At 39.2% G+C, this 246,094-nt stretch overlaps 3 protein-coding genes across 5 annotated transcripts; 1 reads left to right on the top strand and 2 right to left on the bottom strand.

The window, feature by feature from the left end:
* The first annotated feature begins 16,831 nt into the window (after window positions 1–16,831).
* FBN1 (fibrillin 1) lies at window positions 16,832–160,234 on the top strand. The gene is made up of 66 exons (XM_030456759.1): window positions 16,832–16,897; window positions 17,317–17,591; window positions 30,728–30,810; window positions 31,740–31,838; window positions 38,671–38,766; window positions 40,248–40,343; window positions 67,057–67,254; window positions 70,402–70,527; window positions 74,893–75,018; window positions 79,239–79,397; window positions 82,732–82,896; window positions 84,210–84,350; window positions 85,173–85,292; window positions 88,723–88,848; window positions 90,955–91,077; window positions 95,759–95,881; window positions 96,672–96,824; window positions 98,169–98,222; window positions 99,037–99,162; window positions 101,400–101,525; window positions 102,186–102,305; window positions 103,200–103,337; window positions 104,297–104,347; window positions 107,397–107,522; window positions 108,261–108,485; window positions 109,742–109,867; window positions 109,957–110,085; window positions 110,588–110,713; window positions 110,850–110,975; window positions 111,859–111,981; window positions 115,589–115,714; window positions 116,541–116,666; window positions 124,284–124,406; window positions 124,925–125,047; window positions 125,934–126,059; window positions 127,582–127,704; window positions 128,332–128,454; window positions 129,356–129,520; window positions 129,913–129,981; window positions 130,093–130,218; window positions 131,273–131,395; window positions 131,930–132,088; window positions 132,704–132,775; window positions 134,969–135,094; window positions 135,746–135,868; window positions 138,358–138,483; window positions 139,259–139,375; window positions 139,783–139,911; window positions 140,175–140,294; window positions 140,740–140,865; window positions 142,847–142,996; window positions 143,951–144,016; window positions 144,709–144,825; window positions 145,217–145,336; window positions 146,956–147,078; window positions 147,497–147,628; window positions 148,228–148,353; window positions 148,907–149,113; window positions 149,668–149,793; window positions 150,012–150,134; window positions 151,008–151,124; window positions 151,867–151,995; window positions 152,817–152,936; window positions 156,186–156,417; window positions 157,428–157,602; window positions 158,958–160,234. Exons 2-66 carry the CDS (start codon window positions 17,422–17,424, stop codon window positions 159,345–159,347), a joined length of 8,604 nt encoding a protein of 2,867 aa, XP_030312619.1. The 5' UTR covers window positions 16,832–16,897; window positions 17,317–17,421; the 3' UTR covers window positions 159,348–160,234.
* Window positions 160,235–184,132: 23,898 nt separating this feature from the next.
* Window positions 184,133–192,929, bottom strand: DUT (deoxyuridine triphosphatase). 2 transcript variants are annotated; one of them, XM_030456885.1, is made up of 7 exons: window positions 192,690–192,929; window positions 192,158–192,320; window positions 190,669–190,760; window positions 189,566–189,610; window positions 188,115–188,189; window positions 185,353–185,423; window positions 184,133–184,919 (listed from the first exon to the last, which is right to left on the bottom strand). In XM_030456885.1, exons 1-7 carry the CDS (start codon window positions 192,811–192,813, stop codon window positions 184,863–184,865), a joined length of 627 nt encoding a protein of 208 aa, XP_030312745.1. In that variant the 5' UTR covers window positions 192,814–192,929; the 3' UTR covers window positions 184,133–184,862. The 2 variants fall into 2 exon arrangements, with proteins under 2 accessions (XP_030312745.1, XP_030312746.1); XM_030456886.1 differs by having other exon boundaries at window positions 184,438–184,919; window positions 192,668–192,813.
* Window positions 192,930–198,053: 5,124 nt separating this feature from the next.
* On the bottom strand, window positions 198,054–244,332 carry SLC12A1 (solute carrier family 12 member 1). Of its 2 annotated transcripts, none has more exons than XM_008492018.2 (26): window positions 243,922–244,332; window positions 238,469–238,603; window positions 238,183–238,258; window positions 233,695–233,790; window positions 232,183–232,322; window positions 231,627–231,737; window positions 230,592–230,703; window positions 229,973–230,100; window positions 226,985–227,069; window positions 225,219–225,367; window positions 223,504–223,611; window positions 222,609–222,732; window positions 221,566–221,667; window positions 219,597–219,752; window positions 217,891–217,990; window positions 217,695–217,806; window positions 214,141–214,281; window positions 212,158–212,264; window positions 211,194–211,276; window positions 208,740–208,883; window positions 206,650–206,781; window positions 206,310–206,421; window positions 203,883–203,969; window positions 201,566–201,701; window positions 199,214–199,281; window positions 198,054–198,189 (listed from the first exon to the last, which is right to left on the bottom strand). In XM_008492018.2, the coding sequence occupies exons 1-26, from the start codon at window positions 244,330–244,332 to the stop codon at window positions 198,054–198,056; spliced, it is 3,291 nt and encodes a 1,096-aa protein (XP_008490240.2). The 2 variants fall into 2 exon arrangements, with proteins under 2 accessions (XP_008490240.2, XP_008490241.2); XM_008492019.2 differs by lacking the exon at window positions 233,695–233,790 and adding an exon at window positions 232,967–233,062.
* Window positions 244,333–246,094: the final 1,762 nt, after the last annotated feature.

Genomic DNA, 246,094 nt, shown 5'->3' with positions numbered 1-246,094 from the left:
CTTGTGGTAATCTTTTTAAATGCCTATGAAAATTCCTTCAGAGCTCAATAAGGGATATTTTACTATTTGTTTGAAGTAGGTGTTTTAAGTGACTTTTCCATTTCAAAGAACCCCCTTTAAGCCTCTGTGTGCATTTCCATAATAAAAGCAAAAATACTTTCTTTTTTTTATTACATTATTATAAGAAATCAATTTTTTAGCATCCTTGCCTTTGGTATACAGCAAAAAATAGCTCATACTGGGCAGAAAAAAGGTAGGAATTAGAATAACCATGTTTTGCAGGTGTTCCTAAAGTGGCATAGGTTATCAATGTAAACTGCAAATGTAGTCATGTTGGGAAGCTTCTAGTTTAAAGGCCTTTTCGTGTTTTGTACAGAATTATGGGATGTATCTACTTTTTCCTAGATTCCTTGCTTTCCTTGGAGCAGCATTTTGGTGGCAGCATTTAATTTCTAGCGATAGTGTGAGGGAAGCAGTGTTCAGCTGCTTGCTTGCACACAGGGTGATTAAATCATACTGGCTGCAATTAATACTGTAGTTATAGGTCAGCAATTCACATCAACAGCAATATGGGAGATGCAAACAAAAAGGCTTTGCTTGCTAGTGTTCTGTGATAGTCGAAAAATAACCTGTTCTCAAAGGTGATGTATATCCCTTTCATGTGTAATCACATTAACTGCTGTAAGGATGCTCATTTGGTCTTTCAGAGTTGAGCAGCACAGTCTAGACTGAGAATCTTTTAAGACTGAGAATCAGTTTTAAGAGGAAAACAGCTCAAGATTTCTGTTGAATCTTCTGAAGAAGAATGTGTTTAACTTCCTTTACAAAAACATCTTGCCTGTTTATATTTCAGGCCAACTGGCAAGGCAGGATGCATTACAGCTCTTGGTACACAGGTCTGGGTTGTGACTCGAGACTCTTTCAGGCGATCTAATAAGTAGGTTCTGAATTTCTTGGTGGCCTTTAACATTGCCCATAAATCCAACCCCGCTTCCTCCTTAGTGAAGGTGGGGTTTGTCATCGCCAGTGGGAGCAAACTGAGGCCACGAGAGACCACTTGTGCCTAAACAAACATGGGCAGTGGTTAACTTCAAGGGCCAAATTCCGAGCTCTTAGCTGAGGAAATAGCTGTGGCCTTGTCTGCAAGGGAAAGTTTTTACTAGTTGTCCTCTAAGCCTCATGTGGAAGCTTATTTTTTTCCAATGATGAGTGGCTTTTCTTGGTTGGCTTAAACGCTTTCCCAAATTGCACAAGGTAGAAAAGCACTTTTATTCCTGAGTGAGAGTTATTTGTACAAGTGCTTAAACCAATACATTAGATTCATTCCTCCAACTAGTCCAGAAGCCTTCCCCTGATGAAGAAAGCCTGCATCTGTAAAACTAAACATGCAGTCCCCTGTAGTACATCCCTGATGGAGCAGTTGAGGACCCATCATCTCACTGGTGTGGACCAAATATACTTCTCCAAGTAATTCAGAGATGGGTTCAACAGCTTCTCTGTTGTTGCTCCCCAAAATGCCATGCTTAGTACTGATGTGCAAACTGATTTTAAAATTCTCCCAAAATATGTAACTTCTTACAGGATGTTTTGCTTTATTTCTGTTGCCATGTTTAATGATGTTTGTATGCATAACTTTTACTGCTGTTTCTCTATAGCTTTTAACATTTTTTACCTGTGTTTTAAAAGGTCGCTGCAGAATGAAGTACTTAATCATCCTACTCCTGCTAAAGCTCTGAACAGCTGATGATTTTCATATATTTTAATTTACAATTTGTGTTACCACACTGAAGAGAGATCTTCCACATTACTGACTGCTCTGGAGAAAGCCAAAGGTGCAGCAGATCCCAGCTACAGTGAGGAAACAGAGCTTTTTTTCAGTAGGCTCTGTAGGCTGATGTGAAAAAAGGTTCCCTTGCGGGTATTACTCCTGTGGAGCTGGAAGACATTATACAGATGGGGCAGAACAGTGAGGGGGAATAAAAACCTTTCTAACTCCAGCTAGAAACAAGGGAGTTTATTTAAATGTGAGCGTCACATAATCAACTAAATTTGATTGCTGTTTCAATCAGGTTATATCAAATCACAGTACTGGGCACCTTCAGTAACCAAGATTGCAATGCATGTGAGCATATGGATGTAGGTAGAGATTCAGTTAAATCCTTGCTTACTTGATGTTTATTGCCTGTCTTCTTGCACCAACAATTCCAGGGAGCTCCAGAGTTGCTGAAGGGATTTTAGGTTTTCCTTAATGAGAATCAACTGCAGAGGCTTGGAGGGATGATCCATACCAAGCAACAGCAAGCATTCCCTGGTGAGTAAAGCTTGAAGAGCAAGGAAATATTTAGCCCAAGAATCAACAGTTCTTAGTCAAAAGCATTCCTCAGACCCCCTTCTAACATCAGTAGGAAAGAATGAAGCAGTAACAAGCTAGCATAGGGGGTGTCAGCCCTGAAACTGGACAGCTGACACCAGTTGGAAAGGGGACCCTGGTGTTGCAGCACTTACGGACTTCTATTGTTGAGCCAAGACTGTAGCAGAGCCACTAAATGAAGCTCTAAAATATGTTTGCCATGTATTTTCCCACACTAGGTTTATACTGCTGGAAGAACTTAATTTCCACCACCACCCACCCCAATCATTAATTACATGCTATATGGTCTTTTTGATTTAGATGATTCCCTGTTCTAATACTGCATTTATGGTGTAAGAGCCAGATATTATCTTATTCTAGTAATGCTGCCATTGGGCAATATTTAGCTTAAACTTTGTTTACCTATACCCTACCTTCATCCCCAAAGTACCAGAATGCAGTGGTATTCTTTTCCTTGCTGTGTTTTTGTTCTTCTAGGTTTTTTTAGCTGATTTATCTTGCAGGTATGTTATGTCTGTACATTCCTTCTTAGAACATTTTCATTGTAAAACTGCATCACTGTTTCATACTAAAATAATTTATATCAATATTTCTAGGCTTTTTCATCCTATGTTCAAATGGTAATTGAAGTTACATTGTATGTATATCTTAAACATCTTTTATACAGTTAATTGCATTTAAGATGCTTATATGTGATGTACAGACAGGAATGCCCAACATTTGTCTAACTCATGCATGTGTTGGGTAATTAATATTTTGAGTAATTAATACATAATAGCGTAGAATCCTAGTGTTCTAGCTCATCTCTTCACTAGTCTCTTTCAGCTGGAATGAGGAACACCTGTAGCTATTAATGAAAGAAAATAAAAATAGTTACTGCATGAAGTAGATCTCAATTCCCACATTTTAACATTTTTAAGTAGACAAATATGCATCTGAAGCTTTATCTGCTATCACAGCAAGTTATTGTACATGTGAACAGTTACATAAATAAGAACTGAGCCTAGGAGAGGTAAAGTAACTTTTTCAGAAAGTTAGGAAGCCTGAACAGGGAACTGTAAAATTTAAAATCCTAGGCTAGTACTTTAACCACTAAATTATCTTTTCTTTCTTCTTGATGGCTTTACTGTTCTTTTACATTTCCTTGTTCTCTCCTGCTAGTCTGATTCATTCCCTTGTACTTTGTTTTTTAATTCCTCTTGTCTTTATACTGATCAGTTTTCTTTTCTCTGGCTCTGCACTTAACCTCTCCTTTCTTTTTTTCTCACCCCTCTCCTCAGCTGCACTATGTCATTCACCCCAGCCTCTTGTTCAGCCTTTGCTGCTTGAAAATAGATTTTTTATTTTCTTCTCCAGACTTACAAATACCATTTTTCTTGTGTTATCTGCTTCATCATATTACATTATATTAATCAGTTACAATTTAAACATCACAGATCTTGCCCGCCTTCCTAAAAAAGTCATGCAATCGTTTTTCCTGCTGCAAGGCAGAATCAGCTGTGCTGATAATAGTCCTAATGGACATTTGGCCAATGTGTTCTCAAAGACTCTACAACTACCCAGACAAATGCTTTCCAGTATCCTTACTGCTGGAAGGCTGCCTCTCTGTTCCCCTTGTAAATGGAAAAATATGGAACCAGTCTTAGTCCTACCATGCTTGATGCTTTTCAGACTGGTTCAACTGGCTGGTTGTTCTTCAGCAGAATTACAACAATCTTTGCAAAACACCCTGTGATTGTGAAAGCCTTTCAAGACTGCTGTGATTAAATCCAACTTCTTTAAGTGTAACCTGTGGGATAAGCAAGTAAGGAGAGCTTTGGCTTGCTTTCATTCCCAGAATTTCCTTAGCATCTTTGGAAGGTCATATATTATTACCCCCTTACCTCTTTTTTTTTTTCTTACTTTGTAGTTGGTACTTTCCACTGAAGTTTGGAGATCTACTTACTACTGTATAGTGTTGCTTTTCCCATAAAATCTCAAGATGGGTATACTTCCCAGAAGTATTGAGATACACATTCACATATATATATTTCAGTCATTTATCCTTAAAATTTGCTGTCAAAGCCATTCTTCTGCTGTTGGAACTCTGTTCTCATGTTTCCCTTTGTTCTGTGGGAGTTACTAAGATTTGCCATTGAAATTTATTTTAAATGTTTTCTCTTTTGTGCAGATTCACTGCACGGTCTTGTCTCCCACAGTGTAAATGGGTTACAATGGAGACGATGGTAACCTGGCAGTGATACAGGAGCACATTACTTGCAGCTGTAGTGAGATTTCACCCAGTATTCTGATGCAGACTACTTCTCACTTAGAAATTAATCATGCTTCTCTCTCTATGTTCTTGTTCTTGTGTAAATAGTTCACTGTTGTGTAGACTTGGGCAGGGATCTATGAGAGAACCAAGGTTCTTGTTTTCCTACCTCTTGTATGTGCTTACCTACCAAGCAATCTTTTAAGCTCAGTGCCTTTTTCACACTTGATAAAATGAGTCTGTTTCCTTCATGGAGCATTTCTTCTTAGGAAATCTGAATACAAGTAAAGAAATTCATGTCTATTGCCAAATGTCCTGGCTGAATGCCATCCCTGGTGTTCTGGCTTCATCCAGATGACGAATGTTCCTTGTCAGCCTGCAGCCTAGTGAGAGGGGACAATGGTACAGAAATACTGTAATTATCTAATCAACTTTGCTTAGAATGTTAAGCAAATGCAATTCTTTAATACTCTGGTTTTACTATAGCTGTTAATTAACATGTGCTAATGCAATTTGTACAGCAAAACCAAGAAGAGGAAACATTCACTTTTAAGTTACTTTACTCCCCTCTAGTGGTCTTACATCAAACATACTTTTATGTAACACTTTTCATCACAGTATGTTTAGGGATGGTGTTAACATTCTGCAAAAACCAAAAGTCTGCTGGTAACAACTTCTTCTGTTCATCTTCTCTTTCTACAGAGAAACCAGGTCACTGACTGGGATTCTTGAAAATGTAATTCTCTAAAAATACCTGTTCTTTATGTTTTGATTTTAACTGAAGGCCAGACTGTACCTATAGCTTTAAAATCAGTGCAAATAGAGAAATCCCAAAGTTGTGAACTAAACATTTGTTTTCTGTGCCCTCAAAGCTGTTCCAAAGATAGTTAGTGTCAATGTCACAGTGACTCAAACTGCAGCTCGGGCTGTGGAAATGTCAGCAGAACCCAGTCACATGTGTAGTGCTGTTATGTTTGTTCTGTGGGACATGCCAGTTCTGGTGCGTGTCTAACGCTGTTTGGGCCTGTGCAAGTTGTGGGACATATGGAGACTGTTGAATGACTGGGTTCCTCCTCTGAGCTTGCCAGTTGGCCATTTTATATAGGATGTGGCTTCCTCTAACTGGAAAACGGAAGAGAACCTACAGGATCAGAATGGAAACTTCTACTTTTCCAGTAATCCTCTGGTTCTTTGCTCCAGTTACTGATGTTGTAATCAACTCTATACAGGTGTACAGTGCAGGCTTAATTTAGCCTGCACTGGGTTAATGTTAATGGCTAAGTTCTTGGCTAAATTTTCCTTTGCTTCCTGGAGACTGTATTTTAAAGATTTTGAAATGACTTGCTAATACGGTGACCTTAGAGAAAATAGGGTACCTAATAAGTTGTCTCCTTTCTTTTCCTGCTCAGAAAGAGTATATCAAGAAAAATATGGGCAGAGGATACCCTTTTCAGAAGTTAGCTGCTCTTTTCAAACTACTCACCCATAACTTTTCCATTGGACTAATATTTGGAAGAAAAGAAAGAGGAGCAAGAGGGGTATAAAGTCAATAAAGAAAGTGTTAAAAATTTCCATTTGAAAATGCAGTTCTTTTAATATACCTCAAAGTTGTGTTTGTCTTCATATTTGCTTATGGAAGAAAAATGGAAATGTCTTGAATCAAAATATTTTAACACTATTTGAGTAGAACCCTTTGTTTTAAAATGTGTCTTAATTTGTAAACTTTTGCAACTCAAAGTCAAAATCAAAATGAAACTGTTTAGGAGATCCAAACCCAGCCTTTTTTTCTGCATGATTTTTGTCTTGTGGAAAATTTAAGTATCTCAGTTTCCTTCCAAGCTGGAAGGAAACCAAATGTGAAAAGTAAAATCCTTCATAAAACGTAACTCCTCTCTTCCTGCAGTGCTCTTACAAGAGATCATTTGCCTGTGTCAGCGATGCATGCTGAAACAGCCAATAGCTGGGGAAACTATTTCCTACGTTTCTCAAGATTGTTCCCTTTAGGTCATTAGCAGATAGTTCTAATAAACACAAGCTGAGCCAGTAGAGGCTTTGACTCTATTTATCATTGCGGATGTCTGAGCAGTCCCTGTGGGAAGTTGTGACCAATTCATCAGGCAGAGAGTTTAACTTGTTCTTAACTCTTCTCTTGAACAGCAGTGTCAACAGGCAAACTAAATCAAAGTCATTCACGTGTACTCATGTAGGAAGCAGGTAAGATATGAAATGTTGAAATAAAATTATCTGTACAGCTGTAAAAAGTACACAAGCGGGCAGCTGATGGAGAACTTTCTTTATTCAAATGAGCTGTCAGGCCCTGCCTTTGGGAAGGTGTGGGCCTAGGTTGGGAAGGATCTGCTGCAGCTTGGGGCATTCTGCCTGATACCTGGCAATTCCAGAGAAGGGCCTGTTCCAGCTCTGCCACCCTAGCCCTGCAATGTGGGCAAATGGGGCTTGACAGTGGAAACAAATTTCCCTGTCTCCTTTGCTGGTATTGCTGCTGTTCCCTGCAGACTCACTCTGTTTGCTCTTTGCATCAAATCTGTGTAGTGGCCCCATAAACTTGCAATTTCAACATGCATGTGCTTCAGTGCCTTTCTCCAAGAAACAGACAGGGTTATTTTAGAGCTCTGCAGCTTAACACAGGAGTCAAAGTAGGTCTTCTGAGTTAGTGTGCTTAGAAGAACAGGGAACTTGGCTGGTATTGATTTAGATGATTCTACATTTCTGAAACATCAGTATTAGACGTATCAGAGAGGAAATGATTTAGCAGATCCCAATATGAGGCTCATGATCCCTGTAACCATACTTTTCACAGCACAGAATCACAGAGTGGTTGAGGTTGGCAAGAAGCTCTGGAGGTTTTCTGGTCCAACCCTCACCCCACACCAGCAGGGCCACCTCGAGCTGGTTGCCCAGTGTCTCCCAGGATGGAGACTTAGCAACCTTCATGGTATAATCTGTTCCTTTTAAGTCAGCATACTTCTTACCCTTGAAGAGTGTATAAAGATATTCTTAAATTTAGATGGGAAGGAAACAACTGGGGGAAAAATCTATTGCCATTACTTCAGCCCTCAGTAGCAACAGTGAAAAAGAGGGAAGAAATCTATGGCTGTGTCCAGCAGTTCTCTGGACTGCTGTGTGTGATGTGGTACCTTGAAACATTGCTAGATATCAACTCTTGATTTCTATCAGGAAGCTCACTGTTACTACCATAAGCAATGGTATGACTGAGAAATATTTGCCAAATCCCTAATAATAATTTATTTTCATCCCTTTTTGTAGTTTCAGAGGAATGAGGCTGTTAACAGAGAAAACTGGTCTTAAAAATTACTATGCAAATGATCTTACCCAAAATCTGTAAGATCTGCTTATGGTGAAGTTCTGGAGTCATCCTAAGGATGGATGAGTTAATGCATATGTTTCTGCTTTGCTCTGGGTGTCTTTCCAGCACTGCTACAGGATGCCTAGACCTGGTGTCGAATGGCAAGGGCTAATTGTCTGGAGCTTTCTTTCTGTGCTATTAGTATAGTGTAGGAGGGCCATAGTCTCACTTGGGGTTTCTGAGAGCTTCTGGAATATGAACAACTCTATAAATTAAATCACCACACTGTCTGCTGAATGCTTTCTTGCAGAAGTGCTGGCAACAGTGGAACATATTTTGCTGATCATCTGAAGAAAAGCAGTTTCTACACCTGGCAGCTGTCAGACAGCATTTTCTTAAAACAAGACTGTCTGCTGATAGCTCAGGAATAGGCTTGAACAGTGCAGACTCAGGTTTATAGCTGGGATTTGCAGATTAACACATTTTTATTTCCCAGCATCTTCCTGGACAAATCCCACCTGCAGTCTGCATGAGTTGAAGAAGTTCCTTAGATTGTTCCTCTACACTGATCCTTCAGTCACAGTTAACAGAACACAGAATTTAGTTCCAAATGTGTTAGGAGAGATCTCTAAGATGGGATTTGATTAGTCACAAAGCTATCCTTCCCTGTGTTAAGGGGTTTAACTAGTGGCATAAATGATATTTTCTTAAAAATATCGAAGTTTTACTTGGTTTTGTGGTTTGTTTGTTTTTTCTCCCTTGCAAACAATACTATCCAGTTTTTGACAACAGGAGGAGGAAAGACAACTTGTGAAACAAACCTGTCAAAAACAAGGTAAGTAACTACTAGGGTTGCTTAAGGCAACTTACCCTTAAAATTCACTTGATGATACTCTAAAGGGGAGAGGGAGAGACAGAAATCAAACAAGTAAAAAAAAAACCCAAAAAAAAAAAAAGCCAACAAAAAACCCCACCACAAACCAAAAAAACAACCAACTCCCAAAAAAATCAGAAAAAAAAAGCTAGTAAGATTTTGAATGCTGCAATGCCCTAAAAAAACAACTTCCAAGATTCCATGGGGAGTGACCATTGCCAGCATGTTATATGTTTACCAGTGATCCACTGAACTGATATAATGGTGCAGTTGCTTTTAGAATGCATCTAGCTCTGAATTTGTCACTATGAAAACATGTAGTAGAGCATTCTATATGAATTCTAAAGACTTCTTTTTTTACAAGTTGGAGTAAATAAAAAAAAAAAACAAACACATTAATTTTTTGTATTAGACAACACTGCTAAGATTTCTCTTTGTATTTTTGCTGTACAGGACTCTGGAAGGTTAGTTAGCAAGACTGCACAGACTTGTTGCTGTTTTACTGTTTGTGACAAAAACCTGGATAGGTAAGTAAAGAGCCTTATTTATGGACCAAAGAATACAGAGGACAGCATATTTTGAAGAGGGAAGGCTTTGTAGCCTGATGAATAGAAGAAATTGTTTCCATTTCTCCCTAATGCATTGGAATCCATGTAATGTGTTGTTTTCAGAAACTTCAGTGCTCTTGCTTAGCTGGACTGATGGAATAATGTTCACCACAGTGAAGTCAGGCCATGCTCTGAAGTCCACTGTAATAAGTGGAAGAGGGGAGGAAATTATCTCAGGGTTAGTACTAGGCTTTTGTAATGCCAAAGGAAGTCTTTCTAGATCATTGCAGTGCAGAGAAACTCGTTTTTCCCAACAGTTTATCATAAAATGTGTCCAGACTGGAGCCTCTGAATGATTTCCTTATCTTGAAAAGGCAGCATGAATCTCCTTATTTACATTACCCACTGTTTCATCTATAAAATTAGACTTCCTTCCTTTTACTGATGAACAGGAGTGGAAAAAATCAGCCTTACTATATATCCATATACCTATAGATAGATGGATAGATATAGATGTCCCTTTTCCCAAGCATCTCCTGCCCATGAGTATTTTTCCTTGGCTTTCCCTTTCGGGTGTCAGATGACATTTCCTCTGCTGACTCTGTGCCTGTTTGACCTCTGTTCTTATTTGTCTGAAGTTATGTGGTATTTTTTTTGGTACTGAAAGGAGTTCACAAAAGTAAAAACCGCTTTCAACATTTTTATTTAAAATTCATAAAGTGTCAAAACCTGTCCCCTTAAAAAAGAAATGTAGCAGATCAATCCTTTCTGAACTCCACCCCATTCATCATAGCAATAGCAATTTTGGGTGGATCTGGTGTTGATAATTCCCAAACCATTAGGAATGCTATAGGGGCAGTATTTATTATTTTTAAAAAAAAGCTTTAAAGATTTTTTGTTTCATCTTAGAACAGCCTCCACCATTTAAATGGAACAATTTGAATAATTTGTACTAGAAACACTGCTAAAAGTAACATTTCCAGTGTTCTTGGTAATAAATTTTAATTTATCCATATATCTTAATTCCTCCTGTAAAAAAGACAAAAATGGCTTTAAAAATGTAACAAAACAACTACAAAAAAATCCACCAAAAAACATACAGAGCTTTCTTGCTGTCCCTTCTCATTCCTACTTTTGAGCTACAGTATTTGGAATCTATTGAAACTTCCTGCTTGAATGACTGATAACTAGTTTCATTTGGCCACTTGTAATTAATAAAATTAATATATTTTTTAATTAATGGCAATATTTTCCTTATAAAGAAAGGCAGCCTGGTTATTTGCATTATTGATACTGGTTCTAGCTGGCTGATTAAGGACACAACCAGCTTTCTGTGAGTTGAGCAAATACATAAATGAGAAGGGGCTAAAAAATGAAACAAAATTATGTTAGGGTTTATAGGAAGTTTCCTGCTAACTTTTGTGGCCTGAATAGACCCAACTAACAATACTTGAAGTGCAAGATGCAATATCTTAGATGTATGCATTATTAAATGGATCATTTTCTATGCATTGCAGTGATTAAAGACCTTGCATCTGATGAGCATTTTGAGGCAATGAGGACTGGCTGCTGAAACTCACCAACCTGATGAAGCAACCTCCCAGTGACTCTCAGTAAGGAAATTTTAATACTTTCAACAGACAGGACCAAAAAAAAAAAATATCCCTGAATTATTTTATACCCAGTGAGAAATCACAGACTCTAGATGAGATTGTCTCAATTTACTGAGAAAACCTGAGGAAATGAAGTCAGCCTTTGGAAAGTTACTGAGTAAAGGAAAGTGCAGCTCAGAGCTGTGCTGAACCATACACTGGAGACACATCTCTGTCACACTGAGTCAGCAGTGTGCTCCTGCACTGAAGGCAGCCACCTACGTGTGGGGCTGTAACCAGGCAGTGAAGGGATGAAGGGAAGTGATTCTTCCCCTCTTTGGTACTTGAGAAATTATCTGCAGTACTGTGTCAAGCTCTGGACACCCAAAAAAAAAAAAAAGATCACAATTAAACCCAGGAAATATTGACATCTGGAGAGAGCCTGTCAAAGGGCCACTGGGATGGTTAGGGGCTAAAACAACTCTCTGAGGAGAGGATTAATTCAGATTTAAGTAAAGGTTAAGGAGGATCTTACTGCTGTCTTCAGAGTTTAAAGGAGATGGAGCCTTACTCCTCTGGGTGTTGAGAAGTAGTAGGATGACAGGCAACAGACACATGTTCTAACAAGTGAAATTCGTAGTAAGTATTAAGAAAAATTAATCACAATTTTAAAACAATTGAGCAGATAACTCCAGAAATGTGAACATCCATCTTTGTAGGTATTCAGAACTCAGATGGATAGGGACTGAGCAGCCTACTCTTGTTGATCCTGCTCTGAGCAGAGGACTGGACCAAACAACTTCCACTGTTCCCTTCCAAATCAAATTAATCATTGATTGTATGTGATGCTCTCATAGTGTTATTTCTCAAAGGAAGAGCTTTGCAAATGGAATGTGGTGGGTTCAAAGTCTAATCCCTTGTCTCTTATTACCTATTTTATTATTTCAACTGCATCATGGGGCCACTCCCTGTCAACCAAGACACCTCATAGCTAAAGGAACATTGGGATGGAAAACAGAGGCAGACACCCAATCCCTTGCAAACACAATGTTTGAAGGAATGTAGGGCCTGATTCAGCTGTCTTTGTTCAAGTCAGTAGGGAGTTATGCAAAAATGAGAGCTACAGCAGGAGGCTCCTAATTACTGATTTCCACCCACATGGAATGTACTAATTCTAATAAAAAGTTGTATCTATTTTGCTCTGTGTCTTAAACTGAAAATTCACCCAGCAATTGGGACTTCATGCTAAGCCATGAAATTTGTTCCACTTTGCTTCTGAGGTTACAGGTTACAGGTTACAGATTTAAGACGTCATCTGGGACCTCAATGTAAGATTGAGGAAATTTCACTTGCAACTGCTAACCCTGGCAAATTGATTTTGACAGGGTTATAGCTGACAGAAAGTAGTAGTACATATATTTCCTTTACTTGCATTAAGGCTGGATTAATTTTTTTTTAAATTAATCAAAGAAAACTCTACTGGTAAACTTTAGGTTTTCTAGGTGTATACGTAGAGTTAAATATGTCAATGAAAGTATTCTATTAGACTGGGATTTTAATTTTAAAAAAATCTAGTATATTTTAGTTGTATTTCTATTCAACACTAGTCTTACAAAAAATAAGTTGTGCTTCTCCTTTCTAGAATACAGAATAGAACTCATAGTTTTTCTTATGCTTAGTTACCTTTTGTTTAGGACCCCCATGAATAACAGTTTGAATGTAATCTCATATGTCTGTAGTAAAGGGAGATGTGGCATAAGAGTTTCACTGTTACTAGGATTGATTTAAAATGGGACCTAGTTTTAGAAAAGAAAGTAACTATGAATGTGCTACAGAACATTCCTAAAAATTGCACTGATAAGGAGGTGTCTGAATTAGGGCATCTTCTGAGTTTCCCCTTGCTTTCTTTGTCACTAATACTGAAGAATCCAAGTGCTCTAGAGGAGTAAGGATTCCTGTTGCATTCAGATCTTAGTAAAGACAAATCCAGTTACTGTTTGACTTCTACAGTTTTTGGTAAGGTGATGTAATAATTTGCCTTGTTCTTGTGAATTTAAGGTTTTTTTTTGTTGAAAACTACATAAGTTCTATGCTGAGACTATTTCATACTGGCATAAATAGATCTGTTTTGAATGGGTATAAATATAACAGATTTATGGTCATCTATAATCCAACTCGAATAAATACTGGAATTTCCCCAGGAGCATATAGGTCTCTAAGAGAGATCTTCTTTTAGTTCTTCAATATTAAAGATAGAGTAAACCAACATTTTACACAGTATTACAAATTATGGTATATGCTAATGTAGGATTGGGTTTACTCTTCCACCATTATAAATTCAGATGACAGCTGAAAGCTTCAAATAAAAATGTAAAATTGAAGTGAAAGGCATAGCTGAATTTTGAGTCCTAAAAGCTATTATTAATGGATTTTGTCTGACCAAACAGCATTAAAAAATACTGATAGTTTTATTTTGAGTTACCTATTATTTTATTTCTTTTAGATTTAAACCAGTTAATTGGCTGTCTGGATGTAATTACTGTTTGTGCTTGTAATGTACTTAAAAAAATACACATGCCAAAACTTTCCCACACTATTTGTTTTCATTGGCATAATCAAAGCTTTCTGAATAAAGTATGTAAGATGGACATACTTATTTTTGCTCACTTGAGTTGGAGTAAATTCACAGATCAAAAAATACAATTATTGCATGAATTCACATCAATTGAAATAAAAAGCTAATTTAAGTAAAACTCCCAACTCTATCTCAGTACTTCCATGTGATAAGCTATTTTTTCTTGGTTTACAACAGTTGGAAACAATTTAATTGTTTAAACCATGAAAGTTCTGATAAGCATCCTACAGGAAGAGAAGGAAGCATATTTGTGGAAGATGAAGAGGACCAGTGTGGTAAAGGGCAGGAAGGAGGGAAACCAGTAATTTGCATCACTGCTGCTGTACACAGAGACTTTCAGCACTGAAAACATCAGTATTTTTATGAAAATCAAAGAGCAGGACAAACAGGTATGTTCTAAGGTTTCTCTGAGAATCAGTTGAATTTTAATAATTTAGCTGCTGTATCAAATGCTTTATGTACATGATATTGTTAAGTATAGGGGATGCATTAAAGTGTGGCTGTCTAGGAGTGTGTCTTGGTTTAAAGTGGTTGTCTGTGTTTGCAGCTAGGTTAATATTTAGGATCATGGGCCTTTGAGCACCCTGATCTAGTGGGACGTGTCCCTGGCCTATGGCAGAGGGATATGAAGTAGGTGATGAAGGTCCATTCCAACCCAAACCGTTCTATGATTCTGTGATTACTTCCAAGATGATACCTAATTGTAAAGATAATCTGTCTTCCCTATCATTCCCTTTATATAAATATAGGGATAAATATAGGGACATAAATAGTCCATCTATATTACACTGCCCTAACTTTGGCCCCTGCCACCACAATCCATGCCATCTACATCCTCCAAGATGCAGCTGTAATCTCAAAATTATCTGGAAGAATCAAGACTATGATCCCTCCATACCATGATGTTTTATACTTTGTACTTGTTGTCTTTTATTTCTGAGTTTGATTCCAGGGTTTGATCAAGGACCTAAAATGTATCTTAACTTCTGAACCTTAGGAGTTTGGCTTTTTGCTTGATCAACTGGACAATCAGAATTGCTTCTTTGCTGTTTTTTTTTGTTTGTTTTGTTTAGGGTTTCTTTTGTTTGTTTGTTTTTCTTGAGTGAAACTGCTGAGTGGATGACAAGTGTTTTGGAGGCTATAGGGGAATCTGTTTGTTTAGATGTTATTCAGAATCCAAATGTTTGCAAAGGCTCAAGTGGCTGTGGAATGTGTGTGTGTGACCTTTACGAGTAGCTCTGTACAGCAGCAGAGTGCAGAAGTTACTACCACCTTTATCCTGGTCTGGTTTTTTTGGGTTTTTTTGTTGTTTTTTTTTTTGCAATTGATAATTTGCCATTGCAAGAGAAATACAAAATCCTTTACAAAATGCTGTATTGTCTCTTCAAGCATGGGCATGAAAAAAAATCTTATCCTTGCTTATGTGGCAGACAAATAAGAAAAAAAAAAGGTCAGATTTCTATTTATCCCATCAGTAATACTCTGCGTGCAGAATTAAGATCAAGTCCCTTGATTCACTTTGTGCAAGTCACAAAATAGTGGTAGAAAGTTTGGTTTGCTACTGTCTTTGTGCCTTGTTCAGAAGTGCTGAAGAGCCAGACTCTGGATCCTGTTCTTGTGCCAATATCTTGCATATCTACATTTTACCTCTGTCTAAAAAATTTCCCATTAAATTGTTAAACAGTGAAGTTGGAAAAGTAAAAAAAAAAAAAATATTTTTTTAATCCCCTACTTTCCTTGATAAAAATCAGCCAAAAAAATTAGAATGCTGATATTGTGGTGAGTTCACACAAATACAGCATTTCCAGTGCTAGTTTAAATACTTATATGAACATTTTGAAGAGTAATGCATATTAATATACATAATAAAAAACTATTATTAATCAAATCAAGCTATGTATTTCAAATAGCATCTGTGGTATTTTTTGTCACCATTACAAAGCACCTGCAGACAGAGATTGGTACTAGGAAATCTTACATGGTGCTTGCTTTTTCCCTGATGCTGTATTTGTGGTACATGACATACCAGGCATTCATCTTTGGGCAGGGTGGTTTGGCAGCTGCTGTGGGTCAGCTGCTCGCTTCATAAAATTGTGCAGCTGAGCTTTTGCAGGATTTGTAATACAGAACCATTCACCATCACTACCTGCCTGAAACTAACCAAAATTTAAGATGCCTGCCCAATTAAGAAACCAGCATTGCTGCCAAAACATATGTGAGGAGCAGCAATATGCATAAATATAATTTGGTTTAGGTCTAGTACGTTTGCTTTTTTTTTTTTTTTCTTTGTAGTTTCAGTGTATGTGGAAAGGGGATACTCCTGGTCTGGAGCTATTGGGCTGGAGTCTATAATCTGTTCTTGAACTATATTGACTGTCATCCCATATTTCAGTATTAAAACTCTGCACCTTTCAAGGGGTTGTAGTGGTTTACTGCTCTTCAGGGTTTCGAAATCAACCTTAGCAGAGAAGCTCATGAACAAAACCACACGAGCATAAGTAAAACCTGCAGGGCTTTTTTCCCTTTTTGTGATAGGGATGGAGGATGTTTGCTCTGGAGGTGGCTATAGAGATTTAGGAGTATGTGCAGCAGAGCTGGGTGCATCTGTGCCTGTGCCATGCTAGCTGCTAGAAAGTGCATTATTCATTCTGCAGCAGGCTCAGGAAAAAAATGCTATTATGTGGCTGTTGCTTTTTTTTAAGCTACCCCATCGATGAAAAACGCTGCACCTCTAGGACACACAAACTTTTTAAATGGGGGCATAGCCGCCCATTTCCTACAGTTTCCCCCCGTCCTGTGTTACACACTCACTCCGCTGCTCGGCAGTAACTCTAACCCAGCCACTCGTGCTTCTGCCTCCGCCTAAACCGGGGACTCAGGGGGTGACCCAGGGCTGCAGCGCTGCCTGCCCGCGGATCACCGCGGTCCGGCCCGCAGCTCCCGCCGAGCCGCCCGGGGCCGAGCATCGCCCCGCTCTCTGGCCGCAGATGCCTCGCCGGGGGCTCGCCAGGGGCCTCCCGCCGCGGTGGTCGCTCGGGTGACGACCGAGGGCCCCCGGAACCCCCAGGGTAGCGGTTCGAGAGTGGGGGGACATCTTTATTCCCATCTCTCTCGCGAGACAGTGTTGCGCGGGCGATACTTGAAGAGGAGGGAGGGGGGGTGGAGAGAGGAGGGGAAAAAGGATAAGGAGGAGGAGGAGGAGGGAGGAGGGGGCAGCTGGAGCCGCAGCTGGAGCAGCGGTGGGTGCAGCGGCCGCAGCTGGAACAGCAGCAGGAACGGCAGCCGGCGGCGGCTCCAGCGGGTGCGCGCCCCTCGCATGGGGCTTCTGCCGGGGCGGGCGGGCTGGGCGCGGGGCTCGCTGCCCCGGCCGGGAACCGCGCTTCTGCCGTCGCGGTTCGCCGCGGTACCCGGCTCGGGGAACCGGGGAGGGTTCATGCCCGAGAGACTCTTCCAGTCCCGGAGCGGCTCCGGGAGCGGTGGCGGCGGTGGCTGCGGGCTGGCCGCGGCGGGTGCGGGAGCCCCCGCGGATGCTGTTGGGGGAAAGGTAGAGTCCGGGCAGCCCCTCGCCATCCCCCGCGGCCGCCGTCTCCCGCGGGCGGGCTAGCGCCGGGCTGGCCGGGGCCCGAAGGCGCCGGGGCGCGGGGGCAGGCGGCGGGGGGCGGCCGCGCCCGCTTTTTCTCCGTCCCTAACTCCCCTTCCTCCTATTTCCTCCCATCGCAGCTCGCCTTGGAGACTCTGGTCGGAGACAGGGCGGTGGGGACCGGCAGAGTTCAGCGGCGGAGAGGAGGCGGCGGCCACTCGCAGCCCGGGGGCTCGAGGGACGCGATGTGGCGGGGGCGGCTGCTGGGGATCGCCCTGGGAGTTGCCGTGCTCTGGGCGTCCCAGTCGGGCACCGCCGCCGCCGGGCACGCCGAGGGAGTGAGCGCCAAGGAGAGCCGGGCCAGCCGGGCCAAGAGGCGGGGGCACGGCGGCGGGGGACACGACGCGCTCAAAGGGTAGGTGCGGGGCCGGCCGGTACCGGGGTGCCGCGGTGCGGGGAGACGGTGTAGCTCTGTCTGCAGACGTGTGTGTGTGCATCCATCCGCATCCGTTCCCCTTTGCGGTGGGAACTGATGGGGGTGGAGGATCCCCTAACACCCCCCCCCCACCTCCGCCTCGGGTCTGCCCCTGCCAAGGGGCAGGTTGGGCTGGGGGGCGCCAGACACCGTCCCAGCATCCCGGGGTAGCGCCGGGCACGGGGCGCGGAGCCCCGCTGCCTTTCCGACCCCCCTCCCCCGGCTGCCCGCAGGGTAGTGTGCCGGGTCCCTTGCCTTAAATCTGTTTTTGGTGGGTGATGCTTCCAGCGGCTGAGCCGCTGCAGCTCGGAGGTTGCTAATTTGGCTTCTAGGAAGGGCACATTGCGGGCTTGTGCATTCCTCATGCGTCCCGTGCTGCTGCTTTGCATAAAGCAGAATAGCGATGAGGCCCGGACCCCGCGGCATTCCCTTTCCATTTGCTGTCCTTTCGCGTCTCCACCTTAAACCTTTTGCCATGTGCATCTTCTCTTGCGCTCAAGTGGACTGTCTTTGCTTATCTGATATTCCTTGTGACCTGGGGACAGCAGGGGGAAAGAACTGGGACAGCAGGGGGAAGGAACAGGGACAGTTTTTTGCTGTAAAAACTATCCAGTATGAGTAAGCCTGAGCATACAGGAGCTTAAAATCAATATGAAACATTGTGGTATGTGCAGAGTGTTTTTTGAAAGGGTGAATTGGTGTCAGGCAAACCATTTCCCCCACTTCCAAGGGAATACTTCTCCAGTGCAAAAAATCATGCTTAAGGCAGCTGAAAGGCATTGCACGTGCATGCAGTTGAAAATTTGGTTCACTGTGAAGGTAAAAAGCTTGCAATATTGGAAGAAAAAAAGAGGTTTTGTTTTTCAGGTATTTGAATGCACCTTTTCAGCCCATACCCAGATTCTTCACTCATCAGGCAGAGGGTAAATGTAGAAAAAATTATGTGGAGATAGCAATACTTCAGTAAGGACTCCCTCAAAAAGGAGTTATTGCACCTTTACTTTTAGAGGTCTTGACAAATATGCTTTAATTTCTTGCTAACTTCCTCATACTTGTGTAGTACTTTTTATTTATATTCAGATTTGCCATCTTGGCTTTTTTTTTTTAAATGCTTGCCTTGTTGGCAAAAGTTTATGTTTTTAGGTCCCTATGCTGCAAAGAATGGGTGCAAGCTATCAGTATTGTTTTTTTCAGGGATCTGGTTTTGCAGGGTCAAACTCTTATTTCGTTTCCAGTTTCCTTAGATCTTGTCACAAGAGTAACTCTTGGAAAGAACAGATCCTTCCTGTGACAAAAGCTGTTATAAGAGGTGAGGAAGACTTGTAGTAAAGTTTGTAAGACTAATTGCAAGCAATAAAATATTATAAGAAAAAATATTTATCAGAAAGAACCTGTATTCCTCAGGTTGCTTTAATAAACTTTCTCATTATAGGACTCTTAATATCAAACTGACAAATACTATTTTCTGATCAGTGGGACAAAGTATGCCATGACTTAGTAGGAGTTTTGAGCCATGTTAGCTGAGTATAAAATTTCTTTGGTGAATGTAACTTGCTCCAAATCTGTGCTGTTTAGACAGTACTAATAGTGCATCAAGAAATATTTCAAATGTTAATTATTTTAGGATATATTGATGTCCTAAAATATCCTATCCTAAATATATTAACCCATCTAAAGTAGGTTAGGGTTAAATATTTAATTTTGTGAGTCAACTTGTATGTTTAATTGAAGCCTTCAGTTTCTTGTGTACTTTACAATGATTCTTCCTTTTATTGTGTGTCACCTGTGAGTTATGTATGAGTGTCCTGGGGAAGCAAGTGCTTAACAAAAACATAATAATTTGCCAGATCCTCCAAGATAAAAACAACCCAAATTATTAGAGTTTTTTGGTGGCTTGTTATACCTTCTTCTGTAACTCTCCTTTGAGGCCGAGTGTGGAGTTTCTTGATGAAGATGTTAATGCACAGTCATCCTTGTCATTGTTGGGTGAATCCTGCTGGATATTTCCAGTTTAGAAGCTGTAATCACTTCCTTAGGTGTGGTACTGTACGATATGAATAAAAAGAATTGTCATTTTAACAGACAAGGTTGGAACTAATTCTTCGGAAAGCCAGATGGAAAACATATTTCAATGTACAGGAACTGTATATATATTAGACAAGGAGAATTCATTGTTATTGAAGGACTAAAAATATTACTTTACAAGAAGATTTACTATTTTTTTAATTTGTTCATCAGTACAAATACATCTGGGAATCTGAGAGTTGTAATACAAGTTGTAACAGATGCTGGAAAACTTTATTTTCATGTTATTGTAGTTGACTAAGCCTTTTTTTTTTTTCCCAATGAGCTATTGCTCTGATTGTATGACCATAGATATACCTTTGTAGAGAAAACCCTTTACATTTAGACTTTGTGTGTTATTATAACGACTATTTAAAGTCTTTTAGCACTTAAAAGTATCAAGGTTGGTCTCTGTGTGAATATTTACCTTGTCAGTTAAAATGAAGAAGCCTAAGATTTATTTAAATTCTCATGATATTTCCCATTTCACATTTTATTACTGCAAGCTGTTCATGGCAGGGTATGTTTACTTTTGTCCTGTGACCTTCACCTCATCACTTATGCCACTGAGATGTCTGAACACATAAAATGACTCTAGAAGTACATTTTATATTTGATATTTATAAATCATTTGGAAATGCCTCTCATATAGTAATTTTAAACCCTTAAGGTTGTTGCTCATGTAGTTTGAGTTGGTCCAGCTACAAAGGCATTAACACAGGAGTCCTTGTAATTCCATCTATGTTTGGCTTAGGGCAATATGTGTTTATATGCTGGTGCCTCTAAGTGATCTGAAAGTGACCAGAAAACAACCAGAATAAAGGCAGTAATTATTTAAAAATACAATTAGATCTACCATTAATCGAAATGTTGTTGGAATTCATTGTGATTCAGCAAGCTAAAATAATAAGTTGTTGCTGAAACACTGTTATTCTCTGGATCCCTGAAACTGTAACAAATGTAAATGTATTATAAGGCATCAAGTCATTATCTCTTCAGCACCTAAGGATGCAGCATCAACTTCCGAAGGAATACAACCTACAAGATTGGTCAGGAATGGGAAGTTCTTTCTAAATAATATATATTTGAAGCCAACAAATTATATGTATTTCAGTCATTTGAATCTAAGATAAAAAATAGTTTACCTGGTAATTTGATTGTTACTTGACTGAATACAAGATGTATTGTCCTTAAGGATCTTATAATCAATTAGGATTTTTCATTTTCTGGTGATGCTAGACAAAAAACTCTAATGGGGATTAGTTTGTTCTTAATAATACCTTATTGTTTATCATATTTATTAGTCTCAGTATAATGGCCAAAGAAAGCAATTATTTGCCTAACAAATAGCTCAGTAGAAATTTTAAAGAACTAAAATTTGCTCAAGATAGCTGAATTGTGAAATGATTCTAATTAAGACACTAATTTAATGCATTTGGGCAAGAATGATTTAATTTCTTTGGTTTTATTAAGTTGAAGTGATAGTGAATATTGCAGAACAGAATACTTGGCTCCAAAATGTTTTGTAAAGCTTTACTTAAAGCTTTTCAACAGGAGATGGAGGGTTTTTGGACTAATTTGTTTTAGTCACCTCAACTGAAGTCTGCAAGTTAACTTACATGCTTACTTGAGTAAGCTTGGTTGGATTTGACCCTTTTAACACATTACTGCTCCTGAAATAAAACAGATCTTATAAATCTATAACATAATTTCAGTGTTAAGCTATATAATTAAGGCTTGGGGTTTTCATTTTAAACCAATATTTACCACTGAAAGCCTCCTGAAGAAAAGCAGACTTTATATACTAGTAAATATTGGTTTATACTGAAATACCTCAAACATTTTTCCTACCACTTTTGGCCTACACACCTCTGGCCAGCTGCTGGTGCCACACCTTGTCAGTGTCACTCTGAGCAGGAGACAGCCTCAATACTGGGCAATAAATATCTTAATTAAAAATACATGCGAGGCACTGTAATACCTGGTGTGCTGGAGGACTCACCTGGCTTTCACCTGGCTAGCCAGTTCTTGCTTCTGATTTAGGGGGATAGGCTTCTGGTCCTGGTGCAGAATTAGGGTCTGAATAATCAGGAGCCTGCTGGTGAAAAACCATCCTGTGGTTAGAACATTTGGTGAGTATTGTCACAGGCTCCCTTCCACCACTCGAGGTCACTTTGCCAAGGTGATATATTGAAGATTAGGAGGGCAAAATTGGATACAGTTATTTTCCTTTCTTCTCCTTATTTGTTTACTTAGGCCTGCATAACTCTTAGCTATATTGTGTTGGCCCAATGTGGTGACCCAGATGCCACAGGACACCTCGCAGCTGGCTCGTGGTGGGTTTGTAATTTGTATACAGAGAGAGTGGAGAATCTCACATGGGGTTTGTCACTTTGTGTCCCATTGTAGGAAGGTACCTGGGTGTTATCCATCCTGAGGGGTCTGCGTAAGGCTCATTGTAGCTATGACTTAATTACTTGGCAGGTCAGAAACAGATTTATGCTATAGCTCTGTGGGTGTGTGATGGAATTTTCTAATAATTTGTGTGGTCCTGTTTTTATGGAGACTCTCTGATCTTAGTTTGGTGGTGTTTAGTTGAACTTCTATTGAGGGGAACAGGTGGTATTCACTCTTTAGAAACTTGGGGCACAAAGGGTTGGGGGAAAGAACAGCAGCTTCAGAAAGTTCATCTGGTAGCAGTAGCTTGCAGGTTACAGTGCAGATTTCTAGACAAAATTGTTTGAAAGAGACAGGAGGATACTCCAGCGTATGGCTGGGATGTTAACCACAGCTGCAGGTTCCCCAAGCAAGAGTCCACTTTATGTTCAGGGGAGGGAACTTCTCCCCTGTTAGCCAGCACAGGATACATTTTGTCTTCAGTAGTGGTTCCACAAGTTGTTCGACTGATTCAGTCTGATGTGGGGATGTTTGCTTTCTTAACTACATGAGCTCCTCTATGTGCAATGTCACCCTGCTATGCCAGAGCCTTTGGAGCTGTACTGGTCCTGAGGATGCAGACTTGAAGCAAGCATAGGGCTGCTCTCAGTTTATTTGGGAGCAATGAGAAGATCACTGGGTTAGGGTTTGGCAGGGACAGTCCATCTGTCTGCTTCATTTACAGTGATCCTTATTGAATAAAATTGCAGCTTCTGTTTTCCTGTATGGTTATTTTTATTTCCCGTGGTGTGCTGTTCAGCAGTGCTGCTCCATTAGGAGTCTTTTTCATTGTCATTCATCTTCCAACCTGTAAACTCAAATGTTTTATATGTCAACTTCAGTACAAATTTTGACAGGAGTCGCTTTCAATACGTTCATGCACTCAGCAGCCTGTGCTTTTTTTAGAACAGTACTATGCAAAACGCAAGACCCAAACTGTTTAGCCCCATGGATCACCAGGAAAACCTCTCCTTGATAGAAGTGTAGTAGACATTTCCTGAGGGCATCTCTGAGGCTCCTAAGATTTTAGAAGCCTAGTGGTCTTCAAATGTGTATGTATGGAAATACTAAGGAATTAATAATTAGCTTTTTACTTTGCAGTAAGATTACTTTTCATCTTGTTCCTCATTTTTGTTTCCCTGATGAACCCTAAAGAGGGTATAGATGCATGTGTGTCACTTTGGTCTTACTCCCCAGACTCAGTAAATATTTTTGTAGAATGGAACAATTGTGGCCTGAAGTGTTTCTGATTAACCATCACACTGTGCTGGAAAATATGTTTGTAGCTCTCCAGTCTTATTTTTTAGATGGTGTGGATGTCTCCTTTGCTTGTTTTCTCACCCATTCTGACTTTCACACTTCAAGTTTTTTGTAGTGGTGTGGCTTGTTTTCTTTTAAGGATTTCAGACCTACTGAATAGCCTCACTCATGCTAAGGTTGATGTGCAGATAGAGGCATTAGAAGAATAATTTTCTTGACATTTCAGTTAAGTTGGCTCTTCTTTGGAAGGTACATTGGAAGGTAATATATATCATGTTAGATTAAAACCTGGGCCTGCTGGTTTTGCTTATAGATCTTCACTGAAGTATAAAGGAATTCTATCTTTTATCTGGAAGAATATTTTGAATGTTGACTTGCTGGAGAATATGTTGTTTTCCTTTCTACTTCTCATTTTATGAAATGATTCATGACCATTAAAGCCTCAGAAAAACCAAATGAAATCTGCAGTCCTTTTGTCTACAGTCTTAATCATTTTCATCCCCCTTCTCTCGTGTTTTGCTGGAGGACATTAGAATATACAGTGGTGTTCAGATGAGGTTTCAAACTAAAATTTTTTCCTTTCGAGAACATTTTTCTCCTGTCTCTTTTCTTCTCTTTTTCCCTCTGATATTTAATCTTTTTCTCCTGCCTGTATATAGAGTAAATTAACAGTGGCTGCTAGGGGACAAGGTGAAGTAAACCAGTGGATCCATGTCAGTAGAGCTTTTCTGTTGCCTTATAGCAGCCATGCAGGTAACTGGCCTTTTGAACAGGCCACAGCATCACTATCCCAGCAAACAGAGAGGCAGAGGGTAGGATCCAGTGTGCTGTGAAGGGAGGAGGAGAAATGCTACTCTCTGACAGAAAATAAATCTTCCAGTAGCCTAAGGGAGAGCACTTCAAAAAACACAAGTTCATGGCATTGCTTAACACCTAAGGGTTTTCACTTAGAAGTGTCAGGTTTATAGGACTCCCTAAACACTTGGATTTGCTACAAGGATCCTTCAGCCTGTGGGAAAGCCTTGGCAAAAGCTGGCAAGCCTTAGGGCTTGGCTGAGCAGTGTGCCCCATGCCAGTCCTTGTGCTGCTGCTCCTCCTCAGTGCATGGCAGGGGCTGGTGGAGGTCCTGAGCTTGCTTATATGATTTCTCTTGGGAGAGTGTTAGAAGTCTGCCTCCTCTGATAGCCACTAGCAGGTGCCTGGTGAGTGCAGGAGGTGTAACCTGGTCTCCCCTGTTTCCCTGTTGAAAGTGACACCTGGAGAACTGAGCTCTGCCCTACCCCACAGTTTAATGTGTTTCCCATGCGATGCTATTTAGTGCTGCCAGGGTAGAATAATGATTTTATGTTCCCTGAATACAGAGACTAAAGACAGTACCTGCTGCTTCCTGCCTGTTTACCAGCAGATAGGTTTTCTGCTGGCAGACTTCACGTGTCTTATATAACCATGTAGACTGGGTCTTGAACTGGACCCACTGACATTCTCAAGTGGAACAATGAGGGAATATGTGCCAGAAAGGCGTCTGTCCCTGGCTCTGAATGAGAACAATGCCTGGCTGTCAGGTTAGATGAGCCTGTCCCTGCAAAAGACATGGTCAGATTTTCAGAGCAAATGCGGAACAATTCACTTAATGTCAAATGCTGTTGTTGGATTGCTGTATTTAGCTGTCACAGTGTGATGGAAGTTAAGGTTAGGAAAGTGTTCAGTGTTGCTGCAGGAAACCTTCATGTCATTTTGAACTCTTGACTTGCACATAGGCTGAAGCCAAAGACACCAATAGAGCTGCTCAGCATGTTATTTTGTTAGTTGAACTGAGCCAGGATTCTGGGACAGCGTTATCCTTACTGTCAGAGTGAGAAATAGTTATCATATTAGGCTCTCTGCATGGCACAAACATCCAGGCTCACTTTTTGCATTGTAAAAATGAGTACATCAGGTGCAATCCTTTGTGTGTAGAAAACATATTTTGCTTAAAAATGCATGCTTCCCCTTTATAGGATAATAGAAGATAAATCTTGTGTTTGCTGTCAGAGGCTAGCATGGTTTCATAGATTTTCCTTTTATATAACTGAAATAAATTGCTTCAAGGGTCCTTTTACTCATCTTCACTGATGAGAAAGGACATTGTGACTAAAAACATCCCATTCTCTAATAACTAGCTGAACAACAGAGACGCAATCCCTGTTTAAAGTATTTGGGGTACCCGGAAATGAGGATTATGCATGTTAAATGCAGACCTGAATCTGCCTGTGTTTTTTTTACTCTAATCTCATCCAAATAGTTAAGTTTCTAAGTTTGTGGATGTGCTCACTGGAACCACAACCCTGAGGCTGAAGAACAACCAGGCTGCTTGGTTCTCTCATATGCAGTGGCATGTGGCAGGTGGCTTGGGAAGGCTGCTTGTCACATGCTGTAGCTGTTAGTGGCTGCATCCCATTGGAACCAGATCTTCCCTTCATTCTCCTTGGAAGAGGAGATAGGCACTAGTGCAGCAAAAGGAGGTGATTTTGGTATCGACCTCTACTTCGTGCAGCAAGTACCTGGCTTCTGCCATTTCAGTGGTGAGGAAGTTTAGAACACCATGTGGTCCAACCCTTGCCCAGAGAAGGACAAACTTAAACTGAGTCGCTCGTGACTGTGTCTGCTCAGGTTTGGTGTGTTTCTAACTGCAGAAATTCTTGATTCAGTGGGACAGCTGAGAAAAGCTACAGTGAAGTCAGCAGAGCTGGCCTACTCCATGCATTTACTGAGAGGCTGAGGAGTTTAGGAAAGTACAGAAAGCTGGTTTACAGCAAAAGGTATAGATTTGATTATATTTTTCTGAAAAATGTCTAGTAAAAGCTATTAATCTTCACATTCTGGGGTCTTAGCTACTATTTCTTAGTATGTAGGCTATATTCAGACTCAGACAACCGCATTTTAAAGACCAGCCCACCATTTTTCAGGTGAAGTTTATCACTCTTTATAACTCCCAATGTAAGCATGGAGGCACCACTCCAGTTCTATATGGAAATGATCAGCAGATAATTCTGGGTATAGTTTTAGCAGGTACCAGCATTATCCACATAAGAAGAAAAATAAGCTAATGCTTCTCTAAAACTAACTGTTGGCTGATGCTGTTGCTTTAAATTGGATATCTTCTGCCAGAGAACTGAGTCCCTACGTTATGTTTAACATATGCTAGCTGTTGCTGCAGCCAAATAGTCCTTCATTAGACGTCTTCCTGCAAGGAAGAATCCCTGTGAGTTTTCCTAGGGAGAGTAAAAGTGAGATGAAGGAGCGATTAGAAACCCTCCCTGGTATCTCTGCATCTCAGCTCAGCTGTAACTGGTGATCAGCTGTCTCTTTCACTTTCTCAGCAGCTCTCTGCCCACTCTGTCTGGTCTTTGAGTCTAATTTATTCAAGACCCACGCTTTGGGTTTGATTCAGCCCAGGGTTACGCCAGCATTGGCCGGTGCATGGCAGTGCTGCTGACAAAATTTCCGCCTGAAGCCTTGCTCACAGTAATGCCAGAAACTCTTCCTCCTGTGGGAGCTGCAGATGGGCAACGCTTTCTTCGGGAGAGGGCTGTAATTTCCTCGAGGGGTCACAGGCAGGGCAGAGCAGGAATGTAGAGAATTAATACATCCCCTGGGCAGGCTGCAGCATAGGGCTCTGGCTGTGTCTCTGCCAGGGCCCTGGACAGGGCAGCCACAGAGGTGCCCCTTCCATTCCTCAGCTGGGTGATACTCCTCACTGCTTTTGAACCCTTGCTCACTTCTCTGGTTGTCATGTACCCTCACTGTGTGGTTACACCTGATAAGGTGGCACAACCAAGCTCTGTATGATTTGCTTCCCCTCATTTTGCATTTGTGTGTCTGCTCCCCAAGTCCTTCCCCAGCTGCTGGGCTATTTTCTGCAATCCAGGAGAGCCAGGCAGCCATTTGTCCTTGCTGAGATGGGGCACTGGGAGCAGGAGTAGCCAGGGAGGGTTGAACTCCGCTGTTCCTCTCCATGAGACAACATAGTGGTGTCCTGTGGAGAAAGGAGAACATTTATTTGAGGATGTGTGAGAGGCAGAGGCTTTACTGCAGCCACAGCCAGGGGGTAGTACAGCACTGACCTGGGGCAGGACCACGTGTCCATCTGAAGCAGCTGATGCTGCAGTTCTGCCCAAGCTCCATCCCTGTGCAGGTGGGAAGAACAGACAAAGCCTACTCTGAAATGGGCATGGGAGTTCCTGAAGAATATTGTCTAGTTCAATAAAGGCAGATGCAGTCAGACAGACCTAGCACTCTCAAGTGTTAGTTATCAGAATGTTCAAATAAACATTTTTCTTTTTGCTGTCCTAAGATTTTTCTACTTGATGACTAATGTCTTTTGGTAATTATTGAATTCATTTTGCTACTCTTATTTTTTGCTTTATATCTTTAACTGAATATCATTAACTGAAGATATAATTTCTTGTTTAATTTGGACATAACTGATGAAACTCTGAACATCAGTCATACTGTGTCTCAGCACTGTACCTGACAAGTTCATAAGTGACTCTAAAATAAAGTTAGACTTGTCTTTTTTTAAATTGTAGTGGGAACAACTTTTTTTCTGACATGCTTTCTCCCTCTTTTGTGCTTTGAGGTGAAAGGAAGGTGTTGTGGACACCACAGCTGGCTTGCATTGTGCAGATGCAATTTTTGCTTACCTTACATTACAAATCAGTTTTATAACTGAACTCTGTAGTTCTTTTCAGAAAAACAGCTTTATAAGAGTATAAATTGCTTCTTTAGTATTCACAGCCTATAATATCAGCAGGAAAATATGCTCTATTAAAAACAACAGTGGTAACTGTTCAAAATAAGTACTGCAATAGAGCCTTTACAGTTTGATTGATGGTTTCCATGATTTTACATGAGGTAAATTGTTATTCCCTTGAATACTTTATTTATGTATGTATTTATGGGGATTTTTTGCTATATAGTGTCTGATGACATTGTAAATATTAATGAACTTAACCTTCATAACCTTATTTTTAAGACATTTTACAAATAGGCACAAGAACACCCTCAAAGAACTAACATTCAAATATTAATAGAGGTTTCTTTTATAACCTAGACAGCAGCCTTCTTATGAAAAAGTGTTCCATGGGAAAATGTACTTGTCAGGCTGAAACTGCTCCATGACAGAATAGTTTGAAGACTTTTTTTTTTTTTTTTTTTTTTTTTTTTTTTTTTTTTTTTGAAAGTTAAGCATGCTGCTTACAAGTTGGATCTTCTTGGGTCTATGACTTAGCCTACTCCATGAAGAGCCTCTTGGCTCCCAGGGTCTCTGACTTGGTTGTTGCTGGCACATCTAGGTTTTCCAGGGCACCATTTTGGTTAAAGATCTTGAAAACAGGGTTTCTCTGTGGCATAAAAATCAGCTCCTGATTCTTAATTTGACCAAATTGTCCCCAAGGCTGTATTTGCTGTGACTTAAATTTGACAGAGTACCTAAATGTCACTTTATGGTCATACATTTATAAGTTCTGTTACCAACCTGGATCAGAAATGGATGGTTTATGCCTCTATGTTTTAACAGGTAGCAACAAACCCATTTTGTCTCTCTCAGTAAGTTCTATTATTGCCTCTGACTGGAGAAGGTGAAAAGAAATCTCTCTTGTCTGCTTGCTAGTCTTACTTGGCAGATAATCGAGGAGCAACATTTGGCATTGATGAACAGGGAACTCTAGGAAAGTTACATGGTTATAGCCCTGCAGGGAAGTAGCTGACATTTCTAAAACTGAATATATTGGAATTATATGAATAAGACTTTGAGTCAGTAATAGGAGTTGCAGGAAGGGAAAAAGGGCCCTTGCAACAAGTCCGGTTGTGTTGCTCACGTTCACTGCAGATACCACTTTATAATTGTGAACCTGTGAAAAGCCGTGGTAGTGCTTGCTTTGGCTTAAGTGGTTTCTGGCCAAGCACTTAATGAAAAAAACAGGTGTCACCAAAGTTGGTGTAATCAGTATTCTTGATATTTCATTAATAGTACAGATCCTCAAGTAAAAACAGTATGAAAGTGTTGCTAGTTAGAAAATGGCCATGAATAAATGTTTGTATATGTCGAGATTGTTTGTCTAAAGTTGCCTCACTGTATGGGGTAACTGTTGTTTATTTAGACATTGCAGTACTGGGGATGAAGAACTTTCTGAAAGACCAAGGACAAAATAATAATAGGAAACACTTTGTAAAACAATAAACACTTTAAATCTGTCTCTAATCAGTATGCAGTGTTTTAATAAAGCAGTTTCTAGTAAGTTATAAAGCTATAAAGCCAGCTTCACTTGCATTAATCTATTGAATAACTGCTCACAATAATAACAGAGTTTGCAAAATTTTCCTCTGTAGGATTGTTAAACATAGAACAAAAGGAGGCACAGTTTCCCATTTTTGAAGTTGTTCTTACTAGCTTCACTTGCATGGATAGATGCATTAAATAGGACAAGTTAGATTAAAAAAAAAAAACAAAAAGTAAATTATTACCTATGAGGATCATGGAACTGTTTCAATGTTTCTATTTTTACCAATGAAATCACAATGGGAATAGTGTCATGTCCTGTCTGCCTTCATTGTAAACACTAGTGATATAGCTGCTTGAAAGGGTAAGTATGGATTATAAGAATGGGTGGAAAACAAAAATTCTTCTGGATCTGTCATTTAAATAGTGCGTTGGGCCCTTCATATTAATACCACAGGACTCTATATTTCTACATGCACTCACACTCTTGATTTTGTTGGTTGTAAATAATTCTTGCTAATGAAGCGTTTACCTGTTTTTCCTCATTTGTCTGGCTAATGTCATGGTTGGCATATTTCACTCATACATACATGGTTTTCCTCACAGACAAAACAGGGGACATTATTAGTACTTTAAAGAGGAGAAAGCAACAGGAAACTTAAGAATTATCATTTAAAGAATACTGAATTTCCTCTGTGTGCACTAATGATGAGTGTGTGACCTTTCATTTTGTATTTAAGTAGGAGTTTTGCTCAAAGCCTCTCTATGCTACTTTTCCAGAGACAGAATGATACAAGTTTTGCCCATTTGGTTCCTGTTGTTCAGTTGTTATTGACTTTTTGCCTGTTTATAATGTAATCTTCAATCTGTAAAAGTGTGTATTACCTAAAAAAACCCAACAATCAAAGGCATACAGTTTTACTAAAAGCTTACAACACTTCTAGATCTAATTATTGAAATGTATATTGCAGTGATTTACTTTTTCTGGTTTTATGCCTCTAATTTTAAAACATATTTCTGAGTAAAAATAAGAATTCCTTGGGTTTTTTTTTCCCAGACCAAATGTGTGTGGATCACGTTACAATGCTTACTGTTGCCCTGGATGGAAAACTTTACCTGGTGGAAACCAATGCATAGTCCGTAAGTTAATTTAGTTATGTGTTATGACTGAGGTTTACCTTTGTCCCTCTATGTAATGGTATTTTTAATCGTGTACCAGGTCTGAAATATGTTTCTAAATGGTATCAATAGCAGCTGCACATAATTTCTTTACCATTTTAAATATATTAAGCCAATATGCAAAGTTTTTTGGGCTACAATGCAGTGATGTGATACCAGTATTTAACAAAGGATTAATCTCATCCACATGTTCTGTTTACATCTGTGGTAAAGGTTTCCAAGGGATGTGTGGATTCTCAGGAGCAAGTAGCTGTGGAATATCTTAATCTATTTAAGTAAATGGAAGGAGTCAGCAGCATCAGGCCAGCAAGTACATTTGCTCTGCTTGTTTGGACCATTTCCCTGAAATTTATATGTAGGGATATAAATAAATACTTACATACCTCATGGTGCTGTATGCATATTCATGTGTAATGGTAAAATGCACCAGAACTGACTGTTAAAGGCACTTTGCCTAAGGCTGACAAGACCCTCTCCAGAGATACTGGGACAGTGCACTGTCAGATGGGAATTTTTACACTGTGTGTGTCTGGTGCAGAAATAAGGAGAGCATTGTAATGCTGCCTCAGTGCCATCCTTCCTCCAAGAGCAGTCTGGTGAAATGGACCACAGCTTCACTTTTCCAAGGAAATCTCCCTACACCTAGTGTGGCCTTTGGCGTGTTCCCAGACCTTTTCATAAAGAGAGTGTGAAAGTCTGGATTTTAGCTCTCCCCTATAGAGATGCAAATAAACAGCAGGAACTGTTTTGGAATCTGTTTTTTGCTATTTAACAAGATTGTAGATATTTTAGTTATGGTGCTGAATGTATATTTTCTATCTGGTGGTTTTTTTTTTTCTTTTTGGGTTTTCTGAAGCATATTTTAAAGAATTTTTTTGTTTTCTTTACAGCAATCTGCAGACATTCCTGTGGGGATGGATTTTGCTCTAGACCAAGCATGTGCACATGCCCAAATGGTCAGATAGCCCCCTCCTGTGGTTCAAAATCAAGTAAGTATTATTTCTGTGTCTTTGATATTGCTCTTTTGAGTCTATGAAGCTATTTAGGTATTTAAGATAATTCAGTGGTCAATATTGAAGGCACATAACCTCTGAGTCACCAAATCTACTTTTACCACAGAAAAGAAAGCCTGGCCTCCTACTATGAAACTGAAAAATTACTCGGAGACACCCCTTTTTGCCAAACTAAAACCAAATTAGTGATATTGGAATCTGTAATCATTTGCCAGTTTGTAATGAACTAATTCCAGTCTTCCTTGCTTTCTGCTCTAGTCTATATAGCATATGTATAGCACAGAAGTTGTAATGAGGAAGAGGTGAATGTTGACAATTGGCTGAATTTGACTTGCTTTGTAATTCTACTCTCATTTTGGTGGTTACAAAGCCAGACACTGGGCTGTATGTTTCATATATACATTTACAAGTATTATAGCATTTCCTTGCCAGGCTCAGTACATATTTTCAGAATCTAATGTTGTTGACCTTATTCAGGTGATACTTCTGTAGCTACAGAACTGGTCAAGGTTTTTAAGTGGAATAGCTTCTCATCAAGAAAACTCAGATGCTCTGGAAGTTAAATTCATCTTCTCAGAGAGATTACTTTTCTTAGAAGTGTTTGGATTTCAGATTTTCAAGGAAAGTTCTCTAAACCCAGAAAAAACTAAGTAAAAGTAAATTCATTCAATGAACCAAATAACTCATTGGCTAGTCATGGCTAAAGTATCTGATACAAAATACAATTTTTGCTTGGGATAATATCTCAGTTTATATCTGATATGCTAGTGCTAATCTCCATTGTATTCTCATTTGAGTATCATGCTTGTCTCTTAAAATATAGAAGATTTTGATTTTTATATAAAGTGTGCAGTTTCTAGGAAGGATTGTTTTGGGGAAATTAGTTCCCTCAAATACTCATAACTGTCTAAACAATATTAACTGGTCAGTGAGGGATGCACTCAGCTGAAATTTGTAATATTACTCAAAATGGTCTCCCTCGTATTTCTGAATATCTGAATATCTTTGCAGACTCATTGTGTGGTCTACTCTGTCCCCCCCTTTTTTTTTTTACCTTGGCATTTTTTCATTGATAAGAGTTTTCCCATGTAACTGACCACTTCAGCTCGTGGCTTTAGCATCCTTTTCATGCAATAACAGTGGAAAAACAATAACTGTGGAATGTAACTGAATGGCATGTACTAAAACAGCAAATATTGTTCTTCATAGTTCAACCCCTTTCCCAGGCTCTTGTGATGTCTGCTAGGGAGATGCCAGAATGAGGAGCCTATGGAGCTGTGGAGGTTCCAGAGAGTGCTGGAATGAAGGAAGGGTGCAAAATGCTGCACAAATCTCTGTGTGGTTGCAATTCTGCCTTGGTTTACAGCTATTGTTTTACCAGGGCACCTTAATCTTGTAAGCCAGTAAAGGACCTGATTCCCAGGTTATCTTAAGGGTTAAGGAGGAGAGATATATATCCCTACATCTTCTCCATGTTTTGGCACCTTTGTAAAAGGCAGGAACGAGTGGGTCTTAGCATTACCTCATTTTTTTCCTAGGCCACATTGAAGTATTTTATGAGTCAAGACTTAAAAATCAAGAATGAGTAAAGTCACAGTTGTTTCGGTGTTCATTTTTTTCCCTGAATTCTATCATGTATCTGCTTAGTTTTAGCCTTCATTGCACAGATAAATGTATACAGGACTTTAGTACAGTTTTCAATCAAGTGGCTTCTAAAACCTTTGTGACATAGTAGTTGTCAACAGCCAAAATAGATTCTTCTGGATATGAATATTCTGCTAATTGTAAGCTCTATTCAGTTCTGCCTTTATTTTCTTTAAATTTTTCTACATAATTTTACCCACTCTAGAACGTTTTTTTCTGTGTATGGAATCAGTATTTAGACTTCACAAATAGACTTAGCAGGTGGCTTTAAAATAAATTGTTATAATAATTTGCTATAATTTAAGATACATTCTGTGTGTGTGGTCCCATCACCTCTATTTATTAAAACAAACCAATGCTAAAAGCAAAAGTATCTTGAGTTGTTGCAGAGAGAAAAGACTCTTATTGTCTCTGTGCACTCTTGTGTTACAATGTTAATGACCTAGCACCTCATTAGGACTTACAGAACATACTTTCTGTAAGTCATTTGCTCTGTTGGCATTGTAGACAAAATCCATGAATTTGCTCAATAGACCACTATGACTTACATCTGCTATTAGGAAACAAATTAAACATAAATATAAAAAAGCTTGACATCAAAGGGTTACTGTCAACTCCCAGTGGTGACAGTCAATATTTTGGCAAGATATCCATGCATGAAACATTATTTTAATTACATATTTTTAACAAATGAGAAAAAACTCATTAAAATAATAATAAAAAAGAAAAGTAGATAAGTTTGTCACATTCAACATGCAAGTAACAAATATTAGTGAAAATACCATGATTTCTTAGGATTAAATGTATGGCTTCTGATATATGGTATGTATCTGAGATGGGTATTTTATGATACATGTATCTTTGATAGTACTTAAGGAATCAGTGGCAGAGAGGTTTTATGGCATGTACAATCAATCATAGGCACAAATCAAATGCATGGTGGCTTTTATAGACCAGTTGCCCGTCAGAATAAATAAATGCAGATTGGAAAGCATGTGGATTAGAATGCAAAACAAAGCCTTGGAGTTTGATTCTTACACAGGTCAGTTACTGGGACTTTTCTGGTTACGAGTCAGCTTCAGGAATCTGATTCATGGTTGGAAAGATCAGCTGGTGGTTTTCTCAGCAGTGATTTTCATGACATCAAGGAACTTGCTCTCTGAATAGTGGTTGTTTCTGCATAGTTAGTGTCCTTCTGGATAAGCTTACGGTGGGCTTGGAGAGAAGATTGCTCTGTGTGGATGCATCCCCCCCACTGGCTCTGACATTGCAGGTGCACAAGTGCGGAGCTGTCCTGTGCCCCGTGTTCTGCGCCCCGTGTCCTGTGCCCTGTGCTGCACCTGCTCTATGGTGGCTGCTCCCCTGCTCCCTGCCAAACCACCCAGGCCCCAGAGCTTTGGCCTTGTCTGCTGGGGTTGCAGCCATGCCCCTGTTTGTGCTGCAGACATATCCTAGGTCCTCCCATGTTGGTGGAGATGCTGCTTCCCTCCTGTGGGAGGGTAGGGGTGAGTGAAGAGGAGGAGGGTCTGTCCTTCAGTGACAGGCACCTCCAGCTGCCCCCAGGGCTATGGGACACGTCTGTCTCTGCGCTCAGCCACTAGGTTTGCTTCCAACCTGTTTTAATCAGAGTGGCTTGGGCTGGCTTCAGCAGGGAAGGTATCAGTGATGGGGCTCCCTCTGAAGGAAGGGAGCCATGGCAGGGGCAGTGGGAGCTGTGATAGGTGCTGGAGTGGCAGCTGGTGGGGATGAGAGGCCGAGCCCCTTGGCAGGATGGTTTTGCTGTCTGAGTGCTAACTGGGACGTGCCCCACACCTGCTCCTGGGGGGCTTCAGAGGCAGCAGCTGAAGACATGGATCTCCTCCAGAGACCGTGAGCTGCAGAGGGAGGAGGCAGGAGCCTGCGGCCTTGGCTTCACACTGGGGGATTCCACTCCTCAGGGTGGTTGGTGTGGGAGATGCTTGTCCCATGGCAGCAAAACCTGGAGCTCCCCCTCCTGTTATATCCTGCTGCTCTCTGAGGTGGTAAAATGTCTCGAATTGTAAACATTTCCAGAGTTCTCAAGGCTGCACACCCATGCAGGGCTGTGGGCCTACGTCCCATCCAGTCACTAGCTGCCGTCTCTTCCCCAGGTTGGGCACTCGACAGAGAAAGAACACGGAGCATCTGGGATGCAAGGAGACAGCAATTCCTTATTCACAACTCCTGGCAGGCAGAGCCCTGTGTCATGCATGGCTGGGGCGTGGAGTGTTTCCTCAGCAGTGGCACCCAGGGGTGAAGCGGCCTCTCCCCTGGTGCCCACAGGCCGGCCCTGAGGTGCTGGGTGAGGGCCTTCCCTCCTGAGGGTCACAAACCACTGCTCCTTGGGCTTTTCTAATTTGGGATCGCAGAGCACATGGCACTTGTGTCACCTTTGGTGAGCTCCTGAATGTTTTGTGAGCAGTTGTGGCGTGATAGTGCTCTTGGTGTGATGAAGTCTTGACTCCATTTTGCTGAAAATTCAGTGTGAATGTCAGGAACTTATATACTCAAGTGTGCAGCTTGGTTTTGATAAATAATGCAGATACTGCCCACACACAAAGGGTGTGTGGATGCATTTAGTCTCACTGGTTCTTTTGCAGGTTTATGAAGCTGTGTTCCTGCAGTTCCTATCTCTGACCTCAGAAGTTTTGAGTGCAGACTGTTTATAAATTGAACTTGAAAGAGAATAATAATTGATTAAAAACAGTAATTTATCAATTTTGTTAACGTTTCCTGTGCATGCCAACATAAGGCAAGGCTACATGCATTGACTTACCAGCTTCATGGTAATTCTTGTGCTTTTTCCTTGAGTCTCTGTCAGTGTGATATATTGGAACAGGTTATTTCATTTACTGGAATATTTCTGCTGACCTTAATAGAATTGTTGATATAGCTGAGAAAAAGAGACTTTGGACCTGCATTAATATGCTACTTTTAAAAAATGCAATCTTAAAATCAACAGCCGAGCTCCAGGCATCCCTTGCATGTGTTTCTGGGAAGTTCTGGAAGGGTAGTATTTCAGAAGAATCTGTAGGATTGTGAAAATACTGTTTTCAATATTTGTTCAAAAGAGGGCAAAAAAGAAATTAATAGTTTATTGACCAGGTCACTGATTTTATTGCATGGTAATAATGGAGAAAGCTACCTGATTTGAATGGCTATTTTACTAAAGATGACTGAGTGTCCCAAGAGTCTCCAATAGTGGTTTTAGTTTAAAAAGGAGGAAGAAATATTTTACCTTGGAAAAGTTCCTTTAAGAAGCAGTAAGACAAATTATGGAAACTTTGTGTATGTGTGTGTGTTATGTGTAAAACCACTCCTTATCCCAAAATTGGGAAATGTACTTTTGCTTGAACAAATAATATGAAAATCATCATAGAAGCTACTGTTAACCTTTTTATCTCGAGTGTAGTTCAAACTATTTAAATGTCTTTGGTCTTCATGTGGGAATGGAAATTAGCTCTTGGCATAGCTTGCTCTAATTGAAATCAGTTTGTGGTTTTTAAGTTCCTTCCCTGCTTGACAGATGATATCATTTCCTATGCTTTTTGTAATCCCCTCTGTTTTTCTAAGATTGTATAAAGCTAAGTTGAACTACACATTTCGAAGGAACCATACACCTTTTTCTGACCTACTTAGGACATTGTCCAAAAATCTTCACCAGAAATTCACTCTGTATTTGCAGACAATTTTACTTTTTGTTGAGGAATGTTGGTACATTTTTGTTGCCTGAAGTACATCCAAAGTAGAACAAAGATGTATCGTAACTATTAGGAACATAAGAAATCTAGGATACAGTTTTTACTTTTATAATTGAAGAATTAAGAGTACCAGTATTTTAAATGCTAGATTGTTTTAAATCCTTTATCCAGCTGCACATTTAACTTCTTTGGATTCATATTGCTGTAGAAGACAATATAGTTAAAACAATTATTTCTTCTTGAAAATAAAAATAAAGTTCCATTCACATATTTCTGAACTGTAAAAAGCCAAATGATGCTTCAGGGCTTTGTGCAACAGGAAAAATTCAGTGGTTGGCACAGCACCTGTTAGCAGCAGGCTCTGGCAGGACATGTGATTTTTGTTTTTCAGTCTTGAGCAATTCAGCCAAATGTGTAGTGTAGGTATCCAGTGCTCCATCACAATTTACTGAAATGCTGATCTGGTCATAATCCTATCTGAGGGGGAGCCTTTCATTTGATTCCTGTTAAGAGGAACCATTTCCTGTGTGTGTGTACTGGAGTACCCCAGCTCAGACAGAGGTACCTGGAAGGAGGACTTCACTTTGTTGGGAAGCTGACTGCTTCTCTGTGCCTGGTGAAGAGCCAGACATACTTTACGTTGTTCCTAACCTCTAGTTAAAAATATATATTTATCTTCGTTACTAGAAAAATGCAGCACAGACTTGTATGCTTTACTGGCATGAGACTTAACCTGCATGTTAATCATTATAAATGGTGGGGCTGCTGCTGAGGAGGGGATGATGCTGCTCCCCTGCCTCTATTCCTGGCAGGGGAAGGTTTTTGGCTCTGGGGAAATGCTGTCTGTGAACTCTGCAGCCCCCAAGCACAGCAGGCATCAGCAATTTTACCTGGAGATGGGGAGAGCCCTCAGGTGATATGCAGAAAGAAAGCACTTTTAGTTTTCCTTTTCATGCAATGAGTCTTACCCGGGCAGATCAGCTTCTGATATTTCATGTGTTGGCAGGACCAGGCTCATTTCAGGAGCTTTCTTATGTGTTTTTCTTTAACTTTTCCTTCCCTCATAACTCAAATAATAAGACTGTCTTTTTCTTGGTAATATCTGCCAAATATTTATTACTTTTTCCATATTGATGGCCTTTTCTCATAATTGTAAAGTAGGAGACAAATTCTGTGGATTTATGCTCATATGAAGTGCCTTTGACTTCAGAGAGCAAGGGTCATACCAAATTCTTGCACCATCCCACATTTCTTCAGAACCACAAATCAATATTGTTTTCTGTATTACCATTTTAAGTATATGTCCTAAAACATGCATTCTTGTTTTCTAATCCTGGTTTCTAGTTCATAGAATTGATCTTTAAAAGAGAATAAAACCCTTAGCAGATAGTGAAGTGTTTCTGCCTGGTTTGGTTTAACCGAGGAAACTCTTTTTTCCTTTCAAGTACAACACTGTAACATCCGGTGCATGAATGGAGGGAGCTGCAGTGATGACCATTGCCTCTGTCAGAAGGGATACACAGGAACACACTGTGGACAGCGTAAGTGCACTTTTATTAATGTACAAACTGTGTAGAGTTAGGTAATTCTGGAGTGTGTGGGTTGGACACCCTTTAGCACAAATTTTCAACTGATATTGAGCTTGGTTTTGATCAGGTACAGTGGAATTTTACAGGAAAACACATGACTTTTTAATGAATGCTGAGCCAATTCTTTCTGATCAGGACTATTAAAATAAACATCATGTGAATTCATAGTAATTGGTTATAACTTGATCCTGTTGTTCTAACACTACTGTAATTCCAACTGACCTCCAGGGCTTTCCACTCACTAGAGCAAGAGGCCATACATTTAGAAGTTACATGGGATTCAGTTTTATCATATAGACAAAAATAATCTTTTTGATACAAAGCTTTCTATTAATTACAGGGCTTTGCTTCAGATTTAGATAGTATGCCTCAGGAGTTCAGTTATTTTGATATTGTCTTATTAGAACTGGTCAACACATTTTTTTATTTCCTCAAGCAATCCTGAGCCAACACCATTCCTGGATCCACTGACTGAAATCTCTCCTAAAGTGGCCCTTGTGTAGGCTCTTGCTATTCATGACTGGAAAACTGTAAAGAAACTCAAATAAGGATGTAGACACTGCTTTTAGGTGGTCATACTGCTTTCTAGTGAGCTATTGGTCTGAAAGGAAAAATGTGTTTAGTTCATTTACTGGAAACCTTTTGTGCTGTTGTCAGAATCAATGGCATATTTTACATGAACTTCAATGGGACCAGGAATTTACCTTTATCTGGAAAAGGATACATGGGGAAAGATTAAGAATTGTATTTCTGCATATCAAGTAGATAAAAGAAATTAATATGAGATGGAACAAAGATTAACATTACACAGTGAGCATCAAATTGTATTTAAAAGCCCCTTTTTCATGTGAAGTTATATTTTCTGGCCACTTTTGAAAGCATCTGCTTTTTAAATTTATCGCAAGGATTATTGCATTCTAAACCCAGGGACAGCTTCAAACAGTTAATACAAGAATATCTTGGATTAAGTTAGTCAGCAAATAGTAGACTGTTTTTATATTATGGTAGAGAAAGAAACACATTTTTTAATTTGCTTGTGGATAGGGAAAAATTCTGAGGATTTACAGATGACATTTTCTTCTGCACCTTCCATCTGTAATCTCTATTATTTCACTGTTCCTTTGTTGAAAGTTTGAAAGAGAAGTTATTTTTAAATTATGTAATTGTCTGGACATCTCAAAGAGAGGCTCTGAGAAATCATAAAAGCTGTGACTGTTACTGTGTTTCTATTATGCTCCCTTGGAAAGCTGAATTCATGATACTCACAAGGCCAGGAAATACAAAAATATCTTATGTAGATTCTGGGGAATAAAGTATCCCATCCTGTTATGTTTACCATTTTTACCAGTTTACCTGAGCTGGTAAAGTACATAACTTCATGTCTTTTTGAAAATAGCTCAATAAAGGTTACTTTTGCCTTCCCTCTGACACAGCTGTCTGTGAAAATGGATGTCTAAATGGAGGGAGATGCGTGGCTCCAAACCGATGTGCTTGCACATATGGCTTCACTGGACCCCAGTGTGAAAGAGGTATGCACCCTAAAACAGTGGAAAAAACCTGATGTTCCAACTTGCTTAATAGTAGCTTAAAAATACTGAAATTGTTCCATAAGATAAAGTATTTAAATAGTTATATTTTATTGCTGTCTCTAAATAAGGTAGAATGGAATTCATGTTCTTGTAGAATGCAATTTAAGGAAGTTTTACTGAAAAGAAAATTCCATTTAAGAAAGTTGTAGAGATACTAGTTATGGAGTAACACAAATTAAAATGGTAACTTTCTAAAAGGCATTTTTAAAATGAGAAATAAAACTTCTGCACTGATTAAAACCCAAACTTTTAATATTATTCTTATTTGTGTTTTTTATATAACATATGCATTGGTTGATATGATTTTAATGGTTTGTTCTTCAGTTCATGGTAGTTTTACCAAGGTGTGTTTCTTTTTCTGGGGCAAAACTCATTTTTTTACTGTAACAGCAAGGTTGTCAAGCCATTACCTATTTTAATCTATAGCTGGATTGATTTGATTTGATTTGGTTTTGTTCATCTCAAGTATGAAAATAAATTTGAAGTATCATTTTTAGCAATATCTCATGATAAGAAGCAGCTTCCTTTGTCTTTGGTATGTTATTTTGGCACAGTATATTTAAATACTACTTACATTTTGTAGTTTTATTGTTACCAATTGTTGCCCTTTATTTGTGTATCCATACTGATAATCACAACTGTTTCCATGTGAAAACATAGCAATTATCTTATCAGGATTTTTTTTCAAGGTTATAAAAGTAATGTAGTTGTTCGTTTGAGAGAAGTAATAGGCATAATTCTTCTCTTGAATTTTTTAATAATAGAAATAAAACACATTCATTTTTTAAAGCTATCATTTGGTCAGTTTAGTTGTAAGTTCATACATATCACTCATACAATAAAGGTTGCATTCTGTATCTGTGAACCTGTGACAGAATCAGACACGAATAAGCTGATTTGGGGCTTGTGGCAAGGATGTGCCTGGCATGTGATGTGAGTGTATCAGATAATCTCTGCTGTCAGTGCTGCACCTGGAGTGCTGGTTGGCTTTTTCATGTGGGCAGCAGCTTAGGTGGGTGGTGAAGAACAACAAATCTTAGGGGGCCAAAGCTTTTTTGTTCTGTGCTAGAGCAGACTGCAATATGAAACAGGTATTTCCAGTACTCCCTACAGCAGGGGATGTTGCTGTGTTGGCAATGTGTGAAGTTTTGCCAGTTGTCCATTCAGAACTTGTGAAAATAGTTCAAACTGATGGTGAAGCTTTTCTGAAGGCTGACAAGTAGCTCTGTTCTGAATCTTGGGTTTTCACTGCTGGAGAGGAGTAGGAGGAATGGAAAATTAGGTTAAAAATCCTCAATTTGAAGAGAATAAAGGATTTATCGGTAAAGAATGACCTGAATATTACTTAAAAGAGGTGTAAAGTGCAAGGCTATAAGATTGCTCAATGCTCCTTTAATGTTGCCTGATCTGGAACAGCTTGAGTCCAACTCATTAAGGCAAGTTTCATGGCTGAAGCTTGCTAACAGCTTTAGTCCTGTCCCTCCTGCCTTGTGTTGGGTGGAGAAAGCAACTGGTGACACAGAGCCATTTGAGCCAACTTGTGCCCTCATGAAATTCCATCCATGTTACTGAGCACATCTGAGGTGGGAATCTGTAACTTACATGCCTTGTCTATAGGCAGTTTTCACTTAGCACTTGTTTGATTAAATAATTATCAATAAAAAAGAAATTATTGAGCTGTGATTTTTCTGGCTAATACTCACTGTGGTGTCGAAGCCAAATTATAGTCATATCTTCCTAGAAAACCTCTGAAATTTGGCTTCTTTCACAGAGATTTCCTGCAGCCTGTCTACCTAGCTTAGCTAATATGTTCCCCTCCTCTAAAAAGGGTGTGGTGGTTTTTTAGTCCCAGAATTACATTATGCCATCAGAAAAACTTTCTGAAGATAACTTTTCAAGTGTAAGCAAAAGCTGTTCTTAGTCAGAATAACTTGTATTGTTCAGCACATGCACCTGTGTGGTCTCCAGAGAGTTGTCTGGCTGCATATGATTTTACACATCTGTCAGCTAAGTAAGAGGTCCATATATTGAATCTAGCTTTGGAAAGTTATGTGGATTTGTGACACTCCCTGGTGGGCTTCTGATGTATATGTGGGTGGATGTTATCCAGTAAACTGACAAGATTCAGGCCTTGTACAGTAAAACTGTGTCTTTATTAGAAAGAAAAAAAAGGGGGAGGGAGAAGAACAAAACAAAACCAAAGCATCTTTATGTGTGGAGGAGGGGAAAAAAGGAAATTACTCAAGAGAAATAGTCTCTTAATCTATCCCATTTCAGGGAAGGAGGAGGAGAGGCAAGTTGTTTTGTAAACACCATTTCTGGATATAAATGTAATGTGAAGTGATATGGTTTTGTGGCATGCACATTCCCCATCTGCTTGGCTGTGGTTTGACTTCTAGGTTATGCCATGCCACAAGCTAACAGTGATGTAAGTAATTTACTGCTACACATCATGCAGTTCTTTTCTCTACAAGCATCAGCTAATAGTAGCAGTCACAGGGTGTTTGTGGCACGTATGTCACAGGCCAAATAATATTCCAGCCTTTGCTGCATATGTCATAGCTTAGAGATGTCTTGAATAAAACAACGTTGAGGCAACCAAATTAAGGAGGATTATTCCAGTAACCTGATATGGAAAATAATGAAAATGTTGCTGTTGGTTGTAGCAATGTTACAGCCTGTTTCTTATGTCCTGAGGCAAGATGTGTAGTTCTGTGACTACTCTGTTAAGTAGTTTTTCCATATGTTTTATCAATGTTTTAAAAATAGATTAGCCTATATAAAACACTATAAACATGAGCAAAAGCAGTTTTTAGATTCATTATTATCAGTGGAGTTCCTCTCCATGTCCTGGGGAGTATATACCATGTCACTGGTGAGATAAGTGTTGGCAGAGCTGGATGGATAACTGGGCCATGGTCAGAAGTGGTACACATGGGTCATTAGCTCCTGAGCTCCTGTGTGTGGTGTTTGGCACCTTTGCAGAGTGGGGGAAGCATTCTGTCAGCTCTGTGCAGGTGTAGTGTAAGTACAACAGACCTGGCTTTTCTGTGGGATTGTGTTCATCAAAACAGTGCACTTGACATAAGCTAAACAGCAAAAGTGTAGTGCAGTTGGAAATGCTTCATGCAGCAGTTTAAAACACATTCAGTATACATAGTCCAGAAAGAAAAATATTTCATGGTTATTGGCTCTATTGAAATTTGAACTTTGAGGATTCCTTCTGGAAGGTGCTGAGTACTCTGGCTGCAATCCAGGGCTTTGACGTGCATTTAAATTCAGACTTGAGATGTCAATATTCTTAAAATTATTCAGGTGATTAAGGGCCTTGCTGGATTTTGGCCCAAGATTTCAGAGTCAGTTAAGATATGAGAGGTGCACTCATCTTTTAGCATATAATTAAGTCATATTGTTAATGAAAAGATATCACAGGTTACAGAAAATGAAGATGCAAGCAAAGCAAAATTTGTTCTACTGGTTAAAAAAACAGATTTCGTCTTTATGCCATTTGACTTTTAATGCTGTATAACTTGAGTGAGTTACAGATTCTGCAGTTTTTAGAGTTGCTGAAGAGACTGAGAGCAAAGACTTAGCTTATGTTCCCTTGAGGATGATTCAGAACATTGACAGCTCTTTTTATTGTCTGTAAAAGAGCCTGAGGGATTTAGCTGGCTACGTGAGATGCCCACGTTTGGGTCCTGTGAAAACATCCCACTTTATAAAACTTCAGAGGAAGAAGCAATGTTAGAAGCTCAGAGAGAACAGACATCCCTGTCAGATTTGGTAGAATTTTGTCCTCCAAACTTGTGCATAAAAGCTTTCTTGACTCTTTGAATCTGTTTCTCTTTGGATATTTGAATGATTATACTTTAAGAAGGTGAATTCTATATAATATAAAATTGTGTGTTGTTGTTATACTTTAATTGCAAAAAGGCAATGAAATCTGCTTTTCTGTTTCTGCCTGGATCCATTTAGAGGAACACAGTGGAAGCTTAGAATGTGTTACAGCCCTGTTTGTTTATTTGAATGCTTGTGACAACATCAGGGGCTCAATCCGGCTGCATTTTGGAGTTTTGCCACTTGCTTTGCATAGAAGCAGAATTGGGCCTGCTGTAGTTCAGATATTAAAAACGTACCATGTGTGTTTTGGTTTTTTTTCTGGACTCAGAATATGAGCAAATGATTGCTTTTTCTTCAAACAGAGTAGTTTCTGTACTGCTCTCTTCAAGACAGGAATTTTTGCATAATTTTTAATTATATTTGGCCATTATTAAAAGTTCCTAGAATTAATGCCATGTGTAAAAATATCTTTCCCAGAGCCTCTCTATGAAAGTGCAGCCTCTGAAAGTGGTTGAGAGTAGTACAGTACTGTGTATATTTTTTTCTTTTTCAATATTACAACAGGGAGTATGTTTTCACAGAGGACACTGCACCCCTTACTGTGCCCCGTCTCTGGTATTTAGTCTAAATGGAAAGTAAATAACAAAGTGTAGATAGCAGTAAAAGTATGTTCCCAAAGCCTTATGTTGCATTTAAAGTAGTATTGCAGCATATGGTAGCTGGCAAACATTTGAATAAACTTGGTTCCTGTAGCTGTCTTCCAAGAAACACATCTGTTGACATAGACATGTAGTTTCTGCAGCCCTGTAATGTGAATGCATGTACAGTGTTATAGAAGCAAGCTAAAGGATGGTTAAGTTTAAAGACCTGGAAGAAGGATTTTTTTGCACACCGTTTTTTCTCAAAAATTATCCAGAAATGGCTTCAGGCTGAAGATAAATACAGTCACAGGGCAATGTTTTAATATCTTTAAAATAATTTTAATACATATTGCCACCCTTGATGTCTTTCAGTTTTAAAACAGAAATACAGTATCAGTGTCTTGGATGATTTTTTTCTGTAAATGAGTTTGAGATAAATGGATGAGGTCTTTTTTAATTTTTAGAATCAAGGCTGCAGCTTAATGGTGGAGAAGTCACACCCTATGGAAAAACTACATGTGATTTAAGATAGTTTATTGTACTTAGCAAGTTAATCAATAGATCTCTGGATCAGAACTCAGTATTAAGCTCATTCTGTTAATAAGGCCAAAAAGAATTTGTTGGATATTGTGCATGTGAAAGCTTTTATCCATTGTTCTGCTCCTTGCAAATACACAAATACACCCTATGGAAGGTCCTTCACCACTTCCTCTATGTTTTGTGCATCTCAAGATATCACATAACAATTTTTAGGATGTTTCGTTTGATATAAGCTTAAAGCTTAATCAAGATCCATAAGTGGTTCAGTACATATGGGTTTAGGTCTCTAATGAGATGTTGAGGGCTTCGACATGAGGCTTTGGTTCCAAACTGAGTTTTGATTTCAGTCAAACAAATCCAAATCCAAAATTTTCATTCAAGTATTTGGCAGCCCTTTCTCTACTTCCATGTATTTTTGATTGACTGCTCCGGGCACTGCCATTTGGATGTGCAGTAAGGTATTCCTTGGACTTGGTTTTGATTGTAGTTGTAGCAGTGGTGATGCATTCAAATTTAATCACAAATTGAGTAGCCCATATTTTGGCACAAATTATTATACAAATATTTGAATGAAATAGCTATGTTTTTCTGATCTGTAAGATTTGATTCTTCCATGCAAGGCATTGAAGGGACCTGCTTAAGAATCCCTGAGATCATTCTTCTGGTACTGCCTGCAGCTTTGCTCTTGAATGTGACACCTTCCTCCGGGTGTGCTGGCAGCCTGTGGCAAGTGCTGGCTCTTCAAGAAGTTTGGTTCTGCTTTTATTGCAGAACCTTGCACTGGCTTTGCTTGTGCGTGGTACTTGCTGTCTGCCTTAGAGTATCTTAAGAAATGAAGAGTGGAGTCCTGTGCTTTCATCAGGAGGTTTTGTTGAAATTCTGTACACAAAGATATGTTTGTTTGGCTATGGGATGTTACATTAATACAGATATGACTTTTATATACACAGTGCAGGCAGTTGAAAGATAGAACTTCCTTGAATGGTCTGCACTGCCAGATCTGTGCTCTGTGAAGCTCCAGGGAGAACTGCAAAGAATCTGTCTGATGTGTTGTATCACAAAAGTCAGATTTTTTTTTAATGTGCTGAAAGACTGAGTCAGCTTTTATTGATGTTGGTTGTCATTGCAACATAGTGTTGCATTTGAGGAGTTCAGAATGAGTGGCTTCAAGCTGTTCTTGTTCTCTTAGTACCATCGCAACAGGCCATTTTTCTAATTTCAGCCATCTACTAATTCCTGGGTCACTGCAAAACTTGCAGATCATCAAACAGCTGAGCACAACTGATTTCTTATGGAGCTTTTAATAGAAAAGGTGCTTTTGAAATGGTGACTCCTGGACTTCAACATGATACAGGGAAATGAGAAATGCAACTGAGAAGTTATCTGACAGTGCCCATTTAGCCATTTTTGGATAAAATTGTTCCGTCTCCTCTGAGTTGCAATATATATTGATATAAGAAATTGATATAAGAAAGCACAAGCACCTGAAATCCTTTCTTTTGTTACAGTGAAAACAAATGTTTTCCTTGTGAACTGCCCTGAAATTTTATATGAATATTTTCCATTCATATTTACTTTTCTTACTGAGCTGGTGGGCTGAAAATTTTTGTTACAGTTGCAACAACAACAACAAAAAAAATCAAATATCAGTATGTAGGATAACAGTCAAATTTCTATAATAGACTTTTTTTTTTCTGTTTTTGTTTCTTAATTTGAGCTAAAACTTTCATGATGGTCAGTGCTAACAAAGACAAGAGAACCTCTTTTAAAACATCACAGATCATACCTAATGCAAGGATAAACTGACAAGGGGATTTCCAAGTAAAACAATTCTTTTATGTAGGTCAGTCGAAAAATGCTAATGAAAAGTGCTTTAAGCAGAGGTGCTCAAAATGGTCAGTGCAACCGCTTTGTCACCTCTAAGTTTCCTTGCAACAGAACTGCAAATATCTGAAAAAATAAAAACTTCTCAAGTAAAGTGTTACATTTAGGAAGCTACCCAGTATCCTTTCTCAGCATAAATGTTGCAAAAAGTCGTAGGACACAACTACCTGAGAGCTGTAAGGGCAGTCACATTCACAGTTGGAATTGGAGTTGAGAGTTTAACATAGAATGACTGAGTGGTTTTTATATTTTATTTTTTTCGGTGACAGCTTGTACGGTTTGGCACTGTAAAGAAACACTGTAGGAAAAGAAAAGAGGCCTAAATAAGGTCTGAAAAGAAAAGAGCCCTAAAAGAAAGATCACTCTCCAAATTCTATTTTGCTGTAAAGCAGAGCCTAGCTTTGCACTCCTTGTCCAGAAAAAACTCCCCTTGGAAAAAGGCAGAATTTCCTTAGGCAGAGAAACCAAGATTAAATATTCCTTTTTGTAGGAAGATGTGCAAAGGCAAGGGATAACTCTTTTTTTTAAAGCATGAAAGTTATTGAAAGTGCATGTGTCCGTGTGTACACTCATATACACATGGTTTTATGTTTTAGGAAAAGAAATACGAAACCTGGTAAGCACCTGATTTTTTGTTGTGAACTTACATATTTACTATGTGTCTTCTGTGTGTATTACCCAGGCTAGAGTAGCACAGGTATGTTACCCTAACTGTATCTGCATTGCCATAGTCTTAATTTCTCTTCATGGTGGTATATCTATTTACAGTTTCTTAAATATGGCACCATTTGAATTACAGGGGAGAGAGGATGATTTTCTAAGAGTACTTCAGTTTAAGGAATTGCTTAGGGTGGAAGGGACTTCTTGAGAAGTCAAAATTTTTACAAGGGCATGTAGTGACAGGACAAAGCATAATTTAAATTTAGGTTAGACATTAGGAAGAAATTCTTCACTGTGAGGGTAGCGAGACACTGGCACAGGTTCCCCAGGGAAGCTGTGGAATCCCCATCCCTGAAAGTGTTCAAGACGAGATTGGATGGAACTTTGAGTGACCTGGTATCGTAGGAAGAGCCCCTGCCCATGGCAGGGTGGTTGGAATTAGATGATCTTTAAGGTCCCTTGTAACCCAAACGATTCTATGATTCTGTAATTATGATTATAACTACCTGCTCAAGCAGGATAAACTAGAACAGGTGCCCCAGGACTGGGCTCAGCTGCCTTCTGGAAAAGATGCTAAATGTATGTTAATCTGTGATTTGTAACACCTCCAAACACATCTTTCAGAGCTGCTAGCCATTTAAGATCTAGTTGTTAACAATGTCATAATCCTGTTTTGCATTTTTTCTTATTTGTGTTCTCCAGAGGTTGGTTGTCCTGTGGCAGTGATTGATTGAGTGCTGTGAAATGAAAGTGCAAGTTATGCAGATAATTTCTAGTGAACTTGCCTAATAAAATTCTAAAAATGGAACAGTTAGTTTTAAAATACAAAGTAAGCTGACAAAATTAAAGTAGTTCATGGAGTGTGGGATAGGGAATGGTTTTAACTCCCAGTAACATCAGTAACTACATGTGTGCTGTCAGGGGAATTTCTGTATTTGCACTTGACACTGACTACACTTATCTGCTCATCACTTAAAAAGATGGGTAGACCCAATAGCTACTTGACTGGTAATTTCACTTGATATAGGAGGAAACTGGGTCCATCAGTGATGGGCTATTTTAGGATCTCAAAAGCTCCTGTGTCTGCTTAAGTTTCTGAGAACTGCACCATGATGCAAAGCAGTAAAAACGCAGTGGAAAGAACATGCCATACAATTTCTTCAAAGTGCAGCAAAGATGGATTTTAAAGTAAGATACCTTGAACTTCAAGGGGACAAGTGTCTGTGCTGGAATGGTATGTCTGGATGTCTTAGTTCAGTTGAGTAATATAGTGACAGAATACTACTTGAGCTTGAAATGTTTATAAGAGGTAATAATGCTGGGATATGGTGAAAGCCTTAATGGCAATCCCCGTGTCTCAGTGTGATGGTATGGGTGGTAACTTGGAGAGATTCTTAAAATGCTAGCGTGATAGTTTTACAGCCATATTAATTCAGGCTTCAAAAGAAACTGCAGGGTCAAAAATGACTTCTGGACTGCAGGCTTTAAATGCAAAAAGATCTATCATTGAAATGGGCAGTTAAAAGGGAGGTAAATGATAATAGCTGGGAAAGAAGAGTCAGTGTAGACTACTTGGGTTTCAATAACCATTAAGATAAAATATGATTTAATGATGCAGATACTATGTCTGGAATTAAATTGCACCACACAGTGTGAATTATTCTAGTTACTTCATTCTTGAAGTGAAGAGTAAAGGATTAATAAGAGGATAATTTGAGGGACTGAATTAAGGAGAGTGTAACATTTTAGTACACTGTAACTGGGCAGAGTGTAGGTGCTCTTAGAGAAGCAGATGAGGGGGGCAGATAGGCATGAGGGTGTCTAGTCTAATACTTTTCACACGTCTCAGGAACCAAGTGTTGACGGAAGGCTGAGAAACTGAGACTGCTACTTGGGCAGGGGAGACCCAGTGGAGATGTGCATTCCATTCATCTGAATGGCTGTTCTAGTAAAAACATTGCTAGACACAACCACAGTGCAGGAATGGCAAATGATGAATGACTTAGCAAGCTATCTTGCTGGGTGTTTAATCTGTGTGGTTATGTAAATAATTTGAAATGCTTCTCTTGGCCTGAGCCAGGCTGGGCAAAATGAAGTGCCATCCATTAAACCTTGTGCTATTTCAGCTCTCAGGTCCCAGCAGGAACTCGACAAGATATGGCTCCATGAAAGGTGATACTATATTAAACTAACAGTACAAGTTGTATCAAACTCAGTTCCAAATTCAATACAAAAAGTCGTGGTTTTCGAAGGCATTTCAAATCTAGCACTAGCACTTCAGTCACTTGCTGATGTCAGTACAAAAAAAATTCTTTGTACAGCTGCTGACTGCAAGAAAGATGACAGGTTAAATTGGGTTAGCAGAAATGAAAGACCTGCAGTGGAAGAAGTATTAGTATCAGAATGTTTATGGAATTTGTCATTAAATAACAGAAGTGTTTAAATTGGAGGGGAAAATTAAAGTGTTCTTTTTTGTATTTTTTCCCCTATTTATGTGACATGGAAGTTATTTACAAAGGCATACAAGGAAATAATAAATTCTCCCCCCCCCCCAAAACAACAAAGAAGCAAAACCAGAAAAGTAAAGGTGATGGCAAATCTATCCTAATCTCTGTTGTTCAAGCCTTCTTGAGCTAGGGTCTGAGCCACCAATGTGTATAAGAATAATTCTGATATTCTTACTACAGCTGATTACAGTACTCTGTTATAAAGGGTGGAGGTACTTGGTTGTTCTCCAAAGAAAGTGAGTAATAATTGACCTAATGTACAGAGCACATGAATAACATATTCTTTTGGTAAGAAATTTATGTTTTACAGGGTGTGCTAGAGTTCACATCCCTTTTTCACATCTTCCAAAAGATTTTAAAATACTCAGCTGCTCTATTAAATTTCTAATTCAACAAATACTCAAATACAAAGTATGCATTAGATAAAGCTCTTGAGTTGAATCCAAACATTGAAAAATCTTTTAATCTTCCTTGAAAACAGCTGTTTAGAATTCTGAATAGAAATAACAACTTCCTTCAGCCTATGTTGTTGATGTCTGCTTCAGTCTCAAGCTGGGAGGAATTTCTCTTTGTTACTCTGATGCAAAGTCTTGCTGTTGGTGCAATGATTTTGACTATCCCTAAAACATACCAAGAGTGGGGTCCTGGTCCTGTTAGACATAAATAGTAACACTGCCTTTGAATTCAATATAATAGAGGAGAGACTTAGTCAGAAGGCTTGAAATAATTTTGACACTTTAATTGCAGTTGTCTGGAGTGCAGCTACAGGAGCAGTTACTGACATCTCCCACTACTAAGAGCCTGCTGCTGCTCTTCATGTTTATCTGCTGAAGTCATTCTTGATATGAGAACTGCTTTTTAGTGTCCGAAATAATTTAAACAGATTAGATGTTTTTTGTGCATGCGCTCATGCAACATATATTCCTTGTTCAGAAGTACCTGGTTAATCTTATAAAATGTTGCATAGTTCCTCTACAATAAATACCACACCTGAAATTTGCAGGCAACTGCCCATTGCATCCAAGGAAATACCAAAAGAGTTCAAGATTACTAACATAACAATGGACATCAAAAGCAGTAATGATTTACCACTTATTGTAAACTGTTGCCAAAACTCCACAGGGAACAGTTTACATTCAATCTACAACTCTTTGGTTTTTGCAATGTCCAGAGAGTAGATTACACATGCACTTCATACACACACGTGTGTGTTACAGTTCTGTGTTCAAGCATTAGGGCAGTATTTTGAAGTCAGAGGCTTGAAGTCTTACGTTGTTCAGAGTACAGCCTGGACTAAATTTCTCAGTAGCTATGGGAGTGATCCAAAACCTGCTCACATCAAAGGAAGAGATGACCAAAGGCTGGGGTGGGCTCTGAATTGAGAGCCTGGGTTTATGTGATCAGATTTTGTCAGCCAGGTTTCAAGAAGGTGTGCAGGCTTATTGAGAAAGCAGGTGCTGTGAAAGCAGCTCTGTGCTGTGTTACTATGCAGTACTACCAAGCAGTGATTTGGGGTAAAAGAAGTCCTCAAAGGCATGAGCCACAGAGATGAATGGCTTTTAGTAAAGAAGACTCTGTTACCTGTGGCTGTAGAGTATGGAAAATACTATTATGTGGAATAGTATTTAATTGACAGCAGTTTGGGATTTTGAGGTGGTGAATAAGAAATACTCTAGCACAGTACATAGCTAACAAAATATGTACAACCTCTTCTGGTTGTATAAAGTAGTGTGCTTTTTCTTTTGGGGCTTATATGCACAATCTTTCATGTGATATTCTCATTCCTAAATTGAATGCAGGTGTCTTAATGTACATTGGTAGCACTTATAGAAGTTTATATACGTGTCCTCCAATAGCCTCTGATAAACTGGCATGCTGCCAGGCAAGAGTTCCAATCCCATGGTTGTCTCATTTCTAACATGTGAAATGAGTATCTCAATTCAAACTCAAATTACATTATTTTATAATTTAGGCTTATAGCATACTCATATACTAATAAAAAATTGTATGTAAGTTTAAACACTGCAAGCTTGTTTCATGAGACTAAACTATTTGATGCTTTAAAAATATGTTTCCATTGTGAATGTTATTTATTACAAGTGGAGTTCAAAGCTGAAGCTTAATTATTAAATTAGATGTACAGCCACTTTCCTCAGAAGAATGATTTGGAGAAAAGACATTCTTTCTGGAAGAAATATTACTTACCTTTTGGATATAGTGCAAAATACTTCTGATAATCAGGAGGATGTTTTCACATCCACTGAAGTATCTTAAATTACAAGCTTTCTACTGTTTTATTAGAATTTTTTTTAAGCCACTCAAACGTTTTCCCACAGTGCTGGTTTACAAGCAGCTGAAACTTTAGACACCACTCAGAACAGTCTGTTGTTCCATTAGCATTGCTGGAAGTGATGCACATGTGTATTGGTGACCACCTAGATTCCTAAATGTACATGTTTTATTAAAAATGAAAAGAAAATATTTCCTATATTTTTAAGTACAAGTTTAAATTGGCACTGGAATTGCTAAACCTTGCAGCTTAGACAGATGCCAGAGCTCCCACAGAGGGACTGTAAATGGTGTTATGCCATACTCTATACATGTAACCCTCTTAACTCTTTGCTGCTCCCCAGCAGTAGATGGGAGCTCCCTCCTGCTTCCCTTCCTCTCTCTCCTCTTACCAGTTGTGGGAACCCCAAGGTGCTGCCTGTCACATGCCATTCTCTTTGCATTCAGTCCCAGGCAGAAAGTAAATTTTTAATGTCTGAAGTAGCCTCTGTCTCAGCTGTGAATCTGCTTTTGGCTGGAGGGGGCTAGAGGAGCTGAATTGGACTGCTAGCTTCTTCATAGCTTAATTCTTCATTCAAAGCCAAGTGAGCTTGAAAGGAAAGGGAATCCCCAGTGTTTCAGTGATGGGGATCAGATCCCATGTCCAGAGGAGTAAGGTAAGCTTTGAGACATTGGTCATACATAGATTGCCTCACTTCTGTCCTTTCTGTGAATCCTGATGTCTTGTCTTGTCTTCCTGTTGTAACTCAGCATCATACAAGTAGATGCTGAGTTTAAAAGGTGGTCCTGCAGCACAGGTGTTTGCTACCTATTAGAAATGCATTAGCTACAGGTTTAATTTTTTTTCTTATTCAATACACTTAATTTTATTTCTTTGACATGGATAGATAGGAGCTGCCTAATTTAATAGACAAGCAGTATGTTGTCAGTGCTGGATCAGGCTAGCGGACAGTATTTCAGAGTGCATCCCAGGTGGGATACTGTGGTCTATTGTGTCAGTGAGATGCTCATCACATTGCTATGACATTCTCAGGTGTCTTTTTGCTTCTTGAAGCCTGAAGGTGAGCCCTGCTAATGCCCCTTCCCCCTGCAAAGCATGGTGCTTGCTTCAGGTCACCTCACTCCTGGGTGGAGCTGGGACTGCTCCCATGCTGCTAAGTACGTGGATTCTCCTGGATGGCTTTTGCCTGTCTGGCTGCTCTGTGCTGCTTGGCTCTCTGAACCTCCTTTTTAAGTAGTTAGTCGGACAGCCTGTCCTGGCAAACCTCCCTCTCCTGGTTGGCTGGCAAAGCTCTTGGTCTGGCCAGCCTGTTCCTTCCCTTCCCCTTCGTTTTCCCCCCCTTCTCACATATGGTGTCTACTGGCTCCCACTGTTTATCTCCCCATGTCTCTGTGCCTCCCACTCATTTGTTAGATTTACTTTGATCCATCCCATCTTTGCTGCTTTCCTGTTTTTCTTGCCTCTGCTCTTTTGCTGTTTTGCTTCTTTGTATCCTTTTTTTCCCTCCACTTGTTCCCTGAGGCTTTCTGCTCTGCCTTTCCCCTACCTACAGGCAGCAATGCATCTTTTCCAGAGCTTGCTTTCTCATTTTTGTCTGTTCATCTGATCTAGCAACCACAGTATTTGAAACAGTTACTAACACAACCCGATAACTGTTATAGTTTGGGGAAACAGTCATGTTTATCAATTTTTTATTCCTACAGGCATTTTTATGAGTTCCTTTATAAATCTAGTCTGGACTTATGTAGAAATGACTGTGATAAAAATCCAATTGAAACATTTTGTCATGCCTTCTATGTCATCTTTCCCATAATTGTGAATTATCAAGTATCTGTGTATTCTCTATAACTCACACTGTCAACTCCCTCAGGACTCTTAGAAATGTCACAACTCACTGCTTTAATCCAGACACCAGAATTATAACTATAGTCTCACAAACACTTCATTATTTTGGTTTGGAATAAGTACTTTTATGTGATCACAATGATGGGAAAGGAAGTGCAGGAAAAATTCATGGCAGTTGAAAATTTGCTGCTGAAGACCCTCTGAAAGAAGGCATAAAATTCTGTGGCCATTCTTCTACTTGTTTTGCTCTTTGTTCCAGGCTCCTTATTCAGACACAGTTCCTGCTTATGCTAGTTGATGTTTCTTCTGAGTTTAGGACTAGAGAAATAGATCTCTCTTAGACGCAATAGAGAAATGCTTATAGTCAAAAAAGGAAAGTTATAAAAAACATACCTCCTGTGGGCTGGCAATGTGTGGCAACGTGTACCCTGGGCTGCATTAAAAAAAGAGTGGCTGGAAGATGGAGGGAGGTGATTCTGTCTCTCTGGTGAGACCCCACCTGGAGTTCTGCATCCAGCTCTGGAACCCTCAGCACAGGAAAGACTTGGACCTCTTCGAGTGGGTCCAGAGGAGGGGCAAAAAAAATTATCAGAGAGCTGGAGCACCAGTCTTTTGAAAACAGGCTCAGAGAGCCTGGGGTTGTTCAGTCTAGAGAAGAGGAGGCTCCAAGGGAGACTTTAAAAGCTGCCTTTCAATACATGAAGGGGGCCTATAAGAAAGATGAGGAGAAACTTTCTGTCAGGGCCTGTAGTGGCAGAACAAGAGGTGATGGTTTTAAAGAGGGTAGACTTAGACTAGATCTAAGGAAGAAATTCTTTTTAATGAGGTGGTGAAGCACTGGAACAGGTTGCCCAGAGTGGTGGTAGACACCCCACCCCTGGGAACATTAAAAATTAGATGGGATAAGGCTCTGAACAACCTGATCCAGTTGAAGATATTCCTGCTCATTGCAGGGGGCTTGGACTAGATGGTCTTTATAGGTCTATTCCAAGCCAAAATATTCCATGATTCTGGGATCTTTCCTTCTCCACTAAGATTTCAAGAAGTTTTGCATTGCTTTTACACATGTATCCAGTATAGATTTATTTCTGCATAAAAAATAGTACATAGCATCTATTGAGTTGGAAAATTAATTAGACGACCTAATTGATTGTGCATGAGTTCCTTCATGGAATGTGTTCTGCTGTGGTTGCTCTCACCCAGCATAGAAAGTCTCAGGAGCTAATTCATCTGGTCATTTACTAGACACTGACAATTAATTCATCTTTTTAAAAAATCCCTGAACTTGAAGGGTCTTAACACACAAAAAAAAAATCCATGAAAGATCTTTTCTCTTTTTATTACAGTAATGCCAAGAGGCAATGAGCTCAGCTTGAGGCTCCCTTTATCGTTCACAAAACATGCAAGGCTGTGTAGTCTGAAGAGGAAAAAAGCCCAACAGCATCCAGAAGTATTGGCAGACCCACGTTACATGTGGGGAGCTAATATACAGTGAGATTAAGTCACTTGTGTAAGGGCGTACAGGGAGTCTGTAGTGGAGTCTGAAACTGAACCCAGGTCACCTCAGTCCCAGCCAAGTGTCTCAACCACAAGACTATCCCTCCTTTTCAGTGTGTCAGTGTAGAAAGTAGGCCAAAAAACAGTTTCCATCCTTCTCCACACAGCAATTTGCAAGGCTGTGAAATATTATGTATTAGACAGGCATCTGGATCAACAGCAGTTTCTGTGGATACTTTTATCTGTAAACAGAAGCAAGGCCTGTAAGAGCTTTGTAAATTTAACGTAATTATTGGTTTACCTATAAATACCATAGTTAATTCTATAAACACTATATTTAATTACAAGGCATTTTAAAGGTTTTTAAGAATGGAAAAATGTATTTAAAGGACTGCTGTGCTCTGTGGGTCTCTAATTCTCATATGTTTTAGGTTCTAGTACTAATACATCATGATGCATTAGCAGTCATGTGTAGCTGTGCCAGGCCATGTAGCATGTTGCACCGTGCAGTGGGAACTGAGAAAGGGAGTCTAGCACACCTCTCTTACTCAGAAGTTAAGCACTCCTCTTTGGGAGCTGGTGAGGCTTGTAGTTTGTTGACCTACATCTGAGTGATTCCTATTACTTTGTGTATTTACTTATCTTTTGGAGGATAGTTTAAATCTTTTGTACCCCACACAGATGAGGAAAAAAAAAAGTGTGCACTTTACCCTAAGTTTGATAGTTCTGTGTTGATTCATATAAATATATATATAATTTTTTTAAAATGTTTTACAATACTTAATGAAATTAAGCCTTTGTGGTTTCAACAAAGAGTATTCAATTTACAGTTGTCCTAAATAGTTTCTATTTTCCTTAGATTAAAGATGTGGTGGATGCAGAAAGTGCTCAGTCTCTTGAGGCCAGTCACTCATTGACTCTGGGGAACATCCACCTATCAGTCCTAAATGAAGAAAAAACTCCTTAACAACCAAATGGTCAATGATGACAGGAATGACTTTAGAGCTCAAAGAAACAATGAGTTTACTTTTGAAAACGAAATGCTAATATATCTAATGTTCATTGGCTTTTTCCAATAAATACAGAGGTCTAGGAGCTCTGTGACTATCATAGATTTTTTGAAGATCATTCACAGTAAGGAGCAGAGCAATTTAATGCTTCAGTAGGTATTACAGGAAGGCCTTAAATGAGAGCAAGCCCTGTAATTGCTGAAAACTTGTAAAATCCAAAGAAGGCCAGAAGAGTAATAATAACAGAGAGGTAGGCTCCATAGTAACATATCCAGAATTGTACAAAAAACAGAATAATGAAATACGAGTGCTTTATGTTGGCACCTGTGGTATATGTATTTTGTAAAATTATACTTATCTGAAAACACTTCTGAGATCATTTGTATTCTTGGAAAGAGATGTTTCCTACTTCTAGCAATAGGTATTGGATACATAAGGTAATTCCAGAATTCCAGAATGTATTTTGTAAGATTTCAACAGAGATACCATCAGGCTCATTCAGAGGTGGCAGTGCACGTTGTTATACTATGTTGATTTTTAGACCACAGTCTTAAAGCAAATCCCATATATGTGGTTATGCAAAATGGGCCAGATTCTGATCATGGTTACAGTGTTCCACACACAGACTGATGCTACAGTTTCATTGAGGAAAGAGTCTGATCCTGTAACACAAAGGGTATTTCATGGTATTTCAGCTAAATGGTTGATGTGTTTCACCATACACAGAGGTGAGATACTAGTGTCTGAAGCAATTTTTGTACATAACTGACTTGAATTTCTAACTCTTTCTGAGAATTTGTGTTATTACACAGTCACAAAATAATTGTCAAAATATTTCTGTGAAAATCTGTTTACAACATAAAACTGTGTTACAATCTTACTCAAAAAGAACAGTATTAACTAGTAAAAAGTTTTCAGGCTAATAAAAAATAATTCAGTTCTTACCTTGCATTAAATCTGTCATCACTAAAATCCTATCACTAAAAATACATGTATAGGGGAAGCACTGAGAATACAAAAACCTGGGCAAGTGCAAGGATGAAGAAATTTGGTCAGGGAACTGTCTGCTGTGCAGAGAGGAGTCTTCACAGGAATACAATCTGTGTGCCCCCAGCTTTTGTTTGGTACAAGTTTTCCATTGCTATAATTTCTCAGGAGTGCTGGTCCTTTTGGGTTATGGCAAAGAGGGAACTTGCTTAGGACAAGCCAGCTTGTCCTGGCAGCTGTTATAAAGCAGTGAGAAGAAATTGTTGATTGCTCTAATTACCTTGTTAAAGAGCTGCCAGGGCTTTAGAAGTTCTGCATTCTGTTTGGACCACAAACATGTTCATGTGTCATTATGATTATATATATATTTACCAACACCCAAACCATCATGATTACATTTACTGCCTTCCCTTTAAGTGAGCCACACTGAAAGTGAGTCGATTTCTCATCTTTCCTGATGTGTGTTTACTCACTGTATTTCACTTAGCTTGAGCAGTGAAGTTGGCTCCCTTACTCCTCTCACCCCCCTTTTTTATTTATAAATCAGTTTCAGTTCTGGACTGAGCTTCATTCCAGTGCTCTGCAGTTGTATTGTGTTTCATGACACTGCAGAGGAACATTTATATTTTAGAGAAAAAAAAAAAAAAAGCTTATTTCTAATGTATTGTACCTCTCCCTCTCTTTTTAACTGTGAGCACTGTCTCTTTAAATGCTCTATGTTGCATTGTCTGAAAGCATTTTCCTTTTCTTTGGATGCTGCTCTATTTAATAGACTGTAAGTCATTAGGACTTATTTTTCTTAAAGAGTTTGCATTATTTTGGATAGTCTCAGTTATTTTGTAGTCAGTGTCTTCTGTAGCCAGAGAAGAAAAATACAGAGCTCGTCTACTAGCTTTGCCTTTACTTTGATATTTAATAGTTAATATTTTGTGGTAAGTTAAGAGAGTTTCTATAACGTGGCACTTCTTAAAAGTAGTAATAAACTTCAGCCAACTTCTTCTTTTTAAGTAAAACTTCCAGAGTTCTTCAACTGAATCCATTCTCCTTAATAATCATCTGGTCTTGACAATAAATATGTCACCAAAGTTAGTTATTTTTTTTTTTTTTTCAAAAAGAGAGATGGAAATCAACTCAGATTTTTTTTTCATTGTTGCTAGCCTGTAAAAGAAATTGGAAAAATTAAAATTTGCAAAGAAATGTTCCTTTGTAGCTTATACAGTGAAGTAGGGTGGGTAAGAGTTTGTCAGGTAACTGATTATTCAGAAATGAGAAGTTATTCAGCGTTTAACTGCATCGCTTACTGTTTTCTTCATCATGGAAAAGAATAAAATGTGGTAACAATTTTCTGTGTTTGGACTGCTGCCTCACATAATTGGGAACAACAGAGCTAAAGCCTTGATTTTGGTGAAATGCTTAGTCTGCGTGTTGGATTAAAATGTGTGCAACAAATCACTCTGATTCTATAATAATTTTTTTAAACTTCTTTTATTTTATTACTGTAATGTTATTACTTTTCAGTTACAGACTTCAAGAACTGTGTCAGTTGCAAGAACAAAATTGGCATGAAAATAGTTGTGTATTTGTTCCTGAAAATGGATTGCCAAAATACTTCTGAAAATGGTCAGCCTGAATTGTTCTGTACATCAAATGCAACTGATGATGTTAGTCTCACTAGGCTAGTAAGCTGTTATTCAAAAGTCCTGTTCTTTAACCAGTATCCTAGGAAGACTAGGTAGTATTTGCTAGATATGCATGTTAAACAGATCAGTTGTGCAGAAATCGATTTTTGAAGCAGCTTATGGAATGGAAAATAAATTTGGGCTGAAATGTGCCAGCCAGTCAATATAGGAGAAAAGTTCGTAAAAAGGGAGAGGAAAACATGCAGAAATGGGGTCATCAGGATCATGAATTAGAAGATAATATTCCTGGGGCTGCAATATATGAGGAAGTAACTAACTTTTGTGGCTAATAAAGCTTAAGGAGTTATGATACCAGTGGAAGTTATTTATTGTAAGTGTTAGATATGCTTCCATGGATGTCTTTTCCTCTTGTTAAAATAATGAGAGGCAACTTGGAGCTGAGATCTGTCCACAGCACAGCTGTGGTATTTTGAGACATTTCTGCTGCCACATTTATACCTCTGCCAGAAACTGCCTGAGTGGTTGCACTCTGAATCCCCAGTTCCAGTGACATTTTAGCACTAGCCAGTGTTAAATCTCTGCAGCTGAAGCTCTGTGCTGCTCTATGTGCTGAAGCAGCTGGGAATGAATTTTGTTAGTGTGTGAAGCCATCTCTGGCACTGGCAGAACTGGCATCATGGTCATTTCATCACACCACAGCTAAACCCTACCAAACCTGTTTTAGGCACTCTAAGAAATGAGTTTTAAAATATTTACAAAGTTTTGTTTTCTTTCCTTCCGAACACCCTCTGATATCTTTGCCATGTACTTTCCAATGATAACACATTGGGATCTGAGTGGGGTGAGTAATGTTGTCTGGCTGTGGGCAGGAGAGGATAAGGAGTGCTTAACCATGAGTAACTATTAAAGGAAATGGCCCGTGTGGAAAAAAAGAGTTGTTGTGATTGGATGCATTTATAAACGAGCCTTTCAGTGTCACCTGTGGACAGAGAATTATTGTGTCTAACTTTTTAAGTGGTTGGAAGTCAGTGCACTGAGCAAACATTTGAATGTTGTGTTGTGTGTCTGGGTCTTGATTCAGTCCATGGAAGTGAGCTGTGTGACATGTCCCCTAGCAGGAAAGACAGAAGTTATCCTATGGGTTCCCAGCATGGCCATTCACTTTTCTGACCAGCCTTTAAAAGCCCTGATGTCCTGCATGCAAAACATGATTTCATAATAGCATAAAATCAGTTGTAAAGGGGGACATTTTGCAAGTGAAAAGGGAATTACAAGCACATTGTCCCTTCTCTGTTTCTCTGGTACAGTGGCAAACACAGGTTTGCATTAATCTTTTGGGAGGGAAATGGGTGCAAAGTGTTTTGTTCTTTTTGTCCTTATCAGGAGATTTTATGGTGTCTGAAAATACCCAGAGTCACTTTGAAGGACATCTGGAAACTGAGGCTGAAGTGCTAAAGCTTTGTGTTCTGTAACTCCGTGCTATGGTGGTGCTTGCTGCTACATTCAGCTTGGTTGTGCTGTGCTCTTGTCTAAGTTCAAGATTCTGTAATTATTGGAATTTTACAGAAAAAATTCTAATTAATGGCACAGCAGATCCTGTCTTCTGAAATGAGGCATATGGTGGTTTTCTCCATCATCTTTAAATGTATTGCAACCTTCTCTGAAGAGGGTCAAATGATTGCAGTACAGTGAAACATAGGGTTATAGAATCTGTATTTTTCCATTAACAATATAGTTGTTTGTATAGTCATTTTTTTTTTAACACTGACTTTATCCCTGCTGCAAAAACATAATTTTCTTGATGTTATTCTTAGTGGTGATATTTAAGTAGATACATTCAGAGTTTATTTCTCCCCTGTTAATTTTTCCCATATATGTGTCCAACCACTGGACATTTTTGGATACTCTTGGAAATCCCATTATCTGTTTTTCCAGTCCAAATTCTGCTTTTTCTGATCTAAAAACTGTGGTTTAGGCAAATTTTCCCCCCGCCGTAATTGAGGTGTGTTATCTTTCCTTATATATAGCATTCTTGACACCTGCCATCCCAGGCCTGGGAAAGATGGAAGCTTAGTTTCTAATAAAGTTCCTGCCCCCAGTGGCAGAGTGCTGCATTTTAATTATCTGTTTTGTTTTTGTGCTTTTCCTCCTTGTAACTAAATGGTTACTAGTTCTTGCTCCATTTAACTTTTCTGTTTGCACTTTAAGAATGCCATTGAAAAATGGAATTGCTATTAATTTATTTTTTTTTCCTTCTCATTATAAATACACATTTCGGATGCTTGAGAAAAAACAGTTGATATTTGCCTGAAGTCATAAACTGTGTTAAAAGGTTTCTGCTACTTGAAACTCAGACCACCAACCTTTTAGCTGGCATTATTCTTAGGCTGCATGGGATCAGTTTCCAAAAGAGCATTCTTGGCTACAAATAGTTGCCAATCTCTTCTCTGTTGCCTGGCCAAGCCATGGCACAGGCTGTCAAGTGCAGTGGGTCACACTTGAGCAGTGCTGAGTGGGCTTTGTAGAGATGAGATTGTGCTTCTGCCTTGTGCAGTCTCACCTCCGACATTCCTCTTTCATCCCCAGCTGGTAAGAAGACCCCAAACAATTCACACCATCAAACAGCAGAAGTAAAAACACTGCTAGGCAGGAAAGTAACTTGTACTAAAGATTGGCTTGCAGGTACTTCACTTGCCTTAGAGATCTTTCTGACCTTTCTTTTGTTATTTGTTTGTTAATGGAATATTCGTTTATTTCCCTTTTCCCCTGTACTAAAGAAAGGGAAAGTTTCCAGTTTATGTTGCTCAGGGTGGTTTCATTTACATGGCAGTCTTGGCTGGATTTGGGGGTTCATGAAGAATTTAGCCATGTGAAGTACAGAGAGTGAGGAGGGATCACTCTGGGTGATCTGCTCTGGGTTTCTGGGTTTCCTGCTCAGCCAGGGTGCAGCACAAGGCACTGTCTGAGCTCTGCATGCACAGCACTCATTTTACCATTAGCCATTTCTTTAAGGTGACAAGAGATGTCATTTTCCTGGTTTCAGTAATGAGATCTTGATCATCAGAAGATAAATGCTGGCTTGCTAGGGTCCTTTGACCTTTGCACCCATTCAGTTTCCAATTACTTTAACAGGGATGGGGCAGTCTGTCAACCTCCCTAGCAGGTGGTTATCAATTTGCAAAACCAGGCTGTTACTTGGAAACATCAGGAACTCTTTATAGGCAATTTATAAGGAACAAATCTTTAAAGAAATAGTGACCAGAATTTCATACTTATCCTTTTACTGGCATAATTGTTTAATCTGGGTTTCATGAGTTCAGTTTGGTTTTGTTTGTTTGTTTAAATCTTTATTTTTACATTAAATACTATATTGTGTTTGAAAACAAGCAGAGGTTAACATGAACTGAGGACTTAAGATGTGTATCTTGTGTAGAAAGCCTTGCATTATACTGGTGCTCTGAGTCTCTTTGGTGCTGTCCAGCAATACTTGGAACAATTATCATTATTTATTGCTGTGCTTGGTTTTGATCAAAGGCTGCCAGTACTACATATTTCAGCAGCCTCTCTGGTGCTTTTAGGAACATAAAGGATCTTTTGAGAAGATAACTGAAATTATTTGATGATTGTGCCTGAAACAGGAATGAGCTCTAGATCAAAATGCAACTTGATTCTTTCCTGCGAACTTAATAATCTGGATTCTTACATGCTGTAAAGCAGCCTTGTTCTATTTTCCTCCTGCTCTTTTTGGCAGTATATAAACTTAATGTGGTTTTACAGTTTCTGCTGTCTTCTCGGTTGTCTGAGGTTCCTTGTGGAATTATTCCTTATCAGAATAGTTAAGATGTGAAGAAGCAGATAAAGTTGTTAGATAACCGTGACTAATGCTTTAGTGAGGGCTTCTTGCATGTGCTGAAATTTGCATTAGAAGTGACTTAACACATTTGAATTATCAGTTGAACATCTTTAAAAAATCATTTCACTGAAGTATTTTCAAGTCTCAATGTTCTTCAGTTAAAATGAAATTAGCTCTGGAAAAAAACCCAAACAAACTCTCTAATAGCTTTTCTGGCTAAGGTTTTCCCCATTCTTTCCCTGTAAGTTTTCAGCTCCTGACTGATCACTTGGAACCCTGTGTTTGAGCTATACTCATTGAAGTAATCTCAAATGACACAAATGTATGAGGAAACTGTTGTTAAAGTACAAGGACTTGTGTTTTAAATTTTTATCCCAAGTTGGTGCCTTGTAGCATAGACCATAGGGTTTACTGCATCTTCTGAGATCTGCATAATTCCTAAAATAAAACACCTTCAAGGACAATGGTGTTATTCAAGGAAATCTGTTGATATGTGATCCTATTCTCTTTTTGTTTTGCCATGGTATTAGTGGAATCCCATTTCCTTCTTGTAGGCGTTTATCTTGTAATGTGTTAAAAAATCTTAAAATGTCTATTAAGAACGCTTTTAAGTTTAGAACTCTTTTATTAAGCATCTGTACAAAAAATGCACTTGAAGTGTGGATTTCTCTCTGGGCACAAACATGCAAACGGTCTTGTATTTTCTGGCCTTTAGAATTCTCCATTAAGAATGCAAAAGAAAATCTTACTTCTGAAAAGGTGAAAGTTTGTATTTGAGAAAATAGAAGGAAAGTTGTACCCAGCAGAGAACTCAGTATTAAGGATAGAACTTATCAAGGCAAACAGTTAAGGGGAAACAAAGTCTATAATCCTCCATACTAAAGTGCTGTGAACTTGAATAATAATAAATAGGAATGGTTTTGAGTGCATATTTGACCTACTTCTTGTTACTAAAAGCTCGTGTAAAGATCTGCATGATTATGAAATAGGCTTCATTGGGTTCACCATATTTCTAAGTCACATCAGCCACTACCGGGTCATTTATAGATTGAAAGCAAACAATTGTAAATGCTGATCCATTCATATTCTACTATAAAATACAAGATAGATTATTCACCACAGTCTGACGCATGCTTCCCACTGCAACAGAGAACAAAATGAGTCTTTTTTTAAACCAGCTATATATAAACAGCATAGGGAAAATTTACAATGAGGCATTTCATTCTGAGGAGGTACACTGGAGATTTCCTGTTGCTGACACAAAACTGTGGTGTCACCAAAGAAATTGTCATTTATTGTTTTAATATTAGGAGTTTTATAATGGGAGTTTTGCATACAGTAAAGCAGATAGCACTTTTAGACCTCAGCTTGTTCAAGGGTGAAGAATTGCTCTTGGAACTAAAATTGTATTCATTTGAGTGCTTAGGGAATAGGATAAAGCTAGTAATTTGGTAATTTTGGTTTTGTACTACAAGCATCCAGAGCTGCATGTCTGCAATGAGAAATGAGAAATAGGGCAATGTGAGTTTTGACAAAAGCAAACCAGACCTGTCTTACTGGAAAATGAAAGCAGTTACAAAAATGCTTAAAGGTGGGGGAAAAAATAATACAAGTTCTAGTTTGGGAAATTAGTTTGGAAAGTGAAGGGACAAAATGAAAAATACCAAGCCAAAAATAGGTTGAAGTGATGAAAAGGAATTAAGTAATGAAAGGAAAGAGAGGCTGTCAGAGATTCTGAAGCATTTCATGATGAGGCTGACAGAATGGCTAGGGATGGAGAAGTGTTCAGTAAATGTAGCTGTACTCTTTGGAGGAGACAGGACTGAAATCTTGTATTTGCAATCTGGTAGAATTTCAGAATGACATTAAATAGCAGTAATTACATTTATATTTTTAAAATGTTAGTCCAGCTAACCAACGCCAGCAAGACTGAAAAGAACTAGCTATAGGCCTTTCATATCATGCACATGAGTTCTTCATAAATCTGGAAATACAGGACAAATTTCCAGAGTCTAGAACAAAATTACTCTTGTTCCATTATTTTAAAAGCTGAAGAGGTGATGTTTAGCTCTTTAAAAGAGACCTCTTTTAAAAGCTGAAGAGGTCTTTTATAACCTAAGATAGGTTATAAGATAGAAGATAAGTTTTAGTTAGTTTAGAAGATAAGATGGGTTTTAAGATAGAAGAGCAACTATGTGATACGTAAGTAATGAAGAATAATGAAGAATCGTTTAGTACATGTTTATCAGAAATAATTCTTCCAGAGTAACTAAACATCCTTTCATGGAAGTTCATGTTTAATTGATGGTGATAGTAGTAACAGTATAGCATGACTGTATATCTTACAGGGCTTCTGTAAGCTGTTTTATTTATTATATCAAAGAGTGGCTTGATTAATCAGCAGAATTATAGCATAAGGACACAGAATCCCTGGACTGGAACTAAGGTCAATGTTAAAAAAAAGTTTCAAGAGGCACCTGGTGGAGGGAGATGGGGCAGATAGGAAAGGCATCTGTTCTCACTTCTGTCTTATTTAACACTATCAGTGGTTAAGACAAAAAATTATTGTTAATAAAATTTGGAAGTGGCAGGAAAATAGGAGGAATTTATAATACCATGGTTACAAGGCAGCATGAATTACTTTGTGATTTTGGCTGAGGCACCTGGTAACTATTTCAGTACAGACAAACATCAGGTTCATAATTATCTGGCTGCACTTACAGGATGCTGGACTCTGTCCTGCTGGACCATAACAGAAAAACATTTTAGGGTCACTGGTGAAGGATTAACTGGAGTGTGCACCCCGGATGTACGGGAGACAGCAAAAATTGGCAGTACACTGTTTGGTTATTGCCCTTGGAGAATGGAACAAAATAAAACCTACTAGTATTTTATTAAAATCTTAGCTTAATTCTGTCTGTTGGCTAAGTGGCCTGACCTGCCATAACCAAATCAAAGCAGATGTGTTCCACATGCCCTTCATTCAGCTGTAGGCACAATTTACCCAGATATACCACATATTGATACAGCATATGCCTGAACAAAAGGGAAAACTCTTATCAGAGGACTTCCTGCAGACTGTATCCCCTTCCCGTGAGACTCATTTGAGACCAACGCTCATGGAAAGTAATGTATTTTAACTACTTTATCAGTTTTACTTCATTATTTAAAACAAACTGATGAAAATACGGGAGATTAAACCAAACAGCAAAGAGACTTGCAGAACGTTAAGTGTGTAATAATGCTGGTAAAATATTTGTGATGTATGTATAGAGCTGCTTGTTTTCAGTGCATTTGAATGAGAAGAAAACTCAAGAAAAATCACCTGCAGAGCATGGTTAAGTCAATTTATTAAGTCAATTGCTGGGCAATTTATGTGCAGATTTGCCTGTATGTGGTGTTGCTTTGCTTTCTTATGATTTGTTGTGATGCTGATTCCCTCTTTTCTCTTTGCCACAGATTACCGGACCGGCCCTTGCTTCACTCTGATAACCAACCAGATGTGCCAGGGACAGCTCAGTGGAATTGTCTGCACAAAAACCCTTTGCTGTGCAACAGTTGGGAGAGCCTGGGGCCACCCCTGTGAGATGTGTCCTGCTCAGCCCCACCCCTGCCGCCGGGGCTTCATTCCAAACATTCGAACTGGGGCCTGTCAAGGTAAATTAGCAGCAAAGCTTCCCCAAAAGCTGCTGAAATTGTTACTGGATTAATCTTAATTGAGTTACACTGCTGTGAATAACCTGTCCTAAGCCATTCTCGGCTATACCTGTGAAGAATGGAAAAACATTGTCAAATGCATTACTTCATGAATCAGTTGAGTGCCTGATGCTCAAGTGAGTACTTTAGTAATTTAGGTCATGTGAGAGGAGCCAGCACCTTAATGAATTTCTCACTGCCAGCAACTCTTTCCCTTGGTTCTGTAATGGTGTTTTTCTGTGCATATCACTTGATCATTCCGTGGAAGAATTTATTGTGTTTCGAAAAGCACTCAAAACACGTGGAAATCAATCTGTGGTGGCTGGGTTTTTTTTACCTAAAATTTGTAGCTTTTGGTTTCATCTTGGGTGTCTTACGTCCTGAACTACACTGCTTTGACCTAGAGAAAAGTGCATGTTGTGCCATTTGAAATGCCCTATTATATATTTTAAACAGTTTTGGAAATGCATTTGCATTTGTTTCAAATAATAAAATCTGCCCAGATGTTGCTTACTTCTTTCAGAACATGCCTTACCAGAGAAAGTCCTTACACTGCTTTTGGCTTTTATTCTAATAGTTCCAGCTGTATAAATTCTTTTATTGTCTGGATGTCTGGCAGGAAACAGGAGAATGTTAACAGGGGCAGCTATGTATTAAACTGATGTGGATTATACATTCCCAGGGCCGTATCTTTAGGGCTAGTTTATTTCAATCTGTCTAAAATTTTTTAATAAGATACTGTATTTTTGAAAATAGGGGAGATAAAGATTATAAATATATGAGTAATTTTATTTAATAATGACATTCCTGTGAAGGACATCAAGGCATTCCATTGCAGTAAAAATGTAGATACCCTCTCTCACAGGACAAGACAAAGCTGGTGCAAAGGTCAGAAGTACATTGTGCAGAAATCTGTGAATCAAGGTTCTGGACACTTCTGAAATCCTATGTGCATAAATATGTGGCCCACACCCCTGAACTCATGCCACACCTAGTCATATCCCTCTTGTTTATATCATGAAAAAGCTGCAGTGACCTCTCCGATGGGTTTGTGCAGCTTGGTATAAGGCTACTTATGCTTTTTGCACTTCTCTCAGCATGCAGCTACATTTATGCTGGTCTGTATGAAGTGCCAACACAGTTTTGGCCCTGTTTGACTTGTACTTTTCATTTTTCCCTTTTCTTGTAATGTGTTCATAATTTATACAGATCTTCTATGCAACCACACATTAGCTTTATTTTTCATGCAATTGTACCAAATCCAGTCCTTTTGAAATCAGATAACAGCCATTCAGACTGAAGACATTTCAGGGATTTTACATCCATAGTCAATCTAAATAAAGAAAAACAGGTTAAATAAAATCCAGGTTCTCTGGAGAAGAAAAAACCCAACATTATTGTGTGGAGAAGTCAGAAAAATAGAACTGAAGGGAGGGCAAGTTTAATTTAAAAAATTAATAGCATATCACAGCCCACAGTTTGACTTTGTCTGGTCAAAAGGTAAATTAATATCACAGCTGAGATTTTTAACGACAAAAGGAGGAAAAGGAAAAGCCAAAAGGTGGAATTTTGAAATAGACTTTTGAGGCAGAAGCATGACTTCTATTTTTTTTTTTTTTTTCAGACAGTACAGTTCCATGAAGTCTGGCTGATAACTGTTATTAAAACACAGCTTTTTGCTGTAGCTTGGGTGCCAGCAGCAATGTGGTGCTGCTGAGACTGTCCTAGTGCTCCCTGCCTCCCAGCACAGTGGTTGCTCAGGGTCAGCACTGCTCTGGCTCTGCTGCTGCACCTCCTGACCTGTTCAGTCCAGGCAGGGATCTTTACATGGAGCTCTGCAAAGTGGTACAGATGCTCCCCTTGCCATTGCTGAAGCTTCCTACTTGTTGCTTCCAGGAAAGTTGCCTCTTGGCCTTTTGTACAGATGCGATACTTGGTTTTTCAGAATCCAGGACACATTACAGATGGCTCTCTAGGATTTATAAAGGGAGATTTGAAGGACTTCTCTCCTTCAGCTTGTGTCCCTGTGTTGAAATCAATCCTAGCATCAATCCCAGGGATTCAAGAAATTGTGTTTTAGCAGCAGCAGCTGGTGCTCCTCTGGGAAGTGGTGGAAGCACAGGCACTTGGGTTGGAGGGTGGTGAGTGCTCTGTTTGCTTCTGAAGGACGGGGCACAGCAGACACAGGGCAGCCCCTGGGGACTGGGAGCCAAACCTCCAACGTCTCCTATTGCAGTGCCACTCCTCCTTCAGTCTCTTTTTATTTGTTACTAAGCTGTAGCAACACTTCTGCAGCTAAGTGACGACACATGTTGTGCTAAAACAGCTGTGAGGCCAAAAACTGGGGCCTCTTGAAAATGTTTGTCTTGAGCTTCCTACCTAGCCTGTGATATCATCTTGTTTCATTTTCTTAACTGACAAAGTTAAAAGGAAAGAGAGAGAAATAAAAGGGAAAAAACCTTCAAATTTATGAATGTCTAAGCAGATCATTAATAATTCCTCCTGAGACATTAATTGTGACTATGAAACTCCTTGAGTCAAATCCTTAATCTTAAGGTCATTGGTGTTTATCTTACTAGAGTGATGAGTGTAATAATTTCCATCAGTAATAACCATGCAATTCCCCATGGCTCTCCATGAGGCCCCCTCCATGCACATTGCACACTGCTCCTCTGTGCCTTCCCATCCCTGCACTGGTGAGCTATGTATGGACTGTGTGGACTTGCCAAGATTTTCCAAGGGGCAAGTGAATTTGGGTTCCTAGATTCAGATATTTTATAAAGAACCTGGTTTTGACAGGTTGTGTTCTGTGCACATCATTCCCCAGATGTTTTGGAAAAACAGTACAATGGAAGTTATATGTTTAATGTCTATAACAATAATAACCATGTGATTTCTTGCAGAAAATATTTAGAGTACTGTACTTAATCAAACTTTGCAGAGACTAATTAAAAAATTACTGTCTGTCTTCACAAGCAAGTATCATAATATTATGATGGGTTAAGAATGGATTTAGGCATATTTACTTTAATTTGAGTAGACAAATTATTATGTCTGTGCTTGAGAAATGAATTAAAAATAGGTGTTTTTTCCTTTTTTATATGATAGATGTGGATGAATGCCAAGCCATCCCTGGGATCTGTCAAGGGGGAAATTGCATTAATACTGTTGGATCTTTTGAGTGCAAATGCCCAGCTGGACACAAGTTTAATGAAGTGACACAAAAATGTGATGGTAAGAAACTTTAGAATTTTCTACTAGAACCAAAGGAGGGGAAAGTTTCCTTTTTGGATCCAATTTTGTTTAGAAGTTTGTAACAAACATTCCACTGTCTTTTGCCTTGGATGTACCAAGAGTATCTTTCACAACAAATATTGGTCCTTGCTCCTTCTAAACCTAAATAATAAATATTGGCTCTCCAGCCTTTTCCAGCCTTTTATTCATGTAACATTTAACAGAGTTTAAGGTACCTCTGAAACAAATTCAACATCAAAACTAAAAATATTTTTAAATAAATTGTTGCTTTAGAAATGCTTGAGGCACACATCTCTGTGTAGATCTTTTAACCAAAAGGTATTTATGACTAGAAGGGTCAACACATTCCAACATACGCAGGTGAACTGTTTATAACACTAGTGAGAGTTTGACACTGCTCAGTGAAGGGTACAGGACTATACTCTAAACTCTTCCTTACAGTTGCAGGTGTTAAAAGAGGTCAAACACTTTACCTTTTCTTATTGGTCATCCTATTTTGGAAGTACAACATGTGCTAGATACAGTGTGGAAAATTGCAGTGTTTATTTATGAAACCTTACTAATTTTTAACTGTGATTTGAAACTATTGGTTTTTTCTACAATACAATAATTAAGCATGAATGTCTCATTGGCTTTAAGATAATTTTGTATACCAAAGGAACATGTGTCAATTTCACAGTTTTGATTCATCTTCTTTACTGTGAAGTCCAGATAATTTTAAAACTCTTGCAGCTGGTTCTCCTTTCATTCATCAGATAAAAATAAATGTCAGTAGGCATGTTTCATAAGTGGTTAGTGATTCTGGAGTGACAACTTAGAATGTCGTAAAGGTGTGTGATTTTGAGAGTGACCCTTTCTTGCATCAAGAGTCTTTAAGGAATTTTTAATTTTGCAAGAATCACTCTTTCAAAAGAAAAATCCATATTTCAAGAAAAATGTTATAATTTAATTGGGAAAGCAGTTTCAGAGGAGTTTGTACATAGAATGGTTTCGGCAGAAAGTTTAAAGTAGAACACTGCAAGTGTTTGCTTCTGAAGTACCAAGAATGTGGTGAAGAGGAAAGTCTGAACATGTGCCTTGTTCATTAGTAGTACCTGAAAAGATGAGAGCTGTTGGCTTGCACAGACAGCATTCTATAAACATGTCTACAGTAGTTTTCAATTGCTGAATCAAAAAAGCCCAAGCACAGAACAAAAAAACCTAAACCACCACCGTCATTGGAGTCTGCTCTTGGTAATTGTTGACAGGCTTGGACTGAAGAACCTGGGATAGCTTGGTTCATTCCCAAATCCTGCCACAAATTTCTTGCCCTATCTTGTGAAATCCCTTTGGTGTGACCTCCTGGCTGCCAAGATGGGATGAGGTTTTCCCTTTTCAATTCCACACCTGTAAAGGTTTGAGCCTCAGCACACAGCAACTTACTTTCATCCCATCTTCATATTACATGTACAAAGCAACTTCTGCTAAAGCTGTGTAGATATTAATCAAATTCAAAAGATTAAAAGAACCCCCCTTATGCCAGTGGCATGAAATATGATGGTGATTCAAGACTTAGGCAGATATTCCTGAAACAACACAATATCCATTCTGTTTTTCTTAGCTATCCTTCTGAGATTTAAGTTGAAATCTCCAATATAAGAAAAGGTATTTGTCTTATAGTAATTAACTGTAATTAATTCTAATATGCAATAACTGACATATCATCATCACTTGGTTTAAATTCCTATCCAGCAAGCAGGACTTCTGGCAGCTGCAACGTGTCCTTAGTCACTGATTTAGTAGAACTGGGAGCTGCTTGCTGAATGACCAGTACTGTTTTTGCAGTGAGTCCCCATTAAAGTAAGATCATGATAGAAGTCATAAGGTACAGTGAGACAACACGACAAGATGGGAAATGAGGTGTGTTGGCTGAAGCTCTCTTTATTAGCTAACATAGAGGATGGTAAACTGTATTTTAAGTGCTACATTATTTCACTGCTTCATATCAGCATTCCTCTTCCAGTTGCATTAATGCTTGAGGTAAATACTTTTTTGTGGTGATGGAAGGGAGTAACTTTTCCTGAAGTGACATTTGTGAGCACACAGAGTTTACTTACCTGTCTGAAACTGGCATACCTAACAATGACAATGTTGCTTATATGTATGTCAACACTAATATAAATAGTGAAATACTGTTTGGGTTAGGCTCAACCCTAAAATAAAGAGTGATGACTTTGCTTTTAAAAAGGTCTGACTATATAAACAGTGGCAACACTAACTTTAAGATAAACATTGGTGAATTTGAGTCAGAAAATGCTTGAATCTGATCCATTTACGACTGCATTTTTCTCTGTTAATTAAGGGCTCTATTCAAACCAAAATTCAATTTCCACATTTTTTGTCACTGAGACTTTTGGGACTCCTGTGGTGTATAATCCTGAAGCAGGAGCCAGAAGTCTCTTAGCAGTGCTCCCAGGGCATTTGGACTTGAGGCTTTGGCAACACCCTTGAAGTAGCACTGAAGAAAAAGTCACACCCCTCTCACACACCCAAGTGAGGAATGCAACCCACATCACGACAGTCAGCAAGATGCTGGGGTGGAATGTGTGCACTGGGATCCCAATGCTCTGCACCAGTGAGGATGGGTTGGCCTGTAAGGTCTCCTTATCTGTATGCCACCCTTTCCCTGTCCCTCCACTCTTTTCCTGCCAAGCAAGGGGTCACAAAGGTATTAGAGGATTCAGTGGTTTACCTAGGGAAGTGGGATGAGTAATTCATAATTTTTATTTTGCTGAATTTTTGTATTGCCATCTTTGCAGTAGAAGAGAGATCCTTTCTACTCTCTATAATGCTCATTAACAGTCCTATGGGACTTTGGGTGTTCCCCCATCTGTTGAGGCTAAATTCCAATTTAGGCGTTACATTTAAATTCCTCCAATCGTTTTTAATGACTATGGTATTATTCACTCTTTGCCTTGGCGTGTTGGGTGGTGTTGCAGTATTTCATCTCAGAAATTCTTGTGGTTGGTGAAATCATTATTACAGCCATGTGTCTATCTGTTTGTAGATCTCTGGAGGAGAGGTCGGACAGAGTCCTGTTATGCCATTATTTCTGGCTTAATTCTCCCAGAGCAACTGAACGATGGTAGATGGCTGTGACAGGCAATTGTCATTGATCCCTCTAGAGGATAACCTCTCTTTTTGCTCTGCTTTGCTGATTCTTTTTGTAGGTACTTTGGGAAAAAAAGTGAGCTGTTTTTCAGCTCAGTTGAACTCCAGGTTCCTAGAAGATTAATGAGAGCCATGCTAAGTAGATACAGCTGCTAAGTAGATACAGGGGAGGGAGGCAAGTAACTAAACATCACGTGCAGGCTACTGATAGTAATTAAGGAGCAATTGAGGCTGACCTAAGTTGTTCTTCACACAACTGTGGATAATATAAACTTCTAGTTGTGGAAGAAACCCTTCAAGTTCCCTCTGTTTCCATGTACAGCTATGATCAGGTATTTGTTAGTGATTTTTTTCCTGCAGACTTTGAAAATTTTTCTGCATTTGATCTATGATTCTGTGTTATGTGGACTGAGATTCATTACTGGAGAAAACAATGATATGGACCTTTTAAAAGATTGCTGACAAAATCTAAGAGGAATTCTGGAAGTCTAGCTGACTTCTGCAGTAGATATTTCAGTTTCTGTCTAGAAATCTGTTGAAATTTCAGAACATTCACTTAGCAGAGATTGCCAGGAAAGGTAATTTTTGTTGCCTGCAATCATCCTGCTTTGAGCTATAATCCTGTCAGAATGCATTATTTGAACAGTGCCTAGCTGCTCAATGCTTTTATATGAGGGGTTTCCAAGAAAAACCCAAGTGCAGTAAGAAGAATGGACAATTCAGGAGGTGCTACACTTCCCTTTGAGTCAGTTTTGAACCATTGCCTCAGTATGGTGCCAGGAGGCTGTGCTGCTGGAGATGCCATAAGACATAACAGTTAAGCTCCTGATCACTATGGTCACTGCAGGTCCCGTGACAGTTTTCTTAATTCTAGTGCACAAAACTCGAAGTGGAGGAGTTACTTCCAGTTAGTAAATGCCCTCTGCAGTTCAAGATTTTAATCTATGATCACTGAGTAGTAATCTCTCTGGATTTTTGCAATTTACAGATGGAATATTTTCTTAAGTTTCACTTGTGTTTATAAGATGCCTAAAAAGATCCTGACTGAAAACTGATGATCGTGCCCAGAGTACATAAGTTAGGAGAAGTCTGAGTCTACATGGAATTTTATCATTAATACTAATTATGAAATACCTATTCTTGTGAAAGAACTAATTTAGCTAACCAGCCTCTGCTTCTCTCTTTGCCTTGAAGATATTGATGAATGCAGCACCATTCCTGGAATCTGTGATGGAGGAGAGTGTTCCAACACAGTTAGCAGTTACTTCTGCAAGTGTCCTCCAGGGTTTTATACAGCTCCTGATGGCTTAAAGTGCATAGGTGAGTAGAATCCTTTAAATAAGAATAAATAGGTCATTGATATTTATGAATATGTTTCCTTACAATAGGCAGAACTAATTTTAACATATCTCCTTGGTATTCTTGCTCTCATATTTGTCCTTTCTGTAGTCATGTTCTATTCAGCAGACATTGAGAAAAACAAATATACTTGAGAAAGAAGGTAATAATCCCAAGCAGCTTTTTGAGTTCATTTCAAGTGTTATGACCTAAGTTCTGATATTTTTCTTTAAAGAAAATAATGTAATAAGATAGATATAGGACATTTGTATCTGTTTTCATGATGCTGATGATTTGGTAGTGGTGTTCTTTCAGGCTTTCACTGTGGCAGAGAGCTGTCTTCTGAAGGCCAGACCAGGACCCAAAGAACTATGGAAATTAAATGACTGCCATTGCCCTGACAAAGTCATGAAAGAGTATTGGTAGCACTTACTGCTTCTGGGAAGCATACAGCCTGTTCTGGGGCAGATAAAGTACTCATATTTTTTGGGGTTTTTCCCCTCATTTATATGTAATAATTTCCTTTTTTCACAGCCAGTGCTGAATTTTGAGCTATTATTGACATTTTAAGATCAAATTAGAGTTTTACTTCATCAGGTTTGGCTTGTTTATCTAAAGGCTCATACACAGTTCTAGCACTGGGATTCTAGTGAACACCTTGTTTCCAGTACCTTTGGTAAAACATCATGGGGGGGAAATTGAATAAACCACAACAACTGCACAGGAAAAAAATACCAAATGGTATTGGCTTCCCCAAGAGATCTGGAAATAATTTGGATTATGATTCATTGGAATGGTGCTATTCTATCTCTGCAGGTTAGGAGACATTACCTGTATTTCTCCCATTCTCAAGAACAGCATTTTGGTAGATTGGATCCATAATATACATTTAAAATGCCGGGGGGAGTTGCTTTAGAGTAATAGCTCCTAAATGACTGGGTCATTAAATCATCAATTGCCATTTGTTCTTAATATTTATGAATGAGATTCACCTTCCTATTAAAAAAAATTCTAGAGATGCACAGCTTCCATTTACCTCTTATGTGTTAGAGTCATTGGTCAGTCAGGACTCCTAAACATTCACACCCATATTATATTCCTGCAGTTTTCCAGCTTTTTTTACCCACTGTGTTTGTAGGCTGAAATAGTTCAGCTAAAGAATTGGGTATTTAAATGATGACAGCCTGTGTTATGTAATATGCCAGACTGTGAGACATCACTGAAGCTTTGGCTTTGTGTCCAAAGTATAATGTGTTAAATTGGAAGCATTGTTACTTATGTGCAGATATTTTTTAATTTTGGAAGCATTGTTACTTATGTGCAGATATTTTTTAATTTATGTCTAATATTCAGGCTGCATGCTTGCCATATTAACAGGGACGTAGCCTAAAACCTGCATGCAAGCTGGGTAAAATATGTAATCTTGATTTAATTACAACGTCTGTCTTAAGTGAAAGGTGTTAGCTGAACGTGTCTATTCTGTTAGAGATCAGGATGTGCTTCTGAGAAATGTATCCCTTAGGGGACTGAGCAGCACTGGAGGGAAACATCCAAAGGAGGAACCAGGAGTTCCATTATTACAGACTTTAAAATTTTGACTAGACAAAGCAAAGATAATACCTCCTAGAGCTGAAGAGCAGGAACAGGAGCAGGGCGTCTCAACCCAAGTACATGAGGAGAGCTGCTAGCCCATGCTTCCAGCTGGAGTATATTTATTTGGCTAGTATTACTTTTTGATGGGTTTTTTGTTGTTTGTTTGTTTGTTTGTTTTTTAAGAGGCACATTGGTCTTGAAAATTATTTTCATGGTGATTTGGGGTCTTCTCAAAATATAGCATGTTTTTAGTGAAAATATTAAAATAGCTAAAAGTAAAAAAGTTGTTTCCTGCTGTTGCTGTCCTTACTTGTGTGTTTTACCATTTGGAACCGAAAATTAAAGGGGGAAAAAAAGAATAAATTCTGATTAGGAATATGGGAAGATTTTACATTCTTCTTACCAAATTTGTCTTTTTCTGAAAATCATGTAATAAGTTCTTAGATAAGCTCTTACACCTGCAGGTAGACAAGGATCTTATCTGTGTGTTTACTTTTTTATGGCACATTGGGTGCCTACACAGATTCAGTGTAGATTCTTTTTCCACTTCTGCCCACTAGAGCTTTTAAATGTTTCAAAACTTGGTACTGACCAAGCTGAGAAGGATGAATCAGAGGATGGTGATAAGGGTCTGTTAGAGGACTTCCTTCCTTACCATCCTCCCTACCATCACATCAAGCATCTCAATTACTCTCCACTTCATATGAAGACCAAAATTATAACAAATGCAGCAGGGAACAGTTTGCATCAGAGCGTTATTTGAATTTTAAAATGGTAGATTGAGGAGTGTAAGTATTTGGAAGATTAATTATGTACCAGGAGAAAATGGAAGACCAGTAATAGAACAGAGTAGATTTTTTTTTTCTCCATTAACAGATTTCCATTATATGATAATATGAAGGAACTAAGTAAAGTTTGGAACCAAAGGCCAACTGATTGTTTTAGCTGTACTGGCAGTAATATCCGTGTTCAGGATTCCATCTAATAAAAGGCAGAAGCATCAAAGACTCTCACAACCTATCATTAGATATCAATTTCCTCAAAATAATAAGAAACTTCCCTGCTTTTTTAATATCTACTTGAATAGGTAGTAAACTCTGGAAGGCACTCTTAGTGATGCCTTTCCACCATTCCCTGGATAACAGGTACTGTCTCTTTAGGGAATGGTGTCTGCTGTTGTAAGGTTATATATGCGACTTTTTCTACATTTTGACAGCAAATGTTTGTATATTTTAGAAACAAACTTGATCTGGTTTATTGTGCAGCATCAAATTACACCACAGCTTGTAATGACTTTGACATGATGTGACACACTGTGAAATAATTGCAGAGTGACATACTGTGAAGAAGTAAGATTTTCAGATAGTATTACAAGATTCCTTTTTCTTATTTATTTATTTATTTATTTTGCTCCCATCTACATTTTCTTTCCCTTTGCTGGAGCTGAGTGTATGAAATCTGGTACAAGACCTTCTTTAGAAAGCATGTGCCTACTGTTTTCAGACAGGAAGCCAGCTCATCTCCATAAATAATGTGGTAGCACCATGTGAAATTGTGTTGCTCTTTTCTGCAAGCCTATATCTTGTCAAATCACTACATACTTCACCTGGGGTAGCCATGACTAATGAAAAATTAAGTAGAATCATAGAATCATAGAATCATAGAATCCTAGGGGTTGGAAGGGACCTCGAAAGATCATCTAGTCCAACCCCCCCTGCCAGAGCAGGGCCACCTAGAGTACATCGCGCAGGAACGTGTCCAAGCGGGTTTTGAATGTCTCCAGTGAAGGAGACGCCACAACCTCCCTGGGCAGCCTGTTCCAGGGCTCTGTCACCCTTACAGTAAAAAAATTTTTTCGAATATTCAACTTGAACCTCCTATGCTCCAATTTACACCCATTACCCCTTGTCCTATCACTGGTAATCACTGAGAAAAGCCTAACTCCATCTCCCTGACACTCGCTCCTTACATATTTGAAAACATTGATGAGGTCACCCCTCAGTCTCCTTTTCTCCAAACTAAAGAGACCCAGCTCCCTCAGCCTTTCCTCATAAGGGAGATGTTCCACTCCCTTAATCATCTTCGTAGCTCTGCGCTGGACTCTTTCAAGCACTTCCCTGTCCTTCTTGAACTGAGGGGCCCAGAACTGGACACAATACTCCAGATGCTTCTCAAAACTGCAATGCTGTGAGTTTATTGCTGAACATCAATGGCTTTCAAATAAAAGTTAAATAGAATTGATCTGATACAGTATTTAAAAGAGAAGACACTGCATTTTTCTTTGGGGGTGCAGAAACATGTTTTAAAGTATACTGAATACTTGTTTTTATTGTGGTTTTGCCTGTATTTGTTCATTGCTGCTCCATATTTTGCTTCAGCTCTCTCACAGGAGGTGTTACACCCAAATCCAAAGCAACCCAAATATTGTCAAAATGTTTCTGGTTTTTTCCTTTTTTTTTTTTTTTTTTTTTTATTGATTTGTTCAAGTGTCCCAAGCCCTGTGCTATCCATAATGTAACCAACCAATAAAAGCAGGCTCTTTCCCTTTTGTGAAAGTCCCATTTCCTCTTTGGGCTGATGATTACTTAGCCATTTCTCTCTCTTGGCAGACGTGCGTCCTGGATACTGCTTCTCCTCCCTGAGCAACGGGCGCTGCAGCAATCAGCTCCCCCAGCCCATGTCCAAAATGCAGTGTTGCTGTGACAGCGGCCGATGCTGGGCTTCTGGGGTAGCCACTGCTCCTGAGATGTGCCCCATCAGATCCACTGGTATGAATCCACCTGTATTCTTGTCAGCTCAGCTGAACACTGAATTAGGCAGTGATTTTCTTTTATTGGTAATGTTTTCGTTGAAGAACTGCATTTAATGGTGGAGGCTGGAGGTTACCTTGAAAGGTCATTTAATCCGAGTCCCTGCTCAAAGTAGAGCCTCCTGTGGAAGGTTGCTCAGAACCCTCAGGAGGCTTGAGCAAGCAGACCCAGACAAAGGATATTCTCTGTTGCTAAATAATCCTTTGTAGCCTGGTTATTCTGACCTTACCTGATTCAGATTTTGTTTTCAACGTACTCTGCTGCCTCAAGTTACTTCCCCTAGAGCATCTTCCCTCTGCAGTTTCATTCCCACTGGAAAACTGGGGTTTCCTCCCCCTTATGTCTCACTTTCTGAGGTGCCATTTATTTCCTGAATGTTGACAAAGAACATGATTTCTGTCTACTACCCAAATGTGCTGTACTTTATCGCCTCCCTGTGTATTGAGATCCCCAGATAGTGTGAGATTTTAATTTGGAGTAGATTGTGGAACTAAGTGTGAGGGAGTGGAGGAAAGATGTTTTTGAGATTATATGGGACTGGAGTTCTAATTAAATGCTTTAGAAAAGAAGAATATAATAAGCGGAAGGACTGATGTGAGGAGATTCAGGGAGGGCAGAGTCCAGGGAGAAGTGGGGATTCTAAAACTATGGCAGTATAACTGAAGAAGTTGTCAGAGGTCACGTATGGGAGTGTTTGTTATTCTTGTTTTTAATACTTTGAGTGAAGTGTAAAACTTGAGCAGAGTTCTATAATCAGAAAGAAATCTTGGAAGAGTCTTCCTGGTTCTGTCACTATCTCATTAATAATATTTAAATATGTTAGAAGTCCAAGACTGGCTAGAGTAATGCTAACAAATTAGATGATGTGTCGATGCTCATCTGAAATAGGAAGACAAAGAGAAAGCTTTCAGTCTTAACACAGCCCCCAATTTCTTTACATTTCTTCTTTCTAATTCAAATCTCACTGATGAATAAACTGGGAGGAAAACTGAAATAATTTGGCAAAGACTGCAGGCTGAGACATGGTGGAGAAGGAACTAGAGCCCAGGACTTCCAGACTCATAAATCCATGCAAGGTCTTCCAAGATCATGGTTACATCACCTTTTTTTTTTTTTTTTTTTTTTTTCACTTGACTTGGGATATAAATTGAAACTATAAATTACTCTTTTCAAAAGAAAAAGGTCTTTCTTTGAAAGTCCTTACATGTATGTAGTGTACTGTTGTCATTATTTAATCAGGTTCAGTTATTCCTTAATTTATCTTGAGAAAGCAAGTGCAGGAATTTAGAGCAGTCAGTGCCCCAGAGTCTCTCTAACTCTAAAATGGAAACAACTGCAATATAGAGTGGATCACTAGATGCATAATGTAACCAAGCAGTGGTATTTTCATTGTAGACAGACCCAGATGTTACTATAAAAAAGGCTGTTTATTGCTAAAAATTATACATGGAGATTAAAGTTGCAATAAAAAAGGACTGTGCTGTATTTCTGTGCGTAACATGGCAATAATTGTTTATGTGGAATGACAGGGTTTACCACTGATGCTATAAATACCTTCACAGCAGTATGTCAGGCATCCAGCCATGCGTGTGTTCAATTCTCACCTCAGCAGTCTCTCCATGTGTGCTAATTCCATTACACTGATGGGCAGCCCCAAGGCTGAGACTTCTTTTTTGCAGGGAAGGTTTGGGCTCCTAGTGGATTTGCTTTGGATTATTGGGTATTACCAATCTAGACTAAAGACGAGATATAGTATTGTTTCTTTCACAAAGATTGATCAATGGGTTGTAGAGAATGTGTGATTAGAGAATTGACTGTTAAAAGCACCATCATTAGCAAACATTTGCATATTGGAATTTGTATATATAAATACACAGACACCACATCTTCAGATGTTTTATCACAGGTAGACCAATGACTGAGAGTAGATTCAACGTACATGTGAACAGGCAAAACAGGAAGAAAAACCCTAAAAGCAAAAACAACTAAAAAAACAAAAATACACTAAAATATTCTTGAGAATTATTTGAATATTAAAATCACCCTAAGGAACAATAGAGGGAAATGTAATGACACATGAAACAAACTGATCACCTAAGATAATTAAAATAAATGCAAAGATCATGATCACGGGAGGCAAAAGTTTAGGCTATCATGTTTATTTAACAAATCTTTGGGGATTTAAGAATACATTCTAATATGTTTTACAGGTGGAAATAAAGGTGAAGTGAAAGTGTTGAAGGCTGAAATATTCAGCCTAGTTCAACCAACTCAGAATTTATTTTTTGGTTCTAATTTTTTTTTATATCGTTTCAGGAATTTATGCGTTTCTGTAGCATTTTGTTTTCATTATATAATTCCTCTCCTCTATTGTTCCATAAACTTTAAAATTTTGAAGTTCAAAGGTAGTGGCTGCACAAACAGTTATTTGTGTACACATGAACTGTGGACATGAATTAGGTCAGCTGGAAATGTGGTCTTTAATTGTGATACTCTGCGTGCATTCTTTGGATTGCAAGTTCTAAAGCCACACTTGCCAAAGACAAAAGAGTTGAAGGCAGGAGGAAAACTGGGGCAGTAGGGCAGATAACCACTATTAGAGATAAACAATAGGAGAATGCATAACACTCAGCATAGATTGTGCTTATGGCAAAACTGAGCTTTTCCCATCATCTGGGAAAGGATAAAATCGATGTGGACCTGACTTGATTTCTCTTTGTCTGTGCTTCTTACACTGCACCTCATTTGGTTTCTGCTTTTACTGGCAAACTTAATTTTCAGATGAAAATAGTGTTAATGTATTCATTCTCTAATTGGTTTTGCCTCATTGCTTATGTTTATATTTCTTTCTTTTAGAAGGTCAACTTTTAAGAAATCCAGTTGAAACTGGGCTTTTTTCCCTGTTCAGTATTTTTCTAACTCCGTGGCAAGCTTTGTATTAAATTAACTTGGGATCAAGTCCAAAAGTTGTTCTTTAGTTCAATTTAGTTCCCATTGAGTTCATCAAAGATTGTGCCTGAAAAAAGACTAAGTAGATTAAGATCAGGTCCCTGCCTCATATTCCATATCCAGAATGTCAGTTACCTTTTTAGTAGCAGACTTCTGACAAGTAGTATTGATATCCTACAATGGATTAATGACTCAGTTACTGTGAAGTAAACATATAGGCTCAGATTTTCCAGATTATTTAATGTTTGTATTTGCTAATCTGAAACACTACAAAAAGGGGGAGAATTGGACTGAATAGAAAGGCTACAAGAGTATAAACAGTGTTTGTGTTTTCATGTTGCAGATGAGTACCGCAAATTATGTACAGTAGCTGCTCTGCTGCCAGCAAGACCTGAACTTCCTCTTCCTCCAGTCCGTCCTGATGTCATCCCTCCACCACTTGTTCCTGGTGTTTACCCTCCTCAACAGCCAGAAATTGTCTATCCATCTCGGGCTCCACCACCTCACAGTAAGAAATCAATAATAACCTTTCTGAGCACCGTTTGTATTTAACTTCTTTAAAAAAGTGCATTTCTCAGGAGCAGTGTGCTGCCTTTAGCTGTTGGTACTTTTTACTTTCTTTATGTAAGAAATGTATCTGGATATCCTTCTAATCATAGTGTGGTTACCATGTATCTTTCAGCAAGTGTACCTCAGTGGTAGTGTTTTCCCTATTAAGACAGATTTCAGAAATTATGTTCTCACTGTCTCTGCTGAGGCCCATGTATTGCAGTAGTTACAGTATTGTTATTTTAAGGCTATTGTGAACTTCGCTGCATCTCAGCACTGAGGAACGTGAATAGCTCTTTGACTAGGTTGGGATAATTAGTTACATTAAAGAGCCTGGCTGGGAGAAAGCAGCTTCTTTCAGGCAGTTTTCCTCACTCTCACTTGCCAGGTGAGAAATGTACCACTAAAATACTATTTTGATGGACACTGATCCTGATCTAATACAAAGAGAGAGCTTTTTTCAGTGATGTGTATGGGTACATGAGGTTTCTGTAGTGGAAGGAGGAAGCCAGAGCAGGATACCAATGTATTCCTCATTCTGTCCTGTGCTCAGAACCTCATGCCCAAATAGTCTGCAGGAGGCGTGTGCCAACTGAAGTCGTCTGGGGTAGCCACACACTCTTTTGCCTGTAAACACAGGCTCATTTCACCTCTGCTCTGTACAGATGCAAGCAAGCTCTGCACTGGCACCAGCTGAAACTATTTAGTCTTGGTTCAGCACCAAGCTGAGCTAATAAGCCTAAGAAGCAAAATATGTTAACTCAGGCCTGACGCTGCAGTGATGTAGCTGCACAGCTTCTGGTCAGCTGGGAGCACGGACAGAGCCAGCTCACATCTGCCTGCCAAAAGCTGTACAGGAATACCTTGCCAGGGTATCCCGGCCCCTCTTACTCTGCTGTCTATGAAAACAGAGATAAATGGTCCAGTCTGCCTGCTCTTTCCAACTGCAGGCTTTTAAATGAGTCTTTGCAGTGCCACATACCCGCATTGCCACTGGGTATGCGTAGATTCAATCCTTTTTTGTCCTGTAAAGAGGAGAACAGGATCAGACTTGCCATAGTGAAAAAAATCAGTAATTGCTAGCTGATTTCAGACAAATCTCCAAGACTCAAACTACCATTTTCCGTTTTCCAGTGCTGATTTTACTAAGTAATTCACATTATGCTGGAAAGCAAATCTTCACTGTTAATAAAAAATGCTGTACAAGTTGCAGATTACCCAAAATTATTGTGATGAACTATTTAAACATTTTTTCCAACATTGCAATTTCAGTGATCTTGCCGGTGAATTTAACTGACTATTGCCAACTGTTCCGACATCTCTGCCTTAATGGACGCTGTATTCCCACTCCTGGGAGCTACCGCTGCGAGTGCAACAAAGGATTCCAACTGGATGTTAGAGGGGAGTGCATTGGTAAGTGGTTTTCTGCTGTAAATCACAGACAGGAATTCCATTTTCAAGAAAAATAATTATTTTCCACACAATGTAGTAACTCTTGAGTTCTTAAATAAAACAACCGCCCCCCTAAAAAAAAGAACCAAAACCACCAACAACAAAAAAACAGTAAAAAGACTTCCAACAACTAATTGCTTTAAATTGCAAACTTTTTACAGCAGTGTTGCCTTAAGACAGTATTTCATAAATCTTGTAACTTGCCACAAAATTATACAGATGTAAGGATTTCTTATTTTACTTACCTATGACTAAAATGTGTTTATTAGTGGTTGAAAATGACCTCTTCAAAAAGAGACTACCTACTTGAGTATGCAAGTGACCTATTGTTTAAAAAAAAAAAAAAGACCATTAATGATCTCAGGCTTAGTAAAATTTACAAATCCTCTTTCAGCTCATCAAGATTATTTTACTGAGCTCTTGAGCCTTTTAATTTCAGACAGAGCTTAATGATAGAAGTGAGGATTAGATGTCTTGTATGCAAGGCTTTGCTTCTGTCAAAATCTGTAATCTGTGTCTGTCCCAGTGGGGCTGCGAGTGTGGAGATGTGGGATTAAGGCTTGACCTCTCATGCATCCAATATCTTGTCTTGTTGAGTCCTCCTTTTTGCCCTCTTCTTCTTAGCTTAGAGTATGGGGTGCCTTCACCCAGAATTCAGTGGCATCCCCTGTCCTTTCAGATTGAAGCCCACTATTTGTCCAACCACAAAACAGTAAAATACACCTACAGGCCCAAATACCTTTTAGCCAATGTCTTAATGAAAATTTATTGTCTGTTTTGCAGATGTTGATGAATGTGAAAAGAATCCATGCATCAGTGGGGACTGTGTGAACACTCAGGGATCCTACATATGCCAGTGTCGGGTAGGATACCAGAGCACACCAACCAGAACAGAGTGCCGAGGTAAGGCATGGTTTTACAGCAGGATCTGTACTGTTGTATACATACCAGGAAGGAAATAGTTTTAAAGCAAGATTTAACAGCTGTATTAAAGATCAGTTGGGTTTTTTTAATAAATAAAACATGGATCCATCAGTAAAAATTGTTAACCTGGCTGTTCACACAGTGGGTTAAGAAGAAAGATATTTTGTCTGGGGCTGAAAGTATCTTGGCACTATTTGTGGCTGCTAGTAGAAGAGATTATTTATTTATTAACTGGTTGAGACATTCTTTCTTGTGCATCTTGAGGATTTCAAGGACAATTAACCATCCCTTCTTTGGAGGAACTCTTTACCTATGAAGGACTGTTAAAAGACTAGGAGAGGTGGGAGGGGAAGATAAGTCTTCCAGTGCTTAAACGTTAGAGTATAGTGTCTGTGTGTTGTTCCCACTCACTGCCAGAAAAATAAGTAAACATAAATAACTGCAATGAAAACTTGAATAAGGTATGGAAAAATATTGAAACACTGAGAGGGTCTTGCTCAGGAAGCTGTAGAATCCCTGTTATTGTTAGTTTGAATACCAGGCTGAAATAGTCCTGATGGTCTTCATCTTGTCTTCCTGCAGAAGTTAAAAATACGTAGCTCCTCAGTGGTCACCCCTCTATCAGGGTTCTGTGGCTCCCAAACTGCCCTGGGGTGGCAGTTTGACTGTAAAGGTGGATGCAGTCCTTTTTAGTTGTCATAATGAGAGACTTCTGGCAGAAGAATGACTACTTTGATATTCCATAAGAAATGAGGCACCTAAATGAACCACAATGTTTGAATGTTGAGTCCCTTTGTCTTCATATTTTGCTTTCTGTGCTAAAAGGAGATTTCCTTGAGCATTCACTAATTCTGAAGCAGAGACTTTATAAAAAGCCAGAAGGAAGCTATCTGTACTAGTGTGTAGTGTGATTTGGTTTTTTGGTTTTTATTTTTTCCTTGTCCCTTTGTGAATCAGAAAGGTATCTGTGGTACAGAAGAAGCTTACTCCAGTACAGTAGGACATGCAGAGCCAGCACCACTGCTGGTCATGTTTGACCTAATTGCTGCCAAAAAGTTATGTTGTGGAAGCATCCTCATAGTTCAGCTGACTAGTGGTGAAGGAGTGCTGAAGCAGAGTCTCAGCAGTGATGAATTTACTCATGAGTCATATTTGTCACACGCTTTTAATTTGACTGATTCATTACACAAACACATGGTTGTCAGAAGCCCAGTAGCTTAATGGCATTAAAGTGTGGTCACTTAGCAGTTCCTCTACAGTCTGTGGGAACCGTGCTTGCTTGACAGGCAGTCCAGAAAATCCTGTGATGTGCAGAATCTTTGTTTTCTGAAGGAATTTTTAGGACCAGTTTAGGGAAAAAAAGGGCAAGTGGGTTGCAAGTGGCAAAATATGTATATAGCATTGATGCCTGCCAAAGTCAGCATTTGCTGTAAAATTACTTTACATGGCTACTTTCTTTGTTGAAGTCTTATTTTTTGCACAGATGTCTGTGCTGACAGACATTTTGCTTTTGCAAATGTATTCCTTACATCCATTCTTGAAAAAATGAAGTCCCCATAATGACCAAATGTTTATTTGTTTCTTGCTCTGAGGTTCCAGAGGCTTTTTTTCTGCATGATGAATATGATAGGTGACTGATGAAACATTCCAGTCTTTGTCACAAGCTACTGATTCAACTATAGAATCCCTTATAATTCTAGTAGGAGATTGGCTGAATAAATTGGAGACATAGGTGAATAAGTTTATCATATGACAATTGTTGATCAAACAAAAAAATGCTATTGGATTGCAGAAGAGGAATGTAAGATGGACCTCAAAAAAAAAAGTTAATTTTTTTTAATTAATTAGCTAAGAACTTAAGAGAGTCTAACACCTAAGTGATTTCTATAATCTACCTGGCATTTCTGAGGGAAAGAGGTCAGGCCTTACTTGGAGATGGCAGCAACTGAGGACATTTCCGTGAGAGAAACTTTGATTTTTGCAAGTTCCTCTGAGGAAAAAAAATCACCCACAATGTTCTTTTATAATTTAAAAATTATAAACGTAAAAGAAACTAGTGGTGGGTCTCTGGTGTGCATTTAGAGAATAACAAGGTTCTATGTTAATTTTCAGCACCATGATTTAGGTAGAATCAGATGCATATAAGTATAAATCCTAATAAACTCTAAAAACTAAAAGGCCAGAAAAAAATTGATATACTGGAGCATTTTTGCCTGTCCTAAAGAGGAAAGATGATGGAGTAGCTGAAGCCAGACTCAGGTATAACTGAGTTCCACAGAGTGGGGAGTCTGACCAGATGGAAAACACACTTTCATGCATTGTTGATTGATGATGCTTGTTTATCAAATTAGCTTTGATAAACCTTTATGCTTCTGCTGGAAGTCAAGAGGGCTGCAAGGTGCCACTGCAGGGCACTGTCACTTGAGCAGCTCTTGCCTCTGCTGACCTGGTTGCTTAGTTGCAAACAGTTCTTTTGAGGAATTTCTTATCAGTTTCCCAGAACTCCCATGCTGCTTGAGGCATCAGTTCTCCCTCAGGTAGGTGTCAGGGAGGCTGCCCTGTGCTTTGCTTCTTCATGAAGCACAGTAGGGCACTTCTGTAGAGAGGGGCTGGGGAAGGCAAACCCAGAATATTTGGGAAGGCAGTGTGGTTGCACAATAGATAGATCTGCATGGGCTGGTTGAAATTGCTGTGAACGGAGTCCCTCGTGTGCAGGAATCTCTGGGAGATGTTCCAGACCTCGATGGAGAGCACTGAGAAATCTGAAAAATGTCTAGACAGTCTGTCTCAGCATCTCCTCTCCTCTCGTTTGGAGGAGAGGGAGAGCTGCCAGTCTCCTGTGATATCACTACTCAGGTTCTCCAAAGTCCTTGCCAAGCACCTCCTGCAGAGAGGTGGAAATGAGGAGCTGATGTTTCAAATATAAAATAAGTAGGCAAAATATCACCGAAGGTGGGAAAGTCTTGAACTTTCCAGTTACCTTACAAAGCAGCATCAAAAGATAAGCGTCCCTCACCTTTCTTTCAGTAGGTAGTTATTAAGTTAAACGTCAGTAAAAATGTTTTCATAATGAACAAAGTGAAAAAAAACCCCCAAAAAACCAAAAAACCCACACCAAACCAACCAGCCAACTAAAAACCAAAACCAACCAACCAAAAAAACCAAACCAACCTGAAGAACTAAAAGGGCCTGATTCTTGTTTGAGCAAGCTGCAGGGTAATGTTCACTGAAATTCTTTCACAGCAACTTGACATTTCAAGCTGATGAACATTTTCCACCGCCATACCGTTCAGTTATGGAAATGAAAATAAATTCAGGTGAATATAATTTCCATGTAGGGTTAAAAACCTAGGGGAAGAAGAGATGTGAAAAAATCCTCTTGTTAATTTTCCTTTTGGTTGGCTTTCAGACATTGATGAATGTTTACAGAATGGTCGCATCTGTAATAATGGACGATGCATAAATACAGAGGGGAGTTTCCACTGCGTGTGTAATGCTGGCTTTCAAGTGGCAGCTGATGGCAGAAACTGTGAAGGTAAGACTTTTTTGAAGTTACTTTGTATCAGGAATTACAGTTGCAAGAGGTTGTTCACCTCAATGAAAAGGAAAAGAAGCTTTGGTGGGGGGGTTGGGAATGGAAACAACAGGGAATCAAATTTCTATATACCTCTTGCTGTATCTGGAAGGGCAAGTAAATTGTCTCTTGCAGCCAGTTCTGGAGCCTTGGCTTGGCAATCCTCAACGGGATGTCTGTCCAGCAGGAGAAATAGCACATACCACTATCACAAAATGCAACTTCTTTGATGGGAGTGGTACATTTTAAAACAGATGACAAGTCACATGCTGCCTGATTTTACTGTGTGTTTAACAGCACACTTCATGGGATTTGAATCTTACTGGATAGTGACTAGCAGTGTGTTTTATGTAGCTGCAGTCTGGTCTGACCCATAAAAACTGTTTTAAGAAAAAATTGTAAACATAATTGATGTGTTCCTACCTCCCAGACCTTTAGTAAATGGGGGAGAAAGAAGAATGTTGTTTATCATGCTTCCCAAGGTCCTTGGGAGGGTTCCCAATGATCTATTCATATGTTAAAGGAATCTCAAGCACTGTTCTTAGAAACATTTTTGGCAGAATATTATCTCAGTGATTCAGCTCAAAGACTTAATGCCAAAATTCTTGGTTAGGATAGATACACAATTATTTTTTTTTTAATCATAAATTATTTTAGAGTCTGACTTAGCCTGTAAGTAGAAAGAAAACACACCATGTCTAGAAGTGTAATTTCTATCCAAGACAGCTGCAATGCTAAGGAAAATAGCATGATTCCGAATATATTGTAATGTCATTATGATCCAGTGATTTTATGTGCTAGTAGTGATTCTGTTAATCCTTGGTAGAGACAGACTTTTAAGACTCTTTTCCTGACTCTTTTTTAGATACAGTTTAGCACTACAAGCTGCTTTTTAAATATCTTATGATGGAAATACATTGACTAAATATATTTATAAATGAATATATTTTGGAAGCAAACTGGATTCTGATTTCTTCCTTTCCCACCAAATCCAAGTGCTAATAGTAATAAGAACCAGGATATTGGCAGTCTGGTAAAACATTTTTAATTCCATTGCATATGTTGCCAGAATGTCTGTTGTGTCCACTTATGAAACTGTTTCATCTCTGGCATTGTAATACATTGATTTTTGTTCTTGGGTATACATGTGCACAAACAGTAACCAGTAAAGACCATGGCATGGGGCCATACCTTAATGGAACTGTGGACAGTCACTTAGATGAAACCAGTAAATAGTGTTGTTTTTTTGGATGTAAATCCAAAACTGATTTCATTTGCACCAGGATGAAATAAACACTAGGAGGATATTAAAGGTTACTCCAATAGAGCACAGAATTCTCTGTACTTGCCACTTTGTGTGTTAGTAACTCTGCAGGGGGTCAGAATAGCAGTTTCTGGGACCTTCTTCTATTTGAAAATAGAAAATGCTCTTCGTGCTCTGCTGTTAGGACAGAGGGTGAATAATGCTAGTATGAAGCTATGACTAGTAAATACATCCCTGTGTGACCTGTCATGCTGAATCCAGGGAAGCAATATTGATTATTTCAAATGGAAGCAGAAAATGAAAGTTCTCAGAGAATATATGCTTGATCACAGTCCTGAGAAATCTCCCACGTCATAAATCTTAGACTGATCCAATGGAGGTTACAAAAGTTTTCACTCCAAACCCAGATGCCCACTCTTCCCCTTTCAGGTGTTCTTAATAATGTAAGATTGTGGTTACCATCCAAAGGGAAAGCTGCTTCTAACCTAGATTCTATTTACATCAAAATTGCAAAACCTCTACAATTGCCTTTCTCTATTGTGGGGTTTTTACCAACTGGCAGTTTCTCATCTGTTTTTCATTCTCTTTGATACCATACCTCTATGCTAATGATTCATTATGAAAAAAATTGAGTCATTGCTTTGACACATTATCTAGGACAGTGCAGTATGTCCTATCATATGTTTCTGAGTATCATATACCTCTGACAACTAATAAATAAATTAAGGTTTATCTTTCAGATATAATTAATAAGAGTTCTTATACATGAACATTATGAACATTATGTTTATGTACATTTTCAGATATGGATGAATGCAGCATAAGGAACATGTGCCTCAATGGGATGTGCATCAATGAAGATGGCAGTTTTAAATGCATTTGTAAACCAGGGTTCCAGTTAGCATCTGATGGACGTTATTGCACAGGTGAGCACAAAAAACCACCATTTTCCAAAGCTTGTGAGCTATATTCCTCTGGTAGCTCCAAGAACTGCCCTATTTCCTTACACTGATCCTTGCAGACAAGAAATACTGTCCAGAGTTCTTGTCAGATATGCTTTTTTAATCAGCTAGAATGTTTTCTCTTTGTACAAGACAAAACAGTCTTCTCCAGTGTTGAGCAACCACCCTTACCAGCCAGTGGGAAACATGATTTGACCAAGGACTGTGATCTGACCGAGTTAAACTCCAGGGTTTTTTTCCCTGTGAGGTCTTCTGCAGTTTGGCTCTAGCGTATCTCCCTTTTTGTTTGGCCTTTTGAAGTTTTCAGCCTTTGGCCACACAAACATCTTGGCTCATTGCCTTCTTTGGGTTTTTCTCTCCTTCCTGCCTGGGTGTTCTTTGTCAATACAGCATCCCTGAGAAGTGCTCAGCACCCGATGTAACTGAGATGCAGGTGATCACTGCAGCAAAATTGTGTTTTCCATTTGCTACACTAGCTCAGCAACACCTCCAGTGGAACACACTGCAGCCTTTTCCTTGCTAGTTGTGTCATCAGTGCTCGTTCAGTTTTGTGGGCATAAATCTTTATGTTTGAATAAGTTTTCTAAGCACAAAATAGAAATCAAAATAAATAAACAAGTGCTGGGCCAAGTTACTTGTGTTTTTTCTTTAAAGAGTTTAAAACCTTACAACTCTTGGAAGATAGAAAATGTGCTTGCTTACACTTCACAAATTTTTAACATCTCTTGTTGTTATACAAGTAAATGTTTGGATAAAAGATTTGGTTTTGAGAGTTAATGACATGAAAAGTCAATTAATTTGGATCCTGTTCCCTTTTGAACACTCTACCAGTCGTAGATTTGAAGTGTATGGCATTTAGACAAGGCCAAACCAGGCCAATAATTCCAATAAAATATCTGGAACTTCTCTTGCATTTGATAACTTTTGCACTAGGCATGCAGGACAGTGCTACCCAACCTTCAGGTGGGGAAATTGCGTATTTCTAAAGAGAGATGACCCCATTCTTGCTCTGTAATAGGGTTGTTTTGTTTGAGAGAATCTTTAGTGTCTCAGATGAATAAATGTGTAGGTCCATACCAATGTCTCCTTAGCTTAACAGCTACTGATCATGTTGGCACAGCCCTCCCACTCCTACAGCAATCAGCTTTATTTCCTATGGTACCTATTTTCCAAGTGTTATGCATATATCTGTGCTTTGTCAAAGCTTATTTTCCAGCTTGTAGGGTAGCAGGAAGACTTTGTCTCAGACTTGGGGAAGAACTCGATGCCCATCAAGGTCCACTCGAGGCCAGTAGTGTTCCCAGAGATAGTTGGCTGGGTTGTTAGCAGGGCTTTGACTCACTAATGCAAGCTCAGACCAAATGCTTGTCTTGATTTTTGCTTTGAGCATCTTTTGGTATTTATTTTTTTTTTTAACATCAGTCTGTGCACTGAAATGCCATCAGAGGAGATGGTATGTAAATTGCCTCAGACTACTTGAAAAACAATGGTACTCCACTTCACAGCTTCTGTTACATGCCTTCTGGCTAAACAGGAGTGTGGATTCAGCCAAAATGGGGTTTCTGGCCCCAGAGAAATGTTACTTCTGTGCATCAAAGAGAGAATATTTGAAAATTATCCAAAATTGCAGGCAACTCAACTGATTCCTACTGAAAGTTGGAACAGATCTTACAGTAAAATGAAGGATTTCTCCCACTGCTTTTCAACACTTACCAGAAGCCCTGTCCTCTATGAATGAGCATGCAAACATTCATTACATGTAAGAATTGCTGTTGGGTCAAAATGAAACCAGATTTTGAGACCTTGACACCCAAGTTACCCTTTTTTGTTTGTTTGTTTGTCTCCTTTCTTCCACTTGCCTTAAGTCCCACGAAATAATTCCCAGGAATGTAGTGGCTAAAGAGAGCACAACTCCCTGGTATATGTCTCTAGTCATGTTAGTGAAAGTTTGCAAGACTGATCTTTAATTATGTCTTTTCCTGTACATTTTAATGTTTATCCTTACTGAGTCAGTTCTGTAGACATAACTTCTGTCCTACAGAGTGGTCAGCCTTTGAAACACTTTTTGCTCACATTGCATATCCTGAGTTTGTTTGTGAAGTGAAAGCATTAAGATCTTACACAAGTTTAACTCCAGGCTCATGCTTGCACATTCAGTCAGTGCTCATGCCTCCTGGGAAAGTGTGCATGCACAAACTGACACTTCTGCAGCAAATTGGCTGCTGGTCTGTGCAATTTCAGCATGGAATTGAACATGGATTTTTGCCAGACTTTTGGGAATCAACAAAGGAGTGTAAGAATCACAATGTGCAACACATTGCTGCTCCTGTATACATCTCATTTGATGCATTCTAATCTGCATTTTGAACTATTAAGAAGAATTTCGAACCCAAAGTTGGGGATACTGTAATTGACACTTAGTTCCATGAAACTGGAATTTAAATGTAAGTACAGGGCTTATGCTTGGCTGTCTGGTAAAAAAATTCCACTCAGGCTTTATGAAGTAACATGCCAAAAAAGAATGTTATACTCCAGTCTTGTGTATTCCCTATAATACAAGACATACTAAACTTACCATTATCTTGTTTCACTATTGATTTGCTGTTGATTTTTCAGAAATGCTTGCATCAGGCTGGCAGTTTAAAGCATTATATCTGTTCCATACATTGGTTGGTCTTTAGATCAAAGAGGAATTCCCCAATTTGAAAGCTATTGCAAGGCAACTGGAAGTGGCTGCTTAGTAGTCTGAGTAAATTTTTCCTGGTTAAAATTAGAGGACTTGGTGTTCTTAGCTGGCAGTACTCTGCAAGCTAAGCAGAAAAGCCAAAAAGTCATGGAGACATGGGTCCATGAGCTGGTTGAGGCATTCTGGCAAAACTCAGAAAAATAAGTATTTTTGAAGTTGTCCAAATGGTGACTTTTACCACAGAAGACAGTGGAGCCTTGTCAGAGTTAGAAATTTGCACTTTCTGCCTGCATGTGCAGTTGATTTACTGGGTAAAATCTCAGCCCTGGTAAAAGGAGAGAGGCTTTTTGCCCCCTCTTTACTACACCCAGGTTTTCAGATGATCTGTGCAATTCTAAGTGGCCCACTTCACCTTTCTGTAAAAAATCCGTAACAATTTTTTCAGCACATTTGTGACTCAGTGCAAAAGAAATTTAGTACACGTTTCACAAGTTGTCGGCTTACAAAATCTTTTTTAAAAAATTAACTACAGGATAAGGTAAAAAGAACTTTCCCTTCCTGTTGCTATGAGCAACCTTAAAAGTGAAAGCTAATTTGTATTAATTTTTTTTAGGAGAACTTGGATCTATCAAAGGAGTTCAGTGTTGTCTAACAGAATAACTAAATCGTTACGGGCACGTTTTGAAGTCCCAGCTCTGAATTTACTTACACTGAGTAAGGACCTCATTTGAAGTGGGAAAAGCATTTAAGATATCCCTGAAACAGAACAAAAGATAGCAGATGAAGTAAAAATTAATTGAGCCCATATACTTAAATATAACTTCTATTTTAAAATGCAGTTTGAAAAAGGAATCTTGGATCACACAAGCCATGTTTTATGCCAAACAACACAAACTAAGTGAAACACAGAGGTGTTTCACTCTCAATTTGCCCTTTTAAGGTCAGAAAAAAGGAAATTGTCACACACACTGTCTCTTGTATATACTATGAAGAGTTGTTATGAAGTGATTATTTTATTAAGGTTATACATAATTCCAAACAATATTTTAAACACTCCTTTTCTTAATCACTTATGAAATAACGACATGCTCTATGTGTCTGGAGAAAAATCTTACTATTAATGGGATACAGAGCCTGTAAAATTTTTTTACTAATTTGACATCCCATTGTTATGGTCTAATATTATAAGGATTCATTCCTGTATTTTATTGCTAAGACCCTTATTGTTCAATGAACTTTGGTTGGGCAAAGATAGTAGCTTGTGCTCAGCAGTTGCTCAGGGCTCAAATCATTAACAAATTCCTTTTGAGACTGAAGAGCAGTCTGTCCATTGAAAGTTTATAAAATGGGCTGTAATGAGCATCTGATAGGGAACCCCAATTGTCATGCAGATCACCAGAGAGACACCAGTGCGGGCAGGCTTTGCAGACGTGCTTCCAAAAACTGAACCCACAGCAGGAGGAAGGGAAAATCTTTGATGACCCTGTGAAGGCACCTCATAGCAGGGTGAAGGATTCAGTCTGCAATTTGGACTGATTTCTTACTGCATGAACTAACTCTTACACAGAAAGAGAATGCCCTGTTACACATTACAGAAGTCCTTTGTCTTAGCAGTCACAGTTTCATTCTCCCCCTCACTCTGTTTTTGCCTGAATGGCCCTTAAATTACAATATGTACCTCTCGGGAACAAGTTAGGAAAACGTCCCTTTTGGCGCTCCAAGGAGAGCAAAATTGTTTTGTTCTGTATATTTCTCCAGAATTTTGCATTTTCTTCTTCCATTCCACAGCATGAATTGATCAGTGTTCCAAATAAAACTTTTAGTTGAATTAATTTCCATTTACACTTGATATTTTTCTTTAGGGTACACTGAAAATAAGCTGCACAAATGCAAATTTCAGCCAGGCATTGAACGCTATGTAACTTAATTTCTAATAAAGCTCATTCTGTTCTCCAACAGACATTGATGAGTGTGAGACAGCTGGAATATGCATGAACGGGCGCTGTGTGAACACTGATGGCTCTTTCAGATGTGAATGCTTCCCTGGCCTTGCAGTGGGACTGGATGGACGAGTCTGTGTTGGTAAGACAAGCTGGAGTGTGGCAAGTCACAACCATTCATTAGTGAAATTATATGAATGCAGAATTGACCATTTCTTCATGGATTGGTGGGTGGTAGATATAGTGGATACTAATAGCTCTGGGATTTTTACTGCAATAGCCCATTTTGCTCTTCTTAATTTTCGTTTGCATTTAAAGAGAAAAAAATGTGTGGGCCAAATCACAAGGTCAGGAAGACTATGCAGGATAATGCTGTTGGAGGTGCTGTATGAGTTCTGAGTGAGAATTTGCCCCGGTTTTTTCAGTGTAAAATTCCTTATTTGTCACTAAGCTTAAAGACTTTCACCTCTTTTTAAAGTGTGACATATCAATTTTCCCACTTCTTTTGAGATACTGTTTTGTAAGTTTTGAGATATATTTTTTCCAGCTCTGGGATCCTGCTGCTGGGCCTGTCAAGCTTTGAGTAATGTCCCTGTCACATGGCAGAGCCTTTGTTCCTTTTTCCCATGGCTACTTGCTTGTTCAGCTTTAGGTATTAGTTGTTCCCCTAGTAGTTCAGTAGTGCCCAAAAAGTCATCAAATATGGCAACTAGGTTGTAAATCTGAATTTTTAGAAGCATGAGGTGAAGGATTTCCTGTCCTGAGGAGAGTGAGGCTATAGATGGGTGAAAAGCATAGGGAACTGGAGAAAGATGTTCTGTTATGGCAGCTATTTTTCTGTGTTTATGGCACCCAAGGTAGATTTAATACTTGTTGTAATTTATGTCAGTAGAGTTGGCTATGGCAGGATTCAGAAAGCTTTCTTTCCTCAGATACACACATGCGAAGCACGTGCTATGGTGGCTACAAGAGAGGGCAATGTGTGAGACCATTAACTGGTGCAGTTACAAAATCAGAATGCTGCTGTGCCAGCACTGACTACGCCTTTGGGGAGCCTTGTCAGCCCTGCCCAGCACAAAATTCAGGTACAACATATTTACTTTTGCATGTTCTAATTGAAAGTTTATGTTGATAAGCTGTTTTTAGAAGGGTTAAATACCAGTTTTTGTTAACATTGCACCTTAAATGCAACCTAATCATTCTTGTGGGCAGAACCAGCTTTTTGTAAAACACATCCTTTGAGAAGGCAGTGCTGACACAGTCCTTGCTGTCAAGCCGGTAAATGAGATCCTGGTTCCATGGAGGTTCCTGACTGCAGGGAGCTGGTTTGAAGCCCAGCATTGCTGAGTGATTCTTGTCACTCAGCAGATTCATTGTTGCATATAAACAACATATGCCATTCAATATGTAGTTCAAAAGCATTCACACTAACATAGTATCTGCTTTGTAGGCAAAAACAATTTTAAATTTATTTATTTATTAAATCCCAGTTTTAACTGATAGCTCTATGAAAACCATTGGAAGACAATACCAATTGGAATAAATTAAGCTGGTTGAGCTGATGTGAGCTTTCAGCAGGAACTTTGCAGCTCTTTGCAGAAGTTCCTGCCATTCTAAACTGAAAGTGTTGCTGATGCATGTCCAGAGCAGGTCTGCTTTCACATGTAGTGTCAGTGATTGATTCCAGCAGATATCCACATTAATCTGCTCCATGTGATAACATTGGGTGATGTGTTGCAATTGATTTTCCTTATAGAGAAGGTGGCCAAGTCCATAAATATTTTATTAACTTTACCATTGTGATTACTTGGGCTGCTACTGAGTGCAAATATATTGGAAAATTCTGCCCTATATGGCAACACTTACCTCTCTTCTAGCTGTCAGTTTGTTCTGATAGTTGTTCTGACCCCAAAAGAAGAACTTGAACCCAGCAGTAATTGAGGTGTTTGAGATACTTTGATACATATTTTACTTTTCTTTTTTTTTAAACATAAGAGATCCTTCATCTGCTATGAGCTCCTGAAGACACTTCTGCTTGAGATAAATATAGGCTAGATCCATAGGAAACTTTTCTTATTTCCTGGTCACTTTGAATGTGCACCTTGAGCAAGAGCTTGGGCATGTGAATTATGGATCATCTTCCTGTGAATATGTTATGGTTCATTTGTGTGGGAAGGCCAGTGTGAAGTTTGTCTCTTCCTAAATGCTTCAGTTCAGCATGTGAAATTTTTACTCATCCATCTTTGTAAACAGATGAAATGCTGAATCTGCTAAAATATTTCACAGATTCAGAAGGCTTTTAATGTTATTAGAGTCACTGAACAGCATTATTTCATTCGGATAATTATTTGGCATATTGTATATGATGATGCTGAAAGCACTGAGATAAGCAAAAAAGTATTCCAGTAAGTGTTTTAATATTTTTCCAGCTGAATATCAGGCTCTGTGCAGCAGTGGAACTGGCATGACTGCAGGAGGAAATGGTAAGATCACCTAATGTAATTGAAACTATAGCAGTTCTGGCTAAATGTATTACCTTGATAAAGTTGATTTATTTGGGATGATGGCAGGAAAGGATGGAACAAAGGCTTGTGTGCCCTCTCTGTTTTATGTCATGGAATGTCTGTGAGTGGTATTATAAAATAATGGCAATTTTATGAGAAGTCTTATTACCTACATGAATTAGAAAATCACACATTTGCACATTTCAACTGAAACAATCCTGAAGAATTGTGGAACACTGAGTTTCCTCACATATTTTCATCTGTCAAAAAGGACAGGCTGACAGATTTAGGATAGTTACAGAGAAGCATAAAATTATTACCATAAAAACTCTGTAGTCGTGGAACTGTGAAACAGCAAACTGTAGGTCAGCCAATGCTCACTAGTAAATTTCCTGGCACTAGAGAGGGAAGAGCATTCAGAAAGGAGGGATGTTCATGCTTTGGAGGATGATGCCATCTGGGAATACTATGAATCAGGAGACAGAGGGGGAAACTAGAACCTGTACATTTCTAAATGAAAGGCCCCAGTTTAATATCTTGGTTCTTGTCTACAGTTGCGAGTTGCTTGCAGCTTATGTGTGGGAGGGCTAGAGATGGTCTTAACTCAGTGTGAAAGGGATGCTTTTTCCTCTTAAGTGTGAATATTTAGGTGTGAATCAGAACTACATGTTTATAAATACAGAGCAGTCAATGCTTGTGATATTGAAAATATTTTTTCTGATTTTTAGAATTGACCCGCAGAATTCCTCAACAACTGACTGTTTTTCTTTGTTTGTTTGTTTCCTTTCTGTAGATATTAATGAGTGCTTACTGGATACTGATCTCTGTCCAAATGGAAGATGTGAGAATCTGCATGGAACATACAAATGTCTTTGTGACCCTGGATACGAAGTGGATTCAACTGGGAAAAACTGCATTGGTATTAATTGTCTCAGTTTTCATTTTGAAATTAAAGGCTTGGTTTTATCCTCTTTTGCCCTTTTTTTTTTTTTTTTTTTTTTTTTCTTTCTCCCCAGTGTTCCATCAGGTTCACTAGCTGCTCTTCTGATATTTCTGGATCTTTCTGCTGAATTCTTAATTTAATTTCAGTGTCTTGCAATGCTCATAAAATCCTCTACTGTGGGGCTGTAAGGGACCATTGCCATCAGTGACTCAAATCACTGGCAACCAGGCAATGAACATCCAGTTCAGTTAAGCTCACTGAACATGCACTCTGCAGTTCCTGTGTTTCTCAAAATAAAAAGAACTCAGATCCTGCAATTACATTGCACCATAAAGAGGCATCTAGGCTCACAACTGTGCTAGGTGCCTCCAAGAGAAGAGGATTTATGTGAAACTCCCTGTGTATCATAAAAATCCAAAATTTCTTCTGGTTTCTTGTTAAAAAATTATTTGTGAGCTCCTTATTACCAGTTGATGGTTTATAGCATGTTATCATTTTTGGTCCTTAATTGCATGTTTTTTGAGCATTGGTGATTACATTTCATCTTATTTCTTTAATTCACATTGTTCAGATTAATATAGTCTTGCATGACTCTCTGTATAGGTAATAACTACCAGCTTAGTGTTGTCCACAGTTTTTGATCTCATTCGTTTTTTATTTCTACATTGCAATGAATATCTTATTGTACCAGTCCCAAGACTGATCCCTGAAAAGCATTGCAAGTATTCTCTCTCCATTGTGATTTCTTCTTTTTTTTAACATAACACACTGTAATCTGTCCTTTGGCCAGCTCTGGGACCACCTTAAAGTTCTTAAATTCCTTCCTGCTATCTCCAGCATACATAATAATTTTATTTGGGTCCTGTACTCTCTGCTTAAACCTAAATAGCTTAAGTCATCTCTGTTATCCCAGTCTAAACTATCCACTGTTTTATTTTGTAAAAAATAAGAGTTGATCTATCTTTGATAAAAGTCATGCTGTAATTTTCCCATTTGCTTCTTTGGCTTTAATTATCCATGTCCCATTGCAGTGTCTGCCCATAGCTTATGGCATCCCTTCTCTTATCCCCATCCATCTGTGAGTTTTCCAGCTGTTCCCCAGCCCACCCTGTTGCAGCCCACATCCATGCTCCATCACAGCTGTTTCCCATTCTTCCACGATGTTCCACCTGGCCTTCTCTCAATTTTTCTGAACTCCTGTGAAGCTTCCCACATGGTCTGTTTTATTTTGCAGATCTCCCTGTTTTTTCTAGCACTTTGCTGTTCCCAGCTGCTGCACTGACCCTCTGAGTCTTCCCAACTTCTCTCAACACTTTCTGAGGCCTCTCTGACTTAGCCAATTGTTCCTGTCTTCTCTCAGGGTCTCTCCTGGTCTTCACCTGCCATTCACGGCCCATTGCTCTCTTCTTGCAACTTCTCTCTAATGACAGCAGTTCCTTCAAAGATTTCCTAAGGGCTCTAGAAATTTAGCACTAGAATTTCTGTGTAAATTTTTCACCTCTGAAGCAAGTGTAGTCTTACCTTGGCCTTGTTGACCATAAAATCCAAGACAGTTCAGAGCCAGCTTGGAAAAAATAGTGATTTAAAGACCAGGGTGACCAGCAAAGCTTTCCAAACCTCTCTTCATTTCTTTCACAACCGTGCAGGGAATCAGGGACTTTACAGACCTATTCCACAATATAGGCAAGATGAAAGTGTGGTTCTCAGCTTTATTTTGAACCATGGTGTCACTGGTGCATGTTATGAATATGTGTAGAAAGGAAGAGCGAGCTCTTTATAAAAGCAAATCAGCCTTCTAAAGAATAGAGCTCAGCGGAAAGTCAACAGAAATATATAGAGAAGGTTGGGTGGTTTTTTGAACTATTTTAGTGAAAAGTTTCATGAAGAAGGAAGGTGTGCAGTAAGTAGGATCTTTTGTGTTATTTTATTTGGAATGATTGTTTTCATTTGAAAGAATTCCAAGCCTGCTGTCTACTAAAAGAATCTAGAAATCTTATCAGTGTCTCTGAAAATCAGTGCAAGTCATGTCTGAGTTTTCTCTCTTTCTCTCTCTCTCTTTCCCTACCCTCTCTTCTTTGCTTCCCCTATAACAATATCTAATCTAGTTTCTCTATGTACACAAAATTAAATGTGGCTGCTCAGAGGAAAATTCTATCCTGGCTTCTATTCCAGAAATGTTTTCTTTCTTAACAAGTTCTTGATTTTCATTATAGACATTGATGAATGTGCACTGAACATGCTGCTTTGTGACAACGGGCAATGCAGAAATACCCCTGGAAGTTTCACCTGCACCTGTCCAAAAGGATTTGTATACACTCCTGACTTAAAGACATGTGAAGGTAATTAGTAACTCCATTTCATCCAAGTTTTATTCATTTGGATTGTTCTAACATTGTGCCAGAAATACTTTGAACCTTGGTGAGGATAATGGTGGGTATAACTAAAAAAACCAAAACATAAAGATATTTTATGAAGGGAGTTGGAGAATGAGGAGAGACAAAGCCAAAATGAAAGCATTAGGTAACACTGTGGAATTGCCTGTGCTAGGTCTGTACCAGCACCCTCCTTATCAACTACTACCAGTGGGCCCACACTGTGTCAAGGGTGAGAAAAACTTGAGAAGGACCCAAGTTTTACAAATCTATTATCTTATGTGGAGAACAGAGCTAGGTAGCTCCTAATTTAAACCCTTTTTGAGTGACAGACAAGGATGTGTATCAGATCTCTTAAAGAAAACAGTCCACCATAAAGCAGGGCAATAGCTGGATTACTCTGAAAAATACTGCTTCCAGGTACATTGTTTAAATATTCTAAGATGTTAGTCTGTCTTTAGGACACGTGCACCATTAGTCTATTGGGAAGTCTAATTCATAAAAGAAAAAAAATATCAGGAAAACTGGTGAGGAGGAAAGCTTCTTCCATTTTCCCTGGGATGAAAAAGGCCATATGTATTTTTGTTAATGCTTTCTGGCACTAATGGCAGTGTGTTTCTCTTCTAGATATTGATGAGTGTGAATCTAACCCCTGTGTTAATGGTGTGTGCAAAAACACACCAGGGTCTTTTGCTTGTGAGTGTTCTCCTGAAAGCACTTTGGATCCAACCAGAACCATCTGCATAGGTATTTATTCTTCTGAAGATTTTGTTTGCCAGTTAAAAGTGTTCAGTGATACACAAACATTTTACAATGAATTTGGAAAATATTTTAGAATAACTTTTGTAGAATAATTTAATGGAAAACATTACAGAAATGATGTTAAAGAAGTGATTGTTTTAACCACAACTGTGGGTTCATAAGACGTGACCAGCACTTGGGAGCATGGTGTGTTTCTGGAGAAAAGTTGAAAGAGGCAACATTTTTTTGTAATAAATACAGAAATGTTGGCTACTTCTTCAGGAATACAGTCATCCACTAAATTCCTCCTGCAAGAGGAGTGGAGATGTTAAGGTGTGCTCTCTGGAAACTGGTTTTCTATTTGAGATGGAGCATGAGTCAATTGTGTGCAGCACATAGCATCTTAAGACCAACCACAGACAATGGTGTGACTCAAATGCTCTGTGGATTCATAATTTCTTCCCTTAGCTGTTCTAGAAGGACAGTAATTTAGCTCTGTCTGATCCCTAACTATCTTCTGCCACTCTCTATATGGGAGGATCAGGTAGACAGACTGAGAGATCTAATAGATAAATGGAAGATCCAGAAAAGGGTTCATATCTACACTGTTCCTCTGCATGTGCCTCTATTCTGAGTCATAATAAGTACAGTTATTCAGATCCTGAATGGTGTTGAGATATTCCCTGTTAAGGTCAATTAGCATAAACTAGGATTTGCAAGGGTTCTGTGCTGGGATGATTTCAGGCTATAGTCCAGCACAGAGAAGGATAAATTAAGATCTCATGTAATAAGTTAATGAATTTAACCACAAAAAGGAATTATCCTGTGTTTGCAAATATATAATTATATACTGCTAAACAAGCAATGTAACAATAGACTTGTGGGTTTTTTTCCAAACAGAAACTGTTAAAGGTACCTGTTGGCAGAACATAGTGGATGGAAGATGTGAAATAAATATCAATGGAGCAACTCTCAAGTCCCAGTGCTGTTCCTCACTAGGAGCTGCCTGGGGAAGCCCATGTACACCATGTGAACGAGGTAACATTGCTTATTTTCCTCAGGAACCCAGTTTTTTTCCTAATTTGAGGTTGGTCCAGATTATTGTCATAGAAGTTTGGGCTCAGGATAGACAAAATAAGTGTTCAAATACTAAGCATTTGTTCCTTATTCAGCCTGAAAGAGAAGTGTTAAAATTCAGAGGTAGCATGTGGTTAGAGAATGCTCTAACATTGGATTTTATAGAAAACATTTACAGGTTTAAATTCTAACAGGAGGAGACCACACCTACAGACTGTAACTCGCAGCAATGCTTTTGCATGTTTTGTCACAATTAGTGATCTGGAGTTCCTGATAATGTAGCTGTAGATGCATGTTCCCCAGAGCACCCCAGATTGTTTGCAACAAATGGATCAGTGGTGTGGTAATGGAGGGAGGAGAGTGAGGAGCCCTTGTTATTAGAAACTGTAGATTAACTGAGGACTTAGAGAATCATACAGTGATCAAGAAATGGGGTGAGGTCTCTGCATATTTATAATTAAACTGAACTGTAGGATGAGCTGCTGAATGCAGAAATGTATGAGCATTGGTATTTCTATATGGTGAAAGCTGCTAGTTTGATCAGTTCTTCAGTTAAATTCATCCTGTATACCTTAGCAGACTTCATCCTAGTTTGTTTATGGTAAATTGGGCTGTAATGTGCTCTGGTCAAGTTAACTGAATTAATTGATTAGAATGAAGCAGAAATCATACAGCCAGTTTTGGGTTAACTAAGACAAGTAGAAAGCAAAAGAGGATAATGGCTGATACTCTATGTAGTTTAAATAGTTGCCCCATCTAATATCCTTATTATTTCAGAAAATACTGAGATACTGCCTAAGCACTCACTTCTCATAGCAGTAAATGCTAGATAATATTTCACAGGGTCAGTTTTGCACAACAAGTTGATGGTCAGTTTTGGATTGTTGCATTTTAAAAGTTCCCTTCTGTTTTTTTTACAGACCCAATATGTCAAAAGGGATACTCAAGAATAAGAGGAACATTGTGTGAAGGTATTTATTGTTGCCTGAACATAAATCACATAAATGTTTTGATTTAAGTGACTAATTTAGCACAGGGGAACATTCTGCCAAATTCTTACCTTGTGTAGTTCCATTGACTTCATTAGAGACATGGTAGGGATGAATTTGGTTTCAGTTTGTTTAACATTCCTACATACTCAGAGTTCATCTCAAAGTACACACTTGCGAATATAGCGTCTCACAGTATAAGGAGACAGTTCTCTCTCTTCAAATACTGCTAACTGAGTAACCTTCTTGGGAAAAGTATGCACCCTATATATGTTACAAAGTCAAGCCTTGCTGATACAGTGGTATGACAAGCCATTACTATGCTTTAGAGAAAGAATACTTAAAGACTATATTTCACATGAAAGATTTTTTTGTAAGGTTCTTACTTAACCTTGGCATTGTTCCATGCAACATTATTTCAAGTCAGGCATGTCAGTTTCATTGTCCTACTTAATAATGAAAAAAAAAAAAAAGGCATCGGGACACAGTTTAACTGTAATTGAAAATGTTGAAGATTTTTTTAAGTGTGTAGCTTTTTGCTTGGTATTAGAGGTCTCTACACAATTCTATGGGAATCAAAGGTCCCACCCTACTTCATCTTCATTTGAATTGATTTGAACCCCTGGCAAAGTACTGCATATTTCCTTAATATGCAGAAGCTCAGAGAGACTCAAACTGCTGTGGGTCATCCTGACTGACAATATCTGATATGACACTGCAGTTAAAATATTTTTTTTAAATTACTCCCATATGTAGCTTCCATAAAGAAACATTGTTTTTTCACTTAACAGAAAATAAAATAAAATAGAAAAGAGGAACACCCTCACACATATTCTTTGCTTTCCAAATGATGACTGAATGCCTTGGCACGTCTGTGCTGCAGACCCACCGTACGTAACTTATTTGACCTCAGCAGCACTTTCTGGAGTGTGTAAGTGAAAGACAAGGAAAAAAAAAAGTAAAAAATGTGGCCCCACCTATCTCTCTTCACAAGGAAACTCTAAGAACATTTTCAACACTGCTGAGATGGAAAGTTTATCCTTCCAAGATGTAGACATAACTGTTTTCAGCATCTCCTATACCACCACTTTGGATTACATCTATTACATGCTTTAATCTTTCTAATTTCAATCAACCCAGATAGCCCCAAATTTTTCAGAGCAGTTTCCCCTGCTTTTAACATACTGGAGCTGTATTTGGGTTTTAACCAATGTAAGCATTTTTCAAGACAGGAAAGGATCTCTAGGAAATATACTGGCAAGCGAGAGAGAGGACAAAGGATTAAGTTTAATTCCCAAAAGGTGATACTTGGTTCTCCCATATATAGCCTGTGTAAAATGAATAATGTCCCTTGTGCAAGGAAAGAAGCAGACTAAGTTGGCAGTGGTCCTCTAATTTACTGGTGAGCCCTGGAACTCTGAGCTGGAATTTTGCTCACAGGCTGTGAACTGTGTTTCAGTGATTTCTAGTAGTCCACTGGCTTTACTTCCTGCCATCCAGTCAATGTGGACCTTTTATAGGCAGAAGCGGCTGGTGTCCACCCCACCTTTACCCTGCAGTTTGAGAGCTACAGAGTCCTTTCACACCTGGAATTTTTTCTGGAGGCACAGTGACTCCAACCTTACTTATTGATTAAAGAATCATAGTATCATGGAACTGTCATGGTTGGAAAACAGCTCTAAGATCACCCCATCCAACTGTCAGCTTCCCACTTCCCCCTCAAAAAACCAAAACAAACACCAAACAAAAAACCTAACCAAACAAAAAAACACAAACAAATTTTTAAAATGCCCACTTCAGCATGTCCTGAAATGCATCTGCGTGGTGGTTAAATACCTTCAGAGATGGTGACTCTACCACCTCCCTGGGCAGAACCTTCCAACACCTAACTCCCAGTAAATAAATTCTTTCTACAGTCTAGTCTAAAACCTCCCCTGGTGAAACCTCAGACCATTTACTCCAGTCCTGTTGTTACTTACTTGAGAGAAATGGCCTGCACTTACCCCTGTACAAACTCCTTTCAGGTAGTTGCAGAGACCAGTAAGGTCTCAGCCTCTTTTTATCTGGACTAAACAATCCTAATTCCCTCAGACTCTCCTCATAAGATTTAATCTCTGCCTGAGAGTTTAGCTCCAGATCTTTTTTTATACAAGTAATTATTTTCTCATTTCTTATTCTTATCCTCTCCTGTCTTAAAAATTACCATGCTTCATCATGGGTCATATTTCATGCTTTAGGCTTTTTCCTAAAGGCAGTTTTAAGGCATATGCTTTTTACAAAGGATGTCTGAGAGAGGACCCCACACTTAGATTACTAAACATTTATTTATGCTCAGGCCAAGCTAACACATCTAATCAAATTAGCCTTACCCAAAAGTACTAAATTTGTCACTTAAATATAGGAATTTAATCTTTACTTAATGAAGTTAAACTCTGTGCAGTCATAAAGACTTTATTCTAATCTAAAGTTACTAATTTTACTATTTTTACTACTTAATCTAAAGTTACTAATTGCTGCCAAGGTCATAGGGCTAGTTTTCAAGTAGTGTTTTTGTTTCCAGACATGCAGAGGTGTGTCTGATAAGACAAAAACATTAAAAATAAAAAATACTAAAAAACATTAAAAAAACCCATAGCAGAACTTAGTCTTGTTGGAGTAATGGATAATCTCATTATGCCCTTTTATTGGCTGTCTTTTGCCCATTTGCTTAAAAAATCTGGCCCACACTGAGTATGAAAACTGATAATTTTTTTAATGTCCCTCCATATTTTTTTTTAATTCTTTAAAGTTAGATTTCAGTATATGTTGAAATGGCAAATAGCAACACTTAATGTTTTTAATCATCAGCAGTTTTTCTGTAATTAATTGATTCTGGCTGATTGCATAGGAAATCATAAATACTTGGTATTTTGTCAGGCCATGTAGGATGCTGTGGTTTCATCCTAAAGGCCAAACATTAGAATGTTCATAGTTTTTCTGATTTGTTCACGTTTAGCATGCTAGTGATTAATTTTATTTTGTTTGGAAATAGATGTAAATGAATGCGAGGTGTTCCCTGGAGTCTGTACAAATGGGCAGTGTGTCAATACCTTGGGATCCTTTGTTTGCCAGTGCCCCAGTGGAATGACTTTGGATGCTTCTGGTCGAACATGTCTTGGTAGGTATTAATTCCATTTACAAGTCTGCTAGGGTGGTGAGCAATGTTTGTGCTGCATGTTCTCTTTCAAGGAAGGAAAATTATTTCTGCCTACAAAATTTTCAAATGGAATCAATCAGGGTCATGAACTTAGTTCAGTGGGAATATGAACAGTTTCCAATGGTAGTAGCTAGCAATGGTGAGCAGCATTGATGTAATTCTCTACAGACCATCTGTACTTTTAGCACTCTTCATCAGCAGTACCACTGAAATCACCAAGGTTGGAAGATTTGGGGGGGGAACTGCTGTGGGCTGGGTGGGACTCAGGCATCTGAAGAGAACACCACACCCTTTAATGGAGGGTGCAGCAGACTATCCCAAGTTTTTTATGCTGTCCATCAAAAGCACCTTTGTCCCTTTATGACAGTAAATGCCTAAGATGTTTCTCAGAACAAGGCATAGCTTGTAGTAATTAAAAGGCCTTATATAGGTAATATAAACTGAAGTGCTTAAAATGCTCTTCTAATGAAACATTTGTTTCAACTGTTGAGCATCATTTTTCAGATTGATGCTTTAAATTTACTTCTGCGTTTAGCATTCCTATTTTGCTGTTAGAAATTATGCAGTGTGTTTGGGACACACCTGAGTCCACAAAACCATGTAGCAAACTGTCCTGTGAGGGGATTCCAGAAAAGGATTCCTCTGCAGTGAAGTAAACTCTCTCTTTCTTTCTCAACATATTGTTCAATTGCCTAACAGACATTCGCTTGGAGAGCTGCTACCTGCAGCATGAGGATGAGCAGTGCACTGCACAGATACCAGGCCGACACAGAATGGATGCTTGCTGCTGTTCAGTGGGGGCAGCCTGGGGCTATGAATGTGAGGAGTGCCCTCTGAAGGGATCACCTGAGTTTGATGCTCTTTGTCCTAGAGGACCTGGGTTCTCAACAAAGATAGAGATAACTGGGAAGCCTTTCTCTAAAGGTATGTGATCCGTTTTGTGGCTCATTGCCAGCAAATCCTGCTGGGTTTTACACTTCCTTTGGAAGATTTCTGTGGGTTTCAAAATTTCAGCAGTAGTCACTTCACTCACCTTAAGGCATATTTGAAAATCTAATTAGTTTTCGTGGAAATTAAAGCCAGAATACAACACGAGATAATTTAATCCGTATCACAGGCCATTATACCACATAATACTGCAGCCTAAATACTAAATTTGTGTCTTTACTAGAGCTGTGAAATTCTGGCTGACTTTGTCCTATCCTTCATCTAATGACACCTTTGACTGATGGAATAGGTTTAAAAGCCTGGCACCTCATAGCATAAGAACAGGAGCAAACTGAGCAGTCAGCTTTCAATGTACTGAAAGAGCAATCCTTCTTACCTGTGCAGGGTGCAATAACTTTAATTCTACTGTGGAACTAGCAAAGGAGGGTGAATAATTTGAGGAGTTTCTTGTGGATCTACTGAAGAAGTAGAGAAAAATGTTTACAGGATGATAGCTGAAATCAGCAGAATTTAATTTGCTGTAAACCAAGTCTTGTTATGACTGTTGCTAGTAAACTTCCAGCATTAAATGGGAATCACACAGTGACACCCTAGCATCATGTCTTGAAAGCTGTTTTTCCTGGCTTACCAGTGTGGTTATGCTGGACAATGTCAAAAGCTTAAATGGATGTGAATATGTGTTTATAAAGAAAGCCAGTTACCCAAAAAAAATATACATCCTAAAGTCTGAAAGAAGGGGATATGTGAATGACAATTGTTGTTGTTAGTTTCAGCCTTAGTTTTATAAACAGTTACTAAGCCACTAATTATCCATAAAGAAAAGTGACACGTGCTTTTATTTATGCTTGTTGTTTTCTGTGACTCATGGAAGTCATATTTTTTTCTTAGAAACCAGAAAACAAAATGGTTCTTTTGGAAGCACCCTTTATCCTTGTAGGTCTGATCCTCTGTCCATTTAAATCTTACATCTCTAATCTTTCAGAAATGCAGATCAGATCTTGCTGGACATGGGGAGAGTGATACCATTTTATGGCAGAAAGTGCTCTTGGCAGCTCCAGTGCCTTGTTGGTTAGGTGGAACCTGGTACCAGTTTATGTAGTGTGGGCTACAATTTTCCCAAAAAGAGGGGTCTTTATAATTTGGGAGGATGAGCTCTGATGTCAGCATCATTCTTTTATACATTGCTTTTGTATGAAGTGATAACATCATGTGTCTTACTGTTTCTTTTTTAGATATCAATGAATGTAAAATGGTCCCCAGTCTCTGTACTCATGGAAAATGCAGAAATACCATTGGCAGTTTTAAGTGTAGATGTGACAGTGGATTTGCCCTGGATTCTGAAGAGAGGAATTGCACAGGTAACTTGTGTGGATGTATCTCTTATAAGTCTGAGCTGAAAAGGAAAAACTAAACTCCTCTGAAAATGCTGTGAATCTGTGTTTTACAGATATTGATGAATGCCGCATCTCTCCTGATCTTTGTGGCCAAGGCATCTGTGTCAATACTCCTGGAGACTTTGAATGTGAATGCTTTGAAGGCTATGAAAGTGGATTTATGATGATGAAAAACTGCATGGGTATGTTTTTTATAGACCATAGTTGTGCAATAGTATGCTATGCATGTTGGGTTTTTTTTTCTTTCTTTCTTTTGGTTTTGTTTTTTTTACGATTTGCTTGTGCCTGGATTTAGGGCCTTCTCGTTGTTTTCAGTCATATTAAATCTCACTTTAATTTGATTTCCACCCCAAATGTGACTTCACTGCTTCTGCAACATGCCAGAACACAACTGAGCAAGCATCAAGATTACAGGATTTATCCCCACAAACCCCATTTAGCTAAGTGGGACACCATCCTGAACTTTGAAGCTAGAGTAGGTACAAAATTTACAAACCTTTGTTGCTTTTTTTTTTTTTTTTTTTTTTTAACTGCACTGTGGTGTAAGGGATGCCTTGCTGTAGGAAAGGCTCCAGAGCCTCTCTAGGCAGACAGTGCTGTGATGGGTAGCAGACTCAGGTGGGATGGGCTTCTCCTGTGTCAGTGCTGGTCCCTGGAGTGATGTGCCTTCCCTTCTCCCCACAGACATTGATGAGTGCCAGCGCAATCCTCTTCTCTGCCGGGGTGGCACCTGCATCAACACAGAGGGAAGCTTCCGGTGTGACTGTCCTCCAGGCCATCAGATATCACCAAATATCTCTGCATGTATAGGTGAGAGGTGCAGGCACAATCAATATTGTGCACATCTTTTTATACCACTCTTGTGCTGCACCCCCGTTTCTGATGCTTACATGTGTATAATTTTCATTCAGACCTGACCTGTGTGCTTCTTGTTGTTTTGGAACAGACATTAATGAATGTGAGCTCAGCACCAACCTGTGCCGCAACGGGCGTTGTGTCAACCTGATTGGAAAGTACCAGTGTGCCTGTAACCCTGGCTATCAGTCCACACCTGACAAGTTGTATTGTATTGGTAAGGACAAGATCTACATGGGCTCTCAAGTGAATGGGGAAGATAAAACCCAAATTATTGTTTCATTTTTAGTAGCTGTACAAAGACATTTTTTACAGTGAATCAAAAATCTAATACAGTCTGCCAAAAAGTATGCAAAAAACCCCAAAATATGACCATCCATACTTGCAAGGAATGAGTGAAATTTGGCAGTGGTATAGTTAACTGTGTAATAGCTTATTTTCTCTAGTAAATCAATCATGATGCATAAAATAGTGTACTATTTTATGTGGCTAAGATTCAAACTTTTATCATTAAAAGCAATACCTAGTTAAATCCCGAGTTCTATATGTTATTAAAAATTGACATTTCTGACAGGCCATGGAATAGAATCATGTGGTTCAATGGAACTTTTCCCAATTTGATCTGAAATTGTTTCAAATACAGGGCTTTTCCCTGTAGCTATTTCCTTAAAGCCACATCTTGTAAATGACATTTAGCTTAAATCTCATATTGTGCTCTCTTTTATATGCATACATTTTATTGTGCTGCAACACACTGGCTTTAATTCTGTCTAGTAGATAATTTTTCCCCTTGATCCTTACAAAAGTTTTGTTGCCTTCATTGTCGTCATATTCATATGACCTTCAAGGTCATCTAATTGTTATACATCAAAATAGAACTGAGAGATATTTGTACTTACTGTCAGATAATATAATTTCTTTCCCTCTCTGGTTTGCCTGATGTCCATTCCAAAACACTTCAATGTTCAAAGACTGTGAAAATATCAAGTTTGGATTCTGGATTGGTGCTGCTCTGGAAAGCAGACTTCAAGTGTAGCCTTGAAATATGCTTTAAAATAAAAGGTATTGTGGGTTTTAACTGTAATTTCTCTCCTTTTTAGATATTGATGAGTGCAGTATAATGAATGGTGGCTGTGAGAACTTCTGTACAAACTCAGAGGGCAGCTATGAATGTAGCTGTAAACAAGGCTTTGCACTCATGCCAGACCACAGGACATGCACTGGTAAGGGAGATTTGGGGAACTTTTCTGCTAGAATGTTTCAGTGGTTTAAAAACTGACTTTTTAAAGATTAAATCTATTGTAAAAAATATACTGCTTGAAAAAAAAAATCAGTGCATGGAAAATGAAGATCTTTTTCTGAAGTAAAAGATCTTTAAGTAAAAGATTTTCTAAAAATTTTTTTCTAAAGTAAACATTTCAGTATCAGAGCTGGACAATTGCTGTTAAGGGAATTGATTATTCATCATTCCAGAAAGTGTGTCTGTTGATTCTGAGTTGTAATTTTTTCAGTAGGAGGAAAATTTTTCCCCTTAAGGGTGAAATATTAGATCAAAATCCAAAATGTGTTGAAGTCAATGGAAAGAATAATCATAAACAAAAACCAAAATGCCCTGCATGTGTACTCTATGGTTAGACAGAATAGACAGAAATGCTAGAAAAGGAGTTCATTTCTGTGTTCTGTGGTTGTGTGGTATCTGCTCTTAAGCAAGCAAGCAAATTCCTATTTTTAATTCTTTGTTTAGTCAAATGCAAGTATGCTGCATTACTTCAAAACAGAACGACTTTCAGACAAACTGAAATCTGAATAGTATGAATCTTTCTTAGGAAATAGCTCCCTTGCAATCTAAACAGGGTTTGTGTGAAAATTTTCAGAGCTGTGTAATGGCTGTCTGTTCTCCTTTGGGAGTCTGAGAGTCATATTCCCAGTAAGTGTCAATGATTTCCACATAGGTTACTGGAAAGATAATTCAACCCTACCCATCTCTTCTTCCTACACAAGCACTGGCCCACTGAGACATGTGAATATTTGCCAGAGCTCCTTGAAGAGCATGAAAAATTTTACAGGGTTTATTCCTTGGAATAGAATTGCCTTTACAGTTGAACAAATGAAGAGTTTTCTATAAAGAATTAATAGAGAAATCTCACATTTAGAATATCTGAATATTTATACACCTCATTTATCACTGAGGCCACTTACTACCACTCCCAATAATAAAAGAAGCATAAAACATAGCTAAATGTAGTTTGCCCCCACATTGTAGCTTACACTGCTATAAAGATATAAAGTAGTCAGTCAGATTTCTTTCTTGTGCAAAGAAAGAAATCAACTAGAAAAAGTGCAAATTTGACCAATAAAATACTTAGATTAGAAATAGTTTGCTTTCGGTCAACTATATAGAAAAGGAAAGTTTGTACAAAAAACTTGCCCTAACCCTGTGTTTTGGAGCACTTTTTCTACGCAAAAATAAAGCCAGTTGATAAAAATTGTGTCTCAGCCAAAATCTAAACCCAAGCGACACAGTTAGAGAGACATGAGAGGGGAAGGGAGGAGAGAGGGAGCAAGCACAGTTCTCTGAATCATTTTTCCGTTTTCATCTTCTTGGTTTGACTGGGGACCAAATGACCTGAGTGTCTACTTGCACAGTCACAGGCATCTCAAGTCCCCTGGCTAGAAACAGCTCTGTCCTCTGCTCCTGCTTGCCCTTAGCCACTCACAGATATCTCTAAACTAAAAACCAGAGTGGATCTTTCAGAGAACCCTCCTGCTTATTAAACTAAAGCCCTTGTAAAAGAAAACTATTGTCTTTCCTTTGTTAACATTAAAAAGAGAGGAAGCAATTGCCCTATCTGTGTGCTGGGGATAAAGTCTCAGTGATTTTCTCCACATATTCACTTGACCATGAATGTGTCCACAGAAGTTAGTGGTTGGATCATAGCTGGGTGAGGAATAACAAACCATCCGATCCTAGTGAATTTTTGTGTATTTATATCCAATCTTGACTCTGGAAAACATTATATCATTCATAGGCCAGCCAGTAATAGCTCTTAGTTATTCATTTTCATACTCCCCTCTAAGAAAGATGTGAATTCAATAGCCAACACATGAAAAGGTTTAAGTAGCAGAAACACCAGACACCCTTGGGTGTCAAGTTGAACTCCACTTAAGAAAATATCAAAAGATGTGAGGAGTCACCTTTACCACCCTTTTAGTATCTAAAAATGCTGCCACCTTCCCTTGAATTTCTCATTAATTTATAGATACCTGGTGAATATTCAAATCCACATTCTAAAATTTTCCTCTGCCCAAACTGAGTCAAAAATAAGAAAAATTGTTCTGTGAGATTTTCTCCTCATTGAACTGAACATCTGGTTTTACTGTGTTAGATGTCTGTGCATAGTACCAGCTATAGTAACACTGTGACCTGAGAATGTCAAACACCTATTTTACATTTTCAGTTTGCTCTCTGGGTGAACATGTCTTTTATCTTTAACATCATACAAAGCTAGAAGCCATTATGGAATAAACTTCTTGATAATTGAGCTAGTAAGAATGCTGTTCAGTTCAGTAGTAGGTCAAGTTTGAATTGGTGAGGTTATGCATAAATAATCAGCTCATTTAGGAGAAACAATAGGTTCTTTGTCAGCTGATTTTTGCCCAACTGTGAAATCAGTACAGTGCAAGTTAGTAAATAAAGTTCTTTTATTTCTGTCATTATTATCCCCATTTTTAGAGCTTAATTTTACATGTTAATTCAAATTCCATTCCCAAATTAACATCTCCAGGCTAATGTCCATGCCAACATTATTTGCTTGTTAACATGAACAGGGACTGGTCAGTCTTCTCTCTTGCAGAACTTGTGTCTCCACACAAGCACTAGCTGCTAGAAGTACACTAGAATAATGAACATAATATTTTAAGTTAAAGTGAGTTCATTTTCTGCAGCTGCATAATTACTGCAATCCACAATAGACTGGTCTGATAATGAGTTACACCCTTTCTCTTGGAGGGAATTACTGAATCTTCTCCTTTTTGTGATGATTTTTTTCCCATGGAGTCACTAAGCAGAGTTTCTGATTTTTGCTTTTGCTGGTCTATGTTGGTGCTGACTCAGGGAGATTCTAGGGATTTTTATAAATTTACCTATTATACTCCCAGGGACTCTGGAAGATTCCAGACCTTAGCATGGCTACATGAATATAGTAAAGTACCTGCTTCTGCAGCTTGGCCTCAGTCAGTGGTGGCCAATTTCAACTACTGATAAAGCAACTCACATGCTAGAGGCTGTAACTGGCCTGGCCAGTTAGCTGCAATGCTAATAAGCCCCATGCAATCTCTTAGTGAAGTACATGTATATACTTTAATTATTCTCATTATGAGTTCATCTTTGTTTCTGTTTTTTCACCATTCTTGAGAACATATAGAAGTATTCTGCATGTACAATGACTTTTTTTTTTAGCTCTATCAAGTCTAATATTTTTGTGATGAATTTGGCTTCAGAGCTTCCATTGACTTCAGCAACAATGAATTGTATCAATTTTACGTGGCCAAGTGGTGAGACAAAGGTTCTGTATTTCTTTCTATCAATGACTTCTTTTACCTGCAGAGTTGGCTTCTGTTCCTATTGGAGTCAGAGGGAAGTGTTTGTCACTGACTTTAGCTAGAGATAAGGGTCTTACTCATCAGGACAGTTTGCAATGTACCATTCATTTATTTGCAAGGGTTTAATCTTCATCCTGTTTATCAAAGCATTAAAACGTTTTCTTGCCATTAATATGGGTGGTTGCTGTGTGTAAAGGTAGCAGGTTTTAATCCAATTTTTCTCTGCAGATATTGATGAGTGTGAAGACAATCCCAACATCTGTGATGGAGGCCAGTGTACAAACATCCCAGGAGAATACAGGTGTCTTTGCTATGATGGATTCATGGCATCTGAAGACATGAAGACTTGCATAGGTTAAGTACATTATTTTCCAATCTGCATTAACTGAGGAAAAGTTATTTATTAAGGCATTATTTCCAAATAGTCAGACAGTGATATTAAAATGAGTATTACTCTTATGCCCTACTTTTGGCCACCTGATCATAGGACCAGCCCCATCGTGCAAGCTATGTTTATCAAATGCAGATGTAATCTCTATATCCCTGTAGAGTGGGATGCAAATGTGATGATCTACAGTATCAGATCTCTAGGTCCTCTTCCACTGAGGCTTTTAGGCAGCTCTGTTGAAAGAGAGCTTGCAGAAAGGAAGTGCTAATGGATGATACTGTGGAAAATTCTAGCAAGATGAATCACCAGTGAGCATTTAAACTTGTCTCTAAGGCAAAATTATGTGCTATACCTTCACAGAACAAAGTCATGAAATAGTGTATCTTCAAAATAAAATCTTCACATTTAAATTAAAATTTTGAGTGTACTTGGAGATAAATGTGTGTGATACAAAATTAGATAATGTAGGCATGCACATAGAAATGTATATACGCTCACATGTATCTAGAAAGCATCAATAAGTAGTTACAGTCATTCTTTTGATAATTTGCTGAATCTTAGTCTGTTTTTTAAGGAAAGCTGGAATTGAAGGTCAGTTAATACAGGTATGGTAAGGTGGCAGTGTTAAATCAGAACCCAAACCTACCTTACACTAGGTAAGGAATAATGAACTTAAGCAGTTTTCTCTTTCACACGTAGACCCATTTTTGCAGCAGAACATATCTCAAGATATTTTGCCAATTATTTTCCAAGAATTACATTTAATAATTCTTAATTCATTGGGTTTTTTAGATGTTAATGAGTGTGATCTGCATCCAAACATCTGTCTGAGTGGAACCTGTGAGAATACAAAAGGATCATTTATCTGTCATTGTGATATGGGATATTCAGGCAAGAAAGGCACAACTGGTTGCACAGGTATGTTTTATGTTTTAATTTTTAACTTAAAGTTAATTTTTTGAGTCTGCATGTCCTGTTCAGTGTTCAAAGCCTCCTCTTGCTGTGCTTCTTTTTGTTAGTTTGTGCTAAATAGCTTATCTTGTATCCAAATTTGCTGAGCCAATGTTCTTCTGAACTTCAGTGGCACAGTATTCAGCCTGATGCTGCTTGTGCTCAAACGTGTGACAAAATGCCTGCTAGGAACACATCTGGGCTTTTTACTGCTTTGTTGTTGGTCTAAGAGAACAGAAAATGCCCCTGCCTATGACTTGACTGGACAGAGTCCTGAGGACCTGAGTAGCATTTGGATTAGTTAATTATATACTGCATGCAAATAACAGGTATCTGTTCCAAACATTATTTTGGCAAACATAGATGGCTTGAAATATGTGCTAAAATGTATCTTCAGTTTTTGAAAAGTGGCAACAATACAGCTACTCAACTACATTATATCAGCCAAATCAGAATTTGCATTATTTCATGTATTGCCAGCAAACAGAAATGAGACTCAAATATAGAGGCTCCAAGGGCATGATATTAATAATCCTAGTGCTGGTGTCTCAAGCCAAGGTGTTGAGAGTCTTAGATTTTGCCCAAATATGAATGCAAACATATGTTTAATATAATTTCTAATGTAGACTCCGGGTAAACACATTTCTGGCAATGTCAAAGACAAACTTTTAGTCTGCTCTTATTGTATGGAGTTAATAAGATACTTCTGTAAGTGCCTCAAATATATGAAGCTGGTTTTTACAGCTCTCATAGAACAATCTGAGAGCTGGAGTTGTATTTTGCATATTGGACCATGGACGAATAGTTGCACATTACTAACAGCTGCCTTTGACTTACAAGTGAACTGATCTAAATCCAAGAAATCCCTAATTATACCCTGTAGACCAACATTTCAGTGTTCTTTGTTTCTGTACTAAATTATATGAAGATTTCCAGTACTCTAGACCTGCAAACCCTCCTGCTGATCAGTTACACATGGTGCAGTATCACTCCCCATGTAATGGGTGATGGTCAGGAGCTGTCAGGGAAGATGAAGCAGCCAGCAGAAAGAAAAAGATAGCAAAAGGTCATGGAGGCAGGGGAGGAATATGAGGTGTAGCTTCTGGGGAAGTGCCTGGAAATTGCCACCATTTTGGCATCATGTGACACAAGGTAGTGGCAAATGTCCCAAGCATTACTGCTTTGTTAGTGGAGAAGCAGAAAAATCATTACCTCCCGGTCCCAGTCAAGCTCAGCCCTCTGTGGAGATGCTGTCTGCCATGTGGGCTCTCCCCATCACCTTGCACATCTTTATCTTTCCTTCAGCCCATCATCTGCTGCTTTTAGCTACATGCTGGTGTCCTGGGAAGAATGGCACTTACCAGGAAAACCGTCAGACACCTTAAGTGCAATAGATGTAGTTATAGAGGGGTTTGGTAATTTGAAAGAGGTCAGGTGAAGTATCAGTTATGCTGATACAGCTGAGGTGGGACCATATTCAAAATAAAACACCAAATGGTTTGGACTTAAATAAGAAATGGGAGGAAGCAAAGCAGGGATTTTCGGGGGGGGGGAGGGGTTGTGCTAAAAAGAACTGTGTGGATATAGGTCCCATTGTGACTAAGTGTGCAGATTATCACATTCTGTTTTTTAAAAAATCTGCTGTACTGGTATCTGTATCTGGTGCAGACCTTTGAATTTCCCACCTCATGCTTGCACAGTATTACAGCAGAGCAGAGCTGAACTTCCCAGGCTCATGTATGGCAGCCTGTGAGAGCATCCTTCAAGACTTCTTCTGCGGGTACCTTGCCAAAAGCACCTTGACCCCAGGATTCAATTCTTATCTTAGACAGGTCAAAAGCATCTACAGTTTTCAGGAAAAAAAAAAATCACAAAAATGTGTTCAACACTTCACATGGGAGGTTCTCTGTTTCATGAGAACAACTAAATAATGTCCTCTGGGTTCTATTACAGTTTTGTCTAAATATTTCAGCTCCCTTGTCATTACTGATTATTTCCATTTTAACAAATAAACATGTTGGGTTTTTTCCCCAATCATTTTAGAGTATTCAGAATCCACCCATTGCCTTACAATCCCATCTCATACAGATGTTAGTTCCCCCCCTCCTTCGTTCTTGGTAAGAATGAGGAGAGAGTTTAGTAAGAAATATATAATTTTTTTTAATGCAAAGTTATCCACTGTAGTTGCAGGTTTCCTAGCCAAAGTGCTACAAATGCTTTAATTTCCATTCACAAGCCAAACTGTGGCTAGGCTGACTTAGAGCAGTTCATTTTATGTTTTTCTAGGCAGGCAACAGTATGAAGCCACTAGAGAGAAGCTTGCAAAGTTTTCCCCTATTCCATTTCCAGATTGCCCAGCTTTATGACAAGTATCTTGTCTCTGCTTTTCCTGTCAATAAAGTTTACATGTACTTGTGCAGAGATGAAATCCTGTATTGGCACTTGCATTTGTACTTTGTGATTCATCACCACTCTGGAGAATTGCCTGTACATTTGCAATATTTCACTGTTGATGTAAAGCCTTAGATTTACTTGCTCTGATATTTTTACAGAGCAAAAATATTCTCTGCCTCTCTCCCATCTCCACCTAACTCCTTTCCAGTTAGTGCTATGCGTGCAGACCTCCTGTCAGCTCCTGGTGGAGTATTTCTTGCACAGGCTTAGGGTGCTTTTCACAAAGTCAAACAGAACGAGGTGAGTTTGAGGGCAGAAGTTGCCCCAGATGGTCATCAGATCAAAAATATATGTGATATAAATCCAGCCAGCTGGATTTCTCCACAGCAGGCTCAGGGAGCTGGAGGCATGAAACCAGACTCTGACTCTGCAAGGGTCATGTTGGTGCTGTTTAGTGGAAGGTGTTGAGCCGTGGCCTTGAGAGCGGGGTGTAAGGTTAAAGAGTTTGGTCTTGAAGAGTATCCGTGTTGTTCAGTAGTGATAATGATACTGGATGAAGGAGGAGCAAGTGCACACTGCCTGCTTGCACAGCCAACAATAACACAGCTAGAAAGAAAAGGACGCTTGATATGGTGAAAGGAAGAGGCAGATCCTGTCATTTGGCCTCAGAAATAGGTCCATAATGTTTTGTGACTTGTGCAATTTGCTTGCTTCTCTCCCCTGCCTTTGGCTTCTGACCATTAATAATACATTGTGTTTCTGTCTTGATGATACAAGAAAGTTCTGGTGTCAGTGGAGCAAATCCATGTCCCCTTATAAATCTGGGAGCTGGCTGTGTCAGGCTAAATACCAGAAGATAATGGCATTAAGATGCTGGGGGTATGACAGAAGGAATGTATTGTGAGTAGGCATCTGTCCAGAAAATAACATGCTGTGCCCCAGGCTGATGAGGTAAGGATGGATAGCAGGCAAGAATTGAACATGTGAAACTTCAAGAGGTGCTTACAGTGCTGAATAAAATCCAAGAGTGATTCCACAGTTTTCAGGTATAGCTCTCAGAGCAGGGTAATTTTTCCATGTATTTTTCTACTTGGGTGAGCATTAAGTTGAAATTCACAGTTTTCTCACTCTTAAATACCTTCCCTTTTACCCACCTGATTACATGGGCAGCAACCCAGGAGGAGGAATGCCTTGTGACTTCCACCAGACGACTGGCCCTCTGGGAATGAAGCCCAGGCTTGAAATACCAGTGAAACGTCAGTGCAGTAAAATGTACAGATATGGAGAGAGTGCCAAAAAATTTTAAAAGTCAGAAAATGCTCAAGGGATTTGCATAACTGATTTATAGATGGAGGCTGAATTAAATTCACACTTGGCTAAGAATCCTCATAGTCTGTAGAAGCCCCAGTGAAACATAGCAGAAAACATAAATAGTGCCCAAAACATTAATGGTACACAAGAGTACCTTGAGGTTTCCATGCCCTTTGATGGAGGCGTGAATTTTCATGGGTTAGTGTTCACTCTCATTCTGCTCAAATGAAGAGGAATTACTTGGGTCTTTCCAGGGTATAAGTGAGAGTGCGGTGACCTATCCCTATGCTTGTCCCTGGCTGAGTTTAATGATCCACCTCCAGGATGCGTAGAGATGCACTGTGCAGATACTGGCCAGCCATTTCTTTCCTTTGATTGCCACATTTGTACACATATTGCCAACATGACAGGTATGCATGATGTGTATTTTTGCTACACATCCAGTGCCCTGAAAAATTGTGCCTCTGGGATTCATGGGACTAACACTTTGTTAATTGCCAGAGGTTTGAGAGAAAAAATATTTGTCTAGAGAAGAAAACTGAAGGAGCCAACAAAATAGAGTGACTGAAATTTTTTCCCCCCAGAGTGCTTGGGATCGTTATGATGTCAGATCTGCATATTATTTATCATGCATATTCTCATCTGTTGTAGGCAGACAACTCCCTTAGTATTAATGTGAGTTGTGCAATTACAAAGCTGAGAACATGTGTGCAGCAGAACGGGACCGGCTGAGGATGCAGTGTCAGTCTGGGACTGGAATGTCTTTATTTTCCTTGGCTTGTCATGGCCTCATACTGGAGGCAGGAGAAGGTTGATATAAATCAATGACTCACTCCTTCTTCAGTGAAAATCCCCCTGAAGTCAATGGGAATAGGCCATCATTGTGTGAAACCCTGACTTGAGTAGTGTCCTCCTGTGTGTTCTTTGGGTCATGATACCTTTACTCAGACTGAGTAATGCCTTTCTCTTCAAACAATTACATCAAATAGTTGGAGTATTTGAAGAGTGTAGTACTGTTTGTACTGTCATGTGGACAGCACAATCTAAACTCTTGCTCTTATAAAAGATATTTATGTTGAGTTAATTTTTTTCCCTGAAGAGCTCAGTTCTCCTTTTTGTTTCATTCTGTGAAGCCATAATTCAGTACTTACGGCAATATAAATCCATATGAAGCTCCAGTATAAGCAGGCATAAATTCCATTGATTTCACTACCCCATTTACACAGGATTGTGTTTGGTCTAAGATCACTTTTGCCATGGAAATAATTGCAATGCAATAAATTTAGGCTATACCTTAGCTATGCAATGAAAGGAGAGAATAGGGATTGTAGCAAAGCAATATCTGAATTAAATGCAGATATCTTTGAAAATAAGTAAAATCTGGAACAAAGCCGCTGATGGTAATTTATATGCCTCACTCAGCTGATGTAAGTATCTGAAAACTTTTCCATACATCAACAAAATAAGTCCTGCTATGTCCCTGTAAAGGTGTGTGGTATTAAAAATATATTTTACAGTTCCTATTTGATCTTTACTCAGGCAAAAAGCATTGAAATCCATTAAATATTTTTCTGGAAAAAAAGATGAAAAGGATTTCAGGATTTTGTTCAAAGCAAGTGGAGTGGCATTTCAATGGGTGATCTCTGAGAAAGTTGATCCCATTTTAAATACCCATGTTTGTGTACAGAGTTGTGCTCACAGCTTCCATCCCACAGAACATTGCAAGCTTATTTTTAATGTCAAGCAGCTTGTGGGGAAACAATTGTCCAGTGAAAGGGCACCAGTGTGAAGGTGTCACTCTTCCACTGAGAGGTGTTAATAGGGACATCCAGTTGCAAAGTGTTACTGGGGCAATGTGAGGTGGGATGGAGTCCACGGTCACTTTATGTACTGTAGAAAATTTGTTTTTCAGTTTTTTTCTAGCTGGCCTTAAATTTGAGTCTTAGCATGACTTCATTGTGGTGTAGCTGTTGCATGCAAGTTTCTGTTTGTGTTTGCTAGTGGTTAAAAAAATTCTTGGCAGAAATCTCTCCACTGATGATGTTTCTTGTGTTGTTTTGTTATGCTCTGCAGGGTTTAAGGAAGCATGTGATTGTATGTTCCAATGCATCAAATAATCAAATACAGTGCAATATTAATGTTAGTAGTGGTTTAACAGTTTGGGGGTTATAATAATTTTAAGGTTTAAATATGGGGTGTTTGCCTCAGCTTTTTTATGTAAATGTGTTCTGTAGCTGACCTTTTGAAATTCCTTCTAGTCTTTCCCTTCAGTCCAAGCCAAAATGAGGTTTTTTTCTGACCACCCTCAAGATTTTTGACAGACACCAGTTTCCTGTTTAGGGTGATGTTATCTTCTTACGAGTTTCCGCACATGTTAAAGGCAAATATGCTCTGAGATTATCTGCTCCTGACCCTTTTTTTTTGAGTTCTAAAAGTAAGTGTCCACTTGCGTGTTTTCAGGCTTGTTGGTGCAGTCAACAATCATTAATGGTAGATTCCAGCTGCCAGATTTAGATCTGTATCTAAACTGCAGCATTCACATCACAGCATGTCTGGCTTTTGATTCAGAGCAATGTCTCATTTAGAAAGAAACCCAGAGAAGTAAGGTTGGATGTCATTGTACTATGCAGACTTAAAAGAAATGCAAGCACAAAGCCAACAAAACAAAACACACACAAAAAAATGAACCAACAGCTTACTTAAGTAATTTCTGGATTTGAGCATTCTGTTGTAGGACCACAGATGCATGTTTTTTGCTTCTCAGTCATGAGTAGCCTTTTTTAAAAGGGCATACAGAAAGCACACAGAACCTTTTGTTAAAAGATGAATGGGTTGAAAAACCTAAGAAAGGGTTATGAAGAACATTGTTAAGGTGGTACCTGGACACTTTCCCCAATGGCTCTGCTCTCCTGCCCTCTTTAAAGAGCTAATTTGTTTTAGATACAGTGGTAGAGAAGCTGAGGTCTGTGGATTTCAGGATCAGAACCCCAGAAGTTCTTACATGGTTGATGTCTTTTCTTAATCATCTTGAGAGGAGTCTGAGCTTTGTGTGCGTGGAATCATGCAGAGTTTGAGAGCATGTTTTCCCCTCCCATCATCTATTGTACAGAATGAGATGATTTGTCTAACTGCAACACCAAAGTCACCTGGAAGGGCTAAAAAATGAATATAAATATTAACTGGTTTTATGTGTGCTCTAGTAATTTACATCCTGCATAGAAGTAAAGCACAGTTAAAGAGAGTTACAGAAAGCAGTGTAAAATCCTTAGTTCAGATGTGTAAAAAAAAATCTGGCTAGTTGTGTTTTAGTTACCAGTAGTAATTTCTGAAAACTTTCCCTTTGACTTTATGCACTCTTCAAGTACTTATATGGAGCAATAATATTGTTTTATGACAAGGAAGAATGGAGTTCAGTTTGGTTTTTTCTGTCTATGTGTTTTGACATTCGCAGAGAATGCCCAAGAATGAAAATAAGGTGAAAATAGCAAGTACTGAAATAAAATGTGCTGGCACAAATGCATGTGTTGAAGATTAGATTACTTGCAGCCTGGCATCTCCAGTGACTTTTTTCTTCCACTGCGTTAGGTTTCCTGAGTTCTTAATAAGCTGCATGCCTGATGATATCTGTGTCCATCTGCTTGGGAGTGAACTGCAGAAGTACCATCTTATGTCTACCAGATAAATAAGTAGTAGAGCAGCACATTTGAAATATGCTACGTACTTCTTTGCTCTCCTTTTTCGTGATTTCATTTCTTTTCTGCTTCACTTTTAAATGTCATGTTATAAAGAAATGCAGACTTGTTTTCATGTTCACATTGTCTGTCTTCAGAAATTCAAGTCTGATCTATGAGCTCTTCAAACATCTCTGTGGTTTTGCAGATATCAATGAGTGTGAAATTGGAGCCCATAACTGTGATAGACATGCCATATGTACAAACACAGCAGGAAGTTTCAAATGCAGCTGCAGCCCTGGCTGGATTGGAGATGGTATCAAGTGCACAGGTGAGGGTCTTATGCCTTTGTATTTGTAAGGTCAAACCAAAACTGGGTCTCAGCAATTCTGAGAAAAACCAATACTAGCCTGTTAGGTTGATTTGACGTGATCTCTTGGAGGATGAATTCCCCACCATGGTAAAGGCAAAATCAGCTTTATCTCATGTTAGGCTTGTGATGTGGTGAAAGCTGACTGGATCATGGAGGGAGATGCTGTGTCCTTGAGGGAAGCTGGTGGGAGGCAGTCATAAGCCAGCTGGTGAAAACAAGATACAGGTCTTAGTTTCAGGAGTGCTCTACAGCTTCCTCATTCACAGTTAACTTGTCAGACTTCCTTGTTGGGCTGTGAATAAGCTGTGCCTACTTTTCCAGTTAGATGACCCCACATATGTATGGATTTCATTATGGAAGATTATTTAAAGTAGAGCTTCTGTGTGCCATACAATGTTTAAAGTTGGTATTCATGATGTGTTGGGGTTTTTTTTACTAATGTCACTGTTTTTCTTTTTTTATTTATAATTTTTAAGATCTGGATGAGTGCTCCAATGGAACCCACATGTGCAGCCCACATGCTGACTGCAAGAATACAATGGGCTCTTACCGCTGCCTGTGTAAGGAAGGTTATACTGGGGATGGCTTCACTTGTACAGGTAAACTTTCATAGGAAAGCATTGGGTGACTTCCAGTTTTCCTTGCAACCTAAACTGGTCTATGATTTCATACACTAAAGTACCCTAAAAATGTGAAATTATTTTCTAATATGTTATCTTCCTTTGTCTTCACCTAAGTTGCCGTAACTTGAGAAAAATATTGTGTATTATACTTGGCCTGAAGCAGTCACTTGTTTCACTTGGTAAAGTGCAAGTTTTCATTGTTAGTTGTTAGCTTTTCTTGTTAGTTGGAGTGGGTGAAAAACTTATTAAAGCAATGCTCGATGATATTATTTGGCTGATATGTGATCCAGTCCATTGGCTGCCCACCTTAGTATTTAAATAATAGGGTACATACATAAAAATTTCTTCATAAAATTGGCTAAAACCATTTGTTTTTTCCAGAAATGAGTGTATGCTGTTTGCCCTCTTCACTGCATCATCCTGAAAGATGGTGTCAGGATGGAGTGCTGTAATTTATACTCATGAAAGTTGCTGCTTCTGAAACCTCATTTTCTATTGCTGCCTCTAGGCTTTACTAGAAACAATAACTGTAATACAATTCATGTGCTCATTCTGAGTCTAAATTTGACCCTATGTACTGCCTCCAATTGTTATTAACTGTAGTAACTTCAGGAGTCTGTACTCGTGATTTGCCTTTTGATTAGAAGCTGTATTTCCAACGTGTAGCAAACACACCAAACTGTTGCATGTAATAAACCTCTGCCCATAGCTAGACTGTAGTTTCTTTTGCAAGTGTTCAGAGCTACCAGAGTAATTAAAATTTTTCTATGAAAAATTTTGGAACACTGCATGATTCAGCTGAAACAAATGTTGGTGAGAAACCATGTTTACCATAAACCTGCAATTTCTCTTCCATTTACAGACCTTGATGAATGCTCAGAAAACTTGAATCTCTGTGAAAATGGGCAGTGCCTCAATGCCCCTGGAGGATATCGCTGTGAATGTGATATGGGATTTTTGCCAAGTCCAGATGGGAAAGCATGTGAAGGTAATGCTCTGTAAGCTTAAAGCAGCACTCAACAAATTCTGCCTTAGTAATATTTTATATATGAGAAATTTTACAATTGGTTGCATTGGGGGTTATGTTGAGAACTACATGAAAATTTTGAATTATTGCTTTTTTTCAGTTTTATTATGAGACTCTAGATGTTCATCTACCTATTGTATATAGAAAGAAGAGCTTTTTGGAGCCTATCTGATTACTATTATTGGTGGGTCTGATTAATGATCCACGTGGCACTGCCAGCTGCCATTTAATCTTGGTCAGTTTGTACTTAGTTCTTGTTTTTAGTCCTAAGTTGAAAAGAAAAGAAGTGTTACTTTGCCCTGGTGTATATGAGGTGGAAAAACATGTATAAGGTAGCTAATACAGTTGAATATGCTTTGAGGGCTTCTGTGAAGTGCAGAATCAGTCTGAAGCCTTGCAGGAAACTTATATGACCACAAAATATCCCTTGAGCATTTGTTCAGTTTTGAAAATGAGTTGTCAGTTAACTGTTTACAACTCTCTCATAAGAGCTTTGCATATGCAAAGTTTCACAAAAACCAAATAATAAAACTGTTACTAGCAAAATTCAAGTCATAGGTTTTATTAAAACCTTTGAAATCCTCAGTTGGTACAGTGCTAATCGGATAAGTCAGTCAAGAAGCAGCAGCCATATCATTTGACATAGTAATTACTCATGGTAACTGGTATTTGATAGAGTTCATAGTATGTAACTATAAATAGGAATTTTCCCCTGAAAAGTGTTCTGTGTATTTTTTTTAGTAATCTACAAGAGAAATAATCTGAGGGAATTTTTCTTTAAACTAAAACAGTATTACATTCTGTAATGTTTCGTGGAACAATTTACTTTCAAACCTTTTAGCTGACTTTAAATAGCTTACATGGACCCTAGCTCCTGTTGCTAAAACAGACTTTTCTCAGTGTCTCAGATGTGTACACTACATGCAGTATTTTAAGGTCCTTTTTTTATTGTATCAGATTGATTGTTTTTTGGTGCAGTGCATACAGCTTTCAGTAAATACTGAATTAAATGCACTCATTTGGACAAAATGCACAATAGCAAGCTCCACTTGCCAGACTTCAGATCTGTTAAATGCAGAAATGTGAAGATGAGTGTCACGTTCACCATTGGGCCCAAGCTTTACCTTTGCTGATGTCCAGCTTTCTGCAGAAGACTGCTGATTTAGAAAGAACTTCATTTTCTAAAGCATATCTTCTGACATGTTTAATTTTTCTACTTGTCAGATTAGCCCACTCATAAGCTCAGATTTTTTCTGACATGGCTCCCAGTGGCATTGGGAAGAGCCTTTTGTCCCTAAAAGGATTATGGATTAGGTTCCTTAGGCTCCAAACATAAATGTTGTGTATTGCTTTTTTCTGGTCTTATATTGTGTGCAGGAGCAATTGGCTTCAGATCCATGTTTTCTGAACCATTTTGTTGCTCTCACTGTATCATAAAAATATAAGGAAACCTCATGATTTTCCCCTCCTGTTCCTCCATCAGATATTGATGAGTGCTCACTTCCTAACATCTGTGTTTATGGTACTTGTCACAATCTCCCTGGACTTTTCCGATGTGAGTGTGAAGTGGGCTACGAGCTGGACAGAAGTGGTGGTAACTGCACAGGTAAATATAATTTAGAACAACATGCTTTTGTATTTTTTGTTAGTGTCATGGTCAGGTGCTTAGGAAATCCTTTAAAAAAGATATAAAATTCAGACTGGATGAAATATAAGATAAACTTCCCTACTGTACATACAGTATAATATATAATATATATAATTATATATAATACTCATCTCCTTTTCTACACCTATTTCCCCTTCTTTGTCAACTTTTGGTATCCCAATGGTTTAAGAAAAGAAGGGGATAATCAGAGCAGAGGTAACCCTTCTGTCTGTCCATATCTCCCAGGCTAAGATGTGCTGTGCTTTGTAGTTTCCATCATAGTACTGGATGTTGAACTGTAACCTTGTTGTGTATTGTTTTGCTTAAGTATTATTTTAGTGTTTTATGTGAATTTTAGCTCATAGACTCACTTTCCAGGAAAAATGTCCCCCCCCTTTCACCTCATGAAATGATAAATTAGTCTCTGACTAATGTTCTTCAAAAATGCATATTTTTCAGAAGTTTCTGGACATCAGTATCTCCTAATTAATTTGGATTTGTGGTGGTCAGGCTGTGTTACCCAATACGTTGATGGTTTGCACTGTTCTCAAGTGCATGCTTCCTGTGTGCTGTTTTTTCTTGCAGATGTTAATGAATGTGCAGACCCCACAACCTGCATTAGTGGCACATGTGTCAATACTGCTGGTAGTTACACTTGTGAGTGCCCTCCAGATTTTGAGCTCAATCCCACACGAGTTGGATGCGTAGGTAAGGAACCACTCCTCATGTTATTTGTAAATGAAGCTGCTCAGAGGGACTGCAAAACTAACTGCTTAGGAGTAAAGTCCCAGGTCATGGAACAGGGCTGAAACAGGATCCCCAACTCCAACCCCACTTCCCCTGGCTTAGAAATTGTAATTATGTACTGGGAGTGTAGTGATGCAGCATGCCAGCAGTGCCCAACTGCCAGAACCAACCTTCTAGGGCTTCTTACAGCTGTCCACAATTTACAGCAGGCATGAGACAATTTTCAATTTCAACAAGTTTAACATCCAGTTAACATCCAGCTGTCCCCAAGATGGCACCAACACCCATCTGTCCCCAAGATGGCAGGCAAATGGTGCTGCAGCATAAAGAGCTTGAAATGTTCATGTGCTTGGAGTGCAGCTTGTCAGGGTGCAGCTTCATTGTTGATGGAAATGTTCTTGTATTAGGATCCAACTGCTTTGTAATCCTCTGAAATTGTTTGGCTTTTGTTTGTTTAAGAAATTGTAGGGCTGCTCTTTACATTCAAGTGTATTAGAAGTTACTAACATTTAGTAGATGCTTTCATGCTTGTTAACCTCAAGGAGAGGGGAATGCAGTGGGTTTCTGGAACTGGAGAGAGGTACAAATGCAGGTGAAAAGGTGAATCAAAATGAGAAAAGGCCTGGCTGTACTGTCCTTGGTTGTACTGAATAAATTCTCTACTTTGTGCAAAGTCCAGCAAAGCCAAGGGATAGGATGCCACTGTCATATGTGAGAAAAGTTGGGCCCTCCTGAACAGTACAAGTTACTTTCTTTGGCTGTGCTACAAGAATTGGGAACCCCCTGGATGTATCTCTCATCTTGAGATGACATGTTGTGTTTTCCTCTCTCATGTGTTTGTCATTATGTGCATTCTGAATAGACACACGGTCTGGCAACTGTTACCTGGACATCAAAACTCGTGGAGATAATGGTGGCACCTTCTGCAGCAATGAGATTGGAGTGGGTGTTTCCAAGGCCTCCTGTTGCTGCTCCCTGGGCAAAGCTTGGGGAGTTCCCTGTGAACATTGCCCACTTGTCAACACAAGTAAGTCAGCTTTCCTTAGTTAAACACAATACAATGTGTTTGTTGGATTTTTTTTGTAATTTATCCAGAAAACTCAACTACTGGTGTTCTCATTTATTGTGTATGTGCAGGGGACAGGTTTTTACCAGTCTTAGCTGAAAACTTTACTAGTCTTACGGAAGATTATTTAGTGAGAATATTATTACCACGTCTTAGCAAGTTTAGTGTTACACAAAAAAAAAGCATTATGAAACAGAATAGCAGTTGATATTATGGAGTAAAACCTAATATTTCTATCTGGTTCATTGCTACTTTACATTTAAATTACCTGTAGTGATCTGATTAATTTTCACAAATAATTGTGCTGAAAAAATTTCTACTATTATAAGTTCATAAGTCTGTTTTGTTTGCAGCTGAATATAAAGTTCTTTGCCCTGGAGGGGAAGGGTTCCGACCAAACCCTATTACAGTAATATTAGAAGGTAATATTTACATCTTCCTATATTTACACATTGAAAATTATGAAACTCTTCAACGAGTGTTGTTTTTAATGGAAAATTATTAATTAAATGCTTGTGGTTTTGTTTGAACAGATATTGATGAATGTCAAGAACTGCCTGGACTTTGTCAAGGAGGCAAATGTATTAATACATTTGGTAGTTTCCAGTGTCAGTGTCCATCAGGATACTATTTGAATGAAGAGACTCGAGTGTGCGATGGTACGTAGCCTACATTTAACAAGTCTTCTGCTTTTATTCTTAGAAAATTATGACAGATCAATATGCAGAGGAGTTTATCTGTCCTTGTAAAGGAAAATAAGCAGACCAAGCAGTGTAAAGCTTAAGGGTGGGAAAATGGGAACAAGCTGAAGTCTTGGATTAAGAGAGAAAATTCTGTCTTGACCATATTGAAATATATCCAAAATCTTGTTTAAAATGATCAGATTTTTAATCAAAACTAGAAAATCCAACATTTTTTCTTTAAGTAAAAAATAATTTATTAATCAGCTCAAAAAAACCTAGCTGTCTGGTAAAGGATAAGAAGTCAGATAAAGAACAAACTTGCCCCATGAGTCTGTTGGGCTAATGTGCCAAACAGTGCAGAGTTACAAAAGATTGGGGTCCTAAATTAAATCTAAACCTAAAAGCTTCATCCATGTTGTGCTTACCTAGCTCAATCACTGTTAAGGATAAAACCTACCTTTGTATTTTTCCCTAGTGGTGTGTCAAAGATACTTAAAAATAGTAAGGCTCTTGAAATTAGAAAGTGAGGTGTTTTGGCATTAGTGTTGTGTTTGCATTTGGTTGGGGTTTTTTACACAGATGTTAAAGTCTCTTGATAAAGTAAGCATGACATCTTGTGTTACTTTCCCCAGTCAAACAGACCTGAACTGTCCAATCAGTCTGTTTTGGCATCATTTCTTACTGAGATGAGCACTCCACAGGGGACAGCTTTGGTTCTTGTTGAGATCTGGGAATTTGGAGTGGATGATATTCTCAAATGCACCTTTTGTGTAACAGGTGCAAACACCAAATTGCTGTCTTGAGCTGCCTAGATATATCAGAGTTCCCATCTTCACTTTGGCTTTCCATGGTCACCTGTGCCACCACTTCCTTCTTTATATGGTCTTCGCTCCACCATGACCTCAATCAGCCCCTTCAGCTTCCTTCCACCAGTACTTTCCTACCTCAGGCATTACCAAGACATTTTTATTCTCAGAAGCACAATCAGAAAGCTTCTGTGGCCACTCACTGCCTTTTTGTTCTCTTCTAGATGTGAATGAGTGTGAGACACCTGGTATATGTGGACCTGGCACATGTTACAATACTGTTGGGAACTACACCTGCATCTGTCCTCCTGATTACATGCAAGTCAATGGAGGAAACAATTGCATGGGTATGAGTTGCTGGGGTTTTTTTAAAGCTTATTCTTTGTGATTTGGGTCAGGGATGTACTTCATGGGAATTTCTCCTTTAATTTGATTTTCTGTATGTTCATCCCTTTCAAGTTTCACTTGAGCTTTAAAAGCTCCTACATGTGAAACACTACTAAAATTACTCAGATTGTACAGAACAAAGTCACAAACTGTACAGTTCTTTAGGGGGTACAGTAACCAAGCTCATTTCTTTCCAGTGTTGGGCAAAAGGCCCATTTAAATCCTTCGATGAGTCTGATAGGTGTTACAGCTCTATTGATTTTTCTTGAATATTTGTATTGCAAACACTTTTTCATACTTCTAGAGTATTACTTCCAGAGTATTCATACTTCCAGGGACAAGATGTTCTGTAGTATTCTACAGTGCTGCAGCACTGTTCTTCACAGGGTTCTAAAAAGTGTGTATTTCCAGGAGGTATATCCTAAACCCTTCAGGTGGATTATCTTCCATATCAGCTGCTAAACGTTGGCCTGGGATTTTCTTCATTTTTACAGATATGAGAAGAAGTCTGTGTTACAGAAATTACTATGCTGACAATCAAACCTGTGATGGTGAGCTGCTCTTTAATATGACCAAGAAAATGTGCTGCTGTTCCTACAACATTGGTCGTGCATGGAATAAGCCTTGTGAGCAGTGTCCTATCCCAAGCACTGGTACGTTTTTGTATTGCAAAGCTATTTGAAAGCCTTGGAAACATCATAATTACAATTAGTATGTGTAACATTGTTAGAGATGCTGTGTCACTGTCTGCTCTTGTGTATGTAAAATTAAAGGATTAATTACTTTTTTTGGCCTGGAGGGCATAAGCCCTATTTACAATTAAAGCATCCTCCACACTGATTAAGAATGTGCAAAACTGAGCCCAGGACATCCTTCTCCTGTTTGAGGTGGTTTTCTTCAAGAGCAACCTTCCTATGCACTTATTTGAATAACTTCCAGCTTACAGTTCAGGTTTTTAAAAGTCAGATCTGGATTTGTAGGCAAAAAGTGTAAAGAGCAGAGATAAGCATAAGCAAAGCAAAATCAGCATAGGTACTCAAGCCCTCTGCATCTTTTTATTTGCTGATTTCAGTGGCCATTGAACAAGAACTCAAGTGCATACTAAGCACATCAGTTGGTGAGCCCTGGGGAAGGGTCTGCATACCTCTGTGCATCCTGAAGGTGCTGAAAGAGTTGGAGAAGAATTTCCTTGGGCAAAGACTGTAATGAATTTTTGATTGTTGATTAATTCCAAATACTATAATCATTGCTTCATTTTCCTGTTGCAGATGAATTCTCCACACTGTGTGGAAGTCAGAGGCCTGGCTTCTTCATTGACATTTATACAGGATTACCAGTTGGTGAGTTGTAATTTCTCTTTTGAACTACATCCCATGCTGCGCCTGCCCAGGGAGGAGGAGAGCTTTGTTTTCCCTATTTGATTTTTTTTTCATGAGAGGAGTAAAGACTAAACTGTAATGGAGGTCAACCCTCTGTTTTAAGTCTGAGCCTGCAAACTTTCTGCTTAGCTCCTCCTAGCTGGCAGCAATGATAATTGCTGCTTCTAATCAAGGCAGCAAGATGCTCTGAATAAACAGTATCAGGCCTACATGAGCGGGGCACAGATACAGTGAATAAGAGAACTGGGAGTAAGGCCAACTAGCATTTGCTCTGAGAGAAATCAGGAGTCTTTCCTTCAAACTAAAGCAGATATTTAACCTGACATTTCACATTAGTCCCTCTGTGTTTGACACAAAAATCCTTCTTTTCTGCTCAGCTGGAATATTTTTCGCATATGTTATTGTGTGTAACATTTGAATTGTGAGTAACAAATTGCAAAATAAAAACGGAGAGAACAAGGAATCCTAAGACAAGGAGTTGAGTAAATCCCTGATGGGACTTTCTTTTGGTTTTATTCACACAGAAATGCAAATAAGAAGCAGATAATGTGCCCTGTAATGAACAGAGGCAGCATATAGGCAGTATACCAGGTGTCTTAGCTTTGAGCTGTCGCTGTGGTGCAGCGTTGAGGTAGTTAGATAGAAGTATTTCTAGTAAAGAGGGGAATTTTTAAAGAAGTTACAGAAATGTACAGTGTTTATTTTTTATTTATTATTTTTTTCTTAGAAGCAAAGTTCCCCTTTCTAGCTATTACCATTAACCCAGATTCTTGCTGGGTCTACTTGATGTAATTGGGCCATTCACCAGCATCAGCAGGGAGACCTCAGAACATGCTGATGTGTACAGCTGTATCTCTAACAGCTGATGGGAGTGTCAGGAGTGTTTCAGTCTCCTCTGCCACAGTACAGAGCAATGCACACTCAGGACCCAATTGAAACAGAAGGGTTGCCCCACAGTCCACCAGTACATCCCAGTGCATGTGGTGAGACTGATGCATGCACAGCTTTATGCTTTGTGAATTACAGGCTCTCTTCCCTGCTTTGGGGTCTTGGCAGGTCTCACTAGGGTGTAGTACTAAACCTCCTGCTTTTGCACAGGCATTGCTCGTGTCTCTTACAACTTTAGGCACAGGGCATGGGAGGTGTGTGTTGCCCACACTGCAGGGAGTGTTCTATGTCCTCTGTAATATTTGGCTGCAGTCCTTACATGATGTTATTCTTATGTTTGGATTAAAATTCTAAATATTTACTCCAGGTGGTTGTTTCAAAGGCAGAAGTAGTTCTACTTTTCCTCATCATAATCAGAGGTCTCAGAATTACAGAATCTTCTGTAGAAAGTGAGACGTTTGATTCAGCTACAAAATAATAAATACAATTGCATTATCTGATAGGAACTCATGTTAGCTGACAATTTCCCACCATATTCTCTGTTTTGTATACATCAGTATGTGTGGCAATTTTTACTAATGGAGAGGCTTTGGAGGAGCCTTTGGACTCTTTCATGTTGTCAGAACATTAAAGATATGTAACTTAAGGACCCAAAAGGCAAGACATATAATTGTAATAGCAGCTGGGTTTTTTGCTGCCAAAATCCATTACTCAGCTCGGGTGTATACAGAGGATTGGCCAACCCTGGCTGCCTGGCTTACACAATCTAATTAATAGCAGGTTGGCAGCACTTCAGATGTTACCTGGCATTGGCACATTCAAAGTGTTACATAAAAAAGCATGAAAGTATTTTGAAATTAATGAGGGTAACACAGTGCACAACTAATTCTGGCGACTGCTTGCGTTCAGTCATGCTCTCCTGTGTTAAACTCAAGGCAGTTACACTCCACCGTCTTGTTCAGGAGGATGAGTAGGTTCATCAGGGCTGTGGGTAAGACACTTGGGAAAGGATGTGTGCTGTCCTTCTGCATTCCTGTGTGGCAGGCTGTATATTGGCTCCAGTGAAGAGTCAGAACCTTAGGAAATAGGAAATATCTACATTTCCACAGTTTGGAATGACTCACTGTCTATAGCAGTTGGGAACATTCTGATGCTCACATATGTTTGATAATTCTCTTAAGAATAAATATGTAAGGACATATTCTGTAGCAGAATGTTTCGTGAAGTGCTGCCTACAAGTATTAAAAAAAAAATTTCTTCTTCCAGATATTGATGAATGCAGAGAGATTCCTGGAGTGTGTGAAAATGGGATCTGTATAAACATGGTTGGCAGCTTCCGATGCGAGTGTCCAGTGGGTTTCTTCTACAATGACAAACTACTGATCTGTGAAGGTAGAGTGCTGATCCCATTCAGAGAAATGGGGCTTAACCAGCTGGCAATTCAGACACTGGCGAATCTGATATACTTCCAAGTCATCCTTAATAGAGGGGAAAATAGTGGTATCAGTGTAATAAATCTATGTTAATTAAAACGTTTTGAATTCTTTTGCAAAGAAAACACCAGATTTTCCATCAGACATCTAAGGCCTTGAAGGGGCATGAGTCAGCAGTCATGGGAAGAAACATTGTTTTTCACATTTGCCAGTAAAGCCAAGAAAAGGGTAGCAGTTTTGAGTGAGATCATGAGCACATTTTTTTTAATTCCAAGATATTTTTTTCTAATGGAACAAAGATTTCTCTAAATAATATAAACACATGATAATTTTTTTCCATTTAAAAAATTTCCTAACATCGTATTAGTCAGTTTAATGGAGAAACTGAAGACAGAAGTATGAATTCAATAAAAATTAATTTAGCAAATGGAACAGGGAGATATCTAAATGTGACCAAACATCTACTCTATCGATACATTTATCGATTTAATTAGAAAGAAATTCCTGTACTAGGACAAGATAATACTCTTCACACTGAAAACAAAGTAGCTTTGAGGTCTTTCTAGTGCCAGCTTACCATGATAATCAAATTCCCTCTTTGTATTACCAGATATTGATGAATGCCAAAATGGACCAGTGTGTCAGCAAAATGCAGAATGTGTCAACACAGCTGGCAGCTACCGCTGTGACTGTAAACCTGGCTACAGGTTCACATCAACGGGACGCTGTGCTGGTGAGTACTTCTGCCTTGTTTGGGCTGGGGTCTGCAAAAATGCTAGATTTTACAAGTATAAACAAGTATGTTCCTCTTCAGAAAGGTTGTATACCAGAGGCTCTGACCTCCAAGAACCCTCCTCTTAAAGCCTTTTAGGACAAACACTCTGGTAATTCCCAGTAGACTGATGAGCCCATCCCACAGAGGCATAAATGAGAGTTATCATCTGCATTGCTGATTGTCTTCTACTTTATCCCACCTACTGCAAAAATCTTTCCTATACATGCTATCTCTAAGAAAGGAAGACCAATTGTTTCACTGCCTTCTGACTACTTCCTGACAATAAAAAATCAGTTGTGATCCTGACAGGGACCCTCTGCATAAATTCTGATTTTCAATATAATTTGCTAGATGTGTTTCAGTAACTCATTTGCCACTGCTTACTGGGCTCTCTGCTGTTAAGGTGGATTTATCTAGTAAGCTGTATGCAATAGGTAACTTTAAAATCTTACTATACTTTCCAACTTTTTGGTGGATTTAAATAGACCCTTGAACATTATTATTAAATAATCACTGAGTGTGACGAGAGTTCTGTTATCTATTTGTAGTCCATGGAGGACATTCATGTTATCTTGATTGCTTGAAGAATTGCTGAGATTTTAAAGACTACTGTGAGCCAAGAGGCTGTAAATATTATATACATTTCTAAACAAAATAATAATTACAAAGGAAGCTGGTAACGTTTCCTTGGGGTTTTACTTGTGTGTACTTGAGTTTTAGGAAGTGTGCTTTTCCCTGCAGTGCAGTTTTTCATTGTTTCAGGTGACCCTTGAGGGAAAAGGGTGTAGGGGCAACCAGAAGACTATTATGAGAACTGAAACTTTCTTTTGTTAAGCTATGTAGTGGCACATGTAAATATTCAATATGTTCTTAATGCAATTGTTGTTGTTATGGGTTCGTTAGAGCAGTTCAGGAAGAGCCAGGAAAGGTTCTGATATGGCTTACAATACCCAACATGAATTGGTACAAACAGTAATGTTTCCCTCTATTTTGCTCTTATTTTATATTTAGTGAGAATAAAGTTACACAATTGGAGTCAACTCTAAATTGAGTCAAAATAAAAGTGGTTGATAATGTACTTGATCCAGCACAGGAAGGAAATTCCCAATCACTCTGCTGAGAGCAAAGACTGCTAAGCACCTTGTGGTATTGTATATTATTACATGGAAAATGATCACACCTCCACAGTTTATGTGCTACTGAGTCAAAACTTATGTACCACAACCACTAATTCTATGAGTACTGCGTTTATCTTACTATCAAAATAGCATTCTTCTGGTGCTATCTATTGTATGATAAATATTTTTTCATATAGACTTATTTTTGGCACTTAGCTCTACCTCCCAATTTTTTAGAATGGCAATGTTTTCTGCTTAGCCCACAGTTCACCAAAGAGAGTCTTTCTTTTGTCTCTACTTTGATGAGTTTCCTTTCTGCCTCCTTTAGGCTGTAATTAGCAGCAGTATTATTAATAGCATTGTTTCTTAAAACAGTCATCCAAAGTTACTGATGGCCCCAGCTGATGTACAGTAATCCTGGGTGCTAAGTAGGGTGTAGAGAAGAGGCAGTAGAAGCAGAAAAACAAGATCTAGTACATGAAGTTCTTTGCTATTAGGAACAACTTGACTCTTGGTTTTGTAATGAGCTGGGAATAGTTTGGTAAGTTTGTTTTGCTTAGATTTCATGTAAAAGAAAATTTCTGAACAGTTAAGTGTAATCTGTTCTAATACAACTTTGTGGCAGTACCTCAGTTCTCATATTTTGGAGCTGCAGCAGACAAAATGCCAGGAAGCATATTGAATTAAACCAGCTCATGTTGGTGATGAGGTCAACAGGAAGACCTCATTTGATTCATATTTCTGATTTGTTGTGGAAAAAAATACGTGCTGGACAGCAAACATTTTGTTCTTTGACATTTTGTTTCACTTACTATTGATAAAATCCTGGATTCTGCCTGAAAGCATTCCTAGCAAGAGCAGGAGGAAGCAGTCAGCTTTTGAACTGGTGCAGTAGATGCCCTGATCTTGTAAGGCAGCAGAGCATGTGCTGGCAGGGTGGCTTTCCCCACCTCCAGCTGAAGAACTATGCAGTTGAGTGTTTGCTGCTGTTGACAAAATATTTTTGGACTATATATAGCAGTAACCCTGCTGTAAGCTTAGTGAGAAAAGTGTAGGATTCATTTTTCTTTCTGTTTTGTATGACTTCTGCTTTTCAAAACCATGGCAGTATGCATTCCCTGCAGCAAGAATTTGTGTTTAGTAAATACTATTTTTTCAGCTCTATGAATGTTGGAAAAGTTAATTTATGAGCAAATAACCCTTTTTCTGAGATTTTCTTAGTTTTTGTCATTAATAAACTAAAAATTCTAGTATATGGTTGCTGCTAATGCATCTTTCCAGCCTTTTAGTTTCGAGGCCTGAACTTTCATAGTGGCTCTTTGTTTTCAGATCGGAATGAATGTCAAGAAATTCCCAATATCTGCAGCCATGGACAGTGTATTGACACTGTTGGAAGTTTCTACTGCATTTGTCACAATGGATTCAAGACCAATGATGACAGAACAATGTGTATAGGCAAGTATATCAAACTAAGCTGTAAAAAGGCTTCCATTAGGATAGTTCTTAAGTCTACCCTAACTGCATTACAAGCACTGGGATTGTGAGCCATTTACCACGAGACAAAGATGCAAATCCACCATTGCTGACAATTGGAGATGACAGGAAGCTGACAATGAACAAAGAATATCTCATTACAGTAGAGTGAACCATTAAAAATACATATCCTGTCTAATGAACTGCTAGTGCTTTCATTTTTCAGGAAAATGTTCCATTCTTAGAATTTTCTGCAGTGCTTTGTCTAATTTATTCTTTTAGGCAAGAAATCTAATAGATGAATATTGCAATGCAGCAATTGTATGCAGCCTACTTGTTAATAGAGTTAGTGAAGGGTAGATTCTCACCAGAAATGTGCCCTTTTCTTAATGAGAATAATTTTTATAAAGCAGGAAATTCTGTATTTAACCTATTCACAGGTCTCAGTGTAGTGTCCATTGTCTTGCAAAATGAAGCTTCAAAATACTTATGATTAAAAGATAGTTTAAGATTTCTTTGGGAAGGGTGAGAAAGGAGCCACAGTAAAGGATTTTTGGACTTCTGATATTTTTGTAGATGGTAATATTGAGTGTATAAACCTCAGCAAAATCTTATTTTTGGGAGAGATGACAATCTTCAGCCTTCCTATTAAGTCTGTTGGTAGTGGATTATTTCTCTTGGCTGTGGAAAAACTACAGGATTTCCTTTCTACATTGCTGTTGATAATTCTTGCTGCCTTTTTTTTTTCCCCTTGTAGATATTAATGAGTGTGAGAGAGATGCCTGTGGCAATGGAACCTGCAGAAACACCATTGGCTCTTTCAACTGTCGCTGCAATTTGGGGTTCATCCTCTCACACAACAATGACTGCATAGGTAAGGAGTTCTGAGACCAGTTGTGTTTCTAAGATTTTGTCCTTCTAGTGAAAGTACCATTAGTACCATATTCTCTATTGAGTTAGGATTGCACCTTGTATGTTCTGTGTGATTAAAGACAAAAACCTATTCCTTCAGTCTGAAAAGACCTCTTAGTTCATGCACTTTTCTATAGCTACTTAAATGTTTCCATGTAATATATGCCATTCCTTTTTTCACTCTTGCTTTGAAAAATTGTACAACATAGACCATTATTGCTATTTTCCCCTCACTTGCTTTTGAAACAGAGGATTATTTATGTATTATCAGTTACTGTGGCAACTGTGTAGTGGAAACAAAAATCTCACCTACCCAATTTTACTTGTTGCAGGTGTTTGTTATATATCCTTCAATATTCTTTTTCTTAGATGTTGACGAATGTGCAAGTGGAAATGGAATGCTCTGCAGGAATGGTCAGTGTGTGAACACAATTGGGTCCTTCCAGTGTCTTTGCAATGATGGCTATGAGGTGGCTCTGGATGGAAGGACTTGTGTTGGTGAGTACTTTCTTTTAGAGTAGAAAAGAAGTGTGGCAAACCTTGATGAAATATTCTTAGCAAATCAGAAGAGGTCAGAGAGAACTGTCATGCTGTCATCTTTGGATGCATCAGAAGAAAACAATGACAAGATGATGACAAGAAGACTCTTCTGCTTCCAGGAATTTCTGCCATCAGTTTGATGGAATCGAAATTAGCCTCAACCATAGGTTTATTCAGATAAGAGTCATTATCTCAAATAAATTGTCTTTCTTGTCTTTCAGATATCAATGAATGTGCACTGGAGCCTGGAAAATGCTCCCCAGGCACATGTCAGAACTTGGATGGGTCCTTCAGATGTATCTGTCCTCCCGGATATGTCCTACAGAATGACAAATGTGAAGGTCTGTACAGAACAATCCTTTTCTTGTCCCATTTCCTAGCTACTCACAGATGTTGCCACATTTCTCTGCATCTAAATGTGGGTATTGTTTAGTCTTTTGTGGCAGTGTTAAGTTATGAACTGTAGCCACTAGTAAGTCACTCACTTCCCAGAAAAATTCTTGCCAGCTTTTGTTTGAACCAGAATCTATCTGATATGATCCCAATAAAAATCTGATCTCAGGCTGTTTGGTTACTGGTACATTGCTGAGGTTTGCCCCCTGCATGAGAATTTGAAAATTAACCCTTTATTTTGCACCTGGATCTCTTTTTTCTATCTGTTTATTTGTGTCTGACCTTTTTGTTTTTCAAGTCTGTTAGATATCAGTGATCATGTAAGGTTACATTTTTTGTAGTACAGCTGCCAGTGGACGTTATTTCTCATCTCATTAATTACGTTTCTTACAGACATTGATGAGTGTGTGGAACAGCCAGAAATATGTGCCCTGGGCACATGCAGCAACACTCCAGGCAGTTTCAAATGTCTCTGTCCAGAAGGCTTTGTGTTGTCTTCCACAGGAAGGCGATGCCAAGGTAAGTTCATTCCTATTTTCTGGCATTTCAAAATTTGTTTGCTGTTGTATAAAAGCCTTACTAGCTGCCTGTTTCTAATATAACGAGCAGGCTCTGGACTCAAAACAGTGTTTTTCACAAGGAAAACATGTTAATTCTGTAGTTGGAGCCAGGTTCTTTCTTGGCCTAACATCTGTTTGTCATTAAAGAGAACATTGGAATAAAAGGGGCAAAGACACTGTTAAACACACCAGGTTAAGTGAGGAAATTATGTTGTCCTGCAACCCCTTCTTGCACCCCTAGAAGAAATGTTGAGGCTACCTGGATTCTATATAAACTGTGACATGTCTGACATGGAGATGGAGCATGAACACAGACAGGAGAGTACAGCAATGCACTGCTAAATGCAGCATTTGCAGGAATAAGGCTGTTCTTGGCACTTATTAGATTCTCCATAACACTTGCTATATGCTATTCCTCTCCACAAATGTGTGGGTGAAAATAATATCAATGGAAAAAGATTGCAAACAGTGCAGTGTGGACAATTAAGCACTCATCTGCTTAGAAAAGCCTGAAGCTTCTAGATCACTGTATACACTGGTGAGAGCCTGAACATGGGCACTAATAACAGAGATCAGGTGCTAAAAGCTTAACATCTACCAATGAAAAGCCACAGGTTAGTTTATTTTGTGGATATAGAACAAGCACAGCAAATTGAATGAGTTATTTTAAAGACTTTGGAAATTATTAGATTAATACATCTTTAAAAGTCCTGTGCACAGTGGGAGCCACTGATGAGTAAGACCTTTATAAGGACCTCTCTTGTTAAGCTTGGCACAGAACAGTGATGCTTGTTGACACCACAGTGAGTTCTTCACTTCACAGTGGGCTAAATGAAACTGTGGTTTTGGTAAAAATTAATCCAGCTTGCAGTAAATGTTCATCCAAGTCTCCCAACTACCATGCAGTTACTTCATTTGATTTCAAGAAAGCAGTATGGTTGTTTTATCTGTGCTTTTGTAGCTTGAATAAAGGAGGTTTCTTCAGTCTGAGAGTGTTGTCCTCTTAAGGTAAGGAAAAAAAATCACCAAAAAAACCCAAGAAAGAGAATAGTGATAAAGAATACAGACTAATAGCCTCCTTTATCAGAACAGACCACTACTTCACACATAATGTCACAGGAAAATGCCCACTTGTGTGTAGGAACTTGAAGTGTGCTTCTCCCCACCCACTGGAGAAGACCGAGTTTTTTCAAGTATCTCGGGCCAAACAAAGGTTTGTTTAAAACTTCCCATTACCTAGGACTTCTTTAAAATCTGGATGTTGTCCAGCATTGATGCTGCAGCCAGAAAACTGGATGAGCAGCTGCTTCCACATCTGCCCTGTAGCTGTCCCTCTGCCAATGCAGGGAGCTGCCAGCTCTCTGCCTGCTTGGATGCTTGTGGTCTGTGATCTCAGCTCTACTTCAGCATCCTGGTTACCCAACTTAATGGAGTAAAATGTAGTGCCACTGGGCCACTTTCCCTTGTGTGTACCTCATGGAAGAATGAGGAAGGAGAGTGCTATTGAAAATTGCCTCTCATTTTAATACTATGCAGTATTATCATTGCAAGCTGATTAAAATCTCTTGACTCAAGCGATTCTTACTAATAATGGAACATAAATTAAGCCAATATTCAGTTTTTACAAAGAGGAGTGAGGATAAAAATCAGGTACAGCCTTTCTATCTTTGCTGGTTAAAAAGAGAAAATGAACCCTTCCTTTTCCATGACTGAATTAGGACACTCTATCCTAAGTAAAGTAAAGCTTTCCTTTACTGGGGCAGCCAGCTCCCTTCCCTCTTCAGATCTTCCTCAGTTGGAGACACTTACAGTTCTTGATAGACTCAGATGGAAGTTGGGTGTTTTGTCTGGGGCCTCCTGTAATTTTCCAATTAACACCTTCAAGTGAAAACTGTGCCAAAGTCACCCCAACTGCTCATAACAAGTTTTTCTCTGTGCAGATCTCAGAGTAAGCTACTGCTTTACCAAATTTGAAGATGGAAAATGTTCTGTGCCCAAGTCCCGTAACCACTCCAAACAAGAGTGTTGTTGTGCCTTGAAGGGACAGGGATGGGGAGATCCCTGTGAACTCTGCCCAGAGGAAGCAGATGGTGAGTTACTGACTCAGTTACCTTCCTCTCATGGCTCTCAGAACTGAAAGAAGGTTGAGATTCTTAAAAGAATGAATTAGGAAAAACAATTTTCCAGCAGCCATAACAGTTGTCACTGTGATCTGTAAAGTAGATACCACTGCAGTCTCACACATATTCCTTGCATATTCCAGCCTCAGGCATATATTCCTTGTTCGCTTGTAGGTTTGTTAGTATGACTGGGTGCTGAGTATTTTACTCTGGAGGTGTCACCTACAGAAAGCAGAAACTAGTCCTTGACTGGCTTTGAATGGAGATGCCTGCAAGACACAAATAGAATCAAACTAAATCTAAATAAGTAGAGGAAGGGGTGCCATAAACATGAAATATATATATATATAAGTATATATATAAAAGATAAAACCTTTGAATTGGATCCACATCTGAATCACCCTGTTACTTTTTGTGACTACATTTTGTTATTATGAAAACAAATTTGCATCTTGTCAGTTTGATACCCATAATAACATTATTGCTAACTCTAGAACTAGAGATAGGCATGCTTTAAGGAGCTGCTAACTGATGACTACAGATTAAATTGTGTCTTTTTCGGAGTATGTAGGAGATCTTTCATTTACAACAAAAAAAGATGCAGTCACTAATAATGATACTTTTAAAATGGAAATACTGCATTAGTTTACTCTTTAAAGGGAGTTAAATAATGCTGCTTATTCACAGGATTTTACATCCATGCATACAAGAGATCAGATGAAGTCTAAAGCTAGCATACAGTTATTATATGAAAGATTAATTTATAGTTTCATAAATTTGCATACTTTATTTCTGGACCTCAACATGAGGAGAATGAATTGATATTGGTGGTTACTTGTGTAGCTCATGAGCAATGCTGTTTGCCAAGATAATATTTAACATATGGTTTTGGTTTGGGTTTTTGCTTCTTTATTTTTTTAACAGAGGCATTCAGACAGATTTGTCCGTTTGGAATTGGTGTCCTTGTTGGACCTGGTGATGCAAGACTGGGTAAGTGTCTGAACTGCACAATGCTGTTGTTGCCATTTTCTACCCATAACCCATTCTCCCTTTCAGTTGAGAATAACAGCTCTGCAGCTATTTCCAAAAGCTGTGAATTGTGGAAACTCCTACACTTTTTTTTTTTTTTTCAATTTTTCATTCCAATTTTAAATTCAAAGTTTAATATCTCACATATCAGAAATTAACCTTCTTTAAGAGTAGCATATTTGGCTATTTAAGTTAGGCTGAGCAGACTTGCAGCATACCTGTCTTTTCTTATAAAATATATAGAGCCTGTTTATGGTAAATGGTTTTAATTCTCCGGAAGTGCAAACCACAGTTTCCCAGATCCCTTCAGTACATTCTGTTCTCTCCCAAGACAAACAGCACTTCAGCCTTATTGGCAAAAGTTTTAATTTAAGAAGCACTGAATGACTACTGCTTTTCATATCTGCTTCTCTCTCTGTATCCCCAGTTAGAGAGGTTTTTTATCTAACATTTAGAATCAATTTCTGCATTCTGCAAGCTGTCCTGCAAGATAGATTCTGTGCCCTCATCCTAAAATGTCAAAACTGGAGTAGTGATACTTTTTTTGTGATCTCAGGAATATTTCTCACCAGAACAACATTTGTTCTTTTAGAGAAGTCTAAGAGCACACTAAGTCACTTGCACTCACTGTGTTGTTTGTGTTTCTGGTTAAGATGTGGATGAGTGCCTTGATCCAGATAACTGTAGATTTGGGCAGTGTATCAACACTGACGGCTCTTTCCGCTGCGAGTGTCCCTATGGTTACATCCTAGATGGAACTCAGTGTGTGGGTAAGTGTGGCTGTTTCATCTCCCGTTTTAAAGGGTCCCCTGACTTGCTAAGCATGGCATGAAGGAGTAGTGGGCACATATTATTCTAACACTGTGGACTCTCCATCCCTGCTGGTGCTTAAAACCTGCCAGGGCAGAGCCTGAGCCAAGTTGGTCCTGTTCTGGTTGAGTGCTTGACCCGATAACATCAAGTGCTCCCCAACTATACTTAGATTCTGTGACTCTAATTAAGGAACTTAAATTGAGTTCTTGGATTTTGTGGGTTTTTTGGTTGTGCCTCAACAATACAGATATTTTAAAATTTGTTTGTTTGTTTGTTTTATCTTTTTATCTTTTTGGTTGAGTGTAACCATGTATTCCTGTATTCCTGTCTTGATTTAACTACTTGCAGATACTGATGAATGTGCTGTTGGAAACCCATGTGGAAACGGAACTTGCAGGAATGTGGTGGGAGGCTTTGAATGCACCTGTATTGAAGGGTTTGAGCCTGGACCGATGATGACCTGTGAAGGTGAGACTCCCATGTGTTTAAGACAGTTGTTAAAGTTGTGTGCTGAAATAGTTTCCTGATTTTTGAGACATTTGAAGAGAGCAAAGCAGCTTAAAAAGAAAAATATGGATGTTTGGAATTACACATCTTTATGTGAAAAAGAAAAATAGGTTCTTCCTTCCTGTATCCACCCTGAACTGTGATACCTTTTTCTAACTGGGGGTTAGGTGAAAAGGCTTTCTGGCAGTATCTACTAAAGAACTGCCTGAAAGAGGCATGTTGAGGTAGGGTCTCTCCAGAACAGTCCCAGAAATGTTACCTGAGTGTCTGGTTTTTTTGCTTACGTCCTAGATGACCTTTGAGTGAAAAGAGTCACTGGATGATGAAAATAGAAAATGAGCTTTTTGCATTTGTTAGGGAAGAAACATGGAACAAAACAGAAAATATAAATATTGTACCAGACAATTACTATGATATGCCTAGATTGAATATTTTTCATGCTTTGGTCTCTCATCTCCAAAATAAAAATTTGAAAATGCACAAAGGAGTAGTTAGAAAGATCAGAGATATAGAACGGACACAGAAAATTAATTGGACTAGAATTTTTCAGTGTGGAAAATGTGGCTGAAGAGATGTATGTTTTAAATTTATAAAGTCACAAGTGGTAAAGGTACAAAAATAGAAAGAAACATGTTAGGCAAACCAAAGTATTTTTGTATGCATAGTACTTCAGCTGTGCAACTCTGCTGCAGAATGTCAGTGAGTATAAACTGATCCAGAAAGAGATTGTACAAATTTGTGTAGGAACCCATAAGTGGAAATTAAACGTGATGGTTTGGTTGTGGTTTTTGGCTGTGGAAGTCCTTAAGCTGAGAGTCCGTATCAGGGGAAAGATCTTTGCATCCATGGTATGGGTGTGTTTAATACTTGCCCTCTCCTGTTACAGCCTGAGAGAGGAGAATGTCCTAGAACACTCTGACACTCTCTTCAGACCTGACACAGCTGCTTTTAAATTATCTGCCACAGTTTGTTTTACAAAAGAATGCTTCAATTTTTGCATCAATTTGCATTAGTTTTATATACAGTAAGAGCTTCGTTCACTTCACCGCGGAATTTGGGTGAAAGCTCAAATTCCAGAGGACGAGTTAGTGGAGAGCATAAGCATCATTATGGACCTGTAATTGCCCAAGTAGCCCAGAGTGTATGTAAATACATTTAAAAATAATGTTTCTAGTAAGGATATTGGTTTATTGAATTCAGTGTATGAAGAACCTGAATTAGTGCATCCAGAATTTTAAAATAACCAGTCATAAAATCTGAGCCTAGACACATGGAAGAGATACCATTTTCACTCAGACAGTATTTTGGCAGAATGGGTCTGGAAATTATTTGCATTGGCTGCTTGCCATTGGAGATATTGAAACTTCAGGTAGCTGTGCAAACATCTTGGCATGTCTGGTGCCTGCTCCTCTATGCAAATCAGTAATTACTGGAACCACGCTTGCTCGACTATTGAAATTTAGCTCTCAATAGAGTAGGATCTGTGGTCTAGACCATACCTAAACCTGTGCCCTCAAGCCTACTGAGTTTTACAGAAGTGTGTTTAACTCCTCACGTGGTCTTTGTCACTCCCAACCCAGATGTCAACGAGTGCATTCAGAACCCTCTGCTCTGTGCTTTCCGCTGCGTGAACACTTTTGGATCCTATGAATGCAAGTGCCCTGCGGGGTACGTTCTGCGGGAGGACCGGAGAATGTGCAGAGGTAAATCTCCTGCTGGACTCACTGTTATGAGACAATGATTTCCAGTTCCTGCAGGGGCAGGGCTCTGACTCACTGCTGTGTTGGGACAGAGTTTTAATCCCAGGAACTAACCGAGTCAGAAAGAATTTGGGATGAGATTCTGTGGTTAGCATTATGTATTTGATTGTATTAGCCCTGTCCTGCCCATAAACTTGCACATCTGCCTAAAGTGAGATCAGATGATAGTTTTCTCTTGCCCTGAAAACGGGCATTTGGGATAAATCAATTTTTTTCTAGGCTAGTATATCTTATAGTTAGTTTAGCATAATAAAAGTATGTGTAGCATTTGATTACGTTTGAAATTCCAAAGTCAGAATGTACTATTGTGAATTTCCAGGATTGCCTCTCTGTATAATGAAGTCTAACCCTTGTGTTTTAGATCAGAATGAGTGTGAAGAAGGAATTCATGACTGTGACTCGAAACAGATGGAGTGCAAAAACCTTATTGGCACCTATATGTGTATCTGTGGACCAGGTTATCAGCGCAGACCAGATGGGGAAGGCTGTATAGGTAAGTGACACTCAAGTGTTGAAGCTCTTTCAAGAGCTGTGTGTTTCACCTGTGGTTTTCAATACACAGCTCCTGAGCAGAGCTGGAAGTTTTTGATTTACCTATGTAGTGGATCACTACTGGTGCCATGCACACCACGCTTCACTGCTCAGGTGTGCACACATGTGGGCCACAAGTGGAAAATCTGGATGAATCTGTCTTCATAATCGATTTGTACTGGTACTGCTGAATTGCTCTGAGTGAAGAAAGCAGAGAACTGGGCCCATTGCTGTAAGCTTGTTTGTCTCTGTTGGTATGAATGAGAGTAGATTGGGATTGTCTGTAAACTTTGGATGGCATCTAGAAGGGAAGCTATAGCTATGAAAAAATCTTGAAGATGGGGAATAAATTGCAAAGAAAACATAGTAACTAAATATATGATATGTGAGGTAGGTGGTAATCTTTTCTCTGAAAAGTCAATAAAAGACACTTTATTAGAAAAAATAAATGAAATTATGCGAGTTTATCCAGGAAGATGCACAGATTAATAACTCCATACAAACTTCTCTAACCTGCGTTTATCCTGACTTGATTTTTGTCATATGATTTCAAAACCACAGATGAGAATGAATGTCAGACCAAACCTGGGCTCTGTGAGAATGGCCGCTGTGTGAACACAGTCGGAAGTTACAGGTGTGAATGCAACGAGGGATTCACTGTCAGTGACACCCAGAATGAATGCCTTGGTAAGTCACACATTAGCACCCTAATGAACTGTCACTTTAATAGCAGAAACTGTGGTTGGACTTAAAGTTAGAAATGTGTAGTGAGTAAGTATCCTCTGGAATTTACATACCATCCAGAAAGGCTTTTGTAAATAGATGTCCTCCTGCAAGTTCCTCCTTCCCATGCTAACTGTATGCCTGCTCCTGTCAGTCTGGTTGGGTTGACTTGCTGTGAAAGCTGACTGTTCTGTGGTTTCAGTCAGCTGGGAATTGCTTTGCCTTTTCTTTGGTCCTAATTTTCAGCCAGTCCTTTCTGTCTGTGTTCAAACAGAAAGATATTTTTATAAACATAATGTACCTTGCCTTCCACCTTTTGCTGAATTTTCTGTCTTCTTTGTCTCCCTCAGACATCGTGCTCTCTTTCTTACTGCTGGTAGTCTTTCACTCTCAGTTCCACGGTCCCAGGGTGAAGTATGCCCTTTCTTTTACATTTCTGACTAAACTCCTAGTATCTCATGACCCTCTGGGGGTCGTCAGCATTAGGATTTTCTCTGATGCATAATTTGCCTTCCAGACAACAGGGAGGGCTACTGCTTCATTGAAGTCTTACAAAGTATGTGTCAGATTGGATCAAGCAACAGGAACTCTGTCACAAAGTCTGAATGCTGCTGTGATGGTGGCCGAGGCTGGGGACAAAACTGTGAGGTCTGCCCCTTCCCAGGCACTGTGGCCTTCAAGAAGCTTTGCCCTCATGGCCGAGGATACACATCTAGTGGAGCAGGTACTGACTTTTCTGTTAAAACCCCTCATAGACAATGTCAAATTCAGCCACAAGTTATGAACTCTTTCTTTTTGCTTGTTTGAACACTGTGAGGGGCTAATTATTTTGGATATCAGTTGAAATTTTCTGAGTTTTGACACTGAGAGAGTACCATCCTTTGGGAGGAAGGCACATAGCCAAAGACATCAATCCCAGCTTGGCAGATAATTATTTTGCATACTGAATGAATGGCATTAATCTGGATAGGAATTTGCACTCACATTTCAGTGTGCTGGAGTTGCAGATTAAATGCTGTTTGATTTGTGGAGGCTAATATATGGTTGTCTGCTTCCACTTAAGCATGGGTCATAGCATTTGAAAGTGAGATTAATGCTCCATTCTATATTTTTCCACTTAGTATTTCTCCTTAATATGTGCAATAATTTGGTTTTTTGCTTAATTTTTGAAATTTTTGTGGAGTGTATTTTCCCATCAGGTCACACAAATCTATGGAAGCTTTGTCAAATCAGTTCTCCTTGTTCTTGCCTTGTGAACTAATCCCCATTTAATTACAGACATTGATGAGTGCAGAGTTATTCATGACGTCTGCCGTAATGGGGAATGCATCAATGAGAGGGGCTCCTACCGGTGTCATTGCAACCCTGGCTATACCACAGATCTAACTGGCACTCTTTGCATAGGTAATTTTTTGCTTATGGTGTTCATGTATAAAATTTACTACTAAGAGGTGGCTTGAAGAAGGAAATACAAAGATTTTGAAAAATGAGAGTAGAAAATATAATTTGTTAGAAGGCTTTGGGGATTTCAATTTTTTTTCGGGTATCTCCTGAGCATTCTGAAAAACATTACCACAGATCTTGGCTATCATCCTTGAGTTATCTGATTTTGCTTCTTCTAGATCTGAATGAGTGCAATGAGTCCCCAAAACCTTGCAATTTCATCTGCAAAAACACAGAGGGCAGCTTCCAGTGTTCATGTCCCAAAGGATACATCCTGCAAGAAGATGGGAGAAGTTGTAAAGGTAAAAATCAAGAAAATAATTTACAGCAGATACTCTGTTTCACAGGCAAATACCAGTCCAAGGACATTTAAGTTATGTAAACCTGTCCCCTGGATTCATTACTTCCAATAAAGGCAGTGGATGTGGCTTTCACAGGGTGAAACTGGTGTTTCAGTTAGTTCTCTGATAATCTGCCTGGACAATAAATCCACAGGGATTTTTTCAGGATTACAGTAAAAGACTTCATATCCAATAGTATATAGAATTACTTTTATTTTGGTGTGGATACAAAGATATGAGCATGATTTTCAGTGCATTGTCCAGCATCAATGGAGCTTTAATGCATTACCTCTGCAGCTTGCTGAGTTAGGAACAGCAGCACAGGAGAGATTTTGAAATGTTCATTACAATTTAATTTATTTATGTCTTTTGGTGGGAGAGATCTGATTGAAACTGCACAATTCAGAGCAGCAATTCTAAATTTGGCACAAGAAGTTAGTGTCCTTGGTCATTAGCATTTTTTCTTTTGGAGTAGCAGCAAGTTTCAGTGCCATACCATTTTGCAGTCTGCCACTGCTTCTCTTGAAGGTGGTATCTTCCTCTTACTGCCTGCAGTGAGAGGTGAGAGCAGGCATTTATTGTGTAACAGCATCCTGGCAACAGACAAGAGCAGTGTCCACAATTCAGAATTAGCACAGACACGTGTGTAGCTCCAGAGTCCCATTACTACATATGGGGCTTCATGTGAGAACAAGTGGAAGCCAGCATGGAGAGTGAGACAGAGGTTCAAAAGACTCTGTTGTTATTTTTTTGCCATTACTTCTCTCTAAGTCCAGCTGAACTGTCTGATCCTCTGCAGGAAACCTAAGAGATTTTCTTTTTTTTTTTTTTCAGATCTTGATGAATGTGCAACAAAGCAGCACAACTGCCAGTTCCTTTGTGTCAACACTATTGGAGGTTTCACTTGTAAATGTCCTCCTGGATTCACTCAGCACCATACAGCCTGCATTGGTAAGTGATGTGGCAATGTAGATAAAGAAATGGGGTTTACTACTGACTCTTTTTTTTTCCAAAAGCAAAGTAACAGGGAGGTGAAATCAGCTTCCTGAGAAACCAAATGGAAACATAGGCCAGGTTTTGATCCCAGTCCCACCAGAGGAGAGGATGCAAAGAGGCCTTCCCTCCTCTTTCCCTTGTTTTCTTAAACTTTGTCTTTGAATTTTGTACTTGCAAGAACCAGACAGTAAAAACACAAATTAATTTTTGCCTTACCCTTTCTTACCCATTGAGCAATGAAAGCTATATTTCAGTTCTTGTAGTTTGTTGCAGGACCCACATTAGAAATTATGTCAAGGCTTCTTGAAACAATAAGTATGAAACACAAGTTTCTGCAGTTGTCCTTTAAACACGTACCCATTGTGTCTGTGGAAATGTTAAAAAAAAAGTACTGCCTGTCAAACACTCTGAGTTGTGTCCTGCTTATGGCAGTTTGATGATCTCATGGCATTGGTGTGAATTCGGGGGTGTTAAGAACATCAAACTCCATATTCTTGGTGAAGAAAAGGAGTGTTTCACTTCCCATAACTGTTAGTATTTTCAAAGGAAAAGAGGATAGCATAAATTGTCCTTCTGTAGTGCAAAGTAAAAAATGGAGGAGGGTAGTAAGACAGCTACAGTACTGAGGTTTCTTTGTGTTGCTAAATTATTATCAACAAGGAATAAAAATTAATGTTTGGGCTTTGCTTTCCTTCAGATAACAATGAGTGTGCTACTGAAATCAATTTATGTGGGGCCAAGGGTATTTGCCAGAATACACCAGGAAGTTTTGTTTGTGAGTGTCAACGTGGCTTCTCACTTGATCAAACTGGGCTTAGCTGTGAAGGTAGGTACAACACACACTGCATTTAACTTGGCCTTCTCTCACTTCCCTTCATCTTCTCTCAGTCAAACTGTTATCCAAGGAGAGACCTATGGAGTAAGCATCAGAATCCATGGAGTGTAGATTGAAGGAGAGTAAGGTATGGAAATTAAGCAACAAGGCAGTATTTCTCTCCATGGGCCTGAAGAAATAGATATATTGCAGGATGCTAAACAGCTGGACAAATATTTTCTGAGGAGACTTCAATTGAGCCTGGAATGTTTTGGTTTAAGCATTTTAAGTTCAGTGAACTTCTGTTGAATCCTGCATGGATTTCTGAGGGACTCCCCAAGGACAGGAAATCTTGCATCTCTAAGGCAACCTGATAAAGAGAGTCCATGAGCTGAAGACTTCATTCCTATGGGTCCTCAGAGCCTCTGGACCCTTCTGGGAGAGAATCTGGTGTGATTTGAAAAGAGATACATTGGGATTTCTGGGTTGGATGCTTGGGTAAAAACAAACGACTCCCAGCTGTGGAGTTGGGAGCCTTAGGAAAGCCTTGTAAGACCCATATACAAATGGCTTCCTTTATAGCAGCATACAGAAGCTCTGAAAATTGTGGCTGAATTGAGTTTCCAATGGTTTTCAGCCCTAAGTTGCTGCTGTGGAACCAGAAGTCCAAACCTGAAAGGCTCAAAGTGGTTTCTGAGTGCTGGTCAGGTTTTTTGGAAGATCCTGAAATATACCCCTCCGTATGCGATGTATGAATATATATGATCATTTGCAACATAATTTTAATATATAGTATAATTTGAGATTCTCTCTGAAACCTCTCACCTTTTCAGATGTTGATGAATGTGATGGAAACCACCGGTGTCAGCACGGCTGCCAAAATATAATTGGAGGGTACAGGTGTAGCTGCCCACAAGGATATCTCCAGCATTACCAATGGAACCAATGTGTTGGCAAGTCATTTTTTAAAATTCACAAACTAAAACACATATTACATTTGTTAGCAGCAATAAGTGAAGGGCAATGGTGTGGTTTGCTGCGTTTTCCTTTTCTGATTTTAATTTTGGCAGTTTCATTACAAATAAGTGCTCCTGGGAATGGTACAGTGCCCAATAGCCATGTCCAGGCTCAACAAGTGTTTAAGCACAAAGTTATCCTTGAGAGTGCTAGAAGTTGTATTGACACTGAAGGTATTTTTGTTATTCAAATTTGTTGTGTGGTCTAAACAAAGAAGTCTTACTCAGCCATGAAACAGTCTCTGCTCACACACAGGTCCTGTCTGAGACCTGATGATGGGTTGAACCTGTCAGACACAGAGCCACCAGTTTGGATTGTTAAATTGTAAAATTAAACTTTTGGGCCCAAAGCATCTAACAGTCTACTAAAATCCTACTTGATCTGTGTTTTTATCAGTCTTACAACATCTGCAGAAATGCTGCTGTGTTTAAGCCTATTCTCTTTACAGAATTAACATTTTGTCATATTTGAGCAAAGCTGCTGCTTTGCACTAGGCAGTTCAAGCTGCTGACTCTCTAAAGATGCCTCCTTGCAGCTTTGGAATACAGTTTTATAACAAGTGGTTATGGGACAATTCTTGTTTCAAAGAACAAAGGCTGGTGTGCTTAGTTAATGCTAAGAAATAAATACACTGCTGAATCAAAATACTTATTTATTGCCCTTGTAGATGGGGCTGCATGTGCAGAGCAATGATGCTGAATATGACTTGAGCAGATAGAACTGTGTCCTCTGCAGAATTCATGTGAAATGTCTCTGTACAGTTTAGCAGTGTGGCATGTTCAGACAAGAGAAACAGGAATAATTTTTCCTTGAGTGAGTTATATGTGTATTTTCAGTCGTGTTTAATGGGCTGCATACAAGCTAGTCCTGTGTGAATACTGGGAGATGCATTGGGTGGCCTCTTGGACAACAAAGGGTTTCATTGGTGTTTGACTTTGCTTTCAGTAACACAAAAATGCCTTTGCTTGTTATCACTGTGGTGCTCCAGGGAGGACTCTGCTTTTAATCATGCTTACCAAATCTCCTGGCATTTTATGCAGTCCTTGCTGTGATGCTGGTTTGCTTGTGCTCCAGTACACTGTGACTGAGGGAGCAGAAACATGCAGTCATTTTGAATACTATTCAAACTATCAGAGCTTAGAATTCAATCTGTAAAAGGGTCAAAAAACCCCAAAAGTGCCAGGTCTGCCTGCTGGAAGACATTATGGAATGTGAAGAATTGCAACACTCAGTTTTGCAAATGGTTTGGCTGTTTTCAAGTCTTCCTGGGTGACAGCATTTATCTAAGTACATCTCCAAACCAGGGGTTCACTGTTATTCCAGTTTTTGAGCCTGGTGACTGGTGTTCACATTTATACAGGGAATACCAGTTCCAAAATGCACAAGTACTGTAATTTGCCCACCGAAAAAAAGGGTTCAGCCTTCCCATCACAAATACTGATCACCAGAAACTTCACCAGGGAAAATCACAGTGAGAGCCACAAGTGGGGAAGGACTCACGTGGCAGTTCCACCTCCTTGGCCATGAGGCAGTCCAGATACACCTAGAATTGCAGGGAAGGAGGCTTGGTGTCTGTCCTGAAGCTGAGCATGACAGAGCTGTGTGTTGCAGAGCACAGGAGTGAAAGGCAGATGCCTGAAAGCACAGCTTGTGTGCAGTCTGAAGCTCCTGTAACTATTTTTGTTGTTTTTCATTTTCCTATGTAATTTTTCTTACCAAAAAAATGGGAACTAGCCACACTAGTGTCCACACTCTTGCTGCTGTGGAGCGAAGCAAGGTGAGCCTGTCTCTTCTTGGCCCAAATACACATTTTTAATGTTGACATAATTTCTGTGTTAGGTATGACAAATACTGAAACATCGCCCTAAGTTAGAGGCAAAACTCATACAGGCTTGGGTAATACAGAATTCAGTCCCAGGTTTTAGTACCTTGTGGTCTACACATGTTCATATTGTAAAATCTGTAACTGGAGGTGCTCACAATACTTACCTAGATCTCCTGGGTGTGCCACAGGGAAAGATTCTTTCCAAGAGGTTTTTTTGTGACAATTCCTTCATGTTCCTTGGCAATCTGTAGTTTGCAACCAGTTTTTGTCTTTTTCAGCTTATTTAATGAAGTGTTCAGGAACTTCTGATGTTGGTGCAACACATATTTAGATAATCACTGAAGAATGCTTTTGTTCCTCCCATGTCTTGTGTCATGTGTGACTGCATCTCCTGCCCAGGCAGTTCTGTGCTGCACCATGCTATAAATCAGGCTGCAAGAAGTAAAGACATCACTTTTAAAATAAGAACAAACAGCCACATTGTTTGGAAAAAGGCACTAATGCTTTGAATTAGTACTTATTTTCCTGTAACCTAGATGCTTAGGTCAGAGATGCCACTCTGTGCTTTACATTTTATCCAGACAGCATCCAGATGGGGTTTCTCAATGCAATGTGTATGTGTGGTTTCTTTATCACAGCAAATGGGGAAGAGCAGCATTCAGAATGTTTCAAAACAATTTGCCACATTAGATCCAAAAAAAAAAAAAAAAAAAAAAAAAAAAAAAAAAAAAAAAAAAATCAGACCAGCTACATTTAAAAAACCAGCCATTTCCAGTAATTATGCCTGACCTCAGACTCCCAGAATGCCACACTTGGGAAATCTGGAAAGGGCTGGCTCAGAATGTGTATCTACAGCTGCTTTTATTTTTATTTTACTACTTGATCCTGTAGTTTACCTGTACCTCATATTTAAATATGAGTGTGTAGGGAGGAATTTTCGGTGTCTGGAAAAGGTGTCAAAGTTTGATTCCTTACCCTTTTTTACTTTAATGTTGACTAGCATTATGAACATAGGATTACTGGACCAGTTTGTTGGCTGTAGAAAGTTTTATTCTTACTCATTTGTTTCTGGAACAAGAACAAAAAAAATCAAGAAATCACCTCCTCTGCTTCTCTGATCTCCAGAGCATAAGCTGACGTGGCATGAAATATCTTCTGCAGAGTAGCTCAATTGTTGCTCTGTTGTATGGTTGTAGTCACCTCCTGGTGAGGCCAGGGTGAGGCCAAGCCCTGTTCTCTGTTTCTGTCCATCAGATGTGGCAGCACATTCAGCAACAGCCAAGCATCACCCTCCTGAAGGGGGAGGCTGGGCTCCACCTGAGAGTACAAGTTAACGTGGTATCTTCTGCTTCTTTTCCAGATGAAAATGAATGCCTGAGTGCACACATTTGTGGAGGAGCATCTTGCCACAATACTTTGGGAAGCTATAAATGTATGTGCCCTACCGGATTTCAGTATGAACAGTTTAGTGGAGGTTGCCAAGATATCAATGAATGCGGTTCTGCACAAGCCCCATGCAGTTATGGTTGTTCAAATACTGAAGGTGGCTATGTCTGTGGATGTCCACCTGGTTACTTCAGAATAGGACAAGGGTAAGGGATTCTCATTTTAAATTAACAGACATAATCCACTGTATTGTGGAGAAGCAGAACTGGGGGGGTTGTCACCAGTGAAAGATGGATAGGACTGTGGGGGTTCTTAGGAGTTGGACACACCTGCTGATTGTGGAGATGAGGGAGGGGAAAAGTAACCAAGGGAATGGGGCAGTGTTGTTTTAATGATTAAAGAAATTTGGTCAGGGCCACCAGGTTCAATCATCTCTTTGAAGATACTGCTTTCACCTTTCTTCCCAGCATATCCCAGCAGCTCAGCAAGTGCCCTGACCTTGCTGCTTGGGAGCTTACACCCCTCACTGTGATTTGTGGTGTATCACTTGTCTCCTTTCAAAAATATAAAAGGAGTAACACCTCCTGCCAGCTCCGAAGACAAATGATACTATACAAGTGGCTTCACCCACTGGCTGGAATAACCATTCTGTGTGTGCTTGTGTTCTTGGATTTTCCATATTATTCTGTTCCGAATGAATAATTTTTTGAATAAATATCTGCTTTGGCAAGAACACCAATTTTCAGTTTTCCCACTGGGAGTGATAGGGCTGTGCATCATGTAGGACCAAGTGACTCAAATAGAAAGCAGAAAGATTGTGGTTTAAATTTTAGAAGTGACTAAAAGCTTTGGGATACATTATGAAAGACCTCAACTTTTCAGATTTTTCAGCAGTTTCTGAAAATTGGTCTCTTTTAATGTGTTCCAGGTTGGATTACAGAAATTACTAACAACTTCTAGGAGCTTAAGCCTGTGCTTTTAAAACTGTTAAATATTGGCACAACTCTCTTAGGCAAAGCCTCAGGGAGCCAGGTTCCTGAAATCAGAGGTAGCTGGGCTGTGATTCAGTGAGAATTTTGCCTGTTGACTTCAGCAGAATTTTTTCTAGGAAACGAGTGCACCATAATTGCTTTACTCTTTGTATTCACAGTCCCCTGAACTCAGCTTGTGATAAGATCTATGTCTCACTGGAATTAATTCTGAATTTCTTCCTCAGACACTGCGTTTCTGGAGTGGGGCTAGGCAAAGGTCAAGGACAAGAGCTTTCACTCAGTGGGGAAGTAGATGACAACTCCCTCTCTCCAGAAGCTTGCTATGAATGTAAAATCAATGGCTATCCCAAGAGAGGAAGGAAGCGCAGGAGCACGAATGAAACTACAAATGCAGCAGAGGTAAGAGACTCTTCCTGGGAGGAAAGGGTTTGTGGGTGTCTTGTGAAAGCCAGTCTCAGAAGAAGGTGTTGAGGATTGAAGAGACAAAACAACAGGAAAAATATACACCCAAGCACAGTAGGCCAAAGAGGTGGGTTTAGATGTCTGGAGGGAAGGGGGCTCACTGAAGCTGTTCACTGCCATCAGCAACGCTCATCCTCTGAAGTCCAAACAGTAAAATAAATGCCCAGGCAGCTGTTGAGAGAGCAGTTCCCTCACCAGCAAAGCGCACTCTTGATGTCAGAGGACAGTGGTTGTATAAAATATTTGTGTAGTGGCAGGTCTCTTAACCATGCAGGTATTTGTTAGTCAGCTGAAAGTGTTTCTGAGGGTGCAAATGTGGGTGTTGCACTCTAAATATAAACCATGAGACACTGAACACTCTTGTAACGTGTTGATGCACTATTGCCACTGTGAGCCAAATGTCACCCATGCTTTCTGCACACGTGTGTGGCTGGAGAGCTTGCTTTCCCATGCAGAAACACGGGATTTGGGAGCCTGGGAGCTGTTTCTGTTGGGTGCTCAGTGAGTAGTGCTCTGCTAATATGGGAAGGCAGGAGAGTGCTTTTGCCCAGGAGGGTGTGGGTGTTTGGGTCTGGGCAGAGCAGGGTCATCAAGTGTATTTCTTCAATGTGCATGAGTACCCTCTGTGACTAGTGCTGGATTTGTCTCAGAGGAGACTTAGAGCTCCCCTTGCTTTCCAGATGGAACTGTTCCAGGTGATGTGCTGTCTGAATGTTATCACCCTGCTGCTGCAGTGTCACTCACCCTCAGGGCATGTGAGGGGAGCCCAGGTGGGCTCCTCCCATGGAGGGAAGGGGGTGATGCTGCTTTTCCAGCACCCCCTGCACCTGCGGGCTGCCCCGGCTCCACGCTGAAAACAAAGCAAACCTGGCAAAGCAGAAAACTCCCAGCTGAATGATGTGCCTCCCCCACAGCCCCTGCTCTCTTCTGGTCACGTTAGTTTCTGGTTTCCCTGCTAGAGGGAGGAGTGTGCCTTCCCTGCTCTCTTGGTAGAGACTGCTCATGGCTCCAAGCATGGAGAGGCTTTGTTTGTCAGGCAGGAGGACCCCAGTGCAGAAACCTTTAGTGTGTCTCTCAGCCTCCTGCTACCCTCACAGGGACAGGGACAAAGACCATACCTTATCCTGACAAATTGAAGGCCCATAATAGTGGGTTTCACAGGTGATTTTACAGAACTTCTGTTTAAAAATTATTTAATTAATGATGAATGAGCTGGGTAAGAAATAGAGACACACAGGTGCATGTGAAATGCTCTCTGAGAAACCCAACTAACATCACCTCTTCTTGTACAGGATCAGCAAGAGCTGGAGCCTCCCATCAGTCTCGCCAGCTGGGATAGTGAGAAAGCAGCAATCTTCTCCATCAACATCTCGGATCTCAGTAACAAAGATCGCATCCTGGAACTGCTTCCTGCCCTCACAACACTGACAAACCACAACCGATACTTAATTGACTCCGGAAATGAAGACGGTTTCTTTAGAGTCAGTAAGAAGGACGGGATAAGTTACCTTCATTTCACAAAGAAGAAGCCAGTGCCTGGAAACTATTCTTTACAAATTAGTAGTATTCCACTCTATAAAAAGAAGGAACTTAACCAGCTTGAAGAGAAACATGACAAAGACTACCTCAGTGGTGAGCTGGGAGATAACCTGAAAATGAAAATTCAGATATTGCTTCATTAATTCATCAACCAAAGACCCAATAATTAAACCAAAGATAGATAGGTAGGACTGAATATTCCTCCCAATCAGATTCTCCATATCATAGGTACAATCTTACATGAGTACATTTGTATGAACAAGCACTATTATATTATTGCATAAACAAGGTACAGGATGAATACCCTAGCTCAGAACAACCATTTTCTCAGGCTTTTAGGTGTAGCTGAGCTACCTTGATATGCTGAATCTTGAAAACTGGGACTTTTATCATTGGAAGTTGGCCACTGCTGCTGAGACACATCATCATTTCAGCAGAAGTACAAGAACGTGCTTTCAACCGATGGACAGCTCTATTTTTGTAATTCTTAAACTTTGCTTCTCCAACTACAACTTACTAGGTCAGCCATTTATGATATCCATTTGGTGCTAGTAAATTTTCAACCTAGAGTTATAAATGCACTGTAATATTTACACAACTTAGAAGCCAAAATTGCCATTATTCAGTCTAAATACTTCAATCAACCAAAGTTAGCTCAGTAGTTTATCTCAGTTATGCCTATAATACATTACATGTAAATTAAGTGTGTGTATACTGTAATCATGCTATTTTATCAATGAAGCATTTGTAAACTAGATTAATGATACCCTTAATGTGAGGGTTTGTAATGGTGCTTATAAGACCAACTACTTGTTAACTGTATACACAAACCTGATGATAAAGTTTCTGTGACTCGCCAAAATGCACTGAGGTCAGGAGGGACCATTAAACATTCTCAAAAGTCAGATGACAATCAGTGCCATCCTACACCATGACATTATGTAACGTGTCAAGAGTACCCGTAGTCATTCATATCAACAAGGGTTCAATGTCATAAATGTCACAATAAAACAGTTTTTTTTTTAGTTTATTCTGTGGCCTTGTGTTCTTGCTAAAAGTGTGCTAAGCTGAATTCTTTGTTTCAGGCATTGTCAGTAGAGTTGGTTGTGTATCTGTGTGCACAGGTGATTTCTTCTGGAAGGTGTGCTGCTGCCAATGGCTCATTCTTCATGCAAAGGAAAAACAGAAGAAATACAGAAACCTCCACAAATCTAAGCAGCACTGGACCTCTGGCAAATTATTGTGTGGCTCCAGAAAGCAAGTTAGAACATTTCCGATTACTTGACCTGGATAATCCTGTCAATAAATAACTTTGAAAACCAGAAAAATGCAAAAATGGATGTTAAATTATTATACAAAAAGCATATTTAATCTATTTGAAAAGTCCTGTTTGTGAAAACTGCCTTGGTTTAAGATCTTCCACTCTTTTACCTGTTTTCTACAGCTATTGTCAAATAATCTAAGACTGATAACTAAGAGATAATCCAGTGCCAAAAGCCCTCACAAGTTATAGCTGGGTTTTAATATTCAACTAATTATTTGATGATGTGGGTGTTCTTGTGGTGTATCTTTTACAAGTGTCGTGGTGCATCTTTTAGCATCATCAGCAGGAGGACATTGTGCTGAGGTGTGATTCTATGAAGCCTGGAAGAAAAAAGGAAGCAAGCAATGTCACTGGAACTGCTGATCGTACAGCACTGTAGTGGATAGAGGGAATATGTATTGAGCTATAATAGCTTTGGAAGGGAAATGTACTGTAATAATTCACCCCAAATTGTATTATTCTCTGTAATTAGATTTCAACTCTCTTTGATTTCTTCTGCATAACAAATATATCTATATAAGAAGAAGCTTGTGCATGTATTTTTAGTAGACCATGTCTGGATTTTATTTATTAGTGTGCCAAAGAGTTGTATAGTGTATTTTTTCCACACGTTGCATGAACATGGCAAAATATAGTCAGAACTTTACAGCTGTAAATGGCAGTCTAATTTCAGCAGGCTGGGAGTGATTTTAATGCCAGCAGCAGTGTGCAAGATCATATGGTTTATAGTTACATGTATGGCTTCAGTATTTTCTTGCCAGCCCTTAAACACTGAGAGGAACTAAGAAGGATTTCAGAAAGACCTGTCCAGTAGGCCTGGTTTAGCTTTTAAGTTTCTGTACAACACCTTATCATGCCAAATGTTCCTTAATTGTGTTCCAGCAGCCCCAGTGCTGCCTGCACAGTTCTGCAAATCACCTTTGTTATGCTGACAGAAACAAGAAATCTTAAGTGTCTCGCTTTAAAAATGGAAAGCCCAGTACTGTTGCACTGATCTGCACTTAAAAATTCACTTTCTCTTGCAATTATTCATCTGTCTCTTCACAGAGGTGCCTTTTAACTGGCATGTAATTTTTGCCTGTCAATTGTAGCTGCTGTATGTGTACAATTATTTACATTAGTTTGAATTTCTTCAGTTTCCTTAAGAGTCTCAATGTAGCAAAAAGCTTGCATACTAACATTGTGAGACCTGCAATTAAAAAGTGGTTTGTGACCTACCCTATGATTTAAAATAATTTCCTGTGTTCAGTTTGGTGGTATCCCAGAATGACTCTAAGCACTTCACAGGCTGAAGTAGAGGTCCTGCTCAATGTGTATCCTCTTGCAATGAAAGGATACTTTTCAAATTCAAGGAAATGGTGAAATCTTTAATTATTTGGAATCACAACGTGGCTTCCCTCCATTGTGACTGTGCGTATGACTCTGCATAGATGCATGCATGGGCAGTAAATATAATTTTTGGTTAAGAGTGTTTAACAAAGATGCTTTGTTACTGTACATACCAAATCATTCTCCTGTGTGTTGTAACTGTATCTTGTAAATTTGACAGCTGATGTGTTTTTTGGCAGAATATGACTGTTTCCACTGTCTCCCTTTTAAGCTGACTTTCAAAGGACCCAAAGTGTTTGCTTTCTTACAGCAGGTCCCAAAGGGTCACACTCAGGTTTTCTCTAAGATAAATATTCTGTGCTGTGGTTCAAGTTCAGCTTTGTGCTTTGGAAGAGCTGATCTGGTGAAGAGTTCTCAGCACAGAGAGGTCTGAGCTGTTTGAAAGAGCGAGAGGCTGTGGCTCCTGCCTGTCATCTGCTTGTGCCCTCCTGGGACCCCATCTGGGCACCAGCACTGCCACCAGCACCACGACAGGTAAGGGTGGTACAAGGCAGCTGCATAAAACCCCTTGCTTCAGGCCAAGCTGGGGCTGGTGGTGATGCCATTGCAAAAGCTTTCTCACTGCTTTTAAAATTTGACATTTGCTGTGAAGGAATTTTTAGGATTCCCCTTTAAAGTGATGCTGGTTTTGAACCATTAAAGCCTCACAGTACTCTTGCAGATGTGATGGCTTCTGCCAGAGAGAGCAAGGTAATGGCCTGTGCTGTGCTGCAGTGCTGCTGCTGTCAGAGTAGGCACCAGACAAGGAGGAGACAGCTTCTCATCTATTGCTTGCACTGCCTGGAGATGAAAATCCTGCATCTGTTCTGGAGGAAGCTAGGGATGAGGTGAGGGCTGCCTGTGGAGCTGCAGAAGCTGTGTAGCCCTCTCAGTACCCCCACAGCTGCTCCCCATCAGGTAGATCAGGAACACAGCTGGAACAACTGGGCCCAGGATCTTGCCTACTTTACCCTCTCCCTGGAACGAGTCTCTAATGTTTTATTCATTGGTTGGCTTCGTGCTTGCAGGAGTGGCCAGCAGGTAGGGCCAAGACAGGATGGCAAGCAGGTTAATCCAGCAAATGGAGGTTGGCAGTGTGCTACCCCAGCATTTGCCCAGAGTAAGCCCTCATATTATCACAATCTTGGCAAATAACACTTGGCTAAGAGTCTTGTGTTCTGAAAAATCTCAGAGCTTGTAGTTGTGACTGGAGCATGTGGATTGCCTGCAGAAACCCCTGCAGCCCCAGCACAAGCTGCTGCTGTGACAGCACCTGCACAGAGAGGCTCTGCAGGCAGCCTGCATCTGCAGCATGGGGCCAGGGCCTCACCCTAACCTGCTGGATCATGATGGATGCAGTGAAAACTTAAGAGATGGTGAGCAGGCATTTGTAATTTGGGGTAAAACATGTCATCATTTGCTCTAATTAAACTGCAAGTGATTGCAGGGGCTGCAGTAGTAGCCAGAGGGAAAGGAAGGGGCAGAGGGAAGAGTGGTGAAGTCTTTCAGTGTCCCAAGATGCCCCAACACAAGTGGCTTCTCTTTCACTTGCAGATGCTGGTTCAGCACCAGTCCTGGTGCCTTGTGCACCTCCTGGGCTGTCACTGTAAGGCCCACAAGCAGGCACTGCAGCAGCCATCAGAAAGCCCTGCAGAGGGGTTCCCACCACCACTACACTCAGAGCTGGCAGAGGCCCAGCTGGGAAGGTGCTGGGAAGGTGGTCAGCAGGGGGGATCAGTGGTGCTGCCACATTCATAGCCTGCTGCACCAAGGTCCTTGGCACCCCTGGAGACTCTCTGAGGAGAACACCTGATCCCCCTGGAGTGGGCTGTGTTTGGTTTGCCCAAAGATGAGACATCATTCCATGCAGCAAAAACCTTGAAGATGGGAGTGACTTCAGCTCTGACAAATTCCAATGAACTACTGTCCTTGAAATTTGCCAAATATTTCACACCCTTGGAACAAATGCTTTTGAGGAATATCACGCCCAAGCCAACTCCTCAGTTATCAGCTTCCTATTGAGTTCAGCACAGGAGCTTTGAGGTCCAGAGAGGTAAACAAAGTATTTGGGTTTGTATTTTAGACGCTCCTTTCTATTTCTAGAGTGCAGCAATTGCAGGAAGCAGCCATGGAGAACAACCATGCTGGCAAAGGTGGGCAACAGCCCCATGTTGGTGCCAGCCAGTCCAGCATTCTGCCTGTGAGCATACAGCCAGGTGCTCAGCCTGGTTAGGCACATGCTCATATGCATGTGTAGAAATACATGTTTGGGTGGGTTTTTTTCTGAAGTCTGGACAGGTAACTGTACCTCAGTGCTTCCAGGCTGAAGTCACTGTGCTAAACCTTTGCTAAGTACCCAGGAAGGGTTTTTTTTCTCCTTCCATATCTCTTGGGTTGGACCTCTCCCTCACATGTGGTGGCAACGCAGACCCAGCCTTCACGCCGACTCAGCTCTCACATCTGGAGATTTCTTTGTTTATGAGCTTCTCTATGGCTCCCAGGGCTGTGGGATGTGAGTGCCTCTCAAACACACATGTTGAGCCTTGCTACACCCTTGTGAGGTTGGGATGTGTTTGTCATCCTTGTTTTACAGGGCAGGAACTGAGAACCAGATGTTTTGGTTTGGGAAAGCCCATAGTCAATGGCCATTCTGCCAAGAGCAGCCCTGAAGTTCTGAGGTGTCCCTGGAGGAGGTGTCCCTGGAGAAGATGAGAAGCAGCCACATGGGCTCATCAGCTGTGACAGCCACAGAATTACCCCTCTGTGCTGAAACATCTCCCAGGGGGAGCTGGGTGGAACCCTGGCTACTCCCCACACTCTTCAGAGAGCCAGGGACATGGTCCTGTGTTCCAGCACACATCCCCTGGTGTTGGCATCCCAGCAGGTACCCTGCACAGGGTGACAGTGCCCAGTAGTTTTCTTCTGGAAAGAAAAACTTTGGGTAAGTGTGCAGGCCAGGAGGCTGCATGGAGATAATCAAAAGGGATGCTGCTGGTGTGAGCTTCTGTGTCTGCTGGGTGAGCCAGTCAGGAAAACAGGGCTGCTGCTTACTTTTCCTTGGAGGTGGATTCTTTCTTCCTGTCATTCCTACATGAGGTGTCTCAGGATGGTGGTGGTGGTGGTTTTCTTTTGTGTCTGTCACAATTCAGGAGAAATTGGGATTTTTTAGGCAGCTGCATTGGGACCAAGTGTGACTGTTGCTGAAGTGTAGTACATGGTTCAGGCAGAGAGCTCCAACAGGTAGGAAAGCTGTCTGGACTTCTTCACTTTACAGTGCTGTGTGTATGTTTGCAGTTCTGTATAAATGTGTTGTTATTGTAATCATAATAAATACTAGAGCTGTGAGAAATGTCTTTAACCAAACCCAAACCAGGTGAAATTCTCCTGGTTTTGGGTTTCATTACAAACTCGAGGCTCAGGCCAGGTTTGTGGAGGTTCATGAACCTCTTTCTGAAGCTGGGCTCCTTTTCAAGCAATCCTGGGCCAAGTTTCAGGCAGAACTGGGCCAAGTTTTTAGTAAATTTGGAACAAATTGTAGGTGAATAAGAGACTATGTGTGATTTTAAGTTGAAACCATATAAACCATGGACTCTTTGCTTGGTTTCAACCTGTAACCAGGAAATCCTGGCACTTTGGCTGAGTTTCATTTTTGGTTTTACAGTCAAAATTCAAAATCAAACAAGCAGACCAAAGAGGTGAACCCTAGGAATAAACCATTCAGAAGCTGATTCACTGGGTGGGAGCCCAAAGCCCTGCACCATGCTGAGCACACACCTGTGACACTGCACCAGCATCAGGTTGTGTTCTCCTCACCTCATGTGATGCTGTGCATGTCCAGCAAGCAGTCTGACATTGCTTGTGCTGCCCCAGTAAACCCTCCAAATAATTAAGCCTTCTCCAAACTCTTTATTTGAAGTTGCATATGCAATTTCCAAGCCTGGAGTGCACTGACTTTTGGTTTAGTGTAAGCAACACAGATCCAGTCCATACTGCATGTTTGCATGTTAGGGAGTAATTGCAGCTAAGGAACATTCACACCCCATGTGGATGAGTAACCCATGACACTCATCCTCACATTGCATTTAAACAGGGCTCACATCCAAGCACACTGTGGGGAAATGGGCTTTCTACCGGAATTGCTGAGATTCAGAGCAAGGTGGTGCCAGTTCTCCAACCCAGAGATGCTCAACAGGGTTCCAGGTCTCAGCTTGCCAGGTACCTTAAAGTTGGAAAAGAGATGAAAACATGTCTTAAGCAGATTTTTTTCAGATTGATTCGGGCACTTTAAAGGGATCTCTAAACACAGACTTGTCTTTTTAAATTAAAAAAACATGTATCACCATTAGGCCCCTTCATCATGAGGTTCTTTATGCTCCAAAGATAAACTGTAGATGGAAAAGATTTGAGCAGGAGCTGGGTTCAACTATCAGGCAAAATATGATCAGCTGAACTGGAAATGTGATTGCTGAGACCAGAGAAGAAGGTTACAGCACATGACTTCTGCTTTGAGAAACAGATGATAGTAGAGATGGGCAGGACGAGAGGAGGAAGGTGCCAGCACTGAGCAGACAAGGCATATGAGAGGGAACCACACTGTCAGTTCGTATTCACATCAGGACAAAGCTTGGAACAACAGGCAATTGGGAGAGAGGAGAAAGGGAATGTGTGACTCAATCTGCAGAGTGGCTGCTCAAAGACTTCTTGATGTGAAGCAACAAGCAGATCCACAAAGCCACCAGCCTTAATGCAAAGCTTTTCCATCAGCTGACAGCTCTGAGAAGGACTGTAAAGCTGTCCAGAGAACTTTGGCTGGTAAGAAGTTACCAAATGAACCAAGCATAAAAAAACCCCAAGTCCTGTTGGGACCAGATCATGAGACGTTAGTAAGTACTGAACGTAGATTAATAAGGCTTTAAAGACAATTCCTCATTTTCTGAATTAAAAAAAAAGTAACTGACCAAGAAAGAGTTCAAGAGATTTGCTACCCTGCATGTTTAAATTGTACTTGCAAAAGGCACAAACCCCCTTTACAGAAAGTATTTTTTTTCACAAGGCCAGAGCTGGAGAATGCCAAGTGGAGACTCAAGCCACGAGAGCTGCTGTATGGCATGGCAAAGCTTGGGTGAGGAACAAGTAGAAGTCCTGAGGAGACCTGGTCTTTATTCTAAATTGTTTATCATGTCTGTGTTGCATGGATTAAGACTGAAGGCAGCACCCAGCAATGAAAGGAAAACGAGGAAAAAAGATGAACAATATCTGCTACACAATATCTGCTACACGTGTCCACAAAGACAAGATACTGCATCCCAGGAAGCAGAACTGTATTCTACAGTTCAGTCTTTAACAAAGCCAGCTCTGTGTGAACTTGCCCATTATGCATTTGCTCCGTAATTTGATTATGTCATTTAGGAGACTGAATTTATTAGAGATTATGTTGTCAACCACACTTATGCCTGCTACACACTCCTATATCCCAAAATATGCTGGGAACAAGATTTTCTTCTCCACAGTGACAGCACAGATAAAATCATGGGAGGAAATTGTGAGTCCCAATGTGACCACCAGGCCCAGGTTGAAGGCCAGGTCTGGCAGGAGCTGCACAATCCCCTGGTGAAAAAAACTGATTATTTGTGTTGGGCTCATTTGTGCTAACTGCACGGTCTTGAGTTCCCCACAGACCAACCTAGAATTAGTTTCAAAAATAGAGAACTGGTAAAGGATTTATACAGAAGGACCCCTCCACCAGCCCCCTAGTTATTACATACCCTGTGTCATGCAGGATCTCTAACCATGATCAGTCATAACAAAGAAGCAGCTGAACACTGTGCTTTGAGTATCAGGTGGGAAAGCAGAGCAAAAGAAATGCTGACTTTGATGTCAGCTGAACCCCCATCCCTGCAAAATCTGCTGCAAATCTCAGCAGTGCCACCAGCCCAGCCCAGCCAGGTAGCAGCACTCCAAATCTGCTGCAGCAACCAAGTCCTGAAATGGTAACTTGTTCTTCTGCCCTATCCCAGCTGCTGTCATCCATGTCACTTCACAGCACGGTCACAAGCTGATTGGACTTGTCTGCTACTTGTACCAGGAGGCTTTTGTACATCTGCTCTAGAGACAGAGCTCACAGGCAGGGATCAGCTGTGGGCCTGCAGCCAGGCATTTCATTAATGCAGAAATGGCATTTTCAGGGCAGCAGCAATGTAAAGGCAAGTGCAGTACATCCAACTGCCAGAAGGAAAATGCATGTTAATGTACAGAATTATATTCTATGTGGCATGGATCCTGATACTACTTATTTTCCCTTTTTTCCTTCCTTGGAAATTAGGACAAAAGTGAAAGACAAGAGTTATTTTGTGTCCTACTAGTCTAGATAAGTCTAGATCTGCCCTTCTTGGGCAGATACCTTTATCAAGTAGGTTTGGTAGAGGGTCACTCTGTATGCTTCACTGCTCCAGAAATATGTCAGCAAACTGATCTCTTGTGACCCAGCTTCCTGCTCAGAATAGCTGGATTATGTTTATAAAGTGAAATAAGAAAGATGATGGTTGATCAGAGTAATATAAACTATGGAATGGAAAATGAATTTTGAATGATAAATCATTTATCCTCACCAATACCCTCTCTATGTTTCTTATCCCAGTAATTGAGACCATGTGTTGTGCTGCAAACAATAACTATGGGAAATTACTCATGATTCTTCCTTCATAAACTTGGGAAACGAAAGTGATGGGAAGTATGATCAACTTTTTTTTTTTTTTGATGTTAACAGCTCTAAATTATTAGGGTGGGAAGAAAATGTCAATAGAACATAAAAGTGCTTTGTATAGTGTTCACATTTGCTCATACTTTCAAATCCACTGTGGCTTATTAGTTCATGGGAAAAATGACAAAAAGGAATAAAACCCAGAAAATGAATCCAGTATCAACATCTTGCCTCTATAGTAACAGAGCAATTGTAACTTGTGGGTAAAAAGTGACAATATTAAGAAATCTTTGTTGGGTGATTGTGGTGATTAACCCACCCCCTCCTCCCCCCAGTACCTCCAGCTTGGCCAATACCTGCAGATGGAAGAGTACCCCTTGCTCTCTGCTGTTCCTTGTGTTAGAAGTCTGGAGCTAGTGAGGATTAGTTTCAAGAGTTTAATGCTGAGCTGTAAAAATTCTCCCAGGGCTGAAACTTGACAGAAAAATGTCTCTGCCTGGGAGGAGTTTCTGTTCTGAGTTTGGTTTGAATTAGTTCAGCCCTTTTCCACTTGCAATAGGACAATGCAGCAGGATTCCCTCTCTCTCCTTTTTTTCTTTTTAAATAAAATTTATGCCCTGCCAGGGCAGTACTCAGGGCAGGAAGCACCAGACCACATCCCCCTCTGCAGCTGTAGCACAGAGGCAGTGTCCCTGTACCAGGAGATTCTGTCCCTTTGCTTGCACAGATGCTGGCTCAGGTGGTGGCTTGTGCCATCTGCCTGTGCCAAGGGTGCTGAGGGCCAGCTTGGCCACGGTGCAAGCTGGGAAAGTTTGCTCTTGCTGCTATTGCTTGGGGGACCAAATTGCTGCCAGGCCAAACCACCCAGGCCACACCTCTGAGGGGCTCTGGGCTTTCCCCAGAGCTGGATGGGAGGCAATGTCAGCCCTGCTCAGCCCAGGCTGGCAGTGGAGTCCTGGGTGGTATATTTCCCAAATAAAGGGCTTGGCCCAAGGAAGCTGCTCCCTGCAGACCTCAGCCTGAGCCAGGGGATTAATTTATAGAAGCAAGAGTGCTGGATCTATTTCACTTCTGCATGGGCTGCCTGCAGGGCTGGTAAACTTGTTATGAGAGTCCCTGCTTTATGAATGAAGTCCCCACCAAAGTCAGTGGCAAAAGTCCCATTGATTGAACTGGAACAAGATTTACCCCAAATCCTCAAAGTGCCCCTGGGATCTCACCCATGCTCAGTGCAGCCACCACAGCTCCAGCAGGGGAAAGCAAAGCAAAGAGCAGAGCAGAGCCCTGGTGCTGCCTCCTCAGCTGAGCCTGGGTCCTGCTCAGACAGATGTGCTGAGCATCTCCCTCTGGCAGTACTGACAGGCCTGGGTGTGAGACAGGAGCCATGCAGCTGAAGTGGCTGAGGGACATACTTGGGCACAGAACCAGAACTTTATAGGCATTTGCTCTTAGAGAGACAGAGCATAAGTAACAAACAAATCAAAATGTGTATGGATGGAGAGATGCCCCACCTGCCCAGGAGTGCCTTGACCCTGTGCCAGTAATCCAGGCTCTATAGTCACTTCTCTGAGTGCATTTAACTGAACAGCTGAACTTGATATCATCCAGATCTGCTTATAAAATTAGATGTTATTAAACATAAGGGCAGATTCCTAATACATGAGAGCACTTATTTCAGTAATGCTGCCATGCTTGCCACTCCATAGAACTGATCTGCCACTTGAGAACTCAAATGACCATTAACATGGTTTATCCATCTATAAATTCAAGCAGATTCATTAGCTGGACCTGACGTTGTCAAATTCTGTCCCTTTTACAACTATTTGTTTCCAACTCATACACTTATGACCCCCTGCTGACAATCTAACTGAGTAAACAACAAGATCAGCATCTTATTCCAGAAAACAGAGCTAGGGAATCTAATTGCTGTTATTTAAGAGCTATTTCACCAGTTTCCTGTTTTGCTAACATTCTGATAATTTACCATTTGCTAAGCTGACAAAAAGCTTTTCTCCATTTTTGGATTCAAGCAACCTTTTTTCTTTGACAGCTACCTTAGGGCCGCCCTCCCACTGCTCACAGGTGACCTCATCCCTAAACTGTGGTGGGATTTCAAATATAGAGACCTCTTTCAACACAGATATTGGTGTGGGACTTCAAATCTGAAATAAGAACAGTCTGGCACCCTAATGGCATGGCTTCCATGTGGATTTTTTTTGGATGTCCAGGAAGAGCCAAGGCAGGTAGGTTTAGTCCCCACATGGGCAGAGCATGGGTAGCAGCTCCTTCCCCTTTTACTGCAGTCTAATACAGGTGAATCTCAGGATGCATCCTTCCAGTTGGGCAGAAAGCAACCCAGCTGCTCCCTCATGTCTGCTTTCCTGAAAGGCACAAATGAGCTCAGCAGCTGTTAGACATTTACCACTTGGTTCAGTCTGGCTGAAAGTGACCAGTGGCTTTTCACTTTTACTAGAAGATATTTGGGCACACATACAGAGAAAGCAACTCTGAGTACTAAAGTTAGCTCACAGTTTACAGTCACCATGAAAAACTTCAACTGTAGAGCACCTGACACAATTTCAATGAATGCTGTATGAGGGATTCCTTTCCACCCCTCCCTCTCATTATAGAAGCTGATTGGGAAAGTTTTTAACTTCTTTTTTTTTTTTTTTTTTTTTTTTTTTTTTTTAACCTAGGGTGCTGTAAATGGCTCTTTAAAAGAAAAGATAGTCCTTCAACTACCTTATGTTGTGATACCACAGAAGTTTTTACTTAGAGTCAAATATGTATCATTTTTATTTCTCTTTCTTCTCCTTAGAATGCTCAGTTTCTTTCTGCTTTTTATGGTAATTTCTCAGGTTTTTTCCTGATGTTACATGGCATCAGAATCATCGTCCTTGGTAATGAAATGGTGTCCAAAAGTGTGCCACATAGCTTAGTATGTAACTCCTACATCCCTTTCCATAGGACCAGGTCCCTTGGGATCAGAAGAAGCAGGTGGCATAAAACCAGATTTATTTTCAGGAAGGAAAGAAATACAAACTGATTTATTAACTCCCAGTACTGTATGGCCTAGAACAAGCATTTGCTGCTTCTTTGCAGAGCTGGCAGCAAGAGAACCTGTGCCTCCAGCTGCTCTGGGACCTGATCTGACTTCATAGCCTCACTTGATCTTCAGGATATGAAGATAGAAAACTATCATCTCTGGATGCCATGTACATGGGTGAGAAAGGGTGAACTGTGCTTATGGTGCTTGGAGCTTGAGGAGCTCAGATAACTAAATGGTTTCTTTTGAGCAGCTGTATGAGATAGATCTTTCTGGTAGTTCTAAAGTTTAGAGATAATTACACTGTGGAAGAGAGTGAGGGGTAAAATAGAGAAAAAAAATGTATTAAGTCATAGTGAGCACATGCAGCCCTTTTGGTCACTGAATAAAGTCATTCTAGGTGGTAGCTTAATAATCAGTTCCAGATGAGTAAGTTAAAATACATAATGCAGTGAATACAACAGGAAGCTGGAGATATAACTGCTAGGACTCAATTCTTCTCTGCTTAGTAGGAAAATAAAATTCTAAGAAATATTGCTGGTATTGCAATAGCCAAAGGAGAATGATCTAATGTAAAACATCAATAATAATACATTTGTCTGGTATATTCACTGTGATACCTAAGGGTTGTTTCTAAAATTTTGTAGTGCAAATCCTTCCTGTTTGGTAAAAAAATCTTTAAATAATCTTGGGAAAGTGCAAGAAATGGCTGTTAACAGCTGCAAATCTTTCTGTGGCTCTCCAGTGCTGGAGGATGCTGGCAATTAAAGGTAGTTGGGAGACTGGTTGGTGTAAACATCTGCAGCCAATAATTACAGCCTGTTCTCATTCCCCTGCTTGTTGAGGCTCTGTACTATGGCTGAGCTGATGAAGAAAGCATGACCAGTGTGTTCAGGATTTTGAGCTACTGAAGAACATGTAAGTAGGTCCTGTTTTCTTCTAGCCTGAAATGTTTTTACAGTTGGAGCAAAGTTTGTCTTTGCAGGTTATTAATCAGTTTGGTTGCTGAAAGACAGTGACGTGAAGTCTAAGTTCAAGGAACAATTCAAAGGACTTCTATCTTAGGCAAAGACTACTCTAAGACTGGAATTATTTCCCAGGAAAAGCTTCATTTTGTCAGTGAGACATGTGGAGGGAAAGGAACTGCTCTTGATTACTGCTGCCGTTTGGTTTATAGGTAGAAAACACCAAGTGAGAGGGAGTGATATCCAATCTGAGAATCATTTTCCTCAGTCACACTAAAGCAAGTGACGCTCTGTAGTGCTGAGTCCCAGCTGCTTTCCTGTCCTTGGCCTGTCCCCCACAGCTAGGGAAGTACCAATGGCAGAAATTTTTCTGATAGATTTCAGGCCTGTAATGCCTGCAAGCTTATGGTTGCAGATTCTCTTTTCTTTTTGTATTGCTCATGGCTTCCAGCTGGAGACTTATTACTTATTTGTCTGTTGATAATTAAAATGTTTGTGATACTATAGGACAAATCACCCTCCCCTGGAAATTAAATACTCATGCTACAACCTCCTGATCCTCAGTGAGTATTACATTAGTCAATTTGTGGCTAGCCCAGTAACTCGATAGCAGTGAATTATGTAGTTATGTGGGAACTCTGGTTTTTGGAACAGGCTGATGTTCCCAAGCTCAGGCCCAGCACTGCTAGGGTGTGTCATCTGTGAGAGGCACTTAGCAGAAAGAAAAAGTTGTGAAGCCACAGCCTCTGCTTTTTGGAGAACAAAATATAACAGTATATTACATTAAGGCAAGAATGGAAACAAACAGAACTATTTCTCCACCAAGAACTTATTTCTGTAGTGAGAGACTGATGGGTCAAACAGGCCCTCAGTTGACACTAGGGTCAATCACCTGCTATACTAATGCCTTTTTTAGGTGAGTCTGAGAGTGGATTTCTGCTGCCTGAATGTCCTGCCTGTACCTTCAACTACATGCTTACATAGAGAAGGCAGTATAGGCCACTGGAAAAGATTATTTTATTTTTGTGGGAGAGTGAAAGAAACTAATCCTGACTTGTGGCAGAACCGAGTCTTAGTCCTGGCATCCACTTACACTTGTCCTGGATTTATTCTACAGCTGGACTAAAAGTAACTACCAGAATCTTAAAGCAGCAGCCCCATGTTAGTCCAGACTGAAGGAAGAAGGATGATACTCAAGGACCTGAGACTCGTAACACTGCTGTCTATTCATTCACTCTAAAAATAGTTTTGAAAATTGCAGCTCCAGAGTGCTTACTTACCAGCTGTGTGCTTCCTCATGCCTTCTAACACGTTGACACTTCAAATTTAGTCTGGAAATTAGAAAGAAAACTGGATTATGATAGAGCCAAGTAATAGTCTGTTGAAGTCATAAGAAATATTCAAAAAGATACCAACATTGTTTTTAAAATGGCAATGTATTTGTTATTAAGTGCCACAATCTGCCTTGCCCTGAATACCTGTGCTGTTTGAATCACTCAGCATGAGGGATGCTGGCCTGTCAGCTTTTAACTTAGGACAAGGTTTTCTACAGGACCATCATGCAACAGATGGAACAGTCTGGAAGCTAAGACATCTTCCTAAGACACATAGCAGGGTGCATTTGTGTGAGTGTTTGGAGGGCTGGGTCCCCCTGAATTCCAAGAGAAATAATGGTGGTGTTTTGTTTTTTCTTGGGTTTTTTTGTTTGTTTTTAACTTTATTTTGCATGATAGCAAAAGAGATGCCCTTCACTTTATGCTTACTGATGTAAGCAAATCCATAAACTTTGTAAGAAGTATTTGAATTATTTTATGGCTGTATCCAAGGCTATCATATCAAACATCTTTCAGAGCCAAGATCCTTGTCCAAGAACCCACCCAAAGCTTTACTGTATGAGGTATGAAGCAATAATGGGACCCACAGATTCATAGGAGTGCCCAGTATTGCCCAACAGGTTACACAGGGCCCTAATGAAGTGTTTCTCTTGCATAAAGGGGAACAGATGTAGCCAACCTCATGAGAAACAGAGCTGTGACCTCCTGTGAGTTCCTATTGGGCAAAGTTTCCTTCAGATCTAAGAAGCTGCTCCAGCTGAGTCAGAATATTCCTCTGGTACCACCATGGCTCTGCAGGCTAGGTTCCCAGATTCTGATCTGGGTTGCCACAGGCTATGTTCTACCATGTCCATTTAGTTACTGTATTGACAAAACATCATCAGACTTTTCAGACTGCTGGCTGACAAGCTCTGCTCTGTGGATGAAAGAAAACTCTCCACAGACTGGTTCTGCCTTAGATGCTAATGCTGTATCTTGCATGGAGAATCAAGCCCTGTCACTTTGCCAGAGTTTTTGGATGAGCAGAGATTGTGAAGCCTCCTGCTGTACTTCGAGGCATAACAGTAACTGTGAATGCCCCAGATCAATCCAATGGCAACTGAGTAAAGTAGAAAGCAAGAGTAAATGTGGCAAAGTGGCTCCTGTAAGATTGCACCCATCTTAACATAAGGTTGTGTTATAGCAAAGAGGAAGTAGGTTATTGGTAATAGCAGGCTAGGTGAAGAAAAGAGAAGAAACAGTGACATGTATGTTGCTGACTACTTCAGGATGAATTCCTGCACCTCCTAATGAACTAAAGTCTTCAGACACAGTAGGTTATAAATCCAAACAATATCTTGGGTAAACTAGTACAAGAATGGGTTGTACTCTGTATTTCTTCTGCATTGAAGTAAGCAGCATGCTCACATCCATTGCAGTTATTGTATATTGATGCAAGTGTTTCAGGGAATCTTGCTGTCAAGTGCTGGAATTAACCCAACTGGCATGATGATCCCATTGGCATTCTTGGTGCCTGTCATCCCATACTGGAGTTATTTACTCAGTGGTGTTAGTTATTCTGAGTTCCACACCAGATCTTCATTAAAGCTTCCAGGAAAACAACAGCACTGTGGATGTCCACAGGGCCTTCAGCATCAAAGCCACATAATAAAATTATAGATGGAAAAGACCCGTTAGGTCATCTGTTCAACCCAGCAGCCAACTCAGGATTATTCTCCATGGTGTGTTTTTTCCCTTCTTTGTCTCCATCAAGCCAAAGGGGTTTCCACAGCTTCTCTGGGGAGACTATGATGTAACTGATTAGTTCTTGCCCTTAGGAATAACTCTGTGAAATAATAGAGGCATTCTAAGTTTCATTTTGATCGAGAAAAAGAACACTGAGAGAAGGACCCTGCGTCTTATGACTATACAGTATCTCAGATGTAATTCTATATTAATCACTTGTATACAGATCATATGAGGCTAAAAGTGTGTCCCACCCCACAGCTGTCTCTTTCAGTAATTATTCCTTAGACAGATTTTGTCATCTTTCAGTAGTAAGTACTGCACAAACCCTGAACAATTGCATTCCCTTGGCAAACATTCAGAATTTGCCCTAACTAGTGTTTCAAGTGTTCTGTCTGACTCTCCCTCCTTTTAATTGTGTCAAAGATCTCTGGCAATTAGTGATCTAATGTCCCAGAAACCCAAAAAAATTAATTCCAACATATTTTCTTTAGGTGAATTAAAAACATTAAACAGATGTTTTCTAAAAGACAACTGCATTTATAGATAGAGAGTTCTTGACAGATATTGATTTAAGACTTCCAAATGTTTTCATTCAAATCCCTTGGGCACCTACTGATCAATTGTAACTTTCCAACATCTTGATCTCTTGCAAGGAAATGCTTCTGGCCAAATATATGAACATGGTTTTTGTCTTTGGGTGCTGGGCATTAACAAATATAAATACATGAATACAATATGAATATTACTATTTAGTCTGGAGAAGAGGGAGACCTCATCAGCTCTCAGGAGAGACCTCATCACTCTCTACAACTCCCTGAAAGGAGGCTGTAGCCAGGTGGGGGTCAATCTCCTCTCCCAGGCAGATATCAGTAGGACAAGAGGGCATGGGCTTCAACTCTTCCAGGGAAGGCTTAGGTTTACAGAGAGAGTAGTCAGGAATTGGAATGGGCTGCCCAGGGAGGTGGTGGATCCTGCATCCCTGGAGGTTTTTAAGAAGAGATTGGATGTGACACTCAGTGCCATGGTCTGGGAACAACGGCGGGAATGGATCAAGGGTTGGACTTGATGCATCTTGGAGGTCCTTTCCAACCCAGCTGATTCTGTGATTTGCATCATACTTCCCCAGCTAATAAAACAGGCAATCCTCTGACTTTTCTTGAAGACCTATGTATAGGTCTTCAGTCAAACTGTTAAATTTGACTATGGAGATAGTTTTGAAGCAGTGCCAGGGCCCTTAGCATTCTGATGAGTGCTCTATTGGTTTCAGAGATCTCAGACACTGAAAATTATATTCAGCATGCAGGATAACTTTTAAAATACTAGTTCTAGAGCTATAGAAGGCCATGATTAGCACCATTTTGTGATTGTTTGAGTTGTGCTTAACACAATGAGCAAGGATTCAGAAGACAACTTTTTCTGACTGCCACTTTGGCTGTGGGAAAAGCAGGGAAATCTGAATACTCAACATGTCTTTGTTAGCAGTTGCATGTAATTTTCTTTTGTTTAGCATTTGCACAGTGCTCTGTGTAATGTAGAAATATAATAAAGCTTTGCCAGCAACAGCACCAGACTTGAGGAATATGCACAAGCCAGTTAATAGACTTATGATGGAGCTGTAACAAAAGAGTTTTCCCTGGGCTATTGGCATATTCTTTAGAGTACTAAACCAGGAGTTTTGCTTAGGTCTAATTTTCATAGTAATGCCCAATTTGTAAGCACTTTTCATTTGCACAATTTAAATAGAGCTTAAATTTTTTCTCTACTGTTCATTAGAAGACAGTGAAATCTTTCCACTAGCTATTTAGACACTCCTATCATCAGCCTGCTAGCTGATGGCACACTGGGAAAATGAAAATTTGGCAAACCAGAAGGTAGGCGTCAATAAGCATGGGCACGAGGGGAAAAGGTGCTATCCAGAGAGACCCTAAGGGATCCTAAAATGTGAATTAAGCCTCAGCTTTCCCTGCATCTACTGTTTCTGCACAGTCGTGGCATTTGTAATAAACCCCTGTATCGTTCCCAACCCAGGTTAGTACCAACGAGATGAACAGTTCTATCACAGCCAAACTTTGGTTTCAACATTGTGTTGTTTTTGCTGACCTGTGGCCCTGAAGGCACTTGGTGTTCTCCAACAGCTGAAATAAAATGGAAGCTGGAGAAGGAACCCATTTGCTGGGCAGATGTTGCTAGCACGCTACTTCATCAGTGCATGTTGTTGTGCACCAGCCCAATGCTGGGATAAAGCTGACTCTTCCAGACAGTCATGGCTGTGGCTTTGCATGAATTTCTTTAGCCTGAGTGCCAGTTTAAACAGACCCTATCCCTCTCCTCATCCAGCTGTTCTATTATTTTGGCAGCAAGTCAAAGTTTCTTGGAATTATTGCAAATGAGTAATAATTTTTCATTTAGCTTGTATGCAATCTTGGCATCAGTGACCACTTGCATGCTTTAATATATACATAGCATGCCTTCAACACATGTTCTGAACGTTTGAGTACCAAACTTCAGGAGCAGTGGGACAGAATTTGAGTCCAATTTGTTGTTATTGTTATTAATGTAGGTTCTCGTAATTTTAAAATCAACTTTATCAGCAGAAAATAGTGATGTAAAAATAAACAGGCAGGTCCTGTTGGTGGACAGGTGGCCAGGAGCAGACAGGACTGAAAAATCTGGAATACTGATGTAGGAATGAAACCACACACAAGTGCCTGAGCTGTGTTCTGGTCAGACTAAGCTGACCCAAAAATGCTAAGTGTCTTGAAAATTATACAAATAAAAAGTAAATGCAAACAGAGGCTATTTCTCCCACGCAGCAGACTTCCAGCCTGCTCAAGACACAATGGTGAAAGCTTCCCTGTTTTGACTATTAGTCAGTCTTACTCAGCTGGCATTTGGGAAAGTTATGAACAGCAGTCTGGAGGCTCAGTGCAGGTGACCTGGGGTGGGACACAGCTTATGTCATGCTTCCAGAAATGTGAAGCTCTCTTTAAAGCTGCTCTTAAAGCCTTTTAGCTAGAAACCACTAAGATGCAGTGTGCTGCACTTGGGTGAAGAATGAAGTTCTGACACAAATACCAGTACCCTGCTGCCCCCCTGGAGCAGCAGTTTGGGTTTTCATTTGGTAGCAGTCTTCCAGGCAAGGAGTTTTACCAATTTTTTTCCTGGGGAACTTTTATTAGTGGGAATAAGATTATTATTATTATTAAAAAAAACAATAAAGCAACTAATACATAAATAAAACCCAACAAAAAAAAAAAAGCCCTCATCCCAAACCCAATAAAACTCACCAGGATGATGAAGAAGTAGAATTTCTTGTTCCATTCTGACTCAGCTACCTCCTCTTCACATCCAGGGAGGACAATGAGTTCTCTGCTGCTGGATCCATGTTTTTCTGGCTTTGTTACAACTTCTTTTTGAGTTTTCTCACATGGCTAAATGCTTTAAAGCAAGTTGAGAAGAAAGGTAAGAGCAGGACTGAAAAAATATTCTTTCTTCCCTAACAAAAGACCTCCTCCTTTTCTTTGACTGCTGCCAGCCTATGTTCTATGACACAGTGTCTAGGATAAGATAGACAGAAAACCACATACCTGCAGAATCTAAATGGTCCAAACTACCTATAATGCTGACAGTTGGCTCACTGTCAGCACTAACTTCTACATGGAAGGATGGAAAAGTGAGACTTTTGTTTCTGCTGTGAAAACCCAAGAAGTGTGATTCTTTGATGCTGTCCTGCACTCTAAGGTAGACTACCTGTGATTTGGCAGTGACCAGAATGCAAACCAGTTGAAGCAGGAAGGTTGTGGTCGGAACTGAGCTGTGTTAATAAGGCAGCACTGGATACTACACACTGCTTTGCTTGCTAGACATGGCACAATCAGCTTAGCTGCAAAGGAAAGGGGAAGTTTTCTTCCAACTAGGACACACGGTTATTTTGTCTTGGACACTTGGATGCAACCTTTCAGACTAGGAATCCATAAACCACAAAATATTCACGTTAAAAGAATCTGACTAAAAAGATACTACATTCCTGACTGTTCATTTTTTCTCTTTACAAACCAAAATCAGACTAATTCCTTTGCTGTACTCAATAGTGGTCAAAAGATAAATTTCTTCAGCTTAAGGATATCTGCTTTAAATGTTAAGGCAATGAGCAATATTAATTGATCCAAAACTCTTCTTTCTGCTACAAAAGATGTTTTCTAAAAAGCCAGTTATTAATATTATATTTTTGTAACATAATGAAAAGAACTCTGTATAATGGGAACCAAGTTAAGTATGCATGTACAGCTCACATATGTTTATTTAGGCATATTTTACATATGAAAATAGAGTAGTTACTCTCTGGATGAGAAGCATCAAATTATACAATTAATCTGTCAGGTTTTCAGACTTGGCAGGATAAAAGGTTTTCTTGCTGTGTTTTAACAGAATATGAGAAAAGCATCACTTCAGCAGTAAAAAGCTAAATAACCACACAATTAATGGAGGGAAAGTTTAGGAAAAGAATTATGTTAATTCATGTCAGACCTGATCCTGCAACCTTTAACCATGCAATGACATTCTTGGCCCAGCAGCAGATCCAAGCTGACATTCTGCAGAATCACATCCTTACCGAGGCAGAGGTTGCCAGAAGTCTGCTGCTGAGGGAAGTGCCATGTGTGCCAGTTCTAGAAACCAGTAAGGCAGTACAGCCTGCCCTATATTCTCAGACTCTTATACCTTACATAACTAGGTACAAAATACTTATTTTTATTTCTGATTCTTTTCTTTGGAAGTGCAGTCATGTGCATTCAGGTGGAATAAGTGTGCTGATAATTTTCCTTCAGAAATTTTAACGGTTAGTGATGTGGACACTTTTCTTTTTAGGCAGAAACCATGAGGCACTGAAGCAAGCATTCACTTTTCTTGCACTTGAGGTCACAAATTTATGCAAGTCAAAAATGTTGGGCCTGCCAAAAACATCATGCTACACTCCACCAAATAAAAGGACACTGTTATTCTTACAAGGAAAGGTTTGACAGACAGGAAATAGGCAGGGTCATAGAAGTTTACTTAATACCAAAACTTATTTAACCATCTTTAGGCCAAAATACAATGATAGTTATTTAAAAAAAAAAAAAAAATTAGGAGAGGGGCAGGGAGGGAAGACAAATAAAAGAGCACTGTATCGTGCTGTTACAGGAGTAGCAACCAATACAGAAACTAGGGAACCTTATTAAAAATTCCCATAATGCAGGTTATTATATGTCGCCCCCCTTTCCTGGGTTAACAACTACTAAATACATTTTAATTTATGTTCTGAGCTTGCAGCAAGAGGCATCGGATTTGGAGAATCCAAGGCAGGGTTTACCAAGCTATACACTGCTTTCATTACCATGCAATCTTTAAGTAGGCTGCATTCCACTTAAAGGAATGAAGGGAATAAGAAAAGGGTGAATATGAAAGATAGGAAAAAAGTTGCTGTTCATTACAATTTTCCATTTTTGTTGAAACACAGCAGGAGAGAAAAGCCACAGGCTTCTCTACTGCTCTTGCATGCCAGGAGGGATTATGCAAACACTGCAACCACCCAAATCTTATTTAAATTATAGTCATTGTTCCCCCTTTAATGGTTATACTTTTGCCTGCTTTCACTCAAATATTGCAGCATCTTGCTTTCCGCCAACATAGTCCCAATGGGAGTCATCAACTCTTAATTACAGATGAATATATTTGAAAAATATTTCTGGAAGAAAGTGAAGAAGAAAGCAAACTTTAAGTGCCATCTAGTGGCTGATCTACCAAAAACCACTAAATAGATCCAAAACCATACCGTGCCAGAGTAATGTAACTGTAGCTGAACTGAGGAAGCAGTGTTTAAATTCACAGCCACTAAAGACTAGGTTAATACTTTGGGGAAACAACAGGCCTACAGATCAAGAGTGTCTTTATCAACATTTATCTTGTGAGACTGTTGTCCATAGGAGGAGAGTTCAAGTGACAGGAATTCTATAGTGATCACCTGTTCCCTAAGGACCCTTGTTAGCTTCTGCCTTGTTAAGGAAATGTAAGTTGTCACATTTCAGCCCAAATCAGAAAATGAAACCCTTTCAGATCTCAAAATAGAACCCAAACCATGGGGGTGAATCTGGAGAATCTAAATTAACAAATTAGCACTCTTCTAAATTCACCTGGGTTGAAGATAAGATTTTCTCTGTATTTGTAACAACTCAAATCCATTTCTAAAAGAAAGGAAGCATATTGTTAGTAATGTTCTTTCCCTACCATTTTCTGCTTTAGATGCGAAGTTATTTTTCCACTATAGAAGTTCCATGTTTCATTTACACAGAGTTCCACATAATGCCCTAAGGTTTTATAACTCCTCTTGGAGATAATGTGTCCCTTCTCCAAGAGTAGATCTCAGATAAACTAATGAACAAGATCAATGTATTTCTTCCTTTTACTAATACGATTTTTTTTAACGTTCTGAATTTTGTTTAAAAGAGGATCAATATGTTAATTCAAGCTTAAAATGTGCCATAATAAACAGGGAAATTTAAACCTTACTGAAGAAGTGCCTGTCTATTTTTTTGCCTTTGCTTATAAGGGAGAGGGCAAGTTCTGAGTCAGAGCAAGGAGATATTAAAAACTAGTTTCTGCAACAGGTGCTGATCTGTGCCTCCTGGGTATGCTTGCCAGACACCAAGATAAAACTTCTGTAGCATGTGTAATATTAATGTAAAAGGAAACATGAAAATAATGTAGGGTATTCGTTTTCATAATAATGAACTAGTAGGTCTTTCCTTAAAAAAAAAAGTGAAGAGATGCATGCAGCATAGTTTGAATGAGAAAGTGGAAAACACTGCTGTAACAATTCTCTACTCACTACCAGTATAAAAAGTTTCTGCAAGTTTCAATACAGGCCCTGGTGTGCAGTAGCAAGTGTCAGCTCAAGATAAATAAGTCACTAAATTGTGGATGGGTTAGAAGTATTTGCTGCTCATACTGAATCAAAAACCTAATGCTGCAGAGGAATTATCATAATTTGTTACCCTAGCCTTGTGGTTTGATGCATGTGGAGGAGTTTAGTTCACAGATAAGCCTGAAAACTTGAGAACATTCCTGTTCTTTCAGATAGCCACTTCTCCAAGGTCTTAGAGCAAAGAACCCTGCAGTTATCTTCAATTCATTACATGCTTCTCTAGAAAGATATTGAGAAATGTTGAACTCAGCTATACCTGTTTTAAAAATAAATGAGCCTTTTTTTGTAATGACTCTTAGACAACAGTTTTTATGTTGAAAAATTATAGCAGGCATAGATCTGTGAATTTGTTTCTTTTTTGTGCATCTGTAAGAGCTTCAGAGGTAGTGCTTTTTCTAGCAAATCCAATTCATTCTGATTTCAGAATGTGAAGAACTACTTTAAAGAATGGAAATTAGATCAGTTTCCAGCAGGTGAAACAAATTTTAAGTATCAACAAAATTTAGAACTTTTTCCTTGTAGATTGCTGTTCCAAGCAAGATCACCTTGTAGTGTATTTTGAGAAGGGGTCGCATCAGCAGATCTTCTGCTGGCTTTTTTTGTCTGTTTGGGAGGTCAGGAGGCAAGAAAAGGGGAGCAGCAAACTTAGTCTTAACCTAGGGCCCAGCAAACAGCTTGACACAAAAGGATCATGGTTAAAATAGCTGTGGTAATTGAAGTTCCTTTCTGACAGGTTATAAATCAGAGCAAACTTTGTGTCCACATCAGCTTTCCCCATTCATTTCAAACTTCACTGGTATGAGGTGCTTGCTTACAACAGCCTTGTGATGGTAAGCCTGCTTACAAAGGTCTGGCTGCATGGAGAAAAAAGGAGTGTTGTGGTAAGGGTGTAGGGACACAAAAAAACCCGCACAAAATTGGTATGCACACCATTCACACGGAGAGAAAGACTTCTACCTTAGTCCAAGATGAAGGTACTTAAATGTTTCAGCAATGCCAAGTCAAGATGATGAGCATCCTGTGGTTGAAGGAATCTGAATGCTGTCACGTTACACTTCATTTTCCTACTCTTTGGGGTGGACAAAATGTATAAAATGTGCAATAGATTGGGCCTAGTTCACTGGAAATGGTTAGTTGTAGACAAAGACATGAAACTAATACCAAAAGGTTTACTATAATCTGAGACTACCAAAGAGCAGAAAGGGCCTGGCTTTCCCATGTTGAAAAACTACTTAAAGCACAGTATTTCACACCTTTGGCCTTTCAGCTAAGAAAATCTAAAGAAGAGACTAGGAACAGCTGAAGGAAATACAGAACAAAACAATACAAAAATCTTTGAGAGCCTCACAGTCTTTTCCAATTATATTCTATAAAGTAGAAAAATACTCAAGATTATCTCCTTTTTGTCCCTTGTCTTGTGTGCATGTTCTCTCACCTGAAAACTTTTGAGCCACTTAAGAGATGACTTCGTGCAAAGAAACAATCAGGTTCAGGACAGATTCCAATACAGTTCTGTGTTTACTGGTCAAAATAGAACAAAAAAACCCAATTTGCACACTGCCTCAATAATTCAGGATCTTTCTTCCATACAGTAACTTATTAATGAATTTGTCAACAAATATTTAAACAGCATACTTAATAGCATTAATTTACTATATAGATGTTAATTCTAGATCAGTTGTGTTATTCAGCTCAAACACCAGTGGCTGCTCTTTTGATAAAGAGCTGAAAATTTTGGTAAATCAGGTAAGGATCAAAGACAGAACTTCAGCTTTGAACAGAAACACAGGTAATTTGACAGGGTGTAGAAGATGCATCATTAAATATCTTTGCTTTATTCTGATTTAGACGTCAGAGTGAGAAGTCCTTGATACCTGTATTATAACCCATTCTGTATGAAATAGGCTCAGCATGAAACACTGAGCTACACAGAAGATACCTTTCAGATTTATACAATCAACAATTTTACTTTAGGTCAGAAAAGTAAAATGAGAAGTTATTCTTTTATTAGAGTATAATCAACACCTAGACAATGCGTTATTACTGAGGATCAAACATCTAAAAATAAAAAAAACAATCCATGAACTACTCAATCAAGTCAGTCATGCAGTTCCCCCTAATGCAGATGACTTCACTGTCTGTAAAAACAGACAAACCAGACACAGAATATAAGTGTGAATAAAGCTTCCAATTCAAATGAAAATTTAGAACCTATGTATATTCAAGTAATTTTCAGTTCTTTCCAGTAGAACCAAAGCCACCTTCGCCACGTTCTGTATCATCTAGAGCCTGAAAGACATCAATTGTAAGCTGGTTTAGTGTCTTAACTTGCTTTTTGTTTCTATACAACAGATACTGTCTATCATAGAGGAAGATACATTCACTTGTAACAATAGCTATAATTGAGAAACTAAACCAAAAAATGTAGACATTTTATACTACCTTAGGTACAAGTTTAAACAAATTCCACATTGTGAGACAACTGATTCTAGTATACACTGGAGTGTTTCTCAAGTATCTGTGCATTCTGAAAACTCCAAAAATACCGAATTATGTAAATGCATGCATCCAGATTTTTATTCCAGTAGCAATGCTACCATGCAGTTTTAACACTGAAAGTAATTTTAAAGCAAGTATTTATACCATAAAGTTTAGCTTATATACAACTATTTAATGCATTACTAATCAAAAATAGCAGAAATATTTTCTTTTGGCAACTTACTTGAACTTCTTCTAGCTCAGGATAGTAAATGCGCTCACAGATGAGCTGGGCAATCCTATCCCCTTTTTTAACTGCAAGGAAGTTAGAATATTATCAGTTCCTCAAAAAAGCAGTGAACGATCCATACAAAGTTGTTAAAGATGTAAAGATATAGTTGTTAAAGATGAAGAAAAGGCTGAGGTATTTAACACCTTCTTTACCTCAGTTTTCAGCGGAAAGACAGGTTACCCTGAAGACGGATGGCTTCTGGAGCTCATAGAAAGTGACATGAATCTAAACAGCCCCCCTGTAATCCTGAAGGACACAGTCTGTGACCTACTGCGATGCTTGGATCCCCACAAGTTTATGGGACCAGATGGGATCCACCCAAGGGTAATGAAGGAGCTGGCAGAAGAGCTCGCCAAGCCTCTCGCTATCATCTACCAACAGTCCTGGCTCACTGGGGACATCCCAGATGATTGGAAATTGGCGAATGTCACGCCAATCCACAAAAAGGGCCGGAAAGAGGACCCAGGAAACTACAGGCCCGTCAGCCTGACCTCAGTGCCTGGCAGGGTCATGGAACAGATCATCCTCAGTGCAATCACACAGCACCTGCAGGATGGGCAAGGGATCAGACCCAGCCAGCACGGTTTTAGGAAGGGCAGGTCATGCCTGACCAACCTGATCTCCTTTTATGATCAGGTGACCCGACTGGTGGATGAGGGGAGGGCTGTGGATGTGGTCTACCTAGACTTCAGCAAAGCCTTTGACACCGTCTCCCACAGCATCCTCCTGAAAAAACTGTCAGCCTGCAGCTTGGACAGGAGCACCCTGTGCTGGGTTAGGAACTGGCTGGAGGGCTGGGCCCAGAGAGTGGTGCTGAACGGGGCTGCATCCAGTTGGCGGCCGGTCACTAGTGGTGTCCCCCAGGGATCAGTGTTGGGCCCAGTTCTGTTCAACATCTTCATTGATGATTTAGATGAGGGGATTGAGTCCATCATCAGCAAATTCGCAGACGACACTAAGCTGGGGGGGAGTGTTGATCAACTAGAAGGCAGGAGGGCTCTGCAGAGGGACCTGGACAGACTGGAGAGTTGGGCTGATTCCAACGGGATGAGGTTTAACACGGCCAAGTGCTGGGTCCTGCACTTTGGCCACAACAACCCCATGGGGAGCTCCAGGCTGGGCACAGAGTGGTTGGAGAGCAGCCAGACAGAAAAGGACCTGGGAGTCTGGATCGACAAGAAGCTGAACATGAGCCAGCAGTGTGCCCAGGTGGCCAAGAAAGCCAATGGCATCCTGGCCTGTATCCGGAACAGCATTGCCAGCAGGTCCAAGGAAGTGATTCTGCCCCTGTACTCAGCCCTCGTGAGGCCACACCTTGAGTACTGTGTCCAGTTCTGGGCCCCCCAGTTCAGGAAGGATATAGAGGTCCTGGAGCAGGTCCAAAGGAGGGCAACCAGGCTGGTGAAGGGACTCGAGCATAGACCCTACGAGGAGAGGCTGAGAGAGCTGGGGCTGTTCAGCCTGGAGAAGAGGAGGCTCAGGGGAGACCTCATCGCTGTCTACAACTACCTGAAAGGAGGGTGTAGCCAGGTGGGGGTTGGGCTCTTTTACCAAACGACTTTCAACAAGACAAGAGGGCATGGACTTAAGTTGTGCCAGGGGAAGTTTAGGTTAGATATTAGAAAGAATTTCTTTACGGAAAGAGTGATCCGTCATTGGAATGGGCTGCCCAGTGAAGTGGTGGATTCTCCGTCCCTGGAGATATTTAAAAAGAGACTGGATGTGGCACTCAGTGCCATGGTCTAGCAACCGCAACGGTGGTTCAAGGTTTGGACTCGATGATCTCTGAGGTCCCTTCCAACCCAGCCAATTCTATGATTCTATGATTCTATGATTCTAAGTTTAGACAATCCCCATCCAAGAGTATCAGAGTGTGCTGAAGTGTAAACGTTCATTTGAAAATTACTTCAGCAGATGTTAATAGTCCCAGAAAAATACAAGCTAAGATAAACTTGTGCTGAGTCCTTTTCAGGTGAAGTTTCAGCAGCACCAGCTCAAGGCATCTCCCCTCACTCTTGCTGCCATTCTGTGGTATCCTAAATGTCATTATGGATAAAGAATGCAGAGATGAAGAGACAGCTGTATGCAGTGTGGCTCCTTTTGTGAACTTAACCCAGGAAGTGATTTCTCTGGGGTAAAAATATCTGAACTGCTAAAAGGAAACCAAAATTTCTAATTAGTACCCAATCTGGTTCACAGATCTTGCTTAAGAAGTTGAAGTTGCAGAAAAGACTGCAGAAACACTGGCAATATTTTAAGTGGGCCCTGGGGCTTAAAAGTGTTTGCAGAGAGTGTGATTAAGGGAAAACTATGTTTATTACTCATGTCTCCCAGGATCCTGGAAAAGTTTTTATCTCAAATACTGCTCAGCTAAACCCTCGTGTGTTTGTTTGTTCTCCCAAGAAACAATACAAAGTTGTACTTCAGTACAGCTCATGAATCTAAAACTTAGCTAAGTAGGGTTTTGGGGGTTTTTTTGTTCTGTAGTGGTGGTGTGGTTTGGGGGCTTTAGTTGTTTTTTTCTCATACTGCCTTATTTGCTAGGAGTGAAATCTTTTCATGTTTCTTTGACAGGACAGTGTTATGTTTCCATGTGTTTGCTAATTGTAAGAAAAAAATATTTTCATCTAATTCTAATTCTTCATAGAGAAAAAACAGTTTCTCATTTCCAGACAGATGGCTGAAAATAAGGCTCTGCCAAGCTCAGTACTTACCTTCAAAAGTCTCCTTGCCAAAGTTAAAGAGTACCACACCAACGTTTCCCCTGTAGTCCTCATCAATAACACCAGCTGTCATAAGAAAGAATTAGGAGGGATATCCAGTCAGTGTTATTTAAGTAGATTAGATAAGGTTTAAATTGGTAGATGATGGCAGTATCTCATATTAACATCCAACAACATCACTTATCAGGAAGTGTTTTACCACTGTACTGCTAATTTTACTTGCAATTCCCTGAGATCAAGGCAGATGTACAAAAATCAGGGTCCATTTGTTCTGCTAACTTCAGCTCTGAGTGTCAAGCAGAAATCTGTTCTTAATTCTAACTTTTTATTTGAGAGCTATGGATTTGCACAGATCCAAGTCCTCTATATCAGGAAGGGTAACAGAACTTCAAGCCACTTGGCTACATTCAGGTATAAACCATATAAAGCAAGTTTGCTTGCTCTTACATTTTATATAACCAGATCAACTACATAGTTACAGACACTATCTACCAATACACATTAAAAATCATCATATTCTGTTTCTTTGGGATTTTCTGCCTGATACAGGAAGCACATTTCCAGTAGAAAAACTGGAGTTTGAGCTTCCTTGTAGACCAAAACATGTATTTTGAAGTCTACTTGCAGAAATAATTCAAATACTAAAATTACATGTCATTCTAAGACATTTCCAGACTCCTACATACCAAGTACTACCTTTAGAGATTATAAACACCAAAGGAAATTGTACTGTGGCTATGACACAACATACACACTTAAGAATAGCAAACTGAGGGGTTTTTTTTCTGAGATTCTTCAGCTGTATGAAAATACTGCAGTACATAGTTACTGTAAAATCTCTGCACTAGTTCTAGTGTGAAAAAGTTACTAAAATAGCTCTCTCTTCATTGTATTGTTATATGTATACTAGAGAGTCATGAGAATCTCTGATTTCCATCTTAGTGGTCTTCTGTATGTTACTCAGTAACACTTTAAAACCTTAAAAGACACGCAAAAAAAGCAACTCTTATTTCACAGAATGGGTGTAGATGCTCCTCTAGCCTCAGAACTGCATCACAGGTGCAGCCAGACTTTGATATGCAATAAAGCAGGCAGATTAAAGTAATTCTGCTGCAACTCTAAATTATACTGGGAATTGCTTTGCTTTATGGCTGGCTTGACATGAGAAGGAGAAGGATGCTACAAGTCACCTTTCCTCACCTATAGAGCCATGCCTAAACCAAAATGGTAACTTCTACACCAGACACTGCCTACAGAAGTAGGATGTTTATTATTTTAAAAAATCAGTAATATTTTAATCATTCAACAGCTGTAAAATCATTAGGATACACTGCCTCTGAGGTATTACTCAGTTATCTTTTGCCAGACTACCAATGAAGCTACCATTATTTCTTTTGCAATCAAGATTTACAAAATCTTAGTAAAAAGAAGAGAACTCTTACCACCAACATCTATGAAGTGCTTTGCAGCTAAGCCAGAACGAGGTGCTAGAAAACAGGAATTTTTTGTAAGTATTTTATTTATTTAAACTCTTAAATATATATAAATTATATTTATCTTACATATTTTAAACACAGTATTTATAGGTTGGATAGTGTGTTTGCACAGTTGTGGCAACAACCATTTCCAGTCTTTCTAACATAAACATGATTTTACAGAACAACTGTGTTAATCTATATTTGAAACAAAATAACAGCTGCAAGAAAATTGCCATGTCTAAGCAATTATAAGCATATCTTTTTTGAGACCACCATTTTCAGCACAGTTTCTCCAAGGAAGGTGGCTGTAATCTTCATTTATTTTTGGCAGCTACCACTGGTTTGGAGTAATCTCAAAATACTATCAGGTCAATCAATTGAAGTTATGATGGAAAAAGATACCTGGCAAGCAGTATAGGCAGATAAATTAATTATGTGTTTGGATTTTTTTTTTTTACCTACCTTAGCCCAATTTGATGAACTGCTAAAAATATTACATTCTCAAGAATTTTCTTTAAGACAAATGCCAATGCATTCTCCTTTTATATGAAAGACCATGGCAAATTCTGATAACACTTTTCTGCTGGAGTGGTCATTGCTTTTTTTACTTTAAGGATATATAAATAATTCAGAAAAAGAATGTGCAACACATTGTATAGGTTCTCGTAAGTATTCTGCTACAAAAAGCAATCCAATTCTACCATGCTAGTACTCTAACTTCAGGGTTTCTTTTTAAACACCCAGGGGTATATTTTCTGTATGTTTGCTACCTATTGGTATTTGTGATTCCAGTTCTGAAACTGCAGAGAAATAATGGACTATTGCATAGTTTACAAAGTGTATGTAGATTATGTATGTAGAAAATTTTTGCCAATAAGATCTTTGTCATTTGACATATGCCAAACAGCAAACCTATGACCTATCTGACAAGGCTTACTAAATCACACAACCCCATGCCATTTTTTTTTTGTGTAGATTAATTTTGAAAACTTTAGACAGAATCTAAATATAAAGATGACACTGAACCTGTTGTGCAATGACTGCAGACTTCTAGCCTGCTTACTTACCTACTCGGCCATAGCATCCAGAAGGAAGTGCAATCTGAAGGTCTGTTTTCACTACAGCCTTTTCCATGGGTGGTATCACACAGTCATAGGCACTAGATTAAAGAAACACTACTTTATATATAGAGTATTTTGAAACTTGTCTTCTCTGTAACTCAATGTGCAAAATTTAAAGATTTGCAAAATCTAATGTAGATCCCAAAACCACAAGATACTCCCATTGTTATAGTGTTAGCTAATGATTTCAGTAGCATCATTTGAGCAGCATAGTTTTAAATGGTTTTTAACTGGTAATATAGAGAAAAAAATACAAGTTTAACCATTAGGTGAATTGGGCTATGCATTTTTTGTGCAAACACAGAAACTTTAAAGGATAATATACTTCTCATTAAGTTTTTTATAGCAGATGAACTAGCTGTAATAAAATATATTAAGTTAAAAATTATGAAACAACATTCGTTTTTTTATTTCATTTTGTTTTCTGAGCAGGTCAGCAATTCAAGATTCACATGATTCTGTTGGGACCTGCAAACTAGAGGTATTTTGAGAACTTTCTGAAGCTACCCAACTGGAAGCTTAATGAAAAGTAGTGGCAACGACACCACAGTGAGAATGCTTTACATTTTTAGGGCAAGCATATCTTGGTCTTTAAAAGGAATGATTTTTTAAGCACTAGAAAGCACTGAAGGATTTATTTATTTTTTTTAAATGAAACTGACTCTTTCCAGTTGTGCCAGTTGATCACTGGCACAAGAACAAAACCAGACCCAGTAAGACAAAAGGAATACAAAGGAAAAGTGTCAAGTGTGGTGAAGGAAAGCTTCAGGAAGTCAGATGGGTGAAAGATGAAAAGATAGGCTGTTTATTTTCAGTAATCCTAGAAAGGGGAAGATAGAGCAGGTTGCAGTGTTCAGATATAAACTAGTGATTGTATTTGATTAGAGAAGCACTGTGCAAGCAACCACAAGCCTAGGTGAAGATATTCCTCAAGATAGTTGAAAACCTTTGAACAATGGTTACTACAGTTCAAGCAAACCAAAAATCTAAGTCAGGGCAGCACCCCAGATGGTCTCCAGTGAGGAGGGTTAATTAATTGCCACAACTTGCTCTGGTGGGCAGCACCTACAGCCAAGAGGAAGCAGGGATGGGGACGGCCCAGGTGCACTGCTGCTTTTATCCTGCAAGAGCAGGCGCCCACAGCAGCTCAGGGGGATGCAGCCGGCAGCTGCTCTGCCGCCTGATGCAGTCGGTGCTGCAGGAGGATTGGACCCCAAAGCTCTGGAGACGAAGTGACAGGAACGGAGGCGCAAGGCAGCAAAGGAACGGGCCGGTTCGGGCCTTCCCTTCTGCCGGGCCGCCGAGCCTTGCCGGGGTACCGGGCTCAGCCAGAGGACCGGCCTCACCGAGCGGAACCCGCGCTCCTCCCTGAGGGAATGGGCCGGGCCGGGCCAGGGCGTATCACGGGCTCCTCCCCAAGTGCCCTCACCCTCACCTGTACAAATCGTAGCCCGCGGCCCGAGCGGAGCCCCGTGAAGGGGCGGTGGCGTTCTCGGACAGCTTAGCGAAGCGCAGCCGTGCGATAGGCTCCCCGGTCACCGAGCTCTTCTGCCTCTTGCTAGGGGACGCTTGCTGGAGAATCTCCGAGGCCGGCATGGCTGCGCGATGGCGGGGAGAGAGAGAGAGAAAGAGAGAGAGAGAGCTCTGTCACCACCACAGAAAAAAGCCCGCGAAAACCGACCCGGCCCACTGGAGGCGGGAACAGAGGGGGCAATCCCAGCCCCTCTGCGCCTGCACCCCCGCAGGCGGTAACGGCCTCGCCAGGCTCCTCCTCAGGGCCCAATCCCCCTCCTTCACGGAGGGTCTCCGTTGCGCTGCCCCCCTCCCCTCGGCCTGGGTCAGGACTCGGCGGTCGCGGCGGCCCGGAGCCTCCTGCTCGCGGCTGGGTCGCGGCCGAGGGGCAGAGCGCGCGGCTGAGCAGCGTATCCTCCCCCCAACCCCTTACTGCGCCCGGGGGGACTCAGGACCCGGAGCCGCCTGAAGCTCCCGCGCAGCATGGCGCCGTTTCCGTGTGGGGACGTGGCGTTCCCCGCCGCTGTCTGGCGGTAACAGCGCTTGTGGGGCCCAAGCGGAGGCCGCCGCCGCCGCCATCTCTTCTCCCCGACATGAGGCGCAGCGCAGCCCCTCCGACACCGGCAATGCGCCTCGGGCAGCTACTGATCCCGGCGGGGGCTGCGGGCCCGGGCCCCGCGAGTCGTGCAGTGTTGCCGGGGGATGAGGTTGCGGCTGCACGGCGGGCGGAGCCAGAGGCCACAGCCGGGGATGTCTCCTTGCAGGGCCCGGGCACACACACCCGGGAGGGCATTGGTACCTCTTGCAGACCTGTTGAGAAAACTGTTTCTAAAAATATCCCGGTTTGGGGTTTCTTACATTGCTGTTCAGCGCTTCTAGTCTTGCCCGTATGCACTGTTTGAACGAAACGGTGATATCTGCTCAGAATGTCTCACGATTTACCATTTCATGAGTTTTGGTGGTCTTTCCCAAAGTTAAGACTCTGCAAAGCTGTGATTCTACAAGCTACCCACAACTTGCAGTTTTTAAGAATGTGATTTGCAGCAAATTAATACCTAATTGTAAATAATTTATACAAGGAGAGGATTATAGAGCTTATAGCTGCATCCTGCGTAATAGCGTGGAAAAGGATTAAATTTTTTGAACAGCCTGTCTCAGGCAGGATCAGTTTTACACTTGGTTTAAGGTAGCCTTGCAGTCTTAGTAATAGGTAGAACTCATCAAGGGAGAAGTGTCACCTTTTCCCTCATCTTTACAAAGTAAAAACCTAATCCTGTACTCAAAGTCTGGCCAAATATGCCTTGCTCCTGGGAATGTCCTGGTTGCTCTCTAGTCACTTGTCAACATTCCTGCATTCTAAATTGCTGATTGCTGCTGCTCCCTGTCGGGCTTTTCCTCCTGACTTTGAAATACAATAGTGAGATTAACTAAAATTATCTGCCTTTTACCTAAATTGAGATAGGAGTGGAGGCTGCAAAAGTACACAGAAAGAAAAGTACAGCTTATTTCAGGGTTAATGATCCATACAATTCTCTCCACTGAAGTTCTGATCTTAGAATGAGCATTTTTATTAGACAAGAACTGTATTTTTAGGAGAGGTTCCTCACCCCAGCCTCACTTAGAGCAGCTGTCTCTCTCATAGTGATTAAGGTTTGTAATTTAAAAGGCTGCTGTGATGCTGTTTATTTATAATTAACTTCTATTTTTGTTTGTGTGTTGTGCTCTGCAGTGGGAGGGGGGCTATGGAATTTTGCCATTCCTTTCTTCTCTCTTCCAGAACAACCTTAATGCTTTATTTTGTTTGAAACTAAATTTCCTCTGATGAAATTCCAGCGATGGTGTGACTGTTGGATATAGCTCCTGTTATTTGTGGCAAATGTGAGCTGAAATTTGCTGCATTTGTGCTGGCACAGCAAGGTATTCCATATTTTGTAGCAGAATAAAGGCCAGTGCAAGTAGTTCTCTCAGCAGTGCTGGCCAGGAAGGCTGAGTGGGCTTTACACACCTGACAAGGGGCTGTGCCAACCAGGTACCAGAATTAATTGATGTTTAAACAGTGGTCTGATGGATGCTGAACTGCACTGTTAATAACCCTTGATTTTCCTCACCTGTAACTTGAGGGCTGAGTCACTTGTTTGGCAAACAGCTGCAGCACTTCAAGAGTTTATTGCCTCTCTGACAAAAGTTACAATCCAATAGCAAGGGGGAGAGAGTGGGATATTGGGGGTGATCCTCAGCCACTTCAGTGAAGCCTGATGGTAGTCAAAGGACCTGAGGTAGCAGTTTGAGGTAGATCACTGAAGTTCAAGCTGAAGAGGCTGAAGGTTATTCAGACTCCCTTCTACCAGCTTTGCTGATAAATTCAGGAACTCTACCAGAGTGGAGGTGGCAAACAGGTATTCGGAGTTAAATGAGTCAGTAACAGCTAGAATTCTGTAGCTTTTTTGCCCCTTATCTACATCTTCAGTGCTAATGCATGTTCCTTGTTGCTGCTGTCTGTTACTTGTAGACTACTAATCAGTTGCTGAAGCTCCTTCTGCTTTAAGATAGATCTTGAAATACTACGTGGGACTGTAGAAAATGAGAGAAAGATGAGGAATGTCTAAGAATTCATAATTTTTGAGAATAAAGGTCAGTCATTCTTTTGCAATCATTCTGTCATATTTTCCCTACATAAGAAAGGCTTTTGATAGTACTTTGCAAAGTTGTAATGAAAATTGCTGAGGTTTAAGATGGGAGAAATTTTCTATACAAGTGGCTGCAGCCTTGTACTTTGTGATTGTGATGATTAAGTAGAGAACCTGTGAAAATAGCAGCATCCTCTTTACACAATGTAGCTTTATCCTCAGAATGTGATGCTCTTTTTTTTTGTTAGATAGCTTTTGTACTTGTACTGGTAGTTGCTAACTTAAAAAATAAAATTAACAAACGAAACAAAGCCAAAACTCATCTCTCTTAGGGATGGAAAGGTGAAGAGACATGTTGGAAGACTGCTGTTCTGGAGCTCTAGGTAGGGATGCCCATTACCCCTATGGAACACTGTGCCCTAGGGCTATACAGTCAAGATGGACAACTTGACAGTGCTTGTGAAAAGATTTAAAGAAAGGGGATTCTCTGAATTATCATGAAATACCTTTTTGATAACCCACTTGAGCTCCACTAACATTAGGAGAGAAAGCTAAGATTCATTGATTAGAGCAGCAGTAGTGGATCATTTTAACAGGCCCTTAGGCACATGATTAGCTGTGCAGGATGCTTAGACTTTTTGAAGAAGACTCAAAATATTCTTTGTTCTTCCTTCAAAGCAACAATATTTCACACTTTAATGTCCCTGGTCACCTTATCTATGCTTGCTTTTGTCATGGCTGATCAAATCAACCTGAATTATATAAACCTGCAGAGTTGTTAGTGTGATAAAACACTCAAAATGTGCTAGACAGCTATAGAGTCATGTTTTTTTAGAGATGTAAAACTTGCAATTAGAATTCAGTTATTCACATAATGGTTAACATTCAGCAGTTGTTATATATGTAATTTATATAGAAGAGGAAATGTCTGTTACAGTGTGCAAAAGAAGGTAGGTGGACTAATACAATTTGGAAGCAGAGCTGCAATTTAAGGATCCATAGTTAGTATTCTCTCTACATTGCTCATGTACACACTTCAGAAATCATGAAAAATTACTTGTGAATTTGTGGAAATAGCACTTTACTTTAAGTCTGGTTGCATCTACAGATGATGCTTTAGGTTATAGATCCAATATTGTTGTGTAGATAGGTCTTCTAATTAATCAAATTGGTGTAAGCAAGGAGTTTTACAGTGATGTGTGTGTTGCTACTTAGTTTTTGATGGCTGTTTATTAGAACTTACCTCTTGGGAGTTATTGCTGCAATGCCTGCAGGGATGTGTTTGTGAGAGAGAAGTGCCAGAAGGTGTTGCTGCTGGTTCAGGTTGTGCTCCTGGTTTTGGATCTGCTTAGGTCCCTCAGATTAGTTTGGGTCAATGTTCTCTGTAGTTTGAGAATTACTATACTTGTGAATATTTAGGAAATGATCCCCACTTATGTACATAATAGAAGGGTTTAACGCAGGTGTGTAATTCCCCCAGTTCCTTCTGTAGATTGTGATAAGAAAGACACAGAAAGCCCAAGTGCAGCCTCTCTAAAAGCTCTTTTGCTTTCTTTTGACTGCCTGGGCACCACATGCAGGTTATATCTGTTTGGTGTGGTGGAAAGGGGGGTGGCCATTGTAGCTCTACAAAGCTGGAGGGACCTGACAGCATCTACCAAGCTTCCTTATCACTGCTAACACCACTGCAAAGGATGAGAATTATCTGTGCAGGAAACCTAGTATAGCAGGAAACTCATATATGTGTGCTTTGCAGTTAAGCTGCAAGGTGATTCTTCAGCCTGGTTGTAAATGTGTAAGGAGGGAAGGAGGAACATTATGAGAAAATATCACTATTTAATATCTTGCCTTTAATATGGATAGAGAAAATAAAACATAGATTATTGGGCTACATTGACATGTTCTGCTGAGTTGCTGATATTGAAGTTGGAAAAATATTTTTTGAGATGGAATGCTAGATCTCTGCAAGTTAAATTCTAATAATTCAAGCAAAGCTGGAAGCTGAAGCCTGCTTTAAAATAAAAGTTGAGTGAAATTTTGGTCTTTCCAGGGGTTGGATTTCAGTTGATTTCTGCAAAGGAGTTGCAAAACTGCAATAATTAAATTAGCTTAATGGGCTTTAATCTAATTAATGCTTGCACATAAGATATAGCTTTCCCCATTAAAAAGAAAATCTGCTTTTATTGACAGCTGCAATGATAAAGTACTAATAATATTGCTGAATAGAAAAACTACACAACTTAATGGATTTCCTTTATTTTAAATTAGAATACAATGAATATTATTTAGTCTAAAAATAAGAGAAATGTTTTATATAAATCAAAACTAAGGCATTCAGTCAATTAATGGAGTTTTTGTAGTTTTCTAATCTCATAAATCACCGTACATATTATCTATACATATGTCAAATTGTATTAACCCTAAGATTCATAGCAAAATTAGTCAGAATATTTAATATTTAATTATTTTCTTTGTCAAATTCACTTAACAGATTTAATTATTGCAGTCATACATTCTACATTTCAGAGCTTGAAAATTCATTATCAAGTCTGGTCACGTAGAGTTGATATCATTATATAAGTAGCTTTTTTGTTTGTCAGTTAATTAGAAGCATTTGAATTAATATAAATTAGTAGAGCTATTTAGATGAAAGCAGCTGCTGTAGGCATAGGATTTAATTGGGCAATATTATAATTACACAGCATCACAGGTATTCTGCTTGCCTTGTATCTGTTTATCACTGACTGAATGGATACCATACAGGATTTTTCTCTCTCTCAGACTGGTACATTTGGTTGTAACCCTCCAGTGTGTCTACTGGCAACTATGACAGTGCCATGTGAAATAAGTACTTATAGATTTAATGCTTTTTGCAATGTAGCAGTTAATTTTGGCTTTCTAGGATAAATATCAAAAACATTTTCAATATCTTATAAAATCAGGGGAATTTCTTCTTTCTGTGTTCAAAGTGTTTGCTGCCTCACGTGATACAGGGAGATTCTCCTTCTTTTGTGTTTACTAACACCAGTAGGGACCATCTACTTTTTTTGTGTGTGTGTAATTCTTCACTACATTGCTTTGCAATTTTAAAATTTTTTTCTCTCAACTAGTTAAGTTTTAGATTTGTGTTGCTTAAATGTGCCATTAAAAATGTAGAAATCAAATAAGGGACATTCTAGGCACTGATCTTTTTTAAGAATAGAAAGTCAGTACATTTTTGTGGTTGCCCCTGACCATTAAGGTTGGAGGAAGGTTCTTGGAGAGGATTTCTAGCCAAGCCATATACAGGTAATCAGACACTACTCCTTTCCTTGCCACTGGGAGGCTCCTGTTTAGACAGAAAAACAAAGCATAATGAAGCCAGGAGTAATCCTGATAACATGCATCTTGCTTAATATTAAATAGAAAACATCAACTGTTCACATACAACTCTGAATGGTCTAAATTAGACTACATGATTGTTTAAATCTTACAAAACACTGAACAACCATTAGGCCTTTCTCTTGCAAACTCTTGCTTACCTGGCTATTGTCATTTATGTGGCTAGTTGGACTGGACATGGACTGCTTGTGGTTTTAACCTCAAACTGGTAAAGAAGATTTTTTGGGGTCATAAAGACCCCAGAAAATATGATTTTTTAAAAATGATAAAAGATACAGTGCATGCACATTTTTGTAGTCCATCAACTTATTTTCTGATCTGGAGTTACTGTGAGATAGGAGTATGAGGCAGTTTATGGTAAGCATTACCTTGGTCACCCCTGTTTTGAGAGACTGAATTAATAGAGGTAAAGGAGTTTATCTGCACATCACAAATACTAACTAATTTATTGAAGCTGTATATAAAAATGTGCTTCTAACTAAAACTTGATTCTGAAAATTTCTGTGTTTTTTCTTAATTTTTTTTTGGTGGCCTCTCTTTCTTTATGCAGTTGCATCATCTCTGTTCTGTTTTACATGGTTCCAAGATGGCCAACAACACCATTTATTCCGTGCAAACCAAACAGAAGCCTTTCTTTAACTTTCTGTTAATTAACTGGGGGAAAAGAAAGGAAAATGGATGTTTTCTGCTGATGAGTAACATCTTAACGTGTAGATTTGGGTGTAAATACTACATTACTGACACTTTTTCATGAGTAGAACTTTCTTTTAAGCTATGAAGAAGTACAGGGGAAAATTCATATTCAGTGGAGTCCCAGAGAACCATCAGTCCATATGCAAATCCTTCAAAAGGTACTTAAAAGATTTTTTTTGCCTGCAATGGATTAACACAAGCATTCCTGTTGCTTTAATCCAGAATCCCTTTACACATGAGATTATTCTCTAAGTTAGAACCAAAATCTTGCAACTCACAGGACAATGAGGTTTGCTGCCCTCGAGTGCTCTTGCAAGAGTTCGTTCAGACGCACTTGGCGGTAACTCTGATTAAAACAAAACAGGGGAAAAGAAAAAGATTAGTTAGGTCAGTGATCCTCATTTCTGCTGCCTTATGGACTTTCTCTGCTACCCACTACCATCAAGATTTTCTGCTGTTGCTTTGGCAGCATTGAAAGCCAGGTCTGCTCTGTGGTCCAGAGTGTTAGAGATGCCAAATATGAAGCTAAGCTGTGCTTCTTAATTAGTGTAGTTATGTGGTGGCCAGAGCTGTTCACCATTGTGTAATGTTTCCTGGGGACTGTATTTTTATTCATACTAGAGCTGGCTCAGAGATAGTTCTTAGGTTTTTCCTTGGCTATGAAATATAGGAATTATGCAGAGACTCTTCTGTGCTGTTGTTTAATGGTGGTTAATATGTTAATTCATCTGTTTTGTAAGTGTCCAGCTGCCATGCAAGTAGGTAAATGGGCACCATGCCAGAAATTCATCTCTTAAGCAGAAGACCAGGAGTCTGTAGTGAGCCCTAGCTACTTAATGTATTGTGTATTTACATGACTTTTTACAAATTGCATGGATGACTATTACTTTGGGATTCAGCCAACATAACATTATGGCTAGGCCCTCAAACTTTCTATAACTTAAGTCACAGGGAACAGCAGACAGGTTTGTGTATAGGAAGGTAGCAGCATGAGAAATAGACTGTTCTTAACTGATTTGTCTAAATTATTTTCTCTTTCACTGGAGAAGGTAAAAATCTGTTTTGTTTTTTTTTTCTCTATTTAGACCTTAAATTTTCCTTCTCTACAGAAATTTTGCTGGTTTTTTTACACATTACATAGGTAAGAATCCTCATGCTTTTGCCAGTTGTAATCTCATGAGAGTCATCCTACAACATCCCCCTTTATCTCTACTGCCAGGATTTTCTCCCTTGGATTTTAAATGTCTTCTTATGTCCTCTGAAAAATTTCCACAGCTGTCTTCCTTCTGAAGATAAGAGGCATGTCTTTCCAGGTGTGTAAGCTAAACTTTTTCTTGGTGTTCTCATTTTACAGAGTGATTTGGCATTTTCATATTGACAATTGCTTTCAAACTTTGGGATTTTTTTCCTGTTCCTTAGTGACCTAGATAAGACCAAGCTTAATCATGTTTACTTTTCCTGTTGTATCCTCACTGTTTCTGCACATAAGTGTATATCTGGGATTGTATTATTTGTTTTTTTTTTTTTTACTGAGTTGCTTAATGGCTCCAACTGCCAAGTTTTGGTGACTCATGCTGACAGTACTTCAGAAGTTATGTGCCCACAGTCGACTGCTGTAACTGTATGCTGGTTATCAAATGAAAAGAGTAATACAGTGAGCAGTCTGCTTCCCATCTGCTGCAGTTGGTAGCATACAGTGTTATCTTAAATCACCATTGATTTCAGCTTATGCTAATATGTCAGGCTGTGACCTCTAGCAGCTCTGAGCTCAAACTTCAAATCCTTGTTGTGCTGAGGAAGTTACCAGGACCATAAAGTGGAGATAACTAAACTCTCAGTACACTCAGGTTAATCCAACAGGAGCTATAAATAAAAGTGCTAGATAAATTTTCTGTGATTTACAGAAATGTTGTTTCTTATGGGTGGAGGAGTTTGCAGTATTTTGTGGCACTGGCCTGGTGAAGTCTGGCAGCTCACTGGTAAAAAGTTGTGTTCCAACAAAACTAAAGAGCAGCCTGGGCTCTAATTCACCCAATGGATCAGCCAACAGCAGGAGCCTTAGAGTTCCTCTGAGCTGTGGGAGAGCTCCTGCATTGTAGGTAGGTCTAGTCTTCACTCTTCCAATGAACCAAGAATCTATGTTAAATCTTGCTTTTGCAAAAATCAGTTATAGGGTCTGGATTCAGTTCTAAAATTACCAAAGTGGTGAATGTTTGGAGCTCTAGTCTTAAAAGAGATTCAAGCTTTAAGACATTGGAGCCATTAACAAAACTCTCTTACTAGCTGATGCTCAGCACAGTACTGTGTGGTTTCTGGTTCAGGGGTGGTTTTCATCTGGCTGGCTCTGATGTGCCAGAGCCCTGATGTGGGCTCTGATGTTTCCCATCAGCCTGGGAAAATACTGTGTAAATGTGCCAAGGTCTTACAGTGTGCTGAATAATGCAATCATAACACACATCTGCAGCATCTGCAATATAAATCCAATTTGTAAATACCAAATACAAGTTCACACATGCCATGTTTCTAATTCTGTATCTGATATTCCACATTTTCCTCCTGATTAGTAGTTAGCTTTAAACATCTGGAGTGTAAGAAAATGTACAGATGTAAAAGGGTAGGGAAGGCTTTACCTTCTCCTTGAATGCTTCCAGCTCTGCATCTGTAATTTTCCATGGAGTCTCTCTCTTTAATTTCTCAGCAGTTGTTATATCTTTGCAGCTCTCATGGAGGCGATATGGTTCAATCATCTCTTCAAAGAATTTCCAGCTGAAACAGGAATTACAGGGAGGTCTTGCTGCAGAGTATGGACTCACTAACTTAATTCAGACCCTGCATGGCAGGCCCTGCTAACTATAATTGTAGCTGAAAAACATCCAAAATCTTTAACCATTCTTTTCTGTGTTGTGCCTCAGGTTGTGTCTGTGCCATTTCAGTATGTTGGGGTTGAGGATAATTAAACACTGCATTTGTTGCAGAGAATTGTCTGCATTTTCCTGGTTGTAGCAAAAATACTGACATGAATTCTACAGGAACATCCAACTGCAGTGTATTGATTAAAGCTAACAGTGAATATGGCTCTTATGAATACTGAACTTTTATTATTGTTTTAGTGCTAGCTGGAACCATCACCTGACTGGTATAGTTTTACTGTTAAGTTTTGATAAAATGGAGACACAGGTGATACAAATCTGTGGTGAGGGGCTGAAGGAAATGCTGTAGGGTATTTTGCTACATGGGGGCTCAGATCTGTGTTCATTTCTGAACTTTTCCACAGTTTTTCTCTCTAAATTTCAATTTGTTTCAAGAAGTTTTTCACTGTTTCCATAATCTAGAGAAGTTTACCATTCTTCTGTATTTTTATGCTTGCCCCTTTGTTGAAAGTTTCTGTCATCCCTCAGGATTTTGTTTTGTATTAATAAAAGTGTGTTTCTATGCACACCTTGTGCTGTCAGGCCTCACTGGGCACAGGTTAGACATTGCCATTTGGCCAGGAAATCCGGAGATGGGTTAAAGGCTGTGACATATAGAATTTAATGTTGCTGTTGCTAAGTTGCCAGTTTGTCAACATCCTTAGTGTCTGTTTCAATGTGTAAAATAGTGATAATCCTCTTACTAATAGTAAAAAAATGGGCTGCAAACTAGGAGAGAGAGTCCGTGGTCTAGGAAGTATCTGGCACCCAGTTCAGACAGTGCTGATGCAGCACATGTGTTTGGGTTTTATGTTAATGTCAGATATTAATTCTTCTTGGTAGCTTTTATTTATGTAAAATCACTGCATAGTACTGAAAAAAAAAAAAGACAAGCATTCTACACAGCTCTTTATATAATTAAAAATATTAACCAAGTGATTGAGGTGGAGGGCACTAAAATATCTTAGTATACTTAAAGTATCTGACTTCAAGTATCTAATAATAAAATATTTATATTCCTTAATTCCATTTCCAAAGTCAAAGTCTCCAATGTACTGTAGAAACACTGGTGAATCTTACATTGTTTTTGCAAAGCTGTGTGTTAAGAATTGGGACACAGCAGGTTTAAAAGACTAACTTGGGACTGGAGCTGAACTTGGAGGAAAGGCTTTAGGTGAAGAGAAGCCCTTTGACTATGAAATAGCTATGCACCTGTCAAGGATGGGATGGAAGACAGCATAGCAAGGTGAGAACATGTTCAGAGGATCTTTAAGACCAGGAGTAATATTGTGAATTGAGTTAGGGTTCAGTTATTCCCTGAGCAATCATCCATACACTCTTTTGCATAAATAAGAACAATGTGATTTCTATAGAGAAATGCTCTAGAAAGCAAGGACTTGAAGATGATTTTTTAAGCTAGTCTAACTGGGGCTGGAGCTTCCTGAGCACTGGTTTTTTTCAACTTCCTAATCTCTGCCTAAGAGAAAAATTCTATAGATCAGTTAAGTTTTAGAAACACTGAGCATTCATTATGTTTGTGTGATAAAGTCGTTATTACAGCCCTGCCTTCATGGGAAAGGAGAAGTATACTTATGTTTGTCCAGAAGAACATTAAGTTTATGAACTCATGGTAAAACCCGGAAGGCTGGGTTGGCAGAGGTAGAGAGTGACACGACAGCTGTGACTGATGGAATAACGTGATGAAGGGAGGTTATTTGCAACATAAATAGAAATGAAAAGCCATCATAAAATCCATGTTAAATTTAGTGGCTCTTAAGTATGGTTTCTAATTAGACATTAAAATGAAGTGTTGTTAAAACATAAAGAAAAGGGCTGCTTATAGTTTTGACCCTTTGAGTTGTGAATGTTAAAAGGTTCTTTTCTTTTTCCTGCTCTGGGTGCTTTGAAAATTATTGCAATGAAGTGACAGTGTTATTCTTTGTGCTGTGTTTTGGCTTTTTTTAGTGCTTAACATGAAAGGAAGAAGCTCCTGATAAAGGCTGGCTGCTAATTAATGGATTTTGGTAATGTTTCTTACCTCTCTTTGTTGGGCTTTATATTGATATCACAAATGATATTAATATCAGCAAATTTGATTCTGAATTTGCTTAGAAGTGAAGCCATCCTGAAAACAAAGGAGAGAACATTTCATCACTGTATTTGAGTGCCTTGCATCAAAGAGCACTCATAAATGAGTTAAGATATCAAACACAGTTGTCTCATTATCTTTAACTATATGACAAATTACTTTCAATGCATTAATATTTCAGTTTCCAGTTACAGAACTGGATGGATGTGATTGCTCTAGTATAATTCATTTAACTGATGATCAATGAAAATCACAGAAAATGGAGATGAATAGCAGAGGGAAGGGTGTTTACAGAAAGAAGTAGTGCTTTAAGTATTTCCAAAGTCTTGAATTGTAAAGGGAAAATATTCAAAATACAGTAGGATGGAATTATCCAATACTTAGAGAAGGTTTGTGTTATTCTGTTATTACCAGAATTCTGTGCAGGGGGTGTTTACAACACTGGCAGTGTATGTGTTGGTGAAAACTTGGTCTGAAGGTTTAAGTGCAAAGCTTTCAGAATTTTTCTCATTTATGTGTTGCTATTGATCTACTCACATGTTGTCTTTACATATTTTCATAACAGAAAGTACTTTGATTTTCTGGCCCAGTTGGCAGGAGGGACAGTTTATAGCTTTCTGTGGTTTTGTGCTGAGGTTAGTAAGGTTTAGTTAGGTCAGTTTGCTTTTAGTTGAAGCATACTTGAAAACTTGAATCTCTCCCTTCCCCCTATCCTTTTTTGTTGTTTTTTTTTCTTTTTATGTAAACTTTGGAATTTGCAAAGGTCAGAAAGTTCCTAGGCACAAACTGTGATAGAAATACATATTTGCTTGTGAGCTGAGAATTTACTTGTCCTTTTTATTATATAAGAAGAGCATACTGCTTATATAAATCTTGATATCCCTTGGGGCAATCCTTGTTTTGAACATCCAATAGAGCAGTCTCACCTTCTGTGGAAAGGTTTTAGTATTTGGTAAATTACATGTTAGCAAAAGGCCAGATAAATTTAATTTCTGAATTGGAAATGCAATGGATTAAATTGTACTTGCATTTTGTTTTATTAGATCTGCCTAGAGAAAGGAATAGCCACCTGGCTTCTGGATCTGTCTCTTTGAAAGCTGCTGTGTGTGATTGAATATATTGTTGGGGAAGGGTAGTGTTCAGGTAGAAATACATACATATACTATTTTCTTGGACACAAGCAAGGTCATTGTCAGTTGTACTGGCAGTGCTGTTTATTCTGGCTTTTGTAGGACAGGCAGCATACACAGGTGCCAGAATGCCTCTGTGAAGATCTGTCATGTTTTAACAAATCCCATTTGATGTCAAAACCTCCTACTTCCTCCCAACCAAGCTTTGTCAGGCCCTGCACAGAGCAGAGAACACTTCCCTGCAGGTCCTTGAAAAAGCTGTAAGGTTTTTTTTTACCCAATGATATGAATTGTTCATACAAACACTTGTGAATCTCATCTACAGAAGAATGTTAATTTTAGGGCAATCCTTATAACTGACAGAACCACAGTGGAGTAAAGTTTGCTTTATGTGAAAGCAAAAGCTTAAGTTATCTCCCCTGAGCCAGCTGTCCTGCCAAAGCATGTTGTAATCTTAGAGATACTGACTAAATTCTAACTCTTGGCCTTGCATCCATCTCGCTTGTTTTCCACAGGAGTTCTGGTCAAATATCTTGTTTTTAACTCACTACATGCTGCTGCTGCTCTTTGTTAAGAAGTTACTGACTTCCATCCCAAATTGTCCTGGTGCTACTGATGGTGAACTGGCTGTGCCTTTACTGTGTAAAGTGCTTTGGAAGCAAAGATCCTACATCCTGTGATGGTGAAAATAAGTTATATTAGTACCCTTCATTTGCTTGAAGGCTAATGATGATTATGAAATCTAGACTTTTTTTACAAAAGCTAAGTCAAATCAACTTGGTGTTAAAGTTGATTAACTTGCACTTTAACTTCATTACATTTTAACACGGTTAATCACATTTATGTGAGCTATCTTTCTATAGTATTTGCATATGAGAAACTTCATGTGCAATTTCACTTACTGTTAACTGGACTATCTCATGTAAATCCCATAAAAGTAATTATATTCTCATTACAGACTTCAGACTGCTCTTCTTGGAGAAGGGAATATGAGCTATTAATGGAAAAAATTGCTGGATCTGAGTTTCTTTTGGTAATAATTTACACTGGCTCATTTACACTGAGCCTTGAGGGGGCTATGCTGTAAGCTCAACACCTTTCTATCAAGTATGTGATTTTTTTTCATGCTGCCCACTCTACACCAAACCAGTTATGCTGAGAAATTTCCAGTGTTCTGCTATATATGCATTATATTCAGCATCAGTTCAGACTCTTTAAACAGTGAAACAAATATAGTTATATTTACACTAGTTTTTCTTCTTCAATCCTATTGGCTTTTCCTCCAGTGAAAATCCTTAATTTGCAATTTTTCCACTTCTTCCTGATACTTAGAATGTAGGGAATTAGGATTGTTAGACCTGGAAGAACGTAAGAAATTGCAGGAAGACCAAATTAGTGCATTGCATGGTAAAAATTCTGTCCTTCACTTAGGCAGTGTTGAAAATTAATTTATCTTGAAGCATTTAAGCCAGACAGAAAATTGACTTTGTAACATTAAAAGGAAATAATTTTGTGCAAGTTCCCAAGTCTGCTTTTACATTGGGTAACACAGAAGTTTCTCTGTCTGCTGTTCTTAAATTCTTTACCTCCGTCATCAAACAGCCACCAAATGTCAATTGTTCCTTTTCCTTGCTTCTTTTTAAATTGAGTGCTGGCTTCTAGGAGCTTCTGATTGAATTCACCCACATGCATTGACTGCATTGTGTTAATGGTGCTCTCTGTAAAGAGGAAAAAAATGTGGAAGGGTTTCTGACAAGTGAGGCAATAAGTAACTTCACAGAGCCAAGTGGAGAGAGAGCTTCAGGAAAATGAACTTTTTCTGACATTTCTGTAATTTAAATCTGAAAAAAATGTGCAGTGCAGATGCTATGGGCTTTTGATATACCAATACACGTGGAAACCAAAGTTTGTGTAGCCCTTTGTCCCTAGATTAAAACAACTTTAAAATGGTTATCTGATTATTTGTTCTGTGGAGCTTTTTAGTTAAGCTAGAATTCTCTTAGGTCTTAAAAAACAATTGGAAAATATCTGATAGATTTTTAGAACTAAATGGTGTAATTTTGCATCATTTAAAAGCTCAGCTGACAGTTGAGATATATATCTCTATAGAAATACAGAGCTCCATGAAATGCAAAGTAATGCTAGACAAAGAGCTAAGGGCATAGAGTGAGAATATGGGTAAAACTAAAACTGGAAGCCAGAAAATGGAAGCATATATGGCAACTTCCCTATGCTTGAGAGCATTGTTGTTAAATTGAAAATAAACTTTGATTTTTGCTGTTTGCTTAGCTGGCTTGAAAAGGGTACAGTCTTGCCTGTTCTCATTGCCTTCTCTCATCTATCTTCTCTCATTCCATCTTTTGATGGAATGGCTTTATCACTGCTTCCCTTTCAATGATTTCAAAGAGATGATGTCAGAGCAGTATCTTAAATGGAGCAGACAGGCTTCTTCAGATGTTTTACTCTGATCTGTGAGGTTCTGCAAATCTTTGTTTGGTTTTCCTATATTTCTACAGTATAGACAGGATAGTTCCAGTGGAGTTACTGGCTTCCTCTACAGTTCTAGCATCTATGCTGGAAGATGCAACACCTCTGGGAAGAATGAATGTATAAGCAAAACTGAATAGGCAGGGTTATTTATTAACATCACTTATATAGAGAGCCAAAGTGTAGAGTATGTATTTCCCTTATGCCTTTTGAATCTAAATCAAAAGGCAAAGTTGAAACAGGGGTGCACATTCTTGTGGTATTTGTTATAGAAATATACTCTACAGAAACTTGCAAAATGAACTGAAGTCTGCCAAGTAAAGAAAAATAGCATTTTATGTTTGCAGTCTGTAGTTCTTCTTGATACCTGTGGGAGTTGCACTCACAGCCAGATGTAATAGTCTCTGCAGGTGAAAAGTCTGAAAATAATTCTCTGCATACAAGAATGGCTTCAGGTAGGCGATTATCATTACAGCCTAGCAATTGTGAAATGAGACTTTGAATTCTGTCTGTGTTTCTGTGTCATTTTACTGTATCTGAAATGTAATTTTGATTTTGTCACCTACGTGTTTGTTAGTTACTTGACAGCATGCTGTACATACACTCTTAGTACTTTGACCACCTTCATTTGTGCATTTTTATGAAATTATGCTTAGAATACAGAGCACTAGTGCTATTTTTACTTGTTTTTCAGCTAGGTTCTGGGTTTGTGTGTGTATTTTCAGTAAAGCTTGGTTCCCTGCTTGTTCCCTGATATTGTGCATATGTTAATTTTATTTTAAAGGGGAGGAAAAAAAGCTTCTGTTTAAAAGCACCGTATTAAGAAAATTAAAAAAAAAAAAAAAAAAAAAAAAGCCAACTGGCTTTGTATTTCTCAAACTTTAGTAACCCTGTGCTGTTTATGGCAAATAGATGTGCTTCTCAGCTTCCCTTGAATTCTAACATGGCTTGGGGAAGGGAAATCTGTGTTATATGAGGTATTGTGTCCTGCTAGAGGGTGTTCTTTTGTTCTTTTGGTTCTGCATTACAAGGTTGTAGTCACCAAGACAGGTTTTGCACAGAGGGGGTTTTGTTCCAGGTGCTTCTGTGTGATTCAGGAGTTTCTGCCATAGTGTCCAAGTCCAGTCTGCATATTGGTGAAAATGTGATGCATTGAAGGGATGGGGAGGAGTTCTCATTTTGGACTTACCCTTTTTTAGTTCATGTTTTGAGATATTGAGTGTGGTGGCTTTCCTGAAGAATCCACAGATGCCACTTTTTCTTTCTTCAAAATCATTTTCTTTAATGGTAGCTTCTAGTGCCAGTCTTTCCTGCTCCAGCTTCTCTAATTCCTCTGTATATTGGGAAAAGTAAGGGAACTGGGTAACACAACACTTTATATTTTAAATCAATCATTGAAATAGTGATAGTGATGTAATTGCTCTTGTACTTTGTACAAAACATAAAGCTGCTGGAAGGAAAAACTCTTTAAATGCTTTATCCTTGCAAACCAGTAGGAAGGAGGAAGCTGAATTAATCTCTTCAAGCCCTAACTTAGGGTATCTATCCCTACAGCAGTGCTGTGCCCTAAAGTGCTACTCAGCTGCTACCAGATTGTCTCTTGCAGATCAAATTCAGTATGAAGTATTTTATAGTTACATGAGATACTATTTACTGAGTTATGTTTTTGGAATTGGTTTTTTTTGTTTCTTTCCCCAGGAATTTTAAAGCATACGAGTAAAGCTGTTTTCCTGATGTCAGAAGGCTGAAGTAGGGAGCTCTAACTCTTGGGTCCCTATTCTAAGAAAAAGGTCACATAGATTTAGACTTTGAGAATCTCAGGAATGTGTAAAGATGCTGAGAATGTGATCAGTTTCCATGCTGAAAAATCTTTGAGCGTTTTGTTTGGTTCTTTTTTTTCAGCATTTGCTGCAAAGGTGTAAGGCTTAGCTAACCAGTTCTGTAAATTCAGTAATACAAAAGAACAGTTTTACTTAGCAATATTAGACTTCTGCTGAGAAAAAGGCACGATGTGTTACCATGGAATATATTAAGACGAGGTGCTAATTAATATGATCTAGGCATTTGCCTGCAGAAAGCCTTTTTCATAAGGAAAACTTCCATTTGAGTAATACATGAACTAGGAGTGAGGTAATTTCATTTAAAACATTCCCCAAGCACTCACTATCTAGGCATTAGTAGCTCTGTTGGCACTTTCAATTGCTATTAAAAAAAGATATAATTTCTTTAGACATGATAGGAGCTAACTTAATGATTATTCAAAACTATAACTGAAGCTTCTCTATTGAACAGAATGCTGCAGTAAGTGTAATAGAACACAATGATCCTTTTTTTTTTTTTTTTTTCAAAGTAGCTTTTATATCTTCTACTTCAAAACTATTAGTTTGGGATTTTTTCATAAGTCCCCATAGTTTTGCTGTGTAGCTCTCCATGCACATCAAGCTGCCACACTGCTCAGTTAATGTTTGCCTACCCTTAGTCCTTTAAGGAGTCTCTGCTACTTCTCTGCCACTTTTTAATTCCATGAGATGATTTGCTTTTGTGGGTTGCCACATCTTAGAATTCGTCGTCTTTAATGGCGAGTAAATGTTGGTTTTAATTAGCTAAGGTACTTAGATCCTTCCTGGGTGTTCTTCCCAGCAGTTCTGAGCACTTTGTGTGTCTGAGGGTTCGCTGGAGGTGGATTTGCAGTAGGCGGCAGCAAAGAGTCGCCGATTCTTTCCCTGCCTGCTTGTGTTCCTTTATAGATTTTTATCCAAGTCATTTGTAACCCAAAACGTTTTTCTGGTAGGGAGGACAAGGGATGCTAGAAGTCATGTCCAGGTTTAGACTGTATCTGCCTGCTCAAGTGGGAAAACCTAGAAGTGTGAAAAATATTGTACTGAAAACCTATAGAATTGTTCTAATGGGTTTTTTTATATGGAGTCATTACCTCCTTGGGGTACTGAGGAACCAGTAAGACCTCTGTGTCATGAAAGAGCAAATGGAAAGATGAAGGCCACCATTTTATGTGGCTCTTGGAAGCCTTTCATGTGAGTGCAGCTGCCTGCATGCTGTCTCTGTTCTCCACCCAGATGGCATCTCTCCCTGAATAGTTGTGGTATAGTGGAAATTTTATCTTTCCCCTGACATATGCAGTGCTAACCTAAGGAAGAATCAACAAAAAGGTGAAAAACAAAACTGAAGTTCCCAGTGGGTTCCAGATTTTTGCATGGGTGGGAGCTTCCTGGTCCCCAGGGTTCCACAGTGGTGGTACCAGAAGTGCAGCTTCCTGATTCCTGCCAATACCAGAGATCTTGGGTAGGCAAAGGGAGGAAAGTTCACCAAAAGAAAGAAGGAAATATATTGCAGACTAACTTGTGGCTGTAGCACAGCATAATGTTACTGATTTTTTTTTTTTTCTTCTAGGCCTGTGCTGAGAGCTATTTGGTGCAAAGCCCCTTAGTGTGTGAGGCTTGGCCTCCTTCTGTCACCTGAAGCCAGTGCTTCAGCAAGGATTTTGTGTGAGATTGAAAATGCAAAAGCAAAGAGGAACTCTAAGTTACAGGTGTAGGAACTAAGAATGACTGTAATAGAATTGGTCATATTCCTTCTCATGCTGTGCCTGTGAATAGTAATATTCAACTAATCAGTCATCACATACCTTGAACCTGGAGGACCTGAGATATATCAAATCCTTGGCTAATTCTGACAATAATCATGCCAAGCTCAAAATCAAAGGCATCACTGAAAAGAAAGAAATGGAAAAATACATAAATGCCCTTTTGCATGATGTATGTCAGAGGGGTGCTATTTGGAGCAGATCAGTAGAGGTGTTAGTGCTCACAGGGAGGTGGGTTACTGCTGTGTACTAGACTGCCCCAGGTAAAATTGCAGAGGATTAAGTAAATGACTATCCACATTTTCCCCCCATTTGAAAAAATGGTGTCACTGGTCATTGGAACAGATAGGCCATTCTTGAAATGGGTCTTTCTGACAACATATTTTAGGAGCTAGGTAGCCATTGAGTAATTTTTTTTCTTCCTTCTCTGAGGAAATAACAAAGCTGAAGTCGGTTTTGTTGTTTTTTATCTTGCTTCAGCTTTACAGCTGAATTTTGACCAAGATCTATGAGAAGCCTGTTTCTAAATTACTGTTTCCTAGTTAAATCCCAACCCACAGAGCTTCTGAGCTTTAGGCACACATGAGATTTGAAGCAAGGCTCTTTCTCTGTCTCCTTGGCTTAAAAGAAGAATTCCATGATGTTCTCTTATTCCCCATGTATGTGCATTAGAGTTGTTTTTCCTTGAGTTCCTGCCCACTAAAAATGGGAAAACACAATTCTGCAAAAGCACTGCTGACAGCAGTGCAGCTTCTTTATGTAGCACTGTCAAGCCACATCCTCTCTGGCAGTGCCAGATGTCTGCTAAGCAGATGTTGCTAGGTGTGGGAAGCCAGGGAGCATTTTTAGTGGGCAGAAACCTCTGTTACAGAGCTAGCACATGTGAACTCGGATTTGTAGGTATTTTCTGACATTGTTTCTACACATCAAGTTCTGTATGGAAATGCTATATATATATATCTGATCTAGGAGGAGTAAAAAATAGGGATGCTGAAGTGTGACTTACTGTATAATGCCCACGTAGTTTTCAACTTGCGTGGCAGGGGCATTTCTCCAGTCCTTCTTAAATCCAATCACCAAGGTATTTGGTTTCATTCTACCCAAGCCTGAGGCCTAACAATATTAAAACATTGCTTGTGAAGGTACACACACACACACACACACACACACACACACACACACATGCTTTTACTGCAAGTGAAAAGTAATGGCAAAAGATAACTGAAGTAATGTTCTGGAGACACTTACAACTAGATTGCATTTCATGAATGTCCTTCATGCTCATACCCATGCAGAAAGCTGAAAGATTAGCTCTAAATCATTCTAACTATAAATGATTTTAGATGACAGAAATGTGGTTTTGCTAAATTAGCATTCATTTGCATTTCTTCTGACATGCTCTTAGTAAAATGGTTCGATAACTCGGAATCAAGAGAGAGTTCAACCACTGTTTGTATGCTCATTCTAAAATAACAGAAAGCTTTTGTCAGCTTTGGAATACTCAATAGATAAACTGGGTGTGAAGTCTCTTGAAACACCTCAGATACACAGAGAAGGCCTACCCTCTTAAGAATATTTTTTTTTTTGCCTTGAAATTAGAAACTGTTGCTGTTTTATTTGCTGTATTCTTTCCAGAAGATTATCCAAAATCAACTGAGCATGCTTTATAGATTATGGTTTAGAAACGGGAAGAACAAATGGTTTGTTAAGATTAATTAGATTGCCTCCGAAACTGGGCCTGGATGCTAAAACCTGAACAAGTACAAGTTGTCACAAGTTGTCATATCTAGATTCAGCTAATCTGATTTTTATAGAAATCTAAATACTTTATGTCTTGTGAGCCTCCAGGAGGAGACCTACAAATAGCACCTACTTGTCAAAGTGTTACATTTGCTAATTTTCACTACTAGCAGAAAAAAAAAAAAAGGTAAAGCTGTTGAGGTCTCAGTGGATTTTTTTGAGTAGCATTGATACACATGCACTGTTCACAGAGAAATGAATAACTGGTTGGTAAAGCAATGCAGATGTGCTTAGGTTACAGTAATGATGGTGTGGTTATTCCTCTGTTTGCTGGAAGGCAATTATTTGTGGTCCAGTAATTGACTTTGGCAATAGTATTTCAGTAGTAATGGGAAGAAAGAGCTCATCAAACTGGAACAGTTCTCAAAAACATCAGAAGGGTCTCCTACTGTGGCAGTGTATAAACCCAGGCTGAAGCATCCCTGTGAGACTTTGATAGAACAAAGAGATCTTTATTAATAATATTTCATCTTGCTCAGTTGCACTGTCCATTCAGCAAGTGTACAAAGAGCCCTGGTATGCTATCTGTAGGAGACTGTTACCCAGAGTATTTTGGTGTATTTCAGTAGTTTATTTTGTGCAAAGGATGAGAATTTTCTCCGCGTTTTGCCACAGTACCTGTATGGATAAATATTCATGTATGTGTGTGAGGGAGATGGGAAATATGAAAACACTTCTGAGCCCTCATTAAGGCTATTTTAAATGGATTGTTAGAAATGATCTGCTGTATTCTTAGAGCAATAGAAAAAAATTGCAGACTTTATTTTAATGGCTTTCTCTCTGTTTGCAGAAAATATATATTTCACATTTTCAGTTTTTCAATGAACACAAAAATATCCTTATACACTTATTATGCTGCATAATACCAAACAATAGAATTGATTTGAAGTGTGCCAAGTGTTGGCTGCACAGACATTTATATGGTGCCCTATAGACACCTATTTTTTATGTGTCTTGTTAATTTAGGAGAAAATCAGTCTGTCTTGTCTCTATTTTCCACAGCCCACAACTAGATGTCTTTATGAAATAACCTTTAATAGAATATACATGTACCCCCAGAATGCCCTTTCTGTTTATAACATTATCCATATAGTACTGAGGACTTGTTAACAAGTAGACAGTAATGCTTTACATAAAGGGGTGCTTTGATGTAAAACTCTTCTCTGTGTTCTGTAAACAAAAAGCTTACCTGCAGTAGACTTTTGACTCCATCTCTGAAGCTGTCAGCTGCCACTGCTGCATAAAAGGCTTTTCTTTTGTTCTTTGTGAGCCAGGCCTGCTTTTTTGCCATGCCACTGTTCATCTCCTTAACACACAGCTTGCGTGGTCCCTGCATGGTACAATGAAATGTTATTAAGAAGCCTTTGTGTTACACATCACACAAGGATTTTCAAGATGTTACCTAAGTCTGCTGTGGGAGCAAACGGAGAGAGTCAGAAAAATACATTTCCAAAAAGGGTCCACAGAGGTTTCAGTCCTTTGAAAAGAAGTGTGCTGCTAACATCATTCACATTCTCTTTGAGAAGCCTGTGGCTGTTAATGTCACTTAAATGTAGTGATTCCAACAGAAAAAAGGACTACAATGCACTGCAACATCTTAGGAAAATATCTGGGGTATGATGAAGCATTTCATGGTGAATCAAGTCCTTCCCTGATTTGACTATGTAAACAAGAGTCAGCAGATGTACATAGACATGGTTGAGCTCCTACCTCTTAATAGTAAGAGCAAAGAGTTGTTGTCATACAATTAAAGATGCAAACGCCTTTGTCACTAGGCTTTTCCAGTGGTTATCTGGTAATTTAATGAGACAAAATCCATGTGCATATCCAAGTCACAAAACAAGATGCACTGACTTGAGAGTAGAGAACAAGCTGCTTCAGAGACAGAGCAGTAATCAGATGCACCAGAAAGGAGCTCTCTTGGAAACACTTGGAATCCAAAAAGTATTTCCGTGTGCCTAACTTGGGAAGCAGTATCAGCTTGGTTTGTTATAAATGGACAGTTTTGAGCTTTAATTTGTTGCAGAACTTCATTTAGTGCAGAAGTCACTCCTTTGTGGTTTCTAATGTTTTTAGGGGCTGGCAAGTTGCAATTTGGATTCCAGTGAACAGATAGATAACTCGAGAAATAGAAGTATCCTATAATATAAAACCAGTAAGGCTTGGTAAACTTATACTCAGGAGGTTGTATTTCAAAATTCATATTTAAATATTTCACATTTAAAGTATATGGTAGCTTCTGCTAAGCTGTGAAACTTATTCAAATATAGCTGAGGGTGATTTATATTTTTTTCTATACCAAGTACTGTGATCTCAAAATCTATTTCCCATTCAAGAACAGTATAAAACTCTAATCAAATGAAGTTCTCTTGAAAGTGAAATGCCTGGGAAGGATCACTTAATTAAAAAAAATCAATTCCTAAAAGGTGATTTTGAATCTAAACCCAAAATGTCCTTCTTACAAAACTTTTCAGCCTTACTGAAGCTTTTTTTTCTTCCTTCCTGGAAGGAAATGGGATGTGCCCTGGAAGGAAATGGGATGTACTGTACATTTATATAGATATACAAATAACTGCAATACATTTACTTTCATTGAATTGGCTTTGGCTACTAAAAAAGGAGGCAAGGCCTTAAAACCAAACTTTCTAGTTTGTCCCATCTAAAAAGTAGAAAATAGCATTGAGAAGGAAGCTATGAAATGACCTGCCAGATTTCATATGTTTTTATCTGTGCCTTGTTCATTAGTATTTTATATATATGTGAAAAAAACTGAGGTTTTGACCTGATCAAAAGTAGGCTGCATTGATGCTCATTCAGGCATCGTCCATCATGTGTTTCTGAACTCCTCATGGCTCTTTGGGAAGTACAGGGAGAGAGAGTCCATGCAGTCTTCCTTTAATAAGATGATGGTGCATTCTTGGGTGATAGTAAATATACTGGAGTGTGTTTGGATTTAATGGGTGTGAGTTAGGAAGACTTTGATCCTGGCTGCTGAAATGGTAGTGTGAAGTGCTGGGAATAAGTTGAACAACAAGGCTGAAGTTCCCTTGTGACTAAGGAAGGGGGGTTAAAAAAATAAAAAGGGTTTTACCCTTGAGTTTCTCTAAGGAGAGTACCTGGAGGTGTTTTCACAACTGGCTTGCACAATCTGCTGGCCAAGATGACAGTCCCACCCTTCTATCAGATGGTGGCCTATCTGTGTCCTCTCCTGCTGCTCTTTTGTGTCACTGTTAATGTTTGTGCAGTTGCACAAGCAGTCCAGTGAATTTGCTGACTGAAGACTAACCTTGCAAAAATATTTTTATGTGGCAGCAGGGAGTAATTCAGAATAGCCCTTTTTACTAGGAACTCAGGCTGCACAAGCCAATGTGCAGCTGCAAATTTAGAGACAAATAACTTTCAAATCATCTTTATGCTCAGTTGTTAGATTTATTTTGCCTGTCTCTGAACATGTCCCCATGTTCCTGGTAAGCTTCTTGCTGCTCTTTGGGGAATATGCTGGGTGTTACATTTAGGACTAAATAGTCTTGCTGGATTTGTTATGATATATATTGTAGGCTGCTCTTCAACATGGTTCCTAGAAGTTGTCATGGACTTTTTACAATTTGGCAAATGACAAAGGTTCATTGTGTCACACTGTTATTACCAATGAAATTAAATTTAGCTTAAGTTGCTGAAGAAATAATTATTAAAAAAAAAAAAGATGAAAGTACTTACACTAGAAAAATAGATTGTTATTTTTATAGGCAGGAAGGAAATCTCAGTTCTCCATATAAAGTACTAATATTAGAGAAACAGTCTTCAGAATTCAGAAAACTTGCTAAAACTCAAATTTAAGAAGCTGCATGGTCTCAGGATCTTGTTGGGATTTATTCTATGCTTACCGAATGCAGTAAGAAAGTTAAAAATAATTACAGTATAGAAAATATGGGACCATTCACTTTCATTGATTTATTTGATTTGGGAAGCATCACATGTATAACTTCTATATTGCCCTTTGGCAATGTGGCAGCATGAGATGAATTATCCATACACTGCTCTAGTGGAATATATTATCTTGCTTGAACTGACTCTGTTAGATTCTCCAGCCACATTTGGTGTCATTAGCTGCTTTTTTTCTTCTCAAAATTAAAAGGTCATAACACTTAAAATACATTTTCTCCTCTACACTAGAAACCCATCTATTTTCATTCAGTCCTAATGAGATACTCAATCTTCATCCTTTAAGAAACAATTTCCTGTGTATTTGGAATTAGACATACACTTTGCTTCTCTCTTTAAATCTCATAAGAGCATCTTTATCTTCAAAGTTAACATTCTTACAGTTTTGGAAAAACCTCTGCAAAGAGATCTGAACTACTTGCCAAACCCCAGCACTGCAAATCAGTGGCAAAGCTGGAAATAGAAATGGGGTAATTTGACTCTTGCACTATAATCCTTCAAATTTGTGGGGTTTTTTGTGTTTTCTTTAAGCCTTGTTATGTCTGTTAAAAAAATATATATAATCTTTTAAATGCTTCATTTTTATTTCAAACAATTTTTGTTCCATCTACTGTGAACTCTGAAATGCATCCCAATGAAGCATTTTTCAGCAGGCTCTGTATCAGCCAATGGCTTTCTCGTCCAGAGGATGGGCACAGAGGCCCATCAGCACCAATGGAAACATTAGGTGCTGAGGGAGAGTGGAATGTGTAAAAATCTAAAGATTTAGAGGTTTAAAGGATTTAACTGAGCCGATCTTACCGTGTACACTTCACAACAGATGCACAGCCCGTTGTTCTTGGTGAAAGTATGTGTGATGTCTAGAAGTGCAGGCCTGATCATAGGAGCTCCTGTTAACACTATGCACTGGGGTCTGTTAGGAGAAAATGAGGTTGTGTTTATTTGGGTGAGGTACTTATTCAGAATAAGCTCTTCTGTTGTTCACTGGAAAGCTTACCTGAAGTTTTTCACGTGGTCTTCCACTGTAGTTAATGCCAGGGCACTGTCTAAGGCATTAACATAGTAAAGAGCCTGTGTAGAAGAGCCCCAGTTTACTTCTGCATATAATAAAGATAAATAAAGTAGATTAAACCATGGGCTCTTCCGTATGTTTTATTTCAAAGGTTATATATTTTATCTGTGAGCAGGGGATATTCTCTTACGCTCCATAGATACAGAACTGTTGTTCTTTGTGCTCTGTAATAGAATAGGTTTTGCTTGCATGATGCAAAAACAAAAAAGGAAAAAAAAAATCTCATTCTTTATATAAAAATACGAGGGAATTTTCTTCCTCTGCTTAAGTCTGTTTTATTTTTATTTTTCCTCTTCCATTAACTTTTTATCCTTTTCCCATCTATAAAATGAACAGCCCTGCTTTGTGTATTTGGTGTGGAATTTCACAAATTAAACCAATAGGATGGAACCTGGCTAGCTCCAGTTAGCTCTATTTTACTGTATAGGACAAAAATTCTTCTCAAAAACTTTTCTCATTGTTGAGCAGCTGTTTGGTGGATGGAGACAGTTACAAAACAGCTTTCCACCCTTTGAGATCTACATGAATGCAGATCAAGTCCCATTATGCCAAGATACTTTGTGTGACTAAGTGGAGGTTTGTGTAGAGGTCTTTTGTAAGGAATAGGAGTCTTTTCTTAACCTTTCAGTTGCTGGTAAGTAAGTGCCAAAAAAAAGCCACTCTCTTAGAGAGCAGGAGATAGATAGAAAGCTTTTGCAGTGTCATCATTGAATTTAACCAAGCTTTAAGCTGCTGTTTTGCAGCGAGGACACTGGCAATATATTAGGAGAGGGTAGAATTCTTCAAGTGCTTTTGACAATTGTCTTGTGACAGGTGCTTTTTCCTACAGCTGATGATGGGAGAACCACACACTAGCTCAGACACAGATAGGGAGGACACACAACAGTGCAGTGATATAAAGAGAAAAGAATAACACAAGCTCATACCAGGTGTTACTGTCCCAAAGTAGCTGCAATCAAACTGCTTCTCCTGAGAAATTTGCCTCTCTCATTGGTTGTTTTTAATACTGCAGATGATGGTTGTGCTGGATATAAATAACCAAGCTGGCCAGTCTCGTGCTTGTGCTGTATTGCATCAACCCACAGATTTCTGAGGGTAGCTCCTGTGATTTGCTGAGCTACTAAGTTGTTATTTTTTTTCCAACAATAAAGTGCACCCCTCTTTCTTGATTTCCTGAGGAATTATAGGGGGGTGCTGGAGAATGATCAGTTCATGAGCAATTCAGCTTATATTTTTGTTGTATAATGGACAGCAGCTTATATTTTGAGTGAAGACAACAGCTGAGTCATCTGGGAGCACAGTGAAATTAATGTGTTTTGTGTGTGGATGGAAGAAAATTGGGATATACTGAAGCAAAAGCCTAAATGTAGTAATTACATGGTGGGAATAAATGGCTGTGCTGGAATGTTTACACAATCCCTGAATCATAGCTGAAAGACAGTCAAAAATTCACTAAACTGTCATCTTAATCTGTATTATATAAAGTGGGATACAATGGGATGTTCCCGACTTCCCTCTGAAGAAAGATATTGGAAAAAAAGTAATGCTTACTTCTGTAAGCAGAATTAATTAATGTAAAATCCAGTCTGGCTGCATAACATATACTTTAAAAAAGTGCTTTCTAGCCTTACCTGGCTTCTTATATGTTACGTAAATATATAGAAAGAGCTCAATGGCATAGGTGATGAGAGCTGCCCACCAGTTGATGACAAACATGACACCACAGCACAGCAGAGCTCCAAAAAGTGACACCCACATATTGTAATATCTGAATGCAGGTCTCCAACCTGTATAAAGAGAAATTAAGAAAATGGAAGAGCATGAAATATGTTGATCAAATAGTGATCCAGTGATTTTGTGCATACATGTACAGTTCATTTCAGGCTCTGTCAGAAGGAGTAGAAGTGACATGCAAGTTCTTGGGTATCATGTGTATCAACAGATACTGATAGATTTTTTATATGAATAGAGTACTGGGTTGCATAAGCTGCTGCTTTGTCCAGACTGGGTTTCAGCCATTCTGTTTATATGTTTGGTTTTGTTTGTTTTTTTTTTCCAAATTAAAGCTCAGTACTGCATCACTAAGAATGGGTTTTCTTGTAATTCCAGGTAATTGGGTGCTGTGTCCTTCTGGTCATATACATAGGACTTATTAATGGGAGATGAACACTTTCTGACAGGAGAGTTTATCCCAATACTGTAAGTGCCTTAAACTTGGAAATCACCTGCCCTCAGGTCAGAAAAATAAAATAATTTGCACTTGACTTGAAAAAGATACTACTCCTGCTGCTCTTCAGCTGCAGTACTGAATCCATCCCCTGCTAGCAATTAAAATGATAAGGCAAGCAGTGAGCCTGCATGGTTTGCAGGTCTCTGCCAGGTGTTCTACAGAGCAGACTTTGGAGAGGGAAGAACACAGAAGATACTAGAAGAGGCTGATCTCCCCTGTCTTTGATCATTTTTCTAATGAGGGAATGGGAGCATCATGCTGTGAAGAAATTTGCTGTCCTGGAGACTTGCAGTTATTATATTCTACCACTGCAAACTGGCAGAAACTAGAATGGAAGCTGGAAGAAATGAGACAAAAAATGGCTGCAGTTTTGTCTGAAATATAAGTAGTGGCAGAGTCTGATGCACACATGTGAAGTACATTAAGGTGTTTTTTACTCAGCTCCAAGGCCATGTAGAGCCGATCTGCATTTGTTCAGCTGTGCAGGTAATTAACAGAAGTTCTCATCTTTTCTGCCCTCTGAACAAATGGCACCATGCAGATCTATAGGAAGGAAGTTGATGTAGGCATTTATGTCACTGCAGCAGTTTCTTCACACTGGAAATGAAAATAGTATTCCTCTCTCCTTGAATTGAATAATTGATTCACAGCAGCAGGAGATTGTCTTTCCTGTGTGCCAAAAAGTCTTGCTCAGCTGATTGACTTTAGATCTTAAGGTGTCACCCCTTCATTCATGAAGATGATGAGAATTATTCTGCTGTGGTGATGCTCAGGCCTGAACAGCCAGTATGTTCCCTTGCTGCACAAATGTAGAGACGGGCTCTCAATTTATCCCTGAAGAGAACTCATTGTGCTTTACCTTACAGTTCTGCTCTTAGTCACTGCAGAGCTCTGCTGATGTTGTTTGGTGGACCTGTTCTCATTCTACAACATTCCCTTCCAGGCAGCATCATTCCCAGCTCAATTACTATTCTTACGAACTTTCCTGTAAATCTCATTGGAAATTTGGAGGAGGACATAATGGCTGCCCACCATACTTTGCTTGTTCATGTGGGTAGGGTTGAAATAAGTTTTAATCCCCCTGTGTTGTGGTGTAGAAAGGGGAAAAAAGCACCTTGAGAAGGAGCTTTTCTGCTCCAGTGGGATCCACCAAAGTCTTTTTCATCCTGTACAACTGTAGGGGGTGTAAAAACTAAAACCATTATTTTTATCATTTGGAGATAGATAAAATGTCATCATACTCAATAAGAGCAGTAAAACTTCCTATGACATAGCTTAGATATTTTACAGGTACTGCTGCTTTCTGGGACATATAGTCAAAAACTATCAGACTATGGAGCCCACATTTAAATCACTGAATGGAGACTCACCTGGGGATTTTGCATATGATGCATGAAAGCAGGAGAAATTAATCAAAGCATATGAAGCCAGAAAGAAATTGGAGATGATTGGAGCAATGGTGTTCAGTTCAGCTGCAAGACACACATAAGCAAGTCAGACAGAGACACCAGTTTCCTGTATTGTTGGGTAGCTTTTTTTTTTCCTGACAGTGCATTAAATCTGTACACTGGATGTGTCATCCAGGAAGAGCCTGGATATTTTCCTGTGGTAATTATTTAAGGACACCTTGATATACCTTCATTCATATTAAGCAGTGTCTACTGATGCTGATTATAATAACATTATGTGCTATCCAATGTTTTACATGATACTCTGATTCCACAGCCTGGCTCTTAATGATGTAGATCTGGTGTAAATTTCAGAATTTTAAATACAGAATTGAGAGGACAGATTCATTTCAAAAAATGATTTGTGGTTAAAACTTACTGTTGTACTTTTTTAAATGGCAATCTGAATTATCTCTACTAAGCTTGCCATTTACTTGGTGTCACACAGTTCGAAATTCAAATCTTGGAAAAACTAATTAAAAAACCCTCACATCCCTCAGTGTAGTAACAGGGTTTTTCTACCCCCAATCAGGGCAGGCTGGGATTTGCCTTGGAGCTGACTGTGGGGAAGGCTTGGCAGTGGAGCCTTAGTAATTATCTCAGAATTGCCTCAGAGCTATCTACAATATAAACTTGAAAACCATTTTCAAAGTTTATGACTCTTTCTTATTTCATATAGTTCCATGCACTGCCCTCTTCCAGTGGATTGAAGAGGAATGTCACATGCTCCACATCCTTGAAAATGAGGCTGTGGTGGCATTGAGTTCCTCCTGGAGCCCCTATTGGGGTTTTTTTGCTTTCTTTAAGAATAATGGAATTGCTACCAGGGCTTTGAGTGTGCTTGGGCTTATGTCTGAGCTTACCTGACTGGAAATTTATCTAACTATAGCTCATAATTGTATTTAAATTTAAGTTTATATAAATTACAGAGTGATCCTATAGCACTTGTGTAACAATATACATACCAATTAAAATGAATGCCATAGCAATCAGGAAAGTGAGAACATATCCTCTGATAGGTTCATTGTTTTTTCCATATCCTTTGGCAAAGAACTCGAGCCCTTTGTAGACGTTGTCCTTGCAGAGAGCCTGGTAGAAAATCAGAACTTAATTCTGTTAAGCTATATTTTCTTGCATCAGGAGTAGTTCCCTGTCTGAGTGAAAAAGCTTGCTAGGCTTCTGCTAAACAAAACCAAAATCTATCTTTGAGTACATCTACTACTATGGCACGTTAACATCCAAAAAAGGTAATAAGCCAATATCTTGCTATATTATTATATACCAGGAAAACAGAATTCCTGGGCCTTTAATACTTACTCAATACTTTAAAGAAAGATTAACTGAATAGGTGAATATAATCTAAACTGGAGGAAACCAGTGGCTTGGTGCAAATTGTACAGGTTATCTTTCTGTGCCATGCTCTCTCTTCCCATTCTGTCCCCAATGCTGCTGCCCAGACAGTTTCTAAAGAGCCTGTTTGAGCACACCTGCCAACACCTGAATATTATGGTTCTGAGGGCTCCTCCAGATATTCCTGGCACTCCTGTGCTTACAGGGTGGTTTTCTGTAAGAAGATAGTAGTGGTCCTGACAGTCTTCTTGAAACCATCTATAACAAGTACACATCTAACCCCCCCACTCCTGTAGCAAAGCTGAGCTCTGACCAAAAGGCCACAATCACCCTTCTACAAAGGTGATAAAACCTGCATGTTTCTGCTTAAAATTGCATATTGTTTGCTCTGCTTTTTCCTCCTACATGTATCTGTGTTAAATATATATCACATTTAGCACATAGAGTTGAACTACATTTTGTGTCTTTGAAGTAAAACAGAATGTAAGGAAATGGATAGTTTAATTTTACCTGGAAGACTTTGGGTGCACTGACAAGAGATGCTAGAGCTGATGACAGAGTAGCAGAAAAGATGCCAGCTGTGATGAGAGGACCAAAGCCAGACACCATGCTCATCACCTTTAGGAAAGAAAAGAAGAGTCAGGTTGACACTTGAATACACTTTTTGATCACAGACCCATTTAAGTACTCTGTTCCTGCATGGCTCTGCTTTTCATGGTTCTAAATTCAATGTACTACAAACCAACTGTGAAGTAGGGAAATACTATTATTCCTATTTCAGTAAAAAGAAACAGAGCATAGCCAAATTTTATACAAGTATACAGCTGTCTGCTGAGGCAGATGAGTAGTCTCAGATTTTCTCACCTCCTTTACTAACTGGTTGCTATAAGTAACAGCCTCTACTTGATGTGTAAACAGTCAGCTTGAAGCAATAGGGGAAAATGGAAATGGTGGGGAAAAAGCCAGCAAAGTACAACATGTGATTTGAAGCATTTTCTCTGCTTTGGTTTGAATTTCTTCTTGATTTTAGAACGTGGCTAAAAAGGAGATAAAATGCCTGATTGTGCTGGCATAACAGTGGTGCTACAAACTGTAAATGCTGTCAGGGCTCCCTCAGCCCTCCCTGAGGGGCTGCTCTTGCCTTGGTGACCACTGAAGCAAAAGGGTTGCTGAGGAACACCAGACAAGGAAGTTAAAAGAGGAACTGGACTGCTTGATGCTTTTTGGTGTGTGCAGTGTAATCCAGGAGAGAAACCAGTTGATCCTGGAGACTTGTGAAATGAAGACATTTTTTTTTCTAACTCTAGTCTGGCAAAGATAAATGCAAGAAATTAAATTGTTTATGGCCGTGGGGATGTCACTGATTTTAAGGATTGCCCTAGGTCTGGGCAACTGAACTGAGGTGGGAATGAGGATGGCAAATGATAAAGAAAGGAAGGGAAAGTAGTTTGTAAGATGGAAAACATATCCTTTTCAAGGTGGTTACCCAGCCCAGTCGTTCAACAGAGCCAGCTGGGAATAAAGCAAGGCACTTGAAAAGCTCCCAATGGCTGGGTGAAAAGCAAGTGCAGGTGGGTGGTGACCTCCTTTGATGGGCCATGAAGCACAGGGGCTGAACAGACATCTGGGAGCTATGGTTTTCAGGCTGCAGAAGAACTGCTTTTCTTTGATGTTTCACCTAGGCTTTATTTTGAAGAATAAAAATGGTAGTCTATCTCTCTGGCCTAGGAGGAAGACCCTGTTACTTTTCATTTGATATTTCACTCAACTATTTTTGGATTTATTTTTTTTTTCTTTTTTTAAGAAGTCAGAACTCCATTTTTTTTGTGTCATGGCACAAACCTTTACCAGTGACCACAGCATCCCTGAGGTAAAATCACATCCATGTGTAAAGAGCAGTGGGATGGATTGCTAAGATATTCATGAGATCTCTGTTAAGGATAGATTTTGAGTTTAAAGATGTTACAACATATACTGCTGCGTGGTGTTTGTTGAAAGAAGAGTTAAAGACCTTACTAGAGTGCTGGGGAAAGGTAGTGATGGACAGTATGAAGGAATGCATGTGGAATGCAGAGGATTTTCCCTCGGATTGTTCTGTAGTATTTACTTTTTTGGATAAAAGTTGATGTCCTACTGCAGTTAGTTGCCAGCAAATAATTATTTTGAATGTTTGTACTTATGTATTCATGTATTGCTTATGATTATATATATTATATCATTAAAACCTGAAAATTATTCATCAGCCCATAATCACATGGCTGACTTGCACATCTGGAAAAATCATAGCCTAGGCTGCAGGCAGATCCATTGCAGCTCATTCCAGGTACAACTGTGTCATTGATGTTCCCAGTAGCATCTCTTACAACACAGGAGGCTGTGGAAACAATAATATATTGTTATTTTCCTTCCTTGTAGCATCAGAAGAATGCTCCTGCCACGCTTCGACTCTTGGTCTGCATGCATTTTGTACAACTTATAGTCTTATCCCAAAGAGCAACTTTTCATGTTGGACAGAGATTACTTCTCTGGTTTGTGGCTTAGTTTCTCATGTCTGTAAGAAAATATTTACTTGTTACTTTTATAATAATAATCCAGAGATCAACATGAAATTAATGAACTCAGAAATATATTGCATTGCTGTGAGGACTTTGGATAGTGGCATTTGTTAAAGGTCAGCTATGTCTAGGCATACAGTTGTTGGTTTTTCTTTTTAACAAGGCCACACAATTGCTTTGGAGACAAGGATCATCAGCTGTTCAAATTGTCATAGCCCTGTGGATACCAATCAGGTGACAAAAACCTTAAGTGGGAAAAACGACCTAAATCCTCATTGTTTTATTAATATATATGCTGTCTTTTTTTCGTGACACCAGAAATAGGAATGAGTATATGGAGTTAAATTCGAGGGCTGATCAAAATTTAAGTTTGTGGTATCTTGCAGTATGTCATTATTCAGAGTCCCAAAGTAGCCATTATCTATTTAACAAACCAATATGCAAACTTTTTTTTAAAAAAAAGGTATTGTACTGAAAAGCAGACACCTCTGAAACAGACATACAGCTGTTTCTTGTGAGAACAGAACAATGCATTAAAACAAATTTACAACAGAAAATAAAGATTGACTACTTCAACTTTGATTGAAGGGGAAATTTAGATGGAAATAATGCCATAACCTGAGCTGCAGCTTGACTCTGCCTTTTGCATGAAGTACAAGAACCACAAAAGTTAGGAAGACTTGAGACTGGAGTACCCTGAAGGGCTTTCATACAGTATTGAGGTACTTGCTGATGAGGAAGAGTGTAATTTATGACACTTCATCTTACAGTACTATTAAAATAGAAAAAGAAAACTCTTAATCTTCAACAGAGATTTATTGTACCCTTGTAATGAGAATTTAATTGCATGTTCCTCCAACATGGTTCATGGCTTCAGTACAGGTCTCCTTTTTATTATTGTCTGTTTTGTTACCTCACATTCCAGTATTTCAGAGCATACATACATACATGCATACATACAGAGCATACATACAGTGTATCTTCTTTAAGACAGGCAATTGATTTCTGTCTTTGATATATAAAGATACAAAATATTTGTGCTGCTCTGTTGCTGATCAGTGCTCAGTAAGACTAATAAGAGAAAGTAGAAACCATGTGAAATTTCAATGTGAACGAGGAACAAAAAATAAGCAGATTGATCAGAGATTCCTTTAATCTTTGCTATGGATGCTATGTGCTAGTGGTCTTTGTCACCAAGGCAAATGCAAAAATAACCACACAAAGTCAGACAAAAGTCCAGCTGCCAAACAGGGACTTTATTTGCTTCTGACTGCCACTTTTTCTCCCAATGCTTCTGCATCCAGTAAAATCAAAACAACTATATCTACATAATAAACCCACAGGATGAAAAAGCAGTGAAGCTAATAATTCATTTGCATTTCAGGCTTACAAACTGTGTGTAGATTAAGATGTGAAGGAGAGATTTTTTTACTTACCTGCACATATTGCAACGCCAATGTAAGCAACTGTTGTGATCAGAATGGCCAACATCGTTCCTTTGGGTATCGCGATTTGGGGATCCTTAATAAAAAGAAATTACCAAAAAACCAGTGTGAGCTGGTGTGCTGCAGTCTGTGCCACACTGAGATGACACCTTTAGAGGTAGATTTTTGTCACTTAGACCTGCACCAGCATTTCCTGTCCCAACACACAGGCACTGAAGCAGTCCTGGGGTGCAGTGATCCTGCCCTGGATGTAGTGAGGGATATCCAGCAGATGCAGAGGTCATATTTATAGCAGCAGGAGAGTCCTGAGCTCTGGGTTTTTGGGATCTCCCAGACATTACAATGTCTCTTTACATTGCAATGGGCTTTATTCTAATGGATAAATAGTTATTGAACTATCAAACTCCTATGGATGACAAGACAGGTCCATTTTTGATTAATTGGTAAGACAGCTGTAGTCACCTTGCACAGAATACAGTACTTTTGTGATTACCAACTAGTAATTGTGTCTTGACAACAGGTACTTCCTTTCACTGTTTTAGCTTTTAATTACATAATTTAATAGGGCTGGGTTATAATCCCTGCAGTCTGGCTCACAGCAGTATTGGCTTCAATCATGCAACTGTAAGTACGAGTTCAAAGCTCTGCATTATACACTGCAATTTGAGAGGGAATTTTAATACTAGCTAGCCCTACAATTTAGTGTGTTTTTATTTTTGCTAGGAAGCACTTTTTATGAAGTGTCTTCCTGAGCTGGCATAGTGAGGTGTTTTAAGTCAAAGATGCTTGGAATGCATTTTACACCACAGACTTCTGTGGCTTTATAACTATGCTCATGGCATGGGGGTGAAAAAAGCACAAACAAATTCAGAGCGTTGTGTGAAGCATGGATGAATTACTTAACTGGGTTAATAATTAATATAAATTTTTAATGAAACAAGAATTTATTGAGCTGGAAAATAATTGCAAAGTCATTTCATCTGCATAAAACCTTTTGCCCTTAGCTCATGGTAACTTCAATTCATACAGTTCTGGTGTGTGTGTCTTGGGTCATTCTTTGTGTGGAGTCTCATGCTGCAGTCTTAAACACTGTAACATTAAATCTTAGGGCTACAGCTCTACAAGTTTTAACTTTTATCAATAATTAAACACCTCTTTACTATGCTGTTAGCACTTTAGAGTCTGCTTTAAAACTCACTGAAGTCACCAGGCAGATTGGCTGTTGCTGTAAAAGGCTTTGCACTAGCCCATTAGTTGAGACTTTAGCAGTGACAGAAGCATGTACATAGTAGGTGTTTGCAACAAATTCTGAAGAAAATTTGATTGGTCAATTTTACACTCATAAAATACTTCTTCACTTATCTTTTAGACTTCTGGAAAGGCTGGTTAATTTAATCAGACCTGTCTAATGTACCTAAAACTTCTCAGTGGGGATTCTGCAGCCTGGAGGACTTGGTTGTAAAAATCCACTAATTGCCAGACAGCAACAACTACAGAGAGCCAAAGGGAGGACTGCTGCCTTTGGTCTGCTCAGATTTGTTCAAATAGCATATGAAAGAATGTTGCTGCTTTGGGAGTTGGGCACCTATAGAAAGCCCCATATATGGCAAAAGAAGATTTTAATTTATTTTCTTTTTTGGTAAAAGGATGGAGATTGTGTGAGACTGATTCAGTCTCAGTGGACAGAAATACAAGGATTTTATTTTTTTTAATTAAAAATTGAATCTCATAAATGCTATTAGTGGCTCAGTTTCTGCATCATTATCTCTGTGTTTGGCTTCAAAAGCAGTCCTCTGAAAACAAAGGAGATGAGGCATGTAAGTCTGGGAGGAAGGGAAACAACTGTCTGTCAGGGTTGGTAGGATCTGGTGAGCTTGTGAGTACTGTACCAATACAGAAATAACAATAACAGACCTGTGTTTGAATCCTGAAGGTTTACAAGAAAATGGGTCTGTATGATAAAGCCAAATAACTTCATTTGACATCCTGGGGCTCTGAAGAGAGCCACATCTTTTTAGGGACTTTTTTTTTTTTTTTTTTTTGGGTGGGGGAGAATATGGTTTTGTTTGATATTTTTATATTTTTTAGTATTAGACTGCAAGACTTGAGTTAAAGATACCCCTGGTGCATTTTTTAAGTTCTTGTATTACAAAGCATTGCATTGCTTCCCATTTACTAGAGATGTTTTACCAGATGCTTTGCTCAACTTCAAATTACTTCAGCTTTGTGTTTAGCTTTAACCCCTCTTTTCATTAAATATACTGTGCAAATTCACAAAAACGAGAGCAAAGTTAAATCTAAATTGCTGTTTCTAATTTACCAGTACATTTAGGTACTGGAAATACCATCTCATACAAATGTTACGCTGCAAGAGGAACCTGACAGCTTGGCCACAGCCAGACAATTGGGCACCCTTGGACCTCCTTTCCCTTTCTCTTCAGGCTCTTTCCTTTTGTCAAGGCTACAAACTTGCAGCTTTTTTCTTTGAGCAGCAGTAGTGACATGGGACTGGGACATGGTTGCTTTCATTAAATGCTGTTTACTTTCCCCTTGCTATGACCCTGAGTATAAAAAGCCAGTCTCTGCTGATTCTTGTGAGCACAAACAGGAGCTTTACAGGTGGGCTTTTTGGGATGATATTTTAGGAGATTTTGCAGAAGTGCTGAGAGATGCACATGTAATTTCTCCTCGTGTGCTGATACCCAACCATTAATAATGCATTATTACAAGCTACTGAAACATGCTTTTAAATGATATAGCAATGCAAATATAAATGCAGTAATTTTTGTAAACAACCATAATGCATTATGAGAGAAAATGACAACTGATGCTTTTAAATAATACAGCAAATATTAAAAGTGAGTTTTGCTTACAAAAATAAGACATGATTTAAAACTGAATACAGTGTTGATTGATAATTTATTTCCTTGTTCTTTTTACAGCCTAAAGCTAGTATTATGAAGTTAATGAAATACGTACTTTCAGATCTCCTGAGATATTGGCTCCTGCAAGAATGCCAGTGGCAGCTGGGAAAAAAATGGCAAACACCGAGAAAAATCCTTCTCCACTTCTGAAATCTGGTCCAAAGTTTTCTGCAAATATTGATGCTGCAAATACAGGTGAAAATGAAATGTAGCACTAGGATTTGATTCCATGCTCACTTAGTAAAGGAGGTGAATAAGCTAGTCTTTCATGTCTGGACAACTGGGTTTGAATCTGTCTCATATCATAAGCAAAGTGAATTTGATTTCCTTGGTCTGGTCCCCTGTAGGATGTGTCTGTCTGCATTTCAGAGCTACAGGTCCTTATTGAAGTGACAAGAGTGTCACTGCTGCACTTGCACATAGCTCTGTGTAAAAGTTTATCTGTGCTCTGCTGGTACCTAAATGACTCAAGCTGCAGCTAAGAGTGCTCTCAGATTCAGCAGGAGGGACAGACTCAAAATTAAATAAAGATTAAATAAAGTCCCTTGGTTTGCAAGCGTGCTTAAACTCAGGTAGACGACCCTGATCTTCTGACCTTTTTCAGTAGAATCATTAGCTCAGTATGAAGCCAAAAAAATACAGACCTACTGTTTTATGATAATAAGGTTACTTGCCTTGGTAATTGAAAAAGCCTCTTGCCTTCTTTTCATTGTTGGTAGGAATGACTGTCCCAATAAAGAAGTTTGCAATGGCAACAAGGAGGACAATCAGAAGAATAACTTGAGCCTATTAATAGAAACAAAAGATTTTCTTGATGCTTTTTATTTCAATTGACTGTGGAGATGTCTATATTCTAAGTTATCTGTATGTGTTCACTATTACAGATTACTAATTCCAGAATCAAGATGAATCAGCTAATGACAACAGCAGGAGTTTACTAAGGGGGTTATGAAATCTATAGTTGTAATTTGATTTTATGTCTGTTTCTTTTCAAGAAAAGGCAAAGTGAAACAGATAATGCACTAATATCAAGCATAAGATATTTTTATATTATTATAAGAATGTTTAGCTGCAGTGAGTTATAACTTCAAGGGTTATAATATCGAGTTGTTTTTCTGATCTCTATTATAAGCAGTTCTAGTCTCTATCACAGCAGAGTGTAAGAAGAAGGGTGCTATTCTGGGCATGATTACAATTTCTGTATTCCACCCCCTAAAGTATTTCTGTTTGAATTTCCATTTTCAACTTTTTTTATAGGTGAAGGAATAGTGGAGATCATTAGAGATCACGATGTGTATACCAAGCAGAGAAAGAGAACTCTTCTGCTGGGTAGGGGTTGAGAGAGTACCATAAAACCTTATGTTGTTTTTACTACTGTTTATTCTGCCAAGCTGCATCAAAAACAAGGGCGAAAGGGGCACTTGTATAAGGCTCTAAATGATGCCATAAATTATAAAAATGAAGATAATCAAGCTGTCTGCAGAACACAAACTTTCTCTTCCCATTTAAATGTATGTTCATGGAAGAGGATGGAGTAATTGTGTTTTCATTGAATCTAATGATTAAACTGTTATTTCTTTTAGACAGATTAAGCATAATCTGAAAGAAGTGCTTTTGAATATTCCACCTGCTTTATAACATTCCTCATGCACAAATCCTGTACAGCACTCTAATATACTGCTTGCTTTTATGTAATTTTAAAGGTTTACCTTTGCTTCCCATTCCATGCCAGCAACAGAGATGCCAAGAAGACATACCACAGTTATGGTGCCTATTATTCTGATGTCATTGGACTCATCCACCATCAGTGTATCACTCTCCTGAAAGCAGTAAGAAATATTTGAACCACTCTGTCTCTGCCCAGCTGGTGGGCTCAGGTAATGAGGTGAAATAGAAAGCAGTGAGCTGTCAAAGTTCCAGTGATTTGTGACACCAAGCTAGCTCTTTGTAGTTGGGTTGTTAGGCTGTCTAATTAGATGTCTGTTCCTTTTCTGATATTGAAATTCTTCAAATGAATGAAATATAACAGCAAGGTAGATGTCATGGAGGAGCACTATATGGCATCTTTAGAGATTCCTTCCTGCTAAAATGTCCTTCTATCCTCAGCAAAAATTTATCACCACTTAAACAAATACATGAAACAAACAAAAAACCCCAAACCACAAAAAAACCCCCAACCAAGCCAACCAACAAAAAAAACCCCAACACCCACAAAACAAATAACCCAAGCCAATGTGATTATATAGATGAAACATCTACATTTACCTTGAGAAGTTCTACAACTGTTTCGGCAAATCCAACTACATACATAGCAACTGCAACTGCATTTGCAAAAGCAAAGATAAGTCCTATAGATCCACCAAATTCTGGGCCTAGACTTCTTGAGATAAGATAGTATGCTCCACCTGCAGACAGAAATTATTACTAGTTCAGCACAACCAAATGCTCAGTTTTTGCTCATTTTTCTCACATAAATAATACCGCAGGAATCTCTGCCTTTAGTCTAACAAATATAATCAATATTTGCCTCATATTAATAGGGGACACTGATAAAAATAAGAATGTGCTGATTCTACCTTTGGACTTTTCTCCATCCCTTTCTGTTGCAGAAATCTTTTCAGAGCATATTAGCATGCAAAATTGGACCCTCAAATAATTTTTCATGGTACATAATATAGTAACATAGATCACAGAGAACCTCACTTCAGGTTCTCACTTCTGGGCAGGCTCTCACTTACTTGGGTCTATCCCAATTTTAGCTTGAAAGATCATATTCTGTGGTACATTGTTAAAGCACGTGCATAGTGATGCAGTGTATCTTTAATCTCTGAAAGGAGCATGTTACTTCATCAGTAAATTATTTAATCTCACTGACACTTGGTATTTATTGTCAAGAAGTGTTTAAGATAATATACATTTTAATATTGATCCATTGACAGAATTCACTCCAATATGTTTATTATTGCTGTTCTTGTAACAGTTATTTCAAATATTCTTTCTAATAGAAATCTGCAGATTTTAATATTTTTCATTCGATATATGCACTTACCTCCTCTTACTACTCCATTAGTGCAAATGGCTGACATGGAGATACCTGTCAATGTTGTTACTACTACACTCAAACCAATAACTATGATTCCAAGACCTGAAAGATCCGAAAAAGAAAGCATATTCAAGTGTATTCAAATACCTGTTCTGATTAAATGATGCAGTAAGAACTTGCCGTTTTCCGCAGAGGTTAGAGCAGCCCAGTTACAACTTTAATACTCTGAAATGCACTAAAATGTTGCTTCATAAAATACCTGACATGCCCTTTTCCAGCACAATTGTTTGCTCATCTTCCAAGGAGTGGCTGAAATGTAAGAAGTTTTACAGTGAAGGTATTAAATTGAAGATATCCAGTGATCTACATGGGTCTTTAAAATGAGAGGAAAAGATATGTCAGTTTGTCCGAGGATGTCCAACCTGGAATGCTCTGAATAAGTGACTTGCTGAAAGGTAGCAGACAAACTCCATGAAAAACCAGAAGTCATCCCTTGCTCAGCAGTAGGCAGGAACATCTGAAACGTACTTCAGAGACTGAACTGAAATCTGGTATTTATTACCAGTGAGAACTCAAAGATGCCATGAATTGTGACTAGAATTGTGACTGGAATTGTTACCTTCAGTTTCCTTTAGATGTAGCATTTGGTTTGTCATCAGTCTGGTTTGCTTCAGATGAAAAGAATGCATAAAGACCTTTTTGAGCTCAAAATGGTAGTAACCTAAAATTTTTACCTCCACGGACAAACCCATTAGTTGCTATTGCAGAAGTTGACAACCCAGTAATTGAGGTTACCATTGTGGCGAGAAGAATTATTATTACTCCAAGACCTGTCAGTAATAAGAAGATAAAGTATTTTATTCATGCTCCATGATTCCTGTAAATGATTCTCTCTATAAATTGAATTTTCTGACCAGAATCAGAGCAATAAACTGAAAAGCTGGTTTGTTGACCACTTGCAGTTTTCAGAACATTTCCAAGGAGTCCATATCACTGTAGTAAATTATCCCCATCAGTCTTCAAGCAGTGACTCTTTCTGCTAGAAGTACCCTAGGCAGAAGTTCTCATGTTTCAAAGACTGGAGGAAATGAGCAAACAAGTGTCCCTTGGCATGGGTGCTTGTATCTTCCTTTAATATATATTCTGACTCTTTAATTGGAGAGATCACCGCATTAATCAAAGCTTATGTAAGAGTGCTGCTGTCTTTCATCAGTTAATTAAATACTCATAGAAAGACTGACTGTATGTTTTCATTGTGCATCAGGACAAAATTGTGTCAGGTAGAGAGACAAGAGCTGAATGTAAGCCTTCTATGTCCTTACTTGCCAAGCTATCAACTGCTGCACTTCCCAGCTCCCTCATCTGCCAGTTTCCCTTCTCAAAGTAGTTTTACTCAAACACAAGACAAGCATTTGAAAATGGGAATATTGCCTTTTAGATGCCGTTTGCTTTAACAGGTGATCTGTAATATATAATCTTAGAGAATTTAGATTTTTTTTGTTTTAGCTGATATTACAAAATTGCAAAATTAAACAGATTTTTATTTAAATTTATTTCATTATTTCAATTTAAAATATTTAAATCAGACAGGAAATGTCTGATGATCAGTGGTAGGTGATTGGCTATAGGTGAGCTGGGTTTCAGTTTGAGTAAGGCTCTGAAACCTGAGTATGTTTCCAGTCTTTGGCTATACGATTGGTTAAGTTTCTGTTAGCTTTGTGGAACTGTGCTAGAAACTGTATGTGTAAGAGTGCCCTGTATGGTTTAGAATTATAGACACATTGGTTGGAAGTGACTTCTGAAGGTCTGTAGCTCAGCCTCCCAGTCCTAGCAGAACTATTGCCAACACATAATTAAGTCAGTGATGGACTTAGCTAGCTGTGTCTTGAAAACCTCCTTGGACAAACATCCCACATCCTCTTTGGATTAGAAGTTCCAAGGCTACGCTATCTGCCCAGTGAAAAAGTTGTTCTTTGTGTGCAAACTGGACCTCTCAAGTTACATTTGTGGTATTGCTTCTGTTATGTTTTCTGACAGTACCAAGAAGACTTTGCCTCTGTAGTTCCAGAAAACTTTGTTATTTCAAGTCAGGTGAAGAAATAATGACATTTTCTCTCGACTTTATTGCTTCTATTCCCATCTGTATCTATGAGAGGAAAAAAACCCAAAAAACTGAGGAAAATAATGAAGCAATTACAGTTTGGTGCCAAACAAGTTCCTAGTTTTATCTGAACTCACTAACACTTATACAATAGCTCTCCTGTTTCCATAAGGTACGCAGGTCTTCATTGTGGAACTGAAGATTATACATTGCTTGTAGCAATATTTATTGACCAGAGCTCATCCAAATTGAAACTCGGATCCTAGAAATGACATCCAGCCAGAAGTAGTGCAAACATATTGATTTATCTGCTGTGTTTCTACCTTCTGGCTTCCAGATCAGATTCCTGACTTCAGTTCATACTGGATGGTTATAGACATCCAGTCCCCTATGTTGAAGCCATGTTATCACAATCCTATAAGACAGAGCAGTATGATGTGTGAGATATATATTATATGTGACATAGAGTAGGATAGTTAAAGTGATCTGAGCCTCTATCCCTAGTCATGCACCTATTTTGTATGCAGATCTGTAAGAAAAAAAATCCAAATGGTCATTCCTTTTGGTCAGCTACCATTAAATAGATGGATATTGTTAAACCATGCAAATTTTGTGCCTGAGAAGTGGCTAAATATTACTTCTAGTCAGCTGTTGATTCTTAAATTGAATAAGGAGTATTTTTCCAGGATTCTCTATTGCATTTCACAATTCCTGTTATAAATAAGGTAAGATATTTTGCTCATTTGACAAATAGTATGTGCTTGGGAAGGCTGTAATGTTAATTAAAAAAATAAAAAATCAACATTGAAGAGGAAGAGTGCATAAAATAAAGTGGTGCAACCGAAATATCATTGTATTATAAAATTATTTAGCATAACTGTAATATTCCAAGCCAGATTGTCAGTTAACATAAACTTGGTGATTTTCCCTGCTTTTAGCTCCCCATCCTGTGGATAGGTACAAATGCAAAATTCAGACAATCCCCAGATGAGAGGTGGAAATACCAGACTAGTTTTGGACCTGTAACCTTGCCAGGACCATACTGTTCCTTTTTTCTCAACTGATGATATACAGAGAGCCTTGCTGGAATGTTATTTTTTTCCCCCTGTAAGAGCTTTTGCCCCAGACAGCCTATCAAGATATGGAAATAATTGGGTTTCCTCTCTTTGGCCCTCTAATGAGGGGGGTATGGATGGTGCCCAGATGGTGATTTAACTCACTCATTTAATTTCCATGTTAGTAGCAGTATCCAGTGAAATCCCTGAGTCTTGGTGATGATGAGATTCCACCACTGTTCTCCTTAAGCAGCTTGGCTAGGGACTTAAAGCTCATTGCTTATAAGACATTCAGAAAATGCATTGAGAAATTATTCAAATGGAATTTGATGTCTCATTTTCAGAAGTAAAGCTAACCTCCTTACATATGGCATGCAATATTAAAAAGCAACAGCAGAGCAATAAGCCATAAGAAAGGAGAGTCTGGTTATCGGTGAATTAAAATGGTGAAATTAAATATGAAAGCAGAAAGGCTGTAACTGATGTTGGTGCAAATTAATGTTAAAATCTGATTAAAGTTTAGATTGAAAACCAGGCATATGGGTGCTAAGTAAGTTGTTCTAAAATGAATTACTCTTGCCCATGGCTATTCTCACACCTCAAAACAAAGTAATACTTCTTGATGATCTCAATAAGTTACTAAACTCCCCTTAAAAACTAATTTTGCATGAAACCCCAGAGCAAAGTCTTGGCAATATTAAGATGCAGAATTTTCATGGCAAGGCATATACTTATGAGTGCCCTGGGCTGTACATTCTCATTTGGTATGCATCATAAAATCAGCAAGTACCCCTTTGTCAGGCACAGCACTAGAGCCACACATGGGGCTCTGCAAAAGTAGGTAAAGTTCTTCCGCTTAATTCTGAAACTTTTATTGGTTTGATTTGTTTTCTGCTTGTGTCTCTAAGTTTATGACTTAATTTGTTTTCTTAATAAGCATTTATTTCTTGTTTTTATTATTATTTCTGTGATGTTTCTGTATTTTGTTGGAAATGAGACTTTAATCATGCGAAATTTTGGATATTATTCCATTCAATATTTCATTTCACTTCCATTAACAAGGCAGTGAATGGTTTTTATCTGAATTTGAGCACCTGTGTTTTATCCAAGATCAGGAGAGTTGTCCAGAGCTTGGACTCCAGTTGGTGTCTGCTTAGTGTTCTCATTCTGTGAGAACCTGAACTGGAATACTTGCCATCTACCCTTTAGGCAGGTGCTGGGTTTTATGACATATGGGTGCCAGTCAAAGATTTAGGGCCCATTAATCTAGGCAGGATGATCGTGTAACACAGGGAGCAACATCTCCAAAAAGGAAGGTGAACCACACAGTGACTACCAATGCACTGCACTTTACTGAGCTGCTTCAAGTTGCTGGAGGGTCTGGTGGTGGTGTGAACCCTTTCCTCTCTCACTGTTTTCACTAAACACCCAACAATGCTGGACAGAAGCCTTGAGCCCAGACCCCAAGGGACTGGGATCTACATTAATTAAATTGCACGAGGAAGGGTACATAGTTAATTTAGAAGAAATCTCTAGCAGAGTTTTAAAAACTTGGTGTTTTATACTACATTGGTATCTAGTGCTGTGTGATAGCTAAAAATAACAAAATCCTGATGAAATTAAATCCTTCTAGTTCTGTTTTCAACTCTGCAGAGAAGTGTGAAGAAGCATTGTTTTTAATATGTAGATGACAAGGTTTGGGATTCACAGATAAGCAAAGTGTGAACTCATAAAGTTTGGCTCTGTATTAGAAATTGGCCCAAGTCATGAAGTTTACATCTGTTACAGTATGTAAATACAAATTTCACCAGAGCTTAGAAATACTCCAATGTGATGATCATATGCATAGTTAACAGACCTATGCTGCGAAGCAGGAACTTAGCTGTGAGTCTGGAAAATTTCAGTAGTTTTGAGGATTAGCAGTTTTTACTCTGGCAAGCATTTGAAATCATTATTTTGTTCAGCATGCAAATGCACATCTCAGATTATATATTCATCGTGATCATGTATAGATTATCCTCTTTATCCTTTCCTCTAATGAAAATGATATTAAATAAGATACGTACCAATTCCTGCTTGACCTATAATCCAGGAAAGTCGAATAAAAAGCATCACACCCCAAATATTAAGCATACATCTTACCTAGGTTTTAAACAAAAAGATACTGCATTAGTGCAACATTGAAAGTAGTGTTCACAGTCAGAAGGGTGATAATGTACATTACAAGCACTCCAAACATCCCTCAAGTCTGCCTCTTTCTCTTGTTTTTTAAAAGATCTTAGTGTTGCAGGTATAATCTTAAAGTTTGCTTTTTAATTTTGTTTGTTTCAGAAATGTAGATGCATTTCTCACCAGCACACCCTTCACCCATCCAAACTTGACAAGTCCTGATTTGTTCTCCTCTTCTTTGCTGACTGCTGCTTCATCTCCAGTGGTGCTTTCTCCATTGGCCACTCTCTCGACCGAGCCGGTGGTCACAGCTATGTTCTGAAGGATCACAAAGAAAAAAAAAATATTTTTTGTGCCAAGCAGAGGACACCTGGCTGCATAAGAGAGATATGGAATAAAGGAATTCCAAGGAAGATCAGGTTTTACTGTATCTGGAGTAGAGTACAATATTCTGCTCACACCAGGCATCAGCATTGCTAACAGGACAAAAGATAACAGAATTGCTTAAGCAGAGTAAATGCATCGTTATCTGGTACTAAATTGTTTTATTGTAAACTGTATTCACCATACATGTGCTGATATGTTAGTAGAGCATCTAACAAAATGAGGGTCTTCTGGTTGGTCTCTTCATGCTACTACAATAATTTATGAATAATGGTTAAGTGTAGAAACAGGGCTAATTGCTCACCAGTGGGAAGAGAGCTAGCTGAGTGCTGCATGGCAGAGGAGTTACATGTTGAAGTTTTCTGTACAAGTACAGATGGTACAAACATCATCACAGCAGCAAATGGGTAACATTATTGAAAACAAGGGTTGGACTTGATGATCTATGAGGTCCCTTCCAACCCAGCCAATTCTATGATTCTATGAACAGTCAGAGAAATAGCAGTGAAATGCAGTAAATAATGCAGTAAATGAATAATCCTTCCTGTGGTTTAGTCACCTTTGGTATGACCATAGGATTAGGAATTGCCATATATAACCAGAATAAGTAGCCCAGAATTTTAGATTGTTTACATTCAGTTACAGATATAAATTTGTATTTTATCTCTTCACATCTGGCCCAGGTTTTTTTTTGAGTCACTTTGGCATCATTCCATAGTTCTTGTGGCTTGAATATGGATTAGTCATGCTACTGAGGTTTATATTTGTCATTATTGGTGCTTTGTTTCCTTTAAATTCTTTTTATACAAAATTCTGACTGGATTTGTGAGGTGATGGCATTAGGTTGACTAATGCCTGGTATTGTCTGGGTCTTCTGCAAAGACCTTCAGGAAGGACCATAGCCTGGCAGAGAGTCAGGAGCATGTGTCACTTTTGGAGAGGAATAAAGATGCTTTTAGGGTTTGAAGGGAGATGAAGATATTTTTCATATTAACTAAACAGGTCAAGGAGGAGAACCATCTATGACTCTGTGGAATATATGAAATTTCCTCACCTTGCTTAAGCTTCAAGGCTGTTTTTTAATTTTGTCTGTGGACTCAGCCCCAACAATCCAAACCAAAACAAAGACCAGCTGTATGTGATGCTTATACTAATGTTTGGACCCTCTCCTCATGGATGGAGACTCTACCCACCATGATGCAAGGCTGTAGGATGCCTTTAACACAATTCATACAGTATTGTGCTCACAAATAATTAAGTTTAATCCATTTTGACGTAGATTAAACTTGATGCCTATAGTCCTTTTGGCCCTAAATGAAACAGAAATACAATATCTATTGAAAGCCTGTGGCTTTGAGCTCCTGAGTTACTCAGATAATTTTGATAATTCTCACCCTAAAATAATGATGTATTTGGCTCAAAGTACAGTAAATTATTAAAGATGATCAGAATAATATAAGGTTTTTTGCTTACAGTGGTTGGAATTTGAAAGACAAAAAAAAAAAAAGTTCAGTCTCTTTACTGGAAACAAATTGTTTCCTATGTACTTTGAATGAATTTGTGCTCTCTCTGCCATTATCATAAATTATGGCCTTAAACCTTCCATAAATGCATTTTAAATAGGTGTGCTTTAGTGAGTGATTTGTTATTTACCAGGCAGCTGTACCTGTGCTACTCATGCATTAAGGATGTGGAATGAAAATGACATTTTGAAAAGCTATCAACATAAGAAGTTACCTACTTACGAAAACCCCCCTGAAAACCCAGCACATTTTCTTTTCCTTGTTTCAGAACAGTTTAGCCCTCATCTCCTCAGGGGATTAAGATGATGAGCTCATCAAGTCTCCATAACAAGTGTGGAGAATAGCCAAGATGAAGAAAGGTTAGATGATTTCTTATGTAGGGTAAATATTAAACCCAAGTAATTATCACCAGCCATCAGCTGTGAAGTAGCACTTGGACTATTTTTTTAGAGATTTAATTGGTGTTTTGTGGCTTAATATGTGCAAAAACTGACACATCTTGCTAAAAGATGACACACATTTGATTCCAGCAGTGTGGGAAGCAGATATTTGAAGTTTCTTTCAGCCTGCCTTACATTCTGATATTTGAAAAAGTACATATAAAAAAAATGTTATTTAATATTAATATGTATCTTCTGATGTTAAGCCCAGTATCAGAGCACGACGGGAATGGTTGTGTGATGTTAAGAAATCTGAAGTCAAACATAAAACTTCTTATCAAGAACCTGGCAATGGATTTGGACAGGACAGTTGAGTTTCAAAAAAAAACTGGGGGTGAGGAGTGTGGGATTGCCTTGGGGTATGGTAAACCCAGATTTTAGTTTTAAAGAAAGAAGGAATAAAGCATCTTCTCCAGACGTGCATCTTGGGCTATTAGTGTAACCCACATACACACTCAGTGCACACTTCATCCCCTCTTTAGTGGTGGCCAGAGAGCCTGCTGCACACTGGGGCTGATGGATAGGCACACCCTGCTGTTACCTCCTGATAGAAACTCAGGTTTTTCATGCCATCTTAATTCCCTTTTCTACTTATCTGCTATTTGGTGACCTTGTGTTTGTTTATTCTTCAGAATAAGCTCTGTGGACCAAAGTGATTTGTCCAAGGTCACAGAGTGAGTCTATGGGACAAGCAGGAATAACTCCAGCCATGCTAATGGTGAGTCGTTTGTTCCAGTGCTGTGGGTAGTGGATCCCAGACCAGGGCCACAACTCACATAAGGACACAGCAGGTTGCCAGTATAGCAAAAATCCCATTACCTCTGACATTCACCTTCCTATTTTGAGAGTCATACGATTATCCTTCTGTATGGTGAAATGATGAAAAAAGGCTGGGAGCAACCAGGACAAATGATGCTCTTTTCCATAACAGTCCCAAGCTGTAGAGCAGTTTTCCTCTCATTTTATTTTGGGAGGGAATCTGCTTTCTTTTTAAACTTCTCTAAGTGAGAGCCTTAAAAAACCACAGAAAAATCTATCTAATCATGTTTAAGAGAAAACACAGAGTGATGCAACAGAAAAAAAAAACAAAAACAGTAATGATCAAAACTGAAATTCCTTAGTATGCTAATGTTCAGTACTTGTTAATTTGAACACGTTATGTTCAAAGCCAACACTTTCTCCTCTCTGGCCACTACTGAAGTAAATTATTTCTGTAAGAGGAAGTTTCTTCTGTGTATAGAAATGTTTTGTCCCTTGAGTAGCAGCTTACACATCAGCAAATGTGTAGGGATACCATTTTCACATCTACTTTTTATTCATTTTTAGAAATAAATGATGACTCATCTAACCTGTTTCTCCTTTATATGTAAGCCATTTTATGCAGGTCTGGGGAGACCTTAATTTTTAAATAAGTCAGGCCAAAACTGTGAAGGTGTCCTAGTAAGATCCTAAAAAAAACAGGTCCTCATTTCCTAATGGCTATATTTTTAGCTGATTTCATTACTTTATATTAAACTTCTTTAAGACAGGTGAATGTCTAGAGGGCTGGAATTTGGACAGGCATCCAAAAATCAGATGCTTCTCCAAATTATTCACACCTCAGAAGTACATAAAGCTGAATGGAATGGTGGTGAGACCAGGTTTTCTCTGGAGTTTTCTCTTTTCACTTTTACCCAATGCAGACAAGGAACAGGGAATTTTTCTGCACACTGATACTTTTAGTCTGAGTTTGATTACAGAGGTGATCTCTTGCTTTCCAGCCCTGCCCTGACAAATGCTGAATTAAGAATCTCAAAAAAAGGTTTTGTTTTCACTTTGTAAGTAGGTGTATCCTGTATTTTTCCTCTGTTTTTTCCAGAGAACTTGGTATTGTGGTTTAAAGGGGAAGAGTCTACCAGTCAGTACAGTATCATATTCTTGCACTGTTTAGCAGTAATTTTTTTTAATAGTTTAACTGCTTTAAAGTGTTTAATCTATTTGTTCTTGTCCCCAGATGGTCTCATTATAGCTTCCCATGCTATTTATTTTGCATGGAGTTGAGTCTTCCACGGAGGGAAATCAAGAGTTAGATGATACAGGTAAGGTAATAGTCAGCAAAGTTATCTTTGCTATCTACCTATCTGAGGTAGTAACACAGAAGCTAGTGACAAATCTGTTTTAGATTTAATATTACCAAATTCTTTCCTGTGGAAGTTTTGAATGTCCAAAACTCAGGAGAATATACCTGACCAATGTATATTCTTCTGACAGGTATCTCTAGGGGGTGACAAAAGTGAGGATTATCATGGTAAAGGGCATGTTTTGGCTTTTCATTATTAATTTATTGTAGTGCCTATGGGAGAAAAAAGAAGCAGGAAGAGTCTGCCAAGGGAAAACTTCTTACATAAAATCCATTGGTTTTATATATCAATTGTAAACTCCTACACTGTGTTAACCAAAAGCAGGTCTACTCAGAACCAGAGAGGACAAATAGCCCTAGAAAATCTTCCAAAGGTGTATCCTGTTTGGCAGTTTTGGATATTGTCCCATCCATTACATAAGCAAAGTAAGCAGCTCTTCTCTATGATACATTAAGGGGAATTTAGCCAAGTTATTCCTCCATAAATGTTCTCTATGTAGTCATTCAAGATGCCCTTCAGATTTTATCCAATTTCATTGATATAATGAGGATGAAGGCTGAAATTCATTCATTGAATCTGTATCTAAAAACTTGCCTGCTGTCCCTTTTCTAAGCAAACACTTTCAACCTCAACACCCTTGTCCTGTATTCTTTCTTGCTGTTTGAATGGTTTGTTACAGCAACAAGCAGGTTGTGCTTTGGATTTCTGATTGGTTAAAATTGAATTGCTTGAACATAACTTTTTTTATTATACTTACATATATTACTGAATACAACCAGAGGAATATGAAACTTTTAGTTATGCATTGACATTAAATTAAAGTTTAGAATAAGAGTGAATTGTGTACCTTGGTTAAATTATAAATTGATACTGTCCTACCTCTTAAGTGAAACAGAAGAGCTTTGATAGTTTTATACTCTTAGACAAGATTAAGGTAAGTTTTTCTGCTAATCAAGTGTATTCCTATCAACTTTTAATAAAAGTCTTTCCTTTGAGGAGGGTACAGAGCAGAAAATACAGTGCAGCTACTGAAGGAAATATGGTAAGTAATTACTTTACATTCTCTCTTGGGCAAGGTCCATGAATTTAAGGATTTTCTCATATTAATAAACAGAATTAACAGCCTGGAAATGGCATAGAGAGAATTCATATCTTTCCTTTCCACTTACCTTTGCCAGTTGCTCATGAATTTCTAATAAGCTTGGTCTGTTGAGCTTATTCCCACTGATGCTGCCAGTGTTTCTATAATAATCGATTTTTGGAACTGGATCCACTGTGTTATGGCCAAAAGTTTGTAGATAATACATTTTAGTGTGAGTATCATAGGGATGCAAACTAGCTTCCATTTTCTCCCCATTTTGAAGGAAATTGTCATATAATTCTTTTTTTCCTGGTCTGTAACTGATTCTTAGTCTGTTATGCGCTTCATCGGTGAAAGATGTTTCTTCATAATGTGGTGGATCAGAGCCCACATTCTCTTGGGATGTTTCATTGTTGTCATGGCTTTCATTAATTATGTTAACTTGAAACCGATTTGCATTTGGATCTAAGAATACATTTGGTGAATTATTCATTGACATCTTCAGGGATGCTATAGACTTAGGTCACTGATTCGTTTACTCTTCTGTGGCAGGAGCTTGTTAGTTGCAGCTACAGCAAAGGTTTTAGTGCTGTTGCATATGAAATCCTTACTTTCAGAGTAATGAAATTTTGAGAATTTTTTTCTTGAAATCTCTAGGCAGTCTTCCTAATGTTGTCCACTGTGCTTCTGCCATAAAAAAAAATATAAACAAAACATTTCCATTAACTTGCACTTCATAGATATGTTTTCTACCCTGCCTAGCCAAATATCCACAACACTGTCATCCTATGACTTGTTGAGTAATAAAGCAGTTGGATCAAAGGTTGAATTTGTGGGGATGTTTCCATCTGTGACAGATTCATTTGACACCTTAACCAGAATAGTGATATTTTGGTACAGTCTCCAATGGAGGTAAAGGCATAAGCTGTAAATGGGACAAGAACTCCTCCAGTTTCAGTCTGTTCTTGAAAAATCCACAAATGAGCAGTGTGACACAGTGACCATTGATGCATTTGAGCTTGGAACACCAATCATGCCATTAACACATGAGTAGCAGGTGGATTTTCCAAGATTAATTTATCAAGGAACAAAGAAAATTGTGAGTACAAGGACCCTCATGCATACCTTTTCCATCACATGTAATTTGACTACTAGCCAATGGCTTTATTCCATAAATATGGCAGCTTAAGGGCTTTTTTGAGCTCTCTCGGCCAAGCTCTCAAGGCTGCTCCTCAAGGCAGAGATTACCAATGGCAGATCCTTGGTAAGTGACCAATATCAAGTGTAACCTTGTAATATGGTAACTTTGATTTTTGTTGTGGTGATGTTGATTTGTGCCTGAGCAACTGATTTTGTCTTGGTGGTTTTGATTTCTGTCTTGGTAGCTTTGAATCATTGTTAAAATGATTGTTCTGTACAGTAATAGAGTGAACCTTGCCATCAAGCTTTGATAAGTTGCACTTTTACAACATCATATTAAAACCACTTTTGCAAATACCTTTAGTGATGATTCTTTAAGTGATCTAAATCACCCATTTGTGACAAATTGGTGTAGTTGGCAGGATCCTAAATCAGGATTTGCAACACCATCTATATAAAATGGTCTTTGGATCAGATTCTAAAATTGATTTTCAGATACAGTATTTCTTTTTATGATGCAGTATACAATTGAAGCCAGTGAGAGGATAAGCAGTACAAAGTATGAGACACAAGATTCCATGAAACCCATTTGCTGCTAATGTTCCACTTATCTATCATGATACCATATGTATTTCTCTCATAATCTAGAATTAAATTTGCATTAAAAACTTGAATCAGATATATTTTTTCAAAATTAACTACAGGACTTAGGCTTTAAGTTTTCAGTAGTTGAAGAATGGTGACAATTTATGAGCAACAATTTAGCAAATTGTTCATTTTTATGTAAATAAAGTGAATGTCATATGAAGGAAGAAACAGACAACTGAAACATCCAAATATAACATTGGATTTCAAAAATTGTAATGGAGGAAATAAATGACTATGGCAATGTAGTAATTATATAGAAATATTAACAATAGTCCTAGACATTAGTCCTAGACATTGAAAGATTAAAAAATTTTACACTCAATTTTATGTTTGTACACTCAAAACACTATTTAAGATGATTTGAAATAAATTATAGCAGGAATTTTAACAATTCCATAATCATGCAGGTTGGAGCTTGGGAACTTACCCAGCCCCTTAAAGCAGAGGGAACATTGCCTGTAAATCAGGCTGCT

This window comes from Calypte anna, chromosome 10 (genome assembly GCF_003957555.1).
Source record: "Calypte anna isolate BGI_N300 chromosome 10, bCalAnn1_v1.p, whole genome shotgun sequence".
In the NCBI taxonomy this organism is placed as follows: domain Eukaryota; kingdom Metazoa; phylum Chordata; class Aves; order Apodiformes; family Trochilidae; genus Calypte; species Calypte anna.
The sequence above is the reverse complement of the archived record's forward strand: the minus strand, read 5'-3'. Positions and strand labels throughout refer to the sequence as shown.

Bases quoted from the DNA above. Each gene is read 5' to 3' on its own strand.
- DUT (XM_030456885.1), bottom strand. From the start codon at position 192,813: ATGGCGGCGGCGGCGGCCTCCGCTTGGGCCCCACAAGCGCTGTTACCG. The intron at 192,321-192,689 runs GTCCTGAGTCCC...GCCATCGCGCAG, and splicing joins GGAGCTTCAGGCGGCTCCGG to CCATGCCGGCCTCGGAGATT. The intron at 184,920-185,352 runs GTAAGTTGCCAA...GATGTCTTTCAG, and splicing joins CTGAGCTAGAAGAAGTTCAA to GCTCTAGATGATACAGAACG.
- SLC12A1 (XM_008492018.2), bottom strand. From the start codon at position 244,332: ATGTCAATGAATAATTCACCAAATGTATTCTTAGATCCAAATGCAAAT. The intron at 222,733-223,503 runs GTAAAATTAAAC...ATTTTCTACCAG, and splicing joins GTGCACCCAAAGTCTTCCAG to GCTCTCTGCAAGGACAACGT. The intron at 217,991-219,596 runs GTAAGGCTAGAA...TATTATATGCAG, and splicing joins CGTAACATATAAGAAGCCAG to AAGTAAACTGGGGCTCTTCT.
- FBN1 (XM_030456759.1), top strand. From the start codon at position 17,422: ATGTGGCGGGGGCGGCTGCTGGGGATCGCCCTGGGAGTTGCCGTGCTC. The intron at 84,351-85,172 runs GTAAGTGGTTTT...TCTGTTTTGCAG, and splicing joins TGTTAGAGGGGAGTGCATTG to ATGTTGATGAATGTGAAAAG. The intron at 149,114-149,667 runs GTACTGACTTTT...ATTTAATTACAG, and splicing joins ATACACATCTAGTGGAGCAG to ACATTGATGAGTGCAGAGTT.